The 288358-nt window shown below is 45.5% G+C and overlaps 2 protein-coding genes and 2 long non-coding RNA genes across 9 annotated transcripts; 2 read left to right on the top strand and 2 right to left on the bottom strand.

The window, feature by feature from the left end:
• Positions 1-22155: 22155 nt before the first annotated feature.
• Positions 22156-32579, bottom strand: LOC139179986 (uncharacterized). The gene is made up of 2 exons (XR_011564294.1): positions 32422-32579; positions 22156-23166 (listed from the first exon to the last, which is right to left on the bottom strand). It is a non-coding gene; the product is annotated as an uncharacterized lncRNA (long non-coding RNA).
• Positions 32580-64889: 32310 nt separating this feature from the next.
• Positions 64890-194795, top strand: IGSF3 (immunoglobulin superfamily member 3). Of its 4 annotated transcripts, none has more exons than XM_070785848.1 (12): positions 64890-65007; positions 65656-66321; positions 131017-131394; positions 134054-134464; positions 139124-139513; positions 140880-140939; positions 143684-144085; positions 149509-149913; positions 160611-161021; positions 164664-165071; positions 171455-171940; positions 191436-194795. In XM_070785848.1, the coding sequence occupies exons 2-12, from the start codon at positions 66279-66281 to the stop codon at positions 191684-191686; spliced, it is 3645 nt and encodes a 1214-aa protein (XP_070641949.1). In that variant the 5' UTR covers positions 64890-65007; positions 65656-66278; the 3' UTR covers positions 191687-194795. The 4 variants fall into 4 exon arrangements, with proteins under 4 accessions (XP_070641949.1, XP_070641951.1, XP_070641952.1 ...); XM_070785850.1 differs by having other exon boundaries at positions 66195-66321; XM_070785849.1 differs by lacking the exon at positions 64890-65007 and adding an exon at positions 65231-65254.
• Positions 81947-89766, bottom strand: LOC139182157 (uncharacterized). The gene is made up of 3 exons (XR_011565729.1): positions 89479-89766; positions 88148-88257; positions 81947-82776 (listed from the first exon to the last, which is right to left on the bottom strand). It is a non-coding gene; the product is annotated as an uncharacterized lncRNA (long non-coding RNA).
• A 5164-nt stretch (positions 194796-199959) lies between the features above and the next one.
• CD58 (CD58 molecule) lies at positions 199960-263482 on the top strand. Of its 3 annotated transcripts, none has more exons than XM_070785853.1 (6): positions 199960-200099; positions 221735-222028; positions 226792-227067; positions 232498-232569; positions 234926-234966; positions 262236-263482. In XM_070785853.1, exons 1-5 carry the CDS (start codon positions 200030-200032, stop codon positions 234949-234951), a joined length of 738 nt encoding a protein of 245 aa, XP_070641954.1. In that variant the 5' UTR covers positions 199960-200029; the 3' UTR covers positions 234952-234966; positions 262236-263482. The 3 variants fall into 3 exon arrangements, with proteins under 3 accessions (XP_070641954.1, XP_070641956.1, XP_070641955.1); XM_070785855.1 differs by having other exon boundaries at positions 232498-232513; XM_070785854.1 differs by lacking the exon at positions 262236-263482 and adding an exon at positions 239885-242946 and having other exon boundaries at positions 232498-232513.
• The last annotated feature ends 24876 nt before the right edge of the window (positions 263483-288358 follow it).

Genomic DNA, 288358 nt, shown 5'->3' on the forward strand with positions numbered 1-288358 from the left:
TGTGGTGATGGACTGAAGATGGTGGTGTGTGGTGGAGGTAGGGAGAGGAAGGTATCACATATCTGGATGGACATGAAGGAGGAAACAGAACAGGCTCTATCCAGAAAGCAGGACTCCATCTTGGGCCGGACTGTAGACTTTGAGCTATATGCCCAGTATCTAAAGAAACGAGATATCATCTGGAAAACCAGGCCCCCAGAAGGAAGAGCCCCAGGGCTCTCTGTTGCCTAAAAGAATACCCTAATTATCTGTGTAACTGAATAGAATCATACATTCTATTATGCTTATTGGGGTATGACCACAGGCCTATTGATAATTGTCCACTGTTGACTACCTAGGCTTAAGGCATATGAATCATGGGTTAACTTTGATTGTATCTTTCTTTTTCCTTTTGTTCTGACTAGTTTCAGGGAACCTTATACACTTAGGGTATATAAGGTTTTCACAAAAGCTGGCCAGGGTCCTTGGCTAAAAGGAGGCTCTGCCCTGGGCTCGCCGGTGTAATAAACTACACTCCACTATCTGCGTTGTCCTTCTGAGTGAGTTTGTTTCCCGGAACAAGTGGCTACAACAGTCACAGGTGCCACCAACCAAGGTGGGGATCTGAGAGGCCTGTGGCCTCACCCTGCCTCAGCTCCCCTCATTTCTGTGCATGGACCTTGCCAAGGACCATTTGGAGGTGCCAGCGGTGTCAGCATTGCCCTGGTTGGCCTCCAGACCTCCACTGTGATCCTCAACAGGACACCTCGTGGCCACTGCTTTCCCAGTGGAGGGAGAGAGGCACCGTCAGACAATAAAACCCTGAAACTGTGGCTGTTACAGTCTTTCTATATTGTTTTTACCAACTTGCTTTTTATCCCCCCTCTGGTGGGAAGACGGGCTTCCCAGGTGGCACTAGCAGTAAAGAACCTGCCTGCCACTGCAGGAGACATAAGAGACATGGGTTCAATCCCTGGGTCTGGAAGATGCCCTGGAGGAGGGCATGACAACCCACTCCAGTATTCTTGCCTAGAGAATTCCACGGACAGGGGAGCCAGATGGACTACAGGCCATAGGGTCTCAAAGAGTCAGACATGGCTGAAGTGACTTAGCATGCATGCATGCACTCACGCACTGGTGGGAAGACAAGAGTCTAATGATCAAGACAAGAACTTTAAAAGGAGCTATCGACTTGGCAAAACATATGAAGAGTTACATGATCAATCAATCACACACTGTTAGAATTGAAAAGAAACTTAGTGGGGGAAAAAAAACAAAACAAAACCAAAAAACAATCTCTTCCAGAGCAACTTGACAGCTGTTAAAACACCCTCTGCTTCACCATTTCCAATTGCTGGGAGCAAACTGTCTGAACATACAGCCAGCTCAGTTGTCGGAGGGCTCTGATAGCAGGAGATAGGGTTTTCTTGTATTCAGGTGGAATTTGTCTCCGAGCAACTTCCACCCATTTGTCTTGCTTCCATTCTTTGGAGGCAGAACAGGTCAATGTCCCTTTTAAAATGTGGTGCCCAGAACGTGACATAAGACTCCAAATGTGGTCTGATTTAGTTAAAGCCCTGTAGGGAATTTAGAGGGGAAAAATATAAAGCCACCGAGTTACCAGCTTAAAAAAAAAGACAGTCACAGAAAGCGCCCATAAGCAGAACCTTAGAATCATAAACTAAAGGGGAGCCTTTGAAAACACCCAGCTGGTCCTGTTCCCTAAAGAGATCACACCTAAAGCTGTCCAACCCAGAGACAAAAAGCTGACCTATTTTTTTTTAACATCTCTGAAAGCAGGAATTCCACAGATTCCAAGAGGCTCCTTCCAAATCAATCATGGTAAAATATTTTCAAATCAGTGTTTTCTAGTAGGCTAATTTGTTTTTACATTTTCCTCTCTTGCTATTATCTCTCCTACCCCATAAATTGTCTTCCTAATGAAGCTGCTTATTGTATCATTTTCCGGGAGTGCATGTTCTTCTGCTCCTTCTGCTTCTGTTTCAGTTCCTACCGCATTAATTAACCACACTTCCTCTATTATTTTCCTCTTTTTTTGTATGGGATCCATGCTATTTATCCTTACACTGTTGCATAATGCTTTGTGTGATGGATGTGTTCTCAAAATTGTGTGCAAATCTAATCTTTGTAAATTGAGTCTCTTCAATTAGAAGTGCCTTCCAAAAGCATTTCAAGTGTCATTATTTTGAGGCGCTCTGTGGGAGGCGGCCTGGTAGAATGGGAAACACTGGGCCTTTGGAGCCAGAAAATGAAACTACCCAGGTCGGGGTCTGCATCTCACAAGCTGTGTAACCTTTACTGGTTACTTAATCTATATGGGCCTTGGTTTCTAATCCATGAGATGGGAATAACAATTCTGCCTCAAATGTTGTTGGAAAAAATCAGCAAACTAAAATCTCTGCAACCCAGGAAATAGGTACCTCTTCCTGTCTCTAAAATGGAGAATTCTTTTTAAAAGAGAATAATCTTCTCAAAAATCTATTTTGCAAATTCAGACATTTTTGATTGTGCGTGTGTGTGTATGTGTTAGTCACTGAGTAGTGTCTGACTCTTTGTGACCCATGGACTTAAGCCCGCCAGGCTTCTCTGTCCATGGGATTTCCCAGGCAAGAATGCTGGAGTGGGTAGCCATGCCCTTCTCCAGGGGATCTTCCCAACTCAGAGATTGAACCCAGGTCTCCTGCATTGCAGGCAGATTCTTTACCATCTGAGTTACCAGGGAAGCCCCTCAAACTCTTCTGATGACACATCCTTAAAGCAGAACACCCCATATATTGATTTCACTCTCTGATTTAGGAAGCTTCTACCAAACTTTATCTTGGGTTCTGCCATTGAACTCCACCCTGTTCTGACAGATCTTCTCATCTGGTCCATAACAGAAGATAATACCTGCAGCTTCTACCCAGCAGGCTTGAATTTCCGAAGCCCCAGGCATACACCTCTGTTCTCACCCTCGTCTACATGTGTCCTTCTGAACATCTTTACATGCCATTTTCCAGATTATTTGAGCCTTTTTGTTTTCCCCAAAGTACTTCCTCAGAAGGGTAGGATTTTGCATTCACTCAAATCACCCATCTCTCCTGCCTGACTCTGAGTTCCTTGAAAACTCATGCCCACAGGCCAAGCATAGTGAGTGAATGAACGGCTAGTGACCCTTCCTGGGAAGTTCTTCTGCAGCTTGACGTATGGAGCAAGTCATTTCAATTCTCCATTTATCTGTAAGATGAGAAAATACAAATATATTAGTGGTTTCCAGGCTAGAGTTCCTAGTCCTTAGGGATCCACAGTGGGATCCCTAAAGTGGGAAATGGAGAAAAGGAGAAAACTACTTGGAATGCTTTTAGGAGTTCAAAAGTAAGCATGCAAGACTTCCCTGGTGGTCCAGTGGTTAAGAGTCCACCTTGCAATGCAAGAGAGGCAGGTTCAGTCCCTGGCTGGGGAACCAAGATTCCACATGCTTTGCCACAACTAGCATCCGATGTAGCCAAATATATGAAATAAATGAACAAATTTTTTTAAAAAGTGTTGGAGAAGGCAATGGCAACCCACTCCAGTATTCTTGCCCAGGGAATTTTATGGACAGAGGAGCCTGGTGGGCTACAGTCCATGAGGCCTCAAGAGTCAAGACACAACTTAGTGGCTAAACCACCACCCAGATGGGTTAGCTGAGAACTAGAGCCACCTGGTGGAGAAGGCGATGGCGCCCCACTCCAGAACTCTTGCCTGGAAAATCCCATGGACGGAGGAGCCTGGTAGGCTGCAGTCCATGAGGTCTCGACAAGTCGGACACGACTGAGCGACTTCACTTTCACTTTTCACTTTCATGCATTGGAGAAGGAAATGGCAACCCACTCCAGTGTTCCTGCCTGGAGAATCCCAGGGACGGGGGAGCCTGATGGGCTGCCATCTCTGGGGTCGCACACAGTCGGACACGACTGAAGCGACTTAGCAGCAGCAGCAGAGCCACCTGGAAGTTAAGTGGGAGGTTGGACGGAGGTGCAGAGTTCTGTCTGGGGGAGGAAGTAGCCTTGGACTAACTGGGGCAGGGAGCTGTGAGACACTGCTCAAGAAGCTGTTCCCCACAGGAGAAGGATCAAGTTCAGATGTAGGCTTAGAAAAATAGGTAACTTGACCAAAGGCAGCAGATCAAGCCAGCCCAACTGGTTCATGAATGTAGTTCAATTACATGAATCCAGATGGGAACAGAAATAGATTTAGAGTGACTGGAAGAGTGGAGAAGGCTCAGCAGGGTCTGGCTGACCTCACCCAAAGCCTAGGTGAGGAATCTGGGATCAGGCAGAGAAGGGCTGTAAAGGCAATTGGGAAGTAGTTTGGGGAGGTTTGGGAAGGCAATCTGACTTCTCTTCAGAGGAAGTTTCGAGCTGGTTGGGTTAGCAGCCAAAAGAAATGAGATTGAAAATGGAATTGGAGCCTCTGTACCCTTGGTGTCGGCCCAGCAAATATTTCTTAGTTGCCACTGGCCTGAAGAAGCTATGTTGTAAACTCTTTCATTCCTTTGATTGTACACTTTATATCTTTCCCCCGCCCCTGTTTCTTAATAAATTCCTTTGAAAAATGTGGGGAAAAAAAAGTGTACATTTACCCAGTTAAGGCTGCCCTGGTTCATGGAAACACTGTCTCTTGATCTAGGTAGAGCAATGTTAGTTCTGTGCGGTACAGTCATGTTGCTTTGCATGTGCATCAGTCAGGATTCCTTGTTATGAAGAACAGAAACCAAGTCTGATTGACTACAGCAAAAAATAAGTGCATCAGAAAGATGTCAGCTAGCTCCAGAAGAAACGGAAGGACCAGGGTCTAGAAATGGGCAGTAGCCAGAGAAAGCTGAGCAATGAGATGCTGAGCTAAGATCCCATCAAAGAAGCAACCCAGCGGGGGTGCCACTGGACGTCAGACGCTGACCCACGGGAACCACCATTCTAGGGCACAGGATGCTGTGGGATGAATTCTAAACCATGGTGGTTGCTTTGCGTCACTCCAGATGCAAGGTCTCAGGTGAGACCATCCTGTGGGCTAATTTCAAACTTTCTGTGCCTGTGTCCAGCTGCTAGAGGACCGGGATACTTGCTAGCATCAGGTCTTCAGAGGCTCCATCGTATTATGAAAATTCCCCAAATATAGAGACAGGATCAGTTGAAGAGCCCCCAAAGTGGCAGATATCCACAACAGTTGTAATGTTTGTCATGATGAGTAAACCGATTGAATTTAATCAGTGGAGAAAATTTTATTTTGAAACATAGGATCCATAGAAGAAAAAAGTAATAAACAGACTTGATGATTAAAAAAAAAAAAAAATTGACTATGTGATTTCTAATGTCACTCCCAGGCTTAAGTGCCCCCTGCAGGCAAGATAGAGGAATAAGAACTGAACTGATTTTTCTTCAGCTCTTAGTTTCATCAAATACAGTTGTCCCTCGGTATCTAAGGGGGATTTGTTTCAGGATCTACTGTAGATACCAAAATCTGCAGAGGCTCTAGTTCTTTATATAAAAGGGTGTGGTATTTGCATATAACTTATGTACATCCTCCCTTTCGTATACTTTAAATCATTCCTAGATTACTTATAATATCTAATACAATGCAAATGCTATGTAAACAGTTGTAAATACAGTGCAGATGCTATGTAAGTAATTGCCATTGTAAGGCAAATGCAAGTTTTGTTTTTTGGAACTTTCTGGAATTAAAAAAAAAGTTTGATTCATGGCTGGTTGAACCCACAGATGCAGAACCTGTGGCTGTAGAATTTGTTTTGCACTGACTGTTCATGTCATGAAAACCTGGACTTACACAATTAATCACTGCTCAGGAATAATTATCCATAGCTGTTATTAGCTCCTGATATAAGAGAAAACAAAAGGAACAATGATGTAAACATAATACTGAGTTTTCCTTTACATAAAAGAAATCTGGAGGTGGGCAGTCCCAGCTGGTATGGTAGTTTGAGAGTGTTCATGAACCCAAGCCTCTTTTGTTTTCACTCTGCCATTCTTAGTAGTTCAGGCTTCTATCTGCAAGGGCACTTCTTCAAGGCTGCTGGAGCTCCAGCCATTACGTCTACATTCCAGAAAGGAAATAGGAGGAAGAGTGAAAGAACAAAGGACAAACGGGCACATACAAGCTGCCTTCTGAAGACTTCCTGAAAGTTGCACGTAACAACATTTGCTTACATCTTACTGACTGTCTTTAATTTCAGGACAGCCTGGGATACTATGTTCTTTTAGCTGGGCACACTGCCGCTCAAATATTGAGTGGGAAGCTACAGTATTTGCCTCCCCAAGGAACTCTCAAGATAATTCGAGGTGGTAAGAGGTCTGCTTCGGTGGCCATCAGCTCTCTGCAGGGTTATAGATATCAATAACAGGAAGCCTCAATGGGGATGATCAGTACAGATACCCTAGAAGCTACCTTTCTGAAATTCCTGGAAGGAGGTTGTGGGTCCTTTAATGAGTTTTCTAGGGAATAACAAAAATAGTGAACATTTGTTGAGGATTTACCTTCTGCCAGATGTTGTGTGAAGTGCTTTATCTCCACTTTCTCACCTCAGTCTCACAGCTACTCCATGAGGTAGGCACAAGTCTACCCAGCCTACAAATGAGGAAACCAAGGATTAGTGGCAATAAGCATCTTGCCCAATCACAGTTAGTAAGTAGGAAGCCAGGGTCAAACACCTGGGTCTGTCTGACTCTGGAGCCTAATACACACACATACGCATACAGTAGCAGCTGTGCTGTCCCAAATGGTGGTTGCCAGCCACAAATACATTTAGATTTAAATTAATTAAATGGAATTAAATTAAAAATGCAGTTCCCACTAGCCACATTTCAAGGGCTCAGTAGCCACATGTGACTGCTGCTGCTGCTGCTAAGTCGCTTCAGTCGTGTCTGACTCTGTGCGAGCCCAGAGACGGCAGCCCACCAGGCTCCCCCATCCCTGGGATTCTCCAGACAAGAACACTGGAGTGGGTTGTCATTTCCTTCTCCAATGCATGAAAGTGAAAAGTGAAAGTGAACTCGCTCAGTCGTGTCCAACTCTTCACGATCCCATGGACTGCAGCCTATCAGGCTCCTCTGTCCAAGGGATTTTCCAGGCAAGAGTACTGGAGTGCGGTGCCATCGCCTTCTCCGAGCCACATGTGACTAGTAGCTACCATATTGGATAGTAAATATGCAGAGCATTTTCAACCTCCCAGACAGTTCTATTGGACCACCTCGGGCTACAGGAATTGGATCATTCCTGGATTTCAGCTCTCATCATAAATAAGGTGATGTTATATTCTCATCCTTTCTCTGGCCTCCTTTCCTGTTTCTGTTGCCCCATCTTGTTACACATACAGCTTAGCCTTGCAAAGAACGAAAGAAATTCTGCAAAGGAAAATATCGATGCAAGTTGGAAAAGTGGTGTTTTGTGGTCTTTGTGCTGCTACAGTACTTAACTTTGGGGCTGAGGAGCCACTGTGGAGGGCAGAGCCGGCCTAGGGTAGAGTTTGCAGTCAGCTCAGCTCACAGGGTGACTGCTAGACTGGCCTGAATTCCTGAGCACTAAGCTGCAGCCTCCTTATTTTTCCCTCCTCTCTTTAGCTCTTCTTCCCCCCTTCTTCCCATTTTGTCACATGCCAAATGTGCTTTCGTTAAACGTGCTCTTTTAAAAGGTTGCAAAGCTCCCAGCTGCTGCGAAGTCAGATTTTTAAGAACACATTTGCATCTTTTCTCAGTTGCTGCTTTAATTACACGTAATAAAGGTATTTAGTTGGAGAAGAATAGCTGATGAGCCTGCACTATCATAAAAAGGTCTTGCCAAACGCCATTTCCTTTGTCAAGAGAGAACTTGCTCAAAGACAGTGGAAAGCTGTGATTCATTCCTCTGCCATAGTGTTACTATAAGAAATTCAGTTTATTGGGAGTGGCTGTCGCACAGACTTTAAGCAGTGACAGAGTTCTCAGCCATGTTCTGCAGCCACCACCAACACCTGGACTGGAAAGGTGTGCCAGGAGAAGAATGGTGCCATTTGTGACTGGTTTATCAGGGTCGGGAAGCTTCGTGGCTGGACCTCCTGTTTTTGCAAATAAAGCTTTATCAGGAGATTCGTCATGCTCATTCATTTACACATTGTCTTTGTTTTTAATTATAGGCCTGAAATGATTTGTTTAGTCTTTGACCTGGAACTTTCTCTCTCACTCTCTCTCTTTTTACAAAAAATAATTTTATTTATTTATTTTTGGCTATCCTGGGTCCCCGTTGCTGCACATGCCCCCCTACCCTCCTGCCCCCAGCCACTGTGTGCAGGGGCCAGTCTCTAGCTGCTGTATGTGGGCCTCCCGCTGTGAAGCACAGACTCTAGGGCTCAAGGGCTTCGGTAGTTGCCACTCCCCAGCTCCAGAGCATGGGCTCAACAGTTGCGGCACACGGGCCCGGTTGCTCCAAGGCACACGGGATCCTCCTGTGCCAGGGATCAAACCCACGTCCCCTGCATTGGCAGGCGGCCTGAGCCACCAGGGAAGCTCCCATTTACACATTGTTTATATCAACTTCCATGCTACTATAGCAGAGCTGGGTAGCTGCTGCAGATACTACCTGTAAAGCCTGAAATACTGTCTGCTCCTTCCCCTGGCTTAGAAGGCGGGAGTTGGGATAGATCAGAGGTCTCAATCCTATCCTGCTTGGATGTCTTTCTGGAAGGATTTTCACTGACCCTGCCCCCTACCTGGTCCAGGGTACCATCACCTTGCCCCTGTGTGACTGCCCAACTTCCCACCTACCTGCATCCCCCTTGTCCCCCGCAGTCTATTTGCCACCCTGCAGCCTGAATGTCCCTTTGAAACATAAACCCTTTCTTGTCCCTGCCTTGCTCAAAGCCCTCCAAGGGCTTCCATTTCATAGCAAGTGTTCATATTAAGTCGCTTCAGTAGTGTCTGACTCTTTGCAACCCTATGGACTGTAGCCCACCAGAATCCTCTGTCCATGGTATTTTCCAGGCAAGAATACTAGAGTGGGTTGTCATTTCCTCCTCCAGAGGATCTTCCTGACCCAGGGCTTGAACCCACATCTCTGATGTCTCCTGCATTGGTAGGCAGGTTCTTTATCGCTAGCGCCGCCTGGGAAGCCCATTTCATAGAGTCAAGTCCAAAGTCCTTGGACAACCTGCCAGACCCCCACCACCACCCACCTTACTCAACCTGGCTTCCTCTGCCCCAGCCACACCAGTCTCCTTACTTACCCTTGAACTTCCAGCCCGTGTCTCCACTCAACCAGGGATGGCCAGCTGGCCCCAAAATGCCTGTCTGCACTGTGCCTTGTTGCCAGTAGAGGGCAACCCAGTCAGACCCTGGCATCCATGGGTGGCCTCCTGACTGGTTCTCTCTGATAGAAAGTGATAGAAAGTTGTGCTTGTCACTTCCACTGTGGGTGCAGGTCTTAAGAACCGTCCGCGCCTTCTGCATTCCCTCATCTACCCCTTAATGGAGTGGTTGCCGAGACCCTTGGAAACAGGAAAGCCACAGAACAGAAGGCATTTGAGTCTCTGGACCCAAATGAAGACTGCCCATCACCAGTAGCTTAACATGGAACTGGAACATGAGCAGGAAATAAGCATTCATTGTGCCATCCGTTTAGTGTGGAGTATTTTTTTTTTTTTAACTTTACAATATTGTATTGGTTTTGCCATATATCAACATGAATCCGCCACAGGTATACACATGTTCCCCATCCTGAACTCTCCTCCCTCCTCCCTCCCCGTACCATCCCTCTGGGTCATCCCAGTGCACCAGCCCCAAGCATCCAGTATCGTGCATCGAACCTGGACTGGCAACTCGTTTCATATATGATATTATACATGTTTCAATGCCATTCTCCCAAATCATACCACCCTCTCCCTCTCCCACAGAGTCCAAAAGACTGTCCTATACATCAGTGTCTCTTTTGCTGTCTCGTATACAGAGTTATTGTTACCATCTTTCTAAATTCCATATATATGTGTTAGCATACTGTATTGGTGTTTTTCTTTCTGGCTTACTTCACTCTGTATAATAGGCTTCAGTTTCATCCTAGTGTGGAGTTTTAGATCTGTTTGTCATGACAGCATCTCCTGGATCAACACAGGGCCTTTGCGCTTGCTGTTCCCTCTGCTTGAAAAGTTTTTACCCAGGTATCTATGCGGTTTTTCACTTCCTTCAGGTCTCTGTTCAAACACCATCTTAACCGAGAGGCTTTCTCGGACGAGGAAAGCAAATCACCTGCCACCGTGGCACTCTCTGCCCAGTTTGCACTGTTTTATCTTACTTCACAGCACATACCGTCATCTGACAGTCTTGGTTCTCTAGCTTGCTGCTCATGCCACGTGTTTTCAGGGCTTGCCGCAGTGCCTGCTGCGGTGTAGTGGCTCCATAAATGTCTGATGAATGAATGAATGAACAGACCAACAGTCTCAAGGACCAATGGGTAAAACAATAAGGTTTTTATTCGTGGGGTGGGGAGAAGAAAGGATGTGGGATGATTCCTTTCGCAGTTTTTAACACTGAGTAAATTATTGTTGTCGTTTTAGTCACTAAGTCACGTCCAACCCTTTGTGATAGCTTGGATTATAGACCACCAGGCTCCTCTGTCCGTGGGATTTTCCAGGCAAGAATATTGGAGCGGGCTGCCATTTCCTTCTCCACGGGATCTTCCCAACCCAGGTATCGAACCCATGTCCCCTGCTTTGCAAGCAGATTCTTTACTGCTGAAGCCACCAGGGAAGCCCGAGTAAGGTATTAATTGATGCCAAAATAAATGCAGACACGATGTATGGAGCCCCTGTTCTCATGGGGGTGTGAGTACAGGTGTCAGCATACTGTGAGGGCTGCTCTGCCACAGAGAGCCCAGGGTGCTCAGCATCTCAGGGGATGGGTATCAAAATTAGGCTGTGGGGTCTGGGAAGCTTGCCAAAGGAGGTGACATGTGGAGGAACTGGCTGTGAGAAGCCAGAAGAAGAGATTCTGGCACAGAGAAGACAGGAGACTTCCCACAGCCTGCGGGGTGTGAGGAGCCCTAAACAGTCTGCTGTGGTGTGAGCTCAGGGGCAGGAGGGAAGTAGCAGTGGGAGAGGGCAGAAAGGCCTGTGGGCCGGCCCATGAACAGACTTGCTTGTTATGCTAAGAAGCTTGAACTATATCCTGAAAGCATGGGATCCACATAAGAGAAGGCCAAGCAGGAGAATGGCATAATCAGGGGTGCATTTTATGAGGCTCCTCCTGGCAGCAGCCTGTAAATGGGCTTGGCAAGGATGTGAGACTGGAGGACAGGTGAGGCAAATACTCAGTGATGCCCTGGGGTGGTCCAGGATCCCAGCTCCTCTCAGCTGGAAGACAACACAGACCACATGGCCTCGCTCTAGCCAATGGGAGCCTGAGAAGCTGTTTCCACTTTCTTCCTCCCTGTGCCAGGTGAGGGGGTGGGTACCATCTGGGTCTAGTTTCCTAAAACCATGGGTTCCAGGGAGAGGCAGTGGCATCTCTGACTCCGTATTGAGCTCTGCATCCTACCTTCCCTCGCCATCCAGCAGGGACCCTGAAGGGATGGTGGACCTTGATGCATTCCTGCCACAAGCCAGCAGCATGAAGGTGCTCGGAGTCTCGGGGTCTGTCTGAACAGAGGATATTTGGGATGCCCCCTGGCACTCAGGTCTGCCATGTCATAACCTAAGTGTTTAGAGTCTTGGCACCTTAGGGATGTCCAGAGAGGAGACATCTAGATGAGGCAACTGCATTTCAGATGCACGGGGTTGGCATTCTCCAGTTAGGAGAGGCCAGGGAAGACAGGGAAAGTCTGCAGTGTGTGAGCTGAACCACTCAATCATGTCTAACTCTTTGTGACCCCTTGGACTGTAGCCCGCAAGGCTCCTCTGTCCATACAATTTTCCAGGCAAGGATATTGGAGCGGGTCGCCATTCCTTCCTCCGGGGGATCTTCCTGACTCAGGGATCAAACCCGTGTCTCCTCCATTGGCGGGTGAACTCTTTACCACTGGGAAAGCCGCCAGAGGGTAGCTCTAACCACCCAAATGTCAGCAACAGCCCTTCAAGACTCTCGGCTTGCTCCCAGGCACTAGGTGGCCTCCACATGACAGCATCCACACAGCAGTAGGGCTCTGGATGTGTTCATTTCCGTCCTCTCCTGAGCTCACCCACACACACACACGCTGCTGTGAAGCACTTGCCAAAGTTTCCAGGAATGGGAGGAGGGTGGATGGGATCTCCCAGCGTTGGAGCTGAGCAGTGGGTGAACTGCAGTGCTCATGGATTCCAGCAACGACTCATGAAAGCTGAGAGAGGGTCAAGTCAGCCCTTGTTCCTCACATGGTTTATGCTGTGAGCAAGCCTTCTGCGTTCGAGGAGCTTGGAGAAGCTGCCAGGCTGTAGGTAGGTGCGTGAGTGAGGTTGGACGCAAAGGAAGCCATGTGGAACATGTGACAAGTGCCTGAAACGGGGTCTTATTGCTCGGGACTGGCTATTACAAGGACTTCCCTGGTGGCTCAGACGGTAGAGCGTCTGTCTAACTCTCTGTGGCTCTTGTTATACAAGGGTGGCATGGGAGTTTGAGTTACACCCTTAGAAGGGCCAACAAGTCATGCAAATGAGTCAAGTGGGCAGATGGCGACTGGTCTCCACTCAAAAGGGGAGCTGCTCTTCATTTCCAGTCACTTGTTGCCATGGGGCCCTGGAGGCCGTCATTGGATCTTTTGATTCTTTAAGAGAAGTGCAAGGTTCAGATTCTCACGGGCTATCTCTTCTGTCACGTTTTCTAGGTTAGGCTGTGGTAACAGGCAGCCCTCAATATATCAGTGGCTTGTAATAGTAAAGGTTCATTTGTTTTCTTTTTGTTTGCTTGTCTTTATTGAACCTGTTACAATAGTGTTATTGTTTTATGTTTTGGTTTTTTGGCAGGGAGCTATGTGACATCTTGGGCTCCCCTAGTGGCTCAGATGGTAAAAAAATAAAATAAAATCCACCTACAGTGTAGGAGACATGGGTTTGATCCCTGGGTGGCGAAGATCCCCTGGAGAAGGGAACGGCTACCCACTCCGGTATTCTTGCCTGGAGAACACCATGGTCAGAGGAGCCTGGTGGGCTACAGTCCATGGAATCACAGAGTCTGATATGACTAAGCGACTAACACTTTCATATGTGCACCCTCTGCATCGGAAGGCAAAGTCTTAACCCCTGGCCTGCCAGGGAAGTCCCATAAAAGTTCATTCCTGTTCTTGTTACTTATCCGCAGAGACGGTTCTGCTCTGCGTTTCCTCTTGTTCAAGGCTTCAGGCTGAAGAGCAGCCCGGGTCCTAGAAGTGCTCCCGGGTAGCAGAGGGAACTTCTGCTTGCACCCTGTCCGCCAAAGCAAGTGTCCTGGCCAAGCCTGAGTGACTGGGAAGAAGGGTGAACGCCCACCCACCTCTACCTCCCATGGGAAGGCATACTGTTCACGTGACCACTAGTGGGAGGGCAGAAGGAAACTGGGACAAGAAACGATCTCCCCCCTCCCCCGTCTCTAACCATCAGCAACTGCATCAAGAGCATCATAAAAGCTGGGCAGAGACAACACAGGGAACCACAGACCACAGATTTGCAATTTCTAATTTATGGGGTCAGATATGGAGTGGATAGTCTTGCTGTCTTCCTGAAACACAGACCCTGGCTCAGAATCCCCTTGATAGTCCTCTCAAAAAGAGAAAAATGGTTACTACGCCTTCACAATAGGAGTGAATCTACACTGGCTCCTAGAACTCACTACTTCCTTTTATAGGTGCTCATAAATTCCCTTTAAACAATTCTTTCATAAATACTACCCAAGATCTAAGTTGCTTATCGTTTGTGGTTCTCAGAATTCAGCTTCTATTTTTTGCATTCAGGACATTTGCCTGGGTCTAGTCTATAGCACCCAGTTTTATTCTCCACAGAACTCAGCAGTGACATTGACAAGACCTCTCAGCATTCAAAGGTTAAATGGTTTCAGGCCAAGAAACTTGGCACCATTTCTAACAGTAAGAAGGTCTTTTAGTTCCCCGTAGTTCTTTCTTTCTCATGAGTGTGTCCTGGCTGAAACTGGAACCTACTGTGTTTTTTGTTTGTTTGTTTGTTTTGAGAACCCTGTGAGTAGAATGTGAGGCAATTGTCATTTAAACCTGCATCCGTTTTGGTGCAGAAAAAGATGGTGAGTTGAATACATCTGATCACACCTGGTGGGTCATTTTGTAATGAACACATGCAAACAAGTACCCTGCGTGTGCTCTTTGGAATAATTATAAAGTCATCATTAATCTGGATATGGTTTTAGGTTTGGATGATTAATGCTTTATTTTGAGAGTGCATTTTGGTATACGATGGAGCCAGAGCTGAGTTGCAATGACCTTACTTTCATAGAAGGGGCAAATATTTCTTAATTCTGTATGAATGCAATGAGTTAGAGTAGTTGCTTATTCTCGCGGAGTTGAGAGGATGTTTTCCCTGAGCAATCATTTGTGAGGGGCTGAGGCCCAGAGGACTGCAAGGGACATTCAGGCAGAAGAGTCCTCTCTCCCCAGAAGAGAACTAAGGATGGCCAAAGCCGTGTAACTGGGGCGGATCATTCCTGTCCTTCACATGGCATTACTGGAGACTGATGTCCTCCCTCCATACCCCTTGGATTATTGTGTTCTGATGGAACCGTTCCACTGGTCACTGCAGGGCAAGATGGTGGGCCTGGTGTGAGGGCTGGCTTTTCCAAGGGAAGAGATGGGCCATCAGCAATCACAGAGGAGAGCAGGTGCTGGGACAGGAAATGAGCACAGGGATGCTGGCTCTTTCTGGGCTTTGGGTGGATTCCAGGCAGAGCAGGCCTGACTCCAGGGCACTTGCAAATGGGCAGTTGCACTGACTCCTGCCAGGAGGCAGGATGGGAGCCACATAAGGAGACAAAGCAACTTGTCCATGGAGCAAAGAGCCTGGCCAGGGGGTGACATGAAGCTGTGTGTCCAAGAACAGAGCCACATCCACCTTGGTGTGGGGTGCCCCTGCTGAGAGAAGGCAGCCTTCTTCACAAAGGTACCACCTACTGACTCACAGGCTCAAGGGCCATGCCCACTGTGGGGTCTCTCTACTGTGGGGAGGGTAGAGGGGATACTTTCTTTCTGTTTCATCAGCTGAACACACCCTTTACTTCCCATGAAAGTATCTTCTATGTGCAAAGCCATGGCCTGCTCATGGCAGAGGCGGGTGGGGGTAGGGTGTATTTTTCTTGTTATTTATACAAAAGAACTCCTAAATCTGGGCCTGAGAACCGTGAAATTAGCAACATCTTTTAACTGTTGTTAGTTTTTCTCCACTTAGTTTTTATATTTTGGAGTGTGTGGTCAAGACTTGCTGAGATTAGAGATTTAATGAGCTCCATCTCTATGTCAGGAACTGTTCTAGACCCTGGGGATCCATAAGTGGGAAAAACAGAACAGACAGAACTCCCTGCTGGTGTGCAGCTCATGTTCTAAAGGAAGGATTGATCAGTCTCAGTCCTGCTGGAAGGCATGTAGGGAATGCTGTGTCCTGCGCTTTGATGGGGAGGCAGAGGGGAGCATGGCATCCCTTGCTGAAGGCTTGCCTGATGGTAGCAGCAGTAGAATGAACTAGCTGTGGCCTGTAGATGGCCAGTCTGTAAGTATCATTAGCAGCAGGCAGAGATTTGGGGTAGTGGACATTTAGATCCAGGCACTCTGGGCATCTCAGAAATATCTGAGGAGCACTCTGCGGGGGCTAAATCCCACTGGGGCATTCAGGTATTTAGTGGGCATATGAAGTCTGCTCATCAAATTCTGTGTGGCTTCATTCCCTCTGCACGTGTGCTCAGCTGCTGAGTCATGTCCAGCTCTTTGTGACCCCATGGAGGTAGCACGCCAGGCTCCTCTGGCCGTGGGATTCTCCAGGCAAGAATACTGGAGCAGGTTGCCATTTCCTTCTCCAGGGCATCTTCCCGACCCAGGGATCAAACCCATGTCTCTTGCTTGGCAGTCATATTCTTTACCAGTGAGCCACCTGGGAATCCCCATCTAACCAGCATTAATTCTGTCTTTTCCAGTCTGGGCATCAGTCTCCTTGGCTGAGAGTTTGGAGGCAAAGTATAAGTTGAGGAGTTCTGCTTTCTTGCCATCATCTGTTAAAAAATAAAATTGGTCCCAAATAGCCTCCTTTTCCTCTTGAGCTGTCTGCTCACTGAGAGCCTCTGCCCACAGAGACCTACCCAACCCTTCTTTAGACATTTCTAAAATCTGCTTTCCCGACAGGTTCAGAGCCCTCATCTGGCCAGGCCTTTGCAAAGGCCGGCTCCTCTCAGGGACCCTGTCGCTTGCACTTCTGCATAGCAGGGTGCCCAGAGTCAGGTGCAGGAGAGCTGTTCTCGTTTCTTCCCTCAAATTAGGAAAGATGAAGCTGTCAGCAGTTCGAGGAGAATGTATCCGACATCCTGTGTCCAGTAGAGCGAGATTCCTGCGCTATCCCTTCCCTATCTTGCCACCGCTGTCCGAAGGCTTGCTCAGGCCTAGGAGCCCCGAGGGCAGTACCACCACATGTGAACAAACAGGCACGAAAGTGACAGCTCAGCAGCAGATGGCCACCAGGTGGGATTCCATGTCAGGCTTTTTGTCTGCAGCTTTGTAACCGCTCACCTCGTCCATACCCACCCAGCTCATCCAGTCCCAGTTTCTGGCCTCTGCTCCTGGATTCCTCCCTCAGACTCTGTCTTACTCTCTAGGTTTGACTCACTCCTGTTACCTGGCTTCTGCCCTTAGCTTGGGCTTGAGGCTGCATCTGTGTACCCTTGATTCGATCCATTTTGTGTCTACTGTATCTCCTGCTCCCAGTGTGTGCCTGGCTGTTTCCTGGCCTGGCTGGCTAGGCTTCCAAGACTTTGATCCTTGCTTCCAGGGAGCTAGACATGCCCTCACTCCCACCCCCTGCCCCAGCCCAGCACGCAGGCTGTGAAGCTTCTTAGGCGCAAGTCTCCATTTCTTCTCTCTGGTTGCACAGCCCAGAGCTCAGCCACCCTTGCACCCCATTCCTCTCCTCTCTTTTCAGTCATTCTCTCTACACTCATGGTTTGTGGGTATCCATGCAGGTGTGCTCATATCTGTCTGACACATTCACCTTTTACTCCCTTTCCTACAAGCACTTTGAAAAGCAGAGCTCTCCCATTGCTTCCATCCCATCCCGCCCTACCCTATCCCATCCCATCCCATCCTCCAAGGTAATGAAACCAGTGTAGTCACATCTGTCTTTCTGGGCTCAGATCTCAAGGTTATCTTTTTCAGTACCCATTCTCTCTACCCTGAGGTACAGACTTCCAAGACTGCAAATTTGATTCTCACTGTTCATTTTTTTCCTGAGAATTATCATACATTTCTTCCATTTCCCTTGTTGTCTCCATGTCTTTTGTTTTATCAGGTTCTATGGTTTTGCTGCCCTAGCTGATGCTTTGTTTAGGATGTCTCTTGTTAAAAAAAAAAAAAAGGCAGACAGAAATTCAATTCCAACAAGCTCAAGCATGAGGAAAATTTATGGACTCATATAACCCAGATGGGAGAGACAGGAATAGTGTTGGGCATCAGCGATGACGAGAGCACAGCCCAGGCCCTCAGGACTCTCTTCCTCCCTCTCGCCTTTGTGCTGCAATGCAGACTTGTTTGTTCAAGGGGCCCTCCACCCAGCAACTCCAGTCTTACATATTCTAGCTTTGCTGTTGGACAGGGCAGGGCTCGCTTCTCAGTTAAGAAAAAAAATCCTTGGAAGCACCAGGTTTGTGTCTTGAGTGACTGGGTCATCCCTGAGACCAAGAACAAAACTGGAAAAGGACTTACAGAACCTCATCTTTAGGAGTGGGAGGGGCAGTTCTAAATAACAGATGACTGGTCCCAGAGAAAAGAAAGGGTAATAGCGGACAAATGACAGATGTCCACTCTAGACCAAGGTTACATACGTCCTGGCTCGGGCCGTCCCATATCAGTTCCCCTTTAAGCTGTCTTCCCAGTATTGCTCTTCTAATCCAGAAGACTAGATGCAATTCTACCTTGGTGTATTAGTCAGGGTTCTTGAGAGAGCAAGTAAGAGAGAGAAAGAGAGGGGGAGGAGGATTTATTTTATATATAAAAATATTTACTATAAGGAATTGATTTATATAATTACGGAGGCTGAGAAGTCCCACAGTCTGTGGTCTACAAGTTGGATACCTAGGAAAGCTGATGGTGTAGGCTGAGTCTGAGCCTGAAGGCCTAAGAACCAGGTGAGATGATTCCAAGGGCGGGAGAAAACTGATATCCCAATTCAACAGTCAAAGCAGACAGAGAGAGAATTCCCACTTCTTTCTGTTCTATTTGGGCCTTCAGTGGATTAGATGAGGCCCACCCGCATTAGGGAAGGCAATCTGCTTTACTAAATTAACTAATTCAAATGCTAGTTTCTCCAAGAAACACCTTCACAGATGTACTCAGAAAGAATGTTTAGCTAAATATCTGGGCACCATGTAGCCCAGTCAAATTGACACTTAAAATTAACCATCAGATTTAGTAACCTGATTGATTAAGGACATTTGGACCCCAGCACCAAAAGGTCTTTGTGGGTGAAATGTGGTGGGAGCATGTATTGGAAATGACAGGGAGTGAGGGTAGAGACAGGAGAAGAAGATCAGATGACATTACAGTTGTCACACCCAGCTCAGCTGGTCTAGACCAAGGCTCCCACATTTTCTCTGGCATAAACCAACTCAAATACATCTTTGCACTTTCATTACAGCAACAAGCAGCACTGGACATGGAAAAAGGTGTTTGGTGCTAGAGCAATGGTTTTCAAAGCTTTAAACACAACAGGACCCACTGTATTTATCTCAAAAGAAGCAGCATGCAGAACCCCAATATACAGAACAGACAAGAGCAGAGTTACCTGGGAACACTGGCTTCCTCAGGACTCAATGAAAAAGCAACTGTAACAGAAGAGACATGTTACAGTCTCTGTAATTTCCTTTGAAATGACTCAGCATTGACAGAGTGACTTGTATGTGTGTGTGATTTAGATTTAATCTGCACCCAAGGATTGCTCTGACTGGGGCATGCATACCCAGGGCTGACTAGCTAATATTTACCCAGAAAGCCATACTTCAGAGGCGAGAACTCTGAGTTCTTCAGTTATCATCATCTCCAGTAATTATCAGCATTTTGACAATTAGTATAATGAATATTAGAAATGCTTTTTGTTGGTGGCATAAGTGATGATCAAGAGAAGAGAATTAGATAAAATACTATAGAGGGTCCCCACATTCTAAGAACAGGATACATGAATCCAGCAAGTGCTTACTTTTCATCCAGGCTCAATTCCTATACAATCATGGGTAGAGATGCTGATTCAGAGGATTCCTGTTTGCCTGACTCCAATGGGATGCTTAGCAGCTTTCAGCCTTTAGAATATTATCATTTGCTTCATACAAGTTTTCCATGAAACGTCCTGTCAGAGCACCTGAAAGGACATAGACTTGGGTCCCCATTAAGATTACAAAACAAGTTTTGTGATGGTCCTTCTGCCTGCCTAATAATGCAAGTTTGTTACACGAAGCAGAACTGAACCTGACTGTTGCCTTTGCTGTGATCTGGTAGCAAAGTGCAAACATCTTTGCCCTTTCATTATAGCAACGAGCAGCATTGGACATGAAGAGAGGTGCTTATTGCTACAGCAATGGTTTTCAGAGCTTTAAACATAACAGGGGAAAAACGAAACATGAAGGGGAAAAGCAAACATCTTCACCCATCTCATGTTGAGTACGACTTTTATGAGGCCTGAGACATACATCTTGAGGGTCTTTTTTGAGAAAAAGCATTAAAAATTATAAATACAAAATTAGGTATAAAAAAATTAGGTATAAAAGTAAATATGTATATGCAATGGGAAAAATCATAATAGATTTTGAATTTTAAAAAGTTAATAAGGGTTACAAAGAATCCAAAAAACATGATATTTTAATTAATTAATATCTAATAGCAGCTTTAGAATTATATTCCTACATTTGGGGGGCTGTATACTGTTTGATGGGCTTCCCTGGTGTCTCAGAGGTAAAAAATCTATCTGCAGTGTGGGAGACCTGGGTTTGATCCCTGGGTTGAGAAGATCCCCTGGAGGAGGGCATGGCAACCCACTCCAGTATTCTTGCAGGGAAATCCCATGGACAGAGGAGCCTGGTGGGCTACATTCCATGAGGTCACAAAGAGTCAGACATAACTGAGCGACTAAGTACATATTCTTTGATAGCCTCTTCATGTGACAATTATTCTGTAATAGTTTCAATAGAGAGAATAAAATAATTTAGTTCTTCCTCTAACTTGTTGATCAAAATGTTTTGTTTTTATTGTTTAAATGCACCAATACACAACTTCAGTGGATATGTTCACTATAGCTCTCACACAGGACTTGTGCCCTGTAAATAAGGAATTCTGATCAGTTTGATTTGGCATAATTTCTTCAGAAAAGAAAAATTCATGAAATGTTTATAATTGTATATACTGTATATAGAGCATATTCTTAACAAAATTTCTCTTATTGTTGATGAGGACTGAATGCTCCAATCACAACTTTATATGTTTTGTTCGGGAGAATCTTCATAGATTATCTTTTGGCTTTGCACAGTTAAAACCTTGTATCTCTCCCTCTCTCATGTCCATACTCAATGCCATAGAACCTGTTCTATTGCAGTAGGCTCTCTGGTTTGCATCTTCCCATGATGTCAGTGGGTAAGTTTGCCCAGTGGATAGTAAGACTATCCCTGCACAGGACAAATAGGAATAAGTTAACTATATCTGGAACTGTTTGCAAACCACACTAATACATCCCACTAAACCTAAACTAAACCAATTCAACTTTCCTTAGCTACATCCCCCTAACGCCCTTAAATACACCTGATAAAAGGAGAGATTTGCTGGGGGAAAATCCATAAAGGAAAGAGAGAGTTCCTTAACTGATTGTGGTTCAAATATATGTCGTTCGCAAAATGTATTAAAACATTCATCAAGTAAACAGGTTGTTAGGGACCGTCCCATCATCTTGGAAGAGGCCCATTAATTGAAAGATCTTATATTTAGCTTCATTTCTTTCATAGTACATTGACTCTGCACCAAACTATTGAGGGTAACTAATATTTACTCAATTCAGGACAGCCAAATTGGCTTAGGTGGCTTTGCAACAACGGGAATAAATGGAAGACAGACTTCTTTCATTTATAAGCTCTTGCTTATAAACATCAGCAAAACAGTCACATATAAAATAAATGCCAAAAACTTTTTACAGAACTCCATGGCCATGCTGCTGCTGCTGCTGCTGCTAAGTCGCTTCAGTCATATAATGTAATCTACTAGAAACTATTTACAAACTATGACAAAGGATTCGTGAATAAAGAGGGGTGGATAGATTAACCACTGGAGGTTTTCTGGAAAGGATGAATTTTAAGATAGCCTTTGTAACAGGTGAGACACAAAAATGAGAGGGGAAGGTACATTCTAGGAAGGCATAAAAGATCCAAATACACTGAAGAACATCAAATTGTGTAAAGGAAATAGTTTAGGATTGTCTGGAACAGAGTGTTCATGAAAGAGAGCATAAAAACTAAATTTTAAAGAACTGTTTCTGGTCATAGTGAAGAAAGTGGTACACAGCCAGTCCACCAAGTGTAAAGAATTAGGGAACTACACAAAAAATATGAAAGGATTCTTTTCAAATGTTGAACATCAGGTGTTTCAGGACCAGCATTCCTGAGAGAAGAGAATTGAGTGAGGTGAACTCTACCATAACCTTGGCTTTTTATTTTTATACCGTTTCTGGACCAGGATGCAGGAAGGGGGGATCCACACAGCGTATGGAAGTCTCACTGAGCTGAAGAGTCAGAGATTAGAGTTTGGTAAGGTTGGGACAGCTGGAGGCTGTGACGTGCTCCAGAGTAGAAGAGCAACATGGAGAAAGTGCCTCAGAAATCTGCAGAAGATCCCTGTGAATCTTTGGCTGAATAATAAGATGCATATGTTTGAGGTTAAACTCCACAAACCTAGGTAAATAATAACTAACAAAGAAAGATAAACTATGAGGAATTATAAGCTAAACAGCTACCAGAGCTCACACAGGGTTGGAAGATATTTTATTATAGTTCAGACGAGACAAAATGAAAAGACCTTGTTGAATACCTGAAGCATTCAGGTGAAATTCCAAAAATAGTACATCTTACGAGTAGGATTAAACTAGTCCTAGAGCAAAAGCTACCCTAGGTCCTAACTTAAAAAGCTTCAGTTCAGTTGCTCAGTCGTGTCTCTTTGCAACCCCATGGACTGCAGCACGCCAAGCCTCCCTGTCCATCACCAACTCCGGAGCTTACTCAAACTCATGTCCACCGAGTTGGTGATGCCATCCAACCATCTCATCCTCTGTCGTCCCCTTCTTCTCTCACTTGCAATCTTTCCCAGCACCAGGGTCTTTTCAAATGAGTCAGTTCTTTGCATCAGATGGCCAAAGTATTGGAATTTCAGCTTCAGCATCAGTCCTCCCAATGAATATTCAGGACAGATTTCCTTTAGGATGGACTGGTTGGATCTCCTTGAAGTCCAAGGGACTCTCAAGAGTCTTCTCCAATACCACAGTTCAAAAGCATCAATTCTTCAGTGCTCAGCTTTCTTTATAGTCCAACTCTCACATCCATACATGACTACTGGAAAAACTACAGGTTTGACTAGATGGACCTTTGTTGGAAAGTAATATCTCTGCTTTTTAATATGCTGTCTAGGTTGGTCATAACTTTTCTTCCAAGGAGTAAGTGTCTTTTAATTTCATGGCTGCAGTCACCATCTGCAGTGATTTTGGAGCCCAAGAAAATAAAGTTTCTCACTGTTTCCATTGTTTCCTCATCTATTTGCCATGAAGTGATGAGACTAGATGCTATGATCTTAGTTTTCTGAATCTTGAGTTTTAAGCCAACTTTTCACTCTTCTCTTTCACTTTCATCAAGAGGCTCTTCAGTTTTTCTTTGCTTTCTGCCATAAGGGTGGTATCATCTGCATATCAGAGGTTATTGATATTTCTCCTGGCAATCTCCTTTCCAGCCTGTGCTTCATCCAGCCCAGCATTTCTCATGATGTACTCTGCATATAAGTTAAAGAAGCAGTTAAATAAAAAGCTTGAGAGGGATCAAACTGATCTGAAATTAAATGAACTTCTTATCAGAATAAAACTCAACACTCTTTAAAAGAATACAAGAAAATGTAACAATGTAACATTTACAATAGTCAGCATCTAATCAATTACTGCTGCTGCTGCTACTGCTGCTAAGTCGCTTCAGTTGTGTCCGACTCTGTGCGACCCGATAGAGGGCAGCCCACCAGGCTCCGCCTTCCCTGGGATTCTCCAGGCAAGAACACTGGAGTGGGTTGCCATTTCCTTCTCCAATGCATGAAAATGAAAAGTGAAAGTGAAGTCAGTCAGTCCTGTTCAACTCTTAGTAACCCCATGGACTGCAGCCTACCAGGCTCCTCCATCCATGGGATTTTCCAGGCAAGAGTACTAGAGTGAGGTGCCATTGCCTTCTCCAGGTCAATTACTAGACATGACCAAAACAAGAAAATATAACCTATGATGAAGGGGGAAATCAGTCAACAGAAGCAGATCTCAAAATCACAAAAATGGAATTAATAAACAAGGACTTTAATCACTGTAAATATGTCTAGGGAATTAAGGGAGAACATGAACATAATGAAGAGATAGCTGGAAATTATAAAATATAAATAAATAAATCTTCTAGAGCTTATTAAAAAATAAAACCCAACACCTGAAATAAAAAACGCACTAGGCAGGCTTAACATGAGATTGCACATTTCAGAAGAATGTATCAGTTAACTTGAAGAAAGTAAATAGAAAACATCCAAGTTAAAGCACATAGAGGGGAAAAACCGAAAAAACCAAATGAACAGAGCTTCAGTAACCTATAACACAAAATTCCCAGAAGGAAGAGATATAAGTGGCAATATAGGGGGAAAAAAAAAAAAAAACTTTAAGAAAAAAAGACTGTGATCTTCCAAATTTAGTTTAAAAAATATAGACTTACAGATCTAAAATGTTCAATGAAACCTGAACAGAATAAACTCAGTTAAAACCACACAGGAAAGGGGAAAGGAAAATAAGTAGTTTTCTGCATTATATGTAAAGTGATAAAGTATTTAAAGGTAAACTATGATATATAAAAGATGTAATCTGTGAACCTTTTTTTGAGCAAACTGAAAAAAAAAAAGTTATGGCTAATAAAATAGTAGAAATAAACTGAAACACTAAAAAGTTTTCAGTCCAAAAGAAAAAAAGAAATAGAAGGGAAAAAAGTAATAGATGGAACAAATAAATCATTAACTGACAACAGCCCAATAATTATATGAAATATAAATACACCAAAATAATATATTAAATGGCAAATATTGTCATACAGGTAGACATACTGGGTAGAGAAGCAAGGCCCAACTATATGTTTTTTAAAAGACTTTTTCTTTTACTATTAAGATACATATAAGGGATAGAAAAAGATGAGTCAGGCAAATACTAATTTTAAGAAAGTTGGAGTGGCTACTTTGATATCACAAAATATCCACACAGGAGAAAACATGACAAAATATTTACAGAGACAAAGAGAAATATTTCATCATGATAAAAGGGTCAGCTCATCTAGAAGATAAATGATATTCAATGTGTACGCAACAACATGCAGGATGAAAATATTGATAGGACTAAATGGAGAAATACACAAACACAAAAATGTATTTGGAGGTTTCAACACTCCTTTCCCAGTAATTTACACAACAAGGAAACAGAAGATGAGTCCAGATATAAAGGACTTGAACAACATTATCAGCTTATTGAGCCTAACTGATATTTGTAGGACACTCTACACAGCAACTGCAAAATACTCATTCTTTTCAAATATACAGAGTATATTTATCTTGGAGTTCACAGAAGACCACATATTAGGCCATAAAACATGTTTCAATAAGTTCAAAAATATCCATGTTATACAGAGTATATTCTCTGACCAGGCCACATTGGAATTAAATTAGAAATCAATAACCAAAAATTATCTGCAAAATCCACAAATATTGCAACTGAAACAACACAGTTCAAAATAACCTATGCATCAGATTAGAATGTATTTGGTGAAATTAGAACATGATAGTTATATTTAATAGGCATATAGCTCCAGATTTCAAAATACATGGGATACAGCTAAAGAAGTGCTTAAAAGAAAATTTGTAACTGTAATGCCTACATTAGAAAAAAAAGACGGTCAGTGATCTAAGCTTCTACCTTATGAAATTAAAATAAAGAGCAAATTAGGGACTTCCCCTGGTGGTCCATTGCTTAAGACTGTGCTTCCACTGCAGGGGGCACTGGCTCATTCCCTGGTAGGGGAACTAAGATGCCACATGCCATGCAGCGTGGTCCAAAAAAAAAGAGTAAATTAAAACTCAGAAGAATGGAAATTATAAAAATAATAAAGGAAATAAATGCAATAGAAAATAGGCAAAGAATAAAGAAAACTGAAAAATCCAAAAATGATTCCATGAAAAAAAAAAGCAGTGAAATAAGAAAGCTTCTGGGAGACTGATCAAGGTGGAGAAAAAGCAAAAAACACAAAGCAAGTATCAGTGCTGAAAGAAAGGGCACCACTACAAACCTTACAGACACATAAAAAACAAGAGAATATTATGAACAACTTTATGCCAATAAATTTGATAAATTAGTTGAAATGGACAGTTTCTTCAAAAACACAAATAACGAAAACTGACACAAGAAGAAACAGGAAATCCAGGTGGTCCTACATATACTAAAGAGACTGGATTCATAATTTAAATCTTCTGATAATATAAACTCCAGGCCTAGATGGATTAAACAAGGAAGCATCAAGGGAAGAAATAGTACCATTCTTAAACAACATCTTTCAGAGAAAAAAGGAGGAGGAAACACTCTCCAACTCATTTTACAAGGTCACCATTGCTCTGATACCAAAACTGGACAATGACATTAATAGAAAATTACACATCAGTTAATTAAAAATAAATAAAATACATATAATTAAAAAAAAAGAAAACTGCAGATCAACATCCCTCATGAACATAGATTTTAAAATCCTTAAAATATTAGCAAATCAAATCCAGGAATATAATTTAAAGGATAATACATTATGACTGAATGGGTTAATTTAGCATTTGAAAATCAATACAATCATTTAAATCAATGTAGAAAACTCATGTGATGAAATTCAATGTCCAGTAGCAGTTAAAAACAAACTTCAGCAAAAAAAAAAAAAAAAAAAAACTACCTCAGTCTAATAAAGGAATCTATGAAAAATCTGAGCAAACATGACAATTTAACATTGAAAGACTCATTACTTCCTCACTAATAATAAGATCAAGGCAAAATGTTTACTCTCTCCCTTCTTCTCAACATCGTATTGGTGTCCCAGCCCAAAGAGCTCATGAAAGAATAAACAAAAAGTCTTACAGACTGAGAAGACAAAAGTTAAACTTTTATTCACAGAGGACATAACTGTGTACCTAAAAATACTAACAAATCTACAAAATCCTTCCTACATTAATAAGTGAGTTTATAAGGTTGCAGAATACAAGATCAGTATACAAAATAAATTGAACGTATTTCTGTATACTAGCAACAAATGTGGAACAGGAAATTTCAAGTGGAATTTGCAGTAGCACCAAAAAGGTAAGATACTTAAGAATGAATTTAACCAAACATGTATGTGACCTGTACACTAAAAACTACAAAAAAGAAAAAAGAAAACCCTCAGCAACAGTGGAGGCAAAAACACCAAAAGGCAGGCTCTGGGTCCCCCACCTGGCCCCCACAACTACTTCAAAGGAACTCGGTGCTGTGTGATCCTAGGATCAGGGAAAACTTGGGGGAGGAGGCGGTGGCTCTCGGTGTTAATACCTGTGAATCCTCCCAACTCCCCAAAGCCTAGCCCTGGCGAGGCCAAGGCAGCTCAGCACTGCCCTGGAGCTCAAGGCCCCTTGCCTCTGTGCTCTTTGAAGTCCATGGCAGAGCTGGCATCCTTCAGTTCCCATGTTGCCTATGATGCACCCAACAGAGCAAGACATCATTCTGAGCAGCACCATGGCAGTTCCATGGCTGTTGCTGGGTGTGTGTCCACCAGGGTTTGCAGCCCTCACCAAACACAGCTCAATCAGCAGGCCATAGAAGAACCCACCTGGCACCACATGTCCCACCCTTGAGACTCTGAGCCCATCTCACAGTCTTTGCAACCCCATGGACTGTAGCCCACCAGGCTCATCTGTCCATGGAATTCTCCAGGCAAGAATATGGAGTGGGTTGTCATTCCCTTCTCCAGGCAATCTTCCCAAATCAGGGATCGAACCCGGATCCCACCACTTTGCAGGGAGATTCTTTACTATCTGAGCCACCAGGGAAGCCTCTTTCCCCAGAAGCCCCTGACAGAATCCCCTAGCACCAGCAGATGCTGCCCCGGCACTTGAACACTGTAGAGTTCTACCAGTGCCTGTGAACGGAGATGCTCTACTTCATCCTCTTCTATCCAGAGGGCCCTAAGGTGTAGTACCTGGCAGCCAAAGTCCTAAAAAAGCAGTTGTGGAAGTTCCACACCAAATACACAATATGGTTCCAGATGCACTAGGAGCCCAAAGCCATCACTGTTGAGTTTGGGCAGGACACCTGTATCTGCTGATAGTCCAGCTAGGAGAAATGGGCTCTACAGAAGAAGGAGGGTTTTACCTTTGAGTACACTGGTCCCTCCTTCCACCCCACCCCTCTCCCTGGCATGCTGATTCTTCTGCCCAGGTGAGGGCCCTGGCCTGGAAAAATGAGAGGAGGTCCCGGGCCATGGGAGTCCCCCTCCCTTAGAAAGCAGGGAAGGGGCCCGAGGTTTTCCCATCCTGATGCCGCAGGAGCAAGAGCTCTCCTCAGTGAGGGACATTTTTCTGGTAGACCTATTTTCATTTTGGAAAACATTTATAAATAAAAAATTTATGAGAGAAAAACAAAAATACTCCATGCCTGTGAATTAGAAGGCTCAATATTATTAAGCTGTCATTTCTCTTTAAATTGAATCAATACAATCCCAAACAAAATATGAACAGATTTTTAAATAGAAATTGTCATGCTAAACCTAAAATTTATACAGAAATGCAAAACTAAATTGTATAGTAGCCAAAACAATTTTGGAAAAGAGATTCAAAGTTGGAGGACTGAAACTACCTGAGTTCAAGGCTTGTTTTAAAGCTACTGTAATCAAGACATATTGTATATGGCTACTTTCTTACTATAACGGCAAAGTTGAATAGCTGTGACAGGGACCATATGGTTCACAAATCCTAAGATGTTTACTATCTATCCTTGTACAGAGTTTTCTGACCCTTGTGATGCTGCTGCTCCTAAGACGCTTCAGTCATGTCCGACTCTGTGCGACCCCATAGACAGCAGCCCACCAGGCTCCCCTGTCCCTGGGATTCTCCAGGCAAGAATACTGGAGTGGGTTGCTGGTTCCTTCTCCAATGCATGCATGCATGCTAAGTCGCTTCAGTCGTGTCCGAATTTGTGCGACCCCACAGACAGCAGCCCACCAGGCTCCTCTGTCCATGGGATTCTCCAGGCAAGAATACTGGAGTGGGTTGCCATTTCCTTCTCCAAGATCCTTATGATAGATAATGTTTATATATAAGACATACTCTTATATACAATTCCTGGTCCAATAGATATCATTCCACCAATTTCTCTGTATATTTCTTTTATAGTGCATTAGAATGCAGGTTGGTTAGAATAATTTTAGAAATAATCTTTAATCCCATCTAATATATTGAAGAATATAAATTGTTTGTAAATTATGATACTTTGTAATTAACAATATATTGTTTGCAATATCCCTTACAGTTGCTCACAAAGCTGTGGCTGAAAATGCTCTTAGCAGGATGAAAATAATTGCACATTAAATGTGTATAGTATGTAAATATGCAAATTAGGCATAGTACTATTAGGCCTGTTTTTTTTTTTAATATTTGTTTTAATTTATTTATTTGACTGCGCTGGGTCTTAGTTGCAGCATGCAGGATCCGCTTCCCTGAGCAGGGATTGAAACCCACTCCCCCTGCATTGGAGGAACAGAGTTTTCACCATTGGGCCACCAGGGAAGTCCCTAGGCCTGCTCTATAAATGAGCAGCATTTGCAATTGTTGGAGCCTGCTCTAGGTGATTAGGAAAAGCAGACCAATGAGACAGTGGGATGAATGGGTGCCAATTGGAGATGGACTGGATATAGGTAGGAAACACAGGGACTGAGAAAAATAAGGTTGTGTGTTATTGTGAGTCTGAGCTTTTAGATGTAGTTGCTTTCGACCTCATGGGACAATTGTGAAGAAATATTTATTTAGTGGTCAAGAGCAGAAAGGCTCTGTGATCAATTTGCAATTGCTTAAAGCAATGTGTTTCAGTTTCATGAACTTTGCCAGGTCATCCTGCTGGAATGTAGATTGATTCAGTAGTTTTGGGACAAGTCCCAAGTTTCTGTAGTTCTAAGAAGTTTCCAGGAGATTCTGATATGGCTGGTTCAAGGAGCAAGCTTTGAGTAGCTAGTAGAAATTTATGTGTAGATTTCTTCTGGAAGATAAGGGGAAGGTTGAGACAGGGAGTGATTTTTATGCGTGGAAGGAAGGACTCTATGGTCTCTTCTAGGGCAAGACTGTAAAGGGCCTTCAGTCTTAAGAAAATCTTAATGCAGAGAAGAGGAGGATCCAGGGCAACCAGGGAGAAAAAAAAAATAGAGCTATAAGGGAGGAAATAAAGAAGAATCAGGAGGATTTAATTGCATTAAGGCATAAGTGGCTTAAGTATTCCTATGGAATACTGAGCTTCAAGTAGGCGGTTAGTGGAATTCCAGTATATAATTCATTCATCACATTATCTTCCCTGGTCTTTTTTCCAGTCCTCTCTTGGCTGTAGTAATGTTGATGGATTGTCTGTCAAAAGCTTATCCATTCCTTTTGCTACAAAGGCCTCTCCTTATCAATATGAGACCCATAAGAACTGCCATGTTTTTATATGACCCCATGCCCCTCCCTACAATTCACTGGTCCAGGCATGAACACTGGATCCCAGTTGGGTCAGTCATAGGGCTTCCCTGAGATAACTTTGGCTTCCCAAGTGGTGCTAGTGATAGAAAACCCACCTGCCAATGCAAGAGACATAAGAGGTGCAGGTTCAGTCCCTGGGTGGGGAAGATCCCCTGGAGAAGGGCATGGGAACCCACTCCAGTATTCTTGCCTGGAGAACCCCATGGACAGAGGAGCCTGGCGGGTTACCGTCCATGGGGTCGCAAAGAGTTGGACACAACTGAAAGGATGTAGCACGCATGCACGAGATAACTTGAAACGGGACTTGATCGTGGCAAAAGTAATTTCGTACAGAATTGTTTTTATTGTGGTAAAGGTGTTAGGTACAGAATCTGCTAGTTGTTGCCAGCCGTGTTAGAGCCAGCACAGAGGAAAATTAAAGACAGGTGAGAGAACAGAGCTCTGGCAGTGTTCCAGCTCTTCCAACTATTCCCAAACCCAGCTACATCCCCTTTCATTCCCCATGATTTGGTTATTTAACACTCCCTTCTGTGACCCTGAAAATTCCCCTCTTGCTTAAGTGAGTTTGAGTCACTTTCAGCAGAACTCTGACTAATAGCCAGCAAACCTTTTCCCAACACGTTTCCTCATGTACATCGCTTCCCTGGGGCCTCTGCACCCCGTTGACTGAAGCCTTCCCCAGGTGCTTCCCCAGCGTGGCACCAGGCCAGAACCAGCTTCAGGACGAGGACCATAAACCCCAGCACTGGTCTGGATGGACGTGAATGTGTCACTGAACACCAGTGTACCAAATCCATGTGTTCATGGCAACAGCCGAAAAGAGCCACAAAAGTCTAATCCTCAGCTCACTGGGCATCTCCTGGCTGATTGTTAAGACCCTGGGGCAGAGCTTAATGTGCATGACTATTTGCGATGCACGATTTCCATTTTGCTCACTTCGACTAAATTAAATTCATTTTGGAATTCTCGGAGTTACTGCTTGTTGATTTTTCCCCACTCCCACTTCATATTCTAGGTACATGTGTGCTTAGTCCCTCAGTCATGTCCAGCTCTTTGTGACCCCATGGGCTGTAGCCTGCCAGGCTCCTCTGTCCATGGGATTTTTCAGGCGAGAATACTGGAGTGGGTTGTCATTTCCTCCTCCAGGGGACCTTGCCAACCCAAGGATTGAACCTACGTCTCCTGTGTCTCCATTGCAGGCGGATTTTTTTTAACCTGCTAAACCACTGAAGAAGCCCATTTAGGTACATTTCCCCCAAAACTGAAAGCCACCCCCATCTCTAGGTTCCTCAGCGCCTCAGATCCCTGGAGAGTTTCTATCCCTTGGCAGTTTGTTAGGGCTTCTGGAATGAGTTATCTCCTTCACTGCTGGGAAATTAAACACACACTCACACACACACAAAATAAAACCTGGTATTCTACAAAAAGGCAAAGAATTTCCCACTCCCTCTACCATCTCCAACACACACACACACACACACACACACACACACACACCCAGGCCTGGCTGAGGGCAAGAAACCCATCTCCCACCACCCTTCCACAGGCAAAAACGCTGGCATTCGTAAGCTGTCACTCCAAGGAAGACAGCAGCTGTGTTATTCTATGATTTATAGAACAGATTTGCATTTCCTTGCCTTTGAAGCTTGCCTATAATCTGCCACATAAATATTTGAAAGACAGGATGGTGGAAACAGACCTAAGCAGCTTAATCGAACGCTTGGCAGGTAGAGGACTTAGGTTGGTGTTCATTTCCAACGCCCCCACTGCCCCAGGGCCTCTTGGTGTGTGTGTACAAAATTGAAATTCAGTGTTTAAACCCAATCCTACAGTCAAAAATCCCACTTGAAGGAAAAGCCGGAAGAATGCCATTGGAAAACAGGTTTCATTTCGTGTCTGGTCTCTTGGGCCAAAAGCCCATTTGGCTTCCTGAAACTCTGCTCCAAGGAACAGGGGGCAAGGAGTAGGAGCTTCAGCCACTCCAGAAGGCCCACTGGTGGAAATGGGGTGATCTGAGCCCCAGCCTTCCCTGCAACAGCCCTGAAGCCAGGTTAGAGGCACAGCTATCTACAGAAAGGTGGGAGAGATCCCTACGCCAACACTGCCTCATGGCATGGAGCTGGCACACCCAGCAGCAGCCTTGTCCTGCCTCCACTTGTGGGAAGAGCAGCTGGGCCTGCCCTGCCATGAGGGGGAAGCCCGTGAGCCCATGGGAGACACAGAAAGCAGCTGTATGTTTACCGTGCCCCTGTCTGTTCATGCCCAGTCCTCATGTCCGCAGGGCGATGTGGCCATGGAAGTCTCTGCTACACAGTTTGGGCAGACTCCTCGGGTGGGTCCCTCGTCACAGTCACGGTGGCTTCCCCTCACTTCACAGGCGGAGCCCACGCCTGAGCCTATTGTCCTGTGGCCTCAGCAGCTGTGCCTCTGACCTGGGAGGGACTGCAAGTCTGGGCAGGAGAGGCTTTGGGAAGCCGGAGTTGTTGCCAATGATCTGTTTCCAGCCACCGGGGAGAGCCAGGTTGGGTTCCAGGAAGAACATTTGATCAGCCATTAGGCACAGACCTTGCTTCAGCCGCACAGTCACCTCATGCCTGCCTCAGAGCCTCTGCACTTGCAGTCTCTCTCCCTGGATGGACTACTTCTCCTCCTGACTTTCCCCTGACCTGTGCTCCCTGTTCCGTCAGATGTCACTTTCTCAGAGAGGCCTTCCTGACCACCCAGGCTACTGTAACCCTTGTTGTCTCTCTGCTCTGCCACCCTCTTTATTTCTTTGTTGACACTCCCAACAATCTGTAATTCTCCTGTTTATCTGTTGACATGTTCACTGTCCTGTTCCCCACTGGAATGGTAGCGCTCTTCAGGGAGAGGTCTTTTGTTTCTTGTTCACAGCCATTCATAGCTTCCAGCACCATTCCTGGTACATGGTAGGCACTTAACACGTTTCTGTTGAATGAATAAAAGAATGGATGGACGCCTCTGCAGCAGCTCTGTGGTCGCTTATCCACAATAACCTTGCCCCTGTGCTTCTCCCTTTTTCACAGAACCTCAGTGTTGTTTGACAGGCTTTGCTGCTCACTAACATGAGTTATGAGCTGTTATGGTGTCCCTTAACCCATGCCAGTAATTGGCTTCAGAAGGATAACTGACAAAATTTTGACGAGAAACTTGAGCAGAAGTCTATTAGGTGAGGGCCAGAGGCTCTGAAAAAGGTTTTTGCTTCATTAAAAAAGAGCAGCAGATCCTGTTGTTTGATCTAAATACCATGCCTTCTGCAGCTGAAGGTCCAGGGTCCTCCATGGCATTACTGAAGAATAATACTTCTGTTCTGGGGCAAAATAAAAGTTCTCATTTTTAAGTCATTGTAAGCAGCATCTTTTGTTACTCGGTGCCAAAGGCTTTTGAGCCGTGGAGACTATGGCGTGTGCTGTTCCTTGGTCCTACTGGCTGCCCTAGGTGGAGTGTCAAGCGAACATGAATTAAGAACTAGTCTTTCCTTAGCTCATCCATACAACCCACAAACTTCATTGAAAACTTCTGTGCTGGGTTTTTTCCCTGATGGTTCAGAGACTAAGTCTCTGACCTCCCAGTGCAGAGGGCCTGGGTTCGATCCACGGTCAGGGAACTAGATCCCACATGCCACAATTAAGAGCTCTCATGCCAAAGCTAAAGATGCTGTGTGCTGCCACTGAGGATTCTGCATGGTGCAACAAAGATCAAAGATCCTGCATATTGCAACCAAGAACCAGTGCAGCCAAATAAATACAATTTTTTTTTTTTTTAAAGAAAGAAAACCTCTATGCTGGAAAGAGAGATGGATTAGGCAAGGTCCTGATCCTGAAGGAGCCTAGAGCCCACGGGAGGAAGGCTTGTGAACAGGCTGGCAATCTGGAAGGCACCTGGTACAGCAGGGGTACCTGAGGTGCCACTCAGAGCTGAGAGCAGGAGGAATACAGTATCTCGAAGCAGGAGATGGGAGTGTGACAACAGAAGAGGTTGTATGCGAACTAGTCTTGAGCAAAAAGCAAGAGTTGCCCAGATGGACAGTATGGCAGAGGGAACGATAATACCCCGCATTCCAGAGATGTGAAACAGTAAGTGGGACCACTTTTAAAATACGTACAGCGAGCCGGTGCCATGCTAAATGATTTTACATACATTCCCCCTCTCTTCCTAAGGTTGTCCATTCGAGGCAAATATTGTTTCACCATATGAAAACTGAGACTCCAAATATTTGGGACTTATTCAATGTCATGCAGCCAGAAAGTTGCAGAGTCAGGCTTCGAACAAGGTGCCTCTGGCTCTAGATCCCATGTTCTTTCCATCATCCCAGCACTCTTCCTGCAGAAGCACACTCTACACAATCGTATTTCGACCCAGTAACCCACATGTGAAAGAGACACAGCTCCATGAGCAGAAGCAAGAAGCAATTGGTAGAAGGTGTGCTCTGGATGGGGCAGTGATGAGGTGGGTGGTTGACGGAGACAGAAGGAAGAAAAGAGAATGTAGGTGACCTGGAAATACCTCTCTCTCTTATACTGGGTTTATTTTAAGACTAGTCAGGGTTGCCATCGCCTAACAATTTCCTTATAAATCACCCTCGCAGCTAAATATTATCCTAAAAATTTACCGGCCCACAAATTTTTGTTAACCAGTCTGCTACAAATATTATACAGATGGCAAACTAAATAAAACCCATCAGTAGTTACGACTAGCCTCCCTGAAATGGTAAGTGGCCTTGGGCTTACAGGGACTCAGCTTTGAGAAGACAGCCTTAAATAATGAACAGGAAGATGAAACAGACACTCTGTCTCCAGACACCGCGTGGCCCTGCAAGTTAGCATCCCAGATGCTGCCGATACTCTTGGTTTGCAAACTCTCTTTTTCATGAAACAAGGGGTAGGGCAGACACCCATCATCGTAATAAAATAATGGCACCAGCTAATTTCCCGAGGCTTCAATCTCAGCAGGGAAGGATATAATATTGCAAGCCAGCAGAAGCCAACCAAGTGGTGATACAGTAGTTCTGTTTTACATTACATTAAATGTTACTATTTCTGAAGGGAATATCTGTGGAGCACTGGTGTAACCCATAGCAACCAGCTAATAAATTGTAACTTACACTGCTTCAGCTTATTGTAGGGGTGGAGAACAGCAGGGGAAAAAAGACCAAAATAAAAAAAAAAGGCAAATGCTGGCAAAAATGCCACATTTTCCCCCCTCTCACTACTTCCCCCACCCCACACACATACCCCACCACCACAAATATAGGCTGCATCAGCAGACTCTACTAAAACTTAAAGGGAAATGGGACAATTAGCAGCCAGTGGTTTAGAATTCGTGACTTTCGTGTTTAAATACATGGTGTCTCTTTTAAAGCTCAGAAGATGTACTTTAAATGCTTCTGACTCTGGGCCCCAAGCTCACAAAGATAACCCTGTGCCTCATTTCACAGCCTCTATTGAGGGTGACAATCCTTAGCATCAAGGCTGCACCTGGAACTGAGCCACTGAGCTCACCTTTTCTCTGTCTGCAAATAGCTCATGCCTAATTGCCCCAGTACTTCAAACTCACAGCTGGCTGATGAGCCTGACTCTCTGCTACAGTGAGCCTACTCTCCTGCCCCAAGTCCAGTAGATTCCTCCCACCCATGAACCCTGTTGCTGGAGCCACTCAGTTGTTTTTTTTTACACACCCATTCAGTCTCTCCAAAACGTAGGCATTGGATTTGTGTTTACACAGGGCACTTCGTGCCTTCAGATAGTCTGTTCATGTGCAGGCTGATCAACCATGTAACCCCACCCCTACCCCACTGCATCCGTCCATGTGAACGGTGCAGAACTTAAGAAAATTGCTCCCTGCTCTGAAATGCCCATCACTCAGTGCCTGGAAGGAAGTGACTGATGCTCATACTTCCTGAATAAGTATACCTTCTGTCTGGCCATCTCTGCTCTGCAGGCAGAAGAGGGGAGTCAGGGAGTACACCAAGGCTCAGACCATTCCCTTAGGGCACCAGCATAGAGGTGGGGCTTGGGATCAGGCCCCCAGAATCAAGAACCAAGCACTTACAAGTGAAATGTCATTTGGTTAAACTATTTTACTTCTGAGGGCTTAATTTTCCCATCTGCAAGTGAGACTACTGTATCCTCACTTAGCACACATTTGGCAACAGTAACAGAAAACCCAACTGAGGACACTAAAGGGGAAGAAACTTGTTTTCCCACCTAATCTCAGATATGCAGATGACACCACCTTTATGGCAGAAAGTGAAGAGGAACTCAAAAGCCTCTTGATGAAAGTGAAAGTGGAGAGTGAAAAAGTTGGCTTAAAGCTCAACATTCAGAAAACTAAGATCATGGCATCCGGTCCCATCACTTCATGGCAAATAGGTGGGGAAACAGTGGAAACAGTGTCAGACTTTATTTTGGGGGGCTCCAAAATCACTGTAGATGGTGACTGCAGCCATGAAATTAAAAGATGCCTACTCCTTGGAAGGAAAGTTATGACCAACTAGATAGCATATTCAAAAGCAGAGATGTTACTTTGCCAACAAAGGTCCGTCTAGTCAAGGCTATGGTTTTTCCAGTGGTCATGTATGGATGTGAGAGTTGGACTGTGAAGAAGGCTGAGCGCCAAAGAATTGATGCTTTTGAACTGTGGTGTTGGAGAAGACTCTTGAGAGACCCTTGGACTGCAAGGAGTTCCAACCAGTCCATTCTGAAGGAGATCAGTCCTGGGTGTTCATTGGAAGGACTGATGCTGAGGCTGAAACTCCAACACTTGGGCCACCTCATGAGAAGAGTTGACTCATTGGAAAAGACTCTGATGCTGGGAGGGATTGGGGTCAGGAGGAGAAGGGGACGACAAAGGATGAGATGGCTGGATGGCATCACCGACTCGATGGACATGAGTTTGAGTAAACTCTGGGAGTTGGTGATGGACAGGGAGGCCTGGCGTGCTGCGATTCATGGGGTCGCAAAGAGTCAGACACGACTGAGCAACTGAACTGAACTGAGAATCAATACCTAAGACATAAAGACATGAACTGTATTGCAATTTCTAGAATTTATTGTGAATTTCTGCTAAATTAATTTTTCTATTTAAAACTTTACCTATTTATTTATATGTTACTTCACATGAGCGACTGAACTGAACTGAATGTCTAGGGCAGGCTGGAGGCTCCCCTTCCACTTGCCTGGGATTCTCTCTTGTGGGGGGGAGGGCGGGTTTCCTTTCCTCCCCACATTCTACACACCAGATCATGTCTCTCTACTGCGGTTTATGTATTCATCTCCTCACCTAGTCCTGATCCCCTCACTCATCTTGGAAAGTCCTCTGCCTCTAGCTCAGTGCCTGGATGTGACTGGGATGAAGGGATGGATGGGTGGGTGAATGAATGAGTGAGTGATTCTAAACAGTCTCCTTTCTTATTGAAGGAAAAGAAAATTAGGAGAAAATAAAAAGCTGTAATATGTATGAAAATGCTCTGCAAACTGTAAAATGCTACAAAAACTTTAGGAAATGTTATATGAGTATTCATTATCATAATCATGAAGCTTCCTGCTATAGGAGCAGCCTCTTGGGTGCCAATATGAGTTCACCATACTGTCAGTGGGGGGTTTTGATGTGACAATTGAGAGGAGACTTTTTTTTTTTAATCTGGGAAAAGTAGATGGTTTTTGGCTCCAAAAAAGAAAAAAGACTTTAACACCCACAGTATAATTGTTAATTACAAAGGTCAAAAGTTGTCTTTACAATGGAGAGAGGTGATAGACATTCCCTTAGCCAAATTATTAAACTTGGCATCACAAACATTGAGGGTAACTGACGTTATGGCCTCCTGTTGTGGGCAGTGGGGTTCACGGAGCTTCACCTGCGTAGTATTCTTGCCTCAAACAGTCAATCTAAATACAATCATGAGGAAGCAATCAACAAAACCCAGACCAGGGGACATTCCATGGGACAACCAGCTGAACTCTTTGATAATACTGTGTCATTAAGACAAAGAAGTTAAAAGGCAGAGGTCTCTTTCAAATTAAAGGAGATTCAGAAGAGACAAGAGCCAAACTGCAATGAGTGAACTTGATTGGATCCTGGATTATAAAAATGCTATAAAACATATTTTTTAGACAATTGGGCTCTACATTGGATAATACTATTGCATTAATGTCAAATATCTTCAGTATGATAATGATATTTTAGGAGAGTGTCATTATTCTTAGTGTTACATAGTGAAATGTCATGATATCTATAACTTACTTCAAAATAGTTTAGAAAAAAAAAATCCCACACAGACACAAATACACTCATGAAAACACACAAACCATGCACAACAGCCAGGCGCACATAGACCCAAAAGGAAAAAGCAAATGTGGCAAAATGCTAGCTAGTGAATCTGGGGGAGGGGTACATGAATATTCACTGCACTGTTCTTTCTAGTTTTCTGTAGCTTTGAACTTTTTCACTATAACATATTGGGCAGAAAGACATCAGCAGAGAGCATGAAAATCCTATTTACTCATTTAGACATTATTCTCGTTAGACATTTACCTTTCATCCATTTCTATTCTCTCAGTTTTCATTATTATACATGTCAGACTCCTTTTACGTAGGCTAGAGTAGAAAAATCGGGAGACTATATCAGAGCACACATACGTGTAAGGAGACATCATTCTTTCAAAAACATCAGCTGGGCTCCTGTTATGTGTTCCTGCTGTGCCTCCTCCCTCTTTCTCTCTTTTTCCCTTCTCTTGTCTTCCCACCGGTGACCTCATGTGCCCTATGCATTTAAATGGCCTTGGTCCCTGCCCTCCAGCCCTGCATATCCTAGATAAGACTTCCTTTGAGCAGAAGCAAGCAAAAAAGCAAACAGTCAGTCACAGCCCCAATGCCTCCCTCCCACAAACCCACACCCGAAACTTGAATACAAAAATGGACAGTGAGACTAAAATTTAGCCTCAGTTTATCCAGTTCACAATAGCGGTGGGGGTGGGGGTGGGGGTTGGGTGAGATTGTGGTGAAGGAGGGACTCTGAACTGAAAGCTTTGTCTGGCCCCGACTGATGAAATGTAGATCAGGCCAAGTCCAGGATGCTAGACCATCTGGCAGAATTTCTAGGAAGGGCTGGTCCCTGCTGCTTCTTGTCCCTGAAGCCGGAAGAGGCCAGTCTGTCCTACTGGCCATTGACAAGTGGCGCTCTGTCCTCTGGGGTGTCTAGTCTTGGCTGTGCTCATTTACCAGATCCACACGCCTCTCTGGGATCTGGCCATCTTGTCACTGTTCCTCAACTTTCCTCTGCTACACTCCTGCTCCTCAGGCAGGACTGGATTTTTCCACAGGCAGAACCAGCGTGGGCCCGATGATGCCCTCTGGTGCCCTGTCTCACTGGATGCTGCCCGCAATTTTAGGACCGTCAGGCCTGATTTATCCATTAGGCACAGTGGACAAAGCTCCTTAGGCCCGCAATACTTTTAGGGGCCCACAAAAATGTTTAAACTTCTTTTAACATCAGAGGGAAGAGAATGAACAATTAGGGTCGTAGGTTATATTCTTTACACTGATACAATTATAAAATATAATATAAATATATAATATAATATATAAAATACAATACAGAAGAAGCCCTGTCCACTTCACTAGCCCCTCACCCCTTGCCCCCCACCCAAGGAAAGCATGTCCGAGGCCCTGGAAGGTCATGACGCAGCCTTGGGGGCTAGGTTGCTCCACATCCCTCCCCAAACCGAGGGAGCCCAGAAAGATGAGATCTCGGACATCTCAGCACCTCTGTCCCAGGTGCTTTGCTCTGCTGCAGTGCCTTATCCAGCTTTTCTCCCCACTGCAGCTCCAGCACTCACGCTTTCATGAATCTGTAGCAAAATGAGACAAATAAGAACAATGTGATGAGTTCTTCACAAAATTATACCAAGTACGGGACAATCTTTTTTTCTGAAGTTATGCACTTCCAAATTCTTTTTCTTTCTTTTTTAAATTTCGGGTACTAAAAGGCTGTTTCATCCATAAAATTATGAAAATGGCAGATGATATTCTGAATGATCATTGCCTCACCAAGTGTGAAAGTTGGTAACCCAGTAGTGGCCCTGCCCTCCCTGGTGGTTCCACGAACATTGCGCTGGTCTCTGCCCAGCACTGGCTGAGATAACCTGGGCTTGTTTTCAAGACTTGCCTCTTGGGACTTCTCTGACAAACCAGTGGTTAAGATCTGGGGCTTCCACTGCAGCAGGTGTGGGTATGATATCTGGTCAGAGGAACTAAGATCCCCCATGCCAAAAGGTGCAGCAAACAAACAAATAAATAGATAAATGCAAACTCTATATAAGACTAAAAACTAAAAAAGACTTACCTCTCATGGCTCATCCTCCAGGATGTCTTGCCTGGCTGTGGGCTCTAGGCTCCTCAGGGTCTCTGCTCTGTTTCCACCTCAGTATCTACTTCCTCTTGTCCCGTTAGCATTTTCTCGACCATAGCCACAAAGAGACATCTCCTGGAAGGCAGGCTTGCAACTTACCTCTGCACATCTCCTCCACTTGGCATCATGCCTGGCATACAGTAACTGCTCAATCAATCTTTGTTGAGTAAATGAAGAAATAGGTTAATTCCCAGAAAAATTAAGTTAATGGATAGAATTTCTCCAGCTTTTTGTTTTTTTCTCTCAACATTTTTATTAAATCTTTGGCACCTGTTATTGCTTGTCCACTGGCCAGTGCTAGCAGATGACAGAGAGAATTAGCAAGTAGCGAATGAATATTAATGGACCTAGACATAGCCGCCAGTGCTGAGCTTGACAGCTTGTTTTTTCTATGGACAGGTGTTTGAGCTTATGGTTGTGGTTTTATATTGTGTGTTAGTGTCTGTAAATTTAATTAAATTTAACATTTCTAAGCAACTTAAGCATATAGTAGCTAAATACATAATTCTGTGCTAAACCATAGGCTGTATTTTGGACTTAAACACATCAATATTTCATGATGTTCTTCAAAGGGTACCATGATCTATAGGAGGAAAGTGAAAAGTGTTAGTCACTCAGTTGTGTCTGATTCTTTGCAACGCCATGGACTGTAGCCCACTAAGCTCCTCTGTCCATGGAATTCTCCAAGCAAGAATACTAGAGTGGGTTGCCATGCCCTCCTCCAGGGGATCTTCCCAACCCAGGGATCCAGCCCGGGTCCCCGGCATTGTAGGCAGATTCTTTACCATCTGAGTCACCAGGGAAGCCCTCCACAGTATAAAACTTTAGAAAATAGAGAACCACTGTACCCCTGGTGTCAGCATGGGTTCTGGGGGCAGATTTTAAACAGAATGGGGACTCTTTTCTATTACAGGGATTTTAAAAGTGGGTGGTATCTAAGAAGGAGGGTTGGAAAGGTTTGTATAAGGTCAGGGTAAATGATCTGTCCCCAGTCCTCCTTCCCACTGCTTGGGTCTAAGAATGTAATTCTCTCGTTTGTTCTTGCTGAGGCTTTAGGTGCATCTATATTACTGTCTGTGAGTATTGAGGGTGTGGCAAATAATTGAAACAGTTATTATTGGGTAAAAAACGGAACAGGCTTTGGTCCCTCTACTAAAAATGGATCTTCCCACACTCATCTCTGATTCTGTCACCTGTCTATTGAGAAAATTTCCAGAGCCTGCCATTTGCAAACTAAGCAGACCCTCATTTCTGGGCTTGGTATTTGTTTTTTTAATTTTTATTTTATATTGGAGTACAGCCAATTAACAATGTTGTGACAGTTCCAGGTGCGCAGCAGAGCAACTCGGCCATATATATATACGTATCCATTCTCCCACAAACTCCCTTCCCATCCAGGCTTGGCCTGGTATTCAAGGTATCTCAAATCTGACCCAGTGTAATTTTTCAACATTACTTCCTCTCCTCCTCTACATGGGGTCCATAAGCCAGCTGAACCAAATGTACTACTTGGCTTTCCAGACGAGTTCACTTTAGATTCAGTTCACCAGATTTTGCCTTTTAGTACAGTTTCCTATCTTTCCCAACCTGGGAAGCTCTTCACACTGTCTCCAAAAATCCTACTACTTTTCAAGACCCAGCTTCTATTCTACTTCCTTCATGGAGACTAACCTAGTTTCCCCTAACTGATATTATCACTATTTTTTTTTTTTTTTTTTTTTTACCTTCTATATCTCTTTCAAGGCACTTACATTCTGCTTTCTAGAATAGTAATTTCTGTATTTAATTATCCCTTTCCCCTAATACAGACACATATAGATTTGTTATGAGTAATTTATGGTAAGGGAGTTTTATTCGTCTGTGTCTAATACTGTGCCTGGTACATTGTTCTCATTTTATCTATATTGCATTGAGTTGAATTGATATCCTCAATACAGCCATGCTGAATTCTGTATCTATTTTGCTGATATACTGGGTATTGGAATTCTTCCAGTTGCAAAACACAGAGGAACCAAGACAAAAGGGCAGCATCAATAAGGAAAATAGATAATAATACCTCACATATTAAGGCATCAGGAGGTAGGGAGGCACCCAGGTTGAATTCAGTGGCTCAGTGATGTCTGGAAAGCCCTCCCCTCATCCATGTGGGCTGCCCTTAGGCCTGGCCTCAGTGTGGCTGCTGCAGTCCCAGGTTCTACACACAGATAACCCTGGGAAGCCAAGAAGAGAAATCATTCTTCCTATGATTCTCTCTCTCTTTTTAAACGTTTTATCTTGTACTGGAGTATAGCCAACTAACAATGTGGTGATATTTTCAGGTGAACAGCAAAGGGACTCAGTCATACATATACATGTATCTATTCTCCCCTAAACTTCCCTCTCATCCAAGCTGCCATATAACATTAAACAGAGTTCCATGTGCTATACAAGTAGGTCCTTGTTGATTCTCCATTTTATTTTTTTTTAAACTTTTTATTTTGTACTGGGGTATAGCTGATTAAAAATAGCTATACCCCAGTACAAAATAAAAAGTTTAAAAAAAAATAAAATGGGAAAAACCAAAATGGAAAAGACTAGAGATCTCTTCAAGAAAATTAGAGATACCAAGGGAACATTTCATGCAAAGATGGGCTCAATAAAGGACAGAAATGGTATAGACCTAACAGAAGCAGAAGATATTAAGAAGAGATGGCAAGAATACACAGAAGAACTGTACAAAAAAGATCTTCACGACCCAGATAATCACAATGATGTGATCATTGACCTAGAGCCAGACATTCTGGAATGTGAAGTCAAGTGGGTCTTAGAAACCATCACTACGAACAAAGCTAGTGGAGGTGATGGAATTCCAGAAGAGCCATTCCAAATCCTGAGAGATGATGCTGTGAAAGTGCTTCACTCAATATGCCAGCACATTTGGAAAACTCAGCAGTGGCCATAGGACTGGAAAAGGTCAGTTTTCATTCCAATCCCAAAGAAAGGCAATGCCAAAGAATGCTCAAACTACCGCACAGTTGCACTCATCTCACACGCTGGTAAAGTAATGCTCAAAATTCTCCAAGCCAGGCTTCAGCAATACGTGAACCGTGAACTGCCTGATGTTCAAGCTGGATTTAGAAAAGGCAGGGGAACCAGAGATCAAATTGCCAACATCCGCTGGATCATGGAAAAAGCAAGAGAGTTCCAGAAAAACATCTATTTCTGCTTTCTTGACTATGCCAAAGCCTTTGACTGTGTGGATCACAATCAACTGTGGAAAATTCTGAAGGAGATGGGAATACCAGACCACCTGACCTGCCTCTTGAGAAATCTGTATGCAGGTCAGGAAGCAACAGTTAGAACTGGACATGGAACAACAGACTGGTTCCAAATAGGAAAAGGAGTATGTCAAGGCTGTATATTGTCACCCTGCTTATTTAACTTATATGCAGAGTACATCATAAGAAACACTGGACTGGAAGAAACACAAGCTGGAATCAAGATTGCTGGGAGAAATATCAATAACCTCAGATATGCAGATGACACCACCCTTATGGCAGAAAGTGAAGAGGAACTCAAAAGCCTCTTGATGAAAGTGAAAGTGGAGAGTGAAAAAGTTGGCTTAAAGCTCAACATTCAGAAAACGAAGATCATGGCATCCGGTCCCATCACTTCATGGCAAATAGATGGGGAAACAGTGGAAACAGTGTCAGACTTTATTTTGAGGGGCTCCAAAATCACTGCAGATGGTGACTGCAGCCATGAAATTAAAAGACGCTTACTCCTTGGAAGGAAAGTTATGACCAACCTAGACAGCATATTAAAAAGCAGAGACATTACTTTGCCAACAAAGGTCCGTCTAGTCAAGGCTATGGTTTTTCCAGTGGTCATGTATGGATGTGAGAGTTGGACTGTGAAGAAGGCTGAGCGCCAAAGAATTGATGCTTTTGAACTGTGGTGTTGGAGAAGACTCTTGAGAGTCCCTAGGACTGCAAGGAGATCCAACCAGTCCATTCTGAAGGAGATCAGCCTTGGGATTTCTTTGGAAGGAATGATGCTAAAGCTGAAACTCCAGTACTTTGGCCACCTCATGTGAAGAGTTGACTCATTGGAAAAGACTCTGATGCTGGGAGGGATTGGGGTCAGGAGGAGAAGGGGACGACAGAGGATGAGATGGCTGGATGGCATCACTGACTCGATGGACGTGAGTCTGAGTGAACTCCAGGAGTTGGTGATGGACAGGGAGGCCTGGCGTGCCACAGTCCATGGGGTCGCAAAGAGTCGGACATGACTGACCTACTGAGCTGAACTGATAGCTGATTAGCAATGTTGTGATAGATTCAAGTGAACAGTGAAGGGACTCAGCCATACATATACTTGTATTCATTCTCCTCCAAATTCCCTTCCCATCCAGGCTGCCACATAACAATAAGTGGAGTCTATGTTGCTATTCAGTAGGACTTTGCTGGTTATTCACTTTAAATATCGCAGTGTATACACATCCATCCCAAACTCCCTATCTCTTCTTACTATCCTTTCTCTGGTAACTATAGTGCCTTCTCAAAGTCTGTAAGTCTGTTTCTGCTTTGTAAATAAGTTCATTTGTATCATTTCTTTTTCAGTTCAGTTCAGTTGCTCAGTCTTGTCTGACTCCCTGAGACCCCATGAACCACAGCACACCAGGCCTCCCGGTCCATCACCAACTCCCAGAGTTTACCCAAACTCATGTCCATTGAGTCGCTGATGCCATCCAACCATCTCATCTTCTGTCGTCCCCTTCTCTTCCTGCCTTCAATCTTTCCCAGCATCAGGGTCTTTTCAAATGAGTCAGCTCTTCGCATCAGGTGACCAAAGTATTGGAGTTTCAGCTTCAACATCAGTCCTTCCAATGAACACCCAGGACTGATCTCCTTTAGGATGGACTGGTTGGATCTCCTTGCAGTCCAAGGGACTCTCAAGAGTCTTCTCCAACACCACAGTTCAAAAGCACCAATTCTTCTGCACTCAGCTTTCTTTATAGTCCAACTTTCAAATCCATACATGACCACTGGAAAAACCATAGCCTTGACTAGACGGACCTTTGTTGGCAAAGTAATGTCTCTGCTTTTTAATATGCTGTCTAGGTTGGTCATAACTTTCCTTCCAAGGAGTAAGCATCTTTTAATTTCATGGCTGCAGTCACCATCTGCAGTGATTTTGGAGCCCCTCAAAATAAAGTCTGACACTGTTTCCACTGTTTCCCCATCTATTTGCCATGAAGTGATGGGACCGGATGCCATGATCTTCGTTTTCTGAATGTTGAGCTTTAAGCCAACTTTTTCCCTCTCCTCTTTCACTTTCATCAAGAGGCTCTTTAATTCTTCTTCACTTTCTGCCATAAGGGTGGTATCATCTGAATATCTGAGGTTATTGATATTTCTCCCAGCAATCTTGATTCCAGCTTGTGCTTCTTCCAGCCCAGTGTTTCTCATGATGTACTCTGCATATAAGTTAAATAAGCAGGGTGACAATATACAGCCTTGACGTACTCTCTTTCCTATTTGGAACCAGTCTGTTGTTCCTTGTCCAGTTCTAACTGTTGCTTCCTGACCTGCATACAGGTTTTCTTAAGAGGCAGGTCAGGTGGTCTGGTATTCCCATCTCTTTCAGAATTTTCCACAGTTGATTGTGATCCACACAGTCAAAGGCTCAAGCAGAAATAGATGTTTTTTCCTGGAACTCTCTTGCTTTTTTCATGATCCAGCAGATGTTGGCAGTTTGATCTCTGGTTCCTCTGCCTTTTCTAAAACCAGCTTGAACATCTGGAAGTTCATCTTTCATGTATTGCTGAAGCCTGGCTTGGAGAATTTTGAGCATTACTTTACCAGCGTGTGAGATGAGTGCAACTGTGCAGTAGTTTGAGCATTCTTTGGCATTGCCTTTCTTTGGGATTGGAATGAAAACTGACCTTTTCCAGTCCTATGGCCACTGCTGAGTTTTCCAAATGTGCTGGCATATTGAGTGAAGCACTTTCACAGCATCATCTCTCAGGATTTGGAATGGCTCTTCTGGAATTCCATCACCTCCACTAGCTTTGTTCGTAGTGATGCTTCCTAAGGCCCACTTGACTTTGCATTCCAGGATGTCTGGCTCTAGGTGAGTGATCACACCATCGTGGTTATCTGGGTCATGAAGATCTTTTTTGTATAGTTCTTCTGTGTATTCTTGCCACTTCTTCTTAATATCTTCTGCTTCTGTTGGTTCCCTACCATTCCTGTCCTTTATCGTGCCCATCTTTGCGTGAAATGTTCCCTTGGTATCTCTGATTTTCTTGAAGAGATCTCTAGTCTTTCCCATTCTATTGTTTTCCTCTATTTCTTTGCATTGATCGCTGAGGAAGGCTTTCTTATCTCTCCTTGCTATTCTTTGGAACTCTGCATTCAGATGGGAATGTCTTTCCTTTTCTCCTTTGCTTTTTCTTCTCTTCTTTTCACAGCTATTTGTAAGGCCTCATTTCTTTTTAGATTCTGCATATAAGGGATCTCGTACAATGTTTCTCAGTCTTGGTCTGACTTATTTTATCTTATGAAGATCTTTTCTAAGAGACTGCTAGGCGGTTTCCTCTCACACGTTATTGATCAGAAATTGCAACATGTGTCCAGCCTGAAAACAATTGTTGGTAAAGGGTACAGAATTATCTTGATTGGCTCACACTAATTAAGATTCATAGCATTGATTGGGGAAAAGACACCCCCTGGGTTGAAGAACATGACCCCCAGAGAGCTGAACAAAACTGGTTTTTGTATGATGGAGGAACTAAAAAATGGTTTTGTCTGGGCACTATCGTTCCTGCCAAAGTCACTTGACATTAAGGCTATACAAAGCCTGGCTCTTCCAGAATCCTGAGCTGGTCCTGGAAAGTAACAGGAAGAATGAGAACCTTAACTTCCCACAGATATATCATATAATGGCCCCCATTCATTTCTACACACCTCCTTCTTGACCTTCTAACACCTCTTCCCTTATCCTCAAGTTCAGCCAATGACCTTGCCGAGGAAACATAAGCAGTGAAATTCCACATACTTCTACCAACATCTACTCACCAGTTTACATCAGTGCCCATGTATTCTGCCTTTCCTCCCACTTTATGTAGGGCCCATTCTTGTTCCCAGCTAAGGCCAGTGCCTTTACTAATACCCTGCATCTCAGGAACATCATGTGGCAAATCTGTCTCCTGCATCACTTAATTTTCCTCTCTCCACTAAATCATTCCCATCCATAAACAACATGCTCCCAACCTTAAGACCTCCTCCTTGACTGCACATCCTTCTACCTCTATGAATGCATTTCCCTATTTTTCTTTATCTCAGAATCTCTCAACGGTGATATCTATGGCCATGGCTCCAATTCCTCTCTTCCCACTCACTCTTCAACTCCTTGTAAGCAGGCTGCCACTTACCACTCCACTAAAACTCTTCCTCTCATGGTAACTAAAGACATTCCTTGACTAAATCCAATGATCAGTTCTCAGCCCTCATCTTACTGAATCAGTTAGCAGTGTTTGACATAATTGATTTCTTCTTTCTACCAGTAACACAATCTGTTATTTGGCTCCCAGGACACCACACATGCCTGGTTCTTCTCCTTTTGCGCCAGTTGATCCTTCTCAATCACATTTGCAACTCTTTTTCCTTTCTAGATGTTCTGGTGTCCCAGGGCTCAGTTGTTGGACTCCTCCTCTTTTCTACCTATATTCACACCCTTGGTGCTTTTATCAGTCTCATGGCATTAACTACCATTGATAATGCTGATGATTCTCAAGATGTGTTTGCAGCCTGGAAATCCCCTGGATTCTAGACTCAACTGCCTACTTGACATCCCAATTTGAATGTCTATGCGTATGTGATTAAAGTGAAAGAGGAGAGTGAAAAAGTTGGCTTAAAGCTCAACATTCAGAAAACGAAGATCATGGCATCTGGTCCCATCACTTCATGGCAAATAGATGGGGAAACAGTGTCAGACTTTATTTTTTTGGGCTCCAGAATCACTGCAGATGGTGACTGCAGCCATGAAATTAAAAGATGCTTACTCCTTGGAAGGAAAGTTATGACCAACCTAGACAGCATATTCAAAAGCAGAGACATTACTTTGCCAACAAAGGTCCGTCTAGTCAAGGCTATGGTTTTTCCAGTGGTCATGTATGGATGTGAGAGTTGGACTGTGAAGAAGGCTGAGCACCAAAGAATTGATGCTTTTGAACTGTGGTGTTGGAGAAGACTCTTGAGAGTCCCTTGGACAGCAAGGAGATCCAACCAGTCCATTCTGAAGGAGATCAGCCTTGGGATTTCTTTGGAAGGAATGATGCTAAAGCTGAAACTCCAGTACTTTGGCCACCTCATGCAAAGAGTTGACTCATTGGAAAAGACTCTGATGCTGGGAGGGATTGGGAGCAGGAGGAGAAGGGGATGACAGAGGATGAGATGGCTGGATGGCATCACTGACTCGATGGATGTGAGTCTCAGTGAACTCTGAGAGTTGGTGATGGACAGGGAGGCCTGCTGCTGCTGCTGCTGCTGCTAAGTCGCTTCAGTCGTGTCTGATTCCGTGCGACCCCATAGACAGCAGCCCACCAGGCTCCCCCGTCCCTGGGATTCTCCAGGCAAGAACACTGGAGTGGGTTGCCATTTCCTTCTCCAATGCATGGAAGTGAAAAGTGAAAGTGAAATCGCTCAGTCGTGTCCTACTCTTATCGACCCCCTGGACTGCAGCCCACCAGGCTCCTCTGTCCGTGAGATTCTCCAGGCAAGAGTACTGGAGCGGGGTGCCATTCGTGCTGCAATTCATGGGGTTGCAAAGAGTTGGACACGACTGAGCGACTGAACTGAACTGAACTGAACTGATGCGATTGTGCGATTGTGAGTGCTTTTGTGAGTGCGATTGTGAGTGCTTCAGTCATGTCTGACTGTTTGTGAGCCTATGGACCATAGCCTGCCCAGCTCCTCTGTCCTTGGGATTCTCCAGGCAAGAATACTGGAGTACATTGTCATGCCTTCTCCAGGGGATCTTTCCAATCCAAGGATTGAACCTGCGTCTCTTCTGTCTCCTGCTTTGGCAGGTGGCTTCTTTACCATTCATGCCACCCATAAGACATTTCAAATTTCATAAGATTGTACCAGTTAACTGTTGCTCGTCAGAAACCCTAAAGCTTAGTGGCTGGACCAATGGGTAATTCTTGAGACTCAAGTGCTCTGGAGACTTCACCAGGACTGGGTGGTTTAAGATACCCTCACTTCTGTGTCTGGCCATTATTTGGACCTCTTGATTGTCCTCCCTATGCCTCTGCAGCAGGGCAGCCTGGGCTTCTTACATGTCTGAGACAGTCTTCAAGGAGGGCAAGCTCCAGTGTACAAGCCTCCATGCATGACTCACTGGGACTATTGAGGCAAGAGTCTCTCACGATGTCCAAAACAAAACTCATAGCATTCACTCAAAAGGACAATTTCATCCAGGCCCCAAATCTTACAGACATTCTAGAAGTCCTTCCTTATTTTCACACTCCTCATGGAATCCGTCATCAAAATTCTGTCAGCTTTTCCTTAAAAAAATATATCCTGAATCCAACACACTTCTCATCACCTCCTTTCTACCACTGGGTCAAGGCTACCACCATCTCTCACCTGAACTACTGCACTGGACTTTAACTGGTTTCCCTGCTGCCATTCTGACCCCACTGGTTTATTTTCAACCCATCAGCCCAAGCACTGCTATTAAAATCTTAATCGGATTGTATCACTCCTCTCCATAAAACTCTCCCAAGTTTTTACAGTGGTCAACAAGTCCCTGCATGACTGCACTGCCTGCTCTCACTGCTCTCTCCTGCACACACGTACCTTTACCTCTCTGACCTCATTTCCAACTATTCTCCCATCCTCATTTAACTGCAGCCACACCAGCCTCTTAGATGCTTTTCAGCCGCACCTGGTGCACTCTGGCCTCAAGGCCTTTGCACTTACCGTCTCCCCGCCCAGAATATTCTTCCCTCAGACACCCACAGGCTGGGCTCTTTAACCTCCTTCAGTGCTTTATTTTAACATCACTTTCCAGGAGTATTGGTTGTTCAATTTAAAATTGCAATCCCGCCTTCCATCTCCCCACTCCAGCACTCTTATCCGCTGCCTGGCTTTATTCTTTTCACAGACCTTTTCATCATCTGACATCCTGTTTTCCTTACTTGTTTCTCATTTCTCGCTTCCTCCTAGAAGGTTAACTCCGTGAGACTGGAATCTTGTTGTTGTCTGTTTTGTTCCCCCAGCACCTGGAACAGAGCCTGGGATTTAGTAGGTGTCTAATCATATCTGTTAAATGACTGAATTCATTGAGCATTTACTACATGCTAAATGCTGTAGTAAGATTGCAGCCAGCGTCTTACCACTGAACTCTCTGTGCTGACCCTGTGAACGAAGCACGACAAGAGCTCCTCACATGAACCGGATGCTATTATCTCCATTTTGCAGACGAGGAAATTTTTTCTTGCATTTTCTTACAGATCAGAAGTGGGGCTGGCAGGTCTGGGGCCCTCTGGGCAGCATCTCTGTGGGGTGAGTCTTCCGACTGCCTTGCTGGAGTCCCATGGCTATTCTAAATCTGCAGTGTGCAAGGGAAAAAGAAGGAAGAAGAGAAGGAAAAGGAGGAAGAGGAGAACAAGAAAGCATCCAGAGAGAAAGGGATGAAGGAGGCGGTGGACGTGGTGGGGTCTGGAGCCGTCCAACTGCCTCTTGCCTGGAGACTAGGACCCAGGACCGCCTGGGAAGACCCACAGGAGGAGGACACATGTGTGCTCCCTTCCACGTCCGCAGCTCACGGTGCTTCTTTTAAAGCTGTCAACAAGATCTGTCCTGGTTTTCCTTCATGGTAAGGACTGGATTCCTAGGTTGAAAATAAGCCTTTTAATAAGCAGCAGTGGCTGAACTTTGAGAACAAATCTAACCCACCCCATCTCCGTTCCCAGGAGGCTTTGCTCTTTACCCTCCCCCTCCCCACAGCGGGCCTCAGGCAAGATTAGGCCTCCCTCAGATCTGGGGTGGAGCTTGCAAAGGGTTGTCAGCCCCCACCACAGCACAGACCAAAATGGCTCTGCGGTGGGTGAGGATGAAAGAGAACCTCTGGGCTGGCTGACATCTGGCAGCCAGGAGTGGGCTGTGGGCTGGGAGAGCCCAGCTGAATTCCACAGGGCGGCCATTGTTGCAACGGAGACTACTTTGGTCTTGTGACTGATACACACATGTACACATTAAAAGAAAAAAAAATTTTTTTTAAACAGTCTAGGACCAAGACAGACGGCTGTGGTTGATAGTGTCTGGAGAAAAACAGCAACTACTGTGTTTGGGTTATCATATGACATCTCACAAAGAAAGGGGCTTTGTTCTATGATTGGTTTCTTTAGTCAATTAAATGTGTAATATCTGCCATGAGGTCCCTGCTGTTTAAGTAGAGATACTGCAGATATATGCCTCAGACACATGTGTGGTTACTTAATTTAAGGGTGTCTTTCTTTCTTTTTTCCTTTTTTTCTTTGTCTCTCTCTCTCTTTCTTTCTTTGTCTCTCTCCCTTTCTTTCTCTCTTTTCTTTCCCTTCTGTTTCTTCCTTCATTCCTCCTGCTTCCCTGTGTTTCTTTTTTGGTTCATTCTCTCTTTTTCAAGTTCTTTTCTTCCCTTTCTGCTGCTCCCCATTCCCCTTGTCCAAAAATAGAAAATTATAAGTGAAGAAAAGTAGGGAAAGAGGACAGGGGGTCACAGAAGTGGTGTAGAAATCACAAGTGATTATGAAGGAAGTTTGCTAACATCCATGTTTGGTTATTTGTGCTGTGAACTTAAAACACATATGTGGGCTCCTAAACACTGTCAGCTTCAGCCAAAGCCTTATTGGAGATGCTGTCCTTCATTGAGTCCCAAGGGCCATGAGGTCTGGACTAGGCAAAACTTGGGAATTCCAGGGAAACAGGCAGTGGAAGAGGGTAGAGGTGATAGAGGGTATATGACCCTTGCCAGGGGACTTTGTAGATGGAACTAAAGAGGAAGGCTCTTGGGCACAAGTGGAAACAAAAAAGCTGGGGCTTTCCTGATTGCCCAGAGGTTAAGAATCCACCTGCCAATGCAGGGGACACAGGTTCAATCCCATCCAGGAAGATTCCACATGCCACGGGGCAATTAAGCCCATGTGCTACAGCTACTGAAGCCCATGCGCCTAGAGCCAGTGCTCTGGAATGAAATGAGAAGCCCACACACCTTATTTAGAGAGCAGCTCCTGCTCACTGCAGCTAGAGATAGTCTATGGACAACAATCAAGACCCAGCATAGCCAAGAATAAATACATAAAAATTTAAATCTTAAAAAAAGAAAGGACAGAAGGCATGAAAACAGAAAGGAACACATGGCTTTTTTGTGGGGGGAAGGGTTACACTGCAAGGGGGATCTTAGTTTCCTGACCAGGGATTGAACCCATGCCCCCTGCATTAGAAGTACAGAGTCTTAACTGGACCACCAGGGAAGTCCACTGAAAATACAGGTTTAAAAGATGTTTTCCAGGTTACCAGTTGCACATGGAAAGTGAGGAGTCTAAAATTAATCCCTACATTCTGACTTACATGATCGAGTGAAAATTGATGAGGAAAAAAAGTAGTTTAGAAGGCAAAATAATGAGCTAAGTTTGGGGCATATTCAGTCTAAGGTCTGGTGACATCCAGGCAGAACATTTCAAAAGGCAGTGGGCTTCATAGCGATAACGCTCAGAAAAAAGAACTGGGCTGAAAATTACAATTAGGAAGTTGTCTACTGAGAGAGAAGGAGAGACCATGTGTGGATAGGGAGAACAGGATCATATAGAGAGTACATAGGGGTAGGGAATTATTCTGACATTTTCCTCCCATCCCATGCCCAATCCATCAGGAAGAGCTGTCAACTCTCCCTTCAAAGTATATCCCAGATTCACTTGGGGCTTCCCTGGTGGTACAGTGGTAAAGAATCTGCCTGCCGATGCAGGAAACTCAAGAGACACAGGTTCAATCCCTGGGTCCTTGGAGAAGGAAATGGCAAACTACTCCAGTACTCTTGCCTGGCAAGTTCTATGGACAGAGGAGCCTGGCGGGCTACAGTCCATGGGGTCACAAAGAGTGGGACATGACTTAGCGACTAAACAACAAACGCTTCTCACCACCTCCATCTCCCCTACCCTAGACTAAGCCTCCATCATCTCTCACCTGGACCTTGCAATGATCTAAGTGGTCTCCTTGTGTCTACTTTTTCCTTCCCTATAGCCTATTTCCTATACAACAACCAAACTAACCTTTTAAACATGTAAATTAAATCATGTCACTTTAATGCTGTAAACCTTCCAACAGTTTCTCTTGACACATGGAATAAAACCCACACTCTCAGAACTTCCCTGGTGGCCCAGTGGTTAAGACTGCCCTTCCAATGCAGGGAGCAAAGTTTCGATCCCCTGGTCAGGGAACTGAGATCCCATATGCCAAATGGTACAGCCAAAAATTCTAAACAAAAACAAAAAACAACATAAAATTCCCATCCCCTTGGGAACTGCGTGGGCCTTCTTTCCTGACCTCATCTTCCACCTTGCTCTCTGTCATGCTCACCCTGCTTCTGCCACACTGATTTTTTCTCTCAAATCTGCCACAGGACCTTTGCACTTGTTTTCCTCTCACCCTGGGCTGCTCTTTCTCTAGATCTTTTTACAACCTCCAGTTCTCTGACAAAATTTTCAAGTTTTAATTTTATTTTTTGAGAAAAGTAAGCATAGTTATTCTATTGGCTATGTCAGGTAACTCCAGTATCTTAAGGATTGTGCATCTGTTTTAGTTTTCTGCTGATTCTCACTCATATGGTGTTATTTTCTGGTTATTTCTGATTACATGTGGGAAATGTCACTTGAAGATAATTGAGGCCCAAGGTGATAGAATCTGAAAGGATTTTCATTTGCTTCTAGAAGCTGCCTGGTGCTGGTCTCCAGCTGTAACCTCTTTAACAGAAGTTCTAGGCTCAAGGTCTTCCCAGCTTCAAGCTCAAAGCCCCCGCCTTTTTCCTGAGCTTTGGTGTTTGTCTCCCTTGGCTTATGAGGCCACCAAAATCTCAGCTCAGTTTGGCAGATGTTTACTGCACATTCACAGGTGTCCTCAGAATAACAATGGCTCTGGGTAGTGGTTGTCTTCTTCGCCTACCTTTTGCCTAGTAATTCCTTGCCACTTTGATAACCCCATTTTTAATACTATTTAAACTTTGTCCAGGCATTTTAGTTGACTGTGGGAACTTTGGTCCAGATGTCCTGGTCTGACACCAAAAGTGGGAGTCCTTCTTCTCTGACCTCTTCCCTGAGTCAATTCCTCCTTCAGATCTCCACACAGGTATCATTTCTTCAGAGAAGCCTTTCACAGCCACCCCATGGGAAATAGTCATCCCCATCCCTGAACTCTCTGCTTTATTTTTCTTCATAGAACTTATTATCACCCGACATTGGTCACATATGTATCTGCTTACTTGTTTACTGCCTCTCTCTGACTGGAATTTATTTACTCATTCATTCAACAAATAGTTATTGAGTACATTCTTTGTGGCAGGCATTACGCTAGGCTCTGTAGCATACACTAGGGGACAAAGCAGACCAGATTCCAGCCCACGGGGAGCTTACATTCTCAGGAGAAAACAGACCATGAACAGAAAAATCAAAGCAATGTAAATTCCCCCAAGGATAGGAAGCAGGCCTGCTTTCTCTAACACTTCAGGGCATAGAACAGTGCATTATGTTAACTGAATATTTGCTACATTAAAAAAAAAAAAAAAAAATCCTTGTCCCAATGTTATTTTTCAGTATTATTTAATCTCTGGTGTTTCAACTGTATTGTTGGTTGGCTGCTTTTTTCCTCTTAAATATGTAGCATTTGAAGCACATAAAGGGTTAAATAGACTTCTGTGTCAGTCTGGAAATATAATCACCATTTATTATTTTACTCTTACAGGGAAATATGTTCTGAGTTTCAAATAATTAACTTCCAAGTGAACTTTTGGAAACTGTCAGCTGGGCTCATATATATTTGGGTGAGATTTGCCAATGTCTTTGCACTCTTTTATAGAAACAGGCTACATGCCAGACAGATCAGGCCAAACAGCCTGGGTGATCAGTGGAATAACAGATGTCTCAGAAAGAGCACCCCCACATCCAGAAGGCTCTGTTCTGCTCTAAGCTCATGGTCCATCTCATTCGAATCTTAGATCTTTGGTGACACACCTTCCCCTGTAGGAGACAGGCTCTATGATCAAACTAACATTGTTTTTTACACCAGAGAGGCCAAGCCAAATTCTTTAGAGTCTTCCACCTGGGTAACAGCATGCTTGAAAGTGGCAGCCAGCCCTGGCAGCAAGCCTGGCTGCCCTGGGACACTGAAAGACAGAGAGATTGGGGTCAGACAATCTAGCTCAGAGGAATCACTCCAACACCAGTACCATGGCATTCAGCCTGAGCTCAGAATCTTTGCCTGCCCACAGGCACTGGGTTATTTCCATTCTTTAGCAAAGGGAGGGAATGCAGAGAGAGAAAAGCACAGGCGGTGAGCCAGAACTGTGTGTAAAAGGCCCATCTAAGGCTGTTGTTGGGTTAAAAAAACAATTAGGATTTGCTGAGACTTTTGGAAAGGAGGAATGAAGAGCAATGAAATGCTCAAGGCTTGGGGTGAGAAGGATGCAGGGGGTGCTCTCGAAATGATCAGGATTAGGTTTAGAACATGGGCTTTTCTGATGGCTCAAAGAATCTGCCTGCAATGCTGGAGACACAGGAGACACAGGTTCGATCCCTATTTGGGAAGATCCCCTGAAGAAGGAAATGGCAACATTCTTGCCTGAAAAATTCCACAGACAGAGAAGTTTGGCAGTCTACAGTCTAAAGGGTCACAAAAAGTCAGACATGACTGAGCAACTAAGCATACACATGCAGGTTTAGAATAGAATAATGGTAGAAATGACAAGCTCTTCTAATTTTTTTGAGCTAGGTGCCATGCTACTGTAGTGGAGAGTCCTCCCAACCAAAATCAGAAATGGACTTAGAGGAGATGGCATCATGAATTTGTGAAAATTCATCATAAAATTTTGAGCTGGAAGAGCCCTTAAAACTCATCTAGTCCAGTTTTGCAGCAATACTTGGAGATGGAATTGCCTGGTTGAGGCTGGAGAATCTGTATTTTAATGCTGCTGGAGTAATTCATGTACCGCATTTTGGGATCTTCTGACTAATCTGACCAATCTCATTTTACAGAAGAAATTTGGGTCCAGAAAAGTCAAAAGACAGCATCAACAGTAGAGTCTGGACTGAAAGCTAGAATTTCTGGCTCTTTGGACTGTCTGAGGTTCATGATGAGAGACGAGAATAGCTAATGTGTACTGAGAACTAAGTACCAGGCATTTTGCTAAGTTCTTTCTTTAAAAAATTTTTTTGGCCACATCGTCCAGCATGTAGGATCTATGTTCTCCGACCAGGGATCAAAACCTGGGCCCTTCTGCATGGGGAGCACAGAGACGTAGCCTCTGGACCACTAAGGAAGTCCCCAATAAGTTCTTTCTATACGTCAGCTCGTTTAATCCTTACAAGCTCCTTGTGAAGACAGGTGTTATTGTGATCCCTTTTCACAAACCAAGAACCTAGGGTGAGCAAAACGGAGTAACTTGGCCAGAGTTGAGTGTCAGTAAGCGTAGATCACACAAACCCAGGCATTCTCCAGACCCACTGTTCTCTGTCAGCCGGAGAATAAGCGAGCACAGCTGTGGGGTTTTGTGGAGGAAGGAGAACGTTCGCTGAATAGAATCTAATTTTTTCCCTCTGGAATAAAGCAGCCTTCGGAGTTCCATGATAAAAGTAATAAAGTATTAGTCTCTCAGTTTTCTCCGACTCTGCAACTCCATAGACTATAATCCCCCAGGCTTCTCTGTCCATGGAATTATCCAGGTAAGAATACTGGAGTGGGTAGCCATTTCCTTCTCCAGGGGATTTCCCGACCCAGGGATTGAACCCAGGTCTCTTGCATTGCAGGCAGATTTTATTTATTTTTTTACCATCTGAGCCACCAGGGAAGCCCACGGAGAATGAAAGTCGGCCAGTCGTGTCCAACTCTTTGCGACCCTATGGACTATATAGTCCATGGAATTGCAGGCCAGTATACTTGAGTGGGTAGCCTTTCCCTTCTCCAGGGGATCTTCCTAACCCAGGGATCGAAACAAGGTCTCCCACATTGCAGGCGGATTCTTTACCAGCTGAGCCACCAGGGGAGGCCAAGAATACTGGAGTGGGTAGCCTATCCCTTCTCCAGAGGATCTTCCCAACCCAGGAATCGAACCAGGGTCTCCTGCATTGCAGGAGGATTCTTTACCAGCTGAGCTATCAGGGAAGCCCTGGGGCTGGGGGGCAAATTCAGACTTCTCTATCACTAGATGGCATCCCTTGGGTTCTGAGCATTCGTGCATTCTCAGCCACGACTGACGCTTTGCAACCCCATGGACTGTATGTAGCCTGCCAGGCTCCCTTGTCCATGGGATTTTCCAGACAAGAATACTGGAATGGGTTGCCATTTCCTTCTCCAGGGGATCTTCCCAACCCAGGGATCAAACCCACATCTCCTGTATTGGCAGGCAGATTCTTTACCACTGAGCCCCCTAGGAAGCCCCTCTGAGCACCCACCCATGGAGAAAGTTTTAGGGGCCTACCCCTTCACCAGCCCGATCTCAAGATATTAGAGTCAACTGTATTTTTTAAAGACAGATGGTGCCCTGCATAAGCTATTCCTAGTCTTCAGCTCTGGGGATCCTCACCTGCATAGAAGGGTAATCACCGAGAAGAAAGCTTCTATCAGGAGGGCTATTTAGTGGCACTTTGAGCCCTGACTTGGCTGTTCAGTGAGTTGGGAGCAGTGCTGTTTCCACCGAGCATTCCCGACATATTAGGGACAATTAACATCACTGCTTGCGAGCACACAGCGTCAGGCTCTCTTTAAGCAAAATGGCTTGCCCGCAACTTTCTTTCAGTTGACAAAAGACAACTAGGTTAATGCCTCCTTTCTTTTTTCCTTTTTTTTAAAAGCAGAACTTTCTATCAATTATGGTTTTATATTAGTCTTTTGATTGCAGCCACAGTGGGTCTGGAGATGTCAGATAGAACAGATAGAACCACTTGTTCCATGTTTTATCCACAAACAAATTTGGTGCTGTTGTGTTCTCCAACAACGTTTGTTTTTAAACACTAGCTTCCAATGAATACAATCAGGAAGAATTCAACTAAGGTCTGGATTTCCTGATTTTCCTGAAAAGTAAGAAAATCAGGCAACACTGGACCCTTGTTCCCGAGAGCAGCCTTCTGCGGGCTTCAGGAGGGTCTGTTTTCCTGAGGGCGAAGATTACGGTCTTCAGAAACATTCAAAATATTCGCCTGGTTCCAGGCCAGTCTAGGAGATGCACGCTGCTCCTGTTTAGCCCAGGAACTAGACAGATTTGCTGACTGGGGACTTCTGTCCTCGCTCCTCCTTGGGTGCTTCTCCTTCCCTTACGACTTGAGCCTTTCTCTATGTGAGGACTACCTCCTGAAGGGCCAGCTCTTCAGCGCTTACTTAACACTTGGTTGTTCCTCCACCCAAAGGGCAAAGTCATGCTTTTAATTGTACTTTACTCTCCCTACCTTACAGTTGGCACTGTCCTTTGAAGGTCTAAGATGGTCCATTAGTGTGGAAATTGGAAAGATACTAGGCTGGGAGCCGGCCACAATGTACCTGGGGTGGAGATGGAAATCGAAAGGTGACAGATCACGCAGAGGGATGTGGCACCATGCAGGGCCCTGCGGGCGCCTGGGCACAAGACCTCGTGCCCCTATTTCTTTGATTCTGGGAAGCAGCCTTCATTCAGCCTCCATGATCTTTCCTGAGGTCCAAAAGTGAAGAGGAACTAAAAAGCCTCTGGATGAAAGTGAAAGTGGAAAGTGAAAAAGTTGGCTTAAAGCTCAACATTCAGAAAACGAAAATCATGGCATCCGGTCCCATCACTTCATGGGAAACAGATGGGGAAACAGTGGAAACAGTGTCAGACTTTATTTTTTGGGGCTTCAAAATCACTGCAGATGGTGACTGCAGCCATGAAATTAAAAGACGCTTACTCCTTGGAAGGAAAGTTATGACCAACCTAGACAGCATATTCAAAAGCAGAGACATTACTTTGCCAACAAAGGTCCATCTAGTCAAGGCTATGGTTTTTCCTGTGGTCATGTATGGATGTGAGAGTTGGACTGTGAAGAAGGCTGAGCGCTGAAGAATTGATGCTTTTGAACTGTGGTGTTGGAGAAGACTCTTGAGAGTCCCTTGGACTGCAAGGAGATCCAACCAGTCCATTCTGAAGGAGATCAGCCCTGGGATTTCTTTGGAAGGAATGATGCTAAAGCTGAAACTCCAGTACTTTGGCCACCTCATGCAAAGAGTTGATTCATTGGAAAAGACTCTGATTCTGGGAGGGATTGGGGGCAGGAGGAGAAGGGGACGACAGAGGATGAGATGGCTGGATGGCATCAGTGACCCGATGGACGTGAGTCTGAGTGAACTCTGGGAGTTGGTGATGGACAGGGAGGCCTGGCGTACTGCGATTCATGGGGTTGCAAAGAGTCGGACGCAACTGAGCGACTGAACTGAACTGAACTGAACTGAATGGGCAGATTCGATCTATTGTTAATTAGGGAAGGGAGGGGATGCGAGATCAGGGAGAAACAAGAGCAGCCTTGGGACAATGTCCTGTTTCCCCATCAACGAATACACACAACAATATCTTTGAGCTATTTTGCAGATACTGAAACCTCTTCCAGGTGGGAGAAGTTACGGTATGCTGCCCTCATGCATGTAGGTCCCAGACCAGCTGGACTTGAGGTTTATGATGTTGACTCCTACTTACCTCACCACTAACCCTTCAGAAGAATGTGCACAAGCTGATCACACCCTCTTTTACTATAAAACTGTCACTATCTTTCCCAAGTTGGGATCTTTGGTTTTGAGGGCATTAGCCTGCTATGTCCTCCTTTGCTTGGCAAAGCAATAAAGCTATCCTTTTCTACTTCACCCAAAACTCTGTCTACGGGATTTGATTTGGCATTGATCCCAGGGGTCTAGGTGGTAGGAGGTAGGCTGGGTTGAGAAGGGATAATTGAGTATAGGGTTCAAGGATGGAGGAAGTGGCCTGGGCAGAGGCCTGGGGAGAGAGTGCTTAGGAAGTATGGCCTTGGAGAAGGAGTTGGGCAGCCTCGTGGGGTCTGACATCTCAGTTGCAGACGGAGGTGGATCTTCTGGAAGATTCCTTGACTCTCCTCTTTCTTGCCCCCTTCTGAAACCATGTAACTCAGATTGGGACTCACGTGTTTTAGCTGAGATCACACACTTGGTTTCAGGACTTAAAGAAGTCGCAGTTATTGATGTCTCATCTCGGAAAGAATTTAGTGAGAGACAAAGTGATAGGTAAGAAGTGAATTTATTTAGAGAGAAACACACTCCACAGATAGAGCACGGGCCTCCTCAGAAGGAGAGAGTGGTCCTGAAATATGATGGGTTTAGTTTTCATGAGCTGGGTAGTTTCATAGACTAATGAGTGGGAGGATTATTCCAACTACTTTTGGGGAAGAGGCAAGGATTTTCAGGAACTGGGCTACTGCTCACTTCTTGGCCTTTAATGATTGGCCTCAGAGCTGTTGTGCTGCTGGTGGGTGGGTCATTTAGCTTGCTGATATGTTACAATGAGAATGTGCTGAGGCTCAAGGTCTAGTGGAAGTTGACTGGCTGCCATCCTGAATTAGTGGTTCTACTCAGTTTACGTTGGACTTCCCTGGTGGCTCACACGGTAAAGCATCTGCCTACAATGCGGGAGACCTGGGTTCAATCCCTGGGTCGGGAAGATCCCCTGGAGAAGGAAATGGCAACCCACTCCAGTATTCTTGCCTGGAGAATCCCATGGATGGAGGAACTTGGTAGGCTACAGTCCATGGGGTCACAAAGAGTCGGACACGACTGAGCGACTTCACTCAGTTTGTGTCAATGCCCTGGGCTATGTCATTCTTTTAAACTTTGTGTCCTGCCCTTTCCCTCCTGTTTTACTTCCATATCTAGTACTCCAGAAAATTCCATTGAATTCATTTTCAAAATGCTTTCAGACACCATCCATTCCTCACAACCTATATGTCTACTCCTTAGTCTGAGCCATGGTCCTCTCCCACCTTTTCAGTGTCCATCTTCCACTTCTACCTCCTGACATTAAATTGTCGCCAGGCCTGCAGAGTTGAACAGGATTTAGGCTCTGCAACCTCCCTGCTCATATCTCTCCTTCTCCTTCTTGCCCATGCCATTTCAGGCACATGAACACACCTATTATCAAAGCATGTTAAGGAGCCAGTACTTGCTATTCTCTATGCTTGGAATGCTCTTTCTCTAGAGATCTCCAGGGCTTACTCACTCTTTCTAATCAGCGTGCTTGTATGCTAAGTCACTTCAGTTGCGTCATTCTTTGTGACCCCATGGACTATAGCCTGTCAGGCTCCTCTGTCCATGGAGTTCTCCAGGCAAGAATACTGCAGTGGGTTGTCATGCCCTTCTCCAGGGGATCTTCCTGATCCAGGGATTGAACCTGTGTATCTTATGTCTCCTGCATTGGCAGGCAGGTTCTTTACCACTAGTGCCACCTGGGAAGCCCTTCTAGTCAGATCTCTGCTCAATTGTCACTCCCCTTAAGCCCCACACAGACACACTTAATTCCCTTATCTCACTTTTCCTCAGAACACATATTGTGTCATATATTTGTCTCATTGTCTGTGTTTCCCATGAGAATGGAAGCACCGTGAGAGCGGAGAGTTTTCTTGACACATAGTAGATGCTCAGTAAATAAAAGAAGGTGTCTAGGGGAAAGGCCACCCACTCCAGTATTCTGGCTTAGAGAATTCCATGGACAGTCCATGGGGTCGCAAAGGATCGGACATGACTGAGCCGCTTTCACAGCAGATAAGGAGAAGTGAGAGATGCCGGCGTCATGGTTATCGTGGGGGAAAGAGGTAATATTTAACACAAGAAGAGATTTTCAATACAATACTTGGCAGATGTGATGAAAATTTAATTTAATTCAATTCAGTTGAAGTATTTATAGTGTAATGATTGTATGCAGATCACAATGTCAAGAGTTGTTTGGGATAAATAATAATTAAAGGGCAGATGCTGCCCACGAGAAATTTCCAGCCAAGAGAGAAGGGTGAGGGCAAATAAGACCCCTTAGTTATTTTTGCATCTCCGTAGCATGTCCTTCATTGCCTGCACCCTGGAGAGGGGAGGGGTAATTAACTTTTTTTTTTTTTTTTGCTATCAGTGAATTATCAGACTATTTCTTCACTAAATATTTTTACTGTTACACTGTCCAATGAGGTGAAAAATACCTTACAAACCCATAGCCGTTTCTCACTTTGGAATTCCACTCTACCATCATCCCATTCCAGTTGCTTTTTGTACGTCTTCATTGCATGCCTCTTGAGTATTTCTAACGCTGATCCTACGTATTCTCATCTCAGTTGCTGAGACTGCACTGGTTTTTCTGCCCTGTTCCTCACTCTCAACCTGGTATTCCACAGAACCTAGCTCCTGACCCACTCATTCTTCTGTTTCTATGGTCCTGGCCATCATCATCTCTTGTCTGGAGATGGCTAGCCTCCCATAGAATTCCCTTTCCCTCCATCCTCCACACTTAGGCCAAAGTGGTCTTTCTAGAATGTACATCTGATGTCAATACTACCTGACTCAAAATTTTCAGGGGATTTGCTATGACTCTGGGCTAAAGTCCAAAACCCTTAACACACCAGACAAAGCCCTCCAGGTTCTGACACCTGATTTCTTCTCTTCCTATTTCTTGTCACTTCCTTCTTTTCTTTTTAAAGTTATTTTTGGCTGCACTGAGTCTTCCTTGCAGGATGCAGGCTTAGCTGCCAGGAGGCATGTGGGATCTTAATTCCTTGACAAGGGATTCTTCTGGTGCCTCCTGCATTGGCAGGTGATTGCATAACCACTGGACTGCTAGGGAAGTCCCTGTCACTTCTTTCTTACAGACAAGTTTGGGCCTAACAAAGATTTCTGGTCCCCTAACTGGACCACTGTCTCTCCACTCCTGCCCCTTGAGATTATTGATTCAGCAGCCTGTCAGACCTCCCCTCCCCATTTTCTCTGCCCTTGGTGCCTCCTTCTGCTCCTTTAGATTCTACCTGGTGTTCATTTCCTCTGAGAAGCCTTCCCTGCACCTGACCTGATCAACCCCTCATCCTCCTCATGCCTTGACCCCTCAACACAAGTTCAGGGACCTTGCATGGGCTTCTTCAACACTCTACTTTTCTTGCCTTACCTGTACTATGATCTCCTTACTAGACTGCAAGCCCCAGGGGCAAGACTGTCCTATTCCACGTTGGTCACCTTTAGTCTGTGCTCACCCAGTACCTGAGTATGTGTGTTGGACAAGTTTTGAATGAATGAAATTGTATTTGCTTGGAGTGTTCCTCATAAAATAATTATAGCTTACATTTTACTGAGTGCTTAAGATGTAGCAGGCACCATCCTAAGTGTTTTACAAGCGTGTCATCTCATATAACCCGATTAAGCACAGGCCATTTCTTCATATAACAGGTGGGGGGAAACTGAGGCACAGGGCTGTTAGATAACTCGGCGGAGATAGGCAGCGGGGAAGTGGAGGAGCCGAGGTTAGAATCCAGACTTCTTCCAGAGTCCAGTTCGAATCGCAAAGTCTAGGAAATTTTGTCTCAGCGTGAAGTGCAGTGTGGGGATCATGAGCAGATTCAAGTCTCCTGCAAAGGGCTTTGTTTATGTTTCCCAGACAGGGGACGCGCTCCCGGCCGCCCTCTTGCAGGCTCCGGGGTCCTTTGCTGGGCTTTGGGAAGGGCCTGTGCATCCTGTCGGTGGCCGGGTAGTGTGCGCGTGAGCCCCCCCGATTAACTTTTAGAGCTGCCCGGCCCCCACGCCAGCTGCGCCCAGGTTCTCGGGTGGCGTTTGCCACCCGCAGGTGCGGGTGAGGCGCCACCAGCGGCGCGCGGAGCCCCAAGGCCGTCCCCCAGAGCGGTAGCCCTTCTCCAGGGGTCGGGGGGGTGGGGAAGGGGTGGTGGGAAGGGGCGGGCCCGGGGGCGGTGCCTCTCGCCGAGGCCGCCGCCTTCTCCCCGCGCTTGGCTGGCCGGGGTGCAGCGGGCCGGGTGAAGGGGGCGGGGCCTGGGGAGGGGCCGGAGCGCGGCTGCCGGTGTAGCTGCGGGAGCAGAGGAAGGAGGCTGTGCGTCCCCAGAGGCGTGCGCCGGACGGAAGGACCGACGGACCCACGCGCGCAGGGAGAGGGCCGGCGGCGAGGTTGGTATCCGGTGGGCGCGCGGGCGGCGCGGGGAGGGGCGGCAGCGAAGGGAGCCGGAGCCCGGGGGAGGGCGGCGGGAGGGGCAGCGGCGGGCCCGGCGCCGGCTGCGCTCGGGGGTCGGCGCGAGACCCCTCCCCGGGCCGGTCGGGCGCGCGGCGAGCGCGCCCCGGCAGCGAAAGCGGAGCCCCGGTATCTTTTCTCCCTCCTCTTTTCTTTCCAGTCAGCGAAAAATAAACACCCAGGAAGGTAAAACAATAGCGGGGCCACCTGGGAGCGAGCCGAGCTCCCACGTTTGGGGCGGGTGCCGAGGGTGGAACCGGGAGTGGCTGCCCCACCTCGGAGCCCCTTCCAGATTTGCCCCCGCGGAGGGTGGGGCTACCCGCGGCGCCGGGGTTTGGTGGGAGGCGGAGGGAATTCCCTGGAGTGAAGCGTTTGGTAAAAGTATTGCAGGAACAATCGGGCTTCCCATGATTGCTCTACTCTGGGCGGGGAAACTGAGGCGGAGGCGAAGGTAGCGACTTAGCCAAGGTCAGACCGCAAAGGTGGACCGTCCTGATCCCGGATCGGGACCCAAGTGTCGCTCAGTCTCTCTTGGTTGTACTGCAGCCGTGCTTGCCTCGAATAAATCTCTGTTGTGTTTGTTTTAGAAATCTGCTGGCATTGTGGGACTGCTTCAGGGCTGCCGGACGAACGCCAAGTTGCTTCGTGTGTTTCGGGCAGGTCTAGGGCAGGTGGCAGCCCCGCCATGGATGGGGACGGACTTTTTGATGAAGAAACCCAAAGCAGGCGATGTCAGCCAGGGCGATTTGGCCGTCAAAGGTTTTGACAAAACCTGCCGTGTTCCCTTTCGTGGAATCCGAATGAGGGAGATTACAGACACCTTCACCGGGAAGCCAAGGACATTTCTGTATAATCAGTGGATGAAAGGATTTTCTCAGACTCTCTTTTTCCTTTTCCTTGAGGATTAATCCACAGCAGTCTACAATTCCAGTGGAAGCCACAAGGCACAGGATGTGGCAGGAGCCTCGAGCGCCTTCCGAATTGTTCTGGACCCTTCCTTTAGCGTAGAGGAGTTTAACATTTGCCACCCGCCGCCCCTCCCCGCCCCCACACTCCCTCCTGATGAGCTCCTTAACCTGTTCTCATTCCCTGAATTGAGTTCTATTTCCAAAACTGTCCTCTGCAGCTATAAGTGGATTGCCAGAAAGGAGAGATTAAGAGCTAGGAGGAGAGGAAGCGCCGAGCGTCGTGTCTCCTCTTGGCTGCCGACATGAAGTGCTTTTTCCCAGTGCTGAGCTGTCTGGCTGTGCTGGGTAAGTGGTGCTGCTTATCAGCGCGATCGATGGAAAGTTTAACCTGCTCCTGGTTCCTGTAATTCCTTGTGGTTCTTTCCCATCAACACGGCTTGGGGGGGACCCCGGGAGACGGCGGTGTGTGTCACAGGTTGGACTAGAGTACCCAGAGCCCCGTTTCTGACCCGGGAGGCATATTGTTCGTTGTCTTGAAGAAGGACACTAGCTGTCCTTAGTATCTGTCCTGGGCCTTGCTGTGGGGTCCACCCGTCCCTGACCACCCCCCCTCCCCCATCTCGGTCAATGTTGAGGGACTTCCATGTGGATTATGGATTGGTTTCTTGTATTTTTCTAAACGTAGTGCTTCAGCGTCTTCCTCTTCTCGTCTGTGTTGCTCCACATCAATTCCTAATCTGAAATGGCAACATTATTCCCACTCTTGGGAAAGTTGGTTTGGAAAGTTGACAATGATGGTGGGTTTTTTGAGGGGGGAAGTAGGAATGGGTGGAATAAGGGTTGAAGCTTTGCCTCATGTAAGTGATCTGTAGATAAAATGTTTGAGGGTCTGGTCATATGTCCCCTCCCCAAGGAAGTTAAGATCATAGTTCTGGGAAGAAGAGACACTAGAGGGATGGTGCCTGATAGGGGCTGTGCTTGGACTGGGTTTTGTGCCCCCACGGAAGGTCAGGATACTTAGCTTGGATGGAGAAACTCTGGCTTGAGAGGTGAACCCTTGACACCTTTCTTAAGGATTCTCTCCCATTGAAGAGCCCTCCCACCCCCCAACCCTTTGCCCAACATTCTCAGATTCAGTAGTGCTTTCCACGCCCTTGAATGCTGTCTTAGTCTTAAATACGGTATCTTGGGTTGAGGATAAGCTCCCTGGCCGGATGTGGTACATCCTCTCCCTCCATCTCCTTAGACTTCACAGCTGAACACCCCCTCTGCTCTCTGGGTACAGCTCAGTCCCCTGTATTCAGAAGAGGACATCACTGCTGCTTGTGGCGTTTCCATCTCCACATCTTGGTGTCTTGCATTTATGGGACTTGTGACCTGCTACCAGTGGAGATTGCTTTCATGCATTGTCTACTCCCTTGCAAGAGTTCACAGAAGGGCAGAAAGAGAGTGGACTTTGGAGATGGGAGATCCCGAGGTCAGATCTCGGCCTGACAGTGATTGATGTCTGAATCTCAGTAAAATCGAGTGATACCTCTAAGGATTGTCCTGACAGTTAAAGGTTATAAGGTATTGTAAATGTCTTGACTGCTTTGAAAAATATCTAGGGCACATAATGTGTGCCTGTGAGCTCAATCGTGTTCAACTCTTTGGGGCCCCATGGACTGGAGCCCATAAGGTTCCTTTGTCCATGGGATTTTCCAGGCAAGAATACTGGAGTGGGGTGCCATTTCCTCCTCCAGGGGATCATCCCAACTCAGGGATCAAACCCGGATCTCCTGCATTGCAGGTGGATTCTTTACCATCTGAGCCACCTGGGAAGCCCAGAATCGCTGGGAGAGCTTTAAAGAAATCTCGATGTCCAGGCAGCAACCCCAGAGCAGTTAAACCAGGTTCTTTGGGAGGACGACCCAGGCATGTATCTTTTAGCTGTCCTAGGTAATTCCAAAGTGCAGCCGAGTTAGGGAACCAGCGAGTGAGAGTGAGTTCCCCACGGCCGGCTCTGCGCTCCCCTCCGCAGCACTCACACAGACACCCAGTCCGGCGGCAAGTTAGTCAGTCTTCGGCCCAGGTGTGGGTCAGTGTCTCCCTGTCTCTTGTGTGCTCAGGTAGAATTAAGAAGACGGGTAGGTCTCCATTCACCAATACTAAATATTGTATTGGTATTTGCCATTCACTTAGTGTCTGGGTTTAAAATCAGTGGTTAGTGACTCATGTGGATTCAAGAGACAAGTAGGGAAAGCCCTCTGGGAAGCTTGGGTGTGGGGTGGACGATGTGGCTAAGGCATGAAAGAGGGCTGAGTGGAAGGGTGGGGCCCAGGGCAGGAGATGGAACCACCGATGGGAAGACAAGGAAATGTGGCATTTGTGCCTTTTGCTTCTCCTGGCTGCTCCAGAAATGTAAGGCTGCCAGCTGGTCCCCCTGCTGTTCCCCTCTGGGCTGCTCTGTGGAGTGGAGCTGGGGCCACTTTTGTCTTCTACTCCCAGCCTCAAGTGTGAACAGGTGCCATGGAGGAAAATGAGTGTCAGGGTGGTGCTGAAGGGGAGTGGTGGCCGAAGACCACACCTGGGTGACAGTGGGGAGGTTTAGAGCTGTGGAGGGCCCGGGTTTTTTTGATCCCTACTAGTGAAATCTCACCTTTTCTCATCACTCGATGGCTGGCAGCATGGCGGGGAGGGGGAGTGACTACTACTTTTTAACCTTGGAGACCAGCAGGTCTTTGTGGAGGGAACAAAACCCAGGTTGGGGTCTTATAACCCGCTTGCAGCCTGGTGTGGTCTGATTCATGCGTCATCGTTCTTGCTGTGTAATGAAAATTAATGTGTAATATGAATTGAAAATAGCAAAGATGCTCAAGGTTTTGTGTCCAGGTGGGTCACATGCTTGGAATAAAATTTTGTTTGTAAAAAGTAGGATCAAGGTTAAGTGTTCTGCAAAATGAGACTGATCCACGTGCTGCCAGCCTCTAGAAGGGGCAGTTTGAGTTAGAAATCCCTGTGACAGTGTGTAAGGAGTAAACAGGGTAAATCCAAGATGCTTGTCTCCCCCTTCGCCATCATCAGACCCATGTTTTCTGCTCCCTTCCTTTGCCACTGTCTAGGCTTTAGGTCAGGTTTCTCCTTTTCCGCCTGCCTGGGTACCAATTCCTGCCGTCTTGACCACTGTGTCTTGTTTCTTCCTTTTGCACCTGTGAGTGCCCACCTCACTAGGGAACCATCAGCTGCTATGGCTACCCTTGTCCCAGTTCTAAAGCCATCTTAAGCATGGGCCTGATTGAGCCACGAGGATAGTATAAAGTTTCCACTGCTGAGAATGGGTGGAGCCAGAGGGGCAGAAGAGAAGAGAGAGTAGGGGCTGGTGTGGATGTGGCTTGAGTGTGAAAGAGGGAATGAGGAGAGGCTGCTTGCAGCTGTGCCCGTGCCTGGGAGCAGCCCTGCATGAGTGACAGAGACATGGAGAGGTGACCACAGTGTCAGGGGGAGACAGAATAGGATTTGTGGCTGCGAGAGCAGGAAGGGAATAATCAGGAAAGATGAATATAAGCTTTAGGCACATAAAGCAAATTGTAATTTTGCATAACCATGAAGAGTTATGCCTTCTAGTCCAGTGCTGATGTTGCAAACAAGATGAAATAGCTTGAAAGTGTTCGCAGTGAAAAATGTAGGAGACTGGGACATCCCCGGATGGACACAGAGAACTCGTGAGTGGCTCATGGTCATTCTTGCTCTTCTCCAGTGGGAGAGAATTTTCATTTGTAGAGTTTGAAAAGCCTCTCATTTGAATACCGTGGACTGAGGAAGTGATCAGTTCTTTCCCAGTCGGGGAAGGCTTCTTAGGGGAGAGGCCAGAGAGTGCTTCCAAAAGAGATTGAAAGGAACTTTGATGTTCTGGTGGGAGTGAGCTCAGAGGCAGGACTGGGGTGATCAAAGGCTGAGGAGAGGGAGGAGGCAGAGGAAAGCAGCAAGGTGGCTAGGAGCAGTCAGGGAAAGGGTTCTGATGGAAGAAGACAAGGATTGTGGTTTATGGATGCATCAACACCACTGTTCCAACAATTTTGCCAGAAGCAATGCCCTTCCCTTTCCTGGGGACCATTTGACAAGGGTGCCAGAGAAGGGAATTTTTGTCAGGACTAGGCTAGCTAAGATGCCTTTCAACTGTATGAGTCATTGAGCCACCCCTGGGTACCCAGGGTTGTTTTAAGATGTCCCAGTCTCCTACGTCTGTTACTGCAGCAAGAGAATAGTAGTGTTACCACCTCTCCTAACTCTAGCCCTTGCTGTGAAGAAGTCCTTTCTCTTTGAGTCCTCAGTCCTGCAAGATAGAGACCTTACATTATCCTCTTTCTGTAGTTGGGGATATTGAGGTCTAGGAAGGTTCAGGAACTCACCTGGAGGTAGATGACTGTTGTTTAGTCACTAAGTCGTGTCCGACTCTTTGTGACCCCATGAACTTCAGTGAAGGACAACCCCCTGTCCTTCAGTGTCTCCCAGAGTTTACTCAAACTCATGTCCATTGAGTCAGTGATGCCATGCAACTATCTCATCCCCTGTTGTCCCCTTCTCCTCTTGCCCTCAATCTTTCCCAGCATCAGAGTCTTTTCTAGTGAGTCAGCTCTTTGTATCAGGTGGTCAAAGTATTGGAACTTCAGCTTCAGCATCAGTCCTTCCAATGAATATTCAGAGTTGATTTCCTTTAGGATTGACTGGTTTGATCTCCTTGCTGTCCAAGGGACTCTCAAGAGCCTTCTCCAGCACACAATTCGAAAGCATCAATTCTTTAGATGACTGTGCCAGCTTGAAATGGTGCTCCACAGCCATACGGACCCAGACCCTTTCTGCCTTGTTTCAAGTGCGTGCCTTTAGTCCCAAGATCATCTCATAGTCCAAGATGGCTGTGTTAACCCCAACCATCAGGAAGGAGGAAAAGAATTGGTAAAGGGCATGCCCTTTTAATTTAAGGACATTTCCCAGAAGTGTACCCCTCACTTCTGCTTACATCCCCATTGGTTAGAACTTGGTCACATGACCATACTTTGCTGCAAGGAAGGCTTGGAAATATCCTTAATTCTCAGTGTCCAGCCAAAAACTAGGGTTCTGTTATTACACGGGAAGGAGAGAACAGATTTAGCAGGGACAGGTACTGGTCTCTGGGACACTTACAAAGCTAGGAAGTGGCAGAACAGGGTTTTGAAACCAGGACCACTTGGTTCAAATCCCATGTTCTTTCATCCTACAAGTTGTCTGTCTGAGTATGAGTCCCCTCCCCTGGCGTCTTAGAATCCTTAATAGGAAGACAAGAGCTAGATAAACCAGCTGTTACGTGAAGCAACACAAATCAGCATGTAATTGGACACTCAGAGTGGTGGTTTTAGTGGTAGCATTGTTTATAGAATTCTTAGGTGCCAGTCACTGGTAAACACTTTCTATAGCATGACCTTCTGTATAAAGTGCGTAGGGACCATCTCTGGCGTGTTCATTACTGTAGCCCTAGAACTCAGCCGTGTGCCTGGAGCAAAGTAGCTGTTCATTTAATTTTTTGATGAATGAATGATTTCACAAGGTAGGTGTTGTTTCTGTATCAGCTCCCTTGATCAAGATGAGGAAATTCAAAACTCAGGGAGTTTAAATCATTTTGCTGAAAAGGAAAGAGCTCAAAATTGGCAGAGCTTGGATTTGAATCCAGCCTTGTCTGGCTATAGTGCTTGTGCGTTTACTCCACCAAACAGGGGTTCTTCACCTTTTTTGTGAAGGAAAAAAGGATCCAAAATGGGTCCTTTTGGCAAGCTGCTGAAGTCTATGGACCTCTTCCTAGGATAACGTTCTCAAATGCATAAATAAATAACATAGGATTAGGGAAAATCAATTTTATTGAAATACCCTCACCAAAATATTAACAAAAACAAATTTATAACATAGCACTAAACTTCTTTAATTACACATTAAATAACAAGATCTAACAGTTGTGTAATTTTGGTGTAGTGAAGGGTGCAAATGATGTTTTGAGGTATCTGCATCCACTGTGATGTGATATGAAAGTATGTATGATTTGTATTGTGACAGAGTCACAGGTCTTGAATATATTACCATGATACTTACCTACATTCATAATCAAAGGAACAGCTATTTACTTGCTTGTTTAGTCGCTAACATGTGTCTGACTCTAGCGTCCTCATGGACTGTAGCCTGTCAGGCTCCTCTGTCCATGGCATTTTTCAGGCAAGAATACTGGAGTGGGTTGCCATTTCCTTCTCCAGGGGATCTTCCCAACTCAGTGATTGAACCCGTATCTCCTGCGTTGCAGGCGGATTCTTTACCGCTGAGCCACCAGGGAAGCCCCAACATTCACTTAAGAGATTAGTGAAAATAAGGATGCAGTTTTTTTCTCATTCAAATTCATCTATCTCCTGAATTCTGTCCACAGATCCCTGTGAAGTTCAAAGTAAAGTTCAAAGTAATCAGTAGTTGTCAGCAAAAACCCTGTGGAAGAAGTCTTGGGCTGGGCTTTCAGAAATGGGTGGGCTTTGTCTGAGGAGGCTGTTCTCTTCCCAGGAGAGTCCTGCTAATGCAGAGGCATCAGCAGTCATAATGATGGCAGAGTGGCCCTTTAGGGACTGGATAAATGACTGTCGGTGGTTTTAGGGACCAGTTCATGTGGGATGATGCCGGACACAGAGATTTGGTTTGGACTGTAACTGAGTTTGGGATTTGGGCTTAGACTGGGTCCCTGGAACCCAGGCAGACCACTTCTGCTGAGCCCTGGCCCAGGAACTGGAAGACGTGGCTCTACTCAGTGGCCTCTTGTGGTCCCTGGCCTTGTGCACTCTGAGCTATGGCACCGTGATTAGTATCTGTAGGTTCCTTTGGGAGTTCCTTGTTCACCGTGATTGGACACCTGTTTCTTTGCTGCTTCAACGTGAGCACAGCTATTCCTTGTAAAGGCTTGGATTTTAATTTAAGGAAATTTAGGACACCTGTGTGTGAATGCCCCTGATTTTCAGAGACATGAGTGGTTGCATCAAAATCAAGCTTCTTATGTGTAGAAAATCACATTGTGCCAAATTCCCTCATCAAGACCCCTTTATTAAGTGACTAATGATGGACCCCAGTGGCAGACACTTAACAAAGACCATGGCAGTGGGCCTCCCTTAACTGGAACCCCAGTTAAGTGGGATTTTGCTTTTATTTTTGAACTCCACTTTCAGGAAGGTGAAATCACAAGATGGCAGCAGCAGGGATTGATTCTAAAAACTGGCATTCCAAGCCACTGTCAGCCTCGTCTCTCCATCTCCACAACTCTAATTATAGTAGCAAAAGAGAAGGATGAGCCTAGGGGCCCTGGAAGATTCTGAATCAAAGATTAAATTATATTAACTCCACTCAGGCTGGGAAGTGGTCAGATGGGTCTTAAAAAGCTTTATAATAGGCTTTATGATAATGAGAGTTGAAGCAAAGTTTCTGCCCAGCCGTCTAATGAAATTCATCTGAATACTGCATCATTTCCCTTCGTCCGGGTGATCCAGGTTTTGCACAACCATGTTCCTGCCCTCGAGGTGGTGTGCTAAAGCCGGGGGTGAAAAAAAAAAAAGTGTGGTAGATGACTTTTTGCAAGTGGACAACCACAGGCTCTCCAAGGACTGTTGTCTTGTTGGGGAAGGAGAGGCCAGGCAAGTTTATTCGTGCCTTCAGCTAAGCAGGAGTAAAGGGAATTCTTTGTCCAGGGAAGGGGTGTGACTGGAGTAGCCCTCAAACGCTCAATCTGGAAACATTTTCTGCCTGGGCTGGAATTTGAGGCAGTTTTTTTTTTTTTTTTTTAATAATAAGAGAGTGAGGTCCTCGCAGAATTGTGGAATGGAGGACACCAGGACACAAGGGGATGCTTTGAGAAGACTTCTTATTTGTTTATTTATTTAGCTGCACTGAGTCTTAGTTGTAGCATATGGGATCTTAGTTCCCTGACTAGGGATCGAACCTGGGCCCCGTGGTTTGGAAGCACGGAATCTTACCTCCTGGACCACCAGGAAGTCCCAAGAAGCCTTCTGAAGGGGTGGGGAAGCCCTAGTGTCAGTGGGCCTGGGTCCTAAAGGTGCTGGTTGGAAGAATTGGAGTTGTCGGTTGGTGTAGGTATTTGGGCCAGAGACAGATGGCAGATACCAGAGAGCTGTAGATGTGTGTAGATAGGAGAAGTGACAGAGAGGGTAGGGGACATTATTGGAGGTGGGGGGTCTTGAGTGGAAGTAAAGGGGACCTGTTTTTGTACTGAAGGAAGAGCTTTTGTTCATCATAATCCTAACAAAACAACTCAAAGAGATCAGTGTCTAGTCTTCTTGTGGGGACCTCTTGCCATCAATTTACAGGTCCCCAGACCTTTCCTTTATTAAAGCAGGAAGAAATCTGATACCAGCTATGTGTTCTTTTCCCTTATAATTCTTTGATGTTGTGGGATCTGTTCAGGATTGCCTTAAATTGGAGTTATTTTCATGTATTTGATTGTTTTGTTTGTAACACCCATTTCCCCTTACTCTGCTCTTCCTTTTCCATGGCGACCTCTGCAAACACCTCTTCTGTCAGCTGGGCCTTGGATCCTGTTTGTGTTGTTGATAATGGAGCCACATCATGAGATGGGCTGCCTGTCTTCTCAGGGATCCTTTTTATTAACTCTCCTTACCCCAAGAGTCCCATAAATTTGAAATCTTCTGTCTCTTAGAAAGGCAGCATTTAGTAGGTAGTATTAATCTGTTTTTTCTACATGATAACCAGTGTGATCCCTCACATTTGGTACAGTAGTCTGGTTTTAAAGCAAAATTAGCTTGGTGCTTGGAGAAGGCAATGGCACCCCACTACAGCACTCTTGCATGGACAGAGGAGCCTGGTGGGCCGCAGTCCATGGGGTCACATAGAGTCGGACACGACTGAAGCGACTTAGCAGTAGCAGCTTGGTGCTCACACATAGCCTGGATCCATTAGGTACCTTAGCCCTGTGTCTGTACCTTAGTGGAAGTGGTATCATGGTTAGGTGTTTTTGAAACTTATAAGGTGGCCAGCTTCTCCACCCTCAAGTGTTACTTTAAGAGCTGTAAGGAGCTTGGGTAACTTAACCAGGATGTGTTTGCTCCTTAGGTAAAATTAACTGATTGCATTGGCGACCTTGATTTGACTTTGGTAGGAAGGGCTTGGAGGAGGAGGAGAAGGAGGAATGGGAGATCTTTGTGTGAGTAACTGTTTGTTGCTCCAGGGCAAACCACGCCTCCCCGCCCTGGCCAGGTACCCTCCCCCTGCCGCCCCGCCCCTTTCCTAAAGACCTCCAGAGAAGGAAACTTTGCAACCTTTTAGATGCAACACATACATTGAGAAGAAAGACTTGATTTTCACTGATTTAAGTCATAATTTAAAACAGCAAATAAAGTGCTTCAGGGTAAAATGTTATATAAAAGAAAGGTGATGAGCTATTGGTTGCAGTTTCACAAGATAGCTTATATATGCTTGCTTTATTTCTTTGACTTTTACTTTTTGGATGGTGTGCCGTATGAATATAGTTCTGTTGTAAAAATCTAGTATACCACAGACAGAAAGCTTTCCTGGTGGCTCTGATGGTAAAGAATCTGCCTACAAGGTGGGAGACCCAGGTTCCTGGGTCGGGAAGATCGCCTGGAGAAGGAAATGGAGAACAACCCACTCCAGTATTCTTGCCTGCAGAATCCCGTGGACAGAGGACCCTGGCGGGCTACAATCCATGGGATCACAAAGAGTCGGACATGACTCAGTGATTAACAGGAGCACAGACGGAAAGTAAAATGTGGAAGTTCCCCTCCCTGCTCCATGTCCCTCTTTGAGTCTGAAATACCTTCTTTCGGAGAAGGCAATGGCACCCCACTCCAGTACTCTTGCCTGGAAAATCCCATGGACAGAGGAGCCTGGTAGGCTGCAGTCCATGGGGTCGCTAAGAGTCAGACACAACTGAGCGACTTCACTTTCACTTTTCATTTTCATGCATTGGAGGAGGAAATGGCAACCCACTCCAGTGTTCTTGCCTGGAGAATCCCAGGGATGGGGGAGCCTGGTGGGCTGCCGTCTCTGGGGTCGAACAGAGTCGGACACGACTGAAGTGACTTAGCAGCAGCATACCTTCTTTATAGTTTGATACAGCATATTCTCCCAGGCTTTTCCCTCTCATTTCTATTCATACACTCACACAAATACAGCTTTTTTGACATAAATGGACTCACAAGAACATATGGTTCAACAACATGATTCTCAAGGGGTGATTTACTCCACTCTTTTTTCAGTCTTAATTTTATACTCATATCAGAACTGATTTTGTTATTTTATAGCTAGTAGAAGCTGTAATTGGTGAAGTCATTAGGGAGCAGCAAGTCTTACTCAATAGCCATATAACAGAATAATTTTGTCTTGTGGTATCAAGAACAACAGTCATAATGAAAACACTGCCCTTAAGTGTTAATGTACTTAAGAGAAATAATTGACTTGTTCATTCTGAATATTTTCTCTAGAAACACATACATTTAACAAATTAAGCACACCCATATTTTATTGACTGTCTTAATTATAATCTTGAATTAAATAAAGCCCATTTAAAACTCATTGAGAGGACAATTGTAAATACTGGATTTTGTGTCCAAGTCAATCAATTGCTCTTATTTGTTCATAGACTAGGAAAAAAAATGAGAAGTTTTCCTGCATTTTCAGCTCCCAAATAATTCTTCCATTTAAAGTGAACTGGACTGGAGTCACCTTTAAGGTTGCTGGCTACCAAACATTCAAGACCTTAACCCAAAGGAAGATAATTTTTTTCCTTTAGTCCTGCTGGAGCAGCTATTGCTGTAAAAAGATTATCATTTCAAAGTGTTGGGTTACTTCTCAAGTTCACTAGTATGAACTTTCTTTAAAACCTCGGGAGCAAAAACAGATTTCTTGGATGGTTCACCTTTAGACCTGATTTTTAAAGTAGTTGCTATTTTGGAGGGATGGTGGTTGGATTCACATATCACAGCCAACCCTTCTTAAACATCAGGGTTTGACCTGCTGCCACCCATCCAGAGAGCTCTGTTGTGTTAGAGCCTCCTTACGGTCCTTTCCTGAAAAGACTTTGATCTGTTCCTTCAAGAAATACCTGAGTGCCTTCTACAAGCACTCATTGTTCTGTTATCTCAGATGCCAAGAACTAAAAGCTAACATCATAATGACCATTTTAAGTAGTCACCTGGTATGCATTTTAATCTTTGATAAATAGAAACATTAACTAAAAACACCTCTGACGTTAGGGAACTCTTTTCTGTCCCTAAGGTAAAGTCTTTTTCTTGCTGTTTCTTAAATCTTCTTGTTTTGTTCTCAACTCTTCTTCAGCAGCCATGAATTACACATACCCTAGGCAGTCCTGGTAAAGAGCCCTTTAGAAGTAAGAGATAATACCAATGCTGGTGGGAGACTGGGGCTGGGGAGAGGTAAGGGCGAATTCTTTGCTTTGAAAATATGCAAATATCCCGAGTCCCGGATATATGGAATGTCTTTATTAACTGATGGGAATTTTGTATTGGAACTGGGATTTTCATACTTGGCTCTGAATTCCTGTTGTTGCTGTGCTCAGTCGCTTAGTTGTGTCCAGTTCTTTGCCGCTCCGTGGATTGTAGGCTCCCCCAGGCACCTCTGTCCATGGAATTTCCCAGGCAAGAATACCAGAGTGGGTATTCTCTTCTCCAGGGGATCTTCCCGACCCAGGGGTTGAACTGTGTCTCCTGAATTGGCAGGTGGATTCTTAACCACTAGTGCTACCTGGGAAGCCCACCAGAACAGAACAAAAGAAAACTAGAATGATCACATGCTTTGCCATCAGATAGGACACAGCATCCATACCAAACTTCCTCCCGAGGACTTTGGTGTTGAGGGTGTGGTGACGCTAAGATTGGGCCTATCCCTGGTGGCTCAGACAGTACAGAATCTGTCTGCCAGTGCCAGAGATCTGCATTCTTTCGATCCCTGGGTCAGGAAGATCCCCTGGAGAAGGGAGTGGCAAACCCACTCCACTATTCTTGCCTGGAGCATCCCCTGGACAGAGGAGCCTGGCAGGCTGCAGTGCATGGGGTCTCAAAGAGTTGGACACGACTGAGCGACTAACACACACACACCTGGTACTCAGTCCCAGAACCTGGAGCTCTCACCACTGCTGTTTTCTGGAAGCTGCTGGGTCAGCTCAGTGGGAGGTGGGTGGGGCAGACTCTTCCAGATCTGCCCCTTCTCAGAGGCCCTCCCTTGACCTGGGATGATCCCTGACCAGCACTGGTCTGTGCTTCTCTCTCCTGTCCCTGGTGTTTCTCCCTGCTTCATCCCCTAAGTCAGAAGGTCCCAGGCGGGTTGTAAGCTGTGCCTGGTGGCCTTGGCCTGAGCCCCATAGCAGGTGGTACTACTCCTGGGAGACCCTGTGTGCCAGGCCAGCCTTCTCTCCACCAGCAGCTTTCTTCAGAAGCCTTTCTGGTTTTCCTCAGTGGTTTTGTTCTGTGTTGATTCTGTGTTGATGTGGAGATGAATGGTCTGTTGGGGATTCTGCCTCGCAGATGGACATGTCTGTTAGTTTATTAGAGGAGTGATTGTGCAGATAGATTTGTTCCCGGCTCATCCCCAAGCTAGACAACCCTCTGCGACACTGTTTAGAGATGATTTGCTGAGCAGTTTCTTAATGTCTTCTGATGTTCCAGTACAGTAAGATAGCTTGCTGACGAGTTTTGCAATCTGTCTGCTGGTATCGCATTACAGGAAAGCCAGATTGCGTTCGGAGCTCCAGCTGAGGTCGCTCTCCTTCCCTTCGTCAGGATGGAGGATAGCTTTTAGCTGGGTGTCCCTGTACCTCTCAACTGGGAGGAGCGGCCGTCCTTTTCTTTCTCATACTCGAATCTGAATCCTGGTCCATCCACCCCACCCCCTACCCGCAAGGGTGGATTGCTAAGAAGGTTGATACTAGTTAAGACAATGATTGTGCCTCTGGACTTGAATTCACTTTAGAAAAATCTTAGCAGATCTTATGCATAATCCCCTTATGTTAAAGGGGAATTATTTTGGAGGTGAGGGAGAAACTGATGGCCTGTATGGGGAGAGAGTGGAAGAAGGCCTGGAAAAACTCTCCCAGCAGAAGAGAAGGAGGCTCTGGGATACGTCACCTTTGTTTTAATTAAAACACTATGCAATGCAAACATTTGCCTTCCCCTTCTTACCCCACCACAGAAGAGCTGTAATTTCCCATATTTGGAGTCTCAGGAGGGCCAGGCCACATCTGAGGATAAGGCCAGACTCAGTCTATGCTTTGGGGAAAAGTAAGTAACTGTAAGCGCCGAGAGGGCTGTGGTGTTTATGATGCATCTATGGTTAATGTATGTGCTTCCTTGTCATCATTTATTCAGCAGCCCCTGATGTCCTGGAGCTGATGCTCTGCCCATCAGCAATCTGACTTTTGTTTTCTTCTGCGTATTTTCCCGTTTTCAAATGTGTAGGCATTCAGCTTTAATCAAGTAGGCTTTGCCTCTGTCATCTGTAACGGGGGATGACTGAAGTCATGTGGAGGATTTTAAGTAACTAATCTCTTAAGACAGTCAGAGCATAATCTCCGCTGGTCCCTGATCATCCTGCCTGCATCCCAGAGATTGGCAAGGTTCTGCAGAGGAGACCGGACAGGGGCCTTGGCATCTTTTGGAGAGACTGGGCATCCTTCTTGCTGGTGACGGGTTTTGTTTGCCTTTGGCATGGGAACAGGGCCTGCTGATCATTTGCTATGTCAAGAGAGTTCAAGATGTTCCGTGAATGTGACTAGTGTTTTACTGAATCTCTGTGCGGGTACAGCGAACAATGACAGGCTGAACTCGTGTGAAGATGCCATCCAAGCTCATTGATGTCTGTACAGCATGTGCAGGGCTGGCTCTCACGGAAATGCAACAGAATAGACAGGAGGCCTGCTTGTTAGTGTTGTTCACTGACATTTTTTAGTAAATTACATCAATCAAAAGATTGGGGGTGCAGGGTCTAAAGTTCTCATGTGCTTTGCTTGGAATTCCAGTGTAACTTTATGTAGGTGTCATGTATTAGACTGAATTGGATTACAGCTGCTCTCCCAATTGTCATTTCTTTTTTTCCCCCACCCACGTTCTTTCTTTCTTTTTTATTTATTTATGGGTTCATTTAAAATTTTTTTACTCTTTATTCATGTATTTACTTGGCTGCACCAGGTCTTAGTTGCGGCACATGGGATCTTTAAGTTGAGGCATATGAACTCTTAGTTGCAGCATTTGGGATCTAGTTCCCTGACCAGGTATCGAACCCGGGCCCTCTGCATCGGGAGCACGGAGTCTTAGCCTCTGGACCACCTGGGAAGTCCCTCCACCCACTTTCCGAGGTTAGCTCTGGTTCTCACTACCAGAAGTGTCCTGTAGAAGAATTTGGTGAATATTACACCAAGTGCAGCCTTTGCTCCTTTCTCTTAATAGGATGGTAAAATCCCTAACAACGTAGACTAATGAAGAAGATTAGTTTGAATTAGAAAAGTGTCTGAGTTACCAAATATTTCTCAAGAACTTCACTGTTGGTACTTTTAAGTAAATACCATAACTCAAACTGGGCTAACAGAACACCTAATAAAGATCCTTGGGGGATGCTGCTTTAGGAGAGAAACAAGGTTGATTTGCAATTAACATACCAATTGTTTATGTAAATGGTGTTTCTGAGACACTGGGATTGTGCTTGAGAGCAGTTTGTTCTCTTAAATATTTTGAATAAGGCCCATGAAACCCCCTGTGTGTATGCTACTGGCAGTTTATATGTGGTGTAAGGACCTGTTTTTCGAGGACCTAATTCAGAATTATCAGCAATATCAGAAATCCCAAGTAGGTGACCTGTAACTTCCCAAAATTAGTTAGATCACTTAGCCAAATATTTCTACAACACCAGCACTTGTCTCCTGTAACACAATCTAATAAGCTTAACAATGTGTTTGTGTGTTATATGGAGGAGACACAGCCATCCTTGGGTGGTTTGTGCGTGTGTGCATGATAAGTCGCCTCAGTCCTGTCCCCATGTCCCTCAGTCTCTGCGACCCCATGGACTGTAGCCTGCCAGGCTCCTCTGTCATGGGATTTCTCAGGCAAGAATACTGGACTGGATTGCCATGCCCTCCTCCAGGGGATCTTCCCGGCCCAGGGATGGAACCTGGGTCTCCTGCATTGCAGGCAGATTCTTTACTGTCTGAGACCCCAGGGATGCACATTACAGCATATAATGTGGGGGGAAATATATGGCATTCATGATTTGGACAGTGTCAGCCTGAACACACATATGCAAACACTTCCTGTAGACAATATTGAAGAAAGGTGAGCAGATTTACTATAGGAACAGTTTTGTTTTTATTAGTTTTTATTAGAGTATAGTTGATTTACAATGCTGTGGTAGTTTCAAGTGCCCAGCAAGTGAATCAGTTATACATATACATGTATCCACTCTTTTTTTAGATTCTTTTCCCATATAGACCCTAACAGAGTATTGAGTAGAGGTCTCTGTGCTATACAGTAAGTCCTTATTAGTTATCTAAGTTGTGTATTTTATATACATATGGGCTTCCCTGGTGGCTCAGAGGGTAAAGAATTTGCCTGCAATGTGGGAGACCTGGCTTCAGTCCCTGGATCAGGAAGATCCCCTAGAAAAGAAATGGCAGCCCACTCCAGTATTCTTGTTTGGAGAATTCCATGGACAGAGGAGCCTCGCGGGCTACAGCCCATGGTGTCGCAGAGAGTCAGACACGTCTGAGCGACTAAGCTCACACATTTTATATATAGCAGTCGACGGAGTGACTAAGCACGCACATTGTATATATAATAGTATGTGTATGTGTCAATCTCAATCTTCCACTTTATTGCTTCCCTGCTCTTCACCCCAGGGTAACTACAGTTTGTTTTCTACATCTGTGAGTCTAGTTCTGTCTTGTAAAGAAGTTCATTTGTACCCATTTTTTTTAGATTCCACATATCAGTGATATCATTTGATATTTGTCTTTCTTTGTCTGACTTATTTCACTCATTGTGATAGTGTCCGAGATGACTTTTTAATTAATGATTTAGTGCACCAGACTGTAAGTTCCATCAGGACAGGAATTATGGCTCGGTAGTTGGTCCTGGGGTCCCAAGCCCTTCCTTAGCCTGTTGCCTGGCATAGTGTAAATATTAGGTTGAACTGTGTAACATTGCCATGTTTAGAGGTCAAAAACAGTCGAATATCAGCAATTAGGTCACACAGTTCAACCTAATTGCCATCTTTGTGTATTGAATGTTGACTACGTGTCATAATTGATGAGTTCTTAGATGCCTGTATTTAACACAGTTCTCTTTCTTTCCTTTTTTTTGAATGTTTATTTATTTACTTGGCTGTGCCAGATCATAGTCACAGCATGTGACCTCTTAGTGTTGCACCATGAGGGATCTAGTTCCCTGGCTAGGGATCAAACCCAGGCCCCCTGCATTGGGAGCGCGGAGTCTCAGCCCCTGGACCACCAGGAAGTCCCCAACACAGTTTTCTGTAGCCAATGAAATCCCAGCTACCGTATTTGAAAAGGAACTCTAAAACTTGGAATAGCTAAAAACTCGTGGACTTGTGATGCAGAGGTAGGGCATCCGTGAGACTTCAGAGCCTTGGATTCAGTAGATTTTCTCTGCAGTTCTTGGTGCATTTTCCAGCCAAAGATGGAGCCACGTGCCTTGGGGTCTAGAGTGCTGTCCGTAACCTGAAGAATCTGGAAGCGTGTGCTGGAAAGCTGGGCTAGAAGGCAAAGACAGGAATAAGGTGGCCTGAAGAAGGCAGAGAGACCCGTGAGCCCTGTTGAAGGAGCCACGTCTGATCCTGAGTGAAGGGAGCTCTTGTTTTCACAGCCCAGACTTCCTGTGTTCAGGTGTTCGTGGTCCACGGATTTGTGGTGCCCACAATGTGCTCAGTGACTGGCTAGGCACTACAGACCTCATCGGGAGCCTCCTTTGTGCCTGAGCCGCCGCGGGCTGGATGTAGACCCTGGCCCAGTGGAGGCAAGGGTTGAAATGAGGAAAAAGCCCAGCTGGGCCCTGCTGGGAGAGGCCCAGCACTCTGGCCTGGGGCCTGCTCCCTGGCTGTGGAACTGGGAGTCAGGCCCAGCCTAAGGTTTGGACTAGGGCTTCCCAGCCTCCTCTGCTAAGTCCTTTTTTTTTGCATCTGTTTGGATTTCATGGCTCTCTTTCCAGTTTCTATGCACAAATGTCCAATTGTGCCACACTATTGTAACGCTCACTGTTTTCTCACACCCACAGGATAATTCCTCGTTCGGCTCAATTCCACCACTATTTGTTGAGCAGCCATATGTGCCAGCACAGGATGGGGGTGGCGGGGGAGGGAAGGCACACAGATGCGTGACGCTGGGTCCTGCCTGCAGCAGACACGTAGGTTATCTACATGGCAGCCATTTTTTCCCCTCTTTCTCTTCTTGTTGGCAGAACCCTGAGGTAGTTTGAATGTCATGCCTCCATTCTCCACCCCCACCCCCCAACTCAAGGAAAAGTGGCTCTGCTTCCAGCTCTAGGGTAAAAGGTGATTGATTCAAGCCATGCCCATGGTCTAGATATGGGCATGTGACATCGTTTTAGCCAGTGAGATACGAGAAGTCCTCTGGGGAGGGAAGGGAGTGGATTCTTGGAAAGATGTCTTCTCTCTTAAAAGGAAACACAGAAGGGGCAACTTCTTCCATTAGATTCTTGGAAATGAGCAGCCATTTTGTCACCATGAGGAAAGCAAATCTGTTGAGGCTGTCAGAGGGGTAAAGATGGGAAGAAACAGGGTCCTTAATGACAGAGCCACTGAAGGCTGAGTAGGCCGATCTTTGCACTTTCTGTTGTCACTGGTTCAGCCAGAGGAGTTATAAGCAGATAGAGTAGGGGCTCACCAGAGAGAGAGAACCAGGCATGGCTTTCTTGACATAAGAGAAGTCATTTTTGGCCTGAGTTATTTTGGGATCTAAGCCTGGCCACAATACTTGTCCTGGAACAGATCTCAGTAGTTAATGATCATAAGAGAACAAGAGAATGCAAGAGCTGTTATCAGGCAAGAGAAGTAAGGCTAGCAAAGATAGTATATCAGTTCAAAAGACTCCCAGTTCTCTTTCAGTAGTAAATATTAGCCTGAAATGTTTAACCTCCAGATCGACTGGAATGTAAGGGATGATGTTCAATCACCAAGTCATGTCTGACTCTTTGCGACCCCATGGACAGCTTGCCAGACTTCCTTATCCTTCACTATCTCCCAGATTTTGCTTAAACTCATGTCCATTGAGTCAGTGACGTCACCCGACCATCTCATCCTCTGTCACTCCATTCTCCTCCTGCCCTCAGTCTTTCCTAACATCAGGGTCTTTTCCAATGAGTCAGCGCTTCACATTAGGTAGGCAAAGTTTTGGAGCTTCAGCTTCAGCATTAGTCCTATCAATGAATATTCAGGGTTGATTTCCTTTAGGATTGACTATTTTGATCTCCTTGCAGTCCAAGGGACTCTTAAGTCTTCCCTAGCACCACAATTTGAAAGCATCAATTCTTTGGCACTCAGCCTTCTTTACCGTCCAGATTTCATAGAAAAGCTATGACAAAGACAGGCAGTGTATTACAAAGCAGAGACATCATTTTCCCAACAAAGGTCCATAAGGTCAAAGTTATGGTTTTTCCAGTGGTCACGTATAGATGTGAGAGTTGAACCAAAAAGGAATGATGGTGTTAACCTTCTCTAATCCTTGTGATTTCAGTCCACTAAAACTTGGACTGTCAAGCCTCCATGAATATGTATGTACTCTTAGCTTAAAACTAGCCTAACTTTGCTGTTCAAGGTGACACTGCCTTGGGAAAGACCTCTGGTGTTCTCCTTACTTGCTGCAATAATAAATTCTTTCTTCTCCTAATCTTTGGCGTGGTTGTGTTTCTCTTGGCTCAGCATCCACCAAGAGGTAAACCCAGTTTTTCGGGTAACAGAATTGATGTTTCCCACTGCTTACAGTTGAAGGCAACCTGTATTAGATACTCCCTCAAGGGAGCAGGAAATAGGATTTATTCTTATAAAACAATAAAAGGTTCTTTCTCTCTTATAAAACAAGGTAGGTTCTCATCACAAGGCACAGTGTTCAGAGCCAGTGCTTACCCCTGTGGTAAAGCAGAGGAGAAAGAGGTTAAGTATGTTAGTAGGAAGGACTCCCGTGGGGAGATTGTATTTGAATGGACTCTAAGAGAGAATTAGGATTTGTGTAGAAAGAGTGAGGAGCGGATGGCATGAACAGACCTTTGGAGACAGGAGTGAACGAGGCGCTGGCAGAGAACAGGGAGATTATGTCCTAATTCCACAGGCAGATTCTAGAGCACTGCAAATTGCAGGCTTAGAAGGTGACCCTTGATTTATGTGGTGTGGGGATCGTGGGCTTTTGAGCAGAGAAGAAACTAAGAAAGCAGCCGCTGGAAGGAAGGATTTGGCAGGTCGATCAGAGGGAAGCAAATAAAAGCTGAATGACTGGTTTAAGCTCCTGGAATGATGCAGTTGTTTGTGATGAGATGTGAGTTGAAAGCAGGAGGGCATGGCAGAAGATTTCAAAGGAAAATTGTAAAGGAAAGTAACTGTTAAAAGAAGGGAGGGTTGAATGAAGGGGTGATTGGATCTTGCATCTAGAAGATGACTGTAAGAGTTTGAGTGTGATGACTTGACATAAAATGGAAATTTGGAAGAGAGGACTGAATTTAGGAAGCTTCTGTGTGGGGTTTGAGGTAATGATGGAAGCTCTAAGTAATGAGGCTTTGAATTCATACGAAAACAGGGGCTTGACCTTGGGAATGAGAGGTCAGGACTTCAGATGAGGTGGTGGAGGCAACAGCTCACCAGGTATGCGCACCTTCAAATTTTGGCAGATTTGTTGAGGCCGTGTGACTAATGTGAGCCAATAAAACGGGTGAGGAGGTGACAGGTGTCATCTTCTGGCCGAGGCAGCTAAAAGCCTAAATTTCTTCATTTCCTCCTCCCGTGCCACAGCACTCTTGGGGCCAGGGGCTGGGGATGTGGTCACAAGGGGAAGAGGCCATCCTTCCAGACTTGCATTGCTTCATCTTTAGTCTGGGACTCTTTGTGGAATCCTTCTAGAGCTGTGACAGGGTGGCACTCTTAACTGCTATTTGTGTGATCTGGGTGATAAGTGATCTTCAGGTCCACCAACTTCTGACTTGATTTGCTCAGAGATCTGTGTTGGAGGGGCTAGAGCATGCTGACTGACTTTCCTTCTCTCTGTGGGACTCTCGGTATTTCTGGAGGGTGAGTTTACTTCCCCCCTACCCCCTGCCCCAAGGCCCTTTAGCTTTCCAGGGAGGGGATCCCTGTCCCTGAGCCATGCCAGAGAGATGACTGCTCTGTCCGCGGTCACCAGGATGTCAGTGGCTTTCAGAGGGGAATGTTTTGGTGACTGGTATCTAACTGGTGACTAGCTTGAGCATCTCACTCACCTGGCTAAAGGTGAGAGCTTTGGGAAAAAGTTCCAGACTTCTAGACTAGACTAAGAATGAGGTCTGAAGTCCTTTTCACCTTTCCTAGTCTGAAAAGATTCCAAATGTGCTTTGCTTAAAGGCTCAGGAGTGCCGAGCTGGCCCTGAGAGCACAGGCGCACTTTGTTCGGGGCTGTGTGCGCTGGCCTGGCTGACTCAAGTTGTTTTCCTAAGGGCAGGGGCCCCGGTGCAGAGCTGGGAGGCATTTGGCATCTGGTTTTCGTCAGGCAGCGAGTAAAAGTGCAGATGCTGAATCTGATCTTGCTTTAAACAAAGCACAGCTAGACACAAAGGAAGGGCCTTTGTGCAAGGCCTCTTCTGCCTCGGTGTGATCTCTGCTGTGTCCTGTTTCTCCTTTTACTGGAGACTTTGACTCTACAGACACTTAGAAGAAAACCTTCAGACCTGGGGACAGCTGGCCTGGGCCACTGGGGTGTTTCTCTCTGACTTGAAAATTTAAAGACAGCGAGGGACTCTTTCTCTGTTTCATGGAGAGTTGGTGTTTTTATTTTTCCTCCGCTTTCAGCAGACTAGGGCTGTCATATATATTTGTGAATGCTGCCTTGTTCGTGGGCTCAGTTTATTCACAGCTCTCCCTGCTCCCTCTGACAGGCCCACAAGGGCCACGTCTAGTCGCAGGAGGAGCTGTCTGTCAGCCTGGCCTTGCCTTCATCCATCAGTCCATCCAGTCATCCATCCCTCCGTCCACCCGATCACCGTTCGATAAGCACTGGTTATTGAGCCCGCAGTGTGATTTGGAGCAAATTACTTAACTCTTCTAAATGCCCTTTTCCTTATCTGAAAATAATGGGAGCCACTCGTTCAGGTTGTTGGGTGAATTTAGTGGAACCTTCGGGAGAGAGTCTTTGTGTAGGAAATGCTCTATAAGTTGTAGTGATTGTTCATCGTTGTTTAGGACCAGGGTGCCACCCTCATCAGCTGACGGCCGCAGGTTGCCTTAGTTAGACATACATGTCATTTGGAGATTGGATTTAGGCCACAGTACACCGTGGCGAGCCATAAAGGAACAGCTACCTTTGGACCACTTTGTCACCTCCCTCGCGCTATCTTGCTTTTCCTGTTTCAGCCTTGGCGAGGCTATTGTAGCTGAAATCTCCTGGCCTTTGACCAGATGACCCCTGGGCGTTCCCCAGCTTTGAGGTTCTCCCATGCTGAGATGGCTCCAAGGGGTCCTCCCCACATCGGGAGCTACTGCCTGGCTCTCTCCCGCCCCGCACCTTCACCTCTTTGCCACCTGCCACACCACTGCTTCTGGCATCGCCACAGCGTGCACCACTGTTCCCCCTTCCCTTCTCCATCTCCTCAGCACCTGTTCCTGTTGACACTGCTGTCTCTTGCCTGTTCTTCAGGGTCTCCGTTTGCCTGCTCTCCTGGTACATTACTCGGGATTCCCAGGTGGCGCTGTGGTATACAATCTGCTTTCCCGTGCAGGAGACATGGGGTTCAATCCCTGTGTTGGGAAAATCCCCTGGAGTAGGAAATGGCAACCCACTCCAGTGTTCTTGCCTGCGGAATCCAATGCACAGAGGAATCTGGCTGGGGTGGAAACGAGTCAGACATGACTGAGCAGCCGAGCACAGGCATACCTGGTCCTTTGGGGAGCAGCGTTGACGTCCTCTGTGTACCGTGCTGGGCTGCACTCTAAAGCAGCGGTCCCCAGCCTCCAGGATCTAATGCCTGATGATCAGAGGTGGAGCTGATGTGATAACAACAGAAATAAAGTGCACAATAAATGTAATGCACTTGGATCATTCCGAAACCGTTCCCTACCGCCCCCATGGAAAAATTGTCTCCCACGAAACTGGTCCCTGGTGCCAGAAGGGTTAGGGACTGCTGCTCTAGAGAACCTGCAGTGGCCCTGTGAGTGCCAGGCAGAGAGGATGCAATCAGATTGTCCTGGTGGAAGGGAGTTGTTTATCACTGGGCGGCGGGGACGGTCTGGGGAGATAGTGGCCTTGCCTAAGACACCTGAAACAAGGGCATGTAATGGGCAAGAAGCCTTGCCAGGCTCTCCTGAGGGAGCTGTGCTTCTGTGCCCAGTTTCCTTTGGTGCCCAGCTTAGCTGTCTACCCTCTCTGCGTTTCACCTCTGACAGCTCCCTTGATTCTGCCTCTGGCAAGCCTAGTTTCCTGTGGATGCTTTTCTACGGCCACTTTCTGCCTCATTCTAGCTCTCTTCAGAGAATTGAGGAAGCTTCCTCCTTCATTACTTAGGAGCCAAAACTAGCCCTGTCTTGGCTGGAAAGTGTGTTGTGCTTAGAGGGACTTTCTAAGTAAAATTAGACCTTGTAGAGAACCACACCTTGAATTTCCAAGCTTTTAAAGTTCCTGGAAAGTCCTTTGGATCCATTGTTTCTTTTTGACCCTTCCCCTGCCCCAAACTCTACCCCGCCTTTCGTCTAAAGATCCTGAGGGTGGCATTTAACCAGAAGCCAGGCAGAGGAATGCTCTGTCCTGGCGCCTGTGGGAAGTGACGGGGAGTGGCCAGAGCTTGTGCCCAAGGGTTGAATGGATGGAAATGAACCGCAATGTGTCATAACAGAGACTTTGTCCTGCCCCAGCTCGGCTCTGTGTTTAAGCTGACAGCCGTATAGGGAGGTGATGCAGTTGTGGGAAAGCACTTCTGTGGCCCCTCATTAAAGCAGAGGAAATGAGAGGCCTGCAGGCCACAGCCAGGCTGGCCTTGAGCAAAATGGTCAAGTGCTGGGCTCTGCCACCAGCCTCTGTGCTGTCTTGGGCCTCAGCCCTGTCCCCAGCAGCCACATCCACGACCCCCCGCCCCCCACCCTCCTCCACCCCACCAGACTGTGGTCTTTGTCCCTCACCCTCTGCAGTGTTTCAGTTCATCACAGGGGCTCCAGGTCATCCCTGCCTGGGGGTAGTTGAAGGCCTATGGATCAGTAGAGTCGTTCACTTACACTAATGGGGGAGCAGAAGCTGAACTTACGGAGCCCTGCTTCACGCCAGCTCTGTGCGTTCACTCCCATCCTCCAACTTTACCCTCCAACGTCACCCTCGTAGTTTCGAGCCAGGGGACCATGATGCAGCCCTTGTACAGATGGCACAGTTGAGGCACAGCAAGGCTTTGTGATTTCTCCAAGTCACAACCAGCCCAGGCCACTTCTTTGAACTCTAGTTAAGCAAAAGGAACCTAGCATTGTTTTAATTCACGTGATGGTGGTATAATTTACATAAAACAGAATTCACCAGCTAAGCAGTCATGGAAACCACCATCACAATCACATATAGAATGTTCCCATCACCCCCTAAAACTCCTTCCCTACACCTCCAGGTCCGCCAACCACTGATCTGATTTCTGTAACTACAGCTCTGCCCTGTCCAGAATGTGGTCCACATGGAATCCTGTAGTATGAAGCCTTTTAAAAAAATTTTAATAGTGTTTTTTAGTATGAAGCTTTGTGAATCTGGCTTCTCTCATCAAAATGCTTCTGAGACATTCACGTGATTGCGTGTGTCTGGTTCATTCCTTTTTATTGCTGAGTAGTATTCCATTGTGTGGCTGTATCACCATCTGTGTCTCCACTCCCCAGCTGAAGGACATTTGATCTGTTTGCAGTTTGGGGCTATTATGAATAAAGCTGCTTTTCTGTGTGTTATGTCTTTGTGTGGATGTAGGTTTTCAGTTCTCTCTAGTAAACACCAGGAGCGGGATTGCTGGGCCATATGGTGAGTGTGTGTTTAACTTTTTAAGAAGCTGCCAGATTGTCTCCCAAAGTGATGCGCATCTCACACTCCCATGAGCAGAGTGTGAAGGGGACCTAGTACATTTGATTTTGTACATTGGTACATCTCGGGCCTTTCTGGTTATCCCGTAGCGTCACTTGCTGCTGAGGTGTTAGTGCCTGATAGTCACATTAATGAGTCCTGAGCCTGCCCTTGTAAGAGGGGATGTCTGGAGAGGTTTCCAGGTGATGCTGGAGAGGTTTTCCCAAGGTACCCTCCAGCCAGTCAGGGCGGCCTTCTCTGACAGCCCCATTCCTCATGGGCATCCTCTGCTCACGTTCCCCTTGGACCTCACCTGGCTAACAACTAAGAGTTACCTGCTGTAACTGGGACCCCCTGGCAGTGTGGACACTGGAGCATTCCACACCTGTGGTGCTCACTTCCCTGGCCATCATGGCCCCAGGAGGATGGCTCCAGGCCAGTGCTGGAGCAGGAGCCACTGGGAGCTGTGGGCAGGCTCAGCTTTGGTGGGCGGTCTGCTGGGGCCTGGGTGGCTGTGTGGGGGCTGCAACTTCATAGGCGTCTCAGGACTGGAGCTCACTCAGGATGCTCCTGAACAGGTGTCCAGTGACTGCAGGGTCCTGATTGTTTTCTTGTTATGTGCTGAGGTTCTGACCAAGCCAGTAAACGGTAGAGGCGGTGCAGTTTGTGCTGATGTGACCTCCAGGGAGAGGAGAAGTTTGAGGACCTGTGGTTGGGTGTTACTTTTTTCTTTTATTTGTGGCAACATTTCCTGAACGGTGTTCCTGGTAGGGGTCCATGGAAGGAAGCACGGGTCATCCTTTCTAAAGCAGTGATATCCGGAGTGAGAACGTGTGGCTGTTTGTCCTGTAGCACATGCACTTGTGAATAGGGGTCACAAGCCTGGGGAGATCAGAGCCCACTGGTGAACCTGCCTGCAGGGCCAGAAAGAGCCCTGCCCTCAGAGTGGGAAGCCCTGGCTGTTGCCATTTCCCTGACTCCTGCTGACTTGATGACCTTGGGTGAATCCTTGACCCCTTAGCCCTCAGCTTCCTCACAGTGGAGTGGGAATAGCATTCCTGTTGCCTGGGGATTTCAGTGCCCATGGGGAAGCCTCCTGAGTGCGTGAAGGCCTGGCCTCAGCCCCCTTCCCTTCCCCTTTCTTAGATCTGATTGTTTCCTGGCACCTTCAGGAGGACCAGGTATGGATGGGTGTCCCTGGGGCAGGCTACCACCAGGCAGTGTCTGCTGAGAATGGTCAGGGTCTGAGCACCAGGCCTGGGAATTGCCTTCTTGCTCCCTTAGACTGGCAGGAATAGGTTCATAAAAGAGAAGAGAGCTATTGACAATCAGCCTGGAGTCGAGGACACAAAGAACTACAGGGGAGTGAGTCAAGGCCTCTGAATGTCCTGCCACGAGTGTCCATCCAGATGAGACCTCGGTGACCCTGGGTGTGAACAGAACCAATGCCAGGATTCTAGTACCAGGAGGATGCTTTTAAAGGGGGAGACGCAGAACTTCCCTGGTGGTCCAGTTGTTAAGACTCCTTGCCTCCATTTCAGGGGGCACCGTTTTGATCCCTGATTAGTAGCATTAGTCGCTCAGTCGTATCCAACTCTGTAGCCTGCCAAGATCCTCTGTCCATGGGATTCTGCAGGCAAGAGTACTGGAGTGGGTTGCCATTCCTTTCTCCAGAGGATCTTCCCAACTCAGGGATTGAACTCAGGTCTCCTAGGTTGCAGGCAGATTCTTTACCGTCTGAGCTACAGGGAAGTCATGGTTGTGGAACTAGATCCCCATGCCACGTGGCCAAAAAAAAAAAAAAAAGAAACGTGAGAGAGGCGCTGTGGGAGGGATGAGAGTGCTGATCTGGGAATCTGGCTTCACTAAGCCCTGTTGTTGGGAACTGATGAAGGGAGCTTGGACAGGTTGACCTCAGCTTCCTCTTCTGTAAAGGAGGGGATGGGACTGGATGGTGGGCTCTGGAGCACGTTGCCTCCGCAGAGGAGCTGGCGCCACAACCTCGGCCCCTCTCACTGTTCACACTGTGCTTTCTGGACCCCCAGCCTTGGCTACTGGCTGGCAGATCCCTGTGGTTAGTGAATAATTGCTTCAGGGCAGAAGTGGGGGAGTGAGGACTGCGAGTGGAGACATGTGGGGGACAGAAGTTCCACCAAGGTGAGGTGATTTCAGGCGGCAACTTGCAGAGGAACTTGGAAACAACTTGGCTAAGCGGGTTTTGCCCTGGGCTTGCTGGCAGGTGGCCCTGGGGGCCCCCTGCTGACACCTGCCAGTTGAGCTCCCGAGGCCTGGTTGGTGCTGTGATTGATGACACTGCAGTGGGGGCTCTGCCCCGTGCCTGCCACGGCCACTTCCTGCCATTCAAGATGCTTCAGATACCCTGAGTCCTGGTTCTGAACCACTGGCTGTACCTCTGGTTGAGGCTTTTCCTTTTCCACATTTCCTTAACCCATTTGAGCTAATCTGCCTCTTTCTGTGTGACAAGAATTTTTAGTTCTCTGGTCAAATTTTGCTTTGTCTAGAATCCCACTCTGTGTTTCTTTGGGGTTTGTTTTTTACATCCTAGGCATCCTGACCAGTTCTCTTACCTGGACCCTTTGCCCCTTAAGCATGGGGACTCAGGTCTACCTGCTTGGAAGCATCCAGAGCTCTCATATGATTCATCATGAGTGCAGTTTCACTCAAATACATGCAGTATGACCTCTTATCCTTACTGAAGTCATTCTAGACTTAAAAGCCAATTTTTTTTCATTAAAAAAAATTTTTTTTTAATGATGTAACAGGTCACATCATTTAACCTGTTTTCACATATTAAACAACAAATTTGGGAGTATGAAAACAAATATTCTATAGTTCAGAGTAAAATTTCGTGGAACAAAAACTCGAGTGATTTTGGAATGGTCCTCATTGTATCAATCGTACATGTAAAATCTGATAACATTTTATAGGTATTTCTGACTCCAAAGTCCAGACCCTCAATTGTCCTGCCACTTAACCTCTGAGTATCAGAAGGAGGAAATGACATTTCCATGTACCTGAAATAAAGGTTGTTTCCTTCAAAATAAAATATGATAACATTTTATTAGGTAATAACATTTTATTATTTGTGAAGGGTCATCAAAAACACTAATCTCGTAAATAATGTTCCTGGCTTGAATCACGACACAATTCAAAGCCCCTCTCCAGCTTCCCTTTGTCCTGTGCTCCCTGCAGCTCCAGGCTCTGCCTTTTCTGAAGGCTGCCTTCCTTCTACTATCACAGAGGTGCCTCTTCTTCACATTTTCTTTGCTTTGGATGCTGTAACTGCTTTTCTGTATTTTAATTTTTTATTGTGGAAAATTTCAAATACAGACTAAAGTGGAAGAAATAGGATAATGAACCCCTACACACCCATCACCCAGTTCTAACAATTACCAGCTTATGGCCAATCTTGTTTTATTTGTACCCTCTCTCACTTCCCTATCCTTCCTGTATTATTTTCCAGAAAATCCAAGGATCACACATTCTATTCCCATATGTTGTGGAAAATTCTTGCCCACTAAGCTGCATTTATTAGTTACGTTATTGTTCTTGTTCAGTCTCTGTCATGTCCAACTCTTTGTGACCCCATGAACTGCAGCACGCCAGGCTTCCCTGTCCTTCACTATCTCTCGGAGTTAGCTCAAACTTATATCCGTTGAGTCGGTGATGGCATCCAACCATCTCATCCCCTGTTGCCCCCTTTTCCTTCTGCCCTCAATCTTTCCCAGCATCAGAGTCTTTTCCAGTGAGTCGGCTCTTTGCATCAGATAGCCAAAGTATTGGAGCTTCAGCTTCAGCATCAATCCTATTATTTTCTCATTTAAAATTAATTTGCAGAATCACAAGGAGATAACATTTCATCCCTGTCAGATTAGTGATAGTGTAATAGATGAACAATACCAGGAGTTGAGGAAGATACAGAAAGAATACTTAAACACTGACCTTGAGAATATGAAATTGGTGCCCCAGTATTGCAGAGCCATTTGGGCCAAGTCTCCTGTGACTGATGATACCTCTAGACAAACATTTACAAGAACATTTACTGCTGTGAAATGTTGGAAAGCTCTGAAAAGTTCATCAGCAGAAAAATGAATTTAAAATTTATGATACATACGATGAATATTCTTACAGTGATCTGTGATCTGCCGCAATCAGAATGAATTCACTAGAGTGACATATGTCAACAAGGATTACTCTCAAAAATGTTTTGCCGAGTAAGAAAGATGCAAAAGAGTGCTTACAGTGTGATGCCATTTTAAAAAGTTTTGAATCGTGCCAAAACTATGTTTTTGGATACATGCATATATAGTAAGAGCATAAAAATGCATGAGAGTGATAAATACCAAGTTCAGGATGTTATTTCTGGAGTTGGTGGGGGTAACAGAGTTGGGAAGGGAGTGAAATAAGGGACTTGATCAGTGTCTCTAATGCCTTCTTTCTTGAAAGAAAAATCTAAAGCCAGTGAGGCAGAATGTGAGGATTTGACAGTCTTTGATGTGTACAGGTATTTATTATTCTCTATATTTTCTATATGTTTCAAATATTCCTCATTCAAAAATTGAATTTAATTGTTTTTCATGTGATGAGCCTGAGACGGTCATTATGTCACCTGATGTTGTCAGCATCTAAACTGAAGCTAAACACACTTGTCCAATCCTGAGAAAATGCTTATTTCCTTTGCCATTTAGTGATACTAGATCACAGATTGCCACCTAAATTTAATGGATTTCTACAAGTCCATGGCTCCATGTATTTTCCAACGCTTCTATTGATAGTTAGAAAAAGCCAAGTAATGAAGCCCTAAGGATTTGACTCACCAAGCGTACAGAAGAAGCAGTGGCATTGTATTTTCTTTTCCCTGTTGGAGAAGGTGAGGACAGTGAGAGAAAGAGGCTGAGGAGGGCATCCTGCCTTGCCTGTGTGTGGACTGGCCCCACAAAACCTGCACTTGGTTAGCACCTGTCTCTACACCTGGTTCGGAGAAGGCAATGGCACCCCACTCCAGTACTGTTGCCTGGAAAATCCCATGGACGGAGGAGCCTGGAAGGCTGCAGTCCATGGGGTCGCTGAGGGTTGGACACGACTGAGCGACTTCAGCTTCACTTTTCATTTTCATGCATTGGAGAAGGAAATGGCAACCCACTCCAGTGTTCTTGCCTGGAGAATCCCAGGGACGGGGGAGCCTGGTGGGCTGCCGTCTCTGGGGTCACACAGAGTCGGACACGACTGAAGCGACTTAGCAGCAGTAGCAGCTACACCTGGTTTGCACTGGAGTAGGGCTCACAGGCCTTGGGAGAGGGAGGGTTTAGAGAATGAGAAGAGAAGTGGTTGATCTGACGTGTCACAGGATTAAGGGCCCATCTATAGGGAGACAAGGGGCTTCCTGGGTGGCTCAGTGGTAAAGAATCTGCCTGCCATGCAGGAGCAGGGTTCGATCCTGGGTCAGGAAGATCCCCTGGAGAAGGAAATGGCAACCCACTGTAGTATTCTTGCCTGGGAAATGCCATGGACAGAGGAGCCTGGCGGGCTACAATCCATGGGGTTGCAAAAGAGTCGGATATGAATGAGCATGCACCCACTATAGCAAGACAGACCTATAAAGACCTGGTCCCTCACCTCGTCCTCATCTCTGCTCACTAGCCACCTCTGTCCAGCCCTGCTTCCAGCCAGAGCCCTCACAAGCCGTCTTGGTGAACTCACCCTTTGTCCTCTGGCTTTGCACGTGTCCTGGCTTCTCACATGGCATAAGTACCTCCCCATACCTGTTCCTGGGCTGCCTGCCCGAGTCCTGCTTCCCAAGACTCAGATCATGGTGACCTCCGTGTGACACCCTCCCTGACTCTCTAGACTGACCCCACCTCCCCCAGTACTGGCACAGTTGGCTCCTTGTCTGGGTGGTGCTTAATTCCATGCTTATCTCCTACACTTATCATGCAGTGGAGTGGTTCCATGGAGTGACTCCATGGCTGCCCCGGGCAGATTACTTAACCTCTCAGTGCCACTCTCATCTGCAAATGAGGATGAGGATGGCAGCTGCCTCCTGTTGTTGTCAAGGCTCAGTGTTATCCTGTGTGCTAGGCGTTTACAGCAGGGCCTGGTAGGGTAGTGCTGTCATCATCTTTCTGCTGTCTTCTTTTCTTCACTTTCTTTTCACTCTTCCTCTTCTCTCTTCCCTCCTTCCTCTTTCTTTTTCCCTTATTGTTTAGCTCTCCAACACTGGAAGATGGAAAACATTGGAAGCAACACCAAATGACTAATAGCAGACAGGTGTGAATAGCAGACTTGGGGGGAAAAGGCAAATTTTGGAAGGACTGGTGGGAGTCAGATTAGATAGATGTGGGAGAGGGGCCAGAATGTGGAAGCCTTGAGGACCAAAAGGAGGAGTTTGGGCTTGAAGGGATGGGCCGAGTGGTGGGCCCTTATGCATATGGCGGAAAACTGCTGCAGCCGACTTAAGTGGCAGTGAGTTACTGGGTGGACTGACTGGGGCAGAGGGGGAGAGTGGCAGTAAGGAGGCAAGTTTTAAAATTTGCTAAAGAGCTTTAAGGTTGAAGAGAAGACAGGTGGATCGGGTTGGTAACGGTGGTGGAGGAACTGGAGAGGTTCTGGTGAGGAAGGGACAGGGCTTAGGTGAAGGGGTGGAGGAGGGCAAGGCAAGTGCAGCCTAGCGCTGAGATTTCTCACCAGTTGCTCTGCAGGAAGCCACCAAAAGAGGGAAGATAGAGAACATTTTTTAAATTTTATTTTTACTTTTAATATGTGTGGAAGTGTAAAAGTGTTAGTCGCTCAGTCGTGTCTGACTCTTTGCAACCTCATGGACTGTAACCCGCCAGGCTCCTCTGTCCATGGAATTCTCCAGGCGAGAATACTAGAGTGAGTTGCCATTTCTATTTCCAGGGCATCTTCCTGACCCAGGGATCGAACCTGGGTCTCCTGTATTGCAGCCAGATTCTTTACCGTCTGAGCCACCAGGTGTGGGATGGCTTAGAATTTGGCATCAAATTGGTGTATTTATTGATGATACCTACTGTGGATGCCAGCAAGAGGCACCGTGATCTCATATACTTACAGGCAAGACAAAAGCGGGGAAATAATATTCCAAGCATCATCGTCAGAGTTCTCTGGCTGGGATAGGTGTTGTAGGATTCAGTCCTTCTACCTTTCTGCATTGTTCTAGTCTGTTTTGATGAAGGTAGAGGTCATACTCTTCCAAATGATTTAAAGTTATGTACATGACTTTAAAACAAGAAAGGACAGCAAGTATGTGTCTTGATCATGAAGGAGGAGATGGGCTGATGGTCTGGATCCCAGTGGGATGGACAGAGATACTTGAAAGGTTTTGAATCCAGCAGCCCACGTGTGGGAGTGAGAGGCTGTGGGAAGGATGGAGGGCTGATGCTGGCAGGCATCAACCATGTGATATGGCCACCAAACAAAGCTGCCTTGTCTGCAGCTAAAGGAAATGCGGTGTCTAGAACTGGGGTATGGCAGTCTACATGCCCTGTGCTGGCCAGACCACGTGTCAGAAATGGCATGAAGTTCTGGGCCACAGCCTTGGTGGGACAGAGGTGAACTGAAGCCTGTTCGTTAGAAACAGGGAAAGAGACTGAGTCCATGTCATGCACAGCCACAAAAGATCACCAGCTATTCAGCCTGGGATTCGAGAAGCTTGAGTTTCTAGGTGGCAAGCTCCTTGAGAGTCAGGATTAGTCTGTGCGTCTCTTTGTAGCCTCAGTGCCTCTTCAGTGTCTGGTGCCTAGAATGTGCTCAGTTCTTACCCTTGAATGGATGAGTGGTGGACTGGGCTTGTCCAGGATCCAGGGTCCTGGAGCCCGCTTTCAGTTCAAAGTAAAGAACTTTCCAGTAGAACTTTCCCGCCTGGACTGCTATCAGTGGTGACGTGTCTCTGCCAGGAGAGGGTCCGCAGACACAAGGAGTCAAGTTTAGGTGGGCAGTTAGACCAGTGGACCCCAAGAATCTATTGTTGTTTACATGAGTCAGGACTTTTTGGTGGAGGAGATTAAGGGGGAGTGGGGGAAAAAAAATCTGTGATCACTGAGGGTGGCCAGGAGCAACTAGATTTATAAACGGATCTGCTGGCAAATTTATTTACAAGTACATCCCCCCTCAAAGTGCTTTTTATAATTTCTAGATAAAATGCCCTAATTTGAAATTAGCATCAAGTGGAATTTAAGTTAATAGTGTGAATTGCAGTCCCATCTGCTTGGCTTCATGGCCCAGTAGATCTGCAGAGCCATTTGTCACAATTTGTTTTAAAGCCAGGAAGAAAAATACTCCTGGATACCATCCAGAACTTCTTGTGGAGACGCTGTCTTTGGAATGTGGAAGGGGTGGGTGGCGAGGACGCTACCCACTTGGGCAGAAGGAGGGCCATGTGCCTGGAGCCAAGAGACGGGGGTTCCAGTTTCCCTCAGTGGCTTGCTCATGACCTTAGGGGAGCCGTACAGCCTCTTGGGTCTCAGTGCCTGGTGTGGAGGGGCCTGGCAGACCAGAGCTTCTTCATGTCAGGGCTGAGCCGGTTGACTGGTCATTCTTTTGTTCATTCAGCTAATAATTTTGAGCTCCTGTTAAGTGTCAGGCATCATTCTCAAAGGGCTTCCCAGGTAGCTCAGATGGTAAAGAATCTGCCTACAATGCTGGAGACCTGGGTTCGATCCCTGGGTCAGAGAGGTCCCCTGGAGAAGAGAATGGCAACCGACTCCAGTTTTCTTGCCTGGGAAATCCCATGGACAGAGCAGCTTGGCAGGCTATAGTCCGTGGGGACGCAGAGAGTCAAACATGACTGAGCAACTAACACTCACCATTCTCGAACCTGGGGATTTAGCAGTATTAATGCTTTTTCTAGAGTAAGACCTAGAACGCTAAGAACACACCATCCATTTCACTAATGTTACTGGAGAGCAGCATTTCCTCCAGGCATAAGAACCATATGCTGGGAAAACTGTTTTGAGCTGGGGAAAGTTGTGACCAGCCCTCCCCGCTGATGTGCTTGAAGCCTGAAGGGGAACTAGGGCTGACTGAGAAGTGTGTGAAGATCAAGCTGCGAAGGCTTGGCCAGCTGAACAGATGCTTCTAGAGGCGCCTTTGAGCATGGGAGGAATCATAAACCTGGGATGGGGCATTCTTCCCAGGACAGGTGGCTGTGGAGTGGGGCTTTCAGCTGCACGAGGGGTCCTGCTTTGTTCAGGGAGAGGCTGAGGGAGGCCTCAGAGTGGGTGCGGAGTGATGTCAGCCCCTGTGAGGAGGGGAGCTGCACAGAGAGCATGTTCCGATAGAAGAACCGATAGATTTATCCCACAAGCAGTAACCAGGAGATGGGTTAAGGTGAAGCCCTGATTTAAGGTGCTCTGAGTCTGCGAGGTGGGTGAGTGCAGAGATAAACATTGGTGCTGGGCAGGCACCACGTGGGGAGAAAGTGACTGACAGCCGGGCTTCCCAGCAGAGACGACAAATGAGCTGGGCCCCCAAGTGTGACCAGGAGTTGGTAGGGTGTGGGGGAGAGAAAAGGCCATTCCAGAGGAGGAGCCTTGGAATCTTTCCGAGTTCAGCTCCGTGTGGTGGGTGGAGGCCAGGGGCCCATAACTAGTGGGTGTTTATTTGATTCTTGGAATGCTGCGGGCAGACTGCTTCAGTTCTCCCCAAAGGGATGGTCATCCCTGTGTTTGAGGATGAGAATTCTTGGTGCTCAAGCTGCCTGGAGTCTTTTCTGGAAGATCGTGGGTGTAAAACAAACAAAATAGTCCTTCCTGTCCTGTGAGTGGGGAGGTGGGAAGGATGAGGGGTAGGGGGTGGCTGGGGCAGCCCTGGGTAAAGGCCTGGGAAAGTGGATGTAGACGGGGGTGCAGAGAGGCGAGGAAGGATTGGGTCTAGGAGCTCCTGTGGATACAGAGTTTAGGGATAGTTCTGTGAGTGGGGCTGAAATTAAACAAGGAGAGGCGGAGAGCCTGGCCTCCTCAGCGCCAGGAGGAGAACTTAGAAAGGCAGACATCAGTGGGACGGTTTTGGAGGAACAGATGTTATGGGCAGACACAATGAATTTATTTAAACAAATTTCGGGAACTGGAAGCTCAAGGGCTCAGTCAAGCTCAGTGCCTTGGAATCAGTAAGAAGTGGGCACCTAAAGTGAGTTTGAGATGGGTCTTTGGGATTCCGCTGTTAGAGGTAGGTTATCAGTTATCTAGTGCTTCGTAATCAGTCATCCCAAATCTCAGTGTCTCAAAAGTTATTTTATTCTCTTTCAGGAAATGTCTGTAGCTCAGGACTCCAGGAAGGGCTTGGCTGGTGGCTAAGTCTTGGTTCTTTCATGGGGTGGTGGTCAGCCAGGGGCTGGGACTGGGCCAGTATTGACCTGGAATGGCAGGGCTACCATCTAATTGTTTTTATGGAGTCACTCCTGGGCGCTAGCTTGGGATCCTCAAGACAGGGTGCTCAGCAGTCAGGCTGCTCATGTGGCTCTCAGAGCTCCAGGTGAAGTCACAGAGGGTCACTACTGCCACAGTCATGCGTGTGTGTGTGCACGCTCAGTCGAGTCTGACTCTTTGGGACCCCCTGGACTGTAGCCCACCAGGCCCCTCTGTCCATGAAATTTTCCAGGCAAGAATAATGGAGTGGGTAGCCATTTCCTTCTCCAGGGGGTGCAGTCATAAGCCACAGTCATAAGCACAGCCAGATTAAAGGGGAAGAAACACAGATCCCATCTCTTTATGGGAACAATGTCGAAGTCACGTAAGCAGAGCTGGTGGGATGGGAGATCGTGTTGCAGACAACTTTGGGAAACAACACCTGTGCTCAAGTGCTTCTGGAACAGATAAACTCCCTAATAGTGTGATGGTGAGCAGAGGGGAGTGGGGGGCACAACCCTGGTGGGCAACCTGAGTCTCTCGTCTGGGGGCAGGAGGGGACGCAGCCAGTGACGGAGGAGATGTGGGCAGGGGTGGGGGAGGAGAACCAGATGTTCTGGGCACACAGCTGGGCTTGCTGTGGGGACTTCGAGGCAGATATGAACAGTGAGGACAGGAGAGCGGCGGGTTTGGCCAGGACATATGGCTCTTGCTTATCAGTTGTTTTCTTCAGTAGCTCCAGCCCTCTGCATCCCCCTCCCCTTGCCCCATTTCCCCCTTAGCTTTCGAAATGACATTTCATTAGGAGAAGTTTTAAATTATCATTGTCTTTTTTAAAAAATTGTTTTCCTATTTTATTTTGGTATGGCGTGCATTTTTGTTCGTTTGTTTTTGAATAGGTAACACAACCACCCAATTAATTTAAAAGGATGACTTAGGAGGTAGACTGTGAAAATAGTCTGCTTCTCATCCCATCCGCACTGAGGTCACTGATGTTAGGTTTCACATTGTCGTTCAGTCGCTCAGTCGTGTCTGACTCTTTGCAACCCCGTGGACTGCAGCATGCCAGGCTTCCCTGTCCTTCACCACCCCCCTGAGTTTGCTCAAACTCATGTGCATTAAGTTGTTGGTGCCATCCAACCACCTCATCCTCTGTCACCCTCTTCTCCTCCTGCCTTCAATCTTTCCCAGCATCACAGTCTTTTCCAATGAGTTGGCTCTTCGCATCAGGTGGCCAAAGTATTGGAGCTTCAGCTTCAGCATCAGTCCTTGCAATGAATATTCAGGACTGATTTCCTTTAGGATTGACTGGTTTGATCTCCTTGCAGTCCAGGGGACTCTCAAGAGTCTTCTACAGCACCACAGTTCAAAAACATCAATTTTTCAACACTCAGCCTTCTTTGTGGTCCATCTCTCACATCTGTACATGACTAGTGGAAAAACCATAGCTGTGACTGGTTTCCTAGGTATTCTTCAGAAACTATTCTGAGTTGCTGCTGTGATGCTGACTGCAGACTTCTGCTCCCTGGCGTCCATTTCAGCCTCCATAGCAAGGGATGGGGTAGAGAGGGTGGTGCTTCACGAGCCGGCACCTCCTCTTCAATCCCGCCGCCTTCACAAGCAGTCAGGGCCTGCAGACTCAGGGCTGACTTCACCCTGAATTTTGTTCAGGCTTTTCTGAACCTATAATTTTAAATGTTGCTTCTAATTTAAGTCAGATTCCTTTCATGGTGGCTTCATTTCTGCTTTGTGTGGTTTCTAAGTGTTCTTTTACTCCTAAGGTAGTGATTCGGATATTTCATCCTGTTCTATCATTTACATGTAAAATTTCTTGAAAGGGGGAAAATATATAATTAGGGGAGGTCCTGAGGCTTTGGATTTTTGTATCACAAAATTATTCAGCCTGAAAAGGGACTTTTGGGATTGTCTAGGTGTTTTCCCTTTTGTGTTGTGTTTGTTCGTTTGGGCTTAAAATTTTTAAAAAAATTTTAAATTCTGCATATAGGGAATTTGGCACTAGAGAAGAAACTAAAATATTATCTAAAGTTGCTCCCCTGGCCTCACAAAACACACAAAAAAACCCAGACCAACTCTGCTGTACATCCTGGTGGGGATGGTCACTTGCTGAGACCTCTCAGTTCCCTGGAGCAGGCAGTGGGGAGTTCCTGGCCCAGCTCTGGACAAAAATGCTTGAACCTGGGGTATTCCAGCTGATCCGAGCATGCAGACGTTTGGTTCTGTGTGCAGGCCTGGGGCTGACTTCTCCTTAGCCTACTTTCAAAGGGACAGATTGCCACTGAACTCTGCACAGGGCCGAGATGCAGCTGATAGAAACCCAAGGCGGTCTCTCTGCAGTGCGCAACATCGATCCGGAGCGTTTGAGGCTATTTTTTCTCTCTGAGTGTCCACAAAATTCATTACTTTACAATGAGCCTGTCAAGGAGAGCTGCAGTGAAGAAACGCTCCTCTGTGCTCCCAGGGCCTCATACTTCTGGAATTTTGCCTTAACAAGTGAATCAAATATTCTGTAAACACACTAATGGCACAGTCCCTACCCACCAGGAGTTAGAACTTTCTCAAAGCCCCTTTCTATCTGTTGCCTCACCTGTTACTCACTGTAGTCCTTTATTTTTTCTGGATTTGCTTGGAGGTTCTATGGAAACAGGATTTATGTAGGTCCTTTGCTCTCCAAATGTCCCCCCCGCACCTCCAACCTCACGCACTGGGGCCTGTTCTCGGGGCTCTGCAGGTCTGGGGAGTTAATCGTGTCAGACAAGGATGGCTCTGCATTAATGAGTACCATCTCTCTTCCCTCCCTGGAGGATGGATTTCCTTTAAAGTCCTTCCTAACTTTGGGAAAACAGAAATATATGGCTGAAAAAGGATTGCTGGGCAGGATTAAAAACTAATCCTTCAGCATCCACATGCCCATTTGTTGCCTTCTGGGTTTGTTCTCCTCTCCACCTGCAAGGGCTCCTCACTTGTCACGTTGTGTGGTTAGTTATTCCACAGTGATCTTAAAAGTGGTTTCTGAGATGCTGTTTCAGTCCTGGGGGATATGTCACTGTGCAATGACAGTCTGCTGTGCTAAGAGACGCTGACAGCCCATGCCCACCACCACACCAGATCCTTGTCTCATCTGGCCACCACTAAAGGCAACTGCTTACTCCAGTTATCAGCACCAGGTGGGCTGGAGACCTTTGAGGATAGTCAACATTTTCTGATTTTCTCCATGTGCAGCTCTAGCCAAGTGATAACCTTCACAGCTGTATTATCAGAGCCTGTGTTACTGGGATCGCTTTCTATTTTGAATGTTGGTTGTCTTTCCTCTCTCCATCAATCATTCCTTCCTTGATTAGGTTGCGTGAGTCTAGAGTCCTTGACTGCTTTCCAGGAACAGGCTCTGCCCTTGTTGACTTCTGCTACATCTTGACCTTTGTGGTGATGATGCCCCCTTCGGGAGCTGTGGGGTCTGCAGCCAATGGAGACATTGAGGATGGAATGCCAAGTATTTGGGAGCAGCCCGGAATTCACTGTCTTCTGGCAACTTTCTCCAATTGATCGCTGGCTTATTATGGCCTAATAGGCCCCTCCCGTCTGAGTGCTTGCCATCCATCAGCTGTGTGACTGGTCTCTGCTCCCTCTGTCCTGCCAGGGGCTGGCTGGAGGAGATGATTTCTAGCTGTACATGATGGCATGGTCTGGAGAGCTGGATGGGCCCAGGGATAAATTCTCTGTCCAACGATGACATCATCCACTTCCCCCTTAAGCCTACCCCTCCTCTGTCCCCATTCGGCATACCCACCCAGTTGCCTAAGATTACAGGGGTTGTTCTGGACAGCTCCCTAGACATCCTTGTGCACTCTTGACTCCTGATGTCATTTCCTTAGAATTTTTCCTGCCAGACCACCCCCCTCCATTCTCTGTGCTCTGCTGTAGCTGGGACCTCAGTAGCTTTCATCTGGATCACTGCTGGAATCTTCGCCAGGACCATCTTCCTGAGACATGATTCAGAAGATAGATAGATTGATTGATTTTCTCTTATTTACCCCCCTCCCCATTGCCTATGGTCCATGGGCCAAAGTCTCTTTAGCATGGCATCCAGCCACACCCTGATCCACCCCTTTCTGCTGCTTCCTCTTGGGCTTCCTTTGCCCCTCAGTTTCCTCCTCAAGTCACATAAGCAGAGCTGGTGGGATGGGAGATCGTGTTGTCAGCGACCAACTGCGACATCACTCTGACCCCTCTGGCTCTCTCCTGGAGGCCTCACACAACGCGGGCTGCTCTGTGCTGAGGTCCTGTAGTATGTCCTCCTGCCCTCAGCCAGCAGGGATGCCCACTCCTCTTAATTAAAACCTGGCTCAAGGAAACTCCTTCTCTGAAGCCTTTCCTGACTTCCCCTGGTTAAAAGGGGCCCTTCTCCTGTGTCGTCCAAGTGTCCTTGACAGCCCCTCGAGCATATTGCAGCCTGCGTGTACGCATCTGTCTCCCCCTCCTAGACTGGGGATTTGGGTCTGCACAGTACCCGGCAAAGAGCGCCATCCATATTTGTGGAATGAGTAAGAAAGCTGGCTCTGCAGCCACTGACAGCGAATTTTTCTGAGCCTCAGTTTGCTCGTCTCATCTGTGAAATTGGGTCAGTACACTTCTCTCACGAGATGGCTGTGAAGTTGAAATGAGCTGACACCTGGAAAAAAGTTGGTGTGGGGCACATTTGGTGAGTGCCTGGAGCTGAGGAGGGACTCAGTCCTTCTTGTCCACTTCTGCTGACAGCGGGGAGGAAGCCTCAGTTTCAGGACGGGTCTCATCCTTACCTTGTGTTTCTGTCTCCTCTCAGAGCGGGTTTCTCATCTTGTCCCTACTTGGAGAGTATGCCCAGGGCTCCTTATAGAAAGAGGGCTGGGTTTGCCACCATAGGGCAAAGGTGTGTGAGCCCTCCTCACTTTGTGGGGGCCTCAGCAAGTGTTTGGGCTTCCCTGGTGGCTCAGACAGTAAAGAAATCTGTCTGCAGTGCAGGAGACTCAGGTTCAGTCCCTGGTCGGGAAGATTCCCTGGAGGAGAAAATGACTACCCACTCCAGTATTCTTGCCTGGAGAATTCCAGGGACAGAGGAGCCTGGCGGGCTGCAGTCCACAGGGTTGCAAAGAGTCACAATGACTGAGTGACTAACACATTCACTTCACTTTCAGCAAATCTTCAGAACCCAGAACTTGTTCCTTCCAAGTTTCTCCAGGGCCTTGGATGGTACACTTGCTGCGTTCAGTAGGGATTAAGAAACAGCCCTGTGTAACAGTGGCTGCCTGCATGTTAATGCCTGAACTTCTTTCTCAGGATTTCTCCAACTATCCGTCACTCAGGTACCTTCTTTGTACCCTGGAAGGATAAATTTGTCATCAAGGCTCATGGTATCTGTTAATGCTGCACAGAGGCGTCTAGTTGGAAGAAGCAGAAGAGATAACGTTAGAGAGATCAACCTGAAATGGAAAGTTTAATAACTTGGAAAATAAGAAGTTTTAGGGAAGTGACTAAACAGCTTTAGCAAAAAGGAGATGAGGTCAAACCTGTTCAGCCAGGCCCTTGAGCAGAATGTAGCTCAAATAGAAGGCAACTGATTAACCACGTGACATATCACACACCTGCCGGGCCACTTGGCCAGTCTGGCCCCAGCTCACTTTGGCATTAGTTTCTATCTCAACCCCTTCCCTATTTTACAGCAACCCCCAGCCCTACCCACCACCCGCCCCCCACTACGACTTACACAATTTCTGGCCCATCTGCATTAAAATGTTCACCCTTCTTGAATGCTTTCTTGGACAATGAGGAGGAAGGTGACATGAGAAATGACTTAGGACCATTTGTCCTCGTTATAAGTGTAATCCATGCAGAGCACAGAAAACCCCCTGAGTGGAGAGAAAACAGTCATCGGTTACCCTCTTGTCTTCTAGCATTTTCCTGTATGTCAGCTCAGAACTTTCCCCACCCATGTGTGTGGGAGTGTGGGGGTGTTTTTCTTTACAAAAATACTTTCAAACCTTTTTAGAGTCTTTTCCTCCTGTAACTTAGTAATGAGCCTTCAACAGTGTTGACGTCCATCATTATTTTTCTCTGTGATTTTTAATGGCTGCATAATATTTCACCACATGGGGCACTGCTGTAATTAACCCAGTCTCTAGGTTGGCCTGTCCCAGCTTCTGGGAATGCCCCAGGGTGTGTTGCTCCGTTCATCTACCTCCTTCTGGAAGGGTCTTGCACTCTGCCTGCATAGCCCTCCACAGTCCAGTAATGTGTCTAGTTTCCTTCTCCTCAGTTCTTTGTTCAGGGCTGTTACAGAATTAATCTCCACTGTCATGGTTCTGTCTTATGCATCTGTGCCCCCATTAAGAACAAGTAGGGCTCACTGCCCACCACCTGTTCACAGTCCTGCTCAAATCATATTCCTCTAATTGAATTGGGAACAGTATGCAAACCCAGGGCTGCCCACAGAGGAGGGCAAAGAGCTAGTGACTGAACACCAACAAGGAAAGTTAAAGCTAGGGGATGGGGCCACAAATTGATATTCTGTGTAATAGGTGGCGGGGGGGTGGATGGAGAGGGAATCCCCAGAAACCATGTCAATGCACTTAACTATGAATTTTTAGTTGAATGTAGATGTCGGTATTTTATTAGTGTGCTAGACCCATTCCAGTACTCTTGCCTGGAAAATCCCATGGATGGAGGAGCCTGGTAGGCTGCAGTCCATGGGGTTGCTAAGAGTCGGTCGCGACTAAGCGATTTTTTCACTTTCACTTTCATGCATTGGAGAAGGAAATGGCAACCCACTCCAGTGTTCTTGCCTGGAGAATCCCAGGGGTGGGGGAGCCTGGTGGGCTGCCGTCTGTGGGGTCGCACAGAGTCAGACATGACTGAAGCGACTTAGCAGCAGTAGCAGCAGATGCATTTCAGGGTGCCTGGCTCTCCACACTTAAAGCAGAGAGTGTTCCCCTCCCTGCATGGTCCTTGCTGCTCTGAGTAGTTGTATGCCAGGTTATGGAGTGCAGATTGTGTCTGGTCAAGCCCAGTGGACCTGGGTGGGATGAAAGTGTGTGTCGTGCACACGTGCATGTGTGCAAAGTTGCTTCAGTTGTGTCCGGCTCTTTACGACTCCGTGGACTGTAGCCTGCCAAGTTCTTCTGTCTATGGGATTCTCTAGGCAAGAATACTGGAATGGGTTGCCATGCCCTCCTCCAGGGGATCTTCCTGACCCAGGGATTGAACCTGCATCTCTTGCATCTCCTGTATTGGTAGGCGGGTTCTTTACCACTGGTGCCACCTGGGAAGCCCGTGTATGTCATGACTGATATTCAGATCAACAGTTCGGGAGGACTGGTTAAGAATTGATGAGCCATTGAGGTTGCTGCTGGGGAATCTGCATCAGGAGGCATAGCGGGGAGCTGCCGGTGAGTGCAACAGCAACAGCAGGTACCTGTAGGCTGTGTTTTTGGAGCCCAGAAACTGAGGCCAAGGATAGGAAGCACCTCCCTGAAGCGTGGAGTGGAGCTGTCCTGAGGACGGGGCCTGGGTCACACAAGTTTTTCAGTCCTGGGCCCTCCAAGGCTTAGCTGTGCTGGGATCATACTTTCGGGGTGCTCTGAACCTCCACTCTGCGGGTACCCCCGGCTTCACTTTCCTCCGCTGACACACTCCAGCTAGTTGAATGGGCTCAGTTTCCTGTGATTATCCTAACAGGGTGGCCCACATGTGTCAGAGGTGGTTGTGATCCAGGAGGATGGTCATCTCTGCTGCCCAGCCAGCCGCTGCCCTTCCTGTCCTGTGCAGACAGCCCAGCTCCCAAAGCTGCCCGCCCTTTTCCATGGGACACTGCTTGGGAACCTCTGGAACCAACTGTTGAGGGCTTTTCCTAACCTTGGAGAAGTGGACACTGGGAGCCAGTGCTCTACTGGAGTCATCGATTCACACACCCGTAATGTTTACAGAAATCTCTCCTGGCTGAGCACCGCCCAGGGCGGCACAGGTAGTGACACAGTCACTTACTGTTTAGGGCCTCCAGCTTGGAGAGGCCAGTGGACCTGGAGGAGGAGAAGGCTTGGGGCAGGGGCCTTGGGTGGACTTGAGAAGAGTGTTCATATATCACATGAGGAGGCTTACAGGGGCAGATTGTGCCAGGAATGGGAAACTGGTGTGAGATCCCCTACAGACCTGGGTTCACACCTGGGTGCCCCTTGGCAGCGAGACAACTCCCACTTTCTAGTCTGGGGCACTGGGAGGCAGAAGGTGGGGCGTGTGTCAAGGAACATGGCAGACTGACCCCCTGTGAGCTTCCTGACGCAGTGGCCATCCCTTCACATCATGAATTATTCCTGATGCCACCAGGGAAGGCCTCTGGGAAAGTCCTCTGCTGCCTGGGCAAGCAGGCATCCTGATGCTGCTCAAAGAAGCCCATTGAGATGGTTCAGGCAGGACCTGGGCTCGGTGGTCCTCTTCCTGATGGGACCTGCTGGCTTCCGGGAGGAAGGGCAGGAGGACTGAGTTGAGGGCGGCTGAGAAGAAATCTCTCTGTGTGAGGGGAGGGTGTGGCCGAGAGTGAAGAGACTGTTGTGAAGCCTAGCAGACACCTCTTGATCAGACTCAGAATCTAGAGCAGCTGAAACACCTTTGGTCCAGAAATGCAGCCTAAAGTAGCAGCAGTGGCAACAGTCTGAGATGGAGGCTTGTGGGAAGGACCAAGGCATTCACTGGTTCTGAGTGGTGCTCCTTTACTAGAACTCACGGTAAGCTTATGGCTTCTCGGCCCCTGGACTTGGCAGGGCCTGTTGTGCCATGAGGCCACTTTGTTATTAAAAAGAATCAGCCTGACACTCAGCCCACTTCTGTTATCTTTGAGACCGGATGGAGGGAAACAGTGGTCAGTAGATCTAGGGTAATTATGGGGAGAGCATTTACAGGCAAGTAATATGATGCCATCTTTTAAATTTTCTTCCCCTCCGGAAAGCAGAAGGCAAATGCTGGTACTTATATTCAATTATAACCATTTTCCACTGGGTTTGCTGCCTTGAACCGTGATGGAACTGGGAGAGGATCTGTCTCATAGCCATGGGCATGGTTGGCAGGGTTACAGGGCTACCCCTTGGCTGCCTGTCCTCCCAGAGGTTGTTTCCATGCCGTCCTCAGGTTGGGGTGAGGGGTGATGCAGGTGAAGAATATTATGGGGTGGGTAAGACTCTGGAGCATTATCCCTGCCTTTTAGGGAAAGGAGTGGAGTGTATTGGCAAGAGGTGAGTAACAGGGGAGGAGGGGCCCAGGTGGACGAGCAGGGAGGTGCGGTCTTTTGGGCTGGTCCTCATGCCAACCACATGGTGGGATGAAAGAGCCATCCTGGACGTACCCATGTCTTCCCTGTTGTTTAAACAGTCGAGGATAGAGGAGCTGGAAGATGTCATAAATTCAGGTGAGGAAAGGACAAGAAATTGAAGGCATGTGAAAAAAAGCAGGGTTTGTTGGTTATAGCCAAAGCAAAAAAACACAAAAGAAACCCCCCCCCCAAGAAAAAAGCACCCTAAATATCCACCAATATGAGGATAAACAAAATGTGTTGTAGGCCTGTGATGGAATACTATATACAGCTCTATAAAAGAAGACCCAGAATTACGTTCAATCTCAAAAATGCTGAGGAAAACTAAGGAACATCTCTGTATGGAATGATGATGTTTATGTAAAAAACTGAACAATAGTGTATATTTTCAATGGTTTTATATATATTTTTATTAAGTAATTTTTAAAAAGTGAGAAGTGATCCATTTCTAATTCTTAGCAATACCAACCTCTGCGAAAAGGAGGGGAAAACAGGGTTAGATCTGGTAATCAGAAGAGATTCAGTTCAGTTCAGTCACTCAGTCGTGTCCTACTCTTTGCAACCCCATGAATTGCAGCACGTCAGGCCTCCCTGTCCATCACCATCTCCTGGAGTTCACCCAAACTCACGTCCATCGAGTCGGTGATGCCATCCAACCATCTCATCCTCTGTCGTCCCCTTCTCCTCCTGCCCCCAATCCTTCCCAGCATCAGAGTCTTTTCCAATGAGTCAACTCTTCACATGAGGTGGCCAAAGTACTGGAGTTTCAGCTTTAGCATCATTCCTTCCAAAGAACACCCAGGGCTGATCTCCTTCAGAATGGACTGGTTGGATCTCCTTGCAGTCCAAGGGACTCTCAAGAGTCTTCTCCAACACCACAGTTCAAAAGCATCAATTCTTTGGTGCTCAGCCTTCTTCACAGTCCAACTCTCACATCCATACATGACCACAGGAAAAACCATAGCCTTGACTAGACGGACCTTTGTTGACAAAGTAATGTCTCTGCTTTTGAATATGCTATCTAGGTTGGTCATAACTGATTAAAGGTTTGTTATATTGTAACTAAAATTTTTTAAAGTTTTGTCTAAATCAAGTAAGTATTAGAATGTTTAGAAAACTTTTGAAGTCATAGTTTAGCAGTCCTATAAGGTGGCAGCTTTAACATTTAGCAATGAGTAAATTAGGCAAAAGCTTGAACTACCAGGGGCTTATTAGCTAAATGTCCTGGGATGTGAGGCAGCCTAGTGACTCAGCTGTGCAGATGTCACGGAGATCAAAGTTGGTTTGGATGAAGTGATTCATTGCATTTGCAGCCCTCTTTGTTCTGGAGCTGGTAGTCACACTTTAGAAGTGGCATCAATAATTTAACATTTATTCATCATTGTCTCTAGAACATCTCTTTTAGGTACCACTGGGGATTTCAATTAAAAAAAGAACGAAGAAATAAATGAGTGATATTTTTGTCCTTGAACTTAACACCAGGTCAGGCCCTCATCTTGTCTCACCTGATTCTTAATTTGGTTTCCCTGCTCCCAGTCTTGCCCTCTGCTCTGTCCTCCACCTGCCACTTGGCTGATGATTCAGAAACACAAATCTGATCTGTCTCCTACTTCCCTCTTCTCAGCTTCCTCTGGCCCAGAGGAGGGGTTTGACTTTAGGAGTGTGCCTTTTGGTGTCTTTTGCCACCTGGCTCTGATGTGCTCCACAGTCACGGGGCACAAGAGACCTTGGCACACCTCTGGCTAATACTGGGACATATTGCAGTGTTTTCACATGACATGTATGTCTCCTTCCTTGCTTCAAGACCCATGTTACTACTGTAAAACGTTTTTGGCCTTACTTTCTGTCCTTTTGAGAGGTCTTAACCTTGTACTTTGCACCTCACTGTCATCACAGCCTGTTGTATAGTATTAATTAGTTACGTGTATTTCTTTGGGGAGTTACGTTTTTTGTTTGTTTTTAAAGTGTTTATTTATTTTCTTTTGGGATTGTCGGCTTAGGGTAAAACTGTCTTATTCATCTCTCCTTCACAATCTCCATGCTAGTCCCCTTCTTGTAATAGATATTCAGAAAGTGTCGGCTGAAAGTGCAGCAGAGTTCTAGTTATCTTTCCCATGTAACACATTGTTCCAAAACTCAGTGACTTAAAATAATCACTTTATTATGCTCACAGAGTCTGCGGGTTGAAAATTTGGGCAGACACAGCAGGAGTGGCTTCTCTGCTCTACCGTGTCTAGGGCCTTGGCTGAGAGGATCCTGAGGATGGGATCTCAGCGGCTCACAGCTCAGGCCTGGCACCTTGAAGTATTGTTCCTGCACTTGCCTGGCTGGTGCTGCTGGCTGTTGATTGTGAGCTCTGCTGGGACTCTGCACTGGAGTACCCTCCTCGTGGCCTCTTCCTGGGCCTTGGACTCCCTCACAGCATGGCAGCCTCAGGACTTCTTCCATGATGGCCTCAGGTTGCAGAGTGGAAGCCACATCGCTTTTTATGACCTAGCCTTGAAAGGCACAAACCTGCCCAGATTCAGAGGGAAAGGGATAAACTTCATCTATCGGTCTTGTTGCAGAAGAGCACGTGGGACAGGAGATACTGTTGCTGCTGCGTTTGGATAGGGCTTCCCAGGTGGTGCTAGTGGTAAGGAACCTGGCTGCCAATGCAGGAGAAATAAGAGAAGTGGATTCCATCCCTGGGTCAGGAAGATCCCCTGGAAGAGGGCATGGCAACCCACTCCAGTATTCTTGCCTGGAGAATCCCATGGACAGAGGAGCCTGGCAGGCTATGGTCCATGGGGTCGCAGAGTTGGAGACTACTGAAGCGACTTCGCACACATGCTCGTGTTTGGATAATAGAACCTGTGGTGGTGATGTGGGAGAGGTTAGTTCACAGCAAGAGCTAATATCACTGACTGCTGTTGCTACCGGGGCTTCCCAGGTGGCGCTAGTGGTAAAGAACTGGCCTGCCAATGCAGGAGATGTAAGGGGCACTGTTTTGATCTCTGGGTTGGGATGTTCCCCTGGAGGAGGGCATGGCAACGCATTCCAGTATTCTTGCCTGGAGAATCCCCACAGGCAGAGGAGCCTGGCGGGCTACAGTCCATAGCATTGCACAGAGTCTGACACGACTGAAGCAACTTAGCACACACTACTATTACTACTAGTTGAATGCATATTGAGCGCTTACGATGGGCCAGGCACCAAGGGTCTTAAATGGACTAAATAATTTATGCCTTCAGCAACATTATGAAGAATACATTACTTTAGAGGTGAGGGTGCTGAGGCACAGAGAGGTTAAGTAACCAGCCAGGGTCTCACAGCTCCTGCCTGTGCTGGAGAGGTCAGGGACAGAGAAGGTTCCAGAGGTAGCTCCATTCTTCAGGTCTGCTGCTGGATCGTGCCACTGCACATATCACGCGGATGTTGATGGCGGCTTCAAGGGACGTTTTGATGAAAGTAAGGACCCGGATGCAGGTCTTTATGCTGGTGGTCTAGGGAAGCTGAACTGTGAGCCATCCTGGCTCTGTGGCTCTGTTTGGACCTTGGTTAGGCCGTCTTTGGAGGGCAGTGACATTGACCATCCTTGTTAAGGTGTTTTCCATAGAGTAGGTGTCTGCAGCCTGGCTCCATTAACCCCTCCCCCCACCCCAACTCCTGCCTCAGGTTCTGATTCTATACGGTGAGTCCCTAAGAGGATGTACCTATAGGGTTGCTGTGAGCATTATAATTAATATACATACAATAACACATACATAAAATTAATACATAATACGTTAAAATTAATACAGTTAATACATATTAATACATAGCTCACTGTCCGAAATCAGGGCCCAGCAAGTGCTGGCTCTCATTGGTAAGGGCCAGGCTCTGTGTCTGTCTGTCCCCTGTCCAGAAAGGGATCAAATGAAGGTGGTTTTTAGCTTGTGCCCCTTCTTGTCCTCCCTTGGCTGAAGGCTGGAAAGTGGGGATCCCCAGCCTTGTCATTGGAGTGTCCTTCCTCACTGCTGTCTCGGAGCCTTTCTGTTCTGTGAGGCCCTGGGGAGGCTTGGTCTCCACTCCATGGTCGGTCTGTTTGGCATTTTTAACCTGAGACCCTGCAGATACCCCATCACAGTCTTCAGGACCGAGTTGGCAAGGAAGTTCAGTGGGTGGATTGTCATCACTTATCACTGATATTCAATAGGCATGTTCAGTATGAACCACAGACTCAGAAAACCGTTAATCATGTTCTTTGTCATGGAGAAAGTGATTTAACCTGGAAGACCCTTTCCTCACCTGGTAAATTGGGCTATAATGAAATCCCCCTTGGAGGACTTCACTGATGGTCCAGTGGTTAAGAATCTGCCTTCCAATACAGGGGATGCAGATTTGATCCCTGGTTGGGGAACTAAGATCCCACATTGCTGCTGGGTGAGTGAGCCCGCCTGCTCTAAAGCCCGCACTCTGCGGTAAGAGAAGCCTATTTGAAAAGATAAAAAATAAAACATAGATAAATAAGGCCAAGAGACGTTGAGTAGATTAGCAAAGTTAAATGAAATCTTTTATTTGTTGTAAGGATCAAATAAGATGATGTATGCAGAGAAGTTAGGGTACTGCCTGACACATGAGAGTGCTTATCATCTTTGTCATTAACCTTCATTTTAAAACACATACTTGCTTACTTTTAAAAAATGGTAAAATAGAGGAAAGGAAAAGAGAGGGGGGAAAAATCATTCACCACTCATATTCAGCCCAGTATCAATGTTTTGCTTGGTCATTTTTCTAAGTACAGTATTTTTTTTTTAATATAAATTTACTGCCTGTGCAGTTGTGCATTTTTTAACTAAAATTCAAACATTAATGTTCTCTTTAATGGTTTTGTACTTAGAAAAACTTTTCCTGTTTTTGGATTGGTACCTATCTCATGTTGATAGAACCAAGAAGAAACTTTTAAATATTCATTTGATGACTTTCACAGTAGTATTTGATCTCTAGGATTACCTCTGAGATGGATATATGTTGTATTACATTATTCCCATTTTACAGATAAAGAAGTATATTTATGTGGCCAAGTCACATGTAGAATTTGTAAAAGCTGTGTGCTGATTGAGCTCTGAGGATTATAGAGGTCACAACTGGAATAGATGTGGGATGGTGAGCTAGATTCTTCTGACACTTCGACACGCTCACTTACGTGTCTTGAATTAGACGTTAGATCCTGTGCTTAGAGGTGTGAGTCTCTCAGCCCAGGCATGTTCCAGAAATGCATGAGAAGCTGACTTTCACAGGCACAGCAGCCGCCCCTCCCTGCTCACTAACTCCTGAATCATACTGCCCCTAGCCAGGTTGTCTAGGACTCAGCACAAAGGAAAAAGTGGGAGCAAACAGGAATGAGCAGTATCTTGAAAAACTAGTTAAGCTATATCATGTGTTCATGTGAGTAGAAACTGTCCAAACTAATCTGAAAGGACATAGTCTTTCCCCCTGACTATTTATTGTCTAAAGCAATGATTCTTAATCTTTTTCTTTTTTTTCTGGATCTTGAAACCTTTTGAGAATCTCTTGAAGTTTATGGAACTCTTTTCTAGAAGAACATATACAAGTTCATGTAATATAATTTTTCATTCCATTTTAAGACCCATTGGTGTCTTTATCATTCATATATTGGTACAAAAAAATTATCTCAAAACTTAAAGGAACAATAAATTCTTCTCACTTTTATTGTAAATGTAAAACTGCTCTAAAAAAATTGTCCTAAAATAAATATCTTGATTGGAGAAACTGTGTTCTGCTGAACCAGTAGTTACTGCAATTGTGAATATAATTCTTAAGGCAAAAACAAACAAACAAAAAACCCAGAGTATAAAACAATAGTAAGCATTATTCTCTCATACAGTTTCTGTGGATCAGGAATGCAGGAGCATCTTAGCTTTAGCTCTGGTGCTGGGGCTCCCAGGGAGGGTGTAGTCAAGATGGCATCTGAAGCTGCAGTCACTGAAATCTTGTCTGGGGCTGGAGGAGGCGGTTCCAGGGTGGCTTAGTTGTTGGCGACCATGGCTGGTTGTTGGCACTAGGCTTCTTGTGGGCCTGGTCATCGGCCTGCCTGGTGTCTTTGTGACATGGCATTTGGCTTTCCTCAGGATTTGTGAGCCCATAGAGCGAGGCGGAAACCCCAGTGTCTTTTCATGACCTAGCTTTGGAAGTCACACTGTAGTTTCTGCATTTCCTGTCAGTCACAGGTGTCAGCTGTATTAAGTGCAAAGGGCAGGTCCCAGAGAGTAGCTCTCCAGGTGTGCCACCTCCCAGCACTTTGACCTGGAAGTTCTCCTAATCCTGTCATTTAGGGTTTTTATGTAGAGCAGTGGGGCAAGTGTGTGGTGTTACTACATAGGCATGATTGATTAAATCTTTGGCCACTGGTGATTAACCTCTACTTCCAACCCCTTTCTCCTCCTTTAACTTCAGAGGGTGGGGCTGAAAGGTCCACCCCTCTAAGCATGACCAGCCCCTCTGAAACTAATGACTCACCTTGAATTACCTCATTAGCGTAAACTTCTGTTTGTTCCAAGAGGCTCCTTGTGAATGACAAAAGACACTATAACTCAGGAAATTCCAAGAGTTTTAGGAGCTCTGGGTCAGGAACCAGAGCTGTGGTTCCTGTATTTGGTGTACCAAATACATAGTTTTTATTGTTACTGAACTTGAGTTTGGCTGCTTGCTGCTTGAAAGCCACGTAAGAGATGAGTGTGGTTGGAAAGGAAAGTTTGCTCTATTCAGGAGGTTGATAACCTGCTGCTGCTACTGCTGCTGCTAAGTCGCTTCATAACCTGGGGAGATGACATTTATGCCCAACTCCCAACTCCGAAGATTCTGCTTGACCATGAAAGGGAAAGTCATCTGGGTGGGTGGTCAGAGTCTTCTTTAGCTTCTGCTGTGTGCAGACTTTCTTCTCATTGGTTAGAAAGTAAAAAGAAAGTAAAGTTGCTTAGTCATGTCCGACTCTGATTGGTTGGTGGTGAGGTAATAGGGTGGTGTTCCAGGAATCTCCAGCATAACCTGAAGTTAACCATCTTCTACCTGGGAGGGGGCCTTAGTACCTCTGCTGAGTGCTGTGCTTAGTCGCTCAGTCATGTCCAGTTCTTTGTGGACCCCTCGGACTATAGCCCTCCAGGCTCCTCTGTCCGTGGGATTCTCTAGGCAAGAATACTGGAGTGGGTTGCTATGCCCTCCTCCAAGGGATCTTCTCAACCCAGGGATCGAACCCAGTTCTGCCACATTGCAGGCGGATTCTTTACCGTTTGAGCCATCAGGGAAGCAGGATGGGGGCTTAGTACCTGCAGAATTCAAAAGTATTGATTTTTTTTGTTTTCTTTTTGTTTTGCCACATGGCATGGGCTTCCCTTTGGAGAAGGCAATGGCAACCCACTCCAGTACTCTTGCCTGGAAAATCCCATGGACGGAGGAGCCTGGTGGGCTGCAGTCCATGGGGTCGCTAGGAATCAGACATGACTGAGAGACTTCACTTTCGCTTTTCACTTTCATGCATTGGAGACGGACATGGCAACCCACTCCAGTGTTCTTGCCTGGAGAATCCCAGGGACGGTGGAGCCTGGTGGGCTGCCGTCTATGGGCTCGCACAGAGTCGGACACGACTGAAGCGACTTAGCAGCAGTAGCAGCATGGGCTTCCCTGGTGTCTCAGATGGTAAAGAATCTGCCTGCAGTGCAGGAGACAGAGGAGATGCAGGTTTGATCTCCTGGTCGGGAAGATGCCCTGGAGAAGGAACTGGCTACCCACTCCAGTATTCTTGCCTGGAGAATTCTCTGGACAGAGGAGCCTGGTGGGCTGTAGTCCATGGGGTATCAAAGAGTCAGACACAACTGAGCGACTAACACACAAACAACAACAACAAAAGTATGGGGGAATCTCGGTTCCCTGACCAGGGACCGAACCTGTGCCCCACGCCCCCTGTAGTGGAAGTGTAGAGTCAACCACTGGACCTCCAGGGAAGGCCCTCAAAGGGATTGTTTTTGTGTGATCCTTGGGGAAGAACCCAGACCCTGTCCCATGGTGGTACTATTGTTTCTTGACTGTTCCTTCTCAATTTCTACATTTCTCTCCCTTCTCTGATTGTTGTTTAGTCTTTGCAACCCCATGGACTATATATATATAGCACGCCAGGCTCCTCTATCCTCCACTGTCTCCCTGAGTTTACTCCAGTTGGTCATTAAATTCTCTGATTAGCAACTCTTTGAATCTGCTTTTGGGAATTCAGAGAAGGTCAAGGAGGCTGGATGAAACCTATTTCCTATGAATGAGAAACAGGGGACCTGAAAAGGATTTGCATCCAGGAGGGCCCCATAGAGCCCTGCTCAGTTTCATTATTATTCATATATCACATTAGTCCAAACAGAAGAAATTTTGTAATCATGCATTGTTTTTATTTTGGTTAAATGTTTTTTTCCTAATTATACTCTTTGCAGAGGTCTGAGGGAAGAAGTAAAAATAAAGAAGAAAATAAAAATCAGTTGCCATTTTTTTCACCCAGTATTTTCTTTCTAGTCCTTTTATTTGTTTAAAAGTTTCTTTTCTCTATAAAAATATATTTCTTCAGCTATAATTAACATATAACATTATATTAGTTTCAAGTGTACAACATAATCATTCAATATTGTATGTATGGTAAAATTGTTACCAAAGCAAACTCTGGTCTCCTCCCAGATACACGCTACAAAGCCAATCTACTGCCTGGTGGTGGTGAGGAAAGCCCAGTGTTTATTGCAGGCACCAAGCAAAGCCGCTAATGCTCAAAAGATCCAAACTCCCCAATGGCTTTCAGAGAGGGTTTTCAAAGGCAACATTAGAGGGGAGGGTTGCAGAACGTGTGATCCGCTCGTGACCTTTCTTCTCCGTGGTTGGTGGTGAGGTGGTGGGGTATTGTTTTGGAAACCTTAACCATCAGCCTTCTGGTTCTGACCAGTTTGGGGTCTAGTGCTTGTGGTCAGCATATAGTCTCCATCCTCCACCTTAGGTGGGAAGGGTCTTGGTTCCTGCAGAACAACTCAGAGATATGCATCAGATTGTTATGTGTGTCTCTTGAGGAGTAAGTAGGAGCCCAGAGTCTCTGTTTGGTCTCTGCACTGTTGCTTAAGCTGTCATTACTTTTCTTGCTAGACTGCTTTTCCTTTGTTCCCACATTTCCTCAGTTCTCTAACTAGTTACTGCTTGAGTCTGCTCTTTGGAACTTGGGGAAGGCCTGTTGCTGCAGCTGCTGCTGCTGCTAAGTCGCTTCAGTCGTGTCCGACTTTCTGCGACGCCATAGATGGTAGCCCACCAGGCTCCCCCGTCCCTGGGATTCTCCAGGCAAGAACACTGGAGTGGGTTGCCATTTCCTTCTCCAATGCATAAAAGTGAAAAGTGAAAGTGAAGTCACTCAGTCGTGTCTGACTCCTAGTGACCCCATGGACTGCAGCCCACCAGGCTCCTCCGTCCATGGGATTTTCCAGGCAAGAGTACTAGAGTGGGGTGCCATTGCCTTCTCCATGGGGAAGGCCTAGGAAGACTTAAAGCCTCTTTCTATAGTCAAGAAATGGGGGACAGGGAGGGGCTTTTGTACCCAGGAAGGCCCTGTAGGATCCTGCTTGGTTTCAGAGTGATTACCTCCACAAATCTAGTTAATTAACATTAACTAGTTAACTACATTGCCACACATAGTTACAGAACTTTTAAGATTTATTCTCCTAGCAATGTCAAATATACAGTACAGTATTGTTAACTGTAGTCACCATGCTATAGATTATATCCCTAGGACTTGTTTATTTTGTAACTGAAAGTTTGTACCCTTTGACCACCTTCACCCACTTCCCACCTCTCCACCCCTTAGCATAACACCCCCAAGGTCTATCATGTTCTTGGAAATGGTAGGATTTGCTCCCTTTTTATGATTGAATAATATTCCGTTGTATTTATATACCATATGCTGTTTATTCATTCATCAGTTGATGGGCACTTAGGTTACTTACATGTCTTGGCTGTTATAAATAATGCTGCAGTGAATATAGATGTTCATGTATGTTTTTGAGTTAGTATGTTTGTTTCCTTCAGGTAAATATCCAGAAGTGGAATTGCTGAGTCATATGGTAGTACTGTTTTTAATTTTTTTGTACAACCTCTGTATTATTTTCCATAGTTCAGTTCAGTCACTCAGTGGTGTCTGACTCTTTGCAACCCCATGGACTGCACCACGCCAGGCTTCCCTGTCCATCACCAACTCCCAGAGCTTACTCAAACTCATGTCCATTGAGTCAGTGATGCCATCCAACCATCTCATCCTCTGTTGTCCCCTTTTCCTCCCGCATTTCAATCTTTCCCAGCATCAGGGCCTTTTTCAATGAGTCAGTTCTTCGCATCAGGTGGCCAAAGTATTGGAACTTCAGCTTCAGCATAAGTCCTTCCAATGAATATTCAGGACAGATTTCCTTTAGGATGGACTGTTTGGATCTCCTTGCAGTCCATGGGACTCTTAAGAGTCTTCTCCAACACCACAGTTCAAAAGCATCAATTCTTCTTTGCTCAGCTTTCTTTATAGTCCAACTCTCACATCCATACATGACTACTGGAAAAACCATAGCCTTGACTAGACGGACCTTTGTTGGCAAAGTAATGTCTCTGCTTTTTAATATGCTGTCTAGTTTGGTCATAACTTTCCTTCCAAGGAGTAAGCGTGTTTTAATTTCATGGCTGCAATCACCATCTGCAATGATTTTGGAGCCCAGAAAAATAAAGTCAGCCTCTGTTTCCACTGTTTCCCCATCTATTTGCCATGAAGTGATGGGACTGGATGCCATGATCTTCGTTTTCTGAATGTTGAGCTTTAAGCCAACTTTTCCCTCTCCTCTTTCACTTTCATCAATAGACTCTTTAGTTCTTCACTTTCTGCCATAAGGGTGGTGTCATCTGCATATCTGAGATTATTGATATTTCACCCGGCAATCTTGATTCCAGCTTGTGCTTCTTCCAGCCCAGCGTTTCTCATGATGTACTCTGCATGTAAGTTAAATAAGTTAGGTTCATACCATTTATGTCCTTTATTGTGCCCATCTTTGCATGAAATCTTCCCTTGGTATTTCTAAATTCCTTTAAGAGATCTCTAGTCTATCCCATTCTATTGTTTCCTCTTTTTTTTTTGCATTGATCACTTATCCCTCCTTGCTATTCTTATCCCTCCTTGCTATTCTTTGAAACTCCAAATTCAAATGGGTATATCTTTCCTTTTCTCCTTTGCCTTTACTTCTTTTTTTTTTTTTTTTTCCTTCTCTCTTTTTTTCCATAGTGTCTGCACCAATTAAATTCCCAACAGGACACAAAAATTCCCCTTTTCCACATCCTCGTCAGCACTTGTTAGTTCTTGTCTTTTTAATAGTAGCCATTCTAATAGGTGTGAGATGATTCCTCATTGTGATTTTAATTTGCATTTCCCTGATGATTAGTGATGTTGAGCATCTTTTCAGGTGTCTGTTAGCTGTTTGTGTGTCTTCTTTGGAAAAAATAATCTGCTCAGATGCTCTGCCCATTTTCTCATCAGAGTGTTTCTTTGCTGTTGAGTTGTATGAGTTCTTTATAAGGACTTTGTTTTCTTTAGAGCAGTTTTGGGTTTACAGTAAGATGAAGAGGCAGATGCAGAGATTTTCCATATACCCTTAGTCCCTTCAGTTCAGTTCAGTTCAGTCGCTCAGGCATGTCCGACTCTTTGCGACCCCGTGAATCGCAGCACGCCAGGCCTCCGTGTCCATCACCAACTCCTGGAGTTCACCCAGACTCAGTTCCATCGAGTCAGTGATGCCATCCAGCCATCTCATCCTCTGTCGTCCCCTTCTCCTCCTGCCCCCAATCCTTCCCAGCATCAGAGTCTTTTCCAATGAGTCAACTCTTCGCATGAGGTGGCCAAAGTACTGGAGTTTCAGCTTTAGCATCATTCCTTCCAAAGAAATCCCAGGGCTGATCTCCTTCAGAATGGACTGGTTGGATCTCCTTGCAGTCCAAGGGACTCTCAAGAGTCTTCTCCAACACCACAGTTCAAAAGCATCAATTCTTCGGCGCTCAGCCTTCTTCACAGTCCAACTCTCACATCCATACATGACCACAGGAAAAACCATAGCCTTGACTAGACGGACCTTTGTTGACAAAGTAATGTCTCTGCTTTTGAATATGTTATCTAGGTTGGTCATAACTCTCCTTCCAAGGAGTAAGCGTCTTTTAATTTCATGGCTGCAGTCACCATCTGCAGTGATTTTGGAGCCCAAAAATATAAAGTCTGACACTGTTTCCCCATCTATTTGCCATGAAGTGATGGGACCAGATGCCATGATCTTCGTTTTCTGAATGCTGAGTTTTAAGCCAACTTTGTCACTCTCCACTTTCACTTTCATCAAGAGGCTTTTGAGTTCCTCTTTGTCCCTTAGGCACGCATAACTTGCCCCATTATCACCATCACTCATCAGAGTGGTAAATTTTTAAACCAGGAATATGTTAACATACCATAATCATCCAAAGTCCATAGTTTATCTCAGGGTTCACTACTGGTGTTATACACTTTGTGGGTTTGGACCAATGCATGATGATATGTGTCCATCACTGTAGTATCATACAGAGTATTTTCACTGCCCTAAAAACATTAGTGCTCTGCCATTCACATCCCTGCCCTCCATTGTCAGTGATCTTCATGGAGACGGATCTGTCTCCATGGTTTTGCTTTTTGCAGAATGTCATTTACTTGGAATCATACAATGTGTAGCATTTTCTGATTGGCTTCTTTCATTTACTAATACGTATTTTCAAGTTCCTCCATATCTTCATGGCTTGATTGCCCATTTCTTTTTTACTGTTGAACAATACTTGGTTGTCTGGATGTACACAGTTTATCCTTTCACCTACTGAAGGACATTTCCTTTACTTCCAAGTTCCAGCAGATATGAAGAGAACTGCTCTAATATCCATGTGTAGGTTTTTGTGTAGATAGAAGCTTTCAGTTTCGTTGTGTAAATGCCAAGGGGCACAAGTGCTGAATTGTATGGTAAGAATATGGTTGGTCTTACAAGATACCATGAAACTGTCTTCCAAAACGTTAGTATCATTTTGCATTTCTACCAACAATGAATGAGTGTTCCTCTTGCTGCACGTCATCGCCAGCATTTGGTGTTGTCAGTGTTCTGAATTTTGGCCATTCTGATAGGTGTGTAGTAGTATCTCGTTTGTTGTTTTAATTCGAATTTCCTTGATGATGTATGGTGTGGAACATCCTTTCATATGCTCACTTTCAATCTGTATATCTTTTTTGGTGGGGTGTCCGTTAAAGATCTTTGGCCCATTTTTTAATCAGGTTTTTTTTTCTTATTGTTTTAAGATTTGGTTTTACATTTTGCATAACAGTTCTTTATCAAATATGTCTTTTACAAATACTTTCTCCCAGTCTGTGACTTGTCTTTTAATTCTCTTGATATTGGTTTTCACAGAGGAGGAATTTTAAATGTTAATGAAAGCCAACTCATCAATTATTTCTTTCATGGATCATGCCTTTGGTGTTGTGGCTAAAAAGACATTACCATATCAGAGGTTATCTGGACCTTCTCCTGTGTTATCGTCTAGGGGTTTTATAGTTTTGCATCTTACACTTAGGTCCCTAATCTGTTTTGAGTTAATTTTTGTGAAGTGTGTAAGGTCTGTGTCTAGATTCTTTTTTTTTTTTGCATGTATCTAGTTGTTTGAACACTATTTTTTTGAAGAAGCTATCTTTATTCCATTGTTTTGCCTTTGCCTTCTGTCAGAGATCAGTTGACTAAATTTATGATGCTAATGTAAGTGATTATTATGCTTTTAACTTTAAATTCTCATTTGTTAATTATTGGTTTATGGAAAAGCAGTTGACTTCTATATTAACCTACTGTATCCCGCAATCTTGCTATAATCACTTATTAGTTCAGTAGTATTCTGGCAATAAAATTCTTTTTATACAGGCAGTCATGTCACCTGCAAGCAAAGAGTTTTGTCTTCCTCCCCACTATGTATACCTTTTAAGAGTATACCAATATGTATACTCTTTTTTCTTGCCTTATTCTAAAGGAATGGCAAGAAGGGACATATTTGCATTGTTCTTGATCTTAGTGGAAAAGTTTTGAGCTTCTCACTGGTCAGTGTGATGTTAGCTAAAGGTTTTTTGTAGGTAGTCTTTGTCAAGTTGAGAAAGTCTCTATTCCTAGTTTACTGCGAGTTTATAGTGAATGAGTGTTGAATTTTATCAAATGCTTTTTCTGCATCTGTTGATATGACCATGTGGTTTTTCCTTTTTAAAGTTTGATGTGATATATAACATTAGTTGATTTTCCAATATTGAATAAGTATACCTGGGATGAATCTCACTGGTTCTAGTATATAAGTCTTTTTATACTTTTTGGATTTGATTTGCTAATATTTTCTTGGGAATTTTTGCACCTGTGTTCTTGAGAAATATTGGTCTGTAGTTTTCTTTTCTTATAATGCTGTTGTTGATTTTGGTATCAGGGTAATGCTGGCCTGATATTAATAGAATGAGTTAGGAAGAGGTATTCCCTTTGTTTCTGCTCAAAAAAGAGATTGTGGAGAATTGGTGTAATTTCTTCCTTAAACGTTGGGTAGAATTCACCAGTGACCCCATTTGGGCCTGGTGCTTTCTGTTTTGACAGGTTTTTAATTATTGATGTAATGTCTTTAATAGGTGTAGTGAAAGTGAAAGTTGCTCAGTCACGTCTGACTCTTTGCGACCCAATAGACTGCAGCCTGCCAGGCTCCTCTGTCAATAGAACTCTCCAGGCCAGAATACTGGAGTGGGTAGCCTTTCCCTTCTCCAGGGGATCTTCCGAACCAAGGATCAAACCCAGGTCTCCCTCATTGCAGGTGAGGGTGCTGAGCCAGCTGTACCAGCTGAGCCACCAGGGAAGCCCATACTATTAAGCCTATCCTTAATAGGTATAGACCTATTCAGATCGTCTTTGCTTCTTATGTGAGTTTTGCAGATTGTTTATTTCAAGGAGTTGGTCTGTTTCACCTAGGTTATCAAATTTGTGGTCACAGAGTTGTTCATGCTGCTGTTGCTAAGTCACTTCAGACGTGTCCGACTCTTTGCGACCCTGTGGACCATAGCCCACCGGGCTCTGCTGTCCATGGGATTCTCCAGGCAAGAATACTGGAGTGGATTGCCATGCCCTCCTCTAGGGGATCTTCCCAGTCCAGGGGCTGAACCTGCATCACTTATGTCTCCTACGTTGGCAGCTAGGTTCTTTTACCACTAGCACCACCTGGGAAGCTCAGAGTTGTTCATAGGTTTCCTTTACTATTCTTTAATTTCCATGGGATCTTACAATTCCCTCTCTTTCATTTTGGATACTAATAACTTATATTATTTTTCTTTGTTAACCTAGCTAGAGGGTTATTGATTTTATTGATTTTTTAAAAACACCAGCCTTTGGTTTCATTGACTTTCTCTATTGATTTTCTGTTTTTAATTTCATTGATTTCTGCCCTAATTCTTTTTTTTTCCTGCTCTAATTTATTCTGCTTACTTTGGATTTACTTTACTCTTCCTTTCCTAGTTTCCTAAGGTGGAAACACTGATTTAAAGTTTTTCTTCTTTTCTAAATTTAATGCTATAAATTTTCCTCTAAGCACTGCTTTCCCTGAATATCATAGCTTTTGATAAGTTGTATTTTTAGTTAAAAAATTTATTTCTCTGGAGATTTGTGTGTGTGTGTGTGTGTGTGTTATTTAGAAGTGTGTTGTTTAATCTCCACATATTTTGCTATTTTCCAGTTATCTGTTATTGATTTCTAGGTTAATTCCATTTTGGTTTGCCAACAGATATTATATCATTCTGTTTTTAAAAATTTGTTAAGGGTGGACTTCCCTGGTGGTCCAGTGGTTAAGAATCTGCCTTACAATGCAGGGAACATGGGTTCGATCCCTGGTTAGGGAACTAAGATCTCGCATGCCTCGGAACAACTAAGCCCTTGCACCACAGCTAGAGAGCCTACATGCCACAACTCCTGAGCCCAGGCACCACAACTACAGAGTCTGTGTGCTGCAGTGAAAGATCCCACGTGCCACGGCTAAGACCCAGTGCAGCCAAATCAATAAATAAACAAATGAAAAGAAGTTATTAAACATTTTTTGTTAAGGGGTGCTTTATGGCCCAGAATGTGGTCTGTGTTGGTGAATGTTCTATGGGAGCATGAGAAGAGTGTGTATTCTGCTGTTGTTGGATGAAGTCTGTAGATGTCTATTGTGTCCAGTTGATTGAAGATATTGCTGAGTTCAGCTTTGCTCCTTATGGATTTTCTGCTTGCTGATTCTGTCCATTTCTGAGAGAAGGGTGTTGAAGTCATCACCTATGATAGCGGATTTGTCTATTTCTCCTTACAGTTGTCTCACTTTTTGCCTTCGGTAGTTTGAGGCTGTGTTGTTACATGCATACACAGTAAGAACTGTTACATCTTCTTGGAGAATTAACTCTTTTAATCACTACGTAATGTCCTTCTTTGTTCCTGATAATTTTCCTTCCTTTGAAGTCTGTCTAAAATTAATATAGCCACTCCAGCTCTTTTGATTAGTATTAACGTGGTATATTTTTCTCCACTCGTTGACTTCTCTTATTTTTGTTTGCACGGGGTTTCACTGCTGAGTGCAGCCTTTAGCTGGTTGCGGTGAGTGGGGCTTCTCATCACAGTGGTTTTTCTTGTGCAGAGCACAGGCTTTTGGTGCCGATTTAGCAGTGGTGCACAGGCTAGGCTGCCCTGAGGCATGGACCAGGGATTGGACCTGTGTCCCTGCATTGGCAGGCAGATTCTTATCCACTGAACCACCAGGGAAGTCCCACCCATTTCTTTTGAATCTTTGCGTCTTTATGTTTAAAGTGGTTTCTTGTAGGCAAGATATTGTTGGGTCATGTTTTTAATCCACTCTGACAATCTCCGTGTTTTAATTGGTACATTTAGATTGTTGACCTTTAAAGCGATTATTGATATAGTTGAATTAATATCTACCATTTTCATTAATATTTTTTGTTGCCCTTGTTTTTTATTCCTATTTTTATTTCCCACTCTACTGTCTTTTGTGTGTGTCTAGTCCTTTTTATACAGTTATATATAATACTTGGATTGTTTTAATTTAAAAAGTGATACTTGCTTATTGCAAAATAATTCAGAGAGTACAGAAATGTCTAAAGAAAAAATATTACTTAAAAAAAAAGGTGATCCCAGCCCGGAGGAACCTTCTGTTGTGGGCTGAGGGAAGATGAAAGGTGCAGTGGAGTTAGGGGATGCCTTGGCCAGGGTTGGGGACCTGGGTCTTTTTGAAGGTAGCAGCGTTTAGGAAGGGCTTCCCAGGTGGTGCTAGTGGTAAAGAACCTGCCTAGCAATGCAGGGGACATAAGAGATGCGGGTTCGATCCCTGGGTTGGGAAGATCCCCTGGAGGAGGGCATGGCAACCCACTCTAGTATTCTTGCCTAGAGAATCTCACGGACAGAGGAGGCGGGTGGGCTACAGGCCATAAGGTTGCAAAGAGTCGAACGTGATTGAAGTGACTTAGCACAGCACAGCTTTAGGAAAATGAGATCTGGATAGTAGGGGCAGTGCCCGGAGAGGGAAATGGGGAAGGTGGGGCGTATGGAAGGGGAATTAGACTGCTGAGAAGAAAAAGTTCATTTCTATTTCTATGCTAAGGTCCACTTCCTAAGAACAGCATTATTTTCAGTGTTCAAAGGCCCTTTGTGCGGTGGGAAGGAAATTAAGGAGATATTTAATAAGCAGGTGCAGCTGAATGTGTGTGGTTAAAGTACAGTCTACTATCTGTTTATTTATTTGTCAGGACTGTTTATAACCAGCTTCCGATAGGAGACAAGTAAAGTTGTTTTGACCCTGGTGCCCTGGCCTATTCAGGCCACTTAACACTGTTTACCTTTCTGGGGAATAATGTGTATGATCCCCTGATGTAGTGCTTCTGAAGGCCTGTAACTAGAGTGCATGCTGGGTGTCACCGCAGCCAGTGTCTGATGGGCCTCAGCTGCTTTCTATTGCCCAATTGCCCATTCACTGGAGGAGAATAAGACTTTCTTGACCCAGATCAGTGAAGGCAGGAGTTCAAAGCTATTGAGAGCCTTAAATCAGCATCTGGTCTTTCGTTTGAGCCCCTGGCTGACACTCTATCGATAGAGACATCTGGACACTGCTCTGTGTTGAGTTGAAAAAAAAAAAAAAAACCTAGTGCCCAGGTTTCTGCACACCAGATCAGTTACATGGGCTGGGGTCCAGGCCCTGTTATTTTTTAAAGCTCTCTGGGTGATTCCAGTGCAAGTCTAAGGTTAAGTCCTGCCTTAAAGAAAGATGCCGGCTTGTCCTGACCTGCCTCCAGTCCTCTTTGTAGCAGGTGGGGACCGGTTGTGGCTATTTTGTCATAGAACACTAAAATGCAGGGAGACCAAAATCTTATGAATGGAGTTAGATGGTTTTCAAAGTTCTCCATTTCTGGAGGACTTCAAACATTTGGCTCAAGTGTCGCTATGTATATATAGTGCTTACTCGCTCCGTCGTGTCCGACTTTTTGCAACCCCATGGAGCCCGCCAGGCTCCTCTGTCCCTGGGGATTCTCCAGGCAAGAATACTGGAGTGGGTTGCCATGCCCTCCTCCTGGGGATCTTCCCAACCAGGTCTCAAACCCAGGTCTCCTGCATCACAGGTGGATTCTTTACCATCTGAGTCACCAGGGAAGCCCATATATATATATATATAGTTTGTTTTTTTACATTGTCAGAGAAAGTGTACGCATAGTAAAAATGCAACACACTACATTTTAACATACTGAAAATAACTAATGAGCTGTTTGCCAACCGTCTTGAATATAGTTGTAAATGCTGTCAACCAGAGTATATCAAGTGAATCCACATACCACTTTGATTTGATTTGCCACCCTCTTACCCCCTTTTTCACTTTCCTTACTTCTGTTGCTTCAGCCAAGATGGGATTCCATGTAAGATTTTGTTTGGGAGAAAAGATTCTGCATAAATAAAAGTTTATAAGCCACAGACCTTTCCTTGTAAGGTCTGTTTTAGATTAGATCAGTTTGCTTTAAGGCCCAAGCATCCCCCAGGCTGGGCTTAGAGATACTTCCCACTAGGATTTGAGCCATCCCAGCTGTTCCCCAGCTGGATCCACTTCAGATACGTTTACACTGGACAGCCGTGATTGCCTTTCAGAGGGGGCGTGGGGGAAGTTTTCATGAAAATGGGAATGGGCTGCAGCTGTGGGTGGAAGTGGGTGGCCCAGAGATGGTGTCATTGTCAAGAGGCCATTGGCCTGACCTTGAGGGATCACTGGCCAAAATCCTGTTCCCTGTGGGTCCAGAGCCACAGACTGTTCCAGCCAGGAGAGGCCCGTGTTAGCAGCTCTTCCTTTGTTGTTCTTCAGTTGCTATGTCCTGTCTGACTCTTTGCAGCTCCATGGACTGCAGCATACCCGGCTTTCCTGTCCATCACCAACTCCCGGAGCTTGCTCAAACTCATGTCCATTGAGTTGGTGATGCCATTCAACTATCTCATCCTCTGTCATCCCCTTCTTCTCCTGCTTTCAATCTTTCCCAGCATCAGGGTCTTTTCTGATAAGTCGGCTCTGCACATCAAGTGGCCATAGTATTGGAGTTTCAGCTTCAGCATCAATCCTTCTGATGATATTCAGGGTTGATTTCCTTTAGGATAGACTGGTTTGATCAAGCAGCTCTTCTTTAAGGACTAATTATAGGCTAGGCCCTATGCTAGGGGTGTTACAGATCTTGTCTTATTCAGTCTTTTTGATAACTCTGTGAGGCACACATGATTATCCCCATTTTATGGATGAGGAAACAGGCTTCAAGAGGTTAAGTCACTTATCCAAGGTCACAGGTAATAAGTGACAAAGCTAGTCACACATGCTAGTCCCCTCCAAAGCCTTCCTAGAAATCATCTTATGAATGAAGAGATCAAGGTCCAGAAAGGAAAAGCCGCTTGTCCAAGATGGCACCACCAGCTCCAGTTCCTGGCAGAGCTGCAACTAGCCCTTACCTGCCACAGGGTCATGTCCCCTGCCGCCTTCTCAGTGGTTCAGGCAGAGTCAGTTGTGCTGGCATGGAATGAGAAAGCAAACTTACTATCTTTCTTGTCCCCAAGTCTGCGAGGGGAGACCATGTTAAGAGCATAGAGAAGGCAGGCAGAGGCCACTTGGAGAAGCAGATCCCAGCCAGGAGGCGGGGCAGCCGGTGGTGAATCAGAGCCCAGTTTCCAGGGCAGCCTTGAAACGTCTTTGACTTGGGGCGGCACTGACAGTTGCCCCCATCGGTGGTGTGTGGGCATCTGGGCAGGAGGGTTCTGCGTCAGCCCTTCCCATTCCTGTTCATGTGAATAGCAGCCTTTAGGAGCTCAGCTCCACCTCCACGTGTGGAGGGAAGAGGGTGTATGAAATGTGTCCATGATGGCCTACCTTTGCAAATAAGGGTGCGGAACCAAAGAAAGGACCCAGGACTCCCTCCTTCCAGCTCTCTAATCAAGAAAGGAGCATTTAATTTCAGCCAGACTGCAAGGTGGTTGCTTTTGTTCTCCTCGGAATTTGTGCCAAGGATGCAACTTTCCCTGCTCATTTTATTAAAAACTTTATAAACAGCACTAATAAATAGATATAAAACTGCCGCCTAAATGACAGAGAGACTAAATGAAATTCCCAAGGGTCAGCCATTGAATAAATAACAGGACCATGTCCTTGCACGATCACATTCTCATATATGCAAATTCGGGACAGTGCCTTACCACAGGATGTTTTAATTAATATTTATAAATCACAGAGCACCTTGGAAAGGGCCGCTAAGTTATTTATATTATTATCATGTCACTTGAATCACAAGCCCTTTGTAGACTGCTGCCTGCTTTGCATTTTAGTCTGAGACGTGAGAGAGCCCGTCATGTGTGTCTCCCCCACAGGTGTCGTGTCAGCGCAGCGGCAAGTCAGCATCCAGGAGGGACCCTTGTACCGCACGGAGGGCTCTCACATCACCATCTGGTGCAACGTCAGTGGCTTCCAGGGGCCCTCTGAGCAGAATTTCCAGTGGTCCGTTTACATGCCCAAGGCCCCAGAACGCGAGATCCAGATCATCAGCACCATGGACGACACCTTCTCTTATGCCATCTACACGCAGCGTGTCCGCAGCGGGCAGATCTACGTGGAGAGGGTCCAGGGGAACTTGGCCTTATTACACATCATTGATCTCCAGACGCGGGATGCTGGGGTGTACGAGTGCCACACGCCCAGCACGGACGAGCGGTACTTCGGGAGTTACAGCGCCAAGACGACCGTCGTGGGTAAGGAGATGACTACGTCCGTGTGGCTGATGTTCTGCCTGAGTGTTGTAGTGAGTTTAAACTGTGAAAATAAATTATCCTAGACTGACTGGGTGCTTAAACAACAAGCAGTTATTTCTCACTGTCCTGGAGGCTGGAAGTCTAGATAATCAGGGTGCCAGTGTGGTCAGTTCTGAGGAGGGCCCTCATGGGGATTGCTGAGTACTAACTTTCTCTTGTCTCCTTACCTGGCAGAAAGGGAACGAGAGAGCTGTCTGGGGTCCCTTTATAAGGGCGCTAATCCCTGAATCTTTTTCCCTGGCAGTCTATGCTTTCAATGCAGGGGATTCAGGTTAGATCCTTGGTTGGGGAACTAGGGATCTAGTTGGGGAACTGCCACATGCCAGGCAGTGCGGCCAAAAAAATTTTTTTAAAGGAGCACTAATCCCATTTATGAGAACTTCATCCTGATGTCCAAATCACCTCTCAAAGGCTTCATTTCCAGATACCAACACAGTGGGGATTGGGTTTCAACACAGGAATTTGGGGGATGGGGGACAGTGTAAACATTCAGTCCATAACACTAAGTCAGTTCTTTTATAGTACAGTTTTATTTGACTTTTGAGGGCTTCCTGGTGGCTCAGAGGTTAAAGCGTCTTCCCGCAATGCGGGAGACCTGGGTTCGATCCCTTGGTTGGGAAGATCCCCTGGAGAAGGAAATGGCACCCCACTCCAGTATTCTTGCCTGGAAAATCCCATGGATGGAGGAGCCTGGTAGGCTACAGTCCACGGGGTCGCAAAGAGTCGGACACGACGGAGCGACTTCACTTCCGCTTTCACTTTAGGGCTTCCGAGGTGGCGCTAGTGGTAAAGAATCCGCCTACCAATGCAGGAGACGCAAGAGACGTAGGTTCAATCCCTGGGTTGGGAAGAGCCCCAGGAGTAGGAAATGGCAACACACTCCAGTACTCGTGCCTGGAAAATTCTATTGGCAGAGGAGCCTGGCAGGCTACAGACCACAGGGCTGCAAAGAGTTGGATACAACTGAGCACATAACATAGCATTTGACTTTAAAAGAAGAATCCAAAGCTCCCCAAATATTTTAGAGGTCACCAAGTAGCATAGGTGAAGCAAGTTTTATGTGTTCACTTGTAAATAGAATGTTGAAGCTGCAACTTAAAGAAGAAGATCTAATGCAGATGTTAAGAACTTAAGAGGAGGTTAACTGACCCTCTCTAACTGATGAAAGGGGATATAAAAATATAAGGCAAGGACATTTGTGGTTGGTAAGCTGAAGAACCGATGAGGAAGATGAAGCATGTGTCATCTGCAGGAAGAGGCCAAACCTCCAGGAAATGATGGGCCTTTAGATGGCGCCTCTGAGCCACTGGGGATGCTGCTGTGTCAGGAAGCAAGTGTGGCTGCAGGACTCTGCTCAGACCTGGAGTGGGTCTGTGTGTCCTTTGGTGTCAGAGTAAGGAATTGTGCACCAGTCTCCTTTTACCCCTGTGCTCCCCAGATGAGGGAGGGAGCTGGAGGAGGGAGGGCCGGGGAGGGAGATTTCCATGTGGTTGGCTCTGGGCCACAGTTTCCCAATGTGAAGGGTCAGAAATATCAAGGCCATTCTGTTTTTCTGTCCAAGTCATAACTTCCAGGCTTAATTATGATAATAAAAACGAAATCAAAATTTCCACCCTTCAAATCAGAGAAGAGGATGATGTTTAGTCTCCAGGGTAAAATGCTGACCAGGTGACCACAGAGGTAATCTTATCGCTTGCCTGACTCATCCCCATTTCATGGCTTCCTTCCAGCCCACGAGCACATGTTGACACATGAGTTATATGAAAATTAAACCTACTAAAAAATTGAGGACCCTGCTGTTTCTCTCTGCCACAACCCTTTTTTTTTTAAAAAAAAAAAAAGAAGAAATAGCTTTTCTAGAGTACTGCATTGCTGACGTGAGTTGGGGGAACATGGGCGTGGAGTGGCTAGAAAGGAGAAAATGAGCAAGTTGTATAGAAAATGTGACATTCCAACTTCCAGGAACTCTTTTTGTTTGAAGATGAGTCAGTAGCCAAGTTAAAGTTTCTGAAAGCAATTTCACTTTGAACAACAAAGTCTTATTTCACCTGACATAAAATTTCTTTGACATGTTATTTTCAGTGAGTTCATTTATTGTGTAAAATGACATGCAGTGTCTGCAAACATTATTTTATCAATTTTTTAATAGAATTTTTTAATTTAGCTGATTTACAATATTTCAGGTGTACAGCAGAGTGATTCAGTTACACACACACACATAAATATATATGTACTTTTTCAGATTGCTGTTATAGGTTATTATAAGATATTGAATATAGTTCCCTGTGCTACACAGTAAGCCCTTGTTGTTTTCTGTTTTATTTATAGTGGTGTGTCTTTGTTAATCCCAAATTCCCAATTTATCCCTCTGCTCCCAACCCACTTTTTATCTGAGTGTTATTGAAATACCAGACAGGAAGCGTTAAGTGCCAAACAGTTGCAGTCCGAATCCAGACAGAAGTGTCGTTCTGTTTCTGTGCTGCCCGGGGTCCTCCGTGGCCCCACAGAACTGTGGAAGCCCGGGTGGGTTGGCACTCAGCCCCTCGAGCGTAAGATCTGTGGCCTAATGACCGTGCTTGGGGCGGTTCGTGTGTTGCAGTGATCCCGGACACCCTGCAGGCCACCGCTGTGCCCCAGACTTTGCACAAAGTGGAGCAGGACCGCCTGGAGCTCACATGTGACACATCCACGGAGACGCTGCAGCACAGCCACCTGTCGGTGGCCTGGCTCCGGCAGCGGGGCGGCGAGAAGCCGGTGGAGGTCATCGCCCTGAGCCGGAACTTTGTGCTGCAGTCGAGCAGCGACTATGTGCAGAGGCAGAGCCTGGGGGAGGTGCGCCTGGACAAGCTGGGGAGCACCACCTTCCGCCTCACCATCTTCCACCTGCAGCCCTTCGACCAGGGCGAGTTCTACTGCGAGGCCACTGAGTGGATCCAGGACCCGGACGGCTCGTGGTACCCCATGACCCGGAAGCGTTCTGAGGGGACCGTGGTCAACGTCCAGCCCACCGGTGAGTCTGTCTGGCGGGAGGTGGTGTAGACTCCTTTGACGACTCTGCAAGGACTCTGGGTCCCTAGGGGCCAGGTATCCCAAGCCCTGATCCTCTCTCACTGTGCTCTCCCAGCCCCTGAGTCCAGCTGGGCTCCAGATTAGACCTGACAGCTGTTGGTGGCTGCTTCAGCTGGGCTGGGGGCAGGCGTACTGTGGGCACTCAGTCCACTGGTTTTGGTTGGAGGGTATGGTTGTGCTGGCATGGAGATGCAGGAAGTGCCCAAGGGTCCTTGCATCACTGCTCACCTCTAATGAGGGGCTGCCTTGTTCTGATGATCAGAGGTGTGGTTTGTGGGAGATGAGCTGGACTGCCTGAAGTACAAGCTGTGGGGGGGACTTCTCTTCAGGACCTGTCTCTTGACTCTCCTGCCCCATTTGCTCCAGTTAAATGGTGGTGGTCTTGGTCTCTGCATAGCTCTCTTGCCCCACTTGTTCTGTCATTCTGGGGCTGTGCTTCTGACTTACCTAATAGCACAGATACCCAGGCTTGGGCAGTACAGATTCCTGAGTCAGGCTTCCGGGGTGGGACCTGGGAAGCTGAGTTTTCAGTACACTTCCACTGTAGACAGTCTACGCTTTGTCAAGCACAGCTCTAGAGCCAACAGGGCAGAAGCGATTCTCTGGGTACCTAATGGATGTTAGAACTTTACAAGGAGGGTTAGGCTCCTGGACTGGGAGCACTTTATCTGTTCTGTAGGATCCAGAGTATTTAGCGGCTTCTGAAACTTCTGGTACTAAGAAATCCACAGAAGGCGCTTTATTTCATATTTATCCCTTCCCTTCCTGGCTGGTTTTAAGAGCAGCTTCAAAAGTCTGGGCCACATTTTGAGTCTTAATGCTTTTAAATTAGGTTGCATCAGTTAATCTTCTTTTATTTTAATCTTGCCAATTTGGAATGAGGATTTTTTTTTTTGAATTTGCCCCAGCAAATGTATCCAGACTAAGCAAAGGGAAAACTAGGTGGAAAAAAAACAAAAAGTCGATGACTTCACTCCGTGTCCCAGTGATGTTCTGGTTCAGTGGTTGTAGCCCCAGTGTTGCCCTTCTCTTACTTCATTTCAGTCAACATTTAGTAAGTCTCTGCAGCACTGCAGGTGTGGTGATAGGCCTCGGGGACTCGGAGATGAAGAACACTTGGTCCCTGCCTTAGGGAACTGCAGATATGAAAGCCAGGGGCTGAGTGGAGGGCAGTAAGTGTGATGATGGTGTGGTGGATGGGGTGCCCTGGGGACACAGTGAATATCATTCTTCTGACAACAGTGTTTTTCCTGGATGGGGTCGTTAAAGCAGAGTCAGGAAAACCAACCCATTTGGTGACTTTGAGTTGAGGCTTGAAGCTTGAGCATGCATCAGGAGGAGAAGCATAAAGGTACAGAATTATTTGTCATGTTTGGCAAGCACAGAGGAATCAAGGGTAGGCAGATGTTGAGTTCCAGATATGAGTGGTGAGAGATAAGAGATAGGAGATAGGAAAGATGGCCTGAAGCCCCATCTGCTGTAATGTGAGCTTGGCTTTGACTCTCTGGTCCAAGCATCTCTCAAGCTGTTCTCCTTGGACTCCTAAGAGCCCCATAGAGGTGCCTGAGCAGTCGCTTTGTGGGTGGACATGTGTGCGTGTTGGTGTGCGTGGGTAGACGCCATGGTGGGGGGTGCTGAAGGAAGGCATGTGAGGCCTACAGTGTCCCCTCCTTGCCTCAACGAAACGTTTTCTATATCGGGCAATAAAAGACATTGTATGCGGAAAGGAAGACCCCCCTCTCCTCTGCCCAAGCAAAGTCTGAAAACCACTGCTGTAGACACTTGGAGGAGGGAATAGAGATTTGTAAACACATCAGTGGCACAGTCAGACTGGGTTTTAGAAAGGAAAAACCATGGAGGCCACCTAGGGTTGAGCTGACAGGTTGGATCTGAAGTCAGGAGACCAGGGAGGGAAGGGCTGATGAGGCCACAGCTGGGTCAGTGGCACTGACTTGGCAAGTGAGCAGTGGGTGCCAGGGGCAAACAGAATGGAGAGGACTAGGGAAGGAGGAACCCAACTATTGGGAGCCCTGAGGCTGGGGCTCAGGGTGATTCCTTGAACTGTGATAAGGAGGGATGAGGTGATGTGCCGAGTGATACTTGAAAGCCTCTGCTTCCCCTTCAGTGGCAGCACTGATTGGCTTTTCTCTTGTTCTTGTCAGTTTTGGTCAAGGAGTCCATCCTGCAAGCAGACTCTCATGGAGATGCTCTGTGTGTGAAGCAGCCAGCATGTCATCAGACATGGAGCTCAGTTTGAGGTTGAACTTGGGACCGATGAGGCCCCAGGAGAAGCCCGTGGGGTGAAATTGGGAAAGGACCCAGGAGAACTGTGGCAGTGAGAGGTGGTCAAGGAAGCCAGTCCCAGTGACAGAGAAACAGAGTGGTCAGGCCAGTTGGCAAGAAGCAGGGCGGAAAGTGTTACGGACACAAAGTAGGAGAGCTGGTCCAGAGGCTCAAACCTAAGCCTTCCGCTGTGATGGGTTGGGGGGCGGGGGTGTCACTGGAGACATTTGCTCAGTCAGCGAAGTGTGGCAGAAGGTCAGAAGCAAAATTTCAGTGAGCTGAGGAGGGAGAGGGGATTGGAAAAAGCATACATCAGTGTATGGAGGTTTAATTGACTAGGAAAGAACAAGGGCAAATTGCTGGGCAGAAAGGAGGAATCTTATCTTAACCTGGCAATGTGAAGGCGTCACCATGCCAGGAGGGGGAATCCCATGAGATCAGAAGAATCTAAGGAAGACTGCCACAGTTGCAACCAGCCTGACTCTGAGGAATTGGGAAGTCTGAGGTCTGGGGCACCTGTTCGTAAGACTTTGGTGGCATTTATGTGGAAGGGGTGATTTTTTTGTGTGTTTGTTTAAATCATTGATGTTGAGTTATAAGTTACTGCAATGTGGTTGACCAGAAAGCCAGTGTCTGGCAGCTGACATGGGTTCAGTCCCATGTGGGTGTGTGTGTCTAGACAGAGGCTGGCAGAGTGAAACCCACATCTCTCAGGTTGGTCTTTTGGGGAGGCAAAGCCGAGGCAACAGGTGTCACTTTGGAAGTGAGACCCTAGAGTCATTGCGTCTAGTTCACTTTGTCAGCAAGTTTGGGTAATAAAAGGAAGAGGCTGATTCGCTGGACAAGATAGGTATTTGGGGCAAGACACGGGCTCCGGTGGGAAGGGAGGAGATGGAGAGCCTGAGGAATGGGTGGGTACAAAACGAGAAGGGTAATGTGGAAGCAAGTGCTCTTGTGATTCCTGTGTTTTTAGGGAAATGGGATTCTCGTCTGCTTGAATAGTGCATGGGATAGGGGATAAGAACAAGGCAAGGTGGGATTTCCCTGGTAGTCCAGTGGTTAAGACTGTGCTTCCAACACAGGGGGCGAGGGTTTGATCCCTGGTCATGGTAACTAAGATCCCACATGCGACACAGGGTGGCCAAAAAAAAAAAAAAGAATGAGGCAAAGGCCCTGATAATAGAGGTAAAGACGTGGGAACGCCAGTGTAAGGAAGACAGTTGAGATTGGAGCTTATGATTCTACAAGGAATTCAAACATCCCTGTGATGAGATTCTCCCTTCCATGTTCTCTTTAGAGGAACAGAGCTGGAACTGGGAGGAGAAGGACTTGGGCAGTGGTTGAAGCTACAGCCTCCCCTACCCAAGGCTCTGTGACTGTTTCCAGAAGCTTCTCCTGCCCTTCACTCCTTTGTCCCCTGCCACCGGTGCCCATGAGACGCGATCATTGTCTCATGGCGTTGACAGACACACCATTACATGGTGTGCAGGACAGTTAGTGGCAGTGAGCCCTTCTTTGATCGTTGCCCTGCCCCCTCCCCCCATTCCCGATTAAGCCTCTGGTTCTTTGAAGGGTGCTTGAGTTCATTGATTGTTTTAGAGGTCATGTGGCTGTCAGTGGAAGTAGGTACTTGCCCCCTCCATCTTTCTAGAGATTGATCCGGTGGATGATGGACTAGTGAAAAGACATTAGTTTTCACTTTTCCTATGCAATTTTGTTAGGGATTGTCTTTTTATTTGCAATATTCACATGAGAGTGGAAGACATTTTTCTCTCTCTCCATAAATAGACTGAGAAAAATAGACATTTTTTTTTCTCTCTCCAGATAGATAAATAGACTGAGAGAAAGAATATTTATTAAGATTGGGGTCAGCACCTGGGCCGCTGGGTAATTTTATCTCACAAGTCTAGCAGGGTAATGTCTATAATATCTACTGAAAATATTTGTACTCCTGATGCTTTGACGGAGTTCTGGGTATATAGATCAAGGTTGGACCTTTGTAATCTGCCGTGAAATTGAAATTAGGAGTGATATTGCTTGCTGATCTCTGGGAGTGAAATCTAAGGCATTATAAGCTGCAGACAGAGCTTCGTCACTTTGATTGGGATTAAGAAGACCCTTAAACTTTTTGGGTCTGGCTACCTTTGAGTTTCCTCTGAGATAGTCAAGAGTTTTTCTCTTAAGACAGGTGTGGCAGTGCCTTCCCAGTAGTCAGCTTGTTGAGAGGGTGGCGACAGTGGGAATTTGCTGATGCAGCTTGGAGCGCTGGGGCCCTTGGTCACCCAGAATGCATCCATCTTGTTATTTGTTTTCTCAGACAAAGAGTTCACCGTTCGGCTGGAGATGGAGAAGCGGCTGTACACGGTGGGAGAGCCGATGGAGTTCAGATGCATCCTGGAGGCGCAGAACATTCCCGACCGTTACTTTGCTGTCTCCTGGGCCTTCAACAGCTCACTCATCGCCAGCATGGGGCCGAACGCTGTGCCAGTCCTCAACAGTGAATTCACCCATCGGGAAGCCAGGGGCGAGCTCCAAGTGGCCAAGGAGAGCGACAGTGTCTTTGTGCTGAAGATCTACCACCTCCGCCAGGAGGACAGCGGAAAATACAACTGTCGTGTGACGGAGAGGGAGAAAACAGTAACCGGGGAATTCATCGACAAGGAGAGCAAGCGTCCCAAGAACATACCCATCATCGTCCTCCCCATCAGTAAGTGTAGGGAGGGGCCGCTTCCTTTCCCTCCTCCCACTGGTCTGGTCCAGGAGCTAGCATCATCTCAGGGAAGTCTGGGGAGAAGAGAAGAGCTGGGGGAGGGCAGGGCAGGTTCAAGCAGCTGGCAGAGAAAAGCCCCCTCCTTTCTCCAGCTCACCTGCCCACACTTAGCACCCTGCCCCCTCCCCCCTCTTGTAGGCAGAGCATCAGGTGTGTGTTTGCAGGCTGGCGAGGGGCCTGGCAGATCTGAATGCTGGCAGCTCTATATAAACGCCAACAGTGCCAGCTCAGCTTGGAGACCAACCAGGACTCCAGCACAGCTGTTCACTCCCATGTGGGAATTAAATCCCAGAAGAAATGGGTGGGTGCCTGCTTTGAAACCTTACTTAAGAGGGTTGGTCTTTTATGGGAGGATTTTAAATCCTAAAGAGCATTATTAGGAAAGATTTGCTTTCTGGGTTTGAGGGTGTAGGGATTGGCATTTCCCTAATTGTCTCTTCCCTTCTGGAAGTGGGTTTTTAAAAGTCAGTGGATGGGACCTCTCACATCATCCTGGAGCATAGGCTTTTAAAGCTTAGCTCATTTCCAGGGTTGCTTAGGTGGGCTCCCTGCCTGCTTGTAGCTGGCATTGTCTGGGTGGGTATCAGTCAGGACTGGGGGATTAGGGGACTGCCTGTGTTTGCTTATCTTGGGTTTAATCATTCATAGTATCAGCATGTCCTTATTAATATCTCATTTCTCTCATAGTTCTATTTTTAGTAAAAAGAGAAACCTTAGAATGCTCTGATTTTAAACAAGATGGTGAAGTTTTTAAACTAACCTTTAACCTTTTTCTCCACTGCTCAAACTGTTCTTTCTCTTAGGCCTGTAATGATTCCCTTTACATTTTTATTTACACTTTGACATTTTTAATACAGTTTCAAGTGTGAAGAAAAAACAGACAACAAGGGTCTTGCCACTCTTTTTTTCTTTTCTCACCAACAGGATGGCTTTCTTTTGTGCTTATTTTTTTTTTAATTGCTCTCTGACACACATCTCATTGTCTTGAAATTCTTTTCTTTCTTATTCCCCCCTGCAATGCCTAGCATGGTGCTTTGCATAGGGTAGATGCTTGCTGAATATTTGTAGAATGGAATTTGTTGAATTGGATGCCCCTTCTTTACTATTTTCCTGTCGGTCTGTGCTTGCCTTAACCACGGACTCTCTACTTTTAAATCTGCAACTAATTCCTCATTGTTCTGTAAGGATCCAGTGAAGGACAGCCACACTGTGTCCTTCCTCTGTTTTTTGTACTAAGCGATTTCCCCCATCCCCTTCCAAGAACTTGTTTGATGATCTGTGGCCTGCTATATTGCTTTTCCAGCAGATAACTGGGTAGTTAAAGTCCCCCAGCACCACCAGATCCTGCCCCAAGGCCACTTGGGTAAGTCTACCAAAGAACACAGTGAATCACATCGGTAATGGTGATAGTAAAAACTTGGATTTTAATGGCGCTTTAACTCCCAAGAGCCCAAACTGCTTCTGCGTATATCATCTCCTTCTCCACTCCCAGCCCTCCAATCCAGTAGTATTCTGTTCATCCTCTGAATGAAGAGACCAGAGCACCATACAGGGAAGTGGCTAAGCCGGTTCCGTTTAGTGGTCAAGCTTGCATCGCATTAGAAATATCTGCTTCTAACGCCAGATCCACTGCTCTGCGCTTAGCCTGTGCTCCACCATCAGTCTCCTGATTTGGAATTTCGTTGTGACCATGCACTTAGATTCTCATTAGTTCTGTCCTGGTTTTCATTTAATCCAGAGAGTTTTAAATTGCTGGCTGCCTTTTTCTCAAGCCTGGAAACGCTTGTAAATAGTCTTAATGGGCAGTTAGCTTTGTGTCTGTATTTGCTTTTGCCTGGGCTGCAGAATTTTTTTTTTTTTTCCTTGTAGTTTCACATCTAACTGCGTGGTTTTTTCAGGCTTGCTCAAACAGCAGATTACCAAACAGCAGCCCTCGTAACAAATGAGCCAGGGCTTATAGAAAAGCCCATTAGGGTGATAGTAGGGGGTGGGAGTGATGCCCTGTAAGTCATTCTTCTGCTTAAGGCAAGAGGAGACTTTTTTTTTTCCATTGATACCAAAGTTGCCCTTCTTTAATTTCTCGCTTTGAATTGATAGCACTGGAAGTGAGTCATTAATGAGTCTTTAATCTAAAGAGGAATATTGTTACTATTAACAATGATGAAAAATAATTACCCGATCTGATACTCTCAGTGTCATGACCTTTAGAAGTAGGACTATTAGTACTTCCATTTTGCACATGAGAAATGAAAGCTTGTGTAGATTAAGAAAGAGCCCCAAGACTGCAGGGTTAGTGGGCAATAGACTGGGGCCTGGAACCTGGTCTGTCTGCCTCCAAATCCTAGTTTTTAGACATGAGTGCTGTAGATGTAGCTACTCAGGAGATCTGTCATCACCATGAATCATCTTGGTGTGGCTCCTGGGAAAATTCCTATTCCCCACTCTGTCTATCTAGACCTTTTTTCACGTGAAACAAGCTTATCCAGAATGGGTGGCCGACACGTTCACTATAGCAAGAGCTCCATGCCCGGGCTCAGTGCTTATCTTTGCCTCTTTCTGCCTGTGGGGAAAATACAGGGCTAAGATAGACTCCAAATGCATGGTCGTGGATATGCTTTTCCCCTCAGTAATTGGGTGTGCCCCTTGATCTGGGATTAGATTGACTGATTGATTCAAAATTGTTGTATATGTTTCATGTGGATGGTGCCCAGAAAATTGGAGCTGAATCAATCTGGTACTTTCTGGTTTTTTTATACCTTGCTTTTTGAGCTCTATAGATAATTATACAAAATAATATATGCATAATCAAGATAGATTAAAATACCCAAAGTCTTTATGAAAAACAAATAGTTAATGGGAATAGTAAAATTAATTATCATGATGGCCAGTTTTTGAAAACCTATGTATTAGGTGATTTATAGACATTGGCTTATTTACTTTATAATCTTTTAAAAATTCACAATATAAATAACACTCTCTCCACCCATCCCATTGAAGAAGGCATGTAGAGCTTAAATAATTCCATTGAAGGAGGTCAGATAGCTAAATGAGTAGCAAAGGAATAAAGGGAGTAGAATCCTTATCCTGGAGTTTGACTGGCAGAAAGTCAAGGTCGAGAGCAGCAGAACCGCTGGGCTAGGTGGATGGCCATGGGAAGGCGAGCCACTGCCTTTGGTCTGTTCCTCTGTGTTGATGAAGCCTGAAAGGTTGCTCACCACTCGCTCTGTGAAATGAGGCCATTGCTGCTGCATTATTGCCCACAACCAAGGAAGAAAGCACATGTTGTCCTCCAGATACTTCCTGTCACTTTTTTTTCCTACTTCCTAATATTGCCCTGAAAGACTCAAATGACATATATGAATGTTCAGCTTTCATTTGACTGCTGGGGCCCTAAATGATGGGAAGATGAGGTGAAGTAGAATTTTCAAGCTATTTAACTCACTGAAAATCCAAGTCAAAAATTCTTAACCCTGTTGAACACATTCCAGTCATCCATCAGACTCTGAGGGGGATCGGTTCCAAGACCACCCCAAATCTGAGAATGCTCAAGTCCCTTATACAAAGTGGCTTTTTGGATTTACATATAACCCACACTCATCATCTCTAGACTACTTATACCTAATACAATGTAAATGCTATATAGAGTTGCCAGTTTGCCAAAATTCAAGTTTTGTTTTTTGGAACTTTCTGGAATTTTTTTTTTTTTTTTTGAATCTTTTCTATCCACAGTTGGTTGAATCCATTTATGTGGAACCTATGGATATGGAGGGCTGACTGGACCTGATGAATTGTTTTATGCCCTAAGGGTAATGTTTGATGACATATTTCTTAGGTTCTGATCCAGTCTCGGGTCTTAGGCCCTCAGTGTCCCACACGTTATCTTTGCACCCAGCAAAGGCCCTCCAAGGTTATCAGATCTAAAAATCCAAGGCAGCAAAGCCCAGAGCCAGCCAGGGCTCGTGGCAGCAAGCATCAGAGGGCTTGCATCCTCCCAGGTCCCCTGTACCTGAATAGAGTGACATTTGTACCCTTTCTCCTGTGATGTCTGTGGGGAGGGCACAGTGGAGCCCAGAAAGCCCCAGCGTGGCACTCTCTCCCTCTCCCCAGAGAGCAGCATCTTTGTGGATGTGGCCAGCAACGCCAGCGTCATCCTGGAGGGCGACAATCTGCACCTTACCTGCAGCATCCGGACGACGGGCCGGCCACTTAGCCGCTTCTCCGTCATCTGGCAGCTGGTGGACCGGCAGAACCGCCGTAGCAACATCGTGTGGCTGGACCGAGACGGCACTGTGCAGCCCGGCGCATCCTACTGGGAGCGCAACAGCTTTGGGGGCATCCAGATGGAGCAGGTGCAGCCCAACTCGTTCAGCCTGAGCATCTTCAACACCAGGAAGGAAGACGAGGGCCAGTACGAATGCCATGTGACCGAATGGGTGCGGGCCGTGGACAACGAGTGGCAGATCGCAGGGGAGCGCCGGGCCAGCACTCTCATCTCCATCACCGCTCTCGGTAAGTAAGCTCTGCTGTCTTTTGGTGGGACCGTTGTGGGAGATGCTCCCGTTTTAAGACACGTATGAGAAAAAGTCACTCAGTTGTGTCCGACTCTTTGCAACCCATAGACTACAGCTTGCCAGGCTCTTCTGTCCATGGGATACTGGAATGGGTTGCCGTTTCCTTCTGCAGGGGATCTTCTCAACCCAGGGATTGAACCTGGGTTTCCTGCAGTGCAGGGGGACTGTTTATCATCTGAGCCACCAGGGAAGCACATGGGAAATGGATGGCATCTTCCAAAGGTTTTGATTGAAGAAAGCATTGACGAAGTACGGATGGGGTTCAGGGAACCAACAGTGGTTCAGCATGGTGGGCCCAGGGGATGGGTGACAGCCGGGCACTGTTACTACTCCTGGGTCTGGGTGGTAGGAATGAAGTTGTAAGGATTCTGGCCTGGGTGGTCCCAGGTAGAGGAACAAAGGCCACTGCTGAAACTGAGCTGGAAGAATGGAAGCAGGTTCTCTCCCTCCTGCACCCAGACCCTCCTCTCCAGGGGCTCAGCCCTTCTGGCAGTTTAGCGCCTGGTAGAGAAGGGTAGGACAAAACCTTTCACCATTTATTTAGCATTTTCTACCCTTCCTGGCTGAGTGTAAATACTTAAGTTTAACTGTCTCTTAGAATCCTCACCTAGCCTACAAGTAAACACTGTCATTCTACAAGGAGACTCCTTAGAGGGGATAACTCATTTGCCCAGGGCTATAGCTTTTAAATGACAGACCCACAGTCTTGAACCCGGGAAGCCAGCAATCTGCCTTAAAATGTTTTTCAAAGCCTGTGTTTTTATCTTTTCCTCCATACAGCTCTTCCTAAAGAAAGCCATTTCCTGATTAGCATGAAATTAAGATACCTTGATACCCTGGCTAAAACCAGGGTATATTAGATTTCCTTCTCACGGGGTAGTTAAAGAGGCTTCCATCAACATTTATCTGCCTAATGGAATCTGTATATTACATTTTACAAGACCAGTCAGCTACTTTGCTGGGAAGGTACCTTGTCATGTTAAGTATTCCTGTTTGCCAAGAGACTGTGACATCAGTTGTCCTCAGCGATTTCCTATCCCACCCCTGGACCATGCTCACCTTCCTCGTTGGGAGGGCTGCTGATGTTTCTGGGCACACCCCACTGGAAGTGGCAGCCCCAAGTGGTTTTGCCCTCACCAAAGTCCTGGGTCACCACCCGCCCCAGATCAGAACTACTTTTCCTTTCCAAAGCTTAATCCCAAAGATTGACCTGCCTTCTGCACTCACCATGCAGCTCAGATTTTTGTGTCTGGAAACTTCATCTAGTGGTTGAGTTTCCTGTTCAGCTCAATCCCTGAACCTCTGCTCAGCATCCTCTGTGGACATATGGGAAAGGAACTTGTGAGGAAAGTCCTGGGTGTCCAACAGGGGGGGTCTCTCCTTCCTGTGAGGCTAGGAATGTCTGAGGGGTGGATAGAGGTAGAAGTAATTTTATAGCATCAGGTTGTCCTCTGAATTTTTTTTAAACCATATATATATATATTTTTTTTTTTTTTTTTTTTAAACTTTTTGGCTTTTCTGGGTCTTTTTTGGGGCAGAGGCTTAGTTGCACCATGGCATGTGGGATCTTAGTTCCCTGACCAGGGATCAAACCCAGTCCTCTGCATTAGAAGGCTGATTCTCAACCACTGGACCACCAGGGATGTCCCTGCCTTCTGAATTTTTTTCGTATTCATCGTATGTCTGTGGTTCCCACAGCCAGGACTTACCAAGGGATTCTGACCTAACTCTGCCAAAAGATTTCATTCCTTACCTTGTCTTTTACCAATGGAGTTTAAAATACTTTCTTTTATGTCTTTTTTTTTTAAAGTGAACTATATATGTAACAATAAGTATTACAATGTATTACTATATATCTAACAAAATACAGTAATATTGTAATAGTACCTTGGAAGGTACTATTCCAAGTATTTTACATATACTAATTCATTCAGTCTTCACAAAGACCCATTTTACAGGTGGGGAAATAGAGGCAGAAGATTAAGTAACTCGTTCAACGTCACACAAGTAGAAAGTGTCGGAGTTGGGCTTCTGGCTCCAGGGTCTGTGCCTTTAACCTGACCACTGCCTTATGCGTCCCAGGAGTAAAGACACCTAATAAGGTCCCTGGAATCAGTGACATACATGTCTGTAATCTGACTGCCTTTTACTGGCAGCTTGATAGTGGGCAATTTATATACCTCCTCTGTTTCCTCCTCTGTAAGAAAAGAGTGCTAAGCACCTGTCCCGCAAGGTTGTTTTGAGGATTCAGTGACGTAAGGTGAAAGTGAAGCAGTTGGCACCATGCCTGGCACATAGATCAGTTCATTCGCTCAGTCGTGTTTGACTCTTTGCGACCCCATGAATCACAGCACACCAGGCCTCCCTGTCCATCACCAACTCCCAGAGTCTACCCAACCATGTTTGTTGAGTCGGTGACGCCATCCAGCCATCTCATCCTCTGTCATCCCCTTCTCCTCCTGCCCCCAGTCCCTTCCAGCATCAGAGTCTTTTCCAATGAGTCAACTCTTCGCATGAGGTGGCCAAAGTATTGGAGTTTCAGCTTCAACATCAGTCCTTACAGTGAACACCCAGGACTGATCTCCTTTAGGATGGACTGGTTGGATCTCCTTGCAGTCCAAGGGACTCTCAAGAGTCTTCTCCAACACCACAGTTCAAAAGCATCAATTCTTTGGCGCTCAGCTTTCTTCACAGTCCAACTGTCACATCCATACATGACTACTGGAAAAACCATAGCCTTGACTAGATGGACCTTTGTTGGCAAAGTAATGTCTCTGCTTTTGAATGTGCTATCTAGGTTGGTCATAACTTTCCTTCCAAGGAGTAAGCGTCTTTTAATTTCATGGCTGCAGTCACCATCTGCAGTGACTCTGAAGCCCCCAAAAATAAAGTCTGCCACTGTTTCCACTGTTTCCCCATCTATTTGCCATGAAGTGATGGGACCAGATGCCATGATCTTCGTTTTCTGAATGTTGAGCTTTAAGCCAACTTTTTCCCTCTCCTCCACTTTCATCAAGAGGCTTTTTAGTTCCTCTTCACTTTCTGCCATAAGGGTGGTGTCATATGCATATGAGGTTATTGGTTCTCCTGGCAATCTTGATTCCAGCTTGTGCTTCTTCCAGCCCAGCATTTCTCATGATGTACTCTGCATATAAGTTAAATAAGCAGGGTGATAATATACAGCCTTGACGTATGCCTTTTCCTATTTGGAACCAGTCTGTTGTTCCATGTCCAGTTCTAACTGTTGCTTCCTGACCTGCATACAGGTTTCTCAAGAGACAGGTCAGATGGTCTGGTATTCCCATCTTTTTCAGAATTTTCCACAGTTTATTGTGATCCACAAAGTCAAAGGCTTTGGCATAGTCAAGAAAGCAGAAATAGATGTTTTTCTGAAACTCGCTTGCTTTTTCCATGATCCAGCGGATGTTGGCAGTTTGATCTCTGGTTCCTCTGACTTTTCTAAAACCAGCTTGAACATCAGGCAGTTCACGGTTCGCGTACTGTTGAAGCCTGGCTTGCAGAATTTTGAGCATTACTTTACTAGCGTGTGAGATGAGTACAATTGTGCAGTAGTTTGAGCATTCTTTGGCATTGCCTTTCTTTGGGATTGGAATGAAAACTGACCTTTTCGAGTCCTGTGGCCACTGCTGAGTTTACCAGATTTGCTGGCATATTGAGTGCAGCACTTTCACAGCATCATCTTTCAGGATTTGGAATAGCTCAACTGGAATTCCATCACCTCCACTAGCTTTGTTCATAGTGATGCTTTCTAAGGCCCACTTGACTTCACATTCCAGGATGTCTGGCTCTAGGTGAGTGATCATACCATCGTGATTATCTTGGTCGTGAAGATCTTTTGTGTACAGTTTTCTGTATATTCTTGCCACCTCTTCTTAATGTCTTCTGCTTCTGTTTGGTCCATACCATTTCTGTCCTTTATTGAGCCCATCTTTGCATGAAATGTTCCCTTGGTGTCTCTAATTTTCTTGAAGAGATCTCTATTCTTTCCCGTTCTGTTGTTTTCCTCTATTTCTTTGCACTGATCGCTGAGGAAGACTTTCTTATCTCTCCTTGCTATTCTTTGGAACTCTAGATTCAGATGGGAATATCTTTCCTTTTCTCCTTTGCTTTTTGCTTCTCTTCTTTTCACAGCTATTTGTAAGGCCTCCTCAGACAGCCATTTTGCTTTTTTGCATTTCTTTTCCATGGGGATGGTCTTGATCCCTGTCTCCTGTTAGATAGGGCACGTAGATAGTGCTCAGGAAATTCTGGCTGCTCTTAGTTTTGGGATCATAACCAACGTGTTAATGGTCCATCATACTCTCGGAGCTGACGGGACTCTGGTCACCCATCCTGAGGAGTCAGTATTTTGGGTTAGGGATGCTGGAATATGGAGAGACTCGGGCTAGCACACCTGCAGGGCCCCACTTTGCCCAAGGTCCCCCCTTCTGAAGATCAGTCCTTCCTGCTGTGGGTCTTTTGCTGTCTCTTTTCCCTGGATTCCATGAGGAGATGGAGGTCAGACTGGGGAGCCAACCCAAGCTGCCCTGCCTGGGGAGCATGGGCACCTGCTTCCCCCGCCTCCCTCTTCACAAGTGCGCTGATGGGCCGGGCATGAAGGAAGTTGGCACTGGGCTTCTTTCTCCTGTTTCAGCATGGAATCCAAGCTGTCTAGGGATGGTCCTGCCTCCATGCACTCAGTCTCTGCTGTTCAGGGGTGGCGTGGGGTGGGCATTGACACAACAGAAATCCAACTGAAGGTTTCATTGGTAACGGTTTGCTAGTGCTGCTTAAGGAGAATCACCACCAGCCACTTTCTGTGAGGTCCTGTGAATTGTTGGGTTTGTGTGTCAACACGCTAGCAGAAGTAATACTGGCCTGAGCATCAAAAGAGCCCCGTGTTCTATACATCTGTGTCTCTTTTGCTGTCTCTCATTTAGGTAGACATCGTTACCATCTTTCTAAATTCCAAGTATATGCATTAATATACTGTATTGGTGTTTTTCTTTCTGACTTACTTCACTTTGTATAATAGGCTCCAGTTTCATCCACCTCATTAGAACTGATTCAAATGCATTCTTTTTAATAGCTGAGTAATATTCCATCGTGTATATATAGCACAACTTTCTTATCCATTTGTCTGCCGATGGACATCTATGTCAAAAACCACTCTAATATTGTAAAGTAATTAGCTTCCAATTAAAATAAATTAATTTTAAAAAAAGAGCCCCGTGTGTGAGACTTTGTTCTGTTAGCTTTTGCCAGGAGCCCTGTCACTGCGTCCCACTGCCCTGAGGAAGCCAAGTGTCTGTCTCCATGCAGATAGATGTGTCTATCTACCTCTCTCTGCTCTGTCTCCAGAAACAGGCTTCGCGGTCACTGCCATCTCCCGCACGCCAGGGGTGACCTACAACGACTCCTTCGACCTGCAGTGCATCATCAAACCCCATTATCTCTCCCGGGTCCCTGTGTCAGTGACGTGGCGGTTCCAGCCGGTGGGCACCATCGAGTTCCACGGTCTGGTGACCTTCACCCGGGATGGAGGAGTCCAGTGGGGGGACAGGTCTTCCAGCTTCCGGACCCGGACGGCCATCGAGAAGGCGGAATCCAGCAACAACGTCCGGCTGAGCATCAGCCGAGCCAGTGACACGGAGGCGGGCAAGTACCAGTGTGTGGCGGAGCTGTGGCGGAGGAACTACAACAACAGTTGGATGCGACTGGCCGAGAGGACCTCCAACCTGCTAGAGATCCGGGTGCTGCAGCCAGGTGAGGGTCCCGGGTGGGTCGCAGTTAAGTTGCCAACATCAGGACACTTCCTCCTAAATAAGTTCAGTGTGGGTCTCTGAAGATCAGGACTGGGGCCCACCCAACCACGATAGCGGCCTTCCCGGGTGGTTCAGTGGTAAAGAATCTGGCTGCCAATGTAGGAGACGTGGGTTTGATCCCTGGGTCAGGAATATCCCTTGGAGCAGGAAATGGCAACCCACTCCAGTGTCCTTGCCCAGAGAATTCCATGGGGTGGTGAAGAGCCAGACGTGACTGAGTGCACACACACTCTAGAACCACAACAGCATTGTCAGACTCTGGGAATTTCACACGATTATAGGACAGTATTAGCATTTTGCCAGTTGTCCTGAAAATGCCCCTTATGTTTTCTCCTTCCAAACCCGCATTGAGTCACGGGTCACAATCGTATTTAGGTGTCATGTCTCTTTTCCTTTAATCCAGAACACTTCCCCAGTCGCTTCTATGAGTATGTGTTTGTGTGTAAGTGTGAAGATGTTGATATCCGTGAGGTATGCAGGCCAACCTGACTGTTTTGTGGAAAGCTCTGTCTCTTAATGTCATCTTCTATGATCCTTGCAACAAGGATGTGAACAAGGTACCCAGCGTCCCCTGTTTGCAGACAGGAACCTCAGACGCGAAAGGGAGAATACAGGCTCTTACTGAATGTTTGCTTTGCCCTGGGTGCTTGGGATTATTTTATGAAAATTTCACAACAACCCCAGGAAAGGTCAAGTGATCAGCCCAGGGTCATGTAGCTGGTGAATGGAGCCATGTTTGAATCGTTTCCCCCACACTGTTTGCCTGACCCAGGCCCTGCCCTCCTGCTCTGGATTTGAGCACTTGAGAGCTCCCCTCTTCCGGGCAGGTGGAATCTCTCTTGCATCAGGTCGTAAGGACACACTCATTTGGAGAGCCTTAGTCAGGGGGCAGTGTGCAAACACTCTCACCTTAATCAGGCCCTTCCTCTAATGAGAGGGTAAGTTTGTGCTGCTCTTATGGTTTTCTCTGTGTCTGTACCTGTTTCCATTTAGGTTGGTGGCAGGCAGAGGGTGGAGCCTGGCCCTGAGCAGGAGAGCACCAGCAGCCATACAGTGAAGGGTGGGGTCTTTGCAGAGACTTTGCAGAGATGCCTCACCGACTTTGCAAAGATGGTTTGAACACCTTGAAAAAGGGTGTTTCTGATTGCTCACAGCCATGGTGTGTGCCCAAACCAGGTCTGCTCCACCACTGCAAATGATCACAGTGTTTGTTATTTTCAGCAACGTGAGGTTACAAAGTGGCAACATCTGGGCTTATCCTTCACCTCTTCTAGCCCCATAGCAGGGTCCTGTTTGGAATGAATGACTTGGGTAAGTGATGGGATGGTTCCCTGGCCAATTAGAGCTGAAACTTGGACAACAAGATGCCAGGGAAGAGGCTGTTCTGCTGAAGTGGATTTGCAGGTTAATGGGGGGTTAAGCAGAGACCCTGTTTTGTGTGAACCCTTGTTGGTGAGGGACCCGGTTGTCTGCCTCTCTGAGTAATTGCATCCTTTGTGGTCTCCTCTGTCCTCACGGTCAGACTGTGAACCCCCTCGGTGTCCATCACGTGGTTCCAGCTACAGAAGGCAGAGGAAGTGCTGACCCTAGGACCTTGACTGGTGCTGCCTTTTCAAATAAATTCCTAATATTTGCTTGTTTGTCTTACTGCTTAGAAGCTAAGACGGAAGTACTTAAGGAAAGAAAAAAGAATTCGTTCCTTGAAGATTCGGTTATTTGGATTTGGATTAATTCTGGTGCTACTAAAGGGGAAGTAGGGTGATAAGAATCCACCTGGGATGCAGGAGAAGTGGGTTGGATCCTTGGGTTGGGAAGATACCCTGGAGAAGGAAATGGCAACCCACTCCAGTATTCTTGCCTGGGAAATCCCATGGACAGAGGAGCCTGGTGGGCTAGAGTCCCTGGGGTCGCAGAGTCAGACATGGCTTAGCAACTGAAACAGTAACAGCTAAAGGGGAAAGGGGACGGAAATGTACTAAATAGCTCTTGGGTGCCAGGCTTTGTGCTTAGTACCTCTGTTTTCTTTTCATATTCATCCAGCAATGAAATAATACAGATGTCTTTATGCCCATTTTGCTAATGAGGAAACCCAGGCTCCCAGTGTTTAGGAGCCTTGATAGGGACAGTTTGCTTGTCAGATGGAAAACAGATTGGAACAAGGAGCCTAGGTTGCTCTGATATCCACGTATCTCCATTTTGCATTATATCATTTTATTGCCCCCTGAAGAGTTAGGGGACCCAGGATCTGCTCTGAGGGCCATATGTTCAACTCTCACATGGCTTACACTGAGTCAGTTTGTGATTTCACCATGAAGCAAGAACAAGCAGCGACTGGCGTGGGATACTTGGGAGCAAGTGCCCGGGTGCTTGGCCTCTGCTCAGAGGTGCATGGTAATGCACTTGGCTGGCCCTCTGGGGGCCGCAGAGAGCAAGGTGGGAGCTGAGGCTGAGCATGCGCAGCTCCCGGGAGGGACTACGGCACCAGAGAGAGTGCATCCCCCTTAAGTGTTCTGATCGCTCCTTATCAAATATTTATGCACTTAGCACTTCATATTTTCCAAAGGCTTTGTGTTCATTTTTACTCTTTTCCTCACACACCCTGGTTGTTACTAGAGCTTTTATTTGGGCAAAGTAGAAGTGGAGAAATGCCAGAGGGCTGACCACGTGCCGGAGCATGTATTGGACACTTGGTGTAGATGGCCCTCAGTCACCTTTCCTGCAGCCTTGAGAAGAAAGTACTGCTTGCTCATTTTATAAATGGAATATCTGAGGCTCCGAGAGATCAGGACTTGCCAGAGTCCAAAAACAGTGGGAAATAGGGGTGGGAATCCAGGTATGAACTTCATTCAAAAGCAGTTGGGGTGGATGAAAGGGAGACTTTGGCCTTTTTTAGACCATATCAGAAATTATCTTTCTTGGACTTCCCTGGTGGTCTAGTGGTTAAAATTCTGTGCTTCTGCTGCAGAGGACACAGGTTGCATTCCTGATCCTACATGCTGTGTAGCACCCGCGCCCCCCCCCCCCGCCCCTCCCCCACATCCTTTCTGCATTCAGTTAATCTCATTTACAGAAGCAGTTTCTCTTTGTAGAGTGCTGTGTGGAGGTATTTCAGCACCGGTGGCGGAAGCAGTAACTGCAGTAGTGATATCGGCTGATCTCCATTGAGCATTTCTGGCGTGCCCATCACCACCCTGAATGCTTTATACACAATAACGCTCTTCATTCTTAGTCCATGCAGTTCCACGAGGGGGTGCTGGGTTCACCCATTTTATAGGTAAGGACACTGACACAGAGGATAAATAAATTACCCAGCGATCCATAAGGGGCAGAGGCAAGATTCAAATCCAGACAGGCAGTCTGGCTCCAGAGTCCAGGCTCTTAATTTTATTTTATTATGGTATTTTTCACCCCCTCTCAGGAATCTTCTTTGGTAACATATACTTTGATTTAATCCACCCTCTCTCTTAGGTTTACCATCCCTGAACCCCTTTAACACATTCTCAAATTTGTTTTCTTAAATTGGAATCACAAAGTCCCTGTAGAGGTTCCTCCAGACACAGTTTGCTAATGGTGAAGGAGTTTAAATTGTGCCTCCTTGAACACCTCTATTTCATCTCACTTCTGCCACCAGATGGCTCTAAGGCTTGGGGACACCAGAGCTCATTCCAGTGCTGGCTTCTCTTCTTTTTACTCTTCTTCCACATCTTGCCTCTCAAACCATGGATCCTTAACCCTGCTCTGGTGTTTTCCACAGGAACATCATCGCCCCACTGCCCGGCCTTTTAGAAGATGCTTTTGTTGAGTATGCTTGTTCGAACAGCATGCATTAGAAACTCAGGGGCTGTTGGCTCGCTCGTGGCGGTCCTTGTATCAGCCCTCTACAGCCGGTGTCATCTGCTCCCAGGAAGACTGTGTGCTTTGTGCCCTAGACCAGTCCTTGTCAGAGCCACCGACTGACCTGGCCACACCACGGCTCTTTGTTTCTTTGAAATCCCTTCCGTGAGTCCAGGGCCTGTGACAGTGGCTCTCCCTGTCACAGTCTAGTGATAAACATGTTGTGGATCCAATTATGGACCATTCTGGATGCACGCTTCATGTTCCGAACGCACATCCATAAGGAAATCTTCAAGGAATACCATCACCCTTCCTGTCTTATTGATTTAGCTTAGCCTTTACTACCATTGAAGGCAGAGTGTGACACTACCAGGGGCATTTAAGCAGGACTTTTAAGCTAGTTCAGCATATTTGATTCTTAGCTCTTAATCACTTGTTTTTCCTTTTAATTTTGAAGCATTGCTTTGCTTCCTTCTGATTTTCTTTAGCATCCCAAACACCCTCCAATTACATATCCCTAAATACAGAAGCAATAAGGGAAATGTCAGCACTCATTTTCCAAATATTTACAACCGTATCTGGTCTGGCTATTAAATATTGCGCATTAAAATTGACAAAGCAATAAACAAGCTTCTAGGAGGACAGCCTCTGGTGTAGAAAGCCGACTTGTCAGTGGGTATATTCTGCGGGGATTTTGCTGATGGGCAGTTGGGATGAATATTTAATACCCTCTGGATGCTGCCAAATCCGTTTTCTCCAATTTCTTATTGCTGACCTGGCAGGTTGGGTGAGCTCAGGGCTCTTTTCTTTGACTTCCGTGAGTCCGGGGCCTGTGACAGTGGCTCTTCCTGTCACAGTCTAGTAGATGACAGGCTGTCCTGTCCTTCAGAGGGGTTGGCCCCTCCTTTCTTTCAGGAGGACCTGAGGTTCTCTTTCCATCTCGTGTGCCTGTGGCTTCTGCCCAGTGGGTGTTGAGAGAGGGAGTGAGCATGAGAGCAAGAGCCCTGGAGGAGCCCCCGGCCCTCCCCCTGTGCCTCGGGCCTTGTTGTCATGGTTACACCAGGTGCACCTGTTTGGAGTCAGTGAGCAAGGGTCAGTGCTCTGTCTGCAGACAGGTAAGGCAGACAGGGCATGTCTGGGTTACCCTAATTAGCTGTTTCTACGTCCTGACTTTTGCTGGTTTCTCCTCGCCCCTCCCTCCCAGTGCCTTCTACGAGCACGTTTGAGCACCTGCTGTGTGCCAGCTGCTGTGTTAGGTGCTGTAGCTGCAGTGATGGGTGTGTCACAGGGCTTGCCTCTCAGGCTGGCCAGAGGCTAGTCCAGGGGGTAGGCCATAGGGTTGAGCAGAGAATCAGTTTGCATGGGGGTGGGTGGCAGGAAGGAGCAGCACAGCTTTCAGGCTCAGAGTTGTGAATAAAGAACATCACAAGGGAGGCAGCAATGTGCTTGTGACTGAGTCTAGGGTTGGGAGAGATTGGGTTGGCAGGGGCCAGGGGAGCCCCACTAATACAAGACAGCATGGAGCGTCAGAGTTCATGAAGGTTAGAAGCATGGACAGAGCAGACGGCCTGGGTTTTAATCTTGGCTCTACTACTTATCAGAAGTGTGACTTTGAGCAAGTATCTTTATAGAACTGGGGATGATAATATTTATTGCACAGGTCTGGTGAGGACCAGATAGTTAATATTTATAAAAGGCTTAGAGCAGTGCTTAGCACATAGAAAGGATTGCATAATTGTGCGAAGTAAGAATATTCTAAACCGGGCAGATAAGACTTGGGACCACACTCATTGTGTTCCCCTTTTTTAAATAAGTTTGTAGTAGTCCCTTTCCTACTCTAAAATAAAATTCATGTCATCTTTAAGAATTGTTGCTGCTGTTGCTCATTGTTGTTCAGTCGCTCAGTCGTGTCCAACTGTTCGCTACCCCATGGACTGCAGCACTTCAGGCTTCCCTGTCCTTCACCATCTCCCGGAGTTTGGTCAAACTCATGTCCATTGAGTCAGTGATGTTACAATGCCCTTATGGTGGCAGAATGGAGAAACTTTTTTAGAAGTAGTTTGTAATAAAGCAATAAATTCTAACATGTCAGTGCTCGGGGGCGGCTACTGTGGGAGGATCGGTCCCCAGTTCATGCTGCTGCCAGGCAGAGGCCCTGCTACCCACCCCATCGCTGTGTCTGGTTGTGTCAGTGGTACCACCTCTGAGCAGCACTGCTGTCTGGACCGGTTTCCAAGATCCTGAGCAGCTCATGAGATAATGCTGAACAAGGCAAAGGAAACCCCTCCCTTGATATGCCTGCTGCTGCTGCTAAGTTGCTTCAGTCGTGTCCTGCTCTGTGCGACGCCATAGACGGAAGCCCACTAGGCTCCCCTGTTCCTGGGGATTCTCCAGGCAAGAACACTGGAGTGGGTTGCCATTTCCTTCTCCAATGCATGAAAGTGAAAAGTGAAAGTGAAGTCGCTCAGCAGTCCCATGGACTGCAGCCTACCAGGCTCCTCCATCCATGGGATTTGCCAGGCAAGAGTACTGGAGTGGGGTGCCATTGATTTGCCTAGCATATGTTAAAGCTATGGAAAAAACAAAAAGTATTGTGTTGATAGCAAAATGAAAAGTGCTAGGTACTAGGCACAGAGTTTTCACTTCGATGAATGTCATTTGAAAGTCACACGGGACACGAGGCAGAGACCTGTTACACAGAGTCAACCCAGGTTGGTTTACAGAATCTACTGGCTTTAGTCCATCTCATATTCTATAGCCCCCCGCTGCCCCCACCCGCCTCAATTTCCCTGGTGTCCCTGAGAACATTGCTGTCCTGTTGAGAACTGTTATGTGGGGAGCCACAGGTAGGCCCTAAGCTGGGAGCAGCAAGGTCCTGTCTGCAGCCTAGGAGGCTCTCCCTGGTGAGACTGAGGCTGGCGTATAAGGTCTGAGAAGAAGACAGGGGCTCAGCTAGGGTATGAGCACGAGGAGGGAAGGGAGGGGGGCTAAGGTGGTGGTAAGGCTGTAGGGACTCTCAGGTGTGGTAACTGCTGACTGGCAGGTGCCTTTGCCCCCTCCTTTCTGTTTTTGGGGGTTGGGGGAAGTGGGTTGCAGAAGTCACTAGCCTTAGTGTTTTGTTTTAATTTACTTATTTTTCTCTGAGCTGGATCCGTTGCTTTGTGAGGGCTTCTTCAAGTTTGGTGGGCAGGCTTCTCATTCTGGTGGCTTTTGTTGCAGAGCACAGGCTCTAGGTGCATGGCCTTCAGTGGTTGCAGGCTTCTGGCTCAGTAATTGTGGCACAGGGGGCCTAGTTACTCCGAGGCATGTGGAATCCTCCCAGACGAGGGACTGAACCTGTGTCCCCTGCATTGGCAGGCAGATTCTTATCTACTGCACCACCAGGGAAGTTCCCCTCCTTTTTTGAAGATAGATGGGAATTTGCACATGCATGCGCACACACACAACACACACACACACTTCTCCTGCAGCCCTTCTTCACTCTCTCCCAGTCTCCTGGCTGACTTACGTCCCTCAATTTGAAAAATCCCTGCTGTCCAGCTACTGCCCCCTGTAGTCCTAACATGACTGATGACTGTCACAGATCTCTAACAAAGACAGAGCCATCCCTCTCTCCTTCTGCTCCTCACTGCCTGTTTGCTACCCTCTGGCTACTGCTCACACCACTGCGCAGAAACTGCTATCTCCAGAGTTCCCTGCAGCCACCTCGGTGCCACACCTGTGATTTCTCAAATTTGGTGCATCAGAATCACCTGGAGGGCTCCTGAAACCGCAGGTCGCTGGGCCCCGGGCACAGGGTTTGTAAGTCAGTGTCTTCACCCCACGTGATGCTGATGTTGCAGGTCCACAGGTGATTGGAGGCCTCAGATGGAGACGCTCCAGGTACAGAAAGAGCCTTTCTCTCCAACAGGGTACAGTCCAGCTCTGGGAGCTGGGAAGTGCCTGGTATCTGTGCAGGCGTGTGGGGTGTGGGAAGGATCTGGCCTGCAGCCTCTCACCCATCTTCCTACTTTTTCCTCCTGCTGACTCATGGTTGGGGATTAACCAAGTCCTCAACATCTTTTCTTTCACCTTTGTGTTTACTGCCTAATTCCATTCCATTCACTCACGCAGCTGAAAGGTTTCTCAGGCTTTCAGGTGCATTGGAACCACCTGGGGATCTTGTTTAAAAAAAGACAGAGTCTGGTTCTGGAGGCCCGAGGTGGGCCCTGTGTGCATCTGCATTTCTAACAAGCTCCCAGGCGACACGGATGCTGCCAGTCCACAGACAGTACGTTCCGTAGAAAGTGTGCAACTTATGATTGGCATTTCTTGACTTAGTAGGGAGCTTTGAATGTGGGATTGAGCCCAGACACCAAAAAGAAAGGGGAATGGTGAAAACATCCTGCATGTTTATTCTATACCAGGCTCTGTGCTAATTTCTTTCTATAGAATATTGCTTTTTAATCTGCACAACATTCCTCAGAGGTGAATGCTGTAATGGTTCTCACCTTGCAGATGAAAATGCCTCCGATTCTTAAGGGGGCTGGGCTCTCCCCACCTCCATGGAGGAAGGTGGTGCCGGCTGGCCACACATCGCCCAGGGCAGTGCCAGTAGGATGCGAGAGTGTTTCCTAATTACTGGTGCAGGCTGCCATCTCCCCTGGGCTTCAGGAAAGGTCCTTCCTGTCCTTGAGACGCGAGAGGAAATTCAGAACGTAGACACAGAGCTGACCCCTTGCCCACCTGTCAAACATGCGCCAGATTTCAAAAATGCCTCTCTTTCAAGCTTTTCCACACTTCACAATATTTTGACGTGGAAAGGAGAAAAAAAAAACAGAAATGCTTTGAAACATTTCTGTTCCTTGGATTCTTGTTCTCAGACCATGTGACTAGTTGAAGTTTAGTCATAGGAATACAGTTTAACATATGCAGTTACTATAGCAATGGAGGTTTCCTTAGTAACAGTTGCAAAAATAATCTGGCCCCAATTAATAATACATTTTAAATCTCTTTCTGTTCTACACTGAACAACCCAGTTTTTTTGGCCAAGCACCAGATAATTCAGGTGGTGTCATTTGCTCTGATATAGATATCATTTGCATGCAGTGAATCGGGTTGGAAAGGAATGAAAAGGGAGCTGGTTGTTTCAAGTATTAGAGGGATCGGATCTGAAAAGTCGACTGGCAGGCTAACGTGAATCTAGTTTCCAGAGCTTGGGTGCTTGTTGGTGAAGCCTGCCCTGGATTCCAGTGCCCTGGAGGACTTTGTGCGTTTGAAGAAGGGAGAAGGCAGGAGAGTGGGCTTGTTGCCCAGAAAAGATGAAACCAGAAGGGTGGGGTCGTGGCCCAGGGGATTTCTCCCAGGTTATTTCAACCATGTGTGTTGATGCCTGGAGAAGGTCTGTAGGTATGTGAATTCAGCTTTGTGAAGACTGTCACCTGATTTAGCACCGGAAGACACAGCCTGAGAGTTGCTTTTGTAGTCATGGTATTGTGTATGGTCTCTGCTGTACTTAGCTTGCTGAATCCTTTCAGTCACTCAGAACCTTTGTCTGTGGCTTATCTGGGTGTCCAGGTGATAGTCTGGAGCTTTCAAAAGTTTCAGTTGCCTTGGGGTATGGGACTTGGACCTTGATCCTACCTTTCCACTCTCAGCTCTAAGAGAACTAGCCAGCTGGAGCTGACAGAAGAGACCCAGGCGTGACCAGTGGACTCAGTCCTGTTTCTGGATCAAGAGACTGATCGGCAGGGATGCTGGAGACAGGCCCAGGCCAACCTGCCCTGGCCTTCCCTCTGGGCAGACTCATTGGAGGAAGCCCAGCTTGCTCTCCCTATCAGGGTCTGTGCCTTGTCCTGAGTTTCTTTCTTAGCTGATTTGGTCCTCAACACACAAAGTATAAAGAGAAGGGTGAGGATAAAATGATGCTTTTACTTTTAGCTTCCTAAGGGAAACTCGAAATGGTGATTTTTTCTCCCCCACTTTTTCAGTAAGGGGAGGATGGTGAGTAGGGGAAGCAGAGCCAAGTATAATAATGATGAAGTGGGTGAGATCTCCAATTACCTTCGTAAGATATATTTCATTAGACCGTGGCTTCTTGCCACTTTAAAGGAGAGCATGGTAATTAATTAGGTAGGGTAAATCAGGAGAGAGGGGAAGGGGACGCTGGAGTTGGCTCTGTTCTGTCCCATTGTTCATCATTTTCTTCTCCACCTTCTCCTTCCCCCTCCCCCAGGAAGAGCACCCCAGCATCCTCCCACCAACTGCTACCATATTTCTCCAGCTCACTCTCATTCATTCATCCACTCACCCACTCATTCACTCACGTATCCCAGAAAACAGTGAGTGAGTGAGTGCTCTCTGAAGCCCAAATCTCAGGGTGCACTGATGAGACCATCCCCACGCAGGACCATCTTATTCTTCAGAGCACCCCTACCTTTAGCCTCATGAGGGACATGGAGCAGGCATACTCTAAACAATATGAACGGTTGGAAGCTGTTAAACTTCTGCAGCAGGAAAATGCTATGGGCAGGTGTGTGTGTTTGACGAATCTCCCTGGAGGCTCTGTGATGGGGTTAGCAGCCAGGAGAGACAGTGAGGACCTGAGCTGGGGGCGAGGCAAGGCAGAGGAAGGCAGAGGCTGTTTGGGATGAGATGGGGTCCGTGCTGCTGTCCTTATGCTGAGCCATGCTTTGAGGGAAGCCCATCAGTGTTGGGTCCTCTAGGAACTGTGCTAGACGGGGAACCTAGAGGCAGGACCTGGGACAGGCCACATTTCCAGGAGTATGCGGTGATTCTGCTAAAGCGCCCCCTTTTGCTTTGCAGTGACCAATTTGCAGGTGAGCAAATCAAAGCGGACCCTCACCCTGGTGGAAAACAGGCCCATCCAGCTGAACTGCTCAGTCAAGTCCCAGACCAGCCAGAACTCCCACTTCGCTGTGCTCTGGTATGTTCACAAGCCCTCGGACGCCGACGGCAAGCTCATCCTCAAAACCACCCACAACTCCGCCTTTGAGTATGGCACCTATGCCGAGGAGGAGGGCCTGAGAGCCAGGCTGCAGTTTGAGAGGCACATGTCCGGGGGTCTGTTCAGCCTCACTGTCCAGAGAGCCGAGGTCAGCGACAGCGGCAGCTACTACTGCCATGTGGAAGAGTGGCTGCTGAGCCCCAACTATGCCTGGTACAAGCTGGCAGAGGAGGTTTCAGGGCGCACAGAGGTCACTGTGAAGCGGCCAGGTAAGAGCAGGGGTGCAGCCCGGGCAGTGGGCTGAGGGCAGAGAGACTGCCTGGGGGCGGCAGGCTCTACGGGGCTCATGTTGGATGTGAGTGTGGCAGAGTGTCATCCTAGCGCACTACGGGCCCGCCCGCTTTACCTCCTGGGTCCCGGTACTGATGGCAAACTCAGAGACGTGTTCTTGACTCTGCTATTGTAGACAGCATCTTCAACAGGGAAAAGCCTAAGCGACAGATGGGGGTCACAAGGTGCAGCAAGGCAGGGTCCCTGGTGCTCCCGGATCTCAGGCTGGTGCCAGCTCCATACCCAGGATTCCTGCCTGGAAGGGATTTTCTGGTTTCCTTCATCTGCTTCCCCCTTCTTCTTTTTCACCCAATCCCAGCCCAGGAATGAGCTCTTCCTGTGCGAATTGAATCACCCCTTGACCCCTCTCAGATCCTGTAAGTGTAACCTTTATCCTGTTTATACTCTGCTCCCTGGTAGCCGTGTCTGACCTCTGCTGGCACACTTCCAGGGAGGGAGTGCTGACTGTCTCCGCCCCACTTAGTTCCACTTCTGGGTGGCCCTGGTCCTTAGAAAGTCCCTTTCCCTGTAATTTCCCTCTCAGGTGTTAGGTCTGCCCCAGAACAACCCAAGATTAGTCTGAGTCATACCCTTTCAAATATGTGAAGGGAGCCCCTTCTCCTTGTTGAAAAGTTCTAGTTCTTTGCGCTTTTCACGTAATGTGGCCTTAAGCTCCCTCTCCATCCCTCATTCCTGCATGCCCTATAGTTCACTGTTAACCACAATCTGTGGTTCCCAATGGGCTGTGGGATGCTGTGTTGCCACCCTATGCCTTTGCTTATGCTGCTCTCTCCTGGAGTGCTTCTCCCCGTCTTTACCCCATTCCTAAGACTTCCCTCAGCACCTCTTCCAGAAAGCCTTCCCTGGTTTCTCCTATGTCACCAGGGGTTCCATAGAAAATGCATAGTATAATAATTGTTTTCATTTCTTCTCCACTATACTGTAAACACTTAGAGGACAGGTGCTGTGCCTTTGGATCTCCAGCCACTGGCATGACACCCTTAGTAAATATTGGTTGAATAAGGAATGAATGGTTGCTTTCCCTGATACCCTAGGGCCTTTGTGCTTGTTATTCTCTCACCCTAGAACATGTTAACCATAGATGTCCATCTATCGCATTCTTCCTCAGGCATTCCTAGCTCATTTTAACTGAAATGACACCCTAATCACTCACTGGAAAAGACCCTGATGCTGGGAAAGTTTGAGGGCAGGGGGAGAAGGGGACGACAAAGGATGAGACGGTTGGATGGCATCGTTGACACAATGGACATGAGTTTGCTCAAACTCATGTTTGCACATGAAACGCAAGACAGTGAAGGATAGGGAATCCTGGTGTGCTGCAGTGCACGGGATCGCAGGGTCAGGCCCGACTTATGACTGAACTACAACGATCTCTCCATGTCTCCTTTCTCCAGCCTCTTCAGAGCACGTCACGACCTGAAACAGCTCTTTGTATATAAGTCATTATGAACTGCCTGTTCATATTTATACCTGTGGACATTCGTTTATCATCAGTTATTATGTGTTACTTGTTTACTATTTATATATTCAGAGTCAGTAGGTGGGAAGCCCCATGAGTGAGCACAGGTCCTGTTTTCCTCACCATGCTATTCTCACGGCTTGTCTCCCAGGAGACCTCCATAAAAGTTTGTTCTGGAAGCAGATGCAGAAGTCCATATGTGGCCTGGCCCAGGCTGAATGCCACGGGGCTGGTCCCCTCCTTTCCTCAGGATACTGTATTTGTCAGGCCACCCCGATCCTGGGATTCTCATCTGCCTCATGGTCCACTGCTTCTGAGGCATAAAACAGGAAGCTCCAGTCTAAACGATTCCTGTTGGTATTTCCAGTGACCTATGCCCTGCCTTCAGGCCAGTCCCTGGGGCTTTTGAGAACTGAAGCTTGCCATTAGGCCTGCAGATGTTCTCCTGGGTTTCTGTTCTTCGTGTGTGTTTTCAGTTCTGACCATTTTCCCCACTGGGAGGTCATGTTCACCCCTCCCCCCCATGTGTTTCCTCTTAGTCATCATTCCGCCTTTCCCTTTTCTCATTTGTGCTGAAACTGAGAAGTTCTTGGTACAGCCTAAATTTATCAAGGGAATTTCCCTGTTGGGGATTACAGACTCTCAGCAGCAAGCTAACTGGGGCACAAGGGCTGTAAGGATCCTTGTCAAAACACAGCTAGTGAAATCTCTGTTTGTGGGGAATATTAACACTATAAACAGAAAACTCACAGGACATAGATTAAAACAACACATTCCCCTTTTTCAGTTGGATTAAAAAAATTTTTTTTGATGTGGGCCATTGTTAAAGTCTTTATTGAATTTGTTATAGTATTGTTTTTTGTTGTTTGCATTCTTGTTGTTCGGTCATGAGGCATGTGGAATCTTAGCTCCCCAAGCAGGGGTTGAACCCGCACCCCCTGCATTGGAAGGTGAAATCTTTACCACTGGGCCACCAGGGAAGTCCCCAGTTGAGATTTTTAGTTTGTATGTTTTTCTTTTTTTCCCCTCCCCTACTTCTTCCAGTACCCCCTACCCCCCTTAATAAGAAAGCATACACTCATAGAACTTTTGGAAAATACTAAAAAAGCACAAAGGAGAAAATAATCTTTCAACCCCGAGACAACAAGAGTATGTATATATTTTCAGAGATTGGTTATTTAAAATATAATTTCAAAAAAATATATAAATTTCAGTTGTTTTTTAAAATTTTTTGAACTTTTATTACAAAAGTGGAATAAATGTGCCTTATAAAATATTGTGACAGTGTTGAAGTGGAAAAGTGAAAAGTGAAAGTTCTTCCCCCTCCCTGACTCAGGAGGTGTTCTTTCCAGGGGCTTCTGTGCATTTACAGTTTCATAGCTTTTTAACCCCTCTAGTCCAGAGAGGCTTTTTGGGCCCTTTTGAAATTGCAAGGATGCCATCAAAGCGTACCATGTTTAATGACCTTTTTCTCCGGAGAACAATCTGATTGGCTGAGGTTTCAAACAGCCATCCGTATCAGTCTTTTCTTTACTGATGTTAGATCAGTTCTGCTCCCATCTTGAGAGGAAACCCTTATGGTCCTTTTGTTGTGTTTTTTTTGGTAGAGAAAGTAAGAACTGCAATTCTTAGGACCAACTGGTGTACATATTAAATTGGCTTTCCCCTGCTGTTCTTCTGAGGTTGATGGCTCAGCATATTCTAGCCATAATGTGGTCAGTTTTAAAAATTTGCTGTTACTTCCAGCAGGGTTCTCACCATGCCCTTTCCATCTCTGCCCTGCCACTCCCTCCAGTTGTCCACGCTCCTCATGCTCTGCTGTCACTTGGACGTGGAGTCATCTACCGTGCATGCTTGTCCTCTCCTAAGCATCTGAATCTATGAGGTTTATAAATTTGGGGGCAGCTGCTACTGTAACACCAAATTCCTTGAAACTCAGGAACTCAGACCCATGATCAAGAACTCAGAGTGTTCAGGGTGCACGCGTGAGCCTGCTGCTGTCCTCCTGTCTTCGGAAGGCATGCACTCACGTCCACTGGGAAAGGTTGCGTGCAAGTGGCTCGTTTTCTGTTTGGCAACTTCTCTTTCCTCACTTATGCAGATAGCCGCCTGAAGCTCAGCCAAGAGCAGGGCAACCTGTCGGTTCTGGAGACGCGGCAGGTGCAGCTGGAGTGCGTGGTCCTGAACCGCACGAGCGCAGCCTCACAGCTGCTGGTGGAATGGTTTGTGTGGAAGCCCAACCAGCCAGAGCGGGAGACTGTGGCCCGCCTGAGTCGCGATGCCACCTTCCACTACGGAGAGCAGGCAGCCAAGAACAACCTGAAGGGCCGGCTGCACTTGGAGAGCCCTTCCCCGGGCGTGTACCGGCTCTTCATCCAGAACGTGGCCGTGCAGGACAGCGGCACCTACAGCTGCCGTGTGGAGGAGTGGCTGCCCAGCCCCAGTGGCATGTGGTACAAACAGGCTGAGGACACCGCTGGCCAGATGGCTGTTCGCGTCACTCGACCAGGTGAGAGTTAACCTCCCCAGGCCTCCCCTCCCTTTGGTGGTTCCTCTCTGTGATAGTTTATGCGTTGCATAACATTAATTTCAAAATGAACCCATTGTTAATTAAATTAATAGAATTAATTAGTTACTTGCAGTTAAATGTATGAGCATTTACATTTTACACGTGCACTCACAAGTGTCTGAGATCTTTTTTCCCCCTAGTGAGTGAAAAACTGCACATCTGGCTTTGGCCTAAGGTGATTCCATTTCTTAACTAGAATAACATTTGTCACTTATTCCAGAGCCTGGAATATTTTTTAAAATTTATTTTTAATTGGAGGATAGTTGCTTTACATTATTGTGTTGGCTTCTGCCATACAACAGTGTGGATCAGCCATAGGTGTACCTGTGTCCCCTCCCTCTTGAACCTCCCTCTTACCCGTCACCCATCCCTCCCCTCCAGGTGGTCACAGAGCACTGGCTTGAGCTCCTGGTGTTATATAGCAATTTCCCATTAGCTTACCTGTTTTACATGTGGTAATGTCTGTTCAATGTTACTCTCTCAATTCATCCCACCCTCTTCTTTCCCCGCTGTGTCCAGAGTCTGTTCTCTAGGTTGCCATCTCCATTTCTGCCCTGCAAATAGGTTCATCAATACCATTTTTCTAGATTCCATAGATATGTGTTAATATATAACACTTGTTTTTCTCTCTCTGACTTACTTCATTTGAGTCAGTTCTGGTGAAGTGGATGAATCTGGAGCCTGTTACACAGAGCAGTGCTCAACTGCTTCAGTCGTGTCCGACTCTTGTGACCCCATGGACCTCTGTCCATGGGATTTTCCAGGCAAGAATACTGGAGTGGATTGCCATTTTCTTTTCCAGGGGATCTTCCCGACCCAGGGATCTAACCCTCATTGTAGGCAATCTTTTGCATTGCAAGTGGATTCTTTACTTACTGAGCCACAGGGAAGCCCATATATAGAGTAGAATATATTCTTTTCAAAGAATACATTCAGATTCAGACAGGTGGCAAAAATCTTGAAACAGTATAATCATGTGGTTCTGAAAATTCAGTTTGTGGATTTTCAGTGGAAAAGAATTGATTCATATGATTTAAATAGAAAATGAAGTAGCTGTAGCCTTTACACTCTCACTTCCTAATAATTTTATTGGTGCTAATGACTATTCTGTGCAGCCTCATGCTTTTCTTTATTGTTGGTTCTAAAGTACCCAAATGTGCATAATTACTGGGTAGAATTATTGTTCTATATTCAAACACATAATCAAAGCAAAGATGTGCAGGATTCCTGTGTCCTCTGAAACACCATGTCATCACTCATTCCTATCAGACCACAGGTCAGTTAAGGACAGGCCCCTGAAGGACATGGGACAGAAATGCACTGGGACCTGTATCCAGAGGAATGTTTTGTCTTATGTTCTCAGCATCCCAGGGTTCTGTTTGTGGTCACTGGCGCCAAGGGAAGCTTTCATAATGCTTTCACATCTAAGTAGAGCAGCTCTTTTTGTTGGTGGAATCCTGGAGCCTCACGGTTATGCCCGCCCCACACATCATGGCACACACTTCAGCGAGCAGATACAGCCTTTGTTATAGAAGAGGACATTATCTCTGTCCTCCTGTCTTGCCTAAGCTGGAGAGGGAATTGCCTCTGTTTTGAGACGTATTTCCCATGAGCTTTCTTCCCCTTTCCCCCTTGCCTTGAGTGCGCTGCATGTCTTTCCCCAAAGACAAATGGTAGATGCAGCAGCTGAACACTGTCTCCCTCCTCCTCCCACCCATTTTGTAGATCCCCACATGAGGCTCCAGGCAGCATGGGAGGAGGCAGCCAGCTGCATCCCTCCCAGCCACAGGGGGGCAGTTCATGTTCAGTCCTTACCAGGGCCCTGAGTGTGGGTTTTACTCTGGAGAGAACTGAAGCCTAAAGAGAAGTGTCACGCTGCCAGCGTGTCGAGCAGACCGAGTGGTTGCCCAGGTTTCCTTCCTGCCACGCTGTGTGCTCATAGTGTGGCCCCTAAGTCTGCAGCCTTGAGTCCGCCTCCTGTTTAGCCAGTTGAGTAGCCCAGATCAACCAGCTGCCTGCCTGCCTGCCTCCCTTCCTTCTCCGATTATATAAGGTGATCATACTAATAACAGCATTTGGAAAATAGAAAAATACAGTTTTGAAATAAAAAATTATCTGTAGGGACTTTCTTGGCAGTCCCGTGGTTAAGTCTCCGAGCTTCTACTGCAGGGGGTGCTGGTTCGATACTTGGTGGGAGAACTGAGATCCTGCCGCATGGTGTGGCCAAAAAAAAAAGTCTGTAATCTCACTGTCTGTATATCTTCATGGACTTCCCTGGTGGGTCAGTGGTAAGGAACCTGCCTGCCAAGGCAGAAGATGCAGGTTCAGTCCCTGGGTTGGGAAGATCCTCTAGAGAAAGAAATGGCAACCCACTCCAATAATTCTTGCCTGGAGAATTCCATGGACAGAGGACCCTGGCGGGCTACAGACCATGAGGTCACAGAGAGTCAGACACAGCTTACAAGTAAACAACATATCTTCATATTCCCTCTGTGTGTGTCTCTCTCTGAAAATGAAGTCAGCATCTTACTGTTTCATGTGATTTCCCCCCCGGCCCCAGCATTCTTTTGTGAGCCTTTCCCCCTGTCATTGAAAGCATTTCATGACCACCATTTTTACTACTTGCCTAAGATTCTTTATGTAGATGTACCTCAGAGCTTTTTTTTCTGATATAAGTTGAACATATAGAAGATTGGAAATAAAAGAGCTCTAAGAGTTGAGTTAAGAATCGCCTTGCATTGCTTATGAAATATGGAAGCTGAAGGAACTCAGTTCAGATCAGTTGCTCAGTTGTGTCCGACTATTTGCGACCCCATGAATCGCAGCATGCCAGGCCTCCCTGTCCATCACCAACTCCCAGAGTTTACCCAGACTCGTGTCCATCAAGTTGGTGATGCCATCCAGCCATCTCATCCTCTGTCATCCCCTCCTCCTGCCCCCAATCCCTCCCAGCACCAGAGTCTTTTCCAATGAGTCAACTCTACGCATGAGGTGGCCAAAGTATTGGAGTTTCAGCTTTAGCATCAGTCCTTCCAAAGAATACCCAGGACTGATCTCCTTTAGAATGGACTGGCTGGATCTCCTTGCAGTCCAAGGGACTCTCAGGAGTCTTCTCCAGCACCACAGTTCAAAAGCATCAATTCTTTGGCACTCAGCTTTCTTCACAGTCCAACTCTCACATCCATACATGCCCACTGGAAAAGCCATAGCCTTGACTAGACGGACTTTTGTTGGCAAAGTAATGTCTCTGCTTTTCAATATGCTATCTAGGTTGGTCATAACTCTCCTTCCAAGGAGTAAGCGTGTTTTAATATCATGGCTGCAATCACCATCTGCAGTGATTTTGGAGCCCCTAAAAATAAAGTCTGACACTGTTTCCACTGTTTCCCCATCTATTTCCCATGAAGTGATGGGACCCGATGCCATGATCTTATTTTTCTGAATGTGGAGCTTTAAGCCAACTTTTTCACTCTCCTTTTTCACTTTCATCAAGAGGCTTTTTAGTTCCTCTTCACTTTCTGCCATAATGGTGGTGTCATCTGCATATCTGAGGTTATTGATATTTCTCCCAGCAATCTTGATTCCGGCTTGTGCTTCTTCAGGGTGGGACTATTGCTGAATAGGTTAGTAGTTGTGTTTGGTTCACCAGAGGAGAGGGGAAACCACATTCCTCCCCCAGAGCAGGGACCACAGATCAGAGTCACTGGTCTAGGTCACAGCTTGGAAGTATCAGCATGACCTCTGGGAGGGGCAGGGACAAACTATTTTCTTGTAGCTTAAACATGGGAAAGTAAGGAAAAGAGTGTTAAAGGCTGATCAGGGAGATGGTTTCGCCTCTTCTACAAGGGGACAGATGCAGAAAACCAAGTTGGTAAAGAGGCATGTTAAGGGGACTGGGCTTGTGGGAAGGTGAAAATTAATTTTATTCAAAAAACTTGTGTTGAGTGATTAACATAAACAAGGCATTTGAGTGTTAGTCCCCTCCAGGCTTCTCTGTCCATGGATTCTCCAGGCAAAATACTAGAGTGATCAAACCTGGGTCTCCTGCATTGCATGTAGATTCTTTACCTTCTGAGCTACCAGGGAAGCCCCTTGAAGGGGCTCCGAAAAATTGTGAGCCTTAGACTAGAAGACAGAAAGGGAGACTAGATGGAAGAGGCCCTTCTGGGGAACTGAATGTTCACAGCCCCTTACCACCTTGCCATGATGGGTCCAATGCCTCACTTGGGCCAGCACAGCCTTTCTCTGTTGGCACATCAGCTGTGTTCCCTGGAGGGATAAGCTGATGGGTGAGACAGTTTGAGTTGCCTGCAAACCTATTTCCTGTCCTGCCACTTTCTGCCCTCTGGCCCCTGCAGCGTTTCCTGCCACCACCATCACCCTCTCCCCACCGTGCCCCACCACGCATCCCTGGTGATAGCTGGGTTGATGCACCATGTGCATCACCTATAGCTGGTTCCTAAGCTTTGTGTCCAGTGGCGCACGCGAGATTCCGTATGTGCAGAGAGGAATGTGGAGGGGCTTAGCAGAGCCCCAAGGGAGTGGCGGTAACTAGCTTTGTGTTCACCTGCAAGCCAATTCAGCCAATTCATTGAAAGCCCAGGGCAGCACTTGGGAAAGGCTCCTATTTGGTCGTCATCCAAGTAGAATCTGATTCAGTCTATTTTTGTTGATGCTACGTTGGCATCTTGCATGAGCATTTCATAAACAGAGCCAAAGGGAGGAGGTAGGGAATGAATTACACGTTTAGAACCTACTCTGCTGCTGCTGCTGCTGAGTCACTTCAGTTGTGTCCAACTCTGTACGACCCCACAGACGGCAGCCCACCAGGCTCCTCTGTCCCTGGGATTCTCCAGGCAAGAACACTGGAGTGGGTTGCCATTTCCTTCTCCAATGCATGAAAGTGAAAAGTGAAAGTGAAGTCGCTCAGTCGTGTCCAACTCTTAGTGACCCCATGGACTGCAGCCTACCAGGCTCCTCCGCCCATGGGATTTTCCAGGCAAGAGTACTGGAGTGGGGTTCCATTGCCTTCTCCAGAACCTACTCTAGAGAGCCCAAACCTGCAAAAGAAGCAGATAGAGCCGTCTGGTGGCATCTGTGGGATACGACTTAACTTGTTCAGTTATCTCTTAGTGGTTGGACTGCATCTCCTACGTCCATTGAGAGGACACTGTCCATGTTATCCTCCTGGGGATTCCATACTCAGGGTAAGGAGCCCTTTCAGGTTTATTATCTGTTGCTTGGCTTCATTCCTTGGAGATTGTTTATCTCCTTGGGTTTCCTGTGTTGTAGCCAACAACCAACATGCACACAGTTTAAATTCAAAAGCTGCTAAGGGGGTGAATTCATTTCCAAGGGCCATCATAACAGATTAGCACAAACTTCGTAGCTTCAAACAACAGAAATCTGTTCTCTCATAGTTGTGGAGGCTGGAAGGGTGAAATCAAAGTGTTATCAGGGCTCTGCTCCCCTGAAGTTCCTAGGGAAGAGTCCTTCCTTGTCTCTTTCAGCTTCTCATGGCCCCATGTTCCCTGGCTTGTGGCTACATCATTCCACTCTGTCTCTGCCTTTCTATGTCCTTCTCCATGTGTCTCTGTGTGCCCTCTTCTCTCCTGATATGTAGGCCTGCCCCAAATCAGTTATGAGCACATCTTAACTAAAGTATGTCTGCAAAGATTCTATTTCCAATTAAGGAAATTCAGAGAGTCTAGGTGGACATGACTTTGGGCAGAAATCTATTCAACCACTACAAGGGATCACAGTGAAAAATCTGCCCCTCTCCCTCTGGATTCCTATAAGCATCCATGTTACCAGCTCCTTGTGAATTCTTCCACAGATATTCCAATCAAATGGAATAAAATGTATTTTCTATTTTCTTCCGTGGGGCTTCCCAGGTGGTGCTAGTGGTAAAGAAACCTACCTGCCAGTGCAGGAGATTCAAGAGAATGCGGGTATGATCCCTAGGTCAAGAAGATCCCCTGGAGTAGGAATCGGCAACTCACTGCAGTATTCGTGCTTGGGAAATCCCATGGACAGAGGAGCCTGGCAGGCTACAGTCCGTGGGGTCACAAAGAGTCAGACATAACTGAGCATCTGAGCACACACACACATTTTCTTCTGCAGAGTGATGTGTGGAGTACACAGCGTGCTGTTCTCTAACAGTTTTTCTTGAATTTCCTTCCTCCTCTCTGTACACGATGCCCCCTCATTCCTTTCAATAGAGGCATGGAACTCTCTTGTATGTTACTGTATTCCTAAAACATATTTAATGGTGGACATTTAGTTGTTTTGAGCAGAAACTAAAACAGCCTCGTCTCCCCCAGATGCTGCCCTGCAGGTGGACACAGTGGTCCCGAATGCCACAGTGTTCGAGAAGGCAGCTTTCCAGCTGGACTGTAGCATCGTGTCTCGCTCCAGCCAGGACTCCCGCTTCGCCGTGGCCTGGTACTCCCTGAGGACTAAAGCTGGAGGAAAGAGGGGTAGCCCTGGCCCAGAAGATGGGGAGGAGGAGGAGGAGGAGGAAGTGGAGGTGGATGAAGAGGAGGACGAGGACCCCACAGAGCGGACAGCCCTGCTGAGCGTGGGTGCAGATGCTGTCTTTGGCCCAGAGGGTAGCCCCTGGGAGGGCAGGCTCCGCTTTCAGATGCTCTCCCCGCTCCTGTACCGGCTTACCGTGCTGCAGGCCAGCCCCCAGGACACGGGTAACTACTCCTGCCGTGTGGAGGAGTGGCTGCCCAGCCCTCAAAAGGAATGGTACCGGCTGACCGAGGAGGAGTCGGCCCCCATCGGCATCCGCGTTCTGGACACAAGTAAGTTTTTTAAGTTTTCAGGGGAGGGTGTCACTGTTGATTCTAGCTGTCTGGAAGAAAAATCAGAGCTTGATGGGGGATTGCTAAGCTGTTTTCTTGGCTGTTATGGGCATTTAGGATTTGACACACCAGTTTAAGTAACTGACTCTTGATTGCCCTTGTGGAAAAAAAAAATGGCGATAGGAATTAAAGTGATCATATACCCTCTCATCTTTATAATAAAGTTGATGCTCCACCAGATTAAATTTTAGTTAGATTTCATTATACATGTATATATTTGATGAGGGTGAAAGAGGAGAATGAAAAAGTTGGCATAAAACTCAACATTAAAAAACTAAGATCATGGTATCTGGCCCCATCACTTCATGGTAAATAGATGGGGAAAAGGGGGAAACAGTGACAGATTTTATCTTCTTGGGCTCCAAAATCACTGCAGACAGTGACTGCAGCCACAAAATTAAAAGATGCTTGCTCCTTGGAAGAAAAGCTGACAACCTAGACAGTGTGTTAAAAAGCAGAGACATCACTTTACTGACGAAAGTCCATATAGTCAAAACTACGGTTTTTCCAGTAGTCACGTATGGATGAGAGAGTTGGACTGTAAAGAAGGCTGAGCACCGAAGAATTGATGCTTTTGAACTGTGGTGCTGGAGAAGACTCAAATTGAGAGCCCCCTTGGCAGCAAGGAGATCAAACCAGTCAGTCCTAAAGGAAGTCAACCCTGAATATTCATTGGAAGGACTGATGCTGAAGCTGAAGCTCCAATACTTTGGCCACCTGATGCGAAGAACTGACTCATTGGAAAAGACCCTGATGTTGGGAAAGACTGAAGACAGGAGGAGAAGGGAGCAGCAGAGGATGAAATGGTTAGATAGCATCACTGACTCAATAGACATGAGTTTGCACAAACTCCAGAAGATAGTGAAGGACAGGGAAGCCTGTCTGCTCCAGTTCATGGAGTTGCAAAGAGTCAGACATGACTTAGCAGCTGAACAACAACAACCATGTACAGGTATATTGTTAGATGTTACCTTGTGACTCATTAGAATATCCAACTTAGTCTCTCTTTAGCAAATCAGCAACATAAGGGGAAGAATCCCAAAGAAAGGCAACGCCAAAGAATGCTCAAACTACCGCACAGTTGCATTCATCTCACACGCTAGTAAAGTAATGCTCAAAATTCTCCAAGCCAGGCTTCAGCAATGCGTGAACCATGAACTTCCAGATGTTCAAGCTGGTTTTAGAAAAGGCAGAGGAACCTGAGATCAAATTGCCAACATCCGCTGGATCATTGAAAAAGCAAAAGAGTTTCAGAAAAACATCTATTTCTGCTTTATTGACTATGCCAAAGTCTTTGACTATATGGATCACAATAAACTGTGGAAAATTCTGAAGGAGATGGGACTACCAGACCACCTGACCTGCCTCTTGAGAAACCTGTATGCAGGTCAGGAAGCAACAGTTAGAACTGGACATGGAACAACAGACTGGTTCCAAATAGGAAAAGGAGTACATCAAGGCTGTATATTGTCACCCTGCTTATTTAACTTCTATGCAAACTACATCATGAGAAACGCTGGGCTGGAGGAAGCACAAGCTGGAATCAAGATTGCCAGGAGAAATATCAATAACCTCAGATATGCAGATGACACCACCCTTATGGCAGAAAGTGAAGAGGAACTAAAAGGCCTCTTGATTAAAGTGAAAGAGGAGAGTGAAGAGTTGACTTAAAGCTCAACATTCAGAAAACTAAGATCATGGCATCCAGTCCCATCACTTCATGGTGTCAGGGAATGTTTAACAGGAGGATTCCTACATGCTGTTTCTCATAAATCCTCGGTTTCCTATCGGTTTTCTGTTGTCAGAAACTAGTGGAACAGCAAGATGCTCCCAGGACTGAGGTCATTATGTGAGACAGGCTTGAATCTCCTTCAGTAAACATTCTCTTTACGGCAAAACTGCTTAGTCTCGATCCCCTTTCTTGAGATATGGATTGTCTCCTGACCTTGTGACCATTATTAATCCCTTGCTCCCTTGGTAACAGTTGCTATATGTTCGGTTTTCTGACCTTTATCATTGTTGAAAGAAGTTTCTTGTACAACAGCCTATATATACTCACAGAAAGATCATTAAAGCACCTTTGCTCCATCAGAGCTTGGGTCCCCGTGTCTTTCTTTCTTTCTTGCTTGCTTCCTCTCTCTCCCTCCCTCCGGCTCTCTCTCTTTCACTTTCTTATCATGGACTCCAGACCACCAGGTTCCAGTCCATTAAAGGACCCCAACAAGTGGCACCCAGAACGCGGACACTGGTATACGTGGCATTTTGGACGGAGTGACTCCAGGCTTATTGAGGTCAGGGCCTATTGAGGTTGGTAAGTACTAAGACACGGGTCAAACGGCTGGAAAGCCCCATTATTTCTCTACTTTACTTCACCATTTGTTTAAAGCAGGGATTTTTGGTTTCGCGTCAATGAATAGAGGCTTGCTTTCAAACAATGGTTAAATGTAATCCTTGGTTCCCTGATAAATGCAGTTTTGATTTAGAAATTTGGCACCAGGTCAAAGAAAATGTTGAACGAGCCACCAGGCAGGGAAAAAATATTCCGATTGATTTCTGGCCCCTATGGGCTCTCATGAAAGCTGTAATTCTGCCATTTCAAGGTAATTCTAGCCCTCACGATATTTGACAACAGACTGAATACTTATTGCATGAATATCAAGTAGGTGATAAAACTTTACAAAAGGCCCAATTAGAACAACATAAAATATTTCAAAATTTTCTTACTAGCCCTGCCCCGGCTGCTCCAAATGCTCCTCCTTTGCCAACAGGCGCAACTCCAGAAGTCTCTCCTTTGTTAGAACCTAATGAAAGTTATGCTAATTTTTTAGCTAGATTAGAAACTGCTATTTCCCATACTGTAATCAGAGAAGAAACCAAGAAACAGCTAGAGAAATTACTTGCTTATGAGAATGCAAATCAGGAATGTTTAAGAGCTATTGCTCCAATTCGTGAAACTGGGACTGTTATTGATTATTTGAAGGCTTGTCACAATTTAGGATCAGAAACTTAAAAGATGCAAATGCTAGCTAAGACAATGGCTGCTATCTTTAAAAAGGGAAATGATGGATGCTTTACATGTGGAGATAAAAACCATTTAAAAGGGGACTGCCTTAAGAAGGCTAATAAAAAACCTCCAAGAATTTGCCCTCGCTGCTGTAGAGGAATGCATTGGGCCAAAGATTGTAAATCTAAATTTGATATTGAAGGAAAACCTATTCCAGGAAACTCCAAACAGGGCACCCCCCAGGTCCCCTACAACAAAAACCAGGGGCAAATTCTATCTTTTCCCTCAAACCCTCAACTTCAGGCAGTGCTGCCGTCCGTATACCAGCCCTAAATGACTTTTTCCTTTACCCTCGAACAGTCCCTTCTAGAGTACCTACTGGACTTTTTGGATCTCTGCCCCCACAAACCTTCGGTCTTTTACTTGGCCGATCTAGTTTGACTTCTAAAGGAATTACTGTTCACCCTGGAATAATTGATTCAAATTATAAAGGAGAGATTCAAATTGTGATGTCATCTCAGATTCTGTGGCAATTCAAAAAGGGGGACAAAATTGCTCAATTACTTTTTTTGCCTTACACTTCTATTAACTCTTCTAATGACACACGAACAGGCAGATTCAACAGTACAGATCAAAAATAATCCTTATGGACATCATTGGTATCTGAATATGCCCAACTAAAAATAAATATCAAAATTAATGGTAAAAGATTTTCTGGTCTCCTCAACACTGGATCTGATATTACTGTTATTTCCAAACACTTATGGCCCAAATCCTGGCCTATACAAAAAATCTCTTGCCAAATTGCAGGAATTTCTCAAACCAAAGTACAAGAAATTTATCAAAATGTACAAATCTACCCATATGAAGGACCAAAAGGCCAGCCTGCAACATTAAGACCTTATGTGATAGATGCACCCCTTAATCTAATAGGAAGGGACTTACTTATGCTATGGGAAACTCAGATATACATTCCACATTTTTCCTAAGGACCACTGCTCGTTTAACAAACAAAGCAATTATTAAAATAACTTGGAAGAATGACAAGCCTATTTGGGCAGAGCAATGGCCCCTTAAAAAAGAAAAATTACAGGCTACTAAAGAACTTATAGACACAGTTAGAATTAAAACATATTGAGGAATCTTGCTGTCCTTGGAATTCTCCTTTTTTTGTTATAAAAAAGAAATCTAACAAATGGCATCTCTTAACAGACCTTAAAAAAGGTTAATGCATCTATGAAACCTATGGATACATTACAACCGGAGATCCCATCACCTATTACTTATTCCTCAAAATTGGCACATTATTATTATTGATTTACAAAATTGCTTTAGACTCCAGAGAAAACTGATTAAAATAAAATCTTTTTTGAAATTGCAAAACCGATTCTTCTTACATGTGCGGTTAGGAAAAGGTTAACTTGTTAAAATACTTTTTTGGAACTCCAATTCTGCCTGGGAAACAAAAACAGGCCTAAGAAAAAACCTAAAGTTAACTCTTATCATGTCCTTGGGATACACAGCCCACTCCATCTAGGACTCCAGCCATAAACAAATTGGTGGAACTCAAAAAAAAAACGACAGATATTTTAAATTTCAAGCGGAAAACTATGCCTATCTATCTAAATTATGTCTCAATATATGTCTTTATTTTTAGATAATATGAAATTAATCTCTATTTAAATTCAAGTCCACATGAACTGAAAAATATTTAATAGTAAATATAATGTTTATTTAAATATAAATATAATTTATATATAATTATTTGCTAATCTAATTAAGACATGTCTTAAGTCATCAACATTATATAATACTTTTATTGTGCCTAGGTTTAAGGTGAACTAAATTTCTCAACAAAAAGGTAGCTCTTTATATATATATATATATATATATATATAATATATAAATGAGATGAAAACTTTTAGATAAACTCTATTAAAAATAATTATATTTTTCATAGAATAATCTATTATTATAATCATCTAAAATAATCTCTTAGGATTGGGGTAACTTAAGTTTCTGGAGTTATACTAAACTAAATAATAAAAGTTTATTAAATAGCTAGGTCATTTCCAAATGAAGTAAGATTTTAAAACATGAATTACTGAACGCTAACTTCCTCTTACAAAACATTTTTTCTTACTAAAAAACTAAAGAGATTTTAGACTATTAATAAATACAAATATATATATAAATAAATATATATTATAAAATATAAATATATTCACCAATCTATAAAATGCTAACAAGACACTTCAAAGAAAAGATATATGCTTTTAATAAAAAGATATAAGAAATGGCAAATAAAATGAATAAAAAAAAATACACAAAAGGTTTATGACAAATGAAAGAAAGTTTTATGGCAAATGGATGTAACTCATTGCCCTGAACTTTCTTCCTCTTCCTTCTTACATGTCTCGATTGATACAAATGCTTCTTTTATATGGGCCACACCTCTCTGAGGTGAAACTACACAATATATTAGAACCCACCTATTAATTACTTTGCGATAATGAGAACACCTAATTCTATAAAAACAAACAATGGCCTGCCTATATTTCTAAGCAAATTAAAACAATTTTTACATTCATTCCTTATTACAACAGATTACAGACATTCCTTGTAATCCACAAACACAAGACATAATTAAACACATTACACACTGTAACTGCAAGTAAAAAATCAAATAAGAAATACACAGGAACACTCTTATCTTCCTTATCCAGAACAGACTTTACTAGATTCTAATGCAATATATTCTTTAAGCCTATAACTATTATTAATATAGCTTTATTTCTGTTTCCAGTCTGTAAGATTCTTAAAATAACATCAACTTCACTGCCTATTTCACAATACAAAAAAAAAAACATAAAAAAGACATCATTTGCCAAATAAGTTATTTGTTCCTAAGAATATCAAAAATACAAAATATTCAGCTTCTTTTCCAGTCTGTCTTGAAAGTACAATCATCTTCTTTAACACGCTGAACAGAGAGATTCAGCAGCCACTGGGCTGCATTTCTTTTCCAGGGACAAGGTCAGGTATTTGGATGTGAGCAACGTTTCATTTGTCAACTTGTTCTGCATCAGCTTTTCAGTAATTTCACTTAGGAAAAAGTGCTTAACTGTTTGCTCCTAATGCTTTGCCCCAAATAACACAAACCACTTAAAATAGTCAGATCCTATTTCTTTTTATATCAAGAAAAATGTATGTACTGAATAAGGAAGAAATCAACCCATTAATTCAAAACCACAACCAAATACCAGTCCCCAAACAGATCTCTAGATGATTTCTTTTGTACTAAAATATTTCCTAGAAATGTTTTCATCATTATCGCTTTCCTTTCTTTCTGTAATTATTGTTGCTGCTGCTACTGCTGCTAAGTAACTGCAGTCGTGTCGGACTCTGTGCGACCCCATAGACGGCAGCCCACCAGGCTCCCCGTCCCTGGGATTCTCCAAGCAAGAACACTGGAGTGGGTTGCCATTTCCTTCTCCAATGCATGAAAGTGAAAAGTGAAAGGAAAGTCTCTCAGTCGTGTCCGACTCTGTGTGACCCCACCGACTGCAGCCTACCAGGTTCCTCCATCCATGAGATTTTCCAGGCAAAAGTACTGGAGTGGGGTGCCATTGCCTTCTCCATAACTGTTGTTAATATAGCTTTATTTATTTTAAATTTTTTAAACTTACTACAAGGAGATATTTTGACAAAAGCAGAAAAACATTTCGAGACATTGAAGGATACCTCCCTTCCTTTGCCCATTTGGTATCAAGACAGATTAATCAATGGAAATCTAAGAAACTAATCTTATAGGGAAAGGGATATTCTTCTATTTCTCCAGATGGATCCAACGAACTCACATGGTTTCCTCTTCGGAAGATTCAACCTAAGGGGACCCCCAACATTCAAACTAGAGACAAAACAACAAAAACCCCAGGAAGAATAAATTCCAGTACAAGCCATGGCAGCTTTAAAAATTTCCAAAAAACCACACTGTACATCACTGACCTTATGATCTCTCTACTTGGGGACAGATAAAAACCCTTACTAATCAAACTGAATATCTGATTTCTCAACAGGGAATGCCTTGGAATCCTGAGAATATTTTTCTTTGCTGTGCTTGCTTTGCTTGCTTTTGCTTCCCCCGCTCAGGCTGACTTGATTGATCACACTTATTGGGCTTATAGGGGGGGCCTAACCCCCCTTTTTATTGTAGGTTACAGAATGGACAGATATAGGACCAATCGTATCCACTAATGACTCAACACATGTGTCCCCTCCTTGAAGCTTGGAAGGGCCCTCTCATCCTGAGGAAGAAGGAAGACTAATTAACATTTTTCTAGGCTATGAAATCCTTCCTTTATGCATGGGCCCACTAAAATTATGTATTAATGTTAATCGACAAACTTGGGCTTTCGTTTTGCCTCCAAAAAAGAACTTCCACACATTGCTTGGATTATTTACTTCCCTTTCTTTGTCCATGAACCATGTTTATACTACTGAAACTTTAGGGAAAGAATGAGGGAAACAACAAAGAACACTATGCAAAGGGTTTACTAATAAGAGCTTTAAATATATTCTTGTTCATTGGGACAAATGTCAGGCCAAATCAGGAAAATTAATGTTTATGGCTAATCATACAATTGTTGATTGGGGACTCCATGGTATATGGTTATCTAACTGCTCAGATTATATTAATAGCACTGTGTGTGATTTTGTTACTCAAATAGCATAGAAGGTTACTAATACTACAATGGAACATTACCATGACAGAGGACTTCTTGGGTGGCTTGATGATGGAATGCCCCCCTCCCTCGTCCTCCAGTCGTCCTTGATAAACAGATTGGGCCTAAACAATGGGACATCTGGAAACTTGCTGCAAGCATGGAGGAAGTTGGGACTTGGACTGGACATTTCACAGGGACCAATCGTAGTCATAAAAACTATTTCTTTCATTATAATCAATCATATTTCATACAAGCTTGTATTCTTCCTTTTGTTCTAGCTGTAGGAAATTTACAATTCAATAAGACTTTATGTTCTATAATTTATATAAATTGCAAATTATATACTTGTCGTAACTCTTCCTTTTTTTAATATAAATTTATTTATTTTAATTAGAGGCTAATTACTTTACAATATTATATTGGTTTTGCCATACATTGACATGAATCCAGCACAGGTGTACATGTGTTCCCCATCCTGAACCCTCCTCCCACCTCCCTCCCCATACCATTCCTCTGGGTCATCCCAGTGCACCAGCCCCGAGCATCTTGTATCATGCATTGAACCTGGACTGACGATTTGTTTCACATATGATAATATATATGTTTCAATGGCATTCTCCCAAATTATCCCACCCTCGCCATCTCCTGCAGAGTCCAAAAGACTGTTCTGGACATCTGTGTCTCTTTTGCTGTCTCATATATGGGGTTATCATTACCATCTTTCTAAATTGCATATATATGCATTATTCTGAAAGAGATGGGAATACCAGACCAACGGACCCGCCTCTTGAAAAACCTATATGCAGGTCAGGAGGCAACAGTTCAAACTGGACATGGAACAACAGACTGGCTCCAAATGGGAAAAGGAGTACATCAAGGCTGTATATTGTCACCCTGCTTATTTAATTTATATGCAGAATACATCATGAGAAACGCTCAGCTGGAAGAAACACAAGCTGGAATCAAGATTGTCGGGAGAAATATCAATAACCTCAGATATGCAGATGACACCACCCTTATGGCAGAAAGTGAAGAGGAACTCAAAAGCTTCTTGATGAAAGTGAAAGAGGAGAGTTAAAAAGTTGGCTTAAAGCTCCACACTCAGAAAAATAGGATCATGGCATCTGGTCCCATCACTTCATGGGAAATAGATGGAGAAACAGTGGAAACAGTGGTAGACTTTATTTTGGGGGGCTCCAAAATCACTGCACTTGGTGACTGCAGCCATGATATTAAAACATGCTTACTCCTTGGAAGGAAAGTTATGACCAGCCTAGATAACATATTGAAAAGCAGAGACATTACTTTGCCAACAAAAGTCCGTCTAGTCAAGGCTATGGTTTTTCCAATGGTCATGTATGGATGTGAGAGTTGGACTGTGAAGAAAGCTGAGCGCCGAATTGATGTGGTGTTGGAGGAGACCCTTGGACTGCAAGGAGATCCAACCAGTCCATTCTAAAGGAGATCAGTCCTGGGTATTCTTTGGAAGGACTGATGCTAAAGCTGAAACTCCAGTACTCTGGCTACCTCATGCGAAGAGTTGACTCATTGGAAAAGACTCTGATGCTGGGAGGGACTGGGGGCAGGAGGAGAAGGGGACGACAGAGGATGAGATGGCTGGATGGTATCACCAACTCGATGGACATGAGTTTGAGTGAACTCCGGGAGTTGGTGATGGACAGGGAGGCCTGGCGTGCTGTGATTCATGGGGTCGCAAAGAGTCGGACACGACTGAGCAACTGAACTGATACTGTACTGGTGTTTTTCTTTCTGGCTTACTTCACTCTGTATAATAAGCTACAATTCCATCTACCTCATTAGAACTGATTCAAATGTATTCTTTTTAATGGCTGAGTAATACTCCATTGTGGATATGTGCCACAACTTTCTTATTCATTCATCTGCTGATGGACATCTGGGTTGCTTCCATGTCCTTGCTATTGTAAACAGTGCTGTGATGAACACTGGGATACAATGTGTCTCTTTCAATTCTGGTTTCCTCAGTGTGTATGCCCAGAAGTGGGATTGCTGGGTCATATGGCAGTTCTATTTCCAGTTTTTAAAGGAATCTCATACTGTTCTCCATAGTGGCTGTACTAGTTTGCATTCCCACCAACAGTGTAAGAGGGTTCCCTTTTCTCCACACCCTCTCCAGCATTTATTGCTTGTAGACTTTTGGATAGCAGCCATTCTGACTGGCATGAAATGGTACCTCATTGTGGTTTTGATTTGCATTTCTCTGATAATGAGTGATGTTGAGCATCTTTTCATGTGTTGTCAGCCATCTGTATGTCTTCTTTGGAGAAATGTCTATTTAGTTCTTTGGCCCATTTTTTGATTGGGTCATTTATTTTTCTGGAATTGAGCTGCAGGAGTTGCTTGTATATTTTTGAGATTAATTTTTTGTCAGTTGCTTCATTTGCTATTATTTTCTCCCATTCTGAAGGCTGTCTTTTCACCTTGCTAATAGTTTCCTTTGTTGTGCAGAGCTTTTAAGTTTAATTAGGCCCCATTTGTTTATTTTGCTTTTATTTCCAATATTCTGGGAGGTGGGTCATAGAGGATCCTGCTGTGATTTATGTCAGAGAGTGTTTTGCCTATGTTCTCCTCTAGGAGTTTTATAGTTTCTGGTCTTACATTTAGATCTTTAGTCCATTTTGAGTTTATTTTTGTGTGTGGTGTTAGAAAGTGTCCTAGTTTCATTCTTTTATAAGTGGTTGACCAGTTTTCCCAGCATCACTTGTTAAAGAGATTGTCTTTTCTCCATTGTATATTCCGGCCTCCTTTGTCAAAGATTAGGTGTCCATACATGCGTGGGTTTATCTCTGGCCTTTCCATTTTGTTCCATTCATCTATATTTCTGTCTTTGTGCCAGTACCATACTGTCTTGATGACTGTGGCTTTGTAGTAGAGCCTGAAGTCAGTCAGGTTGATTCCTCCAGTTCTATTCTTCTTCCTCAAGATTGCTTTGGCTATTCGAGGTTTTTTGTATTTCCCTACAAATTGTGAAATTATTTGTTCTAGCTCTGTGAAAAATACCATTGGTAGCTTTATAGGGATTGCATTGAACCTGTAGATTGCTTTGGGAAGTATACTCATTTTCACTATATTGATTCTTCCGATCTATGAACATGGTATATTTCTCCATCTATTTGTGTCCTCTTTGATTTCTTTCACCAGTGTTTTATAGTTTTCTATACATAAGTCTTTTGTTTCTTTAGGTAGATTTATTTCTAAGTATTTTATTTTTTTCGTTGCAATGTGAATGGAATTGTTTCCTTAATTTCTCTTTCTGTTCTCTCATTGTTAGAGTATAGGAATGCAAGGGATTTCTATGATCCTGCAACTTTACTATATTCATTGATTAGCTCTAGTAATTTTCTGTGGAGTCTTTAGGGTTTTCTATGTAGAGGATCATGTCATCTGCAAACAGTGAGAGTTTTACTTCTTCTTTTCCAATATGGATTCCTTTTATTTCTTTTTCTGCTCTGATTTCTGTGGCCAAAACTTGCAAAACTATGTTGAATAGTAGTGGTGAGAGTGGGCACCCTTGTCTTGTTCCTGACTTTAGGGGAAATGCTTTCAATTTTTCACCATTGAGGATAATGTTTGCTGTGGGTTTGTCATATATAGCTTTTATTATGTTGAGGTATGTTCCTTCTATTCCTGCTTTCTGGAGGGTTTTTTATCATAAATGGATATTGAATTTTGCCAAAGGCTTTCTCTGCATCTGTTGAGATAATCATATGGTTTTTATTTTTCAATTTGTTAATGTGATGTATTACATTGATTGATTTGCAGATATTGAAGAATCCTTGCATCCCTGGGATAAAGCCCACTTGGTCATGATGTATGATCTTTTTAATGTGTTGTTGGATTCTGATTGCTAGAATTTTGTTAAGGATTTTTGCATCTATGTTCATCAGTGATATTGGCCTGTAGTTTTCTTTTTTTGTGGCATCTTTGTCAGGTTTTGATATTAGGGTGATGGTGGCCTCATAGAATGAGTTTGGAAGTTTCCCTTCCTCTGCAATTTTCTGGAAGAGTTTGCGTAGGATAGGTGTTAGCTCTTCTCTAAATTTGGTAGAATTCAGCTATGAAGCTGTCTGGACCTGGGCTTTTGTTTGCTAGAAGACTTCTGCTTATAGTTTGAATTTCCTTGCTTGTGATGGATCTGTTAATATTTTCTATTTCTTCCTGGTTCAGTTTTGGAAAGTTGTACTTTTCTAAGAAATTGTCCATTTCTTCCAAGTTATCCATTTTATTGGCATATAATTGCTGATAGTAGTCTCTTATGATCCTTTGTATTTCTGTGTTGTCTGTTGTGATCTCTCCATTTTCATTTCTAATTTTATTGATTTGATTTTCTCCCTTTGTTTCTTGATGAGTCTGGCTAATGGTTTGTCTATTTTATTTATCCTCTCAAAGAACCAGCTTTTAGCTTTGTTGATTCTTGCTATGGTCTCTTTTGTTTCTTTTGCATTTATTTCTGCCCTAATTTTTAAGATTTCTTTCCTTCTACCCACCCTGGGGTTCTTCATTTCTTCCTTTTCTAGTCGCTTTAGGTGTAGAGTTAGGTTATTTATTTGACTTTTTTCTTGTTTCTTGAGGTATGCCTGTATTGCTGTGATCCTTCCCCTTAGCACTGCTTTTACAGTGTCCCGCAGGTTTTGGGTTGTTGTGTTTTCATTTTCATTCGTTTCTATGCATATTTTGATTTCTTTTTTGATTTCTTCTGTGATTTGTTGGTTATTCAGCATCATGTTGTTCAGCCTCCATATATTGGAATTTTTAATAGTTTTTCTCCTGTAATTGAGATCTAATCTTACTGCATTGTGGTCAGAAAAGATACTTGGAATGATTTCAATTTTTTTGAATTTACCAAGGCTAGATTTATGGCCCAGGATGTGATCTATCCTGGAGAAGGTTCCATGTGCGCTTGAGAAAAAGGTGAAATTCATTGTTTTGGGGTGAAATGTCCTATAGATAACAATTAGGTCTAACTGGTCTATTGTATCATTTAAAGTTTGTGTTTCCTTGTTAATTTTCTGTTTAGTTGATCTATTCATAGGTGTGAGTGGGGTAATAAAGTCTACCACTATTACTTTGTTATTGTTCATTTCCGCTTTCATACTTGTTAGCATTTGTCTAACATATTGTGGTGCTCCTATGTTGGGTGCATATATATTGATAATTGTTATGTCTTCTTCTTGGATTGATCCTTTGATCATTATGTAGTGTCCTTCTTTGTCTCTTTTCACAGCCTTTGTTTTAAAGTCTATTTTATCTAATATGAGTATTGCTACTCCTGCTTTCTTTTGGTCTCTATTTGCGTGGAATATCTTTTTCCAGCCCTTCACTTTCAGTTTGTATGTGTCCCTTGTTTTGAGGTGGGTCTCTTGTAGACAACATATACAGGGGTCTTGTTTTTGTATCCATTCAGCCAGTCTTTGTCTTTTGGTTGGGGCATTCAACCCATTTACATTTAAGGTAATTATTGATAAGTATAATCCCGTTGCCATTTACTTTGTTGTTTTGGGTTCGAGTTTATACACCCTTTCTGTGTTTCCTGTCTAGAGAAGATCCTTAAGCATTTGTTGGAAAGCTGGTTTGGTGGTGCTGAATTCTCTGAGCTTTTGCTTGTCTGTAAAGCTTTTGATTTCTCCTTCATATTTGAATGAGATCCTTGCTGGGTACAGTAATCTGGGCTGTAGGTTATTTTCTTTCATCACTTTAAGTATGTCCTGCCATTCTAGCCTGAAGAGTTTCTATTGAAAGATCAGCTATTATCCATATGGGAATCTCCTTGTGTGTTATTTGTTGTTTTTCCCTTGCTGCTTTTAATATTTGTTCTTTGTGTTTGATCTTTATTAATTTGATTAATATGTGTCTTGGGGTGTTTCACCTTGGGTTTATCCTGTTTGGGACTCTCTGGGTTTCCTGGACTTGGGTGATTATTTCCTTCCCCATTTTAGGGAAGTTTTCAACTATTATCTCCTCAAGTATTTTTTCATGGTCTTTCTTTTTGTCTTCTTCTTCTGGGATTCCTATGATTCAAATGTTGGGGCGTTTAACATTGTTCCAGAGGTCTCTGAGATTGTGCTCATTTCTTTTCATTCGTTTTCCTTTTTCCTGTTTCATTTATTTCTACCATTCTATCTTCTACCTCACTTATCCTATCTTCTGCCTCTGTTATTCTAGTGTTGGTTCCCTCCAAAGTGTTTTTGATCTCATTTATTGCTCTATTCATTATATATTGACTCTTTTATTTCTTCTAGGTCCTTGTTAAACCTTTCTTGCATCTTCTCAATCCTTGTCTCTGGCTATTTATCTGTAACTCCATTTTGTTTTCAAGATTTTGGATCATTTTCACTATCATTATTCAGAATTCTTTATCAGGTAGATTCCCTATCTCTTCCTCTTTTGTTTGGTTTGGTGGGCATTTATCCTGTTCCTTTACCTGTTCCTTCATCTTGTTTATATTGCTGTGTTTGGGGTGGCCTTTCCGTATTTGGCAGTTTGTGGAGTTCTCTTTATTGTGGACTTTCCTCGCTGTGGGTGGGGTTGGACAGGTGGCTTGTCCAGTTTTCCTGGTTAGGGAAGCGTGTGTCGGTGTTCTGGTGGGTGGAGCTGGACTTCTGTCTCTGGAGTGCAATGAAGTGTCCAGTAGTGAGTTAGATGTCAGTGGGTTTGGAGTGACTTTGGACAACCTGCATATTGAAGCTCAGGGCTATGTTCCTGTGTTGCTGGAGAATTTGCATGGTATGTCTTGCTCTGGAACTTGTTGGCCCTTGGGTGGTGCTTGGTTTCAGTGTAGGTATGGAGGCGTTTGATGAGCTCCTATTGATTAATGTTCCCTGGAGTTAGGAGTTCTCTGGTGTTCTCAGGATTTGGACGTAAGCCTACTGCCTCTGGCTTTCAGTCTTATTCTTACATTTGGCTCATGACTTCTCCATCTGTACTTCACTTTCAGATAGTTCCTTGATCTGGCTTATACTTCTCAAGATCTATAGGCCCCTTCCTATGTAGTCGTTGCTAACGACAGGGTTTTGATCTCTTGCACCTGTCACTTCCAAGGTGATTCCCTCTGTTCTCGCTTCTTCTTTTTGCTGACCTCTTCAGTGTCCTGACACAAGGGGGCGGTGGTGGACACTTTTTTAGGCTCACTTGTTCAGTCGTGCTGTGGGGAGGGAGGGACGCTGCAAACAAATATCACTGGCGTGTGCTTGCAGTGTCTCGGCCACACTGGGTTTGCCCCCGCTCACGGTGTGTGTGCTTTCCCAGTCTACACTGCTTAGGCTCTAGGTTGCTCTGCCGGGAACTGTCTGAGGCCGGCCCTGGGTTGTATGCACCTCCCAGGTCTAAGCCGCTCAGGTTCGGGTACTCGGGTACTCCACAGAGGCACAGACTTAGTTGGGCCTGTGTTTTGTGCTTTTCCCAGGTCCAAGCAGCTCAGGTGACCAGGTGTTTGGCGAGCATGGTATCTGTGACTTATCGCCTCCCCCGTCCCTGCTGCTCGGTTTTCTGGGTGTACAACCAGCGCACCATCTCAGGCGGATGTTGACCGTCCAGAATCCCAAGAAGTCTTGGTTAGCAACGAAGCCTGCTTGCAGATTGGTAGATAATGCCTCTCTGGGGCCACGATTGCACCCTTCCGGCTCTGGCTGCCTTTGCCTGCCTGTCTCCGGCGGAGGATGGGCCAGTCTGCAGCTGGCTAGCTCTAGTCAGTCCTTTGTTCTGTGAGCTGGTTTTTGTGTGGTAGCTATCCCACAGTCTGGTTTGCTATCTCAAGTTAGTTCCCTCAGATTGCCCTCGGGGCATTCAGGCCCGGTCCTTACTCTAAGCAATGCAGCCCACGCCTCCCTGCCTAGCCCCCGCTTGCTAGTGGCAGATGCAGGCGTCTGCACTGCTTCTCTGCTGGGAGTTACCGTTGGGCACATAATCTGTGGGTTTTAATTATTTATTTTTCCTCCTGGTTATGTTGCCCTCTGAGGTTCCAAAGCTCACCACAGACTCGCCAGTTAGAGTGTTTCCTGGTGTTTGGAAACCTCTCTCTTTTTTAAGACTCCCTTCCCAGGACAGATCTCCATCCCTACCTCTTTTGTTTCTCTTTTTATCTTTTATATTTTTTTCCTACCTCCTTTCAGAGACAATGGGCTGCTTTTCTGGGTGCCAGGTGTCTTCTGCCGGCATTCAGAAGTTGTTCTGTGGAATTTACTCAGCGTTTAAATGTTCTTTTGATGAATTTGTGGGGGAGAAAGTGGTCTCCCCGTCTGATTCCTCTGCCATCTTAGGACTGCCCCCTTAACTCTTCTATTTCCTTAAGAAATGAATCCCTTTTGATTCTTTGATCTCAACATAGTCTGTGGTTACCAATAAATCTCCAACGACCCTGGGAAGAAGATCCCATGGCTGGACTTGCTTCCCGGTTACTTACTAAATTGCTCTGGTGATCCAAACGATTCATTAGAAGGCTGGTTTTTGGCATTTTGGGATTAATAGCTATTTGCACCACTGCTGCTATCAGTGGTGTTGCTTTACGAACCCCAATTCAAACACATAATTTTATTCAAAATTGGACTAAAGATGCCCATACTATGTGGGCCACTCAGGCTCAGATAGATGAGGATATTCAAGATGAAATACAGGAACTAAAAACAGCCATCAAATGGGTTGGAGATCAATTAATAGATGTACAAAAACAGGTGATGCTAAACTGTGATTGGAATTCTACTCAATTTTGTGTTACTCCTATTCAATTCAATAATAGTGCCTACAACTGGGAACAAATCAAATTCCATTTACAAAACATACATGATAATGCCTCTCTGAATGTACAATTATTTTAAAAAAAGAAATCTTTGAAACATTTTCTAAAAATCTGCCCTCTTCCACTAATTTGAAAACTTTAGCTGAACAACTAGCTGATCAATTATCTGGGCTAGACCCACACAGATGGTTTCAAAGCATTACTCACAACATCGGGTCTGGAACTGTAATTTTGGTGATTGTCTTAACAATTATATTTGTTGTCTACTGTTGCCTTCATGCAAAAATTGTTAAAACGAAACAAACTCTAATGGTCAGAACCCTTTTTACAAATATTACTAATAAATAAGGGGGAATTGTCAGGGAATGTTTAACAGGAGGATTCCTACATGCTGTTTCTCATAAATCCTCTGTTCCCTATCAGTTTCTGTTGTCAGAAACTAGCGGAACAGCAAGCTGCTCCCAGGACTGAGGTCATTATGTGAGACAGGCTTGAATCTCCTTCAGTAAACATTCTCTTTATGATACAACTGCTTAGTTCCGATCCCCTTTCTTGAGATATGGATTGTCTCCTGACCTTGTGACCATTATTAATCCCTTGTTCCCTTGGTAATGGTTACTATACGTTCGGTTTTCTGATCTTTATCATTGTCGAAAGAAATTTCTTGTACAACAGCCTATATATACTCACAGAAAGATCATTAAAGCACCTTTGCTCCATCAGAGCTTGGGTCCCCGTGTCTTTATTTCTTTCTTTCTTCCCCTCTCTCCCCCTCCCTCTGGCTGTCTCTCTTTCACTTTCTTATCGTCAACTCCGGACCACCAGGTTCCGGTCCATTAAAGGACCCCAACATCATGGCAAATAGATGGTGAAACAGTGGAAACAATGGCTGACTTTATTTTTCTGGGCTCCAAAATCACTGCAGATGGTAATTGCAACCATGAAATTAAAAGACGCTTACTCCTTGGAAGGAAAGTTATGACCAACCTAGAGAGCATATTCAAAAGCAGAGACATTACTTTGCCAACAAAGGTCCGTCTAGTCACAGCTATGGTTTTTTCAGTGCTCATGTACAGATGTGAAAGTTGAACTATAAAGAAAGCTGAGTGTTGAAGAATTGATGCTTTTGAACTATGGTGTTGGAGAAGACTCTTGAGAGTCCCTTGGACTGCAAGGAGATCCAACCAGTCCATCCTAAAGGAGATCAGTCCTGGGTGTTCATTGGAAGAACTGATGCTGAAGCTGAAACTCCAGTACTTTGGCCACCTGATGTGAAGAGCTGACTCATTTGAATAGACCCTAATGCTGGGAAAGATTGAAGGCAGGAGGAGAAGGGGACGACAGAAGATGAGATGGTTGGATGGCATCACTGACTTGATGGACATGGGTTTGGGTAGACTCCAGGAGTTGGTGATGGACAGGGAGGCCTGGCGTGCTGAGGTTCATGAGTTCTGCTGAGTTCGCAAAGAGTTGGACACAGCTGAGCAACTGAACTGAAGGGAAAGAAGAAAAGAAAATGAAGTCTAAGTACCTCACTGCCTTCTTGCTTTTTCTCAAGTTCCTGGGTCATTTTTATTTCGGAGGGTGACATGGAGGATTAGGTGGATTTTGCATGATTAGTTGGGAAGACCAGCCTAGAAGGCCAGTGATGTTACAGGACATCTGGTAAGAGCTTAGCAGCAGTTAACCAGCAGCTGTTGCTACAGAATGGTCCAGAACACAATGTTTTCATCATACTGACCTGAATTATTCGTTCTAATGAGGAAGTCTTTTGAGTGATCTTCTGTCAAAATATGGAACTGATCAACCTAAAATGGTGTTTGTTACAGTAGAATTAGCCTATGATGTAGAAGTTAAAAAACAGGCTAGAAATTTCAGCTTTTTTTCCCCAGCATGACATTGTATCAGATAATTTTGAGTTTCATCAGCTTTTTCTTTTCTTTGATAACTTTCTGTTTATTAGATAGAACTTATGAAATTGAGGTTTCATTGGTCAAAAGTGGTTGATATCACCAGTCTCATATACTTTGGAAATCTGATACATTTAAATGTGTACTAATTTTCTTAATGATGAACAACAGCTATTCAGTAGAAAGAAAAAAAAAAACCACCCAACCCCCTGAATCGTACTTTAGACCCTCTGAAGATCTGCTGAATAACCCACTGTCCAAAAGTACAAGGGAAAGTGTTTAGACCATATTTTATCTGACCACTGTGGCTATCCAAATTTAGTAAGCTTTATAGAACACAGAGATCATCCAGCAGCCTTCTTTTACAGAGAAAATGCACTCTCCTAGATCCCAGGCTCCAGTCCAGAGCAGTCCTTGATGGGGTGAGAGGTGTGGGGTTTCATTCTCCTCTGTATCCAGGAACAACTAACACTGCATTCTGTGCAGCCACAGATACACTGCAGACATGTGTAAGTGGGCCATAATGACTTTTTAATTGGTAACATTAATCAAATAACCATCATTTCTGGTAAACCTGCTCTCAGAAGCTGGTAGGTAGAGAATGTGTTCTATCCCAAAGAAGGACATTGGCAGCAGAACCGAATGCAAAGGGACATGTAAAATAGAACCAACAAGGAGGTTCAAGCTGAAGTGGAGGTAGTGTCTTCACCATCTCAGATACAGTTGAGTACCTAATCAGTAAATTACACTTTCTTATGTGGCTTTCCAAGTGGTAATACTGACTCACAGTGGGAAATGGAGGCCTGGCTTTGTTTGAACTTCCAACTACGAATTCGAAGAGTCACGAGTGTGAGAATAAGAATACATGGGTAGTCCGCCCTCCGTTAGTGGCAAGAGGGGAAAGATAGCGTGGGTATGGGAGTTCTTCCAAGTCACTTCTGCGGATCTGGGTGGGGTCTTCAAGAGTGAGCAACCACCCAGGTTCTCAGCCCTCATGTCTTGTCTCCCTGTCTGTCCTTTTCAGGTTCCACCCTGCAGTCCATCATCTGCTCCAACGACGCACTCTTCTACTTCGTCTTCTTCTACCCTTTCCCCATCTTTGGCATCCTTATCATCACCATCCTGCTGGTGCGCTTCAAGAGCCGGAACTCCAGCAAGAACTCTGAGGGGAAGAATGGGGTGCCCCTGTTGTGGATCAAGGAGCCACACCTCAACTACTCCCCCACTTGCCTGGAGCCCCCTGTGCTCAGTATCCACCCAGGAGCCATAGACTAAGGGGACTGCAGGTGACCATAAACCACGGAGGAGCTGAGGCTCTCCTCGCCGCATCTTGCTCTACCACCAGACAGCGGACAGCACCCGACCTCTGGGGTGCCCTCGCAGAACACAGTCAGACTTCAGAAGTGTTCAGAGTCGCCCATCTGTCAGAGGCAGACTGCCTCTAGGTGGCAGTCTTGGTCCATTAGCTATTTTCGAGCAGATGGCACCATCCTGCCGGTTAGGTTTCTTGTTTTTGTTTTTGGTAATGTGGTGAGTAGCTCCCGGTGCCACGTCTACTCGCTGGTTTATATAGTATTCTCAGATATAGATGTTACAGGGGTTCTTATTCTTTGTAAGGGACTCTTTTTCAATCCCTTTGGTCTACCCTTTTTGGATTCCATGATGTGGATGAATTTCTCTGAAATACAACTGATGGCAAAAGGAAGGACAGACTTTATAGTGCAAAGGACTCTCTTCCAAGGCTTTTTTCATTTTTGCACACTTGAAAATGCCACCCATGGATCAGAATATACTCCAACATTTTTTACTTCCTTAACGAGACTTGAAAATTATGTGTAGTATGGGCCCAATTTGTATCTTATCTTTTCCCTCAGCTGGAGTTGTTGGAACCACTTTGTAGTCAAGATGAAAGCATTGAATTTAGCTTCAAAAAACTGTGTATGTACAAGATAAATCCTGCGTATAAACCCCACTAGGAGTAAATAGTGCCCAGCCCAGCCTATCTGTCTGGGGGGGCAATAGGCTTCATCCTATCCTTGCCAAAAAATAAGCAGACTTGGTTGGAGAACAAGTCAGAAACTCTGAACAGTACACACTTTGCAAGTTAAAGTGGGCAGAAGGTTACTTTCAGCTACTGACTTTCAGATTGATCAAAGTCAGCAATTAGTGAAAGAAGGAAATAAGGCTGGTTGTTGGCTTGGTCTGTTCTGCAGGGGCAGTCTCTGATAACTGTTAGCAGGTGGGCTTCTGTTTCCAGGTGCTTTATCACACTCTTAAGGGCAAGTGGCCAGTGGGCCTGGAAAGGGGCCAGCAACTGAGCTGAACACACGGGGCTCAAGCAGCCACCACATACACCATGGGAAGGCACAGGGGCCGGCTGACAGCTTAGGTTCATGAACATTGGGACACTAGCCAGCCCTGGTTTCCAGAGCCTGGCGTTGGAGAACAGGGAGGAATAACTACCTCCCTGGAGGTATGAAGACTATGTTTTCCTTCTTCCTTCTGACTACATCTTTCTCAAAGATATTGATGTCTTTCTTCTTCACCATTTGACCTGCATCTCACTGCCATAAGAATATCTGCCCAGGGGAAGCCCAGACACAGCTCTTTGTAATCCTTATGGATTACCCCATCTCAGCAGGACGTGATCACATGCGTGGACTTTGTACCCTTCCCTTTCTTAGATCTCATTTGTGGCTTTACGTGATTTGGTTGTTTATTGTTGACTTTTTATTTGGATGTCCCTTAAAGCCTGGTGAAGCCAATGTCACCTGTTATTTTTCACTTGTTGGGCAAGATCCTGGGCCCCGGAGCATCCTCAGTTGCAAGTGCTTCCTTTTGCTTGCTCCTGGAAGATGTTTTTTTTTTGCCTGGCTTCTTCATACTTTGCTGGCCACTTCTCTGGTGACTCAGACGGTAAAGTGTCTGCCTGCAACGCGGGAGACCCAGGTTCAGTCCCTGGATGGGGAAGATCCCCTGGAGAAGGAAATGGCAACCCACTCCAGTACTCTTGCCTGGAAAATTCTATGGACAGAGGAGCCTTGTAGGCTACAGTTCATGGGGTCACAAGGAGTCGGACACGACTGAGCGACTTCACTTCACTTCCTCATACTTTGCTGTCCACAAGTGCCATCTCCCTTCCTTATGAACTTGCAGCTTGAATCCCAAGGGAGAACCCACTTTGGAAAAAGTGTCTGGGAGATCTGGAACTAAGTCTAACCCAAGAGATTTGTGTGGAACCCAATCCTGAGGCTGAACAGACACCAGGGGAAGCTGTGGGATTCCAGGCCATGTGGACGCTGATCCTTACCTGGGTGCTTGGCAGGTGCTTTGATGTGTCATAGCCAAGGGAAAGCAACGCTGTTGCCTGGCTGTTTTCTGACGGGCTTACACGGGCTGCGTTCCAGTCCTCTCCTGCAACTCTGTGTAGGCACCACCACCTTAATCCCACCGATGCCTCCCATGCTCATGCCCGTTTCTTGCGCTGCATCAATGCTCTAGGTACAGAACAGGTGCAGCGGTGAGGAAAGAAGATGGCCTTTGGCCCCATTTCTTCATGTCAGGGTATGGGCTTTCGGTGGGAAATTGCTGGCCCCTCATTTATAGACTGAGTCCACATGAGAAGATGATGTATTTTCCATCCATCTGAATGGAAAGATGCTGGAGGGCTGGCTGGAACTGGGACATGTAATGAAGATTTGAGTTTGAATAGGTTCACGGAAAAAAGAAAAGCCGGTGCTGCATATAAATAAGTGAAGCACTTGCTGGAGATTTGAAAGGAAAAAAGAAACCGAAGCCAGTATTTTAATAATTGTCTTTTTTTTTTTTTTTTAATTCCTGTGCATTTTCTGTTGGGCCAGGGGGTACCATCAACGGGTGAGCTCAAAGGGTGAGCTTTTCTGCTTTCTATGAAAATCCCAAGGACCTTCTTTCTTTGGCCATTTCTGTGGATATGTGGCATCTGCTGAGTGGTAATGCTGGCCTCCAGTGGCTGGGAGACCTCATTGCAAGTTGCCTACAGGAGAGACCCAGAGAGGAAAACGGCCAACAGCTCTGTTGACTTATCTGCATCTACAATATTGCATTAATAACAAACCACACTGTGCTAGGCCCATTCCAGGACATGGCTATGACCACACCCTCTTTCCCTAGGGGGTTTCTGTAGCAAGTTTTCATGTTTTTTTCAAACAATGGTTTCTCTGCGTTTACTGTTGAAGAAAAAAAAGTAGGGTAGACAGACTACCCGTGCATGATGTAGAGAGCTGTTGATTTGTTTTTTGTTTTTTTAAAAGAAAACTATTTGTAAGATGTTGCACTAAAATGTTTTATATACACTTCAGAGACCTGTAGTAAATTATGTTGAAAATATGGCTGTTTACATTGACTGAGTCCACTGTCGTCCTTTCTCGTCACTTAATCCGCCACTCTTGGCTATGAACTATGCCCTGGGGGCCTGGAGTTCTGCCCCTGACATTGGCTTGCTAAACTCAGGGTTTGTGAATTGTGGCCTTTATTATCACACCCCACCCCCAGCCCAAGTGGCACCTTTGTATACAGGATAATAAAGCAACCCTTCCTCAAGACACTTTACTGTCAGCTGCTAAAAAAATGTATATTTATACATACATATATATATTTACACACACACATATACATATGTATATTTGACAGAGTAAATGTATGTGTATGTATGTACATATGTGTGTCACACACACACACACACATAGGGCTTCCTAGGTGGCATTGGTGGTAAAGAACCGCCTGCCAATGCAGGCGATGCAAGAGATGCAGGTTCGATCCCTGGGTTGGGAAGATCCCCTGGAGGAGAAAATGGCAATCCACTCCAGTATTCTTGCTGGGATAATCCCATGGGCAGAGGAGCCTGATGGACTCTAGCCCATGGGGTACGCATGCACAAGCATACATACGTAGACATCTACCCTGACTGTCAAGACCAGAGTCCTCTCAACACACAGACCCAGAGGCCAGATAGGCCAGTTCAGAATCTAGCTTTCTTTTGGGTGGGGGTGGGTGGGGTAGAGGTGGGGACACAGGACATGGTAAGAGGAAACTGATAGAAGACAGCAGGAACTTGGGACAAACTTCTGCTTAGTCTTGGCAGCAGGACCTCACCACCTTCCTCCAACTCTAGTATTGTCCTGACCACAAAATGCTCAGCACACCTTTTCCAGGATGGAAGAAAACCCAAGAGCTGTGGGTTCCTGTGCAGTGAGGCCACACAGCACACGCGTCCCTTCCCCACACAACTCAAATGCTGGGAGGTTTGAGGGTGGGACGAGTTCATCACATCTGCAAATTGGGAAGAATGACGGCATGATTAAAGCTATAGCAGTGACACGTGGTTAGTCAGAACCCAACTGTAATTCTTCAAAATTCACAGAATGTGCAGAAGGAACTAGATGGAAGTAAAAAGCAAAAGGAGGTACTTCCTTTTTTTTTTTTTTTCTTTTTCTTCTTTTTAAAACTCAGGCCTTTCAAAGGCTTTTAATATGTGCTTTCCTCTGCTTCCCAGCCCCATTTGCTGCATGCTTATCAACTTCTTGCAGCTGCTGGCTTGGCCAGGAGTTGAAATGTGACTATTTATCTCTTGGGTACCTGGAATGGTTCCGTGTTAAGTCTTATGTATTATTTTCGCCTAATTTTCTCCTAATGCTGTCTTTTCTGCTGGGGAACATTTGAAAAGGGGAAACAGGATATTACGGAATAAAAATTACCCCAACACACACGCACACACACACATACACACACACCCCCTTGGTGCTAATCTGCCCAATGTTTATTTAAATAAAGTGAACGTACACTTCCACTTGGGGCGAGGACCATTTTCATGTATGCAGGATTAGGAGCAGTGTTTTGCTCTATCTAGGATTCCTAAGCTTCCTGGGTGTGGTTCCAAGTTTGGCAGGAACTAGAGCCAGAGAACCAGAGGGTGACATGCTGGGAAGAGCAGCAGCCCATCCATGCCACACAGGCAGACTGAACAAGCCCTCCTTTCTTCTAGTCCATGTTTCTTTACAGTGACAAGCAGATAAAACTGGACCTCTCCACACTGGTCACAGGATGTAAAAATACATCCAGCCCTTCTGGTGGCGAGTCCTCAGTAGATGGATAGGGCCTTTTTGGCCATCTGCCTGATGCATTGCAGGTCCAGCCTTCTGAGCCACATTTGATTCATGAAGTCTGCTACCAGGCATATATAGGTGTATCTAAAAATGTTTGTTGGAACCGCAGCATGTCTCTTAATGAAAGAGCTGGCATCATTCATTTGACCAGAGACATGGCCAACCAAGGAAGACTTAATGAACCATTCCTTACCTGGTACCTGGAGACCATGGCCTGGGATGCTTCCCGGTCCCAGGTGACTTGGTGGTCCTTTACTTGGCCCTGCTCAGAGGGGGTTGACAGCTTTTGCTGGCCCAGTCCAAACAGTAGTATAGCTGCCCATCCTATCTGAAAGGGTAAGAGTGGTGGTTTGGACTTAAGCTTGGTTGGACTCCCAGTTCTGTGCCTTGCTGTGTGTCCTTGGGCAAGTCATTTACCTTCTCTGATCCTCAGTTTCCTAATCTGTAAAAACAGGGACATCATTAAGATGAAATTAACACAGGGCTTGGCCCATTGTAAGTACTCAACAGATGTTTGCTGTTATATCACATCCCAGTTCAAAACCTTTGAGGGGTTTGGAGGGGCTCCCCAGAGTTTAAAGGTCTGACTCCATCTTACCTTTCCAAGTTAAACTGAATTCTTGCCAGCCCAGAGTAGAGGAGAAACTTGACCTTCTCACTTTCTGTGCTACACACTGTACCTGCCTCATCTTCCCAGTATCTTCAGATGATAGGGAATGCCTAATGCTCAAAATTCTCCAAGCCAGGCTTCAGCAATACGTGAACTGTGAACTTCCTGATGTTCAAGCTGGTTTTAGAAAAGGCAGAGGAACCAGAGATCAAATTGTCAACATCCGCTGGATCATGGAAAAAGCAAGAGAATTCCAGAAAAACATCTATTTCTGCTTTCTTGACTATGCCAAAGCCTTTGACTGTGTGGATCACAATCAACTGTGGAAAATTCTGAAGGAGATGGAAATACCAGACCACCTGATATGCCTCTTGAGAAATTTGTATGCAGGTCAGGAAGCAACAGTTAGAACTGGACATGGAACAACAGACTGGTTCCAAATAGGAAAAGGAGTACGTCAAGGCGTATATTGTCACCCTGCTTATTTAACTTCTATGCAGAGTATATCATGAGAAATGCTGGACTGGAAGAAGCACAAGCTGGAATCAAGATTGCTGGGAGAAATATCAATAACCTCAGATATGCAGATGACACCACCCTTATGGCAGAAAGTGAAGAGGAACTCAAAAGCCTCTTGATGAAAGTGAAAGTGGAGAGTGAAAAAGTTGGCTTAAAGCTCAACATTCAGAAAATGAAGATCATGGCATCTGGTCCCATCACGTCATGGGAAATAGATGGGGAAACAGTGGAAACAGTGTCAGACTTTATTTTTCTGGGCTCCAAAATCACTGCAGATGGTGACTGCAGTCATGAAATTAAAAGACGCTTACTCCTTGGAAGGAAAGTTATGACCAACCTAGATAGCATGTTCAAAAGCAGAGACATTACTTTGCCAACAAAGGTCCATCTAGTCAAGGCTATGGTTTTTCCTGTGGTCATGTATGGATATGAGAATTGGACTGTGAAGAAGGCTGAACACCGAAGAATTGATGCTTTTGAACTGTGGTGTTGGAGAAGACTCTTGAGAGTTCCTTGGACTGCAAGGAGATCCAACCAGTCCATTCTGAAGGAGATCAGCCCTGGGAGTTCTTTGGCAGGACTGATGCTAAAGCTGAAACTCCAGTACTTTGGGCACCTCATGAGAAGAGTTGACTCATTGGAAAAGACTCTGATGCTGGGAGGGATTGCGGGCAGAAGGAGAAGGGGACGACAGAGGATGAGATGGCTGGATAGCATCACTGACTTGATGGACATGAGTCTGGGTGAACTCCGGGAGTTGGTGATGGACAGCGAGGCCTGGCATGCTGCGATTCATGGGGTCGCAAAGAGTCGGACACGACTGAGTGACTGAACTGAACTGAACTGAAGGGTAGCATAGGTATGGTACATTGGTCCCAGAAATTCCACAGATATAGACACCTTTTACAATTTCATGGCTAATTTAAGAAATAATTTATGGATTCTTACAGTGTAGTTAAAGTATCTTGAGTGTTTTGGGGTCCCCACCTGAGGATGATGGCAATCACAGCAAGAATAAAGCACATTTCCACTCTTTCACAACTGGCAAACAGGTTGGTGTTTGTTAGGACAACAGAGGATCCAGTTCATGAGTCCAGTTCACTGGAGGAGTTTCCTGCTCACATGGTAAGGAAGAGTTCCCTGAGCCAAAGTGCTGAGCAGAGGTCATTCTGGTGCTTCTATCTGAAAGAAAGGGAGCTGTCATGGAGGCCCATGCCAGGAGCTGGTTCTGGGAATACAGTAGTAACTAAGTCTGGGAGCAGGTGGATTTGAGGCGAGGACTAGCTAGTAAGATGGAGCGTGCACGAGCCCACTGCAGCTTGAGGGACAGAGATTTGGGGAGGCCAAACACTGAGGGAGTGAACAGCTCTGACTCCTCAGCCTGATGGTTAGGAGGAAGAGTGAAACAGAGCAAATGGAGAAGGGAGAAACCCGAGGCTGGAAATCCCAGCTCCGCGTAGGGGAGTGCTGGGGTGGGAGTCAGTCTTAAGGAAAAGGTGACTGCACTCGAATGAGGAGAGATAGGAACTTAAGAGGGGTGGGGAGGTTGGGGCTGCACCAGGGAACTCTACACATTCTAGCAGTTGTCTAAGATGTCCCATTTCCTTCCGTTTTAATATTTGAGGAAAGAGTGGTTTCAAAGAGGCTGTTTTATCTAGTCATAAATGGGGAGTGTGTGTGCTACTTGCTCAGGACTCTTTGCGACCTCACGGACTGTAGCCCGCCAGGTTCCTCTGTCCATAGGATTCTCCAGGCAAGAATATTGGAGGGGGTTGCCGTTCCTTTCTCCAGGGAAATCTTCCCGATCCAGGGATCGAACTTGGGTCTCCTGCATTGTGGGCAAGTTCTTCACCGTCTTAACCGGCAGGTAAAACTTCTGCGCTGCTGCAGCTGCTGGAAAGCGCTTCAGAACGTCCGTGTCCCACCAGAGTTCTCCTGTCACTTCCCGCCCAGTGGGGCGCAGCTTTCGGGAGCGACAGTCCAATACCCCCAGCTGCGGGGGCGCCTCCATCGCGTTCCAAATGCCAAGGAAAAGTGCGGGAGGAACGAGGATAAACCTGGTTGTAAAAACGCACGCCACTTTTGCTAAAGAGCTCAACAGAGCAAAGCGGGTGGCTGCGGAATGGCAGGAACGACTGGGACCCGAACCGAGTCCGCGAGAAGAGGAAAGGACCGGCGCCCAGACTGCATCCGGTGCCAGCCTGCCGCGAGGCAGGCGGGGCGAGGCGGGGCGCGAGAGGCGGGGCGGGGCGCGAGAGGCGGGGCGGGGCGCGAGAGGCGGGGCTGGCCCTCCGGCAGACAGAGTTGTGCGGCTGCGAGCCATTAGCAGAAACTGCCCGGACCGCCATGGCCGCAGGGAGCGCCCCTGGGTGGGCCCTGGGGGTCCTTGGAGTGGTCTACCTGTTCCTCAAATTGGGTGAGTGGAGGCTTCCTCCGGGAGCCCACAGGGACCGGTAGCGGGAGGTGTCAGTGGCCCCCGGGCTCCGGGCCCGGTGGACGGGCGCGGTCCAAGGCGGCTGCAAATTCGGGTGGCGAAGGTGGCGGGGGGTACGTGCGAGGCAACTTATCGTGTCATCCACAAATCACCATAGGGTGGTCAGTAAGAAACTTGCTCCTCAGGCTCTGAGGTCTGGGAAAAAGAAACCAGACTCCGGCTCGTTCACCTCCCCTGCGCTCGTTCCGCCCTTTGGGAATCCTTCTTAATTCCCTCGACCCCCGATCCCCAATTATCTTCCACCCCGTGTTCTTCTGGAAGGGGTGCCTTTTCTGCGCGACCCCAGTGACTAAGTTACTACTTCTCGAGACGCCATCGTCCAGAACTTGAGCAGTTGTTTTTTTTTTTTTTTTACTGCTTCCGCAGCCCGCGAGCTTGTCCGGGGCGGGTCTCCACGGGCAGTGGATCCCGCTGTGTGCGCGCGCGCCGCGGCCAAAGCCAAGTGCAACCGCGCCTGTCCCGCGGCCGCGCCCTGGCTGATGGCGGTGGTTCAGAATCGCCTCGTAGCCGGAAGGAGAGGGCCTCGATTCGGAGTTTCTAAGTAGTGTGGCTGGTGCTGCTTTCCCCTCCCTTCTGAACAGAAAAGGACGAATGTGTGAGTGTCTCGGACTGTGTTTCTCCTTTTCACACTTCTTCAGTTAAATTGTCACGGCAGCCCCATAAGATAGGTATCTTTGTCTCCATTTTTTTACCTCCTCACCCACATCATCAACCTTTTCCCACACAGGCCCCTAATTAAGTCATAGCCAAACACCTGGTGCATAGTAATAGCCCCCTTAACTAGTACTTGGAATCCCCCTGCTGGCCCTTTAGCGCACACACCTGATCAGCCTTTCCTCTCCACTCGGCGTTCAGAGTGTGTTGAGTGCCTGTGGGAGGCACGCGTCTATGCGCTATGGAATACAGCCTGGGTAGGGGTGGTCGTGGTGGGGGTTGACATGTGCTCAAAAGTACCTACAGTGTAAGGCACAGAATTAAATGTTGTAAGAGAGGTAAATATAAAGTGCTGCGGGCGTGCAGAGGGAAGAGAACCACATCTTTGGTGAAATCAAATATCTTTCCTGAAGCAAAAACTTCCTGGAAGGGAGAGTGTTTGAACCTAGCCTCCGAGGACCGGTGGTATCATGCCATGATGTGGGAAAAGATGCCAAGAGGAGGGGATCAAGAAAGAAAGAGGAGATCAAGAAAGAAAGAGGAGGAGAGTGTAGAGGCAGTAGGGAGCCATCAGTGTCATTGGAGTGTGCCGGTGGGATCCTGAGGCCCCATGGGGGACCCTGAAAGTCCCCTTTGGGAGCTGGGATTCTCTCCTGCAGGCAAAAGAGACCTGTTTCTGGGCCTGACAGGAGCAGACCCATCCACTTAGAATAATCTGGCAGCAATGAAGAGAAAAGATTGTAGTTGAGAGGGATTGGAGGCAGAGGGGGCCTGGACAGGTACCATCACAGGCCCCAAAGGCTGTGAGGGTTTCATAGGCCAGAGCTGTCAGCACGAGGAAGAAGCACATACCAAGGTTGAATGGATGAGGTAATTCCTTCAGATGTGCGGGTCTCTCCCTGGTCTCAGAAGGCACCTTTGGCCACCACTGCCTGTTGCTATGCTCTTTTCCACTGAAAACAGTCTACCCATCTAGCCACACCTCTTCTAGGAAGACTCTCTAAACAGTCCCCTCATGGTGGTCTCTCCCACCTAATTCATTTATTTATTCAGAGGTCATTTGGTTCTGCAAGCATAAATATTATCTTCTCTGGATAGGCTTTGTGCTAAGGAAAACTCTATAGCTCTGCAGATAGTGAGCCCTTTGGGTACCAAGCCGGTCTCAGTGGGGAAAGCTGCCTAACAGTGATTAACAGTATTGGATCTCAGACCCTGGCCCTGCCCCTCACGGTTAAACTTCTGTAAGTTGCCTCACTTCTCTGTGACTCTGTATCTTTGTCTTTGAAGAGAGAGCACCACACATGTGAGAGAAAGGATACTAACATCTGCTTCATAGAATGATTGTGAGCTTCAGCCATTCAACACATACTTACTGACTGACAGCTCTGTGTCAGCACAGGGAAGCTTACAATTATTAGAGTGGGGAAGAGACAGTGAAGAAAGAAAGCAGTGAATGTGTAGTTGTTGGGTGGTGGTGAACATTTACTAATACAGAGATTAGTAGTGCAGAGCAAGGGAAATGGAAGTGGTTAATAGTTCTTACTAATTTTCTTAAATTTCGAAAGACGTAAAATCTTTAGAATAGTTGCAAAAACAGTACAGTGAACACTTGGCATGCCTTTCTCCTTGAATCACCAGTTATTAACATTTTATCACATTTGGTTTACTAGAGACAAACACCCACACCTACCCAGTTACTTTTTGTTGTTGTTTTTTGCTAAACCGTTTGAGAATTGCAGCTCTTACAACACCTTAACCCTAAATATTTCAACATAGGTCTTGTAAGAATAATATGTCTCCAGTAAGCCCTGGCACCATTTTCAGCGTCAGGAAGTATAGCATTGATAAAAGACTGTGTTCAGATGGGGTCCAGAAGCCAGTCCTGGATCATACATCAAGTTTGGTACTCATGCCTGTTTGTGCTGTGCTATGCTTAGTCGCCTAGTCCTGTCCGACTCTTTGCGACCCCATGGACTGTAGCCCGCCAGGCTCCTCTGTCCATGGCGACTCACCAGGCAAGAATACTGGAGTGGGTTGCCATGCCCTCCTCCAGGGGATCTTCCTGACCTAGGAATCGAACCAGGGTCTCCTGCATTGCAGGCAGATTCTCTACCAGCTGAACTACCAGGGAAGCCCCATGCTTTTTTAATCCCTTTGAATCTAAAAATATAAACTGTTGCCAACGTTTTTCTTTTTTTAAACTTTATGACATTGCTCTTTTTGAAGGGTCTGGACGAGTTGTTTTATATAAATGTCCCTCAGTGTTGGAGTGCATGCTTAAATTCTGATGTGGACTTTCCTGAGCACAGGTGTGCATCTCATCAGGGTGCAGATGCAGTCCATTTGCTGATTATCGGAGATGTTAATGTTGATTGATTGGTTAAGGTGAGGTCTATCAGATTTCTCTATTGTAGAGGCGAGTAAATATAGGAGATAGGTGGGCTCAGTTCCTAACCACTTCAATAAAGCAAATATCGCAATAAAGCAAGTCATATGAGTTTTTATTTCCTAGTGCATTTAAAAATGACATTTACATTATACTGTAGTCTAAGTGTGCCGTAGCATTGTGTCTAAGAAAATGTACATACCTTAATTTAAAAAATATTTTATTGCTAAAGAATGCTGATTACTATCTGACAATGCAGAGTTGCCACGAAACTTCAGTTTGTGTACAAAGCACAGTGTCTACAAAGTGCAATAAAATGCCGCATAATAAAATGAGCTATGTCTGTAATACGAGATTCATTAAGTAACACTTTGAGATTGTGTGAATATCCTGTTCTCCAACAATCTTTCACCCCGTGTTTTAGCACTCAGTGATAATTCTTCCCCAAGTCTATTATCACTAAATTGTTGCAGACGGAAATTTTCTATCCCTATTTGTCTATATACTTTATTGACAATCTTTAGTAACAAAGAGCTTTTGCACCTCCCTTTTTATTCTATTTTTTAGTACTAGTAAGGACTCATGGGTATCATTTAATATAGCATTCCGGTCATTATCCATTCTGATGCTTGGTGATCCTGAATTTGGTCACTGGGAACCCCTCCAAGCTTCAGTTTTGAGCACTTCCTTCTTTGTTGGCATAGAAGGATGTTCTGGGCTCATTTTGTACCTTTCCTGCCTCAGCCTTGGGCTCATTAGATTCCCTTTTTCGTTTAGTGGGGAATGGTATTTAGAATTTAAGATCTGGGTGCTAGATGTGCTAAGGGTCTCCCAGGTGGCTCAGTGGTACAGAATCCGCCTGCTAATGAGACATAAGAGACACGGGTTTGATCTCTGGGTTGGGAAGACCCCCTGGAGAAGGAAATGGCAACCCACTCTAGTATTCTTGCCTGGGAAACCCCATGGACTAGAGGAGCCTAATGAGCTACAGTCCATGGAGTCGGGAAGACTAAGACACGACTGAGCGATTGAGCACACACACACACTGGGTGTGCTCAAGGCTCCTGAAGTCACAGCTTGCTAGGCCCTGTCAGTTCTCAGAGCTAGGAATAGCTTTCACAAAGTCATGCATTTATCTTGTTACCACAAAGTAATCCAACAATTCAATTCTTCTGTTTCCTCCCTAAGAACTTCCTCCTAAGAATTCTATTCTTAGTAGCATTAGAATATTTGCCTAATCTACATTAAACACAAACTAGTTCCATAATTCCTGTGCCAATACTACTCCCAAGCACAAGTTTTACTAAATATAGTTCAAAACTTTTATTCTTCCACATATTCCACTAAATATGTACAGAACACTGTATTTTCAAGTTACCTGAGTTCTTAATTTTTCTTCTGTGTGGTTATGTTATCAAATGGATACATAGTTACATCAATGTGTTTCTGTCTATTCAATTTTAGGGTTTCCCCCACCTTAATTTAATTTTAAAATATGGAATCTGTTAACATGGTTCAAATAAAAACCAAACACAGCTGGCCTTCCATATTTGCAGGTTCTGCCTCTGTGGATTCAACCAACCACAGATCAAGAATATTCAGGGAAAAAAATTCCATAAAATCTCAAAAAGCGAAACTTGAATTTGCTGTATTCTGACAATTATTTAAATAGCATTTATGTTGTATTTGGATGGCATCACCTACTCAATGCACATGGGTTTGGGTGGATTCCAGGAGTTGGTGATGGACAGGGAGGCCTGGCGAGCTGCAGTTCATGGGGTCGCAAAGAGTTGGACACGACTGAGCGACTGAACTGAACTATGTTGTATTTACAATTATTTAAGTAGCATTTACATTGTATTAGATAGTATAAGTTATCTAGAGATGATTTAAAGTATATGAGAAGATGTGCATAGGTTACTATGCCGTTTTTATGTAAGGGACTTCAGCCTTCTCAGAGTTTGGTATCCACTGGGGTCCTGGAACCGATACCCTGTGGATACTGAGGGATGACCATTTAAAAAGTGCTCAGAAATTCTATTCCATCCCTATCTCTCTCCCTACAGTGTATCATTTGTTTGTTTTTGTCTTTCCTGTTTCTTTTTGTGGATACAAACAGATACATATGTTTGTTTCTAACTCTCTCTTTCAAACAATAGGTAACATACTCAATGTACTCTCTTATAGGTTGATTTTGTCACTTAACCACATGTCTGGAAAATCATATTCCATATGATTTCCATAATTCCATATCAGTTCATAGAAATCATCCTCTTGTTTTTTTTTTTTTTACAGCTGCATAGTGCTCTGTGGGATGGAGGTATATTTCATTCAGTCATTCTCTGGTAGTTAGTATTTTATATAGTGTAGTCAGGGGAGGTCTCTTTAAAAGGGGAAACAGTTGAGTGTAGACTTAAAAGGAAGTGATGGAACAGGCCAGGTGACTGGGAGAGTAGTATTCCAGACAGAGAGGATGGCAGCAAAAACCTTGAAATAGGTTTCAAATATTTAAGGAACTTTGAGGAGACCACTGTGCTGGAGAGTAAATAGGAAATTAAACTGTACAAGTAGTCAGGGCTGGATTCTAGAGATAAAGTTTTGTGGGCCCTTAAAGACTAACTTGTTAAATTCCCAGTGAAGTAGCAAGTCTCAGAGAGTTTTGAATAGGAGTGAAATTGTGATGACTTGAGTGTTTAAATGAATTATTCTGGATCCTGGGTAGAGAATAGTTCTTGCTGATGAAAAAGGAGAAGCAGGAAGACCAGTTAGGAGGCTGTGGGAACAATGACTAGCTGAGGGTGGGTAAGAAATGATGGGGTGGGGTGAGAAATAGGAACTATCAGGGTGTGTTTTGAAGTCTGGGCTGGCAGGATTCAGCAGTGGAGTGCATCAGTGGGGTAACATGTGGACAGGACCTAGGTAGTGCTGGGAAAGTACCAAGCTCAAAAATAGAAACTGTTGTTCAGTTCAGTTCAGTTGCTCAGTCGTGTCCAACTCTTTGGGACCCCATGAATCGCAGCACGCCAGGCCTCCCTGTTAATCACCAACTCCTGGAGTTTACTCAAACCTGTGTCCATGGAGTCGGTGATGCCATCCAGCCATCTCATCCTCTGTCATCCCCTTCTCCTCCTGCCCCCAATCCTTTCCAGCATCAGGGTCTTTTCCAATGAGTCAACTCTTTGCATGAGGTAGCCAGAGTATTGGAGTTTCAGCTTTAGCATCATTCCTTCCAAAGAACACCCAGGACTGATCTCCTTTAGGATGGACTGGTTGGACCTCCTTGCAGTCCAAGGGACTCTCAAAAGTCTTCTCCAATACCACAGTTCAAAAGCATCAATTCTTCGGTGCTCAGCTTTCTTCACAGTCCAACTCTCATATCCATACAGGACCACTGGAAAAACCATTGCCTTGACTAGACGGACCTTTGTTGGCAAAGAAATGTCTCTGCTTTTAAATATGCTATCCGGGTTGGTCATTACTTTCCTTCCAAGGAGTAAGCGTGTTTTAATATCATGGCTGCAGTCACCATCTGCAGTGATTTTGTTCAGTTCAGTTACTCAGTCATGTCTGACTCTTTGCAACCCCATGAATTGCAGCACGCCAGGCCTCCCTGTCCATCACCAACTCCCGGAGTTCACTCAAACTCATGTCCATCGAGTTGGTGATGCCATCCAGTCATATACTCTGTTGTCCCCTTCTCCTCTTGCCCCCAATCCCTCCCAACGTCAGTCTTTTCCAATGAGTAAACTCTTTGCATGAGGTGGCCAAAGTACTGGAGTTTCAGCTTTAGCGTCAATCCTTCCAATGAACACCCAGGACTGATCTCCTTCAGAATGGACTGGTTGGATCTCCTTGCAGTCCAAGGGACTCTCAAGAGTCTTCTCCAACACCACAGTTCAAAAGCATCAATTCTTTGGCGCTCAGCTTTCTTCACAGTCCAACTCTCACATCCATACATGACCACTGGAAAAACCATAGCCTCGACTAGATGGACCTTTGTTGGCAAAGTAATGTCTCTGCTTTTCAATGTGCTATCTAGGTTGGTCATAACTTTCCTTCCAAGGAGTAAGCGTGTTTTAATATCATGGCTGCAGTCACCATCTGCAGTGTTTTTGGAGCCCCCCAAAATAAAGTCTGACACTGTTTCCACTGTTTCCCCATCTATTTCTCATGAAGTGATGAGACCAGATGCCATGATGTTAGTTTTCTGAATGCTGAGCTTTAAGCCAACTTTTTCCCTCTCCTCTCTCACTTTCATCAAGAGGTTTTTTAGTTCCTCTTCACTTTCTGCCATAAGGGTGGTGTCATCTGCATATCTGAGGTGATATTTCTTCCAGCAATCTTGATTCCAGCTTGTGCTTCTTCCAGTCCAGCGTTTCTCATGATGTACTCTGCATAGAAGTTAAATAAGCAGGGTGACGATATATAGCTTTGACGTACTCCTTTTCCTATTTGGAACCAGTCTGTTGTTCCATGTCCAGTTCTAACTGTTGCTTCCTGACCTGCATATAGGTTTCTCAAGAGGCAGGTCAGGTGGACTGGTATTCCCATTGCTTTCAGAATTTTCCACAGTTTATTGTGATTCACACAGTCAAAGGCTTTGGCATAGTCAATAAAGCAGAAATAGATGTTTTTCTGGAACTCTCTTGCTTTTTCTATGATCCAGTGGATGTTGGCAATTTGATCTCTAGTTCCCCTGCGTTTTCTAAAACCAGCTTGAACATCAGGAAGTTCACAGTTCACGTATTGCTGAAGCCTGGCTTGGAGAATTTTGAGCATTACTTTACTAGCATGTGAGATGAGTACAATTGTGCGGTAGTTTGAGCCTTCTTTGGCATTGCCTTTCTTTGGGATTGGAATGAAAACTGACCTTTTTCAGTCCTGTGGCCACTGCTGAGGTTTCCAAATTTGCTGGCATATTGAGTGCAGCACTTTCACAGCATCATCTTTCAGGATTTGAAATAGCTCAACTGGGATTCCATCTCCTCCACTAGCTTTGTTCGTAGTGATGCTTTCTAAGGCCCACTTGACTTCACATTCCAGGATGTCTGGCTCTAGGTCAGTGATCACACCATGTTGATTATCTTGGTCGTGAAGATCTTTTTTGTACAGTTCTTCTGTGTATTCTTGCCACCTCTTCTTAATATCTTCTGCTTCTGTTAGGTCCATACCATTTCTCTCCTTTATTGAGCCCATCTTTGCATGAAATGTTCCCTTGGTATGTCTAACTTTCTTGAAGAGATAGATCTCTATTCTTTCCCATTCTGTTGTTTTCCTCTATTTCTTTGCACTGATCGCTGAGGAAGGCTTTCTTATCGCTCCTTGCTATTCTTTGGAACTCTGTATTCAGATGCTTATATCTTTCCTTTTCTCCTTTGATTTTTCGTTTCTCTTCTTTTCACAGCTATTTGTAAGGCCTCCTCAGACAGTGATTTTGTTAGTTTGCTCTTTTAGCAGAGCTTGCCTTATTCTGCTCTTGTTGACCTAATCTCTCCAACTAGATTTTAGATCCTAGTACACAGGAACCAAGTCATATAATATTTAATAAAATGTCTCTTTCTTTGATATATTTTAATATTTTTCACAGTACAGATTGTTAAATCTGAACAGTAGATGGTAAAGTATTGGTCAAACGTTTCTCCCTTTTAAATTCTTATGTTATCTCACATTGTTATATGCGTGTGTGCCATCGCTTCAGTCGTGTCCGACTCTTTGCGACCCTATGGATTGTAGCCCACCAGGCTCCTCTGTCTGTGGGATTTTTCAGGTAAGAGTCCTAAAGTGGGCTGCCATGCCTTTCCCCAGGGGATCTTCCTGACCCAGGCCTTGAACCTGTGGCTCCTTTAGCTCCTACATTAGCAAGTGAATTCTTTTACTGCTGAGACACTGGGGAAGCTCATTGTTATGTGAGACTTATTCATACACTTTGTTTGACTTAAGGTTTGGAGAGTCTATGTGTGTTTATTTAAGAAAGATAATCCAAGTCAAAATAATGTTGTGTATTCCTATTAAAAAAACCCCAACTAGATCCAGTATTACAGTGGGGTGGATATAATAGTTGCCATGAATTAAGCACATGCTTTGTGCCAAGTGTTGTGCTTAAGTTTTAATTTTTTTTTTTTTCATTTAATTGTTGTACTAGTTTTGTAAGGTAGAGACTGTTAAAGAGGAGAAAAATAGTTGAGTATGTTGAGACCATGTCAAAGTTCACACAGCAGAGAAGCAGTAGAACCTGCTGGCACTTAGCCCATGACTCAGAGTCCATGTATTCCCAACCCAAGAATAGATTACCCTCTTTTCCCCCCTGCACCCCTGGTTATGGGATCTTTCCCCAACCAGGGACTGAATCTGGGTCAAGGCAGTGAAAGCCTAGAATCCTAACTGCTAGGCCACCGGGAAGTCCAGATAAACAGCTTTTTGATGATTGGTATAACCATAGTTGATCTCTTATAACATGTATATATTGCCCAATGTAACGTTGTCAAAGCAGGTAAAATGATATAAAACAGCAAATTACCAATCGCATAGATTGTATTCAATATTGTAGATTGTAATCTACAATGCAGAGGTGGAGGAACTTTCTTTGGGCCATGAAATTAAGAATGGGGGTTTATTTATGTATTCATTTATTAATATTTTGCCATAATTATACTGTTTTATACATCCTGAATGCTTTGGCATAAACACAATAACATAATATTTGTAAATTAACAATATTTTGTTAATATTGAAATTAACAGTAATTTCATAATATCACTTAACTTCTACTCTTATTCAGATTCCTTCAATTGTCACAAGAATGTCTTTTAAAATACCAAGATCTAATCAAATTTCACATTTCTGCATTTGCTGCTGTTTTTTTTATCTTTAACAGGTCTCTTTTAGGAATTTTGAAAACGACTTACAACTACTTTTAAAGAACTGGATCTGGGAGTTTATTTTGTTGCCCTCTTTTTACTATAATTTTAAAAAATTGAATTGTTTACTTGTACACTTCATTACTGTTATTTGTTTTTTCCCTTTTTTAATTGACTTATAATATTACATTAGTTTCAGGTGTAAACGTAGTGGGTCAACATTTTTATACATTACAAAATGATCACATAAGTCTAGTTATCACCTGTCACCATAGAAAGTCATTACAATATTATTGGCCATATTCCCTGTGCTGTATATTACATCTCCATAATTGCTTATTTTATAGCTGGTAGTTTGTACTTCTTAATCTCCCTCACCCATCTCACTCACCCCTCTACCCACCTTGCCTCTGGTAACTACTAGTTTGTTCTCTGTATCTATGAGTCAGTTTCTCTTTTGAATGTTTGTTCTTAGATTTCATATATAAGTAAAATCATATGGTATTGGTCTTTCCCTGTTTTACTAAAGTTACTTAGCACAATACCTGCTATATCTATCCATGTTGTTGTAAAAGCCAAGATTTCATTTCTTATGGGTGAGTAATATTCCATTGTTTGTAAATACCCCCATCTTCTTTATTCATTCATCTATCTATAGACACATAGGTTGCTTCCATATCTTGGCTATTGTAAATAATGTTGCAATGAATATTAGTGTGCGTGTTTTTTCTAATAAGTGCTTCTTTCTTCTTTGGGTAATTTACAGAAGTGAAATTGTTGGGTCGTATGGCCGTTTCTATTAATTTTCTGAGGAGCCACCATACTGTTTTCCGTAGTGGTCGCACCAATTTACCTTCCCACCAACAGTGCGAGTTTTCTTTTCACTGCATTCTTGCAACTCTTGTTATTTGTTGCCCTTTTGCTGTTAGCCATTCTGACAGGTGTGAGGTGGCATCTCATTGTGATTTTGATTTGTGTTTCCCTGATTATTAGTGATGCTGAGCATCTTCCCATAGGCCTGTTGGCCATCTCTGCCTTCTTTGGACAATGTATATTCAGGTCCCCTGCCTATTTTCTAATCAAGTTTTTGTTGTTAATTCCTTCTAGTTTAGTTTTTAAATTTCAGTTATTGTAGTCTTCAGCTTGGTTTGAATCTTTCTATTTTCTAACTCTTTGGTGAAGTTCTCACACTGTTTATTCTTCTCTTGAGTTCATTGAATTACCCTAAAGTCTTTATCAGATAAATGGATTGTTTGTCTCCACTCGGTTCTTCTTTTGGGGTTTGTCTTTTTCCTTTGTTTGTTTCCTATTTCTGTCTCCTCATCTTGCCTAATTCTCTGGGTTTTTCTATGTAGTGAATAGGCCAGTTATGTTTCCTGGTCTTGGAGAAGCGGCCTTGTGTAGGACATGACCTGTTTTCTTGTTTTTCCATCTCTTTTCCTTGTGCTTGTTGCTCTTCCCAATGCTTCTTGTGCCTGTGCTGGTGAGCTCTTAACCCATCAGCACTCTCTCCTTCCCTTTTGGTAACTAGAACTATATGTTCTAGGGGCGCCCGCATATGGGCTGCATGTACCCTTCTGTTGCGGCACAGTCAAATTCTGTGGGCAGCTGACTCCATTGACTCCCCTGCCAGGCCCTACCTGGTGTGGAAGCTGCTGGCCTGCTGTGGGGTGAGGCTGGGTCCCAGCGTGACTTACACTTGTGTTTTTAAATTAATACAAGCTTTGAGGGTAGGCCTTGCTTTCTCTCTTTAAAAGCAGAATGTTTGCCTGTGTGCATCAGCCTTTGTTTGCACAAGTTTTCTGTCTTTTGATTTCTTTTCATGTTGTTTACTCTCAAGTACAGAAGGTTTTTTGAAGTTTTTACTGAAGGGCACAGCAGCAGCGCCTTAGATTGTGCAGTTACAGATAAAAGCTTCCATCTCAGGACTGAAGGTGAAACCAGGATACAACCTTTTCCGTTTGCTCAGACAAGTTTGAATATGAAGTGTGACTAAAATAATGATCCCGTCCCCAGAATAGGGCTGGAAGACATTCAAGCAGTTCCTCTTTGGAGGTAGCCTTTGGTACCCGTCCACCGGCCTTAAAGGAGAATGTCTTGTAGTTACTTTATGGGCGTGGGATTCTCTGCTTTGGCCTCTTTGTTTTCTTGTTTTCAGTCTCTTTCCCTTGCATTTGTCGGCCTTCTCCTTCTCAGTGCTGCTTGTGCCTGTGCTGATGAGCTCTTAGCCCAAGGACTGGGGCTCAAGTGAAGCCAGTGAAAGTGAGGGCACCTCTTGCCCAGAAATACTGTAAGAAATCCATGTCTGCTCTCTGCCTGCAGTTGGAAGCTCTTGGTTCAAAGATCTGTCCTTTGTGACCTTGAACTGTTTTATCAAGCAAGTATCCATCTCAGGAAACCAAGTTATTTTGATAGGCTTGCTCTGAGGAAATGAACCCATTTTGGTTCCTGATGACCTTCACTTTACAAAAATATATATTTATTTATTTGGCCGTGTCAGGCCTTAGTTGGGGCATGCAAGATCTTTGTCCTTCGTTGTGGCCTGTGGGATCTTTAGTTGAGGCGTGTAAACTCTTAATTGCGGCACGTGGGATCCATTTCCCTGACCAGGGATCGAACCCAGGCCCCTTGCATTGGGAGCACAGAGTCTTAGCCACTGGCCCACCAGGGAATGCCCCCCCTAGTGACCTTCATTTTCCCTAATGTTCCCTGAATGTCTGTCAAGATCAGTGTCTGAATTTCCATCAGGCTCTCTGGTCTGTAGTGTCTGAATGTTTTTCCCATGTAACAGTTAAAAAGTAGGAAAAAAAAAAAAGTTTAATGTGCACATTCACATTAAAGAAATCCATATTAATAATAAGAAATCCATATTAATAAGAAACTAATAAGGCTGTCATCATAAATTAGTTGTAATAGAGTTTCTCAACTATGAGCTGAGTACTTGGAAAAAACTAATAGGGATTATAAAGAAATTTTTAATGAAATAACCAATAGTGTATTGAAATACCTTTAATCAGACTTTGGTGAATAGATTTAAAAAGACTTTCAGAATCTTAAATAGCTCTAGTAAGAACCTTATTCTCCAAAGCATGCTGTAGGTACTATCCAAGACAAGAACAATCAAAGGCAAATGTGATTTTTGAGCATGATATGATGTGGGTATATTGAAAGAGCAGGCCAGAGTAATGCTGTTAAATAGAAATATAATATGAAACAGGTAAAATTAATCTTAATATATTTTATTTAACCTTATATATCCATAATATTTTCATTTCGACATGTAGTTGATATAAAAAATATTAATGAAAGATTTTACATTTCCCTTTTCGTACTTAATCTTCAAAGTCTGGTATGTGTCTTATACTCACAATACATCTCAATTTGCACTAACCACGTGTCATGGGCTCATGAGCCTCGTGTTGCTAGTGGCTGTTGAATTGGACTGCACAGATTGAGAGGGAAACATCCTGGGGAGAGAGGCATTCTCAAGTGCAAGAATAAGGAACAAAAAGAAGAGTATTTTAGCGTGACAGGAGACAGGAAAGCGCAAAAGGAAGTTGGTTTAAAGAACAAACATCTTAATTCTGGATGAACTCATCTAGGAGACGAGAAATAGCTTGACAGCTGAGAGCACATGTGAGGCGAGTTCTGTGGAGTTTCTGGAACTGGGTAGCCTGGGGGTTATGGTCTGCTGGCAGGCAGGGGGCTGCAGTTTAAGTCTGAAATAGATGAAGACAGGGAAGCTGTGGTGGTATAGCTAAGACCAGTAGATTTCTGCCTTTGGAAATCATGCAAACAGAGAAATCACTGACTGGGACTGGATGTAGGTGGAATTGACAAGGAAAGATCTAGGCATCTCACATTGCAGCTAACAGCACGGGCTCTGGAGCTGGCCGCCTGTGTCAGGACACTAGCTCTGTCATGGACCAGCTGGGCGACTGTGGTCAGCTTCTGAACCTCTCTGAGCTCCAGAGAGCATTACCTTTGAATGCTCTTCCCCATATGCTCAAGCTCATTCCTTTACTTTTTCTGGGCCGTGCTCACTTGCCAGCTATAACTACCTCACATATAACAGGAACTTCCCTTCTCATTATTAATCATCCCCCTCCTCATACGCTGCTTCATTTTTCTCGATAGCACTTAATACCACCTAATATACTTTTTCATTTAATGTTTTCCTCCCCTTCCCCACCCCCAAACCCCACCAATAATGTAAATTCCAGGAGGGCAGGATTCTGTCTGATTTGTTCAGTGTTGTATCCTAACTGCTTAGTACAGTACCTGGGACATAGGAGGCATTCAATAAATATTTGGTGAGCGAATCAATGAAGAGTAAGGCCTACCCTGCAGAGTTAAGTTGAGGATTTAATGAACCTATCCATCTACCTATCTATTCACACATCTATCTATGTCTTGGACCAAGTACCTGGCACATAGTGAGCCTTCAGTAAAAGTGCTGATGTTGTTGCTATTGTTAAATATTATTATTGAGACTGAGCTGGTCTAGGGCTCATTTGGATGATCTGTTGTTAATATCTAGGGCTCATTCAGTTTGAATTTATTAAGAGCTAGGTTAGAGAAACAAGCTGCACTAAACTTCCTCGGATGAAGAGACTATGCTCTTCTTTTGATTATCTTTGTATCTCAAACCATGGTGCTGGAGAAGACTCTTGAGAGTCCCTTGGACACCAAGGAGATCAAGCCAGTCAATCCTAAAGGAAACCAATCCCGAATATTCATTGGAAGGACTGATACTGAAGCTGAAGCTCCAGTACTTTGGCCACCAGATGCGAAGAGCCAACTCATTGGAAAAGACCCTGGTGCTGGGAAAGGTTGAGGGCAGGAGGAGAAGGGGGTGACAGAGAAGGAGATGGTTGGATGGCATCACTGACTCAATGGACGTAAGTTTGAGCAAACTCTGGGAGATAGTGAAGAACAGGGAAGCCTGGCATGTGCAGTCCATGGGGTCCCAAAGAGTTGGACACAACTTAGCGACTGAACAACAACAGCATTGTATCCAGTGAGCATATTCCCATGCCAGGACTGGGGCATGGGGCTGATGGATAGAATTTTTGTGGACTTCATAGAGCAGATTATTCAATATCACAGTGACCAAGACATTTGAGGAGGGTGGCCACTCTCTGTACTGTGAGCATGTGTGCTCATGTCTCCAGAGACTTAGCTTCCCCTCCTAGCTCCTGGCTTGAATGAATCTTTAACTGAATTGTCGTTATGATGTCATATACACAGGGGGAAATACCAAGATTTATATGTTTGGGTACTGAAACTTTCAGGGGATTTTTTTTTTCTACTCATCAAATGAATTTTTGTTTCAACTGCTAAAATCTGCAGCCATGTGGAACCTTGAAAAAATTTTAGGAAGAGAAGGAAGTATTTTAAAATCATATTGTTCGTTTCTAAGAAAAAACTCCAGAAAAAAACCTTTCTTCAAAATCCAGAAGACCGTTAGCTTGTGTTTAAATAATGGAAGTGAAAAAACTGCATGTCCTCAAACCTCAGACAAGGTGTTAACATTGATTAAGGGCTGATGTCCTGAGTGGGTATGCTTATCTGGTGCAGTGCCCTGAAGCCCACAACATGTGGTAGGTGAAACCTAGCTAGACTTGAAGGGGATGGGGAGTGGGGAGCTGACAGACCCTCCAGTCTGGCTGTGGTGCTGGAGGCAGACAGTGAGGAGGAAAGAGGTCTCTTCTGACTGTGTCTGAGGGGTCCCAGGCCATTTATTCTGCAGCTTCAGTTAAGCATCTCCACCTCTCCTTGCTGAGTCTTGGTTCCTCAGCCAGTTTCCACAATGATATCAGTTCAGTTGTTCCATCGTGTCCGACTCTTTGTAACCCCATGGACTGCAACACACCAGGCTTCCCTGTCCATCACCAACTCCTGGAGCTTGTTCAAACTCATGTCCATTGAGTTGGTGATGCCATCCAACCATCTCATCCTCTGTTGTCCCCCTCTCCCCCCACCTTCAATCCTTCCCAGCATCAGGGTCTTGCAAAAAGCTCAGGATTTGGGGTGACTATTAAATTTTGTGATTCTGTCAGGAAGCCCTACATTTTGTATTACATTAAAGTTATATTTAAATCAGTTTAGTTATCACTCAAAAAATATTTATTTACTGAATGTCCTTCATGGGCAATGGGGATGCAGCAGAGATAGAGAATGACCCTGTCTTTGGGGCTGACCTGACTCAGCCCTTCACTGGGATTAAAATTAGTTGCCAACTAATTCCATAAATAACATTTCTTGGAAACTGAGGAAATCTGGCAGTTTCCACGTGCCACATGGGGAGGAGCTGAGGAGCCCTCTCCAGGTGAGCCAGACTTGCTGGGACTGTAGTCTCCACCGCTCCCTTTTGTATCACACCTGGCTCGTCCGTGGCTTCTCTGCTGATTTGCTGGTCTCTGTTTCAGGGTTTCATTTGCCAGTTCTCAAAGGCTTCTCAGTGGCTCCCATGACTTTGTGTCCTTAGGACTTCTTTTTTTGCTCCTTATTTTCTCCCTGCACGCCCCCTTTAGCTTTTCTTCCTTCCTGCATTTGACTCTCTCTCATCCCCTTTCCCTCCTTACTTTTTCACATGTCACATATTCCTTGCTATCAGATGTGATAAGTGCCGACTCTTAGACCTTCCTTTCAACTTAGTTTCCCTTGGTCTTTAATTATGAAGCCCTATCTTATTTCTTATTGAATTTCTAAATTTTTTTTTTTTTTTAAAGCAACAGCATTATGAAACTTGGGTCTGAATTTGGGTTCCCATGTAACATTTTGAAGATCTGGGCTCATTGATATCTTGCTCAAGCAAACCTTCTCAATTTCCTCATGTATATGAGGATGGGTATGGAATAGGGCATGGTTCTCTGGGGATCTGTCCAGCCCTGACATTCAGTGATTTGGGGACCCCTGAGTTTGTGCCTTACCTGTAGGCTTTAGAGATGTGCTTGACTCACAACTAGAATGGTTTGACTTTCTCATTCCCAACAACTGCTGTTCCAATACATTCTAGAAATTGCATCCTGAGATATTGTGACACTGTCTTTAATAACCTTATACCATATAGCAAGCCAAATATGAAGGGGTTTCCTAGATGGCTCAGTGATAAAGAATCTGCCTGCCAAAGCAGAAGACTCAAGAGATGCAGGTTCAATCCCTGGGTTGGGAAGATACCCTGGAAAAGGAAATGGCAACCCACTCCAGCATTCTTGCCTGGGAAATCCCATGGACAGAGGAGCCTGGCAATCTACAGTTCATGGGGTCGCAAAGAGTTGGACATGACTGAGTAACGAGCACACACATACAAGCCAAGTAAGAAGCAGTGGTGAAGAGTCAGACTGAGTTCAAATCCAGTGTCACCACCTAATTCGTCAGTTAATCTTTTTGTGCCTGTCTGCAAAACAGGGTTAAAACAATATCCAGCTTTGCTTCATCCAGCCTAGCATTTCACATGAAGTACTCTGCATAGAAGTTATAAGCAGAATGACAATATACAGCCCTGATGTACTCCTTTACCAATTTGAAACCAGTCCACTATTCCACGTCCTATTCTAACTGTTGCTTCTTGACCTACATACAGGTTTCTCAGGAGGCAGGTAAAGTGGTCTGATATTCTCATCTCTTTAAGAATTTTCCACAGTTTGCTGTGATCTACACAGATCAAAGGCTTTTAAAAACAATACCTGCTTAATATTGTTAAGAGGATTCTCTGAATACATATTTGTAGAGCTCTTCCAACTGCCCAGCAGATAGTAAGTGCTATAGAAGTGTTTGATTAAATAAACTAAAAATAGCAGTTAACCTGAATCTCAAGACTTAAGTGAAAATGAGCAGAGGATTTTGTGGCTGGGAGTTGAGGGGGGTGGGGGGGCCCATTGCATTAACCCAGTAGTTAATGATGACCATATTTTCTAAATAAAAAATCAGGTCACTTTGTCTGAAAATATTTGAGTTCCACTTTGGACTTCTAGCCCTATGAGAACTACCAAACTGGGTGTAATGATGATACTTTGTAAGACTATAAGAGTTTTTGCAATTGGAAATTACCACTCTACATATTGGTACTAGGTACCTTCATATCTTACAAAGAAAAGATGATTCGATATTCTTGAAAACAAATAAATCTCCAGTAGTTAAAAAAATCTGTCTAGTATAGAATATCTGTTTAAGCAATCATTGATACATTTTTCCCCTCCCTCTATCTCTCTCTACTTTGCAACAGCGAAAAGGCACTCCATGCCCAGTTCTCACACAGTCTCACAGTGAATCATTGAAAGAAAAAGAAAGAAAACCCTGTTGAAAGCCTACTTCATTTCAGCCATTGTATAGACTCTCAGTCTTATTTATTTTATTATTATTATTTTTCTCTCAGTCTTATTCAGACCTCAAAGCAACCTTTTCTGGGAGCCATTATGATTTTCATTTTAGGCTGAGGAAATCTAGCATGGCAGGAACTTTTAAGTATTTATCCTGGGTCCATCTGGCTTGAAAGCTGGGGCCCTTTTCAGTCTGCCCTCTGGCATAGTAAGGTAAGCATCCCAGTGGTCCCTTTTCTAACCACTCACTGTTAGCAGCAAAGTAACCAACACTGCTGATTCCTTTCTTTAGCTGATGTTTGCTCATTCATTCATTCGTTCACAGTGTGTTACCTTGAGGAAAAACTCACTCGCCTTTCTCCTGTTCTTTTTCATTGGAAATGATTGTATTAGTAACTTACTTTAGGATCAGTCTTGGAGGTGCAACAGAAAAGACTTTACTATAGGAAGGAGAGGGTAGACTAGTCTCTGCAAATGTGATGATTCCCAAATCTGTACCTTCCGCTGTGAGCCCGAGACCTGTGGACCCAAGACAGCTCCATGTGGATGTCTTATCAGTTGCTTATGCTTAGCAACCATCAGTCAGTTGATTGCTGGGTAAGGACGGGAGAGGAGCGATGATGAAGCAGGTAGAGGAAGCATTGCCTCCAAGAAGGCAGGCCCTGAGTCAGGAAGGTGTGTGGCATGTGGGAAGAAATAAAAGCAGTTCCGAATGGCTGGAAGGAAGAGAGCAAGAGGGGAACGGGTGGGGAATGAGGCTGGAGAGGCAGACAGGGATCAGATCACAGTGTCTGACCCTTGTGAGTGAGTGAGGGGCTGGGCCAGGTCAGGTCTGTTCTGGTCCCTGTTTCCTCATCTGTGATACAGAACTAGCAACATGACTGCACAGGAATGTAGAGAGGATTAAAAAGGTACACAAGAGTATGGGAACATGTAATGGCAGAGGGTAAGCACTCAATAACATTTTCTTTCATTTTTCTTAGTTCCCTGTCATTGCACCTGTGAAATGGGGGTGATTTAATCATGGGGATTTCTTTCAACTCAAAATGACTGTGATTTTTTTCTCAACCGGTCTCCCCATTTTCCACCATTAGCTCCATTTCTGACTTTTCTTTTCCCTGTGCTCAAGCCCAGGAAACACCCCCCTGCCTCACGCCCCCCGCTCCGCCCCTGAAAAGACAGAAGCCAGCATTATGCAGCCAGGAAGAAGCGATTGAACTCAGACCTCTTCTCTTCTTCCACCACCTTGCTTACTCTCATCCATTTATTCATTTACAAGACATTTCCAGCCTCCGCTATTGTGTGTGGTTAGACTCTCACACCTCAAATCTTACTCCTGTTCATGCCTTTTCACTGGCTCTGGTTGGGTGGGAGAAATAGTGCTTGACCAAGAAAGCCCACAATTGGCCTGTTTAATATTTTTTATTTTTCTTGTACTCTTTCAGTTAATCCTGATTGTGCCTCCAAAAATTTCAATCAGTGAAGTTTTAATTTGTCTTGAATGTCTTTCCCTTAACAGCTGCTTTTCTCTCTTAAGAAAGTCAAGTCTGGAGCAAGATGTTTTTAAGCCCATTTTGGGGTATCAAGAATATCCCAATCTAGTAGTGATAGTCAATGTTTGCCAACTGGATTGATGTGGAGGAGGCGGGAGGCTCTGATTTGAAGCATGAGTCAGTTTCTTTGCTGTAAATACTCCCACTGTGGTGGATTTCAAGCTATCAACCAGACTTTACTGAATGGAGTCCAGCAGGAATGGCTACAGTTGGCTCCGACGTGCCATTGCACTCAATCCTTGAGACCTTAGACTTCATCACATCCCCCAACTTTCTTCTTAGTCATTCTGATTTCATTTAGTGGTCAGCCAAGAAAGAGGCCTGACAGTCACAATTAACTCCTCTCATCCAGTCACTAAATCCTGTTCATTTCTCTCTCAAATGTCAAGTCTGTCCACTTGTCCATTTCCACTGCCTAATCTGGTCTCCTGATCCACCATTCTTTCATTGCTACCACACTGACCTATTTTCTGGCTTCTCTGCATCCACACTTGCTCATCAACCAGCATCCACTGTGCAGACAAAGTCAGCCTGCTGAAATTTAAATTATATCATACCAGTCTTCTGTTTAAAACCTTTCCGTGACTTTCCTTGCAGTTACAATAAAGTCCAAATCCTTAGCTTATCTTGCCTGACTCCGCCCAGCCCCTCACTCCCAGACTCTGTGATCTGGCCCCTGGCTGCCTCTCAAGCCTCATTGCCCACCCATTCCCCCATCTTGCTCTCTTCCAGCCATTTGGAACTGCTTTTATTTCCTCCAACATGCCAAGCACGTTCCTGACTCATGCCCTGACTCTTGTCTGCCGGATCATCTTTTCTACCCGTCCTCTTATCTCGCTGACTTCTCTTATCTTCCAGTGCTTTGTTATCCTGTGTCAGGTCAGCATGATCTCCTAGGAAAGGCCCTTGACTGGGTGGTTCTCCTTGCCTGCTCAGTGTCTTCTCCCTTGAGAGCCTGGAGCAATACCTGTCTTGTTCGCCACCCTTTCCCCAGCATGGCCCACAGTACCTGGCATGTAGTTGGTGTGAAAGTGAAAGTTGCTCAGTCATGTCCGACTCTGCGACCCTGTGGACTACACATTCCTTGGAATTCTCCAGGCCAGAATACTGGAGTGGGCAGCCTTTCCCTTCTCCGAGGAGCTTCCCAACCCAGGAATTGAACCCAGGTCTCCTGCATTGCAGGTGGCTTCTTTACCAGCTGAACCACCTATGGTGCTCCAGAAATGTTGAATCCATTTCTTGGATTTAGGCAGACCCCAGTTCCCTATTTTTTTTTTTTAATTCATTTAATTTATTTATCTTACTTTTGCTTATGCTGGGTTTTCATGGCTGGGCGCCAGCTTTCTCTAGCGTGGTATGCAGGAGCTACTCTTCGTTGCCATGTGCAGGCTCATTCTGGTGACTTCTCTTGCTGTGGAGCACAGGCTCTAGGCAGATGGGCTTAGTAGTTGCCTGCACCATGTAGGAACCTTCTCGGACCAGAGATCGAACCTGTGTCCCCTTGCATTGCTGGGTGGATTCTCACCCATTGGACCACCAAGGAAGGGCCCCCCACCCCGTTTCCTATTAAAGAATAAACTCTACAGGGTTAAGCATGTTCTACCTCCTGTACTTTTTATCAGCAGTTATCAGCTTCCTACAAAAAGTAGCTAATGAATAATTTTTACCACTAAACTTAATCATTTTCCCTTGAAAAAGGCATCTTGAAAGATAGTTTCCTATTTTTGATCAAGTCATATCATTTTTCCTAATCAATTTCTTTCTTTTTTTTTTTCCTCTCTAGATTTCATCAGCTGTTCTCAAGAAATTTATGGAGCTATGAATGGGAATGTAACCTTTTACGTTTCAAAGTTTCACCCGAGTACAGAGATTATATGGAAGAAGGAGAAGAATAAAGTTGTAGAATGGGATATACAATCTGGACTCGAAGCTTTTCAGTCTTTTAAAGATAGAGTTTATTTAGACATTGGGTCAGGTAACCTCACCATCACCAGGTTAACAAAATCAGATGAGGGTCTGTATGAACTTGAATCCCCAGGTGTTAGAAATAAGTCCGAGTTCCACCTCAAAGTGATTGGTGAGTATCCATAAATTTGTTTGTTCAAATAGCAAATTTCCAAGTATTTTAGGAGACTAATACTAACCAATGGTTTATGGGACATAAAACAATGAGCTGTATCACCTGTTGTCAGGGTTTTTCTCTCTTTCTGGTACCCAGGAGCCACTTTTAGCTCCCTGTCATCCTCTCAGTGAAGAGAGGATGTGACTGAGGTCGAGAGAACAGCACAAGCTGGCCACAGCCGCTGGCAGCAGCATCACTTGTCTTGCCGGGAATGTTCTGAAAAAGTGTGTAGTGGCAACATGAACTCAGAACTCTTTGAACACCTGTGAATTGGAGTTCGTGCTTCCTCCTGCACCCCACACAGGTGGTGGGATTTTATTTTCCCTCCTCTTACCACTTTAAACTGGAACTGGGGATAGGATTCAGGTTCCTCTGTGCCTCTCACTAATGCTTCCTGGTTATTCTCTTTCCCCCATGTCTAAAGCACTTGCCTTGTTACCGACTTCCAGAGGCTGATGGCTACCCCTACATGTTTGGTTTTTTCCTCCAGTTTTATTGAGAAATAATCGACATTCATCACTGTCTAAGTTTAAGGCATACAGCATGGTGGTTTGATTTACATGTATTATGAAATGATTATCACAGTAGGTTCAGCTAACATTCATCTTCCCTTGCTGTTCTCAAATGTCCTAGTAATGCTTTGTCTCATAGCTGCCTTTTGTGTGCTGCAGCATAGCTCAGCTCAGCCCATTCCCATCTCTCCCCTCTGATGCATCACAGTTTCCACTCATCTTATCCGAGGTATGAGTATAGTTCTAGGCCTACTTCCTCTAGGTTAAAGGCTGTCTTAGGAAGATCCAGCCTGTGACAAAGTGTGTAAGATGGTTTCCAGGGGGTGAAGTAGAGACAGAGTGCAATATAACAGTTCAGGTCTGAGTTCCCCACCTCCTGTTTGTGGTGGTCTCAGTGGAACAGGATATGATGATTAACTGGATGAACAGCTGTCACTCACCAGTTCAACTACTGAGTGTTGGTGACATTGGAAGGAAGAGAGAATTTCTCTCTTGGTCACCATTGTAACTTCAGAGCCTAGCAAAGGACTTAAGTAGGTAATAGGCACTCAACAGATATGGAAGCAATTGATCTGGATGGTGGGATGTACAACTGATAGAAATGGGTGCCCTCGGACTGGGTGACTGGTTTGTCCAGGAGATTATGAACTCCTTTTAGAAAAGTGAAGCTTGTTAAGGTGTACAGGCATCCCATTAGAACCAGCTGATGCCACTGAAGAAACAGAATCTTTAAAACCTGCAAGTTGGGGATCTAGCAGTTTAGAGGGCAAACAAATGAAAAGATTGGCTCAGATTTTAAATTAGAATTGAATGCTTCTTAAGAGCCCCTTTATAGAGTTTATAAAACTGAGTTCAAAACAATTTCTCTTTTTAAAACTTCATGAAATGTTTAAAAGTATAATTTAAAAGTAATTAAAATTTTAGAATTGCCTGCTAACTCAACAATGGTGGTTGATTCTGATAATTAAGCCAAGTGGACAGTTCTTAGGAGGCTCAGCAAAGGCCTGGGGAGGCGCAAGGTGCAGGGCATGTGAGTTTCAATCAGGAAGCACTGAGTAATATTGGCCATATTAAATGTGTCGACTTCAGGTTCTGGTTTGGGAATCTGGGTTTTAGCCTGTGGCAGTCAAGAGCCTGGGGAAGGAATTGGCAGCCCACTCCAGTATTCTTGCCTGGAGAATCCCATGGACAGGGGAGCCTGGCGGGCTGCTGTCCATGGGATCGCACAGAGTCAGACACAAGTGAAGCGACTTAGCATGTATACATGCATTGGAGAAGGAAATGGCAACCCACTCCAGTATTCTTGCCTGGAGAATCCCAGGGATGGAAGAGCCTGGTGGGCTGCTATCTATGGGGTCGCACAGAGTCGGACATGACTGAAGTGACTTAGCAGCAGCAGTCAAGAGCCATTGCGTCTCATACTGGAGCAGAGAAGTGTCTTAATGAAATGTATTTTTGGAAGGTTAATCAGATGATAGCAATTTATGGTGGATTAGGAAGAGGAGACCCCAGGTTGGAAGCTATCATGATCATCCTGGTAGACAGAGGTGTTGGTAGCAGATGTTTGGAAAGGAAAGAACCAGAAGGTATTTCCAAGTTAGAGTTAATAAAATTTAGATTTTGGTTATAAAAATATATATCTGAATGTCAAAATGATTAGTCACACTTTATTTTTTTTTTTAGAAATGAGGAAGTCATACTTCCATGAGGGTTTGTTAAGACTGAAATAATAAGACTCAGTAGCCTTCCGGAGACACCAGACCCTTTCAGAAAAGATATTTTAGACAGGGGGATTTCCTGGTACCTCCTGAGTTCAGGGCATCTTTGTGCTTTTCTAGAGGTGAACATCTGGCTTTCCTCCTTCCTTCAAAGTCCCCTTAAAATTGCCACCATCAACGTTTCATAGTTCTTCCCCATCCTCTTACAACCTTTATTGCATGGGGGCTGGTAATGTTCATATAAATAGGATTAACTGCTCTGTCCTTAACAAGTCTGGACTGGTATATGACTTTTTATTAAGGGGTATGTATGAAAATATAGAAATGTCACCAGATATGTGTAAGAAATTCTCATTTCTTACAGAATAGTGAGCTCTTAATTCATTAACTATATCAATTAACTAAGTTGTCCTATGGATGAAGTAGGCACATTTCTTGCTGGTTGTTTAAGGGACAGATATAACTAATGTTTGTTAGATTATAGCTGTGGTAAGTCCTGTGGGCAGCAAGACATTGGCTGAGTGTAGTCAGTCACTCAGTCGTGTCTGACTCTTTGTGACCTCATGGACTATAGCCCACCAGGCTTCTCTGTCCTTGGGATTCTCCAGGCAAGAATACTGGAATGGGTTGCCATTTTCTCCACCAGAGGATCTTCCCAACCCAGGGATCGAACCCACCTCTCATGTCTCCTGCATTGGCAGGAGGGTTCTTTACCACTAGTGCCACCTGGAAAGACCCAGCATTGGCTGAACTAGATCAATAAGCTAGAATCTGTAACAGAACATGGTGAACTTTTCATCTTCCGAAGTAAAACTCTGCCCATTAAACACTAATCCCCCCTTCCCTCCTGTCTCCCTGTTCCCTGGTAATCATCATTCCATTTTCTGTCTCTTTAAGTATTTGGCTACTCTAAAAACCTCCTCTAAGTGGAATTGTACAAGATTTGTTTTTTCATGACTGGCATATTTCACTTAGCATAATGCCTTCAAGACTCACCCCTGTGGTAGCATGTGTCTGAATTTCCTTTCTTTTAAGGCTGACTGCAAATGTGATTTTGAATGATCATGGTTAGGATGGCCTGTGGTTTTCCAATAGGCCATGGGATTCTAAAGTGATTATTAGAATAGGCTCCAGGTTGACTCCTTGAGCACTGGGTTCAGCCCTCATTTCTGCTCAGGACCTGGTCTTGGCCAAACCGTGAAGCATGGCTCCTGGGCCCTCCTCACCCTCCTTATCCCTTTAACCTTGAATGCACGCTTTCCTGACACCTGTTTCTGCCACGACTCACCGTGTGTCACCCTGCTTACTGATAGCAGGTACTCTGCAGTGAATACACACTCGTGTGGTGTGTGTGTGTACGAGTTCTTTAACGAAAGAACAAACCTTAAGACAGCATGTACTTAATAATATGAGCTAGATTAAACCTAAAACTTGAAGAAGCCCCCAAACAGAAAGGAAAGTCATGTATGACTCAGGTCTAACAAGACAGGCTGGGTGTTTTATTTAACTGAGCCAAAGATAACTCAGAAGGAGAAGACGAGGGCAAGATGAATTGTATATATTTGTTTTTTAGATTATTCCTTGGAGCTTGGGTTCCTTTGTCTTAGAAAATATTTTAAGTGACAGTATAGTATCGCATCATCTTGATGGACTTTACTTTGCTTTTTAGTATTTACAAGGTATTGAAATTTTATTATCCACATGCAACTTATAAGGTGTTGAAATTTTATTATCCAGATGTGTCCATGACCAGTTTTTGTATATTTTTTTTCTCAAATCTCTTATGATTGGTTTTAGGTGGAAAGGAGAGATGCAAGAAGGTGTATGAATTAATAAATGAACCAGTGATTGATACGGTCAGCTCATTAGCTTTGAGGCTTTAGAGAGAAATGATGGTGCATCATGACTTGTGTCTTACTCATCCTCAAAGGCTACTGCCTTAGCCAGTAGCAGGTGTTTCTAGAAGAAACCTGGGGGTGATGTCTCTAGACTGGCATGCGTGTGACATGTGCCACGCCCTCCTCTGCCTCTGAGTGGGACCAGCCCACAATATAGCTCCTCAGAACCTTTAGCAAACTCATTTGAGTCAGATGGAATTCAGCCTTTTTCAGATTTTAGAAAGGTGATATAAATGATCTCCTCTGTGTGTGTGAGGAAGCACTTCACTTAGTTAATGGGGAGCACCTTATACTCAAGCAGGTATTTTTAATAAAACATGATAACAAATATTTGTGAACAATCATTTGGCTTTCAGACATCTTTGGATTTCAGAATTGAGGATAAGGGATTTGGGGCCTGTATCTGCACTGAATTTGAGCAGGTAGATCTGATCTAGAAGAAAAGAGAATTTTCTTACCTTGGTGCTCAAGGAGTGGTCTGCTTATCTTTTCAAGCACATAAGGAAGTTGGAAGTTCTTTGTGAATTTGTGGATGAGGAGTTTAAATATTATTCTTTTCTGTACTAAACATCCCTTTTTTTTCCCCTCAGCACCTCCTCCATCACCGTCAACATTTTGCTCATTGTCTGATGATGGAAACATTACTCTCACCTGCGAGATCATGGAAGCGGGCTATGACATTGATGGTAACCTCCTACAGTATTCGTGGGAATGTCCGCCAACAGTACAGTGTCACCGTGGCTTGAGTCCATCTGAAGCATATGTCTTAAAGAAAAGTGATCTTTCACAGAATGTTCAATGTGTCGTTAGCAATCCATTATTCAGAACATCAGCTTCCATCTCTTTGTCAACCTGTGTGCCAGAGGGTGAGTAAGTGACTGCATGGGTTATGGTAGAGGTCCTATATACAAATGGGGTTCTTGGACCACTGGTGATCATGAATTTCACACCACAGATTAGTGGCTAACTTTCAGTTCACAAATTTGAAACATAAAATGAGTTATAGTTTTCACAGATACTTTAAAAAAACCTTTTTGTTTGTTTGGCTACACAGAGTCTTAGTTGCAGAATGTGGAATCTTTAGTTGCGGCATATGGAATCTTTAATTGCAGTGTTCAAACTCTTACTTGCAGCACGTGGGATCTAGTTCCCTGAACAGGGGTTGAACCCAGACCCCCTGCACTGGGAGCGCAGAGTCCTAGCCATTGAACTACCAGGGAAGTCCCCCCTTTTTTTAAGATATAAATCTAGTATTTTTTAGTACTTTGTGTCAAGCACCATTCTAATACATGTGTTAATTCTGTTCCCACACAATCTAATAATTATCCTTATTTTATGGGGGAAACCAAGATGTGATTGGGAGTTTAAGGTGCTTGTCCAAAGCCACAAACCTGTAAGTGGTAGAACCTGATTTTGAAATTAGGCCATCTGGCTTCAGAGTCCATTCTCTTAATTACTCACACTTATTCACTGCTTCCTAATATTCTTCATAACCATTATGTTCTCCACGTGTGCATGTGTGCCACAAGAAAGTGCATTCAATATGCTTGTGTAGGCTAATATTTGATTAATAGCATGACAATCTGTCTCAGCTATGGTCTTTTTGTGCTGCTCAAGTATCATGTATATTTGTAATTTACAGTTCTCCTTATCTATTTTTTTTTGTATTGTACCTCCAGTTTACAAACAGAAGGATCAGTAATTTGAAAGTGGTTCATTAAAGCCTAAGAGATGAAATGTATAGTAAATACTGTATTTCAGGATAATACCACAATTGTAAAGTGTGAACTGGATTCTAGGGCAGCCAGAGAATGTGAGTCTCCTTAGGCTGGGCAGGGTGATTCTGTGAATAATTTTTTTTCTAAACAGATAAAACAGAAAAAGACAAAAAATGAATATAATGATATTGGTTTGTAAATCGGCCCACTGGTTATGAAGGGCAAGGAGGGACTGAAGAAGAAGGCAGCCACTCCAGATTAGTGGTGGCAGGTTTAATAAGCAAGGAAGCTTACTTAGGAGGCTTGTCTTGGGTGACCTCAAGAGGAATAGACCTCTATGTCTGCCTGCCAAATCTTAGAATTTATATAGAGATCATGATTCAGTCACATAGGCCATCCTGATGGTCTCACAACTCTTGAAGTTCTCTCTCTAGGCTACATCCTTAAAAACAGTTCTCATGGTGGGACTAGCTGGGAGCATGTACATTTCAAGCACAGGAGTGGTTGTCCTGGGCCTCTGATGGCCTGGGTCCAGTTGTCCAGTCAACTTAAAATCACATCCTTTTTAATGATATCTTCCAACAAATGAATATGAACAAATTTGAATTTTATTTGGCTCCTGAGCCATTCTCCCTAAGTCTCCCACATATTGAACTTTTAAAAAACTTTTCAGATAATGATATAAAGCCATTAAGGTTATGATATCATTTTCAGACAAAGCAGTGTGACTTCTCCAGTAAAACAAACAAATGCTTCCAGGAAAAGTACGAAATGGCTTCCAATTCGTAACTGATAGATTGGGTCTCTAAAAACAGAGGAAAGACCAAGCCCACAGAGGTGTCTTTCAAAGCATTTATACAAGTAACACAGTTGCCAAGAATATTAAAAAACCGTTTGTAGAGTTAATGACAGTTGTTCTGTTTGGAGCAAACATTCCTTCATTACTTCCACTTACCGGGTTTTGCATAATGCCCAGGGCGTACAGCGTGGAAATGCAGTTTGCGTGCTTTACAGTGAGAAGAAGAAACAAAACCAATGCGCTTTTGGCTTTGACATGTGTGCAGTGTGTACAACCGACGAGGAGAAAGAGGTTGACTGTCTACAGAATGAACAAGCAAGCTGAAATCTTGAAAGGCTTCAGGTGTTCAAAGAGTCAATATACTTGAAGGAAATCAGTTCAGTTCAGTTGCTCAGTTGTGTCCGACTCTTTGCGACCCCATGAACTGCAGCACGCCAGGCTTCCCTGTGCATCACCAACTCCCGGAGTTCACCCAAACTCATGTCCATTGAGTCGGTGATGCCATCCAGCCATCTCATCCTCTGTCGTCCCCTTCTCCTCCTGCCCTCAATCTTTCCCAGCTTCAGTGTCTTTTCAAATGAGTCAGCTCTTCGCATTAGATGGCCAAAGGAAATAATTCTATTACCTTTGAAATATTGAAGGAAATATTATTATTACTATTATTGAAGGAAATAATTTCTAAATAAAATCCTTTATAGAATTATGTGGGATATTTTAAGATTTTCAAGCATTTTGCCCTCTCAGTTTTCATTTAACCTCTGCCCTTAGAATCGAATGCTCAAGATGCTTTTCCCTGTTGATACCTTGAGAAAAGATTGTCACAATAGCATCCCTTTCATTGATACAAAATTTGTTGTTGTTCATTCGCTACATTGTGTCCAACTCTTTGCAACCCCATGGACTGTGGCACACTAGGTTCCTCTGTCCTCTACTATCTCCCAGAGTTTGCTCAAATTCATGCCCATTGAGTTGGTGATGCCATCTAACTGTCTCATCATCTTTTGCCCCCTTCTCTTTTTGCCTTCAATCTTTCCCAGCATCGGTCTTTTCCAATGAGTTGACTCTTTGCCTCAGGTGGCCAAAGTGCTGGAGCTTGTTTCAGCAAGTCATTCCAGTGAAAATTCAGGGTTGATTTCCTTTAGGATTGACTGGTTTGATCTTGCAGTCCAAGGGATTCTCAAGTGTCTTCTTCAGCACAATTCAAAAGTATCAATTCTTTGGCACTCAGCCTTTATATATGTATCTAGTTCATTGTGCTATATCCCTGAAACTAACACAATATTTGAAAGCAAGGATAAATGATTAACTTTTCTCAACTAAAAAAGGTAATAATAATAATTGAAGGTAGGCAGCTTTGGTCACATTGCTGCTTTATGCAATTGTCAGAAACCCAAGTATGGTTTAGCTCCTGCCACCTACCCTGCTGTCTCAGGAGTGGGACCCAGGAAGGGAAAAATAGTGTGTCTTACCCCTTCCAGGGAGACTTTTGAGAAATACCACATAAGCCTTCTTGCATCTCATTGCCCAAAACTTGTCACATGATTAAACCTAACTACAAGAAAGGTTGAGAAACTAATTTTTTAGGTGAGTGGCAGTATGCCCAGCTGCAGATCTGAATTCTTTTACTAAAGAGGAGAGAATAGGTATGTGGGACAACTTAACAGTTCCTAACCAAGGACCACTCAAATCAAACCAATGCCTATTCATTCTAACCCAGCTGTGCTCCAACTAAGAGGAAAGGGTGTGTGTTCATATTCTCATTCATTCATTCATTTTCTATCTCCTCTTACGTTTCCTCCCCTCCCCTCTCCTCCTCTCCCCTGTCTCTTATTGATGTTGTATTTGCTGTTAGTGACCCTACTGTCTCCCTTAGCAATGTGTGGTGATTATTTTGCCATATCCTCTCTGTTCTGCCCTTAGAGTTTTGGTAGGTGGATAGAGTCCATCTGATGAACCATCATTATTTTCTGTTGTGAACACTTTGGTTATTTTATCTTTTTGATATTGTAAGACTGTAGTAAGTATCTTTGTGCCTTTTTTGGAGAGAGAAGAGAGGCACATCACTGATTCTGTCTGTAGCTTAGCATCTTAGAGATGGAACTGAAGAATCAAAGGACATTAGTAGAGATTCCAGTAGGTTAATGGTAATAGCTAACAGGCTTCCCAGGTGATGCACTGTTAAAGAATCCACCTGCCAATGCAGGAGACTCAGGTTCAATCCCTGGGTTGGGAAGATCCCTTGGAGAAGGAAATGGCAACCCGCTCCAGTACTCTTGCCTGGGAAATCCCATGGGCTGAGGAGCCTGGTGGACTGCAGTCTATATGGTCACAAAGAGTTGGACATAACTGAGCACACAATAACTAATCACGGTTCTTACATGTATTGATTCAATTAATGCTCACAATTGCCCTAGGAGGCATATTTATCAGGTCAAGAGAAACCTGAGTCTCTGAAACATTAGATCACTCACTAATCCAGCGTGTGGCAGTGATTCAGTGAGACTGTAGGCACATCATTTAGCACAGTATCAGCTGCTCTATGGTAAACATTTCTAAGGCTTGCTGTGCACGGCTGCCACATTGCCCTGCCAAGCACACGATGCCAAGTTGTGCTGCCAGTGGCAGGATGGGATGGCCAAATAGTGAAATATTTGCCGCTTTTAATAAAAAAGCACTGGACCTGATATGTATCAACCTTGTGCATATAAATTTATTTAGAAACACGGGCAATTCTCTTTATTCACAGTGAAAGTGAAGTGACTTGCTCAGTCATATCCAACACTTTGCAACCCCATGGACTATCCATGGAATTCTCCAAGCCAGAATACTGCAGTGAGTAGCCTTTCTCTTTTCCAAGGGATCTTCCCAACCCAGGGATCGAACCCAGGTCTCCCGCACTGGAGGTGGATTCTTTACCAGCTGGGCCACAAGGGAAGCCCAAGAACACTGGAATAGGTAGTCTATCCCTTCTGCAGGGGATCTTCCTGACCCAGGAATCGAACCGGGGTCTCCTGCATTGCAGGTGGATTCTTGACCAACTGAGCTATCAGGGAAGCCACTTATTCATGTAGTTATGTTTTATTAAGTCACTGTGAACACAGAATTAGTGAATAGTGAATCATTACTCCCAGGGGAGATATAGGGTTAGGTTCTTCCAAGTCTCTGGTCACGTGTTTGAAAAGGAATCATTATAGAACCTTGTTTTACGTGTGTTTCTGTTTAAAGACACATTATTTAATATATGTGATTAATGCATGAATGGTGAAATTCACAGCCAGCAGGACCATAACTGATGCCTAAATGAAGCTTATCTAACATGTGTATTCTATGACTCACACAGCCTGCTTGCGTTTGGGAAATGGCTGTGTGTCTTATAGAGAGAATACACGTGTTAAATAAGCTTTGTTTAAGTATCAATTATGGTCCTTCTGGCATTTCAGCACTGTTTTTGAGGGCCAGTTTAGACAGTGAAACAAGCAACAAAAAAGCACAAAATGTGGAACACGTGGGCACTAAAGAGATCACAAATAGGATTGTGTCTACAGTACAACGGCCAGAACATGAGGGCAGAGTTTTGCCTTGAACCTCGGTTGGGAACAACAGTTTTCAGCATTTTGTTGCCCGTGTCAGCGTATGACTATGAAAGCACTGCAGGTGTTGGTTTGAATAAACTTTAGCGAATAGATAAATTGCAAATATGAAATCTGCATAGAAGGAGGGTCAGCTGTATCTGTTTTGGTCAGTTCAGCTAATTGTATTTCTTTTTTTTTTTTTTCCAGATAATACAAGGCATAGGTATGTGCTTTTTGCCATACTGCCAGCAGTAATATGTGGCTTGCTGTTTTTAAAATGTATGTATACTTTTTTCCTTAAAAAGTTTTCAAATGGGAATTGGTTTTTCAAAGGCCAGAAAATGATTAATTTGAAGATGAAAACAAAGTTTGACATTTTAGTTGTTTCACAAAATCTTTTTTGTTGTACTTGTTGGCTGGGGTTCCCGGGTGTGTTGGGTTCCCTGAGATTCTGCATTATCCTGAGGCGGTAGGACTCCTTGGGCCATAGAGAGCATTATAGGAGTGGGAACACAGCCAGTAATACTTGGGACCATTCCACAGCCTCCTGTCTATGGTCTGCCTCAACGTATGTTACACTTCTGGTCTCCAAGCCAGACTTTGCAAAAAACCCCAAAACTCTTCCTCTTGGCTGCTGTGGTCATAATTCCCATGACTTACAGCCCAGAAGCAAGTCTTAGGTAAGAAGGAGTTTTTATTGAGTCAGGTGATGTACAGAGGGTAAAGCTGACATGGTATTACTTGTATTGCCTTCCTCAGTCTCCTGAGATCTCGGGCCAATCCAGAAGGCAACCCATATGCCCTGGAGAACTGGTGACCCTGTCCCAGCCTATTCTTTCCTGGTGACAAGAAACCCCTCCTTAAGTCCTAGAGGATGCCGACCTGTTTGTAAATCTCAGACTAAGGGTTCTTGAAGCCCTAACAGTTTCCGTATCAGCCTTCGCCAAGAGGAAACTTACAATTCGTCGCTCCCATAGGGATTGTTGAAGAGTAAGCTTTCCACAAGGTGAAGGCATCCTGGATCCACGTCATTTCATACTTGTGTCTTGAATCAAGTTCACAAACTAATTTCAGTTTCCCTAGACCTGCAGCGTTCAGTGTGGTGGGTACTAGCCACATGTAATAATCTAAATATAAAATTTAATCAATGAAGATTAAATAAAATTTAAAATTTAGTTCCTCAGTCCTACTAGCCACATTTCAAGTGCTCACAGATGGCCAGTGGCTACCATGTTGGACCAAATAGAGAACAATTCCATCACTTCAGAAAGTTCTATTATAGGCCAATACTGACCTAGTCTATTCTGGGGTATTGGCCCTAGAATGTGATTTCCCAAAGATACCATTTCTATATTATAGGTTTCAAATACCATGAAGATCTCTAAGTAATCAACTATCAGTCAACTGAATCTCCTCTAAACAAGTTATAAAAAACTCAGCTGAAGAAGGTTTTAAGGCATCATTACCAATAAGTAAAACATCAGGGAACTCAAGTGTTCTTTTAAAAAATTATTTTTAATCCCCAAATAGCAGTAGTATAGTTAATAATCTCTTTAACAAATTGGTACCCAGAAACCAAAATAATTTTCTACTCGTATGTTTTTTTGGGGGGTGGGGGTAAGATGTCTATGATCGCAACTCAACCTAAAAAAAGAGCCCTGTGTACCCATATAACTCCAAAACAACTGACTTATTAAAACAAACAAAAATAAACCTTTATTCAATGGAAGGAAACTTACCCCAGTGGAGGTACTGATAGCACCATATATTCCCCCCCACCCCCCACCAAAAAGTAACAAATAATTACTTCAGTAAGCATCTCAATCTTAAAGCCATGAATTGGAAAGATGAGGTATTTGGCATGGAGCTATCAAAACGGGAGAGAGTTGAATGTAAACAGCGCCATCAGCTAGTTGACACTTTGACAAGCTCATTCAACCTTGTGGACTCAGCTGCTGGATCATTAGCATGGCTCCAGGCTAACTGGTGCCTTTGATGGGGAGGAAACTGAGGGATACATGTGAGACCATATCTTAACATCCAAACTGGTGCTGTCAAAATGGTAGCCACATGTGGCTGTTGAAACCATTAAATATGAGAGTCCAAACTGAGATGTGCCATCAGTATAAAATAAACACTAGATTTGTAGGACTTATTTCAAAAGGAATGTAAAGTATCTGATTAATAATGTTTATACTGATTATTTGTTACAGTAATATTTTTGATATGTTGGGCTAGTTAATAAAGTTAATTTCATCCATTTCTTTTTACTGTATCATGTGGCTAGTAAGCATGTGTAATTACTTATGTGGCTTACATTAAATCCCCATTGGGCAACACTGGTCCAGAATATTCTAGCCTTCCCTCCATCTTTAGCTTCATGCAAAATTGCTATAGAAAACATTCATCAACAGTTTTTGTTTTTCTATCATCTGATGACCAATTTTTGAACAACTCTTTGGCTCAACTCAGTAGCCAATTTGATGTGAGCATTTAGGAGAGTAGGAAAGACTAGCTTGACAGGGCTGTGCTCTTGAGTTTTTCCAGTTCAGGCCTCTAGCCAGCAACCCCACATTTCAGCTTTTTTTTTTTTTTTCCAGCTCTTTAATTGAGACAAAAATGTCTTCATTTGTAGGTTTTCTGGGACGTCATAGCCAATGAAACTCGGGGGCCTAGGTAAGTAACCCATAGACTGCTCAGTGGGCACGGTATGTATCATGTATTAAAAGCAGAACAACCCCCATGTAGAGGGCCTGTTCTTTGGGGAACCAGGTTCTACTTATCTGTCAGTTGCCTTGAACAGTAATAAGTAATATCAGCAGATTACTCACCACAGTTCATTAAGCACCAACCAGTCACTTTCCATGTAACATCTCATTCAGTCCTCTCATTGAGCTTTGCATGGGGGTATCTTTACAGCTTGTTTAGAGACATCAAATGGAAGACTTGGAGAAGTCAAGTCACGTGACTCATAAATGGTAGAGCTGGGATTCAAATCTAGGTCTTCAGACTCCATGGGTTATTCTGTTAACCACCAAAAATATACTCCCTCCTTCTTCTATCCCAGGAAAATGGAGCCAAGGATAAGGTTCACTTAGGGAGCCAGGATCAGAGCTGGGCCTGCATCATGAACAAAAGATAGGATCCAAACACAATGAATGGTGGCCATGGGTGAAGGAAGTTGCCTTAAGGAGATCCAGAAGTCCCTGTCCTTGCAGAATCCCCATGGTCAGGAGGCAGAGGCCAATGAGCTAGACTTTTAGGAATTCGGGGAAGAGTAAAGCTCAGGTCTGGAAAGGGCAGGGTTGGGGGTGGCAAGTCACCCCTTTTGAGGCAGCATATGTTGATGGGATAGGGGTTGAGCCAGGCCAGGATATTGAGAGAGAGCTACCAAGAGGTTCAGTGATTTATTTCTGAGAAACCATTGAGGATTTTTGAGCAGAGCTAGAAGGCAATGGCACCCCACTCCAGTACTCTTGCCTGGAAAATCCCATGGACAGAGGAGCCTGGTAGGCTGCAGTCCATGGGGTCGCTAAGAATCAGACATGACTGAGCGACTTCACTTCACTATGCTTTGGGAAGATGTCTGTATTGGTAAAGCATACAATGAATAAATAGACAAGAGGCAAAACATGGGGACACTGGTTAGTGGATAAATCTAGCCAAGCAGAAGAGAAGCTGTATTGGTGTGAAAGTGAAGTCGCTGAGTTGTGTCCAACTCTTTTCGACTCCATGGACTGTAGCCTACCAGGCTCCTTCATCCATGGGATTTTCTAGGCAAGAGTACTGGAGTGGGCTGCCACTTCTTTCTCCAGGGGATCTTCTCAACCCAGAGATCAAACCCAGGTCTCCTGCATTGCAGACAGACGCTTTGCCATCTGAGCCACCAGGGAAGCCACCTAGCAAGTTGGTGTAATCAAAATGCTTCAGAGCGACTGGCTCATGTTGTGCTGTGCTTAGTAGCTCAGTCGTGTCCGACTCTTCGTGACCCCATGGACTGTAGCCCACCAGGCTCCTCTGTCCATGGGATTCTCTAGGCAAGAATACTGGAGTGGGTTGCCATGCCCTCTCCTCCAGGGGGTCTTCCCAACCCAGGGATCGAACCTAGGTCTCCCACATTGGAGGAGGACTGGCTCATAATGGTGCCCAATAAATGTTAGCTATTTTGGTTATGACTCTTTTCAAGAAAGGAGCCGAAAGCAACAGGAATTTCAACCCTTGGCAGCACTGCCAGACATAGCAGGAGTCAGATGGAGCCCGTTTGGGAAGGTGGATTTGTGCTCAAGTCAGGCCAAGTTTGGGGTGCAGGCACATTATGTGGGTAGAGATATCCAGCACCTAGTTGGAGAAGTGGCTGGAGGGGCTGGGGCTGAGGTTACAAGTTGGGAAGCATCTTTGTTAGGACAGTAACGGCTTCCCAGAGCATCTGAGGTCACCAAGAAATAGAAGCTGGAGGCCCTAAAGTGGAGGGCGAGGTGGAGGAGTCCAGGAGGAGAGCCAGGTGGTACCCTGTTATGGATCCAAGGGAAGAGGCCATGCATTAGAGCTTCAGAGAGGCAGAGGAGGAGGGCGGTGGTCAAGACCTTTGGCTTGGCTGAGTGATTTGGCTGGCTTTCATGAAAGCCACTGGGTGAGTGGTTGGAGTAGGGTGATGGAGCCATCACTGCCATGCAGTGATGGCCTGAGAGCAGTGGTACCATTGGGACCACTGTGTGGGCTGGGAGGTTTCTTTCTCTCCAGATGCTGGCCAGGACAGTGACCAAGTCACCTGGCAAGTCAGCTACTGCAGAAGGCCTGGGGCAAGGGATTCTAGAAGACAGCTCAGCCAGCTGCAGGGTGCAGGCTGGGCAGGGGTACTGAGGCCACCAGGGGTTGGTGGGCTAGGAGGCCCCGTGGAGAGAGGGTGAGAAGGGATCGGCCATGGATGAGGTGAGAGGCAGGTGTGCTAGCAGTGTAGGGGCAGCAGCAGAAGACCTGGAGGTTATGGTCAGAGGTGGGGCGTTCAGATCTGAAGCAGTGCTCGTGAGGGCAGGTGAGGGTGAGATCCCAGGCAGGGCCTCTGCTGAGATCCTGATGGTAACAGTTGATGTGTGGCCTTCATGAACAATGATAGGAGATGTTGTTCATGGGAGGGCTGTCATCCAGGGCCACTGAGAAAGGTGACGGGGTAGTCCAGGCCGCGTTCCTTTACCTGCTCCTTTATTCTTTCAACAAGCACTCTTATGGAGGTGACTAGATGGCAGGCACTGTGTGAGCCGATGGCTTGAGATCAGTATACCCAGTGAGGCTAGACGTTGTATGAGATTCAGAGAAAGCATATATTAGGGATCCTACCTCTGAGAAACTTAAGGTCACACTGGGGAGAATGGATGGGCATGTAAGAAACAGAAGGCATTCCAGCTGGGAGAAGCAGCAGAGGCGGAGACATAGGCAGGAACCAAACATCATTGTTATTGATAAAGATGTCGGCCTGCTTAGCATCAAATTGAAGAGGTGGTGAAAGAGACCATATTTGCAAGAAAATCTTTGGAAGTCAAGAGCATTAAAATGAGTGATATGGGAGTAGGGAGGCATTTGTAGGTTCTGTGGCACTAGAATTTTTCATGAAAAATATTGCCTTGGGATGATGAGCTAGGAAGAGAAAACTGACATCTCAGGGTAACATCCTGAGGAATAAATAGGTAGCTTGGGGCTGGGTGTGGGAGAGGAGCTTACTTTTCTTGGTATATTTTTGTTGGCTGCTCAGATGTTGTATTTTGTGTGTTTCTTACCTATTTAAGAATGCCTTTTAGATTTAAAGAGCCCACTGTGGCTGCAAAGGGGAGTTCCCTAAACTCAATTATTAAAGGGTTAACAGATGTGGTGGGGGGGCAGGGCTGGGGGAGGAATGGGGGAGGCGGGGACAAGCATAACCAGGAAGAAATGCAAATTTGTCACATCTCTGTGAGTAGCCATGTGCGGATGGTGAGAGTTGTACCATTAAGAATTAGGCTGAGCACTGAAGAATTGATGCTTTCAAATTATGGTGCTAGAGAAGACTCTTGAGAGTCCTTTAGATAGCAAGGAGATCAAACCAGTCAATCGTAAAGGAAATCAACCCTGAATATTCATTGGAAGGACTGATGCTGAAGTTCCAATACTTTGACCACCTGATTTGAAGAGCTGACTCATTGGAAAAGACCCTGATGCTGGAAAAGATTGAGGGCAGGAGAAGAAGGGGGTGACAGAGAATGAGATGGTTGGATGGCATCACCAAATCAATGGACATGAGTTTGAGCAAGCTCCGGGAGATAGTGAAAGACAGGGAAGCCTGGCATGCTGCAGTCCGTGGGGTCACAAACAAGTCAGACATGAGTCAGAAGCTAAACAACAAGGTTCTTAGTGAGGAAAATGCCTCTTTCCTTTACCTAACCCCTCTGATCCCAGCACTAATTATTTTTGTTGTCAAATTTCTTTATTTTAACTTTCCCCAAACTAGAAGATATAAAACAAGAATTTGTTGTGGTTTTAATTTGTATTTTCCTAATGACTAATGATCCTGAACATCTTTTCATGTCCAGCACAAATGGACATGAAAATGAACACTAATGGACAGTTTTTTACAAACTCCTTTTACCAAAGTCATGCAGATCTTTTGGAACTCTGGTCTGATCTGGTCTATGGAAATACAGACTGTGGGGAAGACAAAAAAAAAAAGCCATGAAATGACCTTTTCTCAGTTCAAAGGAACGTTCTCAGGCAGGGCTGTAGCTGAGTTGATTTACTCTGAGTCACTCAAGGGTGTTCTGTCATCACCACAAAGACGAATAATCAGGAAGAGAAGCTGAAAGAAGAAAACCATGGCCAGGATATTCTTGTGGCAAAGGAAATGGCTGTTAGAAGGGGTGGCAGTTTACCTGTGGGTCTTAAAAGCTCAGGTCTGTTATTTGGAGATACCAGGATTCAATTCAGCATGAAGTGAGCCCTAATTCTTCATAAAAGAAATAGTTCATGTCATAGGCTCAGTAATTACACTAAAGTCATCATTCCACTCACGTTATCAGCAAGTATACTCTCTCAAGCCATTCAGCACATGGCAAGATGTCAAATAAGTTCTCTCCCATCCTACACTTGGCAAACATCATAATGAAAATAATAATCAAGTAATATTTAGTACAGGAATTACACATCTGATTAAAAAAAAAAACTCCATCTTAAAGTAGTGAAGAGAAGTTACTTTTAAAATGACAGCATAATTAGAAAATATTTGAAGAAACAAAGAAAAAGTTAAAATCCTTGTATGTGTCACATAGAAGAGTAAATGTCAGATGAAAAACAAAACTCAAAAAAGCGCAAGTGTAAAAAGATCAAGACTGAGTTGGTTTGAGAAGCTGGGGCTCTGAATTTGTGCTGTGTACCAGGATAGCACTCCTGGGAGATCTCCAGCTACCATCCCATAAGGACCCAAGACCAGTCTCCCTCCGTCTCTGCTCCCTAGAACTCTTGCTTTTGATGGGTTTATTACAAAAGGGCTTCCTGCATTAGAATAAGAGGGCCGTATACTGCAACACAGATGGACTGTGTTTTATTCTAATATGAGATATTTCTTTTATAGTGCCTGTTGTTTGCTAACAGAAGATGAAATGGAACATGTGGTAATTAAGTTATTTCAATCGCTTCGGGAAGGCATCTGATTTACCATTCACGTATTACCTTCTCCTTGAGGAAACTGAAAGTCTGCCTGAAATTGACCGTTTATAAGACGTTTCCTAGAAGAAACAAGGACTAACACACAACAGGCATTAGTTTCTGCTCTGTCACCCGCACTGAACATCACTAGATACTATCTTGTTCCTTAATTGTTAATTACAAGTTGTATTTTTCTAGAGATGTAAATGTTTGTAAATAATGTAAGTATGTGTATATATATGACGAAGCAACTCCCAGAATTTCCTTTATCTTCCAGACTTTGGTCCTGATATGGGCTCCTTGGCCTTTTCTGACCCCATCTATCACCAGTAAAACCCCTTGTATCCTCTTTAATGAATGTCCACGTCCCCTTTCTGTCCTCATGAACACGGTCAGCCATCTCAAGGGCAAGCTCTCCTCTCCTCTGCGGCTTGTGCAATGGCTCAGGGGGAGGAGGGGCATTGTCCTGGCTCAGCTCTGCTTCCAGACTGTTGCTCCTTCTCCAGCTCTGATGCTCACACCAGCAGACCCATACCACCCAATAGCCCTTTTCCGAGTTATCTTTGTTATTCCTCATGCCATGAAGATTTTAACACCAGGTGGAAACCACTCTCAACTCTGCCCCTTTCAGAACTGGAGTGTTTTCAAAACCTGTAACTTCCAATACCCTGGCATGGTCTCCCCCAGGGATCTCAGCTTCCTTTCCCAGCACTGCCTGGGCCCTGCTCCTGGTCTTTTCAGCAATATCGCAGCCCCTCACTATCTTAGTCCCCCTGACTTAGCAGCCCCTCACTAGCATGCCCTCTTAGCATGCCCTCTTTGCTTGCTGTCTTCCACACCACACCCCCAAGGGGCCCTAATCCAAAACTCCAGCAGTCCAGCCAGGACCTGCAAGCTGGCCACCCTGCCTCTTCCCTGGCCCTCATCCCCTCTGAGTCCTCCTTCTCCTCACTATTTGGGGTCTCCAGTGTTCATCAGTGCATCTCCACCCTCACTCTTTACCCCTATACTTGGCCAGACCCCAGCTGTGGTTATACTCACTTGTACTAGTTCCCTTCCCTCCATTCAAACTGCTGAACATCCTGGAGAAAAACATACCACCTGACTGATGAGTTTCACTTCAATGACTGCACACCTCAAAGGGATTCCCAGTGTTTCTCAGATGTCCTCGTTGGATCACGCTGGTCCATTCGCTGCTTCCTCGTTTTGCTCTTACACTCATAACGCTGTGTCCTCATTCTCAACTTCTCATCGTGCTTCCTATATCACTGAAAAAAAGCACTGAGGAGACCCCCTTTCCTACTCCCCACCCTCCCACACCTCACACCCAGCTGCGTCAGCACCCAAGTGCCTTGCCTCCCCTCCTGTTACTGTGGGTGAACTCGTCTCGCTCCTCCTAACACCAATCTCTCCACTTGTCTTAGTCTGCTTGGGCTGCCATAACAAAATACTGCAGACTGGGTGACTTAAAAAACAGAAATGTATTTGTCCTAGTTCTAGAGGCTAAGCCCCAGATCAGATGCTGGCCAGTATGGTTCCTGGTGAGGTCTCTTCCTGTCTGGCTATGTCCCCACATGGCAGGGAGAAGAGCTGTGGTATCTGTTCCTTTAAGAAGGGCACCAGTTCTGTTGGACTGGGGGCCTCCCCTTATGACCTCATCTAACCTGTATCCTCTCCTCCCAGGCCTTACCTCCAAATATAGTCACAGCAGGAGTTAGGGTTTCAACGTCTTTCAGGGGATGGATCATTCACACTGCTGCTGCATGGGATCACATCTCCCCTCATCTACATAAGGACATCACTCTTGTCTTGTCCACCCCTCTCTCCCAGCATCAGCTCTTGCCTTTCTATGATATCATACATACTGTCATTTCTCATATCTTGAAGAAAAAACAAAATACTCTTGACTACACTTTCCCATCCAGCTCTTGTCTCACTTTTCTGCTCTCTTTTATGAAAAGTTCCTCAAAAGAATGATCTGTACTTTCTTTTTCTGACTCTTCTCTCTCCATTCTTCCTTGAACACAGGTCAGTCAGGCTTTCACTCTCACTACTTGCCAAGCTTACCAAGATCTTGCCGAGATCAAGCTTGCCAGGCCTTCTTATAAGATCGGATGGCCAGTTCAAGACCTCTTCTTATTCTGCCTGTAAGCATCATCTGAAGCAGTGGGAGGGCCCCTTACATATTTTAGTGCTTTCTAGGTGCTAGGTTGGTCTTCCCTGGTGACTCAGTGGTATAGAATCCGCCTGCAGTACAGGAGATGCAGAGATGCAGGTTCAGTCTCTGGGTCGGGAAGATCCCCTGGAGGAGGGCATGGCAACCCACTTCAGTATTCTTGCCTGGAGAATCCCAGGGACAGAGGAGCCTGGTGAGCTTCAGTCCCTGAGGTTGCAAAGAGTCAAACATGATGCGTAACTCTGCCCACACACATACACACACAGATACTAGGTTCAGTGGGGTATTCAAGATGAAGGAAGCTCATAGTGTGGCAGGGCAGGCAGACCTGTGATTGCTTGTGGGATATATACCAGGTCCTAAAATGGAAGTGTATGCAAAGGAAAAAGGAGGTAACCCTAAGACCCAGCAATCCCACCCATTGGTATACACCCAAGAGAAATACGTCCAGAAAACTTGCACGTGGATGTTCATAGGTCGTTATTCACAGCAGCAAACAATGGAAATCCTCCAAGTACACATACAGGGATGAATAGATCAATAAAATGTGGTCTGTCCATACAATGGAGTAATACTCAATATAAAAAGTGATAAAGGTCTTTAGGAATGCAAATGCTTGATGATACCTGGTAAAGAAAAAGTCATTCTTACTCTAAGTGGTTGGCGGGGTGGGGAGGGAATACTGACTGTGAAGGGGAATGAGGGCTTTAGGGGAGGTAACGTTGTTATTTCTTGACCCACGTAATATTTACAACAGAGTATACCTACGGTGTGTTTGTATAACATTAAACAATGTTTTTCAAAACTCAAAATACTGAAGTTCTGATTCATGCTACAAAGTGGATGAACCTTAAAAATGTACTCAGTAAAAGAAGCCAATGTGCACTGCTGTATGTGAAATAGCTACCTAGCGGGAACCTGCGGTACAGTGCTGAGAGCCCAGCTCAGTGCTCTGTGATGACCTAGAGGGTGGGATTGCGGGGGCGGGGGGGGGAGCGGGGGGTACAGTGCTGAGAGCCCAGCTCAGTGCTCTGTGATGACCTAGAGGGTGGGATTGTGGGGGCGCGTACAGTGCTGAGAGCCCAGCTCTGTGCTCTGTGATGACCTAGAGGGTGGGATTGCGGGGGCGCGTACAGTGCTGAGAGCCCAGCTCTGTGCTCTGTGATGACCTAGAGGGTGGGATTGGGAGGTAGGAGGGAGGCCCAAGAGGGAGGTGATATATGTATACATACAGCTGACTCACTTCTTTGTACGGGAGAAACTAACAACATTATAGAGCAAATGTATTGGAGAGGGAAATGGCAACCCACTCCAGTATTCTTGCCTGGAAAATTCCATGGACAGAGGAGCCTGGTGGGCTACAGTCCATGGGGTAGCAAAGAGTCAGACACGACTGAGCCTGCAGCACCCCAGTTTTTAAAAAGAGATCCCATGTTATACAATTATATTTATACAAAATTTCCATATAGGGCTGGGAGGAGGATGTTGGGTGTGGGGAAGGAGTGATTACTCATGAGTACAAGGTTTCTTTGGGGGGATGATGAAAACCTTCTAGAACTGATTGCCTAACTCTGAAGAGACTAAAATTATTGAACTGTACACTTTAAATAGGTGGATTGTATAGTATGTGCATTATGTCCTAATAAAACTGTCATTACTAAAAAAACTAAGGAACTGGGACTTCCCTGACGGGAAGACTCCAAGCTTTACTCAGACACTGAGCAGTTAAGACTCTGAGCTTCCACTGCATGGGGCACGGGTTTGATCCCTGGTCTTGGAGATCCCTCAAGCCTAGTGGCTGCCCCACCCTACCCCCAAAAAAAAGAATAGGAGGGGACTGCCCTCCTATCCTGAAGCAGGACTTCCCCATCAGCTTCTCAGCCTGGGCTCAGCTCTTTGGAGGCTGAAAGGCTATGTATGCAACTTCTTCCTCTCAGGACTCTATGTTTCTCTACCCAGAACCCAAAGTTACCAGGTCAAAAGACAACTTCCTGTTTGGAAGTTCGAGCAAAGAACTAACTTCAGACACTAGCTGAAGTGAACCTATGAAAGCCCCTTAAACCAGAGTTTAATTTGGAATCTTGAAACAGGTTGTCCCATTGCGTCTCCCTTCTCCCTCTTCAGCCGGGCTCTGCCCCATGTACACGTCCCCTGGTCATCTGCCTTCTTCCACACCCATTTCCACACTGCCTCGTGCTTCCCACCCCTGTCCTCCTCCTGGGGGTGTCCTCTTGCAAAGCCACTGGAACCTCCTTTCCACCATCAACTATCCTACAGCCTCGGCCTTCAGCCACAGGTTTTAGCCACACCCATCTCTGCATCTTGGCCCCTCTTCCCAAAAACTCTGTCTCCACTGGTAGCCCTCTCCAAGGGACAAGCAGGTCCTAGAACTTTCCTTGTTTCAGAAATGAGACAACTGACGTGCACTTGTCTGAGGTCAGTCAGAACAGGATTCAAACCCAGGCAGTGTGGCCCCTGAGGCCTCTTGACCACCAACCACACTGTGAGAAGACAGGCGCCTGTGGTCTATTTTCTACATATAGTTGGGAGTCCTTGGAAATGCTTTTTCAAGTTTTATGTTCACTCAAAGGAAAATTTTATCCATAATTTATGTATTCTCTAGAGAGAGGGCTTGCTTTTAACCACTTGTGTTGACCACCTATCAAAGGCACCAAATATTATGCTGAGTTCTACCTTCTAGATTCAAAGCTTAGGGGTCCTCAGAGGTCTCATTGGTGGTTTAGTCACTAAGTTGTGTCCAACTCTTGCGGCCCCATGGCAGGCTTCTCTGTCCATGGGATTCTCCAGGCAAGAGTACTGGAGTGGGTTGCCATTTCCTTCTCCAGGGGATCTTCCTGACCCAGGAGTTGAACCCAGGTCTCATTAGACAGATGAAAAGCCTGGGGCTCAGAGAGGGAAGGGAACTAGACCAGCCACTCAACAGGTAGTCCAGCGAAGGGGCCAGAAGCAGGAGCCCGAAAATCTCAGCCTCGGCTCCAGTGCTTTTGTGTGACACCAGGGTTGTCTCCTAATATCCACCCTCAGATTTAACCCCTCACCAAGTGTCAGGTTTGTACAGCACCCCCAGGAAGCATGGCACTGGCCACTGAGGCCACGTAGTCAGAGGCCTGGCTCAGCTCAGCACCCTGGGAGGGGTTGTGGCACGTGTCATCTTGGGAGGTACCCATTCCTCTGGGTCAGAATGGAAGGAGTAGACGATGGTGGAAGTGAGAGCACAGTGAGCAAGTGTGTGGGTTGCCCGGGCTGCCTGTGTTAATGTCTGATGCCTGCATAATAAGAAAGCCCTTCCTCTTCTGCCAGGCTCTTCCTCTTCTTGATCTGTTTTTTTCTCTCAATATTTCTTTTTCAAGATTCCTTCCTGGGAACTTCCCTGGGAGTCCAGTGGCTAAGACTCCACACTCCCAATGAAGGGGGCCCAGGTCTGATCCCTGCTCCAGGAATTCGATCCCACATGCCACAGCTAAGAGTTTGCATGCTGCAACAAAGATCGATACAGCCACATAAATAAATAAATAATTAGGGAAAAAAATCCCTTCCTGAAAACGGAAAACTAATGATCAAAGTAGTAGGCCTATGTGTCTTGATTTGGGAATCACTGAAAAGTGTTCCAATCAAGACCACCTCCCTCACCAGACTCCTGCGATCCTCTCACATCTTACATCTTTATCTTTTTAAAAAAATTTTATTCATCTTATTTATTTTTGGCTGTGCTGGGTCTTGTTTGCGTCACAGGCTTTTCTCTTGTTTGCAGCAAGCAGGGGCTACTCTCTAGTTCGGTGCACAGCTTCTCACTGCTACGGCTTCTTGTGTTGTGGAGCACGGACTCTAGGCCTGTGGGCTTCAGTAGTTGCCACACATGGGCTCAGTGGTTGTGGTTCCTGGGCTCTAGAGCACAGACTCTACAGTTGTAGCACATAGGCTTAGTTGCTCTGTGGCATGTGGAATTTTCCTGACCCAAGGACTGAACCCATGTCTCTTGCTTTGATAGCTGGATTCTTTATCATTGAACCACCAGGGAAGCCCTCCTTTCCCTTTTTAATATTTATTTTTAAATGTGTTTTTTATTGATGTGACATTGGTTTATAACCTTCATAAATTCATGAGTACCACATGTTTCTACTTCTGTAAACACTGCAGCATGCTCACCACCAAACATTTCATTTCCATCTGTCACCACACAGTTGATCCCCTTTACCTGTTTTGTCCTCCCCTTCTCCCAGCCCTTTACCCTCTGGTAGCCTAGTGTTAGTTGCTCCATGGTGTTCATGCGATCCCATGAACTGTAGCCCACCAGGCTCCTCTGTTCTTGGGATTTCCTAGGCAAGAGTACTAGAGTGGATTGCCATTTCCTTCTCCAGGGGACCTTCCTGACCCAGGGACTGAACTCAGATCTTCCACATTGCAGGCAGGTTCTTTACCATGGGGGCTTCCCTGGTGGCTCAGAGGTTAAAGCGTCTGCCTCCAATGCGGGAGACCAGGGTTCGATCCCTGGGTTGGGAAGATCCCCTGGAGAAGGAAATGGTAACCCACTCCAATATTCTTGCCTGGAGAATCCCATAGACAGAGGAGCCTGGCAGGCTACAGTTCACGGGGTCGCAAAGAGTCAGACACGACTGAGCGACTTCACTTTTTTTCTTTACCATCTGAGCCACGAGGGAATCCATTCTTTATATCTTTGTGTTTGATTTGGTTTGTTTATTTATTTTATTTTTTGTTTGTTTGTTTTTGTTTTTATATTCCAAATAGAAGTGAAATCATAGGTTATTTTCTTTCTCTGTTTGACTTACTTCACTTAACATAATAACCTCAAGGTACATCCATGTTATTGCAAGTGGCAAGATTTCATTTTTTTTCATTGTGTGTGTGTGTATCTATATATCTACATATATATATGTATATATACCATATCTTCTTTATCCATTCATCTATTGAAGGGAACTTAGGTTGTTTTTAATCTCTTGTCTATTTTAAATAATGCTGTGATGAACATAGGGATACATATATCTTCTTGAACTAGTGTTTTCAGATTCTTTGGATAAATACGCAGAAGTGGGAGAGCTGGATCATTAACAAATGGAACTATGTCAATCTAAAAAGCTTCTGCACAACAAAGGAAACCATCAACAGAATGAAAAGACAACCTATCAAATAGGAGAAGATATTTGCAAATCATATATCCAGTATGGCGCTAATATCCAAAATCTGTAAAGACACCATACAACTCAACAGTAACAACAGCAAAAACACACACCCAATTTTAAAATGGCAGAGGAGCTGAAAAGACATTTTTCCCAAGAAGACATACAGACGGCCAACAGACACATGAAAGGGTGCTCAGCATCACTAATAACAGGGTAATGCAAATCAAAACCACCGTGAGACATCACTTCATGCCCGTTAGAATGGCTGTTATCAAAAAGGCAGGAAATAGCAAGTGTTGGTGAGAATGTGGAAGAAAGAGAATCCTCATACACTGTTGCGGGGAATGTAAATTGGTGCCGCCACCATGGGGAGAGTATGGAGGTTCCTCTTACTCACGTAGATGAAAGTAGTTGAGGCTGTGAAAATTCTGGAGGCCTGTTGGGGAGGGATGACTCATAAAGCTGCTTAGCTGACATGCGTCTACTGACATCATGCATCTACTGAGAAACAACCCATATAAGACCCTACAGTGAAAGAAAAGTGTGTGTTCCTATGTGTGCATGTATTTTCTTAACAAGTCATATTTTTCCAGAACATTAAAACAGCTTTTAAAAAAATGAAAAAAGGAATTCCCTGGCAATCCAGTGGTCAGGATTCTGTGCTTTCATTGCTGTGGGCCTGGGTTCAATGCCTGGTCAGGGAACTAATATCTCAAGCTGTACAGTGTTATTAAAAAAAAAGAAAATTGAAAAGTCTTAATTAATATTAAAACCTAACATTATTTTACATTTAAATATTTTACTTATACCAACCCCAGAATTAGACTGTTACTTTCCTGGCTTTAATGAAAGAAACTCATAAAACTTTCAAATCCTGCCTCTTTGCTTACTTTATTTTCAATTCAGAACATTGCCATGTTTGAGAATTCCTCTTGATCAAGTGACAATCTTAAATAATTTTCAGTTTAGCTCACTGCAGTTTCTTTCAGATCATGTCTTCATTTAAAAATTTGAGATTTTGCTCATCACAGAGTTTTTGGCATTAATTTTAATTTTTCAAATGATTGCATTAAATATCCTTATTTAATTGCTGAGCTTTTTTGGTTCTCTGTTAAGTTTTGTACCCAAAATGAGTGCCTTGCTGACCTCAACCTAGTTGCAGCCCAGATGAGAACCTTCTGAAAGCACAAGTATCATAGGAAGGGGAGAGAGGAAACCAATTCAACTATTCAACAGTGAATTCACTCAGTCATCCATATGTCCATCCATTCAAAAATCCATCCATTTTATTTCATTCAACACATTTATTGAGTGCCTACTATGTGCCAGGTACTGTTCTGGGCACTTGGGATATAACAATAAACAAAAGAAATGAAAACCTGCCTTCATGGGCCTGCATTCTAATGGAGGGGAATAGACACTAAACAGGATAAATAAGGAGGGTACAGCAGTAAGGGCTATAGAGGAAAATACAACAAGGAAGGGATAGGGAGCGCCAGAAATGGGAGGAAAGGCCTTGCTTGTAGAGCTTGGACAAGTTGAAAAACTGATCCCTGGGAATGAGTATTCCCAGCTGAGGCCGAGGTGAGGGAAGGCCCGCTGTGACTACAGAGGAGTGGAGAGGCCCATTTGTTTTGTTTGGCCCTCACGGTGTTAACCATTTGTTTCGGAGTTTGATGTTTTTAGACAGGCATGGCTTTATCCACAGGCCCTACTCTTCCCTATTGTCTTGCACTCATTTGGTTCCTGGCTCTGTGTACCAAGCCACAAGGATAATTGCACACGCTAACTGTGTCCTATAAGCAATAGAGAGCCACAGGTCAGATGGACAGGGCAAAGGAGGTCCAGCCCAACCTGTGTGGGTAAAAGATCAAGGTCAAGCATGCTCAACCCTCAGGTCATTCAACATAAAGTCACAGTCCACAGAGCCGGAGTGGGGGTGCTCCCCAGAAGGGCTGGGGTTGACGTTTTCTACCAACAAAACGACAACTCAAGAGAAATGACTTGAGTTATAGAAACTAAAAGACGTGAAGTTTCTTTTAGATCTTAGCTTATGGACTATGTCCACAAGAATGACATCTATCTGGCCTCTCCTGTGTTCCAGACATCTTGGGAGCCTAATCTCTAATTCTCACCATAGGTGGTTTCTCTTCAATGTTGGGCTTCCCTCGTAGCTCAGTTGGTAAAGAGTCTGTCTGCAATGCAGGAGACCCGGGTCAGAAAGAAACCCTGGAGAAGGAAATAGCAACCCACTCCAGTATTCTTGCCTGGAGAATCCCATGGATAGAGGAGCCTGGCAGGCTACAGTCTATGGGGTCGCAAGAGTTGGACATGACTTAGCGATTAAAGCACCACCACCACCATCACTGCTCAAGCTAGATGTGATTTTCTGATTCTTGTTCTCCACTTCTCAGATGACAAAGCTAATGCTCAGAGAGATAAAGTGACTTGCACCAGGAGGTACAGTGAAATTCTGGGGAAAGTGTTTCCAGATCCCCTCTATCTGCCTCCAAAGGGTAGGCTCCTTGTTGCAAACCTTGCTGCTTGTTGTAGGGATGGAGTCCCTCATGCCATCCTGTTGTTACAAAAAACATATAGGGTGTTCAGTTCAGTACAGTTGAGTTCAGTTCAGTCGCTCAGTTGTATCTGACTCTTTGCGACCCCATGGACTGCAGTATGCCAGGCTTCTCTGTCCATCACCAACTCCAGGAGCTTACTCAAACTCATGCCCATCGAGTCAGTGATGCCATTCAACCATCTCATCCTCTGTTATCCCCTTCTCCTCCTTCCTTCAATCTTTCCCAGCATCAGGGTCTTTTCCAATGAGTCAGTTCTTTGCATTAGGTGGCCAAAGTATTGGAGTTTCAGCTTCAGCATCTGTCCTTCCAATGAATATTCCGGAGTACTGCTGGGCATACACACCAAGGAAACCAGAATTGAAAGAGACACGTGTACTCCAATGTTCATCGCAGCACTGTTGACAAAAGCCAGGACATGGAAGCAACCTAGATGTGCATCAGCAGACGAATGGATAAGAAAGCTGTGGTACATATACACAATGGGATACTTCTCAGCTATTAAAAATAATGCATTTGAATCAGTTCTAATGAGGTGGATGAAACTGGAGCCTATTATACAGAGTGAAGTAAGTCAGAAAGAAAAACACCAATGAAGTACATTAATGCATATATATGGAATTTAGAAAGATGGTAACAATGACCCTATATGCGAGACAGCAAAAGAGACACAGATGTAAAGAACAGACTTTTGGACTCTGTGGGAGAAGGCAAGGGTGGTATGATTTGAGAGAATAGCGCTGAAACATGTATTATCATATGTGAAATAGATCGCCAGTCCAGGTTTGATGCATGAGGCAGGGTGCTCAGGGCTGGTGCACTGGGATGACCCTGAGGGATGGGATGGGGAGGGAGGTGGGAGGGAGGGTCACGATGGGGAACACATGTACACCCATGGCTGATTCATGTGACTGTATGGCAAAAACCACCACAACACTCTAAAGTAATTAGCTTCCAATTAATATAAAAAATTAAAAAAAATAATAATGAACACCAAAGAATAAAAGTTTAAAAAAAAATTCAGGACTGATTTCCTTTAGGATGGACTGGTTGGATCTCCTTGCAGTCCAAGGGACTCTCAAGAGTCTTCTCCAACACCACAGTTCAAAAACATCAATTCTTCAGTGCTCAGCTTTCTTTATGGACCAATTCTCACATCCATACATGGCTACTTGAAAAACCAAAGCTTTGACTAGATGGACTTTTGCTGGCAAAGTAATGTCTCTGCTTTTTAATATGCTATCTAGCTTGGTCATGGCTTTTCTTCCAAGGAGCAAACATCTTTTAATTTCATGGCTGCAGTCACCATCTGCAGTGATTTTGGAGCCCAGAAAAATAAAGTCTGACGCTGTGTCCATTGTTTCCCCATCTATTTGCCATGAAGTGATGGGACCAGATGCCATGATCTTCGTTTTCTGAATGTTCAGCTTTAAGCCAACTTTTTCACTCTCCTCTTCCACTTTCATCAAGGGGCTCTTTAGTTCTTCTTCGCTTTCTGCCATAAGGGTGGTATCATCTGCATATCTGAGGTTATTGATATTTTTCCTGGCAATCTTGATTCCAGCTTGTGCTTCATCCAGCCCAGCATTTCTCATGATGTACCCTGCATATAAGTTAAATAAGCAGGGTGACAATATACAGCCTTGATGTACTCCTTTCTCGATTTAGAACCAGTCTATTGTTTCATGTCTGGTTCTAACTGTTGCTTCTTGACCTGCATACAGATGTCTCAGGAGGCAGATCAGGTGGTCTGGTATTCCCATTTCTTGAAGAATTTTCCACAGTTCATTGTGATCCACATAGTCAAAGGCTTTGGCATAGTCAATAAAGCAGAAGTAGATGTTTTTCTGGAACTCTCTTGCTTTCTCAATGATCCAACGGATGTTGGTAATTTGACCTCTGGTTCCTCTGTCTTTTCTAAATCCAGCTTGAACATCTGGTAGTTCACAGTTCACGTATTGCTGAAGCCTGGCTTGGAGAATTTTGAACATTACTTTACTAGCGTGTGAGATGAATGCAACTGTGTGGTAGTTTGAGCATTCTTTGGCATTGCCTTTCTTTGGGATTGGAATGAAAACTGACCTTTTCCAGTCCTTTGGCCACTGTTGAGTTTTCCAAATTTGCTGGCATATTGTGTACAGCACTTTCACAACATCATCTTTCAGGATTTGAAATAGCTCAAATGGAATTCCATCACCTCCACTAGCTTTGTTTGTAGTGATGCTTCCTAAGGCCCACTTGACTTCACATTCCAGGATGTCTGGCTCTAGGTGAGTGATAACATCATATAGGGCGTACACAGATGAAAATAATCCAGATGATCTTATCCTTCTGCACATACTTTTAAAAACATTCATCTCATGTGAGCCTCTGTGAATTAAATAATATCACATTTAATAATTAAATAATATTAATTATTCAATTAATTAATTAATATCACATTTAATAATTAAGTGGTATTAATTAATTAATAATTAAATAATATCAATTTAATAATATATTATTAAATAATAATCCCAAAGTTACACAGGCAGTCAGGGGATTTGAAGGTGGGCCAGAGTCCTGTCTCAGCCCTGCATCACCTGTCCCAAGACAAGATTGTAAGCATGAGGTCTGCCCACCCCAGACAGGCCACTTGACCCAGATGTTTTGCCATATTAACAAAAACATTCCAGGATGCATTGCAGGAAGAAGGCTGCAAACCTCCATGACTCGCACAGCCACATGCAACCTTAGACGTTTAATCATAGGATAATCGACAGAGTGATGATCAGAGAGCTGGATGTGACCCAGCAGGGATTACCAATTCACAGCACTGAAGGGTTTCCAATGAAGTTCTACTTCTGGTAACTTTCTGGCCAGGATCCGTGGCCCTGTGCCTTCTCTCAGTGAAACACACTGAGTGCTGCTCCCACGTGGGGGTGCACATTGAATGTGGCACCAGAGGGTGCCCACACCTTCCAGGAGGCCATACAATGGCGTCTACCTGTTGATGTGAATGTCACCTACAGAGAGATATATTTGTTCCCACGTCTGCTGCTCCCACGTGGGGGTGCAAATTGAATGTGCCACCAGAGGGTGCCCACACCTTCCAGGAGGCCAATACAATGGCGTCTACCTGTTGACGTGAATGTCAACTACAGAGAGATATATTTGTTCCCACGTCTGTTTTATGCCGTTGTACCTTAACAAATGTCACATAAACTGAGGAAATGTGAATAGAAGAGAAAGAGAGTCATTGTTTCTGTAAGAACCCAGGCGACAGTTTTGGAAAAACAGTAAAGGTGAGATCCTAAAATAAGTTTATTGTTGAATTGCGTGTAGGCAAGACAACTGAATAGATTGAGGGGAAGCATAATATCTAAAAAATTCCTGTACAAACTTATTTTCCAAGTGTCTAGGTTCTCACTGCAGTCTATAGAAACGGAAATTAGAAACTATAGGACAAAGCATTAAATGTGTGATTTTTGTACATAAGGCAGAATAGGGCTAAACCCCCTGCAAAACAGGCTTATTCTCAGTGAAAAGATCTTGGCTGTCTGTGAAACCATTGGTGAAGGAAATGTACATTTGGTTGCTTTAGGTTAACAAAAATATATAAGGTTTGTACATATAACTTAAAATTTTCTTCTTACATCTACTTACACAGATATTTTTACATTAATACATAAATTTATACATTATGTGCTGTGCTGTGCTTAGTCGCTCAGTTGTGTCCAACTCTTTGGGACCCCATGTACTATAGCCCGCCAGGCTCTTCTGTCCATGGACTTCTGTAGGCAGTAATACTGGAGTGGGTAGCCATCCCTTCTCCAGGGTATCTTCTCGAGCCAGGGATCAAATCCAGGTCTCTTGCATTGCAGGCAGATTCTTTACCATCTGAGCCACCAGGGAAGCCCCTATTAAATATATATATACATACCACACATAAATTTCAATGCCGTCTTTTTGCCTTTTCTTTTTTCTTCAGATTGGGTTCTCCCTTCCTTTCTCCCATCTCTATCCTGCCACACAACTATCCTCCCCCCAAAACCGTAGTGACCACTGGGTCAGGATACTGCCATGTTCTTCTCCATGCTCATGTGTATTGGCTCATTTGCACAGTGGGGACCTGGGGTAGGGAGGGTGGGAGAGGGACAGTAGCATTATTTCATCTTTAAAATTTTATAACCAATTTCCTGCACTTTGCTTTTTCTCATCAATTATTCATGGCAATCCCTGTGAGTCACGGGACATAGCTCCAATTTATTCTTTTTAATGGCTGCAGAATATTCCCTGGCATGTTATAATGTATTCAACAATACCCCTTTTGAAGGGCATTTTCTCTGTTTCTAGGTTTTGCTTGTTTTCCATGATAAAAGGTTAATTCTACATCCTTATGCACATAGCCATACATTCTGATATTTTTATTTCTATGGGGTAGATTTTCAGGAACTGCTAGGCAAAAGGTATATGTTATGTATTTTTAATTTTAATGGATGGTGCCAGGGTGATTTGCAAAAGCTGTGGAATCCAAGAGCAATGATTAAAGTAACCTTTATCCCTGCATTCCTACCAACAATAGGTATTCTGTTGGCCAAAAAGTTCATACGGGGGTTTCTTTCTATAAGACGGTATGGGAAAACCCAAACAAATTTTTTGGCCAACCCAGTATTATCAGTCTTTTAAAACTGTGATCATTCTGTTAGAAGTAAAGAAGCAGCTCAATGCTATTTACATTTGCATTTCCCTGATTACTAGAGTCTGACAGTTTTTCATATTTTTTTGAGCATCTGCACTTGCTCTTCTGTGAATTGCCTGTTTTTACTCTTTTGCAAATTTTTATTCATTTTTTAAAGAAAATAATTCATTGCTTCAATTAATGTTTTGCAGCTAGTCCATCAGTTTCCACTCCCTGTTCTGTTGGATAAGACTGAAAAATGTTATATTGCTATGGTATGTTGTTATTATAAAATGTTAAAAATGGACAGAGGACATGAAAGTTGCAAAAAGCTATGAAAAATAAAATGGTATAGAAGAGGTTAGAGCCAAAGGAAAAAGGAGGGGTGAAATCAGGATGCTTGGGAAGATACAAATGGTTAGCCCTGTGGTACTCACACTGATATGTGGTCAAAAACAAAAGCAAAACAGAACCACAGTAGAGGGGAGTTGGGTGCTCAGGAGAGACATACCGTCACACACACACACACACACACACAGAAATTCACTGAACATCTGCTACAAGCCAGTCACCGTGCTAAGTACATTGCCTGCTACATCTCGCCCCTCACTTGGAGGTAAGGCAGTGCTTTTATTCCCATTACACAGATGGGAAAGCAGTGATTTGTAGAAGTGTAGCAACAGGGTTGAATTTGCATTGCCAGTAAGTGGTAGAACCAAGATTTGAACCCAGGTCTGCCTGACCCCAAGACCTTAGCTGATAGATGATGGGGCCTGAGAATTATCTAGGAGCAAATGGTGTGGACAAGGCCAGAATCTCGAGGCTTGGGCCTACCCTTTGGATTCCAAGCTGGGCCGGGAAGGGGTTACAAAGTGGAGCAAAGTCAGAAAGCTGCAGCCTGGTGGGGTAGTTTCCTGAGGAACTGCTGTGGTCAGAGTGAGAGATATCAGCCCTTTGGCTGGCTGGGGCAGGCAGGAGGGGCTGGTGAGCCCCACAGAACACTGCCCCAGATGAGAGCGCCTCTGGGTGAAGTGACTCATTCACCCTCTCATACCACACCCACAGCAGCAGTAATCACTGGCAGACTGAATGTCACTCTAAGTTGCAGGATGGGCATATTTATGCTATGCTAAGTTGCTTCAGTCATGTCCGACTCTGTGCGACCCCATAGATGGCAGCCCACCAGGCTCCCCCGTCCCTGGGATTCTCCAGGCAAGAACACCGGAGTGGGTTGCCATTTCCTTCTCCAATGCATGATAGTGAAAAGTGAAAGTGAAGTCGCTCAGTCGTGTCCGACCCTCAGCGACCCCATGGACTGCAGCCTACCAGGCTCCTCCATCCATGGGATTTTCCAGGCAAGAGTACTGGAGTGGGGTGCCATTGCCTTCTCCGGGGCATATTTAAGGAACTATTAATGACTCAATCCCTGGAAAGAAAGAGCAGTCTTGTTACCACTGAACTCACCAGTGCTCTGATTGTAGGTCCTCCCCTCAACTCTACCTTTGGGTGACAAGAACCCCTTAGGCCTTAGGGCTAAAGAATGAAAGGGCAGAGGAGCCATGCTGGGAAGATGCAGAGAAGGATTCTCAGAGGTGGATGAGGGGGCCATGGCCTCCAGCAAGTCAGGGGACATCCTGAGCCTAGTCCTACCTGAAAAATAATGATAATATTAATACTACTCTCCCCCCACATCACAGTGGTTAAGAGAAATCACTGTGAACATCAAGACCCTATGTAAATAGTAATGTTTATGAGGAGCTGGAGTGACAATACTAAAAAAGCCTTGACGAACCATAGGAAGAAAAGCTATGACCAACCTAGACAGCATATTAAAAAGCAGAGACATTATTTTGCCAGCAAAGGTCTGTCTAGTCAAAGCTATGGTTTTTCCAGTGGTCATGTATGGATGTGAGAGTTGGTCCATAAAGAAAGCTGAGTACCGAAGAACTGATGCTTTTGAACTATGGTGTTGGAGAAGACTCTTGAGAGTCCCTTGGACTGCAAGGAGATCCAACTGGTCCAACCTAAAGGAAATCAATCCTGAGTATTCATTGGAAGGACTGATGCTAAAGCTGAAACTCCAATACTTTGGCCATCTGATGCGAAGAACTGACTCTGTTAAAGACCCTGATGCTGGAAATGATTGAAGGTGGGAGGAGAAGACGCTTTGGGGTTGAACCCAGCAGACGAACATTCAGATCTCAATTCTGTTTACGCGCTGAAGCCCTTTCTGACCATCAGTCTTCTTCTGTATGGTAGTGGAGTGTGCGTGCGTGCTAAGTCGTCTCCAGTGGGAAGAGGCGAGGGGAAGGAGGGCAGATGATTTGTAGGAATTCTACCAGGTCCCGTGCTAGATGCTCCCTCTATGGAAACTCATCTAACCCTTTGGCCACCCTGTGAGGTGTGCACCTTCCAAAAACAAGGCGTCTGGGGCTCAAAGAGGGTCAGCCGTCTACCCAAGACTTGATCTTTTGAACCTGGGCCTGACACTCAGACCTTCGCCATTAAGATAACACAGCACCCACAGACTATTCACATCTCCAATCGTTTTTCTCATGGACAACAAGAAACTCTCCAGGTTCAAAGTACATGCCGGTGAGATAAGTTTCAAACACCATCTTCGGCCGTTCAAAGGCTCTGGGCTCATCTGTTAAACAATGTCTTGGATAACTCTTGATCACCATTGTGTTTGTTCTTATCTCACTGGCCTGCACCCCAGGCCTGGGCTGGAGAAGCATGAAACCACAGAGTATAAGAGGCCATCCCACCTAACCCCTCCCTCTAGAGGGAGGAAACTGAATTTCAGAACAAGAGCCTGAAGTCACCCAGTGGGAAGCCTGAGCTCCTGAGCCTCGCCTCCCTGGGACACACTGGTTTCTCCTCCCTTCCCACCCTGAGCCCCTTTCTCTGAAGCAGAGGTCAGAGACTCAACACTAAGGACAGGAGTGCATCCCTGCATTTTCCTTTGAACTGGACAGCCAAGCCGCTGGACCACCACTTTCTTCTTCCAGATCTAGGACATCTGATTGCTGAGAAATTATGTGTCCATAGAGATAAAACATATTTTTTATCAGAGATAAAAACATATTTTTGCTCAGAAATCTGAGGTGTGAGGGGCTTCCTTGGTGGCTCAGCGGTAAAGAATCCACCTGCAACACAGGAGCTGCAAGAGACACGAGTCTGATCCCTGGCTTGGGAAGATCCCCTGGAGGAAGGCATGGCAACCCACTCCAGTATTCTTGCCTGGAGAATCCCATGGACAGAGGAACCTTGTGGGCCCAGTCCAGGAGTTCGCAAAGAGTCAAACACAGCTGAAGCGACTGAGCACGCACGCACTGAGGGGCAAAAGCAGGGCATAGCCAGGAGAAAGAGGACGGTGCGTTAAACTCCAGGCTCATCATCGCTGTCCTTCTCTGCCCACCCCCAGTTCCTCCCTCACTACTGCAGCCTCTGCTTCCCGACCTCCAACTGGCCCTTCCTCCTTGGGTCCTAAGCCCTGCTCTCTCCTTACTCTTTTGATGTTAATTTCTTATATTCTGGTCATGAATCAGGTCTGTCCTTTTTCAAGGCTGTCATGCATCATGGTGTAACAATTTGCTCAGGAATTTCACACATCAAGTCTAAAAACCTGTTCTTACACTGACTGGCTGTGTGACTTTTGGAAACTCAGTCTCTGGACCTATTTCTTCATCTGTAAATGGAGAATAACATGCTTTTGACAGGTCTTATGTCAAAATCAACCTAATACTGTGTGTACTCATTCATCTCCTACTCTTTGCAACCCCACAGACAGTAGCCCGGCAGGCTCCCCTGTCCATGGGAGTCTCCAGGTAAGAATACTGAAGTGGGTTGCCATTTCCTTCGCCAGGGTATCTTCCTGACCCAGGGATCAAACCTGGGTCTCCTAAATTGCAGGCAGATTCTTTACCACTGAGTCACCTGGGAATCCCAAGAATGTGGCAGATGGTCACATTTCTTCTTCCAACAGATTGATTATCCTGGGTCTTACATGTCCACTAAGTGTGGCCATGGTGCCCCAGGAGCCCACCTGGAGGGGGCCCAGAGGGCTGCACTGCCCCTGCATGTGACAGAGGGAGCCAGCTGCAGCCCAGTTCCATTACACCAGCTCTGTCAGGAGCCAGGCCGGGCATGCCTCCAAAGCCATAACAATTTTCAGGGTGCAATTTTCTCATCACAGTCCAAAGAGGCCCGCAGAGGCCCGCAGAGCCCCCAGAACAGAGAATGATAAAGTGGAGTAGAAATGTGCCTTCGAAATTTGGGTCCAACTTTCTGCTGTGTCACTAGCTAGCTCTGTGAATCTGAGCAAGTCATTTAAGTTCTCTCTGTTTCAACTGCAGAAAGTCATTAGTAATTCTTCCCTTCCCTCTTCCTCTGGCCACCACTTTCCTTCAGCAAATGTGAATTAGGCACCTAGGCACTAGGGATTTAAAAATAAATAGAAAAATAAAATATCTCCATGATGGCATCATTGAACTCATCATCTAAGGAGTATATTAAATCAATACATGTGGAATTCCATCCCTGAGGAATGAGTGCTCTGCAGGAGAGGGTCACGGTACTCACATGAGTCTAAGAGGTAATAGGGAGCAGTGAGGACTGTGGCAAACAGGAGAATCCTTCTAGGGGGCACCAGCTTCCTAGTTTCCCACTGACTTCAACACTTAGAACCAGTGTTGTCTGACTTTTCTAGAAATACTGGGGATCCTAATTTATAATTGTGGTGTTTAATTCCAATTAAAAAAAAAATAAAACACCTCACGAACAATGGCAATAGCCAAAACTAATAACTTCATGAGACACACGAAACAGGTCCTGGAGCAAAGCTGGACTGAAGGAAAAGCAAACAAAGCTTCACAAAGGCTAACTGTTTTCAGGAGTCAGACACACCCCATGGATAAGACTCCGAAGGCGCAGGAAAGGTCACAAAGGCTTGAAGGAAGCACTCCTAACTCGTTCTTTGAAATGGCAGCATTGTGAGAGCTGCACACACCAGCCTTCCTCAGGGAGGGTTTGGAGTAGGACAACAATCATTTAGTTTCACCTGAGTATGTGTACTGGGACGACTACTCCAAGATGACACCAGCCCTTTACACTCCCAGCCCAGGAAGTGAGCTCCTAGGAACCTGAGGGTGTTTCTGAAATGATTCTTAGGGGTGGCAATACCACCAGTGTCCACTGAGAGTCTCTCTCACACCAGTGATGGCATTGCCATCTTTGGTTCTGCAGGAAATAGCAGTCCTGGGAGCCTGTGGGATGCAAGGCCCTCTCCAGAGCTCCGTGAGAAGATTGCTGTGGCTCCCTGCTCTTCACAGTGATATGACTACCTGTTAACTATTTACAGAAGCCAAATGTGGATTTGAAAGGGTGGCTTTCCTGCCAGCCAGCCAGCCAGTAGCCTACCCTGTGCACAGACAGCCTCTGAAGATATTCTCTGCACTTTTTGTGCCGAGGACTTGCACAAAATGGACTTGCATTTAGGACTTTTTAATTAATTGTGGCACTCAGGGTCTTTCCTTGCAGTGCACGGGCTCTCTAGTTGTGCACGGGGCCTCTGGAGCACAGAGGTTCAGTAGTCACAGCATTTGCAGGCTTAGTTGCTCCGTGGCAAGTGGGATCTTAGTTCCCAGATCAGGGATCAAACCTGTGTCCCCTGCATTGTAAGGCCGACTCTTAACCACTGGACCACCAGGAAGTCCCTGCTCATTTCACGAGACTCTTAGAAGTGCCTGTGCAGGTCAGCCCGGCTGCTTTCCATGCCCAGTGTCTCTCTCTGAGGCTGTACCGGGGACCTGCTTACCGTCTCCTTCCCTGATGGAGCTGATCTAGAGGTAGACTCCAGGCTTCAGAGATTGCTCTTTCCAGAGCAGCTTTGTCTGGTCCAAAATCCCCATTAGCAGTGCGACCTTGGATAAGCCTTAACCTTTCCAGTCCTGGGTTTCCTCATCTGTAAAATGGAACAATTACTAATCTCAATGTTTCCAGTAAGAAGTGGGAATGTGTGTGAAGTACTTTAAAAGCTGGAATACCTGCGAGTCATTAAATTAGCACTTTGAAGCAGGTCTTGGCAAAGTCTTCTATAAAAGGTCAGATAGTAACTATTTCAGGCTTTGTCCGCCTTCTCGTTGTGTGCGTGTGTGCTCAGCTGTGTTTGACTCTTTGTGACCCTATGGACTGTAGCCTGCCAGGCTCCTCTGTCCATGGGATTCTCCAGGCAAGAATACCGGGTTGCCATTTCCTTCTCCAGAGGATCTTCCCAACCCAGAGACTGAACCCATATCTCCTGCATTGGCAGGAGGATTCTTTACCACTGAGTTCACCAGGAAAGTTATAGTCTGTTGCAACTGCCCGATTCTGCTATTAGAGTCTGAAAGCAGCCACATGGCAGACCAGTGTGGCTATGTTCCCATAGAACCTCATTTCACAAAAACAGGTGGGGGGCTGCATTTGGCTCAAGGGCTGTACCTTGCCCAGTCTGTATTTTGTGAGGGCTGTGAACTAAGAATGGTTTTTATATTTCTAAGAATGGTTTTTATATTTCTAAGAATGGTTTTTATATTTCTAAGAACTAAGAATGGTTTTGAGGGGGAAAAGCAGAGGCGACAGAAACCAGACTGTAGGTGTCTCAGAAAGACTAAAGTATTTACCACTTGGCCCTCTGTAGAAGTTGACAGAGCTGGGCTCTTTAGTGTCCCGGGCTTGTCTTAGCCCAGGAGACAGCAGCTCTGTCCCTGGAGGTGGGGGGACCTGGCTGGTGCCTCACAAGAAGACATGCAGGAGCCAGGTTCTGGGGCTTTGAGTTACTCTCATGAGGGAAGTTCTGGGCCTGGAGAGGAAATGAGGCCTCCTAGTTCTCTTTTCTGACGTCTATTTTGGATGAGCTTTACGAAAGCAGATCAGAAAAGATTCCACCAGAAAATGACCAAGTGAAGGGGCTTTCATTTCCTGAATCGTCTCTAGCGTGTGAGCTGTGCTGTTTTCCGGAACTGCTGAGTTCCTGTGAACAGGAACTCTGAGTCATGGGACGACCTGGGAGTGCCACCCACATTAGGGAGGCAGGGCCCCTGACACAGAGACCAGACGAGGGGCTCCCTCAGGCCTGAGACCTGCCCCCAGGGCCACAGTGCTGCCCCTTTGTTTTAGATTCAGTCACTCAAAGGAGCGGAGGCGGCAGCTACCGGGCCCAGAGAGGGCCCCTAAAGAAAAGAGACAAGGGAGGAAATCAGGTGGTGCCAGCGAAACCTCGGGCCAGGGCAGCAGGGCTGTCTCTGGGGCAGGCCTAGGAGGCTGGGGCCTTCAAGTGTTTGCGTCTGTGTGTGCACTGTGCAGAGCAGAGAGGGGCGTGTATCACAGCCGTTGTTGGTTATGTTTTCCCTGCTCTCCCCCCTCCTCAGCTCTCCTAACTCCAAGACAAGATGCTGTTACCTGGCACGACTAAGTTCCCAGTTCACTGGCAGAAGCCAGTGGTTCCTTCTAGTCTCCTTATGGCTCCAAGGACAGACCTGGCACCAGTCAGACCCCAGAGGGTCCCCTAAATAATGGTCCTGGAGAAGACTTCATTTATTGCTCATTTTGTGACTAAAAGTGATATAGAGTGACTGCAGAAAATTCAGAAAATATAGACATGCATAAAGGAGAAAAGGTACAGAATGATTTTAGACTGAAAACCAACCTGATTATTTCAGGAAACAGCTGTATTTAATGGAGCACCTGGACCATAAAGAAAGCTGAGTGCCGAAGAACTGATGCTTTGAAACTGTGGTGCTGGAGAAGGTTCTTGAAAGTCCCTTGAACAGCGATGAGATCAAACCAGTCAATCCTAAAGGAAATCAGTCCTGAATATTCATTGGAAGGACTGATGCTGAAGCTCCAGCACGTTGGCCACCTGATGCAAAGAACCGACTCATTAGAAAAGACCCTGATGCTGGGAAAGATTGTAGGTAAGGAGGAGAAGGGGACGATAGAGGATGAGATCGTTGGATGGCATCATCAACTCAATGGACATGAGTTGGAGCGAACTCTGGGAGATGGTGAAGGACAGGAAGCCTGGCATGCTGCAGTTCATGGGGTTGCAAAGAGTTGGACACAACTGAGCGACTGAACAACAACGAACTATGTGCCAGGCACTGTTGTCGGTGCTGGGGATACAGTATGAACTAAACAAAGTCCCTTTCCTCCTGGAGCTTATGTCCTGGTAGAAGAGACACTCAGCAGAGCAAAGGAAGGGACTGGAGGTTGATGGGATGGGGCACCATTTATGGTATGTGGTGGTCAGGAAAAGAGGAAGCAGTGAGGCAGACATCTGGGGGGAGAGTGTTTCAGGCAGAAGGAACAGTGTGGTTAGACCCTGTCTGTATGTTCAGCGCACAAAGGGGACAGTGTAGCTGGAGCAGATGAGCAAGGGGCAGCCAGGCAAGGATGTGTGGGGACCTCAGATTGTGGGTGAGTGAAATGGAAATCCAATGTAGGCCCTTGAATGAAAGAGCAACCTGACCAGCATTATGTTTAGACAGAATTATTCTGGACACTGGATGGAAAATAGATAGGGACTGGGACTGGGGGTTGCTGAGGGTGGGAGCTGGAAAGCCAAATAGATGATTGCAATGGCATAGGGAGGACTTCCCTCGTGCTCCAGTGGATAAGAATCCTACCAATGCAAGGGACGCAGGTTTGATTCCTGGTCTGGGAAGATGGCACATGCCATAGAGCAACTAAGCCTGTGCGCCACAACTGCTGAGCCTGAGTGCTGCAACTGCTGAAGCCTGTGCGCCTAGAGCCGTAGCTCTGCAACAAGAGAAGCCACTACAGTGAGAAGCCTGTGCACCGCAACTAGTGAGTAGCCCCCACTTCTTGCAACTAGAAAAAGCCCACTCGTAGCAACAACCACGAATAAATAAATTAATTAAAAAAATAAATAAAATGTATCCACCCATTCGGAGGTGCTTGGGTTGTTTCCATTCTGGGTCTTTATTTAAAAAAAAAATAGCACCGAGAGGGGAAGTTTTCCTTCACCATCTTAGGGAACCTGGCTGGGTCTGAAAATTAAACTGCCAGATACAGATCAATGACAGAAAAACATATGCATTTTATCAGTTTTTTATATGTACATGAATGTCTTCACAGGAGAATGAAGACCTGAATGACCAGAAAAAGAAGCTTCTAGGCCTTTTAGATAAAGAAATACACATTTGTGAAGAGTTGACAAGCCAAGGGGATAAATGGTGAAGAGCTAACCGGGTTTGTTTATACTGCCTTCTGGGCCCCAAATTTCCTGTCTCTGGTGATAAGGACGCCTTCCTTCCTCCTGGTACAAGGAGGGTCCTTTCAATGGGAGATGTGTCTCCTGCTTTCAGGAGGACAAAAGAGGGTCAGGGTGTCTTTCTGCACTGGCTGTTTCTTAAATCCTAATTCAAAATGACCTATAGGTCCCAGTGGCATATTTTAGGTGACATTCTGCTCCTCTTTAGAGGTAACACAGAGCTGTACGAGGGGAAGAGGCTGAAGAGGGGGAGGTGGAGGGGAGCCTGAAGAGCCCCTCCATGGGCTTTTGCTCTTTCCTCTTGGCGGTCTCTGAGGTTCCACGGTGGAACCCCAGGGCACAGTATGCAAACCACTGCACTGGAGGGTCTCTAAGGGCCCTACCATCTCAGGGCTCCTGTGGTCTTGTGCAAGTTGGGTCTCTACCACCCAGGCTTCTGAAAATGTGAACTTGAAAACTGGATGTGGTCAGCCTTCTGCAGGGACTATAAAGATGAGTAAAACAAAGGGTCTGTTCCAAGAAACCCACAGCTGGGATGGGACCTAGGAAGTCACACAAATGACCAAGTACGCTGTAAAGGGCCAGTGGCCCCAGCCCTTGCCTTTCTTCCTTGTGCCCCTGGGCCAGTGGTTCCCAAACTGCCTGGTCTTGAGGTTGCCTGGGGAACTTTGTTTACAGACTCCCAAGGGCTCCTACAGAGGTTCTAATTCAGTTGGTCCAGGTGGAGCTGGGAGTCTGTTATGTTAAAAGCTCTCTGGGGGAAACCAAGTTGCTGCTGGGTTGCAGAAGCTTGGGAACCCCCTGCCCCAGTCTCCTTAGCTGGTTCTCCACACTTGAGTTAACTCTTTGACATTTTACCTCAGAACATCTCTGGGGCTTCCCAGGTGGGACAGTGGTAAAGAATCCGCCTGCCAATGCAGGAGATGCAGGAGACACGAGTTTGATATCTGGGTTGGGAAGATCCCCTGGAGGAGGAAATGGCAACCCACTCCAATATTCTTGCCTGGAAAATTCCACGGATAGAGGAAGCTGGTGGGCTACAGTCCATGGGGTAGCAAAGAGTCGGACACGACTTAGCAACTGAGCACACTTGCAGAACATCTTTCCTGGGCTGAGCTATTGATCTGTGAAACCACTTATTGGCCTGAAATACCCCCATAACACAACCAGCACTGAAGAGAATATTCTTATTGAGCATCACAAGTCTCACTGGGGGGAAATGGTACAGGTGGGACCCTAAAACTCATTACAAAACCTGCAGATAAGTAGACATTGCCAAACAGAAAGAGAGAAGAAGGGGAGGGGAGGGGAGGGAAGGAGAGAATGAATCTCACTTGAATGAATGGTCATCTTCTCTAAATTATCCAGAAGAAAAAAATATATCAGCAAAACCCAACCAAGAACCATCAATGAAAAAGATTTCTCTGAGCCAGACTTCTTTCCTGGAAGCTGTAAACTTTATCCTCCAGCAGCCATTAACCTCATATGAAGCCCCTTAACCTTCCTAATTGTTCTTTTTCAGCATCAGCTGGTTTCATATTAACCTTTCAATCTTTCCCATAATGCAGTTACTCCAACTCCAGCCAGACCTGGTCCAGGCACTCTGGTTGCCCAGTCCTCTTCTCCTGGCTGGGTGCCCCACCTTTCCACTTCTCTGTGCTCTTTTCTTTCTTTCCTTCTTCCTTTCTTTCCCTTTTCTTTTTCTCTTTCTTTCTCTCTCTTTCCCCCTCTCCCTCCCTCCCTCCCCTCCTGTGAAGCAGCATCTGAAGAAGTGTCTGACTCCTGGATCTGGGCTGACAGAGCCTAAGGTACCTACTTTGCAAACGGGGCCTGGTGCACCGGCTCCTGTATTATTTCAGACAAGGCTGTCCTGGGAGACCATAGCCACTGGCCTGTCAGGGCTGATCAGCCTCAGGCTATTTCTGTGGCTCTGGTTTTTGAGCTTTGTTTTCTCTCTCTCCCAGAAAGAAATTATTTCTTTGGAAAAAGACCAAGAACCTCACCCAGATGCTCAAGGAACATTGGAATCTGGCTGTCTTGGGTTCCCCCTTGTGCCCCTCACCCCTCAAGGCTCTAAAGCCAGCCTGTGGTCCTTCTCCGGAGCGGCCAACTCAGAAGTAGCCCTCCGTGGTCTCCGCACCACCTGAGCTCCGGCCACACGGCCTGAGTTGGAGTTCTGGCCTCTCCTTCGAGCAGTGAGTGAGTTTTGGAGAGTGCCCTAGACTCCTTCAGTAACTGTAATAAACATGAGCAGTGAGGCTGGGCAAGGTCTTTTGTCTCATGGGCGATGCCACTGGGGCACTTCCTCTTCTCTTATAGTCAGGGCAGAGCAAGAGGGAACCTCATCCCATGGGGAACAGAGGCCTTCTCTCAAGCTGGGGCTGCAGAGGGGCTGAGACTCGTGCGAGGGTTTCTCCACACCCACTGGGAAGGGCAAGGGCAAGCTTCCGCACGGCCCTGGGGTGACAAGCCTGGGGTTAAAGGGGTATCCCTGACTGAGACCCTTCTCCCAGCCGCCATGGGCCAAAGCCAGCTCTTCTGCAGCCCCACTGCCAGAGGGATCCAGGTTCGGTGTTTGTTCTGGGCTTTCACCTGGTGAGGACACCTTGCCAACGCCTCCTCAGGCCTCAGGGGACCCGCCCCTGCAACAAGGGAAACAGCCCTGAGGGTGGGGGAAAGGTAGGCCCCTCCCACATCCGGTCTTCTCGCGCGTGCGCAATTGCCCACGCAGAGCTCACCCCCGGCACCCACGCCCGAACTCGCTTCTCTGGTGTGCTGGGGCCTTCAAGGGTCAGCACCTCTTTTCATGAGCAAACTCAGCCATGGTATGAGTGCTGGGAGAGCCACGCTTTCACTGCTGGGCTCAGGGTGCCCTCCCTAGCAGCTGCAGCCTGCATGCCCGGCGTTCTTCCAGAGAGTTTCTGGAAAGTGGCTTCTGTCCAGCTCCAAGGTTGATTCGCACCTGGAGGCCCCCTGACTTCTGCCCCTTTCTTAGCTAAGTGGCACATGTCCACCGGTTTACTCCCACCACAGGGGACTGGAGGGCAGGTTCCGTAAAAAGGAGGTTGGACCCCCAAATCCAACGTTGCTTCCTTTGCCCTGTGATCCAGCACAGCTCTGTTCCCCTACAACCACACCCAGCAAGAGGGGGCTTCACTGGCCCTGCGCTCCCAGGCGCTGGATAAAGGGACTTGCCCGTTTGACAAAGAGATAACCCCTAGTCCACACTCAGGTTTGTAAGCTTAACCTCATCTAAAGAATGCTCTGGAAGGGTTCCAGGCTCTCCAAGGCACGAGGAGCTGCCATTAGGCTGGGCGGTCATGCGTAGCCCTTCACATGAAAATGCAGAAGAGGGTCTCTGGCCACGTTCAACCTAGGCGGGTCCGGGGCCTCGGGGGTGAACATCTCCTTGCGTTTGTCCCAGGTGACAGGCAAATGAGACCAAAGAAAAACTTGAAAGAGGAAACTGATTTAAAACTCACAAAAATAAAACATTTCTAAATAACAAAGCACTGCCTTTTCATTGTTTATCAGCTGAGGGTATTTCAGGCAACTGAAGCTTTAGAGTTTTTCTTTTCATCGTTTGTCAAAAGTTCAAAATGATACCCAGAGCTATACAATTTGTCTGTCGCTCCGGGCTTATTGATCCTCAAGAAGTAAGACAGTAGATTTAATGGGACACACTTGGGGGCTGAGTCTGTCTGCTTTCTGGGAGTCAAGGAGTAGCATCTATCAAGGACTTGTGGTCAGCAGAGCTTCCCTGGTGGCTCAGACAGTAAAGAATCTGCCTGCAATGTAAGAGACCTGGGTTCAATCCCTGAGTTAGGACGATCCCCTGGAGAAGGGAAGGGTTACCCATCCCAGTATTCTTGCCTGGAGAATGGGCTACAGTCCATGGGGTCACAAAGAGTCAGACACAACTTAGTGACTAACACTTGCACTTGTGTGTGTATGTGTGTGTGTGTGTGTGGTCAGCAGAGCCTGGCCTGGGGTCTGTGGGATGGGGCACACAACTGGCTCAGGTGTGCTCTGATGGGGCCAGAATACCGTTGGGAAGAGAAAGTATAGGAGCTTGATAAGAAGGAGGGGGAAAAATAGCCCAATGAGAAACTAAGCAAGTGATTCCATTCAAATAAATTAAATGCAAAGTCACTACAATTGGGAGGTTTAGATTAAAGAAGGCCTTTTCAGGTGTGGTTAACCACAGAGTGAGGACGCGAGCTCTAAGCTGGACTTGGCAGCAGAAGAGAGAAGGTAGGGGAAGATTTTCAAATTTGGGTGGAGTGCTTAGTGGTGGTGGCCGTGGGGGGTGCGGGTGTTGGGGGCAGGGTATGGATAAGTGAAGTCACACACACACTGTTTTGGGAGGAAAAGGAGCAGAAGGAGAAGAGTGACCTAGAAAAGTCAATCACTAGTCTAACAGGTCATGCCCAGAACTCTGTAACACCTTATCCCTCCCCCACCCTCTGTGTGCAGCAGCTCTGCTTCTCTGCAGGCGAGCCTGTGCCCGGGGTGGTACAATAGTTTCCATAGCAACCAATTGTTCTGTCACAGAGATGGGATTCTGACTCCAGGTGGGTTCTGAACAGAAGTAACAGATGAAACCACTAAGTGACAGAGATCTAGTTTTCCAGTAAGTGCCCCTGCTAATAAAGAAGAGAAAATGTACCAACTACAAGATAAATGGAACAGAGATGAGCAAATGCTACATTTTCCAGAGGCATCAGCTGTTTGCTGCAAACAACAATAACTCCCTAATAGGTTCAACAAGAATGATGCTGGCAGGGGTGGGGGAAGCCAGAACAGCCTCCAACAGACTGTGGATGAAGGGTGTGGCAGGGTGGGAGATGCACAATGCCAGGTGTGGGAGGCAGAGAGGAACACCTCAAGTGTGTCCTCTCAACCTTGCACATGTTGCACATCCTGCAGGACCCAACAGGATGCCAGCATCCCTGCCTGCCTGTGTGCATTCCTCCTCAGAGGATTCATCAGTGCTAGCTAGAGTTACGGAGAAGGCAGTGGTACCCCACTCCAGTACTCTTTCCTGGAAAATCCCATGGATGGAGGAGCCTGGTAGGCTGTAGAGTCAGACACGACTTAGCGACTTCCCTTTCACTTTTCATTTCCATGCATTGGAGACGGAAATGGCAACCCACTCCAGTGTTCTTGCCTGGAGAATCCCAGGGACGGGGAGCCTGGTGGGCTTCCGTCTATGGGGTCGCACAGAGTCGGACACAAGTGAAACGACTTAGCAGCAGCAGCAGCTAGAGTTAGCAGTCCAAGAACAGCCCTCACTGTTTAGAAATCACTGGGAGGAGAGTCAGGTCTGAATTACACTTCTAGAAGCAAAGCAAGTGTATTACTACTATGAAGGCATGACTGAGGCAGTGCCTTTGTGGTGGAATCAGAGAGTTGGGTCCAGTCTGATCTGTAACTCACACCAGATGATCCTGGGCAAGTCACTGCCCTGTCTGGGTCCTCGTTTTGTAGACTTCAGTTCAGTTGCTCAGTCGTGTCCGACTCTTTTCGACCCCATGAATCACAGCACACCAGGCCTCCCTGTCCTTCACCAACTCCCGGAGTTCACTCAAACTCATGTCCATCGAGTCGGTGATGCCATCCAGCCATCTCATCCTGTCGTCCCCTTCTCCTCCCACCCCCAATCCCTCCCAGCATCAGAGTCTTTTCTAATGAGCCAACTCTTCACATGAGGTGGCCAAAGTGTTGGAGCTTCAGCTTCAGCATCAGTTCTTCCAATGAACACCCAGGACTGATCTCCTTTAGGATGGACTGGTTGGATCTCCTTGCAGTCCAAGGGACTCTCAAGAGTCTTCTCCAAAACCACAGTTCAAAAGCATCAATTCTTTGGCGCTCAGCTTTCTTCACAGTCCAACTCTCACATCCATACATGACCACTGGAAAAACCATAGCCTTGACTAGACGGACCTTTGTTGGCAAAGTAGTATCTCTGCTTTTGAATATGCTATCTAGGTTGGTCATAACTTTCCTTCCAAGGAGTAAGCATCTTTTAATTTCATGGCTGCAGTCCCCATCTGCAGTGGTTTTGGAGCCCAGAAAAATAAAGTCTGACACTGTTTCCACTGTTTCCCCATCTATTTCCCATGAAGTGATGGGACCAGATGCCATGATCTTCGTTTTCTGAATGTTGAGCTTTAAGCCAACTTTTTCCCTCTCCTCTCTCACTTTCATCAAGAGGCTCTTCAGCTCCTCTTCACTCTCTGCCGTGAGGGTGGTGATGTGTGTATCTGAGGTGTAGGGCCCTCCAGATACAGCACCTTTGCTAGGCCATACTTCCAAGTCTACTTCAGGGACCTCCAGGCAGGGGCTGAACTGTGAATGTCGTTTTATGTATTTATTTGTTTATTTTTGGCTGTGCTTCGTCTTCGGTGCTGTTCGGGCTTTTCTCTAGTTGCAGAGAGCGAGGGCTTTTCATTGAGGTTGCCTCTCCTGTTGAGCATGAGCTCTAGGGTGTGCAGCCTCAGCAGTTGTGGCACGTGGGCTCAATAGTTGTGTTTCCTGGGTTCTAGAGTACAAGCTCAATAGTTGTAGCACACAGATGCCTAGCTGCTCCGCGGTTTGTGGGATCTTCCCAGACCAGGGATTGAACCCGTGTCTCCTGCACTGGCAGGCGGATTCTTTAATACTGAGCCACCAGGGAAGGCCCTAAATTGTGAATGTAGATTGATCTCCTGCATTGAGAACAGAACCAACAGCATTAACTCAATTGCCATTCATTTCCACCTTCAGTTAACAGTGATGGACCACTGTCCATGTAGCGATCACAGGGCCAGTTATCAGGAACCAAGGTAACAGGTGGTGGCACCTTTGGGGTCCTCCCAGCTGGTGAGGGAGACAGGCAGGTGCATGCTCAGAGCCAGGGGTAGGTCTGGCCCCCAGGTGTGGGTGGGCAGTCTCGGGGCTAGGATAGGGCATGCGGTGGGCCACAATGCTCTCCATACCTGGATCCCGGCTGGGAGGAGAGACAGGAAGAAAGGAGGGGAGGAAGCAAGCTGTGTGGAGGGGCGGTGCTGACTCTGAAGACCCAGGGACCTGGGGGTGGGAGGAGGGGTGAGAGATGGGAGCAGACATGCCACATGGGTGTTGGTGCTGGAGATAAACAGGTGCCCAGAGAGGAAGGATGGTAAGTTAAAGGGAAAGGAATCAGGCAGGATCCCAGGGAGAAAGAAATGAGATCTGGGGTTTGTGCTGGCAGATATGTCCCTAGAGGAGATTTGAGGCATTGGTGGTGACCAGTATGATTAGGCCCTCATCATGGAGTCCTGGGAAGGTGATTGGAGTGAGCACCCAGACTTGAGAAAGGGCCAATGGAACAGGCAAGGCTGCCAGAAAGCCTGGACCACTCAGCCAAGCCCCAGGGCCCAGTGGGCAGGGTTCCCCCCTCCACCCCATGTCCCCCGCCCAGGACTGGCAGGTGGTTGAAGGCATGGATTTAGTGCAGGGAAAGGGCTGTCTCCTCTGAGACCTCCAGAAGGTTGGGGAGAGGATTATAGACTGTGATGCAAAGGTGAGTCTTGGCTAAAGAGCCAGAGATAGCAGCCACTTGTCTGAGTTTTCTGTACTTCTTTACCTAAGAGAATCACAGAGACTCTCATATTGTTCAGTTGCTCAGTTGTGTCCTACTCTTTGCAACCCCATGGACTACAGCACACCAGGCCTCCCTGTCCCTCACCATCTCCCAGAGTGTGCCCAGGTTCATATCCATTGAATTGGTGATTCCATCCAACCATCTTATCCTCTTGACACCTTCCCCTCCAATAGTTGGGCCACTTGATGTGAACAGCCGACTCATTGGAAAAGACCGTGATTGGGAAAGATTGAAGGCAAAAAGGAGGAGACTCCCATAGCCTCTCCTAAAAATTAACCAGGTAATCATTCAGTACCTGTTATTATTTGTTATGCTAAGCCTTCTCAAGGCTCTACAAGGCTGTTCCCAACACCCTTGAGGAGTTTACGAATGCACGTGCAAACTTCAGTGAGCTGAACTACAGTCCCTATGAAGGCTGAGCTTGCAGCACAGGCTGAGAAGGTCAGAGGGCAAGAGAGAATGGGGGAGAAATCTCTTGAAACTATGTGCTCAGGAACCATTCATGGGGAAAGTGCATTTGCAAGGGTCTTCAAGGGTGAAGATATGGAGTGAAAGAGGTCAGAATAAAACTGAGTTTGGAAGTAAGTGGAGAGACAAAGCTTCCAGAAGCATCTTGTCAGTGGCCAGTACCACTTGCCTTGCCTTAGAGGAGGTGTCAACGAAAACAATAAACGATCAATAACGAGAACAGAGAAGAGTTTTATTTGAGCCAAACCGAGGACTAGCCTGGAAGCCTGTTCTCCAGATTATTCTGAGAAACTGCTCTGGAGAAGCAGGGTTTTCAGCACAGTTTTATATTTTGTCAGAACAAAGAACATTAAACAAACTGGGGACACATGTCTTCAAGTTTTTAGAAAAACAGACTAGCGTGTACGCATGCAGCACATACAGTATGGTCTTGGCACCTGGGAAAGGAATCTTATCATCAAAGGAAGAGGCGTATTTGATCTCTATTTCTAACATTGACATTCCTTACTTCTGGCCAGGGAGCCCTTTTCTTTAATGATTAAAGCGGAATTACCACGTATGTTTGATAGGCCACAAACAAGCTATTGTAGTTAGCATAAAGTTCAAGTTAACTCATGTATAAGCCAGAATGACTTCCCTATATCTCAATATGTGAACATTTCTTTTATCAGAAGGCTGGAAAACAGCTTGGAAAGGACCCCCATTTCTGGCATTGGAAATACCCTTTAACATCAACCTAGACCCAGGTTTGATTCCTCAGTCTGCCACTTAATAGCTGGCTGGGCCTGGCCAAACTCAATTCCATGCGCCTAAATTTCCTCATCTGTAAAAAGTGAAAGGCAAAAATGTTCCTCTCAATGTGGGAGTGGAACTAAATGTGACAACAGGCAAGGCACCCAAGCTTTTAGCCGGCCTTCAGAAACACCGATCCCCTCCTTTCCTGGCCCGCTGAGAAGCCGCATTTGAGACCGAAGAGAATAAACATTGCAGAAGTCCTCTGAATGCCCTTGTGGAAGTAAATACAGAGGCTGATCAGTGGGGGAAATATGTTCTCCTGCAGCCTGTGGGGTGAGCTGCCCATGCACGCTTGTCTCCGGATATCTGACTTCCCGAGGCTTCCCCAAACAATACCATCTCTGTCTTGGCACCGCTGACCAGCAGTCCCGTGAGAGCCAGGTTCTCATCACATGTCCTTTTCCTGGAGTGAGTCACTAGAGAATTGGGCTGTAGTCATAACCTTCACAGGCTAAGGGAGGTTAAATGGGTTGGAGGGAACAAAAGCACAGACCAGTTTGGTGCTTCATGTTCCCTTCCATCAGCATTTTGCCCCAGGCCTTAACCTTGCAACTCAAAAGAGCTGCGTGGTGTAATGAATGAGAAACTGAGTGACCCCCTTGTAATCCACACACAAAGGGCTTTTCAGTAGCCTATGGTCATACGTCTTATATATTGCACTAAAATCTAGACAGTTAGAAGCTGGAGTCAGGATGGGGGCTCCTAGTAAGATATCTCAGAAAATAGGAAAAGCCATTAAAACTTTTTAAATTGGAGTTTAGTTGATTTACAAAGTTGTATTAGTTTCTCCTGTACAGCAAAATGGCCTAGTTACATCTATATATTTTTTCATATTCTTTTCCATTATGGTTTATTGCAAGATATTGAATATTGTTCCCTGTGCTACATGGTAGGACCTTATTGCTTATCTATTTTATATATAGTAGTTTATAAGTAAAAGCTGTTTTGATACCTTTCTAAGGAAAAAAGGTGACATTGAACAGAGGGGAAAATCTAAATAGCAGATGGAACATGTAAACTTTAAACTTTGAAAATTGACTGCATGTCTTCCTTCTTGGGTTGTATAGCATAAAATAATTTTTAATGGCCAGCATAAAAATAAACACACAATCTACGTGTAACCCCCATGACCTCATATTTCCCAAAAGTTGATGTTTCCCTGGGAATTAATGGTGCCTTTAACCTGGAGAGCTTGCGCAGTGGAGCAGAACATAGTAGCCAGGAAACTGGGACAGTCTAAGTACTGCCAGACACTATGACTGTGTGATCTTGGGCAAGCCACCTTGCTGCTCTGGGACCGGGGTTCCTCACTGAGAAATGGCAGGTTTGTCTAGATGATTTGAAGTTTCCTGTCAATGCCTTACCCCCACCCCCACCGCCCCGCACTAAAAGCTTTGGTGTTCATGGCTACTCACACTTGATCCTTAAAAAAAAACGGGAGAGACGACAGGCATCCTTACCAGTCCCACTCCATTCCCTCAGGCAACCCTCAAACAGAAGCCCAGAAGGTGCTCCCCTTTTGTGGAAGGTCTGTACCTATATTTGCATATTCTGATGGAGTCTGAATTTGCTCCCCGAGTGGTGTAAATGGTCACCCTGGCTTTCTGACTTTCAGCAGGTTCATAGGTCATTGTGTGAGCTGTTCAAGTTCACACCCAGTCCCCACGTGCCCTGCATCCATGCCACACTATTCCTCCTCTGCAAATCCCATTTACAACATTTATCGTGACTCACCGACATGGCAGGTACTAGAGGCAGACGCCAGCAAGCATGGCCCTCAGCCCTGTGGAGGCTCATACTAGTAGGGAATGTAGAAATGCTTTCAATCCAAGCCTGATAGAAGCATGACATTCTGTGCCAATGCTTGGGAGGGTGGGAATAGCGCTAGCTTGGGTAAGGCTGCCTGGAAGAAGCAGGCTTCGACCTGAGCTTTGCGAGACAGGTAAGATCTAGACAGGCTGAGTGAGAAGGAAAAAGATGCCAACAGAGGGAGTAGCAGAGCCAAGACAGGGAGGCAGGAGGCACAGTCATAGCCTAGGAGCGGTGAGCAGCCCTTTGCTGTAGAGCTTCACACGTGTGAAGGAGAATGGCTTAGAAATTCAGGCAAAGGCCTAGTCACAGGAAACCTTCAAGATTCTAAGGAATTTGGGGCAGGATCTGAGAAACCATGGACATTCTTGAGCAAGAATGTGTCATGGTGGGACCTGTGCTTTATAGGAAGAGTGATGTGTTGGCTGCAGGATTTGATGGAGAGCAAGAGTGCAGGCAGAAAGAACGATGAGGGATTATTACAGTCACCCAGATTGATGATCATGGAGGCCTGAAGTGCCGTGGGGAGAGCAGGACAGGCAAGAAGGGAAACTTTGGAAAAGAGCTGTAGAGGTAATAGAGTGGGGATCCGTGCCTGATGGGATGTGGGGTTTGTGCCTCATGCTGAAGCAGACAAAACATTCTGGAGGGAATACAGCCACCTGCCCAGCCTGGATTTAGGGTAGCTTATCCTGGGAGTTGTTGTCTAGAGGTACCCTGAGGTTAAGAAGTGAGCAGGCCTGGAGAAACTGATCCACAGTGGTAGAGTCTATGGGTCACCCCCACCCAAATATCTGTTCTTCCTTTCCTAAAAATGTTATTGTTGTTTATTTTGATTATTTTGTTTATGTTGCTTATATCGATTATTGTTTAATCACTAAGCCATGCCTGACTCTTTCACGACCCCATGGACTATAGCCTGCTGGGCTCCTCTCTCCGTGGGATTTTTCATGCAAGAATACTGGAGTGGGTTGCCATTTCTTTCTCCAGGGGATCTTGCTGACCCAGGGATTGAAACTGCGTCTCCTGCAGTGGCAGGTGGGGTCTTCACCACTGAGCCACCTGAGAAGCCCTTTCCTGAAAATGGAACCCCTAGTTTTCAGTTAGACACATGTCTCCTATCCCTGCTTTGAGTCAAGACCCTTTCCACTTTTCTTCCATCTAGGTGTGGTCACATGACTACATCTGACCAGCTGATTTGTAATCAGAAATGTCAGACTTCTGGCTTCCTGCTGGCTAGAAGGCAATATGATTTAAGAGGATTCAGGTCATATAGGTTAAAATCATATTTGAATCCTTCCCTTTCTGAACTCATGTACTGGATGGCCAGGGACCCATTTACAGAAAATCTGTAGTTTGCTAGCATCTGTTGTTTGCATCTTAAATGTTTTTACATTCAGGATGTTACCTTATCACCTTATTTCTGTGCTCTAGGGGATACCTTGTCCTCTGTTCTAACTGCAGGGACAACTGCAGATAAATAGCCCCAAGTGAGGCTGATGTCAACATTCAGCTGCTGGGCAGGATGGAGGAGCCCAACCCTGTGAAGGACGCTTAGAGGTGAAACTGGTTTTAGTAAGGAGATGGCAAGATCAGTTCCAAGCCTGCTGAGTTGTGATTCTAATCAATGACTGATAATATTTAATATGTGTTGAGTGCTCGCTCTGTGCCTGGCAACGTTCTAAGCATTTAAGTGCATCGCCTCACAGCTACCATGCGAGGAAGCTGCTAATATTGCCCTCATTCGAGATAGACTGGGAGCTAAGAGGTGAAGCCGTCTGCTCAGTGTCTTCCAGTTCCCAAGGAGCAGCGCTGTCCCTCAGCTCCAAGTGTTTCTGATGCCAGGGCCATTAATCATTAAGTAGTTGTTGTGTGCATGCTGCTGCTGCTGCTAAGTCGCTTCAGTTGTGTCCGACTCAGTGCGATCCCATAGACGGCAGCCCACCAGGCTCCCCCGTCCCTGGGATTCTCCAGGCAAGAGTACTGGAGTGGGGTGCCATTGCCTTCTCCGTTAAATCACTTTAATTGTGTCTGACTATTTGTGACCTTGTGGACCATAGCGCACCAGACTCCTCTGTCCATGAGATTCTCCAGACAAGAATAATGGAGTGGGTTGCCATGCCCTCCTCCAGGGGATCTTCCCAACCCAGGGATCAAACCTGCTTCTCTTATGTCTCCTGCTTTGGCAGGTGAGTTCTTTACCACTAGCGCCACCTGGGAAGTCCCATAGTTCTTAGGGAGTTTCTTTTTTTTTTTTTTTTAATGTCTTCTCCACAACCTCCTTCTTAGAATATATCTCTTTTCTCTGATACTGATTCCATACTTGGTACGGATTTTTATTTGAGAAAATTCCTGCTAGCAAGCTGATACATTCCCTCTTCCAGTTGACAGTATTTGAAGCTTGACAGGGGCTTTGCAGTGGCATGTTGGCAAATCCACTAGAGTGGGGGTAGGGGTGGGAGATTTGTAGCATTTGCCAATTTTCATGGTGTAAATGTTCCTGCTGCTGCTGCTGCTAAGTTGCTTCAGTCGTGTCTGACTCTGTGCGAGCCCATAGACGGCAATCCACCAGGCTCCACTGTCCCTGGGATTCTCCAGGCAAGAACACTGGAGTGGGTTGCCATTTCCTTCTCCAATGCATGAAAGTGAAAAGTGAAAGTGAGGTCACTCAGTCGTGTCCAACTCTTAGCGACCCCATGGACTGCAGCCTACCAGGCTCCTCCGTCCATGGGATTTTCCAGGCAAAGCCTACCAGGACTGATTTCAAGCTGCTATGCCAGCTTGTACAATTTCTGGATATTTAATTGTGGGTTCTGGTGCAGCCTGCTCCAGGACACCTTTGGGGCCCAGAAGACTATACTGAATAGCTAGAAGAGCATCCATCCTAGCTGGGAATTCTCGGAATCCACAGCCGGACTGAGAGTGCAGACACTGGGGGGCTTCCAGGGCTCTTCCAGGTGTACTTTGAGGGGGTCCTTGGCTGCTTTCCCCAGAGGTCTGGCCCTGGGCACTCTGGGAGGTCTTATTGTGGCCTGTAGGCTCCGCAGTCCCTGGGATCACCTGTCACTCTTCTGGCGAGTGTCAGCGCACCTCCTGAAAAACAGCCCCATATGACCAGCAGGTGGCAGCATTCTCACATTCAACACTCCGTGCGCAGGCAAAATGAGGAGCCTTTGTTCTGAATTCAGAGGTGGTGTCACCAAGAGAAAGGCCCAAAGGGGCAAGCTAATTGCCTGTCCTTAGCTGACCTTTGACTACAGAGCCAGTGGACAGGCTCCCACAGCTTGATATAATGAAAGTGATCTTAGAAAACGACAGAGACTGCCCAGTCTCGACACCACTGCCTGCCCGTCCTAGGGGCTTAGCTTTGGTATCATGGAAACGGGCACTGGGGTCCTTTCAGGAAGGAAGCTAAGGGCCAAGAGGAGGTTTCCAGTTCTGAGGGGAAGCTCTTTATTCCATCTGCTGCTGCCCACAAGCCACACTGTGCTATGACTTGTCAACTTGACTCTACTAGATGGTCAGCTCCTGCTAAGGTGACCAGCTATCCCAATTTGCCTGGGACTGTCCCAGGTTTGGAGAAGGTAGTGGCACCCCACTCCAGTACTCTTGGCTGGAAAATCCCATGGACGGAGGAGCCTGGTAGGCTGCAGTCCAGAGGGTCGCTAGGAGTCGGACACGACTGAGCAACTTCACTTTCACTTTCCACTTTCACGCATTGGAGAAGGAAATAGCAACCCACTCCATTCTTGCCTGGAGAATCCCAGGGACGGGGGAGCCTGGTGGGCTGCCATCTCTGGGGTCGCACAGAGTCGGACATGACTGAAGCGACTTAGCAGCAGCAGCAGCAGTCCCAGGTTTCATAGTGGAAGTCTCATGTCCTGGGAAACCTTGGTCCTGGCAAACATGACAGTTGGCCACCTGAACTCCTGGGCCCTGTCCTTGCCTCACACGCGTAGGTACTTCCTGTAGTTGCTGCCGCTGCAGATGAGGGTCCTGAAAGAGAGGGGCAATGTGGAAGTTGAGTGGGATCATGGGAAAGGAAGTGTTAGTAGCTCAGTAGGGTCCGACTCTTTGTGACCCCATGAACTATAGCCTGCCAGGCTCCTCTGTCCATAGGATTCTCCAGGCAAGAATACTGGAGTGGGTTGCCATGCCCTCCTCAGGGGATCTTCCTGGCCTAGGGATCAAACCTGGGTCTCCCTAGGTTTTGCAGTCTCCCTGGGTATGCAGGCAGATTCTTTACTGTCTGAGCCACTAAGGAAGCTGACCAAATCCAACAAACAAAATTTGACTTCATTTTATTAAAAAAAAAAATTACTCCCTTTGCTTTTTATCAAAAGAAAGGGCTGGAATGCATGAGGGGGAAACTCCAGAACAGTCCCTTTCTTCTCCTCTCTCCCTCCCTCCCAGTTACCTCCTTCCTTCTCCTCACTGCAGCACATCTTGCATCTGGCACCCGATACAGGGCCCTCCCAGAATCCACAGCAGAGAACTCTATGTTCCAGGGAAGGGTGGGGTGGCTGCAGGGGAGGGCGGCAGGGGCAGTGAAGCGGGCAGGCTGGAGGAGGGGTGAGGCAGGCAGAGGCTCTTACGCCCTAGAAATGGAGGAGCCATGAAAGTGGCCCCAAAGAGCCTGAGGCTCCGTGGAGCCCTCTGCCGGTCTGCTCAGCTCCAGGCAGGTCCCTCTGTGGCTCAAGCCCCACTGTGATGTGGTTTATCTCCTTAGTCTCCACTGAACCCTCTAGACAGTTCACTTCTACTCCAAGGGGCTAACTCAGGGGAGTGAGTCTCCGCAAACACTAACCTGCAGTATGGCTTGAGTCAGTGCTATCACTATGGCTGAATCACTTTGCTTAAACCAATGAAAAGATGTGCAGATTCTTGGGTCCATTCGCAAACAACTTCTTTCAAAAATCCAACCAGCCACAGCACATAGCCCAGGACCAAAAACGAGATCAAACCAGTCAATCCAAAAGGAAATCAACCCTGAATGTTCTTTGGAAGGACCAATGCTAAAGCTCCAATACTTTGGCCATTTGATGCAAAGAGCTGACTCATTGGAAAAGACTCTGATGAAGAGAAAAACTGAAGGCAAAAGGAGAAAGGGGCGGCAGAGGATGAGATGGTTTGGTAGCATCACCAACTCAATGAACGTGAATTTGAGCAAACTCTGGGAGACAGTGAAGGACAGGGGAGCCTGGCATACTGCAGTCCACGGATGGGGTCACAAAGAGTCGGATATAACTTAGCAACTGAACAACAGCATCAACAACAAAGTACCCACCACGTATTTCCAGATTCACTGATTGATGACAAACATCAAGAAGACTGCTGTTGTCCACATCAAGGAATCTGATTAGGCTTGAACATATTCATTGGCCACTGGTATGAATAACATTATAACATCAAAGAAATTTAAAATATCTCAATGTTGTTTTTAATCTTTGTCAATCTGATAGGTAGAAATTTTACAAACATATACTCCTTCTGGGAGCATAATTCATAATAACCATTAACAGATAAATGGATAAACAAATTGTGATATATAAATACAGTGTAATACTATTCAGCCATAAAAAGAAATACAGTACTGAAACATGCTGAAAAATGTTTGCAAATCCTTCTTCCCTGGTCTGGACATTGGGATAAAAGAGAAACCTCTCGCAGTGGCCTGCCAGTTCTGCACAGATTGTTCCTTGTCAGTTCTCCAACCTTATCTTGTACTGCTTTCCCGGCACTCACAGTGGAGCCACCCTGGCCATCCCTAGAAATACCACACTGTGTCCTGAGTTATAGTCTTCATTCAGGCGGTTCCCGTTGCCTAGATAAGAATAGCAGGTGGACGCTTCCCTGGTGGTTCAGTGGTAAAGAATCTGCCGGCCAGTGCGGGGGACATGCATTTGATCCCTGGTCTGGGACGATCCCGCATGCCATGGAGCAACTAAGCCCACGCACCACAACTGCTGAGCCTGGGCCCTAGAGCCCAGGAGCTGCAACCACTGAAGCCAGCTCACCCCAGAGCCCTGCTTCACCACAAGAGAAGCTGCCGCAGTGAGATGCCCTGCAACTAGAGAGCAGACCCTGCTTGCAATAACTTGAGAAAAGCCCACACAGCAATGAAGACCCAGCATAGCCCAAAATAAGTAAATAACTAAAATTTTTTAAAAAAAGAATAGCAGATGGGATTTGCTTAGAAGGAGTGGTCCTAGAAGCCACTGTGAGAGGGTGAAATTGAAGCTTTAATGGGAAGGATGAGAAGGGAACCTGTCATCAAACTGGGGAGCAGGGAGAGACGTAAGGACACTTTCAACATGACAGGCATTAGCTCTTCTGTCACTTTGGTGCTAAGAAATGTAAATTTCTCGTAGGCTTTTTGTTTTAAAATTTCTGAATAGCCCACCACTCCTCATGTCAAAATCTATCACTCCTGGTGGGTTGATATTTATATTCCACTGGTGACATGAACGCAGCATAGCCCTGTTCTAGATAAAAATTGACCTTGCAGGTGAAATCCTGCCACCTCCTGTCTCCCAGCCAGACTTTGGATTTACTGGAGCCTGAATTAACCCTAGGAGCTCAACAGGGACTCTACAGACTTGATAAGTATTATTAATAGACATAATCTTTCACCTTTAAAGAACAAAGAGCAGGAGTTTGAGTTATTTTCAGCCACAAGATAAAGGTAAATGGATATGGGCTTTATTGAAGAAATGCTGGGTTTAGGACATGGACTTGGCCAGGTAAATTAGATCCTAGATAGAGTGCACAGCAACTCTGGTTATTAAGGCATGGATATCTCCAGGCCTCCAATGCTTTGCGGGGATGCTGAGAACCTTTACTGGTGTCAAAGAAGGGCCTTCACTTTATCTCCAGGCTGGAGGAGTCTTAACTGTTCCACAGAGGCCATAGCAGCTGAACCCAGTGTAAGGCACAGGACAATTGCCCGAAAGGGATGTAGGCACAGAGGAGATGCCCATGCCAACTCCTCACTGGTGCTTTGTCGAGCCATGAAATGATCCCCATGGAAATGGGTGTGCCTTGTCTATCTACGAAGCAGTCACCCTTGGGGTCCTGGGGATGGGCTTATCCCTTGGATTTGTATGGCCTTTGTTCCTTTCAAAGAGCTGGTGTCTGTAACTGCTTCCTTTCCAGGCTAGCTCCAGCCATGTTCCCCTTATCCTCCTCGGACGAAGAAGCTGAGCATTTGGGAAGAGGTCCAGGGTCTGGGGTCTCAAGGCAGCTACAAGGATGTAGGGTCATGGCTGCTCTCTGCTTTCATCTGTTACCTAAAACAGTAGAGTTTCCAGGTTGCCCTGGGTGAGGAGTCAAATGTTTGGAAGTGAAGGTATGGCTGCGGAGAGGGGTAGATGGAAGGAAAGGCTCCTCCCATTTTGGTTCCCCTACACACTCCCACCTCCCACCCTGGGCAGTCTTATCCTGCTCCTTCCTGCCTGTGCCTGAAGAGGCCCTGGTGGCCTCAGCCCCACCAGCACCCCACCCAGACTGCCCTTTTCACCTCCCCTGCCACTCGCTTTCCTGTAAGAAACTCCACCCTTCCCAGAACACAGAGTTCAGTCCAGACTTTGGGAGGCAGATGCTGGGCGTGAGAGTGGAGGGCAGTCAGAGCTGGAAGCAAGGAGGAAAAAGAAGGGACTGTTTGATTTCTCCCTTGGGAGCCCTTGTTTCCACCTGTTGTCAAAGAGCCAAGGGACAGGGTTCTTAATGAAATGACATCTTGCTGGCCGCATTTGGTGATCCTTCGTAACCAACCCCCCCTTCACCTGACCTGGCCCCTGTGCTTTTATACCACCACCACCTACAGTGCATTAACTGAGTGCCAGTGGGTGCCAGGCACAGGGGCTAGGGGTTTATGCTATACCGGACTTGGCCATCAAGGAAACAACTAACAGTTATCGTGGGTATGCTATAGCAGGTGGTAGAAATATGAAAGCTCCCGTCTGAGAACTGGAAACATGGTAGTTTTAGACGATGGGTCCCTTCCTCCTTAGAGGAGCTCCAGCTGCCTCTTCCCATGATGCCACTCAGGCATGTAGGGTGGGGAAGGGATGTTGAGACCATGACTTCTTTGTTGATCGATGGGGTTCTCATCATGTAATCCTGCCTTTCCCCACAGGTGAAGGTCAGAAGGCCAGACAGCTTGCCTTGCAAGACCTTTTCTTTCTTTCCTTCTAAAAACATTTGTTTATTTATTTAGCTGTACCGAGTCTTAGTTGCAGCACTCAGAATCTTCCATCTTCATTGTGGCATGCAGAATTTTTAGCTGTGGCATGTGGGATCTATTCTTAGTTCCCTGACCGGGGATAGAACCCGAGCCCCCTGCATTGGGAGCATGAAGTCTTAGCCACTGGCCCCCCAGGAAAGTCTCAGGACCTCTTTCCTTAAGGAAACATGGTCTGGGGCCCACATGAAGCCCTGGGTGGGTAGGTAGGGGCTCAGTACACACTGGTGAGCCCCTGGGCCAGCTGCTCTGTAAGTGGTTGTGTTGGAGTCAAGTTCACTTACCAATGGTTTTAATGTGGACAAAGAACTGAATAGATAAATCAGTATTAGGTGTAAAAATATATTCCAAAATGCAATTGTAAAATGCGATTGTGAATTAGGTAATTCTTTCCTCTGCTGGAAATGTAAGCCAGGTTTCCGCTGTAACGTAAGCCAGGGTTTGTAGTGGAGCTTTGCACTGTTTTCTGATCACAGAGATACTTTAACCATTACAGGGCATCCAGAACCTGATTCTCTCCCCTCTACTTTTAGGAAAGCTATACATGTGACGGTCCACAGGATAGTACGTGGGGTTCTGTAAACTTGAACCACCTGGCCCATGATGTGATTGATAAGAGTAGATGCAAGGACAGGAAAGAGAATTCAGAGACCTGTAACTGACAGGTGATTTCAATAAAGGTGAGGGTGTTTACACAGAGCCAGCTCATGATTATACAGAATATGAAACTATTATAATACATCCTGATGAAAATAATCAGCAGGAGAGGAAAAAGCCTGGCTTGGCAGGACTGATTTACATTGCAAATATCTTTCCCTTTGGCAGCGTGGCCACCGTCCCTCAGCCTCTCTGTGAGCTGGCCTCAAGGACTTGGGGCCCAAGCATGCTCAGGGTGGACGCCAGTTCTTGTGGGAGCATCTGGATGGCCTGGAGCGGGGGAGGGGACCAGCGAGTGTAGTCTCCTGGGGTTTGCCTCAGCTGTGGGCTTGAGGGTCGGAGGAGCTGGGTCATATCCTTGCAGAGCAAGGTGAGGGCTTGGCAGAAAGGAAGCACATGACTGATGCCATTGTCCCCTTCTCAAACCTGTTTGCAGAAGGCCCCCCATTGCAGAGGGGTGCTGAGACATACGACACACTTCCAGCTGCTGAAACCATCAGTTAGACGCAGGGCTGGGGTTTTTTTCTTTCTTTTTTTTTTTTTTTTTAGTTTTTAAATTTCTTTTTAATTGAAGGATAATTGCTTTACAATATTGTGTTGGTTTCTGCCGTACATCAGCATGAGCCAGCCATCGGTATACATATGTCCCCTCCATCTTGAACCTCCCTCCCACCTCCCACCTCCCACCTCATCCCACCCCTTTAGGTTGTTACAGAGCCCCTGGTTTGAGTTCCCTGAGTCGTACAGCAAATTACCACTGGCTATCTATTTTTACATATGGTAGTGTATGTTTCCATACTACTCTCTTAATTTATCCTATTTATTTTGGCCATGCTGGGTCATTATTGCTGCATGTGGGCTTTCGCTGATTGAGGTGAGTGGAGGCAGCTCTCTAGTTGTGGTTTGTGTGGGCTCCTCATTGCAGTGCCTTCTCTTGTGGCTCACGGGCTGTGGAGCACAGATTCAGTAGTTGTGGCACACAGGCTTAGTTGCCCTGTGGCATGTGGGGTCTTAGTTCCCCAAGCAAAATTATTAGTCACTCAGTCATGTTGGATTCTTTGCAACGCCATGGACTATAGCACTCCAGGCTCCACCCTCCATGGGATTCTCCAGGCAAGAATACTGGAGTGGGTAGCCATTCCCTTCTTCAAGGGATCTTACCAACAGGGATCAAACCCAGGTCTCCTACATTGCAGGCAGATTCTTTACTGTCTGAGTCACCAGGGAAGTCCTTAGTTCCCCAAACAGGTATCAACCCATGTCCCCTACATTGGCAGGTAGAATCTATATCACTGGCCCATCAGGGAAGTCCAGGGCTGTTTTTTTGCTCTTTTATGAAGGTTAGGTGTTTGGTGAGCCCCCGGACACTAGTTGCACAGTTTCTCTTTCTGCATATTTTTCTGGGGAGAAAACACATCCCTTAGTTGTCAAGCACCCATGACGTCCCATGACACGTGTAGGCAGAACATTCTGTTCACAACCACTCCCAGGAGAGCGCTCGTTTTGAACTGACTCAACCCAGCTTTCTACCAGCACGGCCCAGGGCAGGAGGACTGCCACCACCACCCTCCACGCCACCAAAGTTCTTAGGCCTGTTTGATCCAATGTAACCCATGGAATAAAACCCCATCAGCCCCCTTCCCCCTGTCTCCCAGCCCTCCCCTTTTCTTCTCTTTCTTCCCTTTCCCTTCGCCAGTTTTGCCTTCTCTCTGCCCTTCTCACTTTCCCCTTCCCTAACCACCCCTGCCCCATGCTCACTCCTGCATCCCTTTCCTGTTCACCTCTCTTGTGATATTGACTTGACATATTAATCATTACAACAGCAGCTAAGAATTCCATCACGCTTCATTAATCCCAAGGAAAATACCATGTTAGCTGATGAGCCCTCTAGGGTACACTCATACATTCTTCCCGAGGTTCAGAACACTGGAAATTTCTCACTTTGTACTTGTCACTGAACAGGAGGCCGCTGTGGAAGGTCACAGTGAGCCAAGGTGGGGGATTGGCAAGGGGAGGGTGGGAATGGGGGTGAGCTCCAGTCCGTGAAGGCATTAGTCACTCATCATGGATTCTGGCAGGCCTCAGGCTATTCAAGGACTCCTGTTGTGGAGGGTGAGTTGTAAAATCCCATCAGGGTGGCCAAGGCCAGAACAGTGTGACTTTAACAGGGTTAAAGTTTGGCATTTTTACAGCTTTTTTATGATAAGGTTCTTAGTCACATGAAGGGGAAAGAGCTAGAGTGGATCTGTCCAAACTTAGCTGGTCAGACCTGAGGTGTGGTCATGCATGGCCTCCTGCCAGGTGCCCCAGGGTGTCCTTGGTCATGCTGTGGGTCCTGCTTTCCAGCTAAAGTTCTGCCCTGCACGTCAGAAAGTCCGTTCACCCCGCTCTAGCCATTCACCCAACTCTTCTCTAGGAAAAGTGGATCCAGGCAGCGATTTCAGACTGGGAAGTATCCTCAAGAAAAGCAAACTTGTTCAAGAGAAGCAAAGGACTCATCCCCTAGCCAGAGGTGTCGCCTGATCTCATGCTGTCATCCAGCCATCCCCCATAGTAGCTGCAGGGGAGACAAGTCCATTCCCAAAACACAGCTGGGTTTGGACGCCTTGGTTAATGTCCCCCGGCTTCCCTGGTGGCTCAGGCGATAAAGAATCGGCCCTCAAGGCAGGATATGCAGGTTTGATCTCCAGGGAAGATCCCCTGGAAGAGGGAATGGCAACCCGCTCCATTATTCTTGCCTGGACAATTCCATGGACAGAAGAGCTTGGCAGGTTATAGTCCATGGGGTCACAGAGAGTCAGACACGACTGAGTGACTAACACTTTCACTTTCCAGCCCAGAATTTGCTATTGTCTGTCTGGATCTGTCCATCCTTCAAATGGCCCCTCCTTTGGGAGACCTCCTCAAACTCTATCCTCGTTTTCTGACCTCAGGAAGAATTGATCTCTCTCCCCACCTCCAAGGAGCTTAGGCCATACTTCTCAGCAGCACCTGCCCCAGAGTAAGGCATTCCTTGAAACACGCCTTTGGCCCCACTGGACTGTGAGTTATCCATGCAGCACTCACCTGTGCCTTGTTTAATCTGAGTAAGCAACCTCGTACCAAGTAGATGCCCATAAACATTGAATGAAGGTACGATTTAGCAGGAGACTCTGCTCTTTTTCTATGTAAACAGCCTGAACACCATGTCTTCTATGTATGAACCATCTTTGCTCACAAAGAATATTAAAAGGTATAATTTTTTTTTTAATTTTAAAAACTGAAGTGTAGTTGATTTTACAATGTTACGTGTTTCTGGTGTACAGCAAAGTGATTCAGTTGATATATATACGTCTTTGATTCTTTTACATTGTAATTTATTACAAGGTACTGAATATAGTTCCCTGTGCTATACAGTAAGTCCTTTTTGATTATCTATTTTATATATAGTAGTTTGTATCTGCTAATCCCAAACTCCCAATTTATTCCTCACCCACCTTCCCCTTTGGGAACCATAAGTTTGTTTCCTAAGTCTAAGAGTCTGTTTCTGTTTTGTAAATAAGTTCATTTGTATCATCATTTTTAGATTCCACATATGAATGGTATTATATTATATTTATCTTTGACTTCATTTTGTATGATAATCTCTAGGTCCATCCACGTTGCTGCAAATGGCATTATTTCATTCTTTTTTTATGGTATTTCACTGTATATATGTGCCACATCTTCTTTATCCACTCATCTGTTGGCAGACACGCAGGTTGCTTCCATGTCTTAGCTGTTGTAAATAGAGCTGCTATAAACATTGCAGGACATGTACCTTTTCGAATTAGAGTTTCCTTCAGGTATATGCCCAGGAGTAGGATTGCTGGAAAAGTATAATTTTCTAAATAGGTTACTAGTTTGTTGAAGGTGGAATTTGCATCAGTCCTTGAATCCATAGCATCTGCCATAATATGTTCATTAGTGTAAATTTGCATCAGATGGTCCTGTCTGTGTCTGTTATGCCATAATGTTGAATCACTTGCAGACGTATTTCCTCAGGGTAGACAAGTCAGATTAACCGTGGTGAGTATGTGCCTACTCTGTGTCCAAGCTGACAGTAGGGCCCACAGAAACGCACAGTGAGAGGTCCCTCCCTACTGGGAACAAAGTCTAGGTGCTGCGGAGATGTGGTCAGGTGTTAAACGCATGTGAGTTCCTTGCGTGTGTGCCAGCTGTGAGCGTCTGTGTGGGGCTACTGAGAGGAAGGCACAGCACGTTCCTGGAGAAGCTCCTGGCTCAGCTGGGGAGCTGAGCCATCCACAGCTGGATGAGCTCCAAACACACCTAAGGCTTGACTAGGTGTTCATAGGCCCCCAGTGTCATCGTGTGCAGAGCCCTTGGGGCCTTCCAGTCTGTGAGAGCAGAAGCGGGAGAAACAGCGTAGCGAAGTGGAGACCACCAGGAAGGAGGACCTGGCCCATTCCTGATGCGTGGGGTCAATGGACTTAAATGCCACTTTGTTTTTTGTTTATAGCTGGAATTTTTCTTTCGGGCCTGAGATGGCTATGAACCATTAAGGCTGCTATGAGTGGAGCTGATTCTGCAGTGAGGCCCTGGGAGCACTCTTTCAGGGCTCCTTAGATGAGGAGTACCTAGGCCTAGGGTGGACCTCTTGGGGTGACTTTGGACCAGAGTGGACCCTCCTTAAGGCATATTCTTGCCTCAGGACCAGCCAGAACTATGCTTAACTGCATAACTAGGAGAAGGAGCAGTGGGTGACATCTCCAGGGTGGCTGGTGCTAAGGATGGGAAAGAATCACCCATACGTCAGTCAGTTCACACTCATTGCCCCCCAGCCTCAGTGCTTTTGTCCCCAGCACGAAAGCTTGTTATATGGTTGCCAGGAAACAGGTGGCATGGGGACTCAGTGCAACATCTGGGAACTGCCCTTCCGCAGTCGTTCCACTTGGCTTTCTTGTGCAAGAAA

Source organism: Bos indicus, chromosome 3 (genome assembly GCF_029378745.1).
Source record: "Bos indicus isolate NIAB-ARS_2022 breed Sahiwal x Tharparkar chromosome 3, NIAB-ARS_B.indTharparkar_mat_pri_1.0, whole genome shotgun sequence".
NCBI classification, from domain to species: domain Eukaryota; kingdom Metazoa; phylum Chordata; class Mammalia; order Artiodactyla; family Bovidae; genus Bos; species Bos indicus.

Excerpts from the sequence above, each read along its gene's own strand:
- IGSF3 (XM_070785848.1), top strand. The coding sequence starts at position 66,279 with ATGAAGTGCTTTTTCCCAGTGCTGAGCTGTCTGGCTGTGCTGG. Across the intron at positions 161,022-164,663 it reads GGTCACTGTGAAGCGGCCAG|ATAGCCGCCTGAAGCTCAGC; the intron begins GTAAGAGCAGGG and ends TCACTTATGCAG. Across the intron at positions 165,072-171,454 it reads TGTTCGCGTCACTCGACCAG|ATGCTGCCCTGCAGGTGGAC; the intron begins GTGAGAGTTAAC and ends CGTCTCCCCCAG.
- CD58 (XM_070785853.1), top strand. The coding sequence starts at position 200,030 with ATGGCCGCAGGGAGCGCCCCTGGGTGGGCCCTGGGGGTCCTTGGAGTG. Across the intron at positions 200,100-221,734 it reads CTACCTGTTCCTCAAATTGG|ATTTCATCAGCTGTTCTCAA; the intron begins GTGAGTGGAGGC and ends TTTCCTCTCTAG. Across the intron at positions 222,029-226,791 it reads GTTCCACCTCAAAGTGATTG|CACCTCCTCCATCACCGTCA; the intron begins GTGAGTATCCAT and ends TTTTCCCCTCAG.